Consider the following 250,319-nt stretch of genomic DNA (forward strand, 5'->3'; position numbering starts at 1 on the left):
TACTTGAGACAGAAGGAAGACCACTGCTGAGCTTCAGGCAGAGATTAGTGCTTCTAGATCAGAATGTGAGAAAGTCTCCAGAATGACAGTGTAAACTTATGAAATTGCATGTTCATTAATATACACTGTCCTGTCCAAATAAATAAAGAAAGAAATGACCAAAAGCAGACGACTGAAGGAACAAGGCTTAAAGGAAAGAAGAGCTGGTAAGAAGACATTATTGAGGTCTGAAAATATCCAAAAATGCCTAAAAGTTGCCACAAACACTGGACTATAGATGACTATTAGAAGATACTCTGGACGGACGAGTCCAGGTTTGAACTCTTCAGTCTGCATCGTCATGTTTATGTCTACAGAAAAGCTGGAGAATGTTTTGATGGTAGATGCATTGTACCCACAGTGAAAGTGGGGATTCCATTATGGTATGGGGTTTCATTTGTGGAAATGGCATGGGCAAATTAGTTTGAATGGATGTTATCATGATGAAGAAGGTGGACCACAACATCTTGGTTGCATCATGGAATCCCTTCTGGATTGAACCTGACTGTTCATAGGTTCATATACCAAGAAGACAATGACCCCAAACATACTTCGATGATGTACAGAGACTACCGGACCAAGAAGAAGGAATTTGAGTACTGGAACTGATGGACTGGCCAAGTCAAAATCCAGACTTGAATCCTATTGAACAGATCTCAGATTTATTGAATTGAAAAATAAATGGCACAAAAGTTTCATCCAAAGCAAGCCTCTGCAAACAGCTTAAAACTATTTGGAACTCCATAACAAAAGAGACTGTTGAAAAGTACATAAAAACAATGGCAACAAGAATGCACCTGGTCATAAAACGCTTAAGATTTCTGGTTAATAAATGTAAATAAGAGCTATTTAATTGTTCCAGTTTGTTATTTGCCTATGGAATAACAGTACAATTTTTAGTTTGAAACATGTTTTTGACAGATTTCTAAAATATTAGTGTTTTCTCTCTAATAAATTTGTTAAGCACTGTACATCCCAGTGTTGGGGCTACAAAACAACACCGTCCTGTTGCTTCTTTAGCTATGACTCAAACCACAGTCAAGAGGAGTTCAGTTTAACTACAAGCTCCAGTCCCCTGACTGACTCCAACACTATCATCTCCACACACCTTTAATGTGCTCTAATTGTCACGAGTACTGAACAACATCATCTGGGAATGTATAATTTAATAAATAAATGTGAATAAACAATGTCTCAAACTGCCAGAGACATGTCTGTGTGTGTGTCGCGTAACTATTAATGTCCAATTATTTGCAATGAACAGACAATTTGCAGGGAAAAGAGAACCTAAAACAGACGATGCACATACAGGCTTTCTTCCACCTAATTAACACTTTAGGTGATTCCACTAACTAGCTGCCTCCTCTCAGCTTGAAGGTAACTAATTAGCAGAATGAGCTTCTACGGCATGACCATTAAATCCCAGAATGCCAAACCACTTCCAGCGAAATGAAGAGTGATCCATTAAAGATCGTGGAGAACACATACAATGGTACTGTGCTGTGAGCTTGATATGCAACACAATCAATGACCTGCCATTTCAACTCTCACTGCACTGTAAGCTACTGACTAAATAAAATGTCATGAGGGACACAAGAACAAATATTGAGAAAGAGCTCTGTTGTTTGGCTGAATGGAGACGCTGCACATACAGAACTCTACTCTCTAAAGCATGTAATTGGACATTACAGCTGCGTGTAGTTACGTTAACAAATCTATCAGTCTGCTTTTTGTTTTTCGATCTCCTCCTGCACTCGCTATTATTTCTATTACTCATATCGCTGCTTCATCTCCCTCCCTGGCTCACCGTCTCAGGGCCAGTTTTCCTCTGAGGGAAAAGAGAAATTTCTTCACATGGAGGAAGAGGAGTGGAACAGACACCAACATGGTATGCCTCTGACACAAGCTTCACACCAATCTCCTTTTCTCTTTCCATTTCTTTGTCTATTTCTTACCTTCCTCTCCTCTGTTCCCATCTCTCACTTTCTCCCAACAGAACACAAGAAGTACATGGATGTTGGACGCCTCAAGGCTTCTGCTACTGCTCTTAGTGAGTATGGTTTCCTATCTGTACAGTAGAGGGGGGTGAGAAACACTACTATTCATATATGCAAGTGTAATTACTTATTGTATTTGTCTATTAAGTAGATTGGTACAACAGCTTATCTGTGCAGCGACTTATGCTCATGTAAACACATATGTCACTGTGCAGCAATTACAACTGATTCTGAACATACTGCAGCAGTTTTTAACATCCCAATGCACTTACTGGAAATGCTATGGAAGACTTTCAGTCCAAAACAGCTAATTTAGTTTGTAAAAGTCAGTGCAACTAGATAGCATAAGAGCATACACTGAGAAACAAAAAGGAAAATGAAACCAGAATCCTCATAAAAATTGACTACATGCATTGTTCCATCTGTAACTACAATTTAATAAAAGCCGACTAAAAATCTTCTGCATTTTGCACTTGTTTGCACTTGTACTATGACTGATGTGAGACTGTGGCTTAGTGATGGCAATCGTTCCCTCAAGTCGTGCAGTTTTGTCAAACACTTGCTTAACCATGATTGATTGGGTTGTATGCCAGTCGCGGTAATTGGTTTATTAGACAATTGAAAAGTTAGTAGCTAGCACTGTACCTATAGAGAGTATTTGCTCTGGAGAATGCACCCTTTGTTCACATACCAATTACAGTGAGTGAGTACATCAGCAGTCGCTCTGAAGGAGCATCAAGAATTACACAACTTTTAGCCTGTCGCTGAGCTTTGTTTCACACAGCAACTAGTCAATACCCTGATCTTCCAGCTGGCATCTTGAAATTGGCCATGCAGGCACAGGTTTCTTAGACCCTGTGATTAAATTCTGTTTTCATCCATTTTTTTAGGCAACAATAACGTTAATCTTTACTATTAAAGGAGATTAGGTTGAAGCTCGATTGCTCTGGGCTGCAGCACAGGAAAGACTTACAAAGTATGGTAGCATTTCTATGTTATTATTTAACTCCACTGAGTCTTTGCATACAGTACAGTCCTAATGCTTGATTAGCTGTCATGCTTTCTTGCAGAAGAAAGAATGAGCTGCCTGTTTGTAAAGTTTAATGAATGCAGTATGAGCTGGAGCCCGAAACACACACACACACACACACACACACACACACACACACACACACACATATACAAAAGTCCTACTTATTCAGGCCCAGGCCAACAAAATGTTTCAGTATAAACTTGCATCACAATAGTTTTAATACTTTTTTATTTGCTGTGAAGAGTTGGTGACTCAGTACCTCAGGGGTTAAAGCATCTCTGATGAACCACAATGCCCCTGGTTTCCATCCAGTGCTGACCTTTGTTGCATGTCATTTCGCATCCCTTTCTGCTCATTTCCTGTCATCTCTGTCTAATAAAGGTATACAATGCCTCAGAAATACCTTTAAAAAACTCAGTGAACAATGATACACAGATTATGAAGCATCACGCAACTAGAGACAAACGCAAATTTCTTGTCATCCACCAATCATTAGTCAAACATCCACATAAAATCCTTCATCCGCCCCTAAAGAATGGTCATTACAGTGTGCAGGTTGAAGACCTCTGGTTGGAGTGTTGAACTGTTTCAATGACCAGCTTTGCAGAATCACATTTACAATACTATGCAAAAGTATTTGCCCCCTACAAAAATCTTCTATTTTTGCATATTGGTCACACTTTAATGTTTCAGATCATCAAACTAATTTTAACACAAGTCAAAGATAACCCAAGAAAACACATAATGCAGTTTAAATGATGATATCTTTTATTGAAGGAAAAATGCTGTCCAGCCCATCTTGCCCTATGTGAAAAAGTAATTCCCCCCTTAGCTACTAATCTATCAAATGCCCAAATTCATTTGGCAATGGGTTCAGTTTCGCCACTAACACATGATTACTCCCAGGCTTGTTGAATCTAAACATCACTAAATAGAACCTGTCTGGCATTGTGAAGTAGCTAAAGGGTCTGAAAAAGCAGCGCATGATGCCACGTTCTAAAGAGATTCAAGAAGAGATAAGAAACAAAATCATTGACATTTCTCAGTCTGGAGGGTTCCAAAGTCATTGCTAAGGCTCTGGGACTCCAGAGAACCACAGTGAGAGACATTATTCACAAGGTTCATCTGGTATTTACAAAAAAATATCTGGATGAGCTCCAAGACTTTTGGGATAACATCCTGTGGACTGATGAGTCAAAGGTGGAACTTTTTAGAAGACACGGGTTCATTACATCTGGTGTAAAGCTAATATTGCATTCCACAAGAAGAGCATGATACCAGCAGTGAAACATGGTGGTGGTAGTGTGATAGATTGACAATCTGGATGATTCATCATAACTGATGGAGCCATGAATTCTGCTCTCTGTCAGAAAATCTTGGAGAACATCCACCTTCAGTTCATGACCTAAAGCTCAACAGAAATGGCTTATTCAGCAAGACAAAGACCCAAAGCACACAAACAACCTCCACCTCTGAGTGGATCAATAAAAACTAAATAAAGGTCTGGAGTGGCCGAGTCAAAGTCTGGACTTCAATCTAACAGATTCTATGACAAGACCTTAAAAGGACAGGTCATGCCAGAAAACTATCTAATGTGACTGAATTAAAAACTATTCTATTATTCAGAGAGGAATGGACCAAAATTCCTCCATGGTAATGTAAAAGACCGAACAGAAGCTGGAACAAACATTTAACTGCAGTTGTTGCTGCCAAGGGACCAACCAGTTTATAGGTACAGGTGTTCAATTACTTTTTCAGAGGGGTTATATAGGTTTTCTGTTACCGTTCTTAAGGAGGCTCAGGTGCAGAGAATGAGGAACATCAACACAGGGAGTAGTTGAAGGAATTTATTTACAGAAATTAAGAAATACAATGAACAGAACTACAACTATAGAACCAGGAACTACTAATGGAAATGACGAACGTAGCACAAGAGTACAAGGGATACTACGGAATAGAGCCCTTAAAGGCGGGCGGAGTATAAACAAGTGACTACAAATAATATACAGGGAACACAGTAAGACTAACCCATGATAGGTACCACCTAGGCAGGAGAGAGTAACTGATACAAAGTAGCAACGAGAACTAACAATACAGAATCTACCGTAGTAGAAAAATACTGGAGCTACGGAGGCTCCAGTATGGCTAAGCGCTAAGCTAATCAAATGACGAGAGTGCAAAGTGAATGCTGGGAGAGTATGCAGAATGATAACGCTGATAAGCGGCATGAATGGTGGTTAAGCACTGCACTAACCAAACAATGAGAGTACAAGCTAAACACTCAAAATATGTACAGAAAGACTAAGCCGGATAGCGGCACGAATGATAAACTAATACTAAATACAAAGTATACTACGCAACGACAGAACATTAGTTTGCTAACAGCCTGGCTCAGGACTGGGAAACTTAGCTGACTGGAGTGGCAAGTGTAGGGCTAAGCCGTAGTGGCAGGAACAGATGGCGTGGTCTGGGGTGGAGCAGGAGACCCCGTGTGGCGGCATGTGGCGGCTCAGATCTGGAGTAGTGACGGTGGTGAAGGTGGAGGGACACCAAGGAATCCAGAGGTTGATGTGGCCGTGGACGGCATCGGCTTGTGACGAATGAATCCAGGGGGGGTCGGGAGCAGGTGAGGTCCAGGCTGAAGGAACACAAAGCGAACAGGTAACAGAAGCGAAAAACCAAGGCGAGCTGAACTAAACAAGAAACGAGACTGACTGTTGCTTGTTCATGGTCCGGCGTCGAATTGTGAGTGAGGTCTCCTCTTATGGCACATGGTTAAGATGATTAGCCAATCCCACCTGCTTCCTCTAGGTCAGCTGATTACAGATGCCACACACCTGCCGCCTCCTGCTCCAGCTGCACCTACTGATCACTCATGAAGTGAGGGAGAGAGTACTGCCACTACTGGGGCCCACAGCTGTGGCCGTGACAGTACCCCTCCCTCTACGGGCACCTCCAGGTGCCCCAGCCAGCCGATCCGGGTGTCATCTATGGAAACCCTTGATCAGTGTCGAGTCCAAAATCAGTCGTATGGGTATCCAACTCTTCTCCTCAGGGCCATATCCCTCCCAGTCCACCGGGTATTGTAATCCCCCCGCCCCTGGCAGGAGACATCCATCAACCTACGCACTGTGTAGGCTGTTGCGTCATTGATGACCCTGGGTGCACAATGATGAGTTCTGTACCCTGGGTCCAGAACTCATCATTGTGTTCTGTGTGAGAAGGTTGGTTGGCCTTCTCTGGAAGAGAGGCACAACAAACATTGGCTTTTATATATATTTAAGTCCCTTGTTGGAAAATTACCACCTCACATCTAAAACTTGTTAGAGTGGAATGCTGGTAGCTATACGACTCGCTCTACTGATCTGTTACTTCTTAAAGTTCCTCGAGCACATACTGAACTTGGTAAAACAGCTTTTTCTTTTGATGCTCCAAGCTCATGGAACATCCTCCAACACTCTAAAAATTCATGTTCTTCCTCTCTTTTAGAGTTCAGAACCTTGTCTGTGATGAGATGTAGTGCCGCAAAGTTCCATCCCACTTGTCCACAAAAAAGAATCCAGCTCCCACAGAGGATGAGGAAGGCCGAATAATGTCAGCAGCTAAAGCATCATGTATGTAAGTCTCCATGGCTAGTTGTTCAGGCTTGGACAGGCTGTACAGATGGCTGGACGGTAGCTTGGATCCGGGAAGTAGTTCGATGGTAGAGTCATACTGATCACTCATGAAGTGAGGGAGAGAGTACTGCCACTGCTGGGGCCTGCAGCTGCGACTGTGACATTTTCAATAATTCTTTAAATCAAAAACTGTATTTTGTATTTTGTGGGTTATCTCTGTCTAATATTAAATAAGTATAAATATTAATTTGATGATCTATAACATTTAAGTGTGAGAAATATGCAATAATAGAAGATATCCGTAGAGGGGCAAATACTTTTGCAAACACTGCATATGAACCCTTGGCTCAATTCATGTCAGTTCAGGGATAATTTGTGTGTGGTTCGGATTTTATGTAGATTTAACTCGCTGCAGTTTTGCCTCAACGTATAACTGTGAGTGTCTGTGCTAACTTTCCAATTCCACTAATACAAGAATAAATGAAAGTCTAAAGATATTATGAACAGATAGTCACTGTGGCTTCTTGTTTAGCGGGTGCTGTTTGTCTTGACTTGAAATTCAATGAAAACCCACATTATTTTTTAACAACTTACAAATTGTAAGGTAAATGCTTCTTGAGCAAAATCACAGATAACACATTCAAACAAAACCAATGAAACTGAATTCTACATGATTATTAGGACGCTGGATGTAAATCAGACAATGCAGAGGAAGACTACACTGAACAGCTTTGTTTATCGGGGAAGAGCCACTTTAATTATACAGCAGATGTTTACATTATTAATGTAATTTTTCCCTACCTATGTTTACTGTTCATTAGAATACTTCCACATAATCTGAATATTGCATAGAGACATATAAAATCCTTTTTAATAAAAAAGCTAATTACAGAGAATGACCTCAGTGCTGCTGTGATGACAATCACATCCCATTTCTCTCCATCAGAGATAAAACAAGCTCTGTGGTCTTAAGAGGAACTTCACTACTCATCATCGCACACATCCTTGTCATTGTTACTGTCAGCGCGCTCATCTCGTGGGCATTACCTTCTTTGACATCACCATCATTATCGTCTACAACTGGGTCTCAGGAACAAGAGTCCATATGTTGAGGAGTTTTGACATAAAAGGCTATTTAGTTCTTAGTCCTGATAGTGTCGGCGGTATATAATCAGATCTACTGGTTCTCTGCGAGCGCCGAGAAGAAGCACTCATTAAATTCTCAAACACGAGCGCACATAAATTCACACATTTGTACATTACACACTGTCCACTGCGAAATCACAGATATGAGCTTTTAATCAAGTTTGATATGAGTAGATGAAAGGGTCAGTTTTAGCACTGTGTTAACGGGATAATTCAACAATTTATGCAAACCAACAGTGAAGGTATGTCATCCCTGAATGTAGAACATTCAAGAACCCCAAACGACAAGAACCACAGGCTGGAGAAAAAAGAGAAACTGAAATATAAGGAATGGAGACCATGCAAGCAACAATACCTCTCTTACAATACCAGACCTTACAGAGCACATTTGTGCTATGGCAGTGCAGGAGAAAGATTAAAAAAGATTAAGATGAGCCAACAGGGGGATGTGTTCTACCTTTCTGGATGCACTCGTAAGACTGGCAGCAATGTACTATTCAAGCATCCTGCAGGAAATGAAGACAGACCAATCCATATGTGCAAGGAATTACAGTAATCCAGTAGGGAAGAGATAAAAGGCAGGGGCTTCAGAACTGGATAAGGGTGATGGATGCTGCTCTGTAGATGCCTACTGCTACTATAAAGTTGTGATAGGTCAACTGCATAAGAGCGTATCCTCAAAAGGATCACTACAATATAAATTAAAGCTCTCAAAAATTTGCTTTTCTTATCACTATTCACTTGGACTTTTGACCGAGACTTTGCAGAATGATGCATGAGCAGAGTTCAACATTTTTACATTCCTCTGAACACCTAGTTTGATGCAATATACAACTTACACCACTTGAGGTGTGCAAATCTAAAACCCACTGAATCTACACTGAAAATAGATTTTCCAGTGAAGTGTAAGACATCTTGTGTCCTGCAATAACCGCTGAAATGAAAGTATTTGCATGATTTTCCAATGAGGGAGAAGATTAAGGAGTACTAAAGGTAGAAAAACATGATCTTGAAAGAAATTATTGTTTTCATGCAGCAGATCTGAGATGAGGACATCTGATTTGTGAAGTGATGATGTTAAGAGCATGTTATCTTTTTAAAACTGACATTTTGCAACTATAATCTGTATATTTACCGCAGACAACGCAGCTGATGAGTAGTTAACATGGTTCCCTTGCAGGATGAAGATTCAGTTTTTTAACTTATTTCTGTCCAGAGTTGGAGCTGCACAGAACCAGCTCCTCCTGAATAGTTAAGATGGGCCAAACACAGGGGACAAATTTATCCACTGGGACCACTAAAGTTTTACTTTGATAATTTACTCAGCTGGGCATTATTTCTCAATCTGCTATTAAATTGAATGTGGAGAGTTTGAGTATTTTTCAGGTCCAGCCTTCTACAGAATCATCCAAAACAACACATGAATAAACATCATTTTCATTCACTCTTAAAGCTGAAGAGAACAAAAACAGAAAAGTTACAGGCCTGAATTAATATTGTTAAGGACAGAGTTTGGCTATTCATAAAAAGCTGGGGTCAGTTAACATTTAAATATTGTCATCAAAGCAGGTTTTATGGGTTTTAGTAGGACACACCACTGGCTGTTGTCAACACAACACTGAAAGGAAATGTGAGTCTTAAAAATATGACTCAGTGATGCAGCAAACTACTGCAGAAGAGCAATGTATTTTGAACTGAACCCTGAGGGACCCCATGAGAGTCACAAGACAAGGCAGATGAAAAACTGCCTAAATAGTTCTGTTGCTTCCGTGTGACAGAAGGTTGCCCGGACAGTGCTGTTTACACCAGCCCCATGCTCCAGACAGCTAACTTTAGTGACATGATGTGCTCCAGTGTCGGCAGAAAGACAGCGTTTGAGGAAAAGAAGAGCACAGTCACAAAAAAGTTGCTTCGGCCGAGTCACCTCCGAGAAGACAGATACAAAAGCAATCATATTGAAACGGGTTTGAAGCTGCACAAAACTGTAGCATTTTTCCAAGAGGCAGAGCCGTTGCATGTATGAAACAGGATGGAATAGCCCCAGTGGCCACAGAGCTATTTACAGTGAGCCAACAATATCAAGAAACCCCTAAAGGAGGCTTTTGGGGATAATGTCAAGAGGCAGGTTGTAGATTTCATGTAGGAAACAATCTCTATTAATGAAGAAACAGCTCAAAGCACTTCAGAGCAGCAGGAATAGTACAGCAGAATGAAAATGTTGGGGACAGTTGTAGGGCAGCATCACTGCAACACATTTATTAGTGTGGAACTGGAGCCATGAGACTGTCCACTCCAGAAAAACAACAACACCAACCATTTTTTTAAAATTGGCTTAAAACAGACTGTTGATATTCAACATCCCAGACATAGCGGTGGAACACAATCATGTACATTTACTCAGCAATCGCAATGTGCGGTGCTTGCATTTTAAAACAGTTACTCTATTTTCTGATAATACTTCAAGGCAATCATAACACTGTGATCAGCTTGCACAACATTAGCATTAAGTATGACATCATTACAGTGTAACATACCTACTAGTGTGTAAAGCAATTTAAATTAGCTGAGCATCAATCAGCCACCATAATTAAATCTGTGAAGATACATCAGTGATAATCTAGTATTAAACACCGAACAGCCGAAACATTAAAACCACCCGACTAATATTATCTCCCTCATGCTGCTGAAAAATCCCTGACCTGTCGGCATGGACACAGACTATGAAGGTGTCCAGTGATGTCTGCCATCTGGACGTTGACAGCAGATCTTTTGGGTCCAGTGGGTTGTGGACTGGGGCCTCCGTGGATCGGACTTGTCCTGACTCATCCTGCAGACGCTCGATCGGTTTGGGATCCAGGGAGGTAACCCATCGGCTCTGTTCCTGAGGAGTTTTTACAGCATGGCAGCATGAATTGTCCTGCTGGGGGAGGGATTCCGAGCAGATTATTGCATTGGAATGACACGATCAATGTGATTGACTCCACCTGTGTTGAAGAAATTTACCCAAACTCCTCATGCGAAGTTTGCAGTAGTGGGGTGTTCAGTGGAGTATACGGTGGGCTTACCAACACAGAGCATGAGTCTGTGAAGGTAAGCTGACCCAGAACATTTACAGAGTCAAACGTTTTATACAGTTGGTCAAACAGTGGTCAGTTTGCATATACACCGATCAGGCAAAACATTATGACCACCTGCCTAATATTGTACTGCTGCTAAAACTCCTCTGACCCAGTGGGGTATGAACACAGGACCACTGGGGATGTCCTGTGGCACCAGGATGGTGGCAGTGAATTCTGTGGGTTCTGTGGGTAGCAGGGTGGGACCTACCTAGATCAAGCTTTTACTGTCACATCCCACAGATGCTCAGTAAGATTTGGATCTGGGGAGTGTGGAACCCAGGTGAACACCTTAGCTCTGTTGTGTTCCCCGGGCCACTCCTGAGCAGTTTTTGCGGTGGTCTGGAGTGCACTGTCCTGGTGAGGGTGGCAAATGGCACCAAGAACTGCTGTTGCAATAGGGGGTGGGGGGTTTGGGGTAGGGATCGACCGATAATTGGCCGGGCCGAGTATCAGTTGATCCCTACTCCCAACCACATGTCAGTGGTTTTAATGTTGTGGCTGATTTGTGTTTACAACACTGACACTGACATCAAGCAGTGCACATTACGATTACTTTTACTTCTGACACCCACAGTGCATTTAGCTGATGATACATCTCTACTTATTGCCATTCTTTTACTGTACCGAGAATTTAGTGACGTGGGATTTTGCTGCAAAGTCAGAACTGTGTATTTCTGTCATGACCTTGACTATCTCCTGATGTTTTTCAGCAGTGTATTAAATTCTAGTCTATAAAAGTGAATTTTTTTCCTTTTTCACACCTTTCTCTCCGAGGAGTCCAGGTACCGGCAAAGAGCCAGGGCTGGCATCTGTCTTCATGTTTTATAAGTTTAAAAGGGCCAATCGACTCAGAAATTGCAGACGGGGTGCCACCGAATAGACTCCTCTGTGCTGCTAACCCACGTATGATGAAAGACAAAGGATCAAACAGTTCAGGGCTGCAGATATTACAGTATATTGCTGTGACAATAATGAGCATGCAATATACCTTGAGCGAGGTTTATTGTCTGTTTATTGTCTGGAGATCCCGCCTGTTTTTTTAACACGACATCAGCTGTGGTTCTAAATATTCAACTTGACTTTTTCGCTGAGATTATACCATATATATGATGCAGCAGAAAAGCAAATGTGCAGATGGAGCCTCTAAAAATATGATATTATACTTCTTAAAAATCCCCAAATAGATTAAATTCAGAGTCAGAAGAGACTTTTGTCTTCCAGCTATACAAATCTTCTATATCATAATAGGCTTAAATCCATGTCTGTGTGAGTTAGACTAATTATGACATGAACAGTTTACCAAGAATTGTGTTATCAGCTGGTATTGGGGAAAAATAAACACATGCATACAAATATACCTAGAACACCTCTCACACACTCACTCTCTCTTGCCAAATGCATACACTCAGTACAGAGTACACGGACAAGCTTTCCCCTTGCAGCTTCTTTGAAAAGGCTTATAGAATCTTAAAATAGCAGTGTGGTCTGTGAGCACAGGGATTAAAAAAGACAGAGCTACTATAGAGCTGCTGTAGTGTGACATCACCCAGACAAACACACCGCACCACACCACAACCCTGCCATCACCATCTCATTGTACTCCCCAACTGGGGCGTGAGAGAGGGAGGAGAGCAGGAGGGATGACAAGAGAGAAGGAAAGGGGATAAGGTTGGCAAGATGTGACAGGAAGAAAGGGGGCAAGCAAAACACACAGAGAATGACTGAAAAATCAGAGGTTATAAGAGAGTGATGCAGAGGAGAAGATGGAGAGCAGCAGAGCAAATGAGGAATGATAAATTAGGGCTGGTTTGTGTAGGACCTGCTGCAGACCGTCCTGTCTGAGGTTGAGCAGAGGTGACTATTGACAGATCTGAGTGATTCGTGAGCACTTGTGCACATGCTCTTGTTCACAAACACACACACACACAAACACAGGTGCAAAGACAGCAGGTCCAACGAAGGTAATTCTCTGGCAGTGTGTGAGTGGGAGGAACCTGTTGGCTGACATCCTGCTGGTCCATCGCAGCGCAGACAGACAACAGGACAGACCAACACAGCTCATGATGTATGCTAAACAGCTACAGCAGCTCTGCCGAGGAGAGATTGACATTTTTAGCAGCCGTTTCCAACCAGAAAACGACAATAACTGAGACTCGCTGCCAAGGCAGCGGGATAAACAGAATGCAGAGACACATAAATAGACAGTTGCACAAGTGGTGTAACACCATCAACACTGTTCTCCAGAAAAAAAAAAAACAAGGCCAGAAGTTTGTAGCTTTAAGGTCAAACAAATTAAGTTAGACAGGCCTTCAAGTGATATCAACTGTCTTGAAGAGTGACTGAAGTTTACTTCAGTGAAGTTTTATTAATATTTTTTGTTTTACACATCAAGACATCTCAGATCAGTCTGCATGTTAAACAGGGCATCTCATTATAAACCTGATTATCTTCACCATCTCATGTTGGATCTGGACATCTTACAGCACCAGGCGCTTTGCTTCTCTGTCACTGCTTCTAGCTGTCAGGACGGTTTAATTGAAACCAACAACCCTCTGATTCTTGACATAAGAAAACAGTGTCATTGTAATCCAACAGCAGCATTCAGTCTTAACTCTCAGTTTGCTCTGTCTGTGCTAATAGTGAGGTGCAAGTACAAACATAATAAGATAACATCCTCTTATTTTGCAACATTTAGCAGAGTTTCATGCTATGAAGCACTCAGTTTTTTTTTTTATATTGACAATAATAGAACCAGTTACCTCTAAACTCCACAACATTTTGCAGGTTTTCAACCTTACTGCTGTATGTGAGGTAAAGGGGTGATCTTTAGCCTGTTATCACTTTGGCCAGATGTAGCCGAGCAGTTTACATCCAGCAACATATTCTGAAAAAAGTGCTGTTATTTTCTGAAACAAAACTGGTTTTATTCCCCTCAGCTCTGATGAACTAAGGGCATTTTGGACAGCCAAATGACTTTCCACTATAGGCACGCAGATGACGTTATGGATTATTTCATGTTTGGTAACATGTTGTCAGCGGGGCCTTACTCAGCCAGTTTTCAGGGACATGAGCAAAAATAAATAAAGGCCTTAACTCTAACTCAGCTGAGCCAGAGAAGGTCATGCCCTATGAAAGGGCCAGTCAAAGGCCTGAAAAGTTTTGATTGCTGGTTGAAAAGGGCAATTTGCACCCAAGAGGAAAAAGGGCAACCCTTTCGTGCCCCAATGAACGCCACTGGTTGTCAGTGTCAAAGCTGACTTGTATGAACCAGAGTCACCGCTGTAAGAAGCAGAGGCTTAGGCTGCCGTGGCTGGGCAGCAGCACTGTTAGGCAGGACTGGAAAGACGAAGCTGTCGGTTATCAGCTGGGACTGGCAGTAGTTTTGCTCCAGCAGAAACCGACTCACTGTGATGGTGGGAGTTCAACCACAGGCTGCTTCTGTTTGTGGATCCAACATCATTTCTGTGTTTCAGTTAAATATGTGGTTGGTCTACAGGTTGATGAAGCAGGGATTACTCACCAAGCTATTTGCTAAACAACTGTAACTGGCAAGCTGAGCGCAGCAAGCTGGGAATGTGCTGGTGCAAGTTAGTCACATTCGTCCTCCAAGATTCTTTTCATTTTCTTCGGACTGGATCATTTACAGACATTTTGTTGACTCGTCTTTCTGTAGAGTCTGTACAGTCTAGTTTTATTTGAAAGTTTCTTCATTGAAAGACAGATGGATGAGGAAGAAGTGAATCTCAAAAAATGGTCCCTTACAAACATAATTTTGGAATTTTCATGCTGGAATTCTTGCTTGGGTTCAATAAAGTGTCATACTAACCTAACAAACGTAGGCCTCCGCTGCTGTACTTTATACAATTCAACAGAGAGCTGGTGAAATGGAATAAAATCTCTCTGAACAAGTGAGTTAGCTTGCCAATGAGACAATAAGTTTACACAGTTTATTCTAAAGATATATTTGTACAATTGTCTGAAGGAGTCAGGAATTCCATTCCACTGCGACCAGAGGAGGTTAAAAGAAATGGATGGTGCAGCACAGCTCATAATACAGCTTCCTCATGTTAGAATTTAGTGACTTTACAAGAATAAATAGTGATATGTGACCTGAACCCAGCGGACCACTCGGTGCTGTGATGGTATGCATTGAGGAGACTACTGGAATGGCAAACAGACAACAGAGACGTTGAAATAGAAATAGCAGCCTTAAAGCATGCATTACCAGTTGTGTCTGCAAACATAAATACATGCTTTCTTTCTATATGTGGACATCATTATTAGTGTACACTGGTAGCCAGATAAAAACACTCATTTTCCAAACTGGCCTTTGATAATGCGTAAATACGTATTATAAAGCTAAATATAGGTACATGTAGGCGCTAACAGTTTGGCCCTGTGATCACTGCAGTGCTGTAAAAGTCACCAAAGTACTAACAATTTTAATGGATTGTGTTGACCTTTCAGACCTGATGTCTGCATTATTAGATGCAAAATATTTCACTTCATGCAATAATGAGCTACTGGGTATGAGCAGTGTGTTTGATATGAGCAGCTTTTTAAAAAAATTCACCGTTCCATTATCCTTCAAGACAGTCATCCATCTACTCAGCAGCATTCAAATAACAAGAAAAGCAATTTTAGAATTCTGCCTATATCTGCAAAGTGCTGCCCTTGGCAGGGTGTGCAGAAACACCTCTGTTTTCCATTTTTTTTTCAAATAAAAGATGTTTGGTCTGTTGTCATCAACATTTCAGTGAGGGCTATTGTACTAAAACAACAATAAAGCATCTCAGTGATGGCATCAGAGACAATTGGAGCAAATTAAAAGATGTGCATAAAGCGCAATTCATCAGACTGTATTTAGAAACGTGAAACTGCAACACGACCTGGGAGCCTACAGTTGCAGTACAACAGTATTGTTTTTTTATGAGGTTGTTGTTATCTTTGTGCTGTTGCTCGGTTGCCCTTCACTTGTATTTTTCTTGCCATTTCATAGCTCACAGAAGGTATGGTCCAGTATACGTATTGAAATGGATATCTTTTTATGTTGACAGAGCAATAATCGAGCAAAAGGAGGGAGGAAAAAAATATATTTACCTCCAGTGTGTTTACATACTGTTTTTAGTCACAATTTCCAAGATTTATCTTTAATAAAACTGGAAAGTCTTATCAATCATATGTCAGTCTGTTGAAGGCTTATTTTACAGCTGAACAACGCCCCCGGCCAAGGCAAATATCTCCCAAGCCTTTTTAAACAACTGGCCAAATCGTCTCTGTTATCAGGTAAACACCTATAATTCAGCATCAGAAATATACAGAAGCAGCGGTGAAGGTTGCTATGAGCAGTCTGAGCAATAATGGCTGATGCAAAAATTAAGACAATGTATAGATAGTACAAACTTCATCAACGGCAAATTCAAGGAGAAGTAAAAGAGGAAAGTGTGTTGAAAAGTAAAGTGACTGTCACAAAGCCAAAAGGGGGGACATCACTGTCCAAAGATGAAAAGCGCTCCGAGTTAAAAGGAAATGATGAGAAGCGACTGTTGGAAAACTACACCAAATATTTCAATTGCCCTCCGAAGATGAAAACAACTCCAAGACAAGACAACATGATGAGTAGTGAAGGTGCAGCTGTTTCATTCTTTAGGGATGCTGACCTCACTGCAGTGCAAACCCAAGTTACAGCTAATAGTCCAAATGTATTCTTCTTGGCACAAAAAAGACATCAACTATCTTCCTATCTTCTGTTTTACATGAGGTTTTTGTTTCAAGGTTTTTATCTTTTGTACCTGATTCACAAATTTGCATTTGTGAGTAACACCCACTAATACTGCGTTTACCTTGTCTGCTTTGAATGACCCAATTTTTTTTCCCTGTGGCGCAGATTGAAAATACATCATGAACATGTTAAAAGGGAGGCAACACATAGAATCAGATATTTTTAAATCCCTCCACTGTCAAATTCTTAAATGCAGTATTTACTGGGCCATCTTGATGCATACATTAGTAATTTTTAGCTCAAGCCTTTTTCTTTAGAACTGCACTCGTAACAGACGGGATTAACAGCAAATACTGTAACAGTGAGTAAACTTACATCCACATATTCAGTAATGCAGATGTTTCATGCAGTAAAAATGCTATATGATTAAGTGACAGTGGCCGCATATCTATTTGTTGGTAATTGCATTGTAAAGGGGGACGTACAGTATGACATAAATGATGCTTTTTGATGTAGTTTAGCAGTTAGCCGACAGCCAACTTGACAGATGTTCACTTCCCCTGCAGATGGAGATTTCATTGTAGATCTAGGTTAAGTCAGTGTCAGTTCAGCGGTGTCATATTCACGTATGTAGTCGGATGCAGACTAGTTCCCATGCAGCAAAGACTTCACTGGGAAAACAAAAACACAATACTTTTCCTTCAGCTTTAGCTTCTTGCAGACGCTAAACTGCAGTTTCTGAAATCACTAAGTGGTTTTGTAAAACTATACTATTGAACATGTTGTATCTCATTTTTGCACATTTCTAAATAATAAACAAAAAACAAACAAACAGTTAAGTCTGGTTGTCTAGTTACTGAAAATTACTGTGCCTTACCAAGAAATAGCTCCAGCCCAGTCTCACTCCAAAATGTGTATAGCTAAGTCACCGCACAGAGCAAAACATTATTTTCACCAAAAAAAATGCTGTAAAATTTTGAGATGGTAACATTTTTTAGGATGGGATTCTTCATCATAGCAACAAAGACAACCAAGCTTCATGTTGAGGGTTTGCATGGGTGTAATCTCTCCCAAACCATGATATTTTCATATAATTTTAATAAAAGCAATGTGAGTAAAAATGACAGAAAACAGTGGCTGAAAATGAAAGAAACAGTGCAACATTGGTGTATTTTCAGTCTAAACCATAATCAAAACGTAACCAAGTAGTTTAGTTTTGTAGTATAAACAAAAGCATCATCTGCATAGAAAGACAGACAATCAAGCACACTCACAATCCCTCCCACAGACAATTTAGTATCGCCAATTAATTCTAGCTGTGCGACAACATTGCAACCACTATTCCACTGTGCCACCCCAAAAGAATACAGTAGGGCTGCAACTACCAATGAATCGATTAATCGTCTAACCACGTTATGACATCAAAAGTGGAAGTGAGCACGCTATGCAACAGATATAACTGTCTGGGTGGAGTGCTGAACACGGGCAGACATCCACACCATATTGTACATATATATGACATTCGTGCTGTATCGTCTGCTGTATCGTAAATGCGGTTGTCTGCGCTGTATCGTGCATGTATTATACATGCCGCGCTCCGCCCGGGCGGTTATTGCTGTTGCATAGTGCGCTCACTTCCGCTTTTGATGCAGTAACGTCCTTAGATGATCCATCGATTCATCTATAGTTGCAGCCCTAGAATACAGCAACTGAAAGTGACTTAGGTCAGCCACATAAAACAGTGACTGAAAATTGAACAGCAAATACAGCAACACAAAACAGATGATGACTCCAGCTCCTTTTGTAAACTTTGTATATTTTTTTTTAATGTATAAAATGAGAGAAACAATATGAAACTCACAAAACATCAACACAGGCCAACAGAAAAGTCCATAAAAAAAAACATAGGCATTTCAATAATTTATAGCATTTACTGTGAAACTAATGAGATTTTGTGGACCAACGTAGCTACATTTTGGTCTGAGAATGCTTACAATCTTCTCATCTGATTCATCTACTAGAAAGTAATTAAACTTTTCTCCCCCGATATCAAATTATTCCTTAATTTATGTTGATTTTGAAAGATGACTCTACGATGGCAAAAGAAATTATTTAACAGTAAAGCAATCAAATCACTATTTTCTGCTGGATGAGAGGGGGATATTTAAATGAAAATTAAATTAAAGTGAATTTGAATGCTAAATATTACTTGATAGCAGAGTAACCAGGCTGTGGCTGTCTATTTACCAGATGCTGGCAGTGAATGTGACAGTTTAGTTGTTTGTAAACCAAAAAATGACAAAAGGACCTTAATAAAACTGACCTATAATAGTGTGGACACATCATTTTCTCATGTAAACAGTTTTTTTTTTAAATGAGCCATCTTTGTTTGGCTGCAATTGGACTTGATAGTGTGGTGGTGCGATAGTGCGGAATCTGAATAGACAAAGAAATGATCTCTCTCTAGCCTCACATTGACAGCCAGTTCTGTTCAATGTGGTGCTCAGTGGAGCTGGAAGGAGCTGGGCATCAAGGTGTAAACGCAGCCAGAGAACCTCAGCAGCCAGCAGAACAGAACTAAAGGCTGCAGTCTGGTTTAGTCACCATAGTAACCATATTAACCCAGCTACTTTCTCTTTCCCTTTCCTCCCTCTCTCGTTTCTCTCACATACAGACACAAAAGCCCATCATCCAATCATGCGTCGCAGAGGTTCAAGGCTACCAAGACCTCACTGAGCATCCTAACATGGCTGGCTCTTCCTCTCATAAACCGCCGCCAGAGAATAAGAAGCTTGGAAGCAGCAGCAGAGAGACACTGGAGAGAAACTGTGTAATGAAAGGACAGAAAAGAAGGAAAGGAAGAAGGACAGGCTGCTGGTGTAAATGGAGATGTGGGGGAGAAAGATGGAGGAAAAAATTAGAGGTGAAAATGTGGAAGGCCTCAGTGAGTGAGTGACACAGCGGTGTGTCTTCGGCAAGTGACAGCAGGTGAGAGGAGCAGGTGTTAAATATTAAAGCGCCTCAGCAGAGAACTTGGGCAAATGGTCCCTACTGATATGGGACATCCCAGGCCAGGACACACACTGATGCACACATGCAAATACGCAGACACTAAGCGTAGCGTCCCACCACAGCGGCAGAGCAATGCAGAAAGAACATGCATGTTTAATTCACAACCCTCCATTTCAGCATGTTCATGTTCTTATGCTACACACCGTGACCCCCAACCCCCACCGCACACACACAGCAAGAAACAGGAAGTCAGATGAAGAGACGAACAAGGCTGGTGGAGGGCAGGTGAGCGCATGTGGGGGGACGAGGTAAAGCCAACAGCATTTCTTATTTCCCAAAGCGGTCTCTTGGTAATGGAAGTACAACATTCCAAACTAATCCTGTTCCTCTCCTGGGCTCACACATGCTCGATGCCATATCTACTCCCCAAACGTGTCCTCCTCCTCCTCTCGCCGTACACCGTCCAACTTCTCGTAGATTATTCCTGATCATTACACCCTGACATGCATTATGAGGGATGAGGAGAAGGCAGAGACTGGTAAAGGAGTGAAAGACAAACAGGCAAGACGGATCTGTTCTGACATCAATCCATTTGTTTTCATTTGAGGGGGAAAAGCAGTTTGGTGTGCAGCTGGCAGGGGTTGATGGGGCACTTAATTTAAGCTCAGGCGTTAAAATGATGGTGTGGAATAAACATGCAGGGTGATAGTAGCTGAGATTTCTACTGGGAGAAGCAGCCGCTGACAACCAGGCAGCTGCAGAATGATCGCCAGGTAGAAAGCTTCTTTTATAAGGAACACAGTATATTATTATATTATTGATTTACACACTGCTTACCTACTTGCAGTGTTTCTACTCCACACCTACACATCTGAACGGCCAGTGCTGAGAGCACAAGAACTCTCCCAGCTTGTCTGCTTTTAATCTACAAGATGCTGACCACAGCATCCAAGGATGGCTTATATATAACTTAACTTTGAATACAAAAACAGCCAATAATATAGAAAATGTATACAGTATCATATAGTGACTGAACTATACATACAGCTTCTGAGGCAGTGTGTCCCTAAACATTAACTTAAATAACTTTCTAACCTTCTGCCAACTTTCTAATAGATCTGAGAAATCTATTGGAAGGTTTGATCTGAGAGCAGCCACCTCAGCTCTCTAATTTACCTAAAAAACACAAATACTGTTTTTAGTGTGATCCCTACTTTCTATTAGGGGTGAGAGATATTGGCTTTTTGCCAACGTCCAATGTGCCAATATTTTCTAACTGTTTTGGTTGATTGCCGACACATGCATATATTTTTTCCAACTAATTGCAGAGAACATTGGGTTTCTGCTGTATGACGTCTACTCATATGGGGATGGTCTGCTGCCAGAAATGGATATAAAATACAGGGCTGGGCAAACGTATACATTCACTGGGTGAAATAGGGAAACTACACTACAGGCCACAAGTTTGGAAGAAAGATCAAATTTCTACAAAAAAAGATCATAGTTTCAACAAAATAAACATGATTATTGTATAAAGAGTCACTCATCAGAATGCATTTTTACTATAATGACCAGGTATTTGTATCTGTACACTTATTTCTTTACTCAGCTGTTTCTTTCTAGTCATTTCTGTGGTAGTTATAGAGATATGGACATAGTTGACATTTATTGGGATTTTTGGATGCAAACTCTCAAAAGCCAAAGCGCGACGTGAATAATGCAAACTATGATTTGTTTTTTACTTTTGCACTGTAGTTGTGACTCTTGTAAATCTTCTCAACTCCAAAACAAAGCCCTTATTTTCTTTTGTTAACATTTACTCAGCAATTGTCTGGTAACATCAATGTATACCTTAAGGTATATTGAGGAAATTGGTGCATATCAATGAAAGCAAAATCTGATCATGCAGTAAATATATCCCAGAATCCACAGAATTCATACTGGTTTTTAAGAAAGGCATTATGAACAGAAACTTGAAGTTGCTTCCAAACTTTTGGCCTGTAGTGTACGTGTTAAATGTATTTTATCAGCGTAGAAACAGAGGAAAATCCAGAGTAGTGCAACAAAAACGTCAAGTGGTATTTGGAAACCACAAGCAACTCTATGTTTGAAAAAATTGAAAAATGAACCTACTTTTCTCCAACTCAAAAGCAACTAAAAATATTCTATTTATTGGGATAGATGATCAAATCGTAACTGAGCTCAGAAGTCGTACTTTGTGTCAGCTCAAGAAAATCCTGACAAATAAAAACTATTCCTTTTTTTTTTAAAGGGGGAATCATTGTAGTGAGTTACTGGTCCCCACAATGTTGTTTATCAGTTTCCAGGGATGCCTGCAGTGCCTGTTCTTGTTTAAGTGATACAGTATGATGGCTACGAGGCCAGCTAATACCTGATAAAATGACAACCGGAAAAAGCCTTTACTTGAAATGTGACATAATCATGACAGTTAAGTTGCGTTTTGGCAGCTTAACACTGCTTTAACACCAATCATTTCACACTTGCACTGCCCACCTCCATGTATATCCATTATTTTAGAGCACTTGCCTGCCTGCTGAAGTTTTTTTTTCTTCTGTATTTTCTTGGCACCATCTTCTTCCTTCTGTTTTTGCTCTCCGTCTAAAACATGAATTCAACCGAGCCCAACTAGGATACGGAAGGTACCTTGGGATGAGCCGCTCATTTTTCATTCTTCATGCGTAGACTTGATTGCCACATTAACACAGCGAGTGTGTAGCAATGGAGAGTACGCAACTCAGGCAACAAAATGCCCAATATTCTTTGTAAGCCCACAGTAATCAAGCCGAATTCTTAGCAGCGGACTGGGATTTTTTTTTCGATCCTCCAGATCGTCGGTACACCAATGACAACAGGTATGAAGGCAACACAGCCAAGAAAAACTGCATAAAGCCAGATTTCTTCATAGCAAACTGTTCTTATTGGGGTTGGGCTTTAGTTGTTTTTTTAAATTTAATTATTATTTTAAGTATTCACACCACTGACACTTCAATGTGTTGGATGTTAGGAAATTATTGAGCTCTGACAAAGTGCTGAAGGGATGTTGATGCTGTGATGCTGTCACCATCATCGAGCACAAAGCGTGGAGTCCTCATCACGTCCAGAGCAATCATGTTTTTGGCAGGAAAGGAACACGCTAAAGCCCAACACTACATCTGAATCAAATAACTGCCACAATTAGGATTCTGTAGCAGCTATTTGCCACAAAATCTAAATTGTGGCAGAAGATGTATGGGAGCAAATATCGTTGCACAGGACTGTTGTTATTGTGTTTCTCATTTGCAATCAAGTTTACTACCTGGTTAATATGTAGAAATATTGTTAAGGATTTAAAGTGTTATTTTGATTTAATCCTTTCAGTTATTTAGCAAGCAAAAATACCAAACTGCCACTGTTTAAAGTTACTCACATAATTTGTTGGTTTTACATCATCATCAATGTAATATCTTCAGGTTTTGGAGCTACAGACCGAATAACAATCATATCCACGTAGTCGAGCCTTTAACAAAATCCCAACAAAAACTTAGATACCTGCACCAAGAGGAAAAAAACACCACCAGGGCTTGGCAGTCTAACAGTAAAGTTAATGAGTGAGTTTTAACATTGTCGGTTAAGCAGAAGGAAGTACAGCCCAGAGGCTCCCCAGCATCTAAGACTGGCTGCCACATCTCCAAGACTCTCTTATTACTGTCATGGCAGGTAATTTATGGCTTTTGTGTGTGTGTGTGTGTGTGTGTGTGTGTGTGTGTGTGTGTGTGTGTGTGTGTGTGTGTGTGTGTGTGTGTGTGTGTGTGTGTGTGTGTGTGTGTGTGTGTGTCCCAACTGTGCAGTAATAACTCCACATACCCAACAGAGGTGATCACTTTATTTAAGTGCAAAAAATCTGTATCTAAGGATATCTCTAGAATGTGCTAGTACAAAGAATGTAGTTTTTGGTTTTTACAGACAATTTTGCGGCTGCAATAGGAGGCTTTCCAGTGCAGGAATTAGTGGCAGAAACATTTGCACACGTGGACAAAATAGTTGGTACCCCTCGGTTAATGAAAGAAAAACCCACAATGGTCACAGAAATAATTTGGATCTGAAAAAAGTAATAATAAATAAAAATTCTATGAAAATTACCCAATGAAAATCAGGCATTGCTTTTGAACCATGGATTAACAGAATTATTTTAAAAAATAAACTCATGAAACAGGCCTGGATAAAATGATGGTACCCTTAACTTAATATTTTGTTGCACAACCTTTTGAGGCAATCACTGCAATCCAACCATTTGTGTAACTGTCAGTGAGACTTCTGCACCTCTCAGCAGGTATTCTGGTCCACTCCTCATCAGCTGTTTATGGCAATGTTTGAGGAAGAAGAAAGAAGGTTCAAGGTTCAAAGTTTATTGGCATACGTACAGTAAAGAAACATGTACTATGAAATTTTTTATTTGCTAACCACAACGAATGCCAAACAAAATCTAAGAATAAAATAATTTTTTTTAGAAAGATAATTAGAAAAAAACTAAATTAAAAAAATAGAATGCAACTTCAAGTTTCTGTTCACAATGCCTTTCTTAAAAAGCAATATGAATTCTATGGATTTTGGGATGTATTTACTGCATGATCTGACTTTGCTTTCATTGATACACACCATTTTCTCAATTTACCTTTAGATATACATTGATGTTACCAGACAATTGTTGAATAAATACCAACATGAGAAAAGAAAGGCATAGTTTTAGGGCTGACAAGATTTACAAGAGTCACAACTTCAGCGCAAAAGTAAAAAACAAATCATAGTATGTGTTATTCACTTCAGCTCTTTGGCTTTTGAGAGTTTGCATTCAAAAAATTCCAATAAATCCTGTGTCCATATCTCTATAATTACCACAGAACTGACTATAAAGAAACAGCTGAGTATTGAACAAAGATACAGATACAAATCCCTCCCAATTATAGCAAAAATGTTTTCTAATGAGCAACTCTTTATATAATAATCATGTTTGTTTTGTTGCAAAGTAAACCAATGAAACTATGATCTTTCTTTGTACAAATTTCATCTTGCTTCCAAGCTTTTGGCTTGTAGTGTATATATGAATATATATACACAGCCCGGCCAGAAAAAAAGTCGCACACTCTAATATTTTGTTGGACTGCCTTTAGCTTTGAGTATGGCACTCATTCACGGTGGCATCATTTCAATAAGCTTCTGCAATGTTATAGCATTTATTTCTGTCCAGAAATGCATTAATTTTTCACCAAGATGTTATATTGATAATGGGAGAGTGGGATCATTGCGCAAAGTTTTCTCCAGCACGTCTCAAAGATTCTCATATATATATATATATATATATATATATATATATATATATATATATATATATATATATATATATATATATTTTTTTTTTTTTTTTTTTTTTTTTTTTTATTTCAACTCCTTTAACTTCTCGTACTCCTCCTCCAGGATGACCAACTGCCTCTGCATGTTCACTTTAGCCTCCAGTGCGGGATCCATCTTTCTTTTGAGCTTTTGGCATCATATCGGATTTGTGTAAATTCTCGCAGGGCGAAGGAACCCCCAACTACCAGCAACTGTATATATATATATATATATATATATATATATATATATATATATATATATATGTGTGTGTGTGTGTGTGTGTGTGTGTGTGTGTGTGTGTGTGTGTGTGTGTGTGTGTGTGTGTGTGTATACACACACAAGCACAGAGGTGGGTAGAGTAGCCAAAAATTGTACTCAAGTAAGAGTAACTTACTTCAAAATAATATCACTCAAGCAGAAGTAAAAAGCAGTCATCCAAAAAATTACTCAAGAAAAAAAAAAAGTAATTGGTGAAAAGACTACTCAAGTACTGGGTAAGTGTTTGATTGTAATGTTCAATTTATTTTTTAGAAATGATGTGATCAGACAGACAAAAATGTAAAATAATGTGCAAATTCTGGTATTTCCAAATAATAAAATAAAAAAATTAGCAAAAATGAATAACATCTTTACAAAATGACAAGTTAAGGCACAAGAAACACAAATTTTCAAATCTGTTTTTCACAACATAAAGCTTTTGAAACAAATATCTCGAGTAAGGTAATGTTTGTATGTTTGAACAGTACAAACTACTTCCAGTGACAAGATATACTGTATTTCACTTTCCTCCAAACGGCACAAGCTCAGTCACCTCAGGAACCCCCCGCTATATCACGCGGGGTTATCAAGCATGACGTCACGCTTCACTTTGCCGGTGTTAGTAAACAGAAGACAAAAGCCGAAGACGGACATATCCATGCTAATGCTATGCTAATGCTAGTTACAGTTCATTTGAAAATCTTACTCTCAGTCTCTCTCATCCAGATTTAAAAGCTCAGAAACCAGTTTTATTTGTTGTTGTATATCGTCCTCCTGCTCCTTACTCTGAGTTTTTATCTCAATTCTCAGACTTTGTATCTGATTTAGTGCTCAGCTCAGATAAAGTCATTATTGTGGGTGACTTCAACATTCATGTTGACGTGGACAGTGACAGCCTTACGACTGCTTTTAATTCAATATTAGACTCAATTGGGTTTTCTCAACATGTAAATAAACCAACTCATAGTTTTAATCATACCCTTGACCTCGTTCTGACTTATGGCATAGAAATCAAACAGTTAACAGTATTTCCCCGGAACCCTCTTCTTTCTGACCATTTTATGATAACATTTCAATTTACAACAATAGATTGTATAGGAGTTAAGAATAAATATCATTACAGTAGATGTCTGTCTCACAATTCGGTGACTAAATTTAAGGAAATAATACCCTCTCTATTTAGTCCAGCACCACTTACTGATATAATGGAAGGGAAATATTATAATTTTTCTTTTAGATCCTATCCCAACTAGACTGTTCAAGGAGGCTTTACCTTTAATTAATTCCTCAATGTTAGATCTGATTAATCTCTCTCTAGTAACAGGTTATGTACCACAGGCTTTTAAGGTTGCTGTAATCAAACCTTTACTTAAAAAGCCCACTCTAGATCCAGATGTTTTAGCCAACTATAGACCAATTTCCAACCTCCCATTTCTCTCCAAAATTCTGGAAAGAACAGTTGCAAATCAATTATGTGAACATTTACAAAGGAATAGCTTGTTTGAAGAGTTTCAGTCAGGCTTCAGAGTGCATCATAGCACAGAAACAGCTCTGGTGAAAGTTACTAATGACCTTCTCATAGCGTCAGATAATGGACTGGTCTCTATACTTATTTTATTGGACCTTAGTGCAGCATTCGATACAATCGACTACAAACTTTTATTACAGTGACTAGAACATTGTATTGGCATTAAAGGGACAGCACTGGACTGGTTTAAATCCTACTTATCAGACAGGTTCCAGTTTGTGCATGTCAACAATGACTCTTCTGAGCATACTAGGGTTAATCATGGAGTTCCTCAGGGTTCTGTCTTAGGACCAATACTGTTCACATTATACATGCTTCCCTTAGGCAATATTATTAGGAAGCACTGTATTAATTTCCATTGTTATGCTGATGACACTCAATTGTATTCATGAGTTAGCAAGAGAGATCATATTTCTCCTATACTGGTTTCTCTTCATTGGCTTTCTGTTAAATCTAGAATAGAATTCAAAATCCTTCTTCTGACATATAAAGCTCTGAACAACCAATCTCCATCATATCTTAAAGACCTGATAGTACCATATTATCCTAGCAGAACTCTTCGCTCTCAGACTGCAGGCTTACTTGTTGTTCCTAGAATCTCTAAAAGTAGAATGGGAGGCAGAGTCTTCAGTTATCAGCTCCTCTCCTGTGGAACCAGCTCCCAGTTTGGGTTCTGGAGGTGGACACCCTCTCTATTTTTAAGACCAGGCTTAAAACCTTCCTTTTTGACAAATCTTATAGTTAGGACTGACTGGGTGACCCTGACGGGGTGAGCTGGTGTTTTCATTTGCACAACTGACTTCCCCTCTTGACGTCCCTTTAGTTTGCCCCTAGTTATGCTGCTATAGGCCTAGGCTGCTGGGGAACCTCTCTTGATGCACTGAGCCCTTCTCTAACTACCTATGTATTTACTATATATACCATTATTGCATTACATTCACTCTGGCAGTATGGCAGAGTAAAACTACTCTCAGAAGTACATTTTTTTCAAAAAGTTACTCAAGTAAATGTAACGGAGTAAATGTAACTTGTTACTACCCACCTCTGTATATATGTATATATATATATATATGGAAATTTAAAAAAAGATAAATATAGGCAATGACCTGTACAAAATAAGGAGCAGTGCAACATCAGCTGTATGTGCAATAATAAAAAAAAGGCTTGACGAGGACATTGAGAGGGTAGAAAAATGGCATGTTGTCCTCTGAGTTTAACCATTCAGCGTCAGCTTAAAAGCACCAACTCCAGGGTAAGGTAGGTAACTCCTTCCTGAAAATTGCCCAATAAGTTCTGCATGGGCAGGTCGGGTTGTCCTGAAAACAACCTTCATGTTTTTAGAATGGAAAATGACCTAGCAACAGCTACAGTTTTACAGCTATGAAAAGTCAAAGTCTTTCAGCAATCATGGATTTGCGTGCAATATACTCACCTCTGTGAATCAAAGCTAAATATTTGTCCAGTGATAATATTGCCTTCCGGCTTTATTTACAGGACAGGCCTGCAGGAAGAGTAGCAGTGGGCTGGTTAGTTACAGGCTGCACACACTCACGCTTACACCTGGGAGCTGCCAAAAATGACCGCACTCTTGTACTTTTGGCTACCGAGCAGTTCAGTTAGAGCAGTCGGGGGTTGAGTACCCCGTTTAATGGCACATTAACAGTAGTGATTGAGGCGAGAAAAACATTATTTATTTATTTTCCCTGTCATTATATACTCAGTGGGGAGTTCAAGCTGCTGACCTTCACGTCGCAACTGCACTCCCTAACCTTCAAGCCAATCACCACCGTCTCCCTTACCTTCCTCACTCGCTTTGTCTTTTTTCTCGTCTTTACTCACACACACACACACACACACACACACACACACACACACACACACACACACACAGACACACACACACATACACTGCATCCTCCATCAACTAGCACTTCAAAAGGCTGCTGTATTGCAGCAGTTATTGGTTCCATGTTTTGGCTGCTGTGTCCTGAGAGATTTAAAAGCTAAAGAACCAGTTGTGTTTTTATCAAAGCTTCTTCAGTCTGCCTGTCAGTCAGCGAAGTCTACAGAGTCTGAACCAGAGAGAAAATTGAGCTAAAAAAGACATGTACATCCCTAACTTTTTTTGAGCTGAAATAAAACACCCCCACCCCCAATCTTAAAGGATATCTTTTCTTTTTAAAAGTGTGAATCTATTTCTCTAGCATCCCACTGAGCACCAGACATGATACAGTCACATACAGCTCAATGCTTTATCTAATTTTTCTTTTCTTTTTTTTCTTTGGGTTTTGCATAGCCCAGTTTTAGACCAAGCAGAAAATACATTATTGCATATTTAAACAATGCTTGATCATCTGCTAAAATAGAAATGATGTACCAGAGGACGTTGTATGTACTATGCAAAGACTTCTGCTGACCTTATGAATACTTTACTTTTAAATGTGGGCACTGTAACCTTGTTAAAAGCTAATTAACATAAAATTGCTTTGGTTGATAGCAGCCATCATTCAAAGAGCGATTTGAATTCTGTTTCACTTATAGTGTTGGCAGTGCTTCTGCATTACAGCTAAACAAAAAATAATCCGATGGAGCAGACCTGATATCACGAACATACAACAAACCCCCCAGTGTGTTACTTTATAATTTCCATTTACAACACAAACAACCTCAAAACATCCAACAGCCAACCATTACAGCTAATAAAACATAACATATCTTTCATGACTTCACATATCTACCAATCCATATCTAACAATGCATCTTTAAAATGAGACAAGCAAGAATTTACATAATGTAGTTTGTATAGCTCAAGCTCCAACCTAGTGGATTACATCAAATCATTAGCAACATTTCAGGTGGACTGAGCTCCTAAACACAACATCTGTCTGTGAAATAAGAGTCTGACCTATGTCTTCGCTGTGTCTACGCTGTGTGTGTGCATCTGAACTGGTCATTGCTTGTTGTGTGTCACTGACCTTGTCCGCCATAATCATAGAGGAGCCTCCATGAACTCCTAGGACTGGAAGTTGTGTCTGAACAGACAGGAAGTCAAGGATCTGGGCAATGGCCTCCTGATCGGTGCCATCAGCAAAAACGATGCCATGGAGACGAGTGCGAGACAGAAGCTCACACACCTTGAGACACAGTGATACACAATAGTCAAACAAAGGCCTGTTTGTGAGGACGGCGTGTGAGCTGAAGTGCATTTGAGGGGGTTAGAAGAAGAGTGGTTTAACCCACAAAAAAATCTGAACTGAGTTTTACATCATTTCTGTGATATTTTATGGTCTAGATTTTAGTGGCAAAGTGGTCTATGCCACAGCCCAAACATAGTGGTACAGTGTCTGTTGGGAATAAAATTTATATCACTTCCTCTACACCATCTATCTACTTTTTTTTATACCTTCATATGTTCAAAGTACTTTAAATGCACTACAAACACTACGATTGTATGCAGACGTGAGTATATATGTGTCAATGTCTTCCTCTTCGGTTAGGCCAATAAAAAACACTTCAGATTTTATATTTTACTCGATAATTTCAATTTACCAAATTAATTTGATTTCGATCCAGCAATTTCACCTCCTTCTCACATGCTCAATAGTCGCACACAAACCCTCGCAGCACTTCACTCAGTGTCAGCCATTCACACTTAAAAGACGTCTTAATTACTGCCAATGTGCATATCAGTCCCACACTGACATGATCATGTATACATTAGTCAGACGATCGCATTTCTCAATATACTTACTGTTATAATGCAACACGACCCGCAGCATTTACTGAGATCCTCTTTATGCAATTCCAAATTAAAATTTGGCCACAATGTAAAATAAGTTCATCAGAAAATTGTTGAAGCATTAAATCACTATTTGTGGACACATCGTGTCTTCACCCAGAGTGTAACTCACTCAGTACTGCAGGTTTGAGCTTTAATGATATCAGTGTGATACTTTAAAAGTACGCTATCATTTTGTTACCTTGGGATTTACAAGACCCTCTAGTGCTGCCAACACAGCCAACTGATCACAATTTTAGGCCATGAGTCAACAGTTCTGTTTTATTTATTTATATTACTTTAGAATTTATGATTCTGAGTGTAGTTTAACACTTCTTTAAGGGACTCTAACCCTAGGGCCCCCAACCCAATGGCCTTTTTATTTCTCCAATGCAATCTCAATTAGCAGTTTTCAAAAAAATTGAGCCAGTATACATAATTTTATCAAAACAATTTAGGACAGTTAACCTTACCTCCTCAACACTCACAGAAATTTAATAGTATTCAATTTGCAGAGTTTGTTTTTTTTTTGTTGTTGTTTTTTTTTTTAAACAACAGGTCTCTGCTTACCTCATCTCAAGCCATGAGTGAGTGATGAGGAGTCTGGTCACCCGTCTGGTCCCACTGAAAATCTTCAGTCACGGACTCCGTTGAATTCTTCCTCAGCAAATCATGTCCGGGTCACCAAATTAGTCAGCGTGCTTGTTTACTTGTTATAATGAGGAATCCTAAGTGTCAGTTATCCTTTAAGAATATTTAATATGCACTGGAGAATTGAATGCATGTGCATGGACCTTCCACAGGTCTCTGTGACTAATACACAAGAGAGTTGCTGCAGCCAACTTCTTCAAAAAGGATCCCTAACTTAACATTACACAGAGTTTTGTATGAGAATGTGCTTCTATCTGATTGGTCTATAGTTGCGGGAATCCGCGGTTTAAACTTGAACCCCCTTAAACATCTGTCTTCAGCCAATCTGGACCATATTCACCTTGAAGGACAATGTGTGAATGCAGAGGTGATTCTATTGTGTTGTGAGGACTGAATGTGGTGTGTTTGTGAGTACCTGACAATGCAGAAGTGAGGTGGATGTGGTGTCTTGTTCATATGCAGAGTGTTCTCTGTTTTTCCTGTCAAAGTTGTTGTGGAGTCTCACAGGAAAACAGAAGCTTTAGTCTTTATAATATTTTGTATGCTAGTTTATAGCTATTGTGCATTAGTAGTGGTTAAATGCTCCGTTACGCAGCTTCTGTTATGCAGTCAGTTACATTCGTTCGTCACATAGTTAATTTCACATGCAAACACCCAATATTTATAGCATTAAAACTATTATTGAAATATTATTCCCAGCAAGTCGCTTGGAATGTTAGATCATTCTTGAAAACATAAAACTTTGAACCCATTTTTCTCAAAAGTATAGAAAGTGCGTTAGACCACTCTGCTTCCAAACCCGTCCATTCTCACCTGTGTAATCACAGACTTCGGGTCGGTCTGGTTGATCCTCAGTGTGACCACCGCGACATCAAGGGCATCGTCGGCGCGTCGGGGCGGCCGAACCTCCTGGTCGGAAACAGGGCGCGTCTGGCCCATGATCACACCTACGCTGAGCCCTGGAGGCTTCTGGGACGCCACAGGCACCATCATCTGAGAGAGTAGGAGCAGCATCCAGCCCACTACACCCATCATACCCTGTAAAAGCAAACACACACAAACAAAACATTATTTTTTACCATTACAAAAATTATGTGAGTATGTCCATATTTTCTTCCATTACCACCCTGAACTCTCATATGCATTGACCTCTAAATCCAACAAACTGTAGTGCAATATACTGGTGCAATTTGCAATACTGAATGAATGTGGACTGTTTATTGTGTAGTATTTATGTCCTTGCACTTTCACGGGGCAGCTCTCTATCTCTGTATATGATGTGTAAGGACAATAAAGGCATTTTATTCTATTCTTTTATTCTATTCTTCTATTTTGTGAACTGCTTAAATCATATCGAATTATTAACCCTGGATATCAAGTTTCAAGGTGGTTATAACATAACAGTTACTCACAAACAGGGGAGATAATAACTACAGTTGATAGCGGTGATAACATTTTTGCAAAAAATAGCAAATCTAAAATCAGGTCAATACTTCTGTTTTCAAGTATGTAATCACCTGCGCATAATTTTCTTGCATCCTACAAGACAAATAAACATTTTGTTGGAAAGAAATTATGTGCCACCCTGTGAAACAAGTTAAAAATTCCTTTCACTGTTTCATAAACAGAGTATATTTCTAACCAGAAGCATATGAGAGGCTTGTGTATTCTGAACATGTCTTCAAAAACACAGTAACTGCTGTAAAACGACCCGCTGGGTTTCTCAGAGACTGGCTTGTATTTATCTTTGAATAAAATTGCGTGACTCAGATATGTGCCTCAAATTTAATTACTAGCCCGAATCTCAAGTGCAAAAGCAAAGATTATATGATAGACATAAACAAGTTTATTGTCCTCTTTCTGTCCTCTACTGTTCAAAAATAACTTGATTCAAAGTGGGCAACCAATAGGAGACTAGGGTTACAACTATTTCTGCTAAAACGCTTATCGGGCTTCATGAGATGCCCCAAATCTCTCTTCCACTGTCTGCCTTTATTTCAACATAATCTATGCCTGTAGGCAGTGTTCACAGTAAAGTGCCATCTATTAATGGATAAAATATCCCTGAAATAAATGAAATCTGATTTTACCTCATTCGTGCGGGTATGAGGGGGAAATATTCCAAACGGCTGAAGGCGCAGTGTCTGCATCAATCAATACCATTTACTGAGATGAAAAACAGCATTTCTTTCAACTCCAAATCCAAACCAAGTTCCAGACTAATACAGAGGAGTGTAAGCTCCTGTTCCCACTTCCAGCTTAGTCTGTGTTACCTTTTCCTGAAATGTGAGTAGATCTAAGAGAAGCAGATGAGTGGAGGAAATGCAGTGTGAAATGCCTTGGGCTGAATGAGAGCTAATGAAACCATGATGTGAATGCTACATTGCATCTCAGCCAATTTCTTACACTACCACAGCCCAGCAGAACTGAAAAACACCCCAGGAGGAAATATCTCCAAATTTACCTACTGTCTCTTTATGTCTTCATCCACCTCCTCTCTTTCCCTAACTTTACATCCAGTCATCTTTAACTGTTCATTTTCTCTTAACACTTTTGTTTTAAACTTTAATTCTGCCAATCTGTCATTCCAGCTGTGTTAGTATGTAGATCTGATCCATGTCATCTCACACCCGGTCTAATCAGGCCAGTTAGTCAAGTCAGTACTTTCCCAGCTTGCTCTCTCTGCCCTGGTGCCCACAGACTAGCCTGCAGCTCCAGCAGCACTTAGCATACGCCGCTAAATCGCACACCGCTACACTCCTGTCCCAGGGAATTAGTGTCAGCTCCAACCAATGGGACAAGATTACGCTAACTTTCCCTGGAGTTAGCATCATAGCTAACATAACTAGGAGCCAGAGTGTGCAGTCCCATACTTTCCAAAATGGTCAATGTAGCTAGAAAACTTTAGGTCACTGAGTGTTCACGCTGTCTTATAGGATTTGCATTTGTGCTTAAATTAGTATCCGCTGACTCCTGTGATTAGCTTCCAGAAAGAGATGTCATGAGGGGTAACTGTATCCCTCTGTGTTAGCATTTATGCTAATATTGCCACAATGCTGAAAAATATAAGCTCTTAATAATGCAACATTATTCAGTTGAATAATTATGTGATATTCTGTTAACACTTAAAGGATGTCCATGCCTCATAATTGTCCGTGGAAGGGAAGAGCTTTTTTTTTTCAACAGCTTATTTGCTGCTAAGAAACAGAGTGAAAGGAGCTTTTGTTTGAATTCATTTGAACATGTTTCTGAAATTGTGCAAATCTACCTCTAAGCAGTAAAATGAGTCTTGTCCAAAACAGTTTTTGTTTTGTTTTTTTTGTTGTTGTTGTTTTTTGTGGCTAAAGTTGAATCTAGATTAGTGAAAATGATGTGCCTGTCAACGCTGGAGACAACACACCCAGTGCTCAAGTGGGAGATGCCATTAAGAGGCCCTCCAGCTGCCTTACTGACAATGAATCAGAGGTCTTTGTGCAGGCTGCAGCATAACCCAGAGTGATTCTCCTTGGATAGAGGCGCATTTTTTGGTTCAACAATGTTAGCTCTAACTCCTGTTAAATAAAGCTTATGTGGGTGTAATTGCTTAAATCTGTCAGTCCACAATTTCATTCTTACATTCATTGCCAGTGAAGCAGCTCCACATAGTGTACTGAGACGACAACACAAATTAGGCTCTTGGTTACTGGGCTGTTTCTCCCAAACATCTTAAAGTGATGCTTCACTCAAAAGCTGTCTTTGGGCCTTTGTAGGCTTTTAACAAGGAAGTAGCAAGTTAGATGTTGAGTCAGTTATCGATGAACACCAGTCTTTTAGACAAAATATGTTAAAGTGTGCAAATAGTTTCACTTTTTAGTTCTTTAGCACACAGGTTTTAGTCGTAGCATCCATTATCCTCTGTTTCTGAGGTGAACCACATTCACCCTATTAAAGAGCTGCTATCATCACATATTATTCCCATATACACTATATTGCCAAAAGTATTCGCTCACCCATCCAGATAATCAGAATCAGGTGTTCCAATCACTTCCATGGCCACAGATGTATAAAATCAAGCATCTAGGCTGCAGACTGCTTTTACAAACATTTGTGAAAGAATGGCTCGCTCTCAGGAGCTCAGTGAATTCCAGCGTGGAACTGTGATAGGATGCCACTTGTCCTGATGCTGAGGTGCATAGTGCCAAGAGGTGGCCAACTTTCTGCAGAGTCAATCGCTACAGACCTTCAAACTTCATGTGGCCTTCAGATTAGCTCCAGAACAGTGCTTCAGCAGAGAGCTTCATGGAATGAGTTTCCATGGCCCAGCAGCTGCATCCAAGCCATACATCACCAAGTGCAATGCAAAGCGTGGGATGCAGTGGTGTAAAGCAGCCGCCACTGGACTCTAGAGCAGTGGAGTTGCCTTCTCTGGAGTGACCAATCACGCTTCTCCATCTGGCAATCTGATGGACCAGTCTGGGTTTGGTGGTTGCCAGGAGAACGATACTTGTGGGACTGCATTGTGCCAAGTGTAAAGTTTGGTGGAGGGGGGATTATGGTGTGGGCTTGTTTTTCAGGAGCTGGGCTTGGACCCTTAGTTCCAGTGAAAGGAACTCTGAATGCTTCAGCATACCAAGACATTTTGGACAATTCCATGCTCCCAACTTTGTGGGAACAGTTTGGAGCTGGTCCCTTCCTCTTCCAACATGACTGTGCACCAGTGCACAAAGCAAGGTCCATAAAGACATGGATGACAGAGTCTGGTGTGGATGAACTTGACTGGCCTGCACAGAGTCCTGACCTCAACCCCATAGAACACCTTTGGGATGAATTAGAGTGGAGACTGAGAGCCAGGCCTTCTGGTCCAACATCAGTGTGTGACCTCACAAATGCGCTTCTGGAAGAATGGTCAAAAATTCCCATAAACACACTCCTGAACCTTGTGGACAGCCTTCCCAGAAGAGTTGAAGCTGTTCTAGCTGCAAAGGGTGGACCGGCATCATACTGAACCCTATGGATTAGGAATGGGATGTCACTTACGTTCATATGCGAGTCAAGGCAGGTGAGCGAATACTTTTGGCAATATAGTGTATACGGTCCAGTAGGGACCTCTTCCATCTACTTGAAGGGAAAGGTGGTTCCTTCTGGCCCACATGATGCACAGCACTTATTGAATGCAATGATAACATCTGAAACGACCGCAGTGTTCCCAGAGCACCTGAATTTATGGCTACAGCTCATGGCTGGTACTATATTGATTTGTCTACTATTTAATTATAAATTTGATCTAGTTTGTTTTCCTATTTTAGTGCTCTATCATTTTCTCTACATAAAAGAAGCAAGTGTTCATTGCAACATGGGAGCCGATGTTGAATGAGACAATATATGTACAAGATTTGATGCATTACAAAAATAACAAAACAAAATGGGTGGTAAGCAATGAATAAAGCTGCAGCGGTGAACTTCCAGAGAGAGAAGAGAAGAAGAACAGAATGACAAATCAGTCTGGCTATGTCTAGTGCTCCTCTTCATCATCCTATCATCCACAGCACTGTTACCTTAACTCAGCGTCAACGTTGTAGAGGCACCTGAGAAATGAGTTGTTGAACTTGAACACATTTTCCTCAGAGAGCATGGAGAATTTACTGAGATCTTCATTACACACTGACAAAATTATTTGAGCATTTACTGCTATAAATCTCACGGTTTGGAAAACTAAATGTAGAAGTGATTAAAAATATAAATAGATTTGAAAAATACAAACCACAACAGTTGAAATCATAATGCATTCGCTCACAAGATGTCAAGTTCAGTTTTAGGTTAATGATCACGAGGCCACAAATCTCCATTCAGTGTTTGTTGTTGTATTGAAGAATTACTGCTCTGCTTATCAGTCAGATAATCAAATAATTCACTGTTTGCTGTTGTGGTGATTTTTCACATGAATTTTTCTCAACCTTCCTTCAAATTGAAGATTGTCCTTGTAGAAGTGACCCTTGAATATTGGTTGAGCCTAAAGAAATGCACCAGAAAGCGCAGCCAACCGCATTTATTTAATTTCCCTGTTATTTGAGTAATCCTTTAAATGGTAAATGCATTTGCATGGAGACGAGAGATTTACTTCACTGAATGCACACAAGCAGCATCTCAGATGACATGCAAGCTGTGCTTACAGGCTGCTGCACCTGTCTGATAAATAGCACGCACATTAAATGAATTTGTAGTGTTATATTTGCTCATAACCGGACAACCCTGCTAACTTTGCATTATGAGTGTTTGATGCTTATGTAGATGGGTGACAAACCCTGAAACAAAGGAAAAATCAACTTAAACTACCTCTGTAAGGACTTGGGCCACCGTGTGCCGCAAGAACAGAGTGTATCTGTGTCTCAGTCTGTTGGTTTCAGGCTCTCATGACTCTGAGTCTGCCAGAGGGAAGGCTGGTGAATAGAGAGTGTCCTGGGTGGGCAGCGTCATTCCAGATCTTTGTGGCCCATCGGAGGAGACGGCTGGAATAGATCTCCTCTAGGCGTGGAAGTGGGGAGCTGATAATCCACTGAGCTGTCTTGATGACCCGTTGCAGTTTCTTTTCAGATGCAATATAGCTGGCACACCACACCGTACTGCCATAGGTGAGGACGCTCTCTATTGTGCAGTGGTAGAAGGTTTTCAGCAGAGGTGAAGGGAGTTTGTTCCTCCTCAGTGTTGTCAGAAAGAAGATACACTGCTGGGCCTTTTTGATGATGTGGTTGGTGTTCATAGTCGAGCCCAGGTCTTCCGAGACGTGCAAGGCCAAGAAACTTAAAGCTAGTGACCCGTTCCACTTCCTCCCCACTGATGCTCAGGCCTGTGGTCCTCGACTTGTGGAAGTCAACAGTGATTTCTTTTGTCTTCTTAGTGTTGAGGTTGAGGTGGTTGTCACTGCACCAGGCCGCCAGTGCTTGGACCCCCTCCCTGTATGGTGTCTCATAACCATGCACATGCAGAGTGGGGGGGTGGGGTGCGGGGTGGGGGATGCTGGAGCACCTGCCCCTTTGCCCCTTGATGCCCAAAGTGCCCTTTTGTCAAAGTTGTTTTTTTGAATGTAACTTTTTATTTTGTAAGTGTGTGTGTGAAAGTCTTTGTGGCCCAAACTAATAAATAAAACAAAAATAAAAATAATTCTGATCTACCCTCGGTGGGTCACATGATCCACGTAGACGTCTCTCACTGCCCAGACATGCCCAGACGTGCCCTATAGCTCAGCGCTAGCGCTGCTAGTCTAGAAACTGAAGACCGGAGGGAGGACTTCAACAACTGATGGTCCGGTGAGGAGGTTTTGCAGCAGGAACTGTTTGTGCATGGTGTATTCTAGATGACTGACTAAGTGAAGTGAGCATCCTGTGTGTGTGTCTCACTCTGCACACACCTGTCATAAGTTATAGCCACTAGTTAACCACACACAGTGTGCTGAGGGGAAATAGTACGCCAGGCTTCTTTTTGTTTCTATGTTGCTTTTGTCATGGGCAAAATGCATTAGAGAGATGTATTATTTTACTGTCAAGTGTCAGTGTGTTTCCTGTGTTTCTAGAGGCAATGAGGCAGAGGTTATTTATTTCACTAAAGCTATGTACATGCATTTTCACATAATTTTGGACTATTGCAGTATAAATATAACAATAATAATTAGAAGAATTTGAATTGTGATTTTCTCAACCTCTCATCTAAGCATATCAGTACTTGCTTATAACATATATATATATATATATATATATATACATATATATGTACACACACACACACACACACATATATATATATAGACACAAATTAAATATAATATGCATAAATATAAAATATTTTAACTTTTATAACCTTGCTGCCTTGCACAAAGTGGATCGTCAAACTGAATAAAAGCACAAATACATTTAAATACATGATTTCCATATCATTTAATTTTAGTTTTTTTACTTTATTATTAGCACTACAAATAATAAAGGGCAGATTATGAATCAGCACCATGGAGCAAATTCATGGCTACACAGTATATGTCTTGAAAAGGTATGAAATTTAAAAACAAGGACTCCAGGAAGAGTAGCCACAGTTAAACAGTCCAGTGTCTTGTGGTGATCTAAATTCAACTTAATACATTATCTTCCTATGTCCTAAATGAATGCACAGCTTGAATTATAGCATTGTGGATATAGGCTGTACCTCCACCCCTCCTTTATTCTGGTCCCCCATTAATGTTCCCTTTTCATCTTACGAATGAGCAACTACTTCTGTTTAGTTCAAACAGTCAGCCTTGGCTGCAGCCTCTCTGCAGGAGTCTCCTACAAACAATCAGCAGTATGGCAGGTCACAGTCAGCCATTTTCAGTGTTAGTTATCTTTGCATCTTGTCATGATCACATAACGCTAGTTTAATCAGCTACTATCTCTCCCATGCTCTTTTTAGTGTCTACACTCTCAGATCAATATGGCCCACCTCCAGCAATATCAGCAGCAGCATCATCCTCCTCACCAACCCCCTCAACAGAAGCTTTTCAGTGAACCCCATCAGGTCAAACACAGTCTGCCCCCTAACAAAGATATAAGGTGTGAACAATGATCTGGTATGTCGTGATTCCATGTTACATTCTTTATGAATATAGGTTGCTACCTTTCAGCCAGTTATATTGTAAGGTGTGTTTCTATATGGTGTTTCCAATTCATGCTCCATGTGTCCCCTTTTAACTTTGAGCACCTGCCCCTCCAAAGATCTCTGCACGGCCCTGCACATACCCGTTGTTGATGAGCCCCACAACGGTTGTATCATCCACAAATTCGATGAGGGTGTTGGAGCCATGAGTAGTGACACAGTCATAAGTGTACAGTGTGTACAAGACTGGACTCAGCACACAGCCCGGAGGAACACCAGTATTGAGGACAATGGCGGAGGATGTGGAGGCGCTCATTCTGACATGCTGGGGTCTGTTAGGAAGTTCTTGATCCACAGACAGACGAAGGTTCCAAGTTGTAGCGTCTGCAGTTTGTTGATGAGTCTGCTGGGGCTGATGGGAGTTAAATGCTGAGCCAACAAACAGTATCCTGATATATGTGTTGGGGTTTTCAACATGACTGAAGGTGGCGTGGAGGGCGAAGGAGATGGAATCATCTGTGGATCTGTCGGACCTGTAGGCTAACTGATGTTGACCAAAGCCAGGTGGGATGTGGCCTTGACATACTGTAACACCAGTCTCTCCATACACTTCATGATCACCGGTGTCAGGGCCACAGGCCGGTAATCATTCAACCCTCTGATGGCAGAGGATTTGGGCACAGGGATTATGGTGGCAGTTTTCAGGCAGGTGGGGACTGTGGCTTGCTACAGTAAATGGTTAAAGACGTTAGTGAAAACTGCAGCAAGCTGATGAGCACAGCTCGGCATTGATTCTCCAAGTTTTTGAAACTTTGCTGGAAGGATTGAGATATTATTCTTCTAAAAGAAGTTTGGGGGTTTTGATGATGGTACATCAGGCCATGGACGGGTACTGGGTGGCACAGAAAGAATAGAAACTTTTTTGAAATTTTATGTCCAGCGGAGGCTGCAGGGTGTTTTATTTTGAAAAATGACTAGATCATCTTCCCGTCTCTTCCATCTGTGTTTGTTTCCTGCTGTTAAATGAAGCTGTCAATCAAACCCCTGCCAAAATTAATGGAAAACAAGAGGGAGACACTCGATGCTGAGATGGAAGAAAAAGTAAATACATATTTAGCAATAAAAACTAATTTTATTTGTTTAGGATGCTTATTCCATCTGCACTTTATTTGACAATGTTGGTTAATCAGACATGTACATAGAAGTGGACATCTCTGGTTACTTGCACATTACTAATTGCACAGGTCTTATTTGACTAATATTTTTCTGCCTACTCGCACACCATCTACAGTTTATAGCCTCAGTGTGCTGTACATAATTATGCCTTTATATTTTTTATATATCTTAATTCTGTATATCTTGTATGTTTAATACGCTGCTGGTGTCTTGACTTTCCCTCGGGATCAATAAAGCACCTACCTACCTACACATTTTTTAAATGAATAAAGATCATTATTGGTTATGGGGCGCCCAGATAGCTTAACTAGTTGAGCGGGTGACCCATGAACAGGGGCTAATCCCCAATGCAGCGGCCTGGGTTTGACTCCCGCTCACAGCCCTTTACTGCATGTCTTCTCCCTACTTTCCTGTCTGCCCCTCTAGTTCTTTTGGGGAGTTTTGAAAGGACCAGATTGTAAAATAGTGAAAGATGATGTTGCAGACCACCCCCCCTGTTCAGAGATGGCTTCTCCACTTTGACATGGATGGCTTCTTTCACGCCTCTCTCAAACCATCTGTCCTCTCTGTCCAAAATCTGAACATTGGTGTCCTGAAATGAGTGTCCCTCTTCCTTGAGGTGAAGGAAGCCCGCCGAATCTCTGAACGGGGGGGTGGTCTGCGACATCATCTTTCACCATTTTACAATCAGGTCCTTTCATAACTCCCCAAAAGACCTACTCAGCAGAATGACTCAGGTGAGGTGGCTCATGCTAACGACCACCATTAGCATACTAGGGCTCGGTGAAACTCGCATTTCAACGACCCCCTTTGTGTCACTCCCTGGCTCCCAACGACCATCGTTGAGGAGCCAGGTGGGCCTTGGCAATGGTCGTCAGAATGTGAATAACACTGACCACACCTCACAGAGGTTATAAGCTGAGGCAACATCAACCACCACCAGAACTGAAGAAGCCTCTTGGATGAGAGGTGAAACGTCTTCAAGGAACCTTCTTAAAGTCCAGTTGGATTGATTTAAACAACTTTGGATATACTTACTGATGTCTGTCCCACAGATTAAATGCAAATCTAACTTCAGTCACTGTTCCTATTGAAACACTAGCTGAGCGGTCCATGTGACTGAAGCTCCTGCCATCTGTGTCCCAACAATCAAAGCTCTTTACTCTTTGCCATCTAGACACAAAATCGGCCTCAACATATCCATTCATGCCATAGAGTCTGACTGGATGTTAACCACTCAGTTGCTCCATGCAGTACACATGTGTGGAGGCACTGCATTTGTTGTGCTTCTCCACAAATTTATTTTTTATCTCCTGTCTGGACAAAGGGTCAAAGTGATTATTTCCTCTCAATGAAAGGTTTTTGAAGATACATTCAGAGAGATTCCTCTATACGGTCACATTGCAGACACCGTGGCCTTGTTCTGCCAACCTAAATCCATTTTTTGACATATCCTGATTGATTTTTTTAACAAATATGGACAGCAAAAAAAGAAAAAAAAAGCTATTTTTTTTACAAATCGCATCCCAAACCACATTGGAAATAGTTTAAGATGGGATTCCAGTCAAATTTTCACAGCCCAGACACTCTGATTCCTCAAAATTTGATGTCTTTTGCATCATTCACAATGCAACAAACAACAATGTCAAATCCAGAGTGATAGAAGTGCTGAGCAGAATCCATGCAGTCTGGAGACAGATGCCAAAATAAAGTGTCTGCCGGCACTGTGGGGAATCTGCACAGGCAAAGCTGGAAGGAACCGACCAGAACAAGACAGTTTACCAAGAGATTTCTCTGCATTTTAAAGATGCATCACCACTGTTGCTACGTAGTTACCGACACCTACGTCGTCACCACAGCAACGCATGCAGACACACTTGTTGACGTCTGGACACATCAACTCGATCAAACAAATCTGATTTGCCTGCAGTCTGAATAGAGTCTCTTTTTGTAGGAGAGCAGCTCAGTGTTATGTCTGTTTGGAAAGATTTGTAGTGTACAGAAGTTAAAAGAAGAGTTGGCCACCCACATTTATTGTGTCTTAGTTTTGTTTGGCTGCAATAGTACTGTGAGAAGCTAACCAAGTTCTTCACATTATGGAGCAGTCTGTGCTTAGCTGTGTCTCAGATAGGGGAAAAAAAATTAAAACAACTTACAGATGGCAGTGCGACGTCTTCAAGGGCATATTTCGGGAAAAATGTTTTAAAAGGTGTGGAATCCTGGAAAAAAGACATTTATCTTTCCTTATGTTTAGAGCTGGTAGTAGCTTTCCAGAGTCAGTTTAATTAGCATCTATCAACAAGCTAACAACAAAGTTTAAAAGCCGGTATTTCAGGGCAGTGTCACACAGAGTAGTTAATCATACTGGAGCACAGTGTAGAGTTTGGGCACAGTGTGAGTGTAACCTGCGATGTTTAACACACACCGTGGCGAGACAGAAACACTGTGTGACTGATGGGAACAGAGCTGCACAGAGTCACTAACATCTTGGCCATGCATGGAGGGGTCGTTGCCTGCGGTAAGCATGTCATGTGTGGTTAGGAGTAGCACTGGATCAGGTAAGCAGGTGGTAAACAATGACATCTCCCCTCGTCATGGTGAGAAGACTTACTGACATGGAAATGTGAGGTTTAAAGGAAACACGTGGCTGCCAGAAGAACATTTCCTCATTGAAAAATTGCTTAATTCTACTCACATTTGGAGGATGTTTCTTGTAAATAATATGTGTATTATTTACAATAATTAAATAATGGGTTCCGTGTGATATTTAGTGCTACAACAATGGTTTGGCTACTTTTCTTGCCTGAAAGAATCCTGGTTACACACTGGACTGAAGCAACAGTGTACAACATTTGGGCATTATGCGCAAACTACACAATACCATTGGTTAAACCCGACGTAGAATCCCAAAACACTGCTGTGACATGATTTTCTATGGATCAGAACTGTTGTTGTATAAATAAAACACCAACATATGCATATATTGATGTATATTGTACATCCTGTATATTTACAAGAAATAATATTTTTTGAGAATTTACAAGAAATATTATTTACAAGAAATAATTTACCAACATATGCATTTGTTCATTATGATTTGGACTCAAAAGACACAATGTTGAAAATGCAAAACGACAGCTGAACATAGTACCATGAGAATACAGTATTTACAGTGAATATGTTTGTGTGTTTTAAGTTTGTAATGTGTACAGAAACACTGAAACAACATTTTTGAAATGTGAGGCTTAAACAGAGAGAGACAAGGAAATATTGAGAGTGGGCTAGCTCACACACGCACACACACACACGCACACACACACACATGCAGCACGCATGCATGTGCACGCACGCACACACACACACACGCACACTTTTAGACTGACAGATTAACATTCATCCAGCTGTCATTTAGCATTGCTTCATTTTTAGCTCATAAAAATCATATTTTAGAAAGTCACTACACAGTGAAATATTGCACCTGCTAGATATAATTATCTTGTGAGAATGCAATGTCTTCAGCTTTATTCATACCAACACTTTCAATCGATTTCTTTACTTTAAAGGAAAGCTGCATCACTACATTTATCTCCTTGTACCTACAAAATCAAAGTATTCACTCCATATTCCAAGCATGTAGCAAATCAGTATAACCCTGCAGTTGGTTTGGCACTGCATAAAGGCAGGAAACAACAGAAGAAGATGCTTTAGATATTAGCAGGTCAGATCAAAGATCAGACACAGGAAAGGCTTGTAGCCGGATATCAGAATGGAAGGAGAACCAGTAGTTTGCCTGCTAATTACTCGGGTTGTATTCTTGACAGTAACCTGGTAATGAGGCGCCGTCACTGCTTAGCCTGCTACCAGACTTCTGAGTCTCGGCATTACATTACAGATTTGTTCAGTGATTTAAATCGATTGGCAATGCACTCAGAGATTCCTGTTTCTGCCAGTTGGAGACACAATTTACACAGAGGTTTGTCCGCTTCAAAACAGGACGGTTCTTTTCGAGTGGTTCGTAATGAAGTTTAATTTGAAACAAATGAGACAATAATAAGAGGAAGCAGGATAAGCACCTGATACGTTCAGGAAAATAAGAGCAGAAAAATGGTGACAAGTGTGGGTGAGATCAATGCTGCAACCTACAGACATAATGACTATTAAATCAACATGTACCAGCAGGACCAATATTGGGTTATTTACATGATAAATTTAATCAATTGCTTAGAAATGGAAAGCTGCTGCACCCAGATAGCTCAACAGGTTAAGCGGGCGACCCATGTACAGGGGTTGGTCCCCAACACAGCGTTCTGGGTTTGATTCCTGCTCACGGCCCTTTACTGCATGTCTTCCCCCCACTCTTCTTCCTCCTTTCCTGTCTGTCTCCACTGTACCTATCAAATAAAGGTGAAAAAGGCCCAAAAAAATAACTTTAAAAAAAAGAAATGGAAAGCAACCAGGTGTTGTACTTTAAGAAGCAAACAGCCCTACATTGATTTACTGATCGAGTATTAATTCGATCATGATCCAGGCTGGCACTACAACCTTAGAACAAAACTTCAAGCAGCACAAAACAAACTAGTTCTAATCACTTAAAGCTCGGAGTCATGTTGGCAGGTGTCACTTCTTACAGCTTCACCAGCTTCCAGTGAGGGACTGAGCATGTCATATTCAGTTAGGTTGGCTGGTCGTGAAGATGCACCCAGCCAATGTTACAGTTATTTTAAGAGGGTTTGACAAGACTAGACAGCGTTCCCCAACAGAATCTGAATATCACGGTTTTCTTTTATACTCTCTGACTCTTGAACTATGACACACAAACATTTATGATGCGATTACTTTTAGGGGTGTTTATGGTAAATGGTCTGCACTTAAATAGCGCCTTTCTACCTTAATGGTGCTTTACACTGTTTCCTATTCACCCAATCACACACACATTTACATACCAATGAGCTTCCATGCCATCAGGAGCAACTTGGGGTTCAGTGTCTTGCCAACGGACGCTTCAGGTTCGATCCCCTGCATGACACTTTTGGTTCCTGAAACTATGTATTGATGGTTTGCGCATCATTTTAAACCTTCAATTCAAATTTTCTACTGTTTCTTAATGTCAATCAATGAAAAATTCCCATGTCCATCTTGAGTAAGGTTGGTGACTTTTATATACGACAGTAAAAATTAAAGAAACATGGTACAATGCAAGGATTTTGGGTACTAATAGTGAATCAAAGATGCTTTCAAATACAATGAAATGAATTGTATTTGTTTACTGAATAAGGTACAGTGCAGAAAGGAGGAAAAAAGTAAAGTCAATATTTGGCTTTTCCCTTTAAAAGAGTGCCAGAGGCATTTTTTTTTTTTTTGGAAAAATGATGTTGGTGGGTTGTACTATATTTCCACCAATATGAACTGGGTGTGTTAGTTTTTGGTGGGCACTAGTGCTGGTAAGGAGTTGGTTCAACTTCCGAACTGCCAAAGAACCAGCTTCCACAGATGACTTGTCATAAACAACAACGTCAAATCCAGAGTGACGACAGTGCTGAGTAGAATCCATGCAGTCTGTGAACAGACGCCAAAATAAAGTGTCTGCCGGCACTTCGGGAGATCTGCACAGGCAAAGCTGGAAGAAACCAACCAGAGCAAGACAGTTTGTCAAGAGATTTCTCTGCATTTGAAACTGTGCTCACCACTGTTGCTACGTAGTTACCGACACCTATGTCGTCACCACAGCAACGCATGCAGACATACAGGTGACAGTTGTTGGTGGGCACTAGTGCTGGTAAGGGGTTGGTTCAACTTCCGAACTGCCAAAGAACCAGTTTCCACAGACGACTTGTCATAATTGCTGGAGCCATGAATTCTGCTCTCTATCAGAAAATCCTCCTGGAGAAAATCCACCATCAGTTCATGACCTAAAGCTCAACACAAATGGTTTATGCAACAACACAATGACCCAAAGCACAAAAGAAAGATCACCTCTGAGTGGCTCAAAAAGAACTGCAGGAGTGCTGAGATGGAGGAAATCAAAAATAACAGTTCACTACAAAATCTTACATCAACAACTCAAAACCTACAATAATGCAATCAAACAGGCAAGAACTTCCCATTTCGCACAGCTTATCACAGACCATAAAAACAACCCCCGGTTCCTCTTCTCCACCTTTAATGTTTTAGCAGGCACTAATTTTAATAAAGCTTTTAAGACGCCATCTGACGCCCTCTGTGAGAACTTTGCAGACCACTTCAGAACCAAAATCAAGGACATCAGATCCAGCCTTTTATCCCTACAAGTTTTACCTGTGAACACACCGGATCTGCTGTCTTTGCCTGAGGAAACACTGGAGAGTTTTGCCCTGGTTGATGGACGCTTGGTCGAGTTTTCTTCCAAGTGAACCCAGCAACCTGCCTTTTAGATCCAATTCCCACACCTCTCTTAAAATCATTCTATGGATTCTTTGAGGAACAGTTTTTAAACATTATAAATTGCTCTCTTCAGACGGGTGTCTTCCCCACTGCCTTTAAAACGGCGGTGGTGAAGCCCCTTCTGAAGAAGAGCAATTTAGATCCCAATGTTCTCAATAACTACCGTCCTGTATCCAACTTACCATTTTTAAGTAAAATTTTAGAAAAACTGGCTTTTAACCAAGTCAATGACTTTTTAAACAGAATTAACATTTTAGAAAAACATCAGTTTGGTTTTAGGATGAACCACAGTACAGAGACAGCACTTTTAAAGATTTTAAATGACATCAGGTGGAATCTGGATAATAAAAAACTCACAGTGTTGGTTCTACTGGATCTAAGTGCTGCTTTTGATACAGTAGACCATCATATTTTATTAAACAGACTCAAACAAATGGTCGGCCTCTCTGGTACTGTTTTTAACTGGTTCAGTTCTTACCTCACAGACCGTTGCTTTTATGTAAGCATGGATACGTGTTCCTCAGGAACCCATGAAATTAGGTGTGGGGTTCCCCAAGGGTCAATTTTAGCTCCCATTCTTTTTAATCTTTATATGCTTCCTCTTGGGGACATCATCAGGAGACACGGCATCAGTTTCCATAGCTACGCTGACGATACACAGCTGTACATTGCCGTGTCTCCTGATGACACAGGGCCAATAGATTCCCTTTTAAACTGTATTTTAGACATTAAGTCATGGATGGCAGTGAACTTCCTACAGCTCAACCAGGACAAAACTGAAGTTTTAGTCATAGGTCCTGAAGGCCAGAGAGAGAAACTTTTATCTAAACTACAAGATTTACAAGTAGTGATTTTCGACTTTGAGCTGAATTTTATGCCACATATTAAGAATATAACAAAAATAGGTTTTTATCATCTGAAGAACATAGCCAGAATCCGCCCGTTTCTCTCTCAGGCCAGCACGGAGGTGCTAATGCATGTTTTTATCTCTTCTCGTTTAGACTATTGTAATGCCCTGCTCTCTGGTCTTCCTAAAAAGAGTATTTTAAATCTACAATTATTGCAAAACTCAGCAGTACGCGTGCTGATGAGGACCAGAGGGCGGGAACACATTATACCAGTTTTAAAGTCGCTGCATTGGCTCCCCGTCCGCTTCAGGATCGATTTTAAGGTTCTTTTATTAGTTTTTAAATGTCTTAACGGCCTTGCGCCTTCTTATTTATCTGATCTCCTTTTAACATATCGACCCTCGTGGATCCTGAGGTCCTCTGGCAGTGGCCTTTTATCCAGACCACAAGCCAGGACAAAAACCCACGGTGAGGCGGCGTTTAGCCACTATGGCCCCCACCTGTGGAACAGCTGCTGGAGAACCTCAGGACTGCAGAGACCGTCGATATTTTTAAAAGAAGGTTAAAGACTCACCTTTTTAATCAGGCTTTTAACTAACCTCTTAAATCTTTATGTTCTTATCATTTTGTTTTTATTTTCCTATGTATTTTTACTCTTTTAACCTTTCACCTTTTTACTTATGTTATAGGTCTTTTATTCTATCTTGTAGTTTAAAATTTTTAGTTATTTAACTCCAGTGTTCTCCTCAGGAGAGTCCTCCACACTGGGGGCTGTATCTGGTCTGCTGCTGAGGGTGCTGTCCATGAGTCCCTTCGGCCCAGCTGGTTGGGGGGGCTCCCCACCTCGGTGTGGGGGTCCCCCTGTCTGTCGGGGTCGGGGGGTCTGTGGGTCTGGGTGCCAGCGCCCCCAGTGGTCATGGCCTACAACTCCTCCCAGTGTGGACGACCCCAATGGAGGTGTTTTCCACAATTGTCAGTGCCATGCCATGTCTCCCTACTGTCAGTGGTGGGAGTGTGTGTCTGTGTATGTATGTGTGTGTGTGTGGGTGTGCATGTGTGTGTGCTTCTGCAGTTGTGTGCATATATGTATATATGGAGGGAGGGAGGGAGAGATGGGTTTTCTTGTTTTTAATGTTGTAAAGCACTTTGCGTTGCATTTTTTTTAACTGTATTAAAAGTGCTCTATAAATAAAGTTTGATTGATTGATTGAACTGAATCAAGGTTCTGAACTGGCCGAGTCAAAGTCTAGACTTCAGTCCAACTGAGATGCTGTGACAAGACCTTAAGAGGACAGTTCATGATGGAAAACCATCTAATGTGACTGAATAAAAAATATTCTGCAGAAGTCACTGTATGCATCTGCGCAAAAACCTGTATTGTTACCGAAGGTCCCTCTACTTTATTAGAGTGTCTTTCCAATGGACCACTCCTGTTAGGCCCATAAGGTTTCAGCACACTGCTTCTGTATTTACACATCCACAGTGATGCTCTGTTTTTTTGTCCTTCTTTGGCAGACTCACCCTGATGTCTTTTTTTTGGAAGTTCCAAAATTAGGATTATCAATTATCGATTCGTTGGTCACGACTCGATAATCCTTCCCCCATTTTACTGCTGGCATCCAGTCAGCGGTTCTTGACTTAAGACCTGCATAGGGTTTGTGGTACTCTTGAGTTAATTTCCTTGACCGGTGGCTGGTTGTTTGGCTGTCAGAATGCAAAGAAACTGGTACAAAATCAGGCAATGGCTCTGAATCAGCCTGCAGACTGCTTCGGTGGGGAAGGGTGTAACGGAGAAGTTGCACCAGTTGTTTTGTGGACTTAGTCTTAGTGCCTTCTGTCTACTCATTATTACATTCATTGATTGTGAATGTAATAACTCCAAACATATTTTACCAAATCATACTAGAGCCAGGAACACATTTTATGCCAAATTTAAGTAGTACATTCAGATGTAGACAACATGAAATATAAAAAAAAAATAAATCCAATTTAATGCAGTTGCAGTGCATCACCTATAAATAATCTTAATAAAGGTTTATTTTCAAATAACATACTTAAATATGCCTTTTCTGACCTGGGAGTGCAACGGTTTACATTTGCAGCGATTGTTCTGCATGTACTAAAGCACAGTGTATATCATTATCCACTATCTACCCACCACAACACTGAACTGCAAAACATAAATGTTTGTAGTCTTGATTTGACTATGATGGAATACAGTGTAAAAAGGCTCATTTGAAATATCACATTTTTTATTTGTCTAACATTGATGTAAGTTCCAAGTTTCTTCCTGCTTCTCCTCGACAAAACGCCTGCTTGCTCCCTGCTCCCCTGGACACAGTCTTTAACAACCCAACCGCCTTTTCCCACATCAAAATTTCAGCAACACAGAAGAAATTGTGTACATGTGTTAGGTAGACTGACTTTTGGCCAATTCTATCTTTCTTCTTATTTATTTATTTTATTGCATGCTTGAGGTAGGTATGGAAACAGAGCGGAGAAAAAAACATCCACAAGAGCTCTGTCATTTATATTTCATTGGTAAAAAATATGAATAAACACGGACAATGCTGAACACCACAAAGGGCACATTCCCACATTTATTTGGGGATTTGGGCATTTTGCATTTTTGTTGCTATGCCTATAACTGTTTGACTTTGAGGGCATTTGTGCTTTTGTGCCGCAGGATGTCAAGCAAGAGAAAGAAAGAAACAACTCTTCTGGAGGAGAGAAAATGAGAAAAGGTGAGGTGGGGCAAGAAGAGGGAAGAAAGGGTAAAAAAAAAATAAAGTTACTATGACGCAGCGCAAAGTCAGAGTAGTTTTTACCTTGGACAGAAGGCAAGAGGCCATATTATGATATAGCTGGATAAGCTTTATTAAATTTTACATCGGAATTGGGATGTATGGAGCCCAAGCTGTGAATGTAAAATACTGATATCAGCTTGAAATATTATTCCAAGAACTCCCATAATGTAGAGCGAAAAAGAAAATGGCTATATCAGGTAGGAAACCACAGACTGCTTTGTAGACATTTGAAAGAGCTGTTTGTTTATATACTTTTGAAGTAATTCAATTAATTAAAATTTACTTGTTAAAAGTGTGGCTACATGAACACAAATGTTGGAGGAGTCCTGCAGAGTATGGCTGAGCTGAGACTAAGCCATCCTTATGAATATACAATGTGGTTTTTCTAGCATTCAATTATTGAAAGGACCTGAAACATTAAAATGACACAGGACAGTTGTAGACAATCATTGGTAAGCCTTGTTAGACAGTCTGATGTAATCATGGCATAAATTCACCCTTTAATTTTTAACCAAAAACTGAATTTGTTTCATTTTCATGCATGACAAGTGCGGCAATCTCTTAATCCATTATTGATGAGAGTGAAGACATTTATTCATACACCAAATTTCTTCTAAAGACCACACAGAGCTGTAAAATGTTAACAACATGAAAGAACTGATTTTTGCAGGCCTGATGTAGATAGATAAATGGGTCCTATCTGTAGGTAATCTGAGGACATCTGAGTGGGTCTTTGATATTATACGTGGAAGACTGGAGACCAACTTGGCATGTGCACAAAGCTGCTTTTGAAAAGGACTTTTTGTTCCTTTTCACAATAAAAATTAGTTCACATCGCTTTTTTTCCTCTTTCACGCTTTTCTGCTCAAGCCATTTTCAGACATGCGCATTACAATGTAAATGTGCTGCAAATTTGTAATGCTAGTGTTGTGATTCAAAAAGCTCTAGTGCAGGATCACTTCTGTGAAAAGTCACAACAGTAATCTCACTCGCTGGGTTTATTTCTAGGATTTTATTCACCTAATTATCATCTCTTATGCACATCGAAGATAAAATCAATAAACCGTGGATTATGTGACTGACCCTGTTGAGGAGATTCTTCTTGTGGCAGATGAGTCTATAAAAAATATAGTCCCAAATCTTTGATCACAATTTAAGTAATTCCAAGTACAATATATAGTAGCAGCATTTGTGAAAAAATAGGATAAAAATATATATCAGTGTAATTAGCACTTGACAAATACAGGTAATGTGTCATGTTGATGCATAGAAATGTTGAAGTATAGAAAATCCCATTTATTATTTTCAGAAGTGCTCCAGTTGAATGATTGTCCCAAAGATATTAAAGGAATAGATGTCGCAGAAAAAAACATGTATTGTAGCATCTATGAAAGTATATATATAATGCAGTGCAAAAGTATTTAAAAGGACAGTTAACTGCAGCTGTTGCTGCCAAGGGACCAACCAGATATTAGGTTCAGGGGGGCAATTAGGTTTTCAATAATTCTTGAATTCAAAAAACAGAATTATGTGTTTTGTGGGTTATCTGTCTAATATTAAATAAATATAAATATTGGTTTGATGATCTGGAACATTTAAGTGTGAGAAATATGCAAAAACAGAAGACTTCTGCGGGGAGGCAAATACTTTTGTACAGCACTGTAAGTACATATATCACACCTACCCGACGTAGCAAATAAGAATTCAGTGGTAGTCGCAACATAACCTCTTGTCATTTTATGCTTCAGCACCATCAAACACTTCAAAATGGGTCACAGAATTCAATAAATTGTGAAATGGTGTGAAAACATATGAGAGGATTTACCACTCAAGTGGCGGTGAGCATCCCCTCATGCTTACAACAGCATTTAATTAAGACATCAATGGGAAATAAGTTTCTAAATCCATCACTGCCAAAGCCTGTGAGAGACCTGAGAAGGCTCAGTTATTATTTCCATCTCTTCACTATAGTGACACTGTGTTGTGGCTCTTTACATAATGGTGCTGTCATATCTTTTAAAAGTCATTAGAAAACATTTAAATTAAGGAGACCTACTGTGTGCTTTAATGGGATAAAGCCATTCAGCTCTAAAAAACACCCACCAATGCTGCAGATCCTGGGTCTGAAATATTGCACTGTGAAATAATTCAGGCTTCTGGTCAAAGCAAACAAGCGATGGCAGCTCCTTAAAAGTATCCAACATGAGATCAGCCCTTGATCATACATCTCTGAGCACCAGAGTCTGATCAGCATACGTTTTTTGATGTATTGCTCATTGCTGTTAAAAACTACACTTGGCAGGAGGAGACAGAGGCTTCAAATATTCCCACATGACCAGATGCACTGTCTGGCTGAGACAGCACCTGTCGCCAGCATGGAAGAAGGGAGCGTTATACCTGGCCTAATATATTCTGGATGATCTGTGGCTGTTCAGGGAATATTTTTGGCCTCTGCATCTTGCTGCCTGGCAGAGTTCTCAATGAGATCAGGTATTAAAAAAAGAATGTAAACTGACTAGATGTGACACAGTAAATCATGTACTGATCAAGTTCCCCTTTGTGTGGAAATCTGATTAAAGTCAACAAATGTCAAAGGTTTCTAGACAGAGACCAGTGTCATTTACTTTGATGATACCAAAAAACACTTGACTGAAAGGTACATTTCAGTCAGTTTCCTTTCATTTTGTTTTTAATATAAAAAATAATCAGAAGGGCCACAATGAATTGCACAAATTGGAGACGAGAGAGACCTCTGACTGAGGCAAAAACGCAGAGTTACAGCAGCCTAAGTGAGACCAGATAAAAGCTTGGATGATTTCAACCAAATCAATAATGGATAGAGGAGTTTAATTTTGAAAATATTCTTCACTCAGAAGAAAGAAGCTCAAACACTAGAACAAATCCTGCTCAAAACAGGAAACTTATCTTGCATAGATTTCTCATGAACATGCCGATGTCTGGGCGTCAGTGTGACCTTGGGTGTCCATCCACACTGAATTTATTTGCATTTGCTCCATCAAAACATTTTTATCTTCAACCCCATTTGCATTAAACAGCAACGTCACTCTCTGGGTGACTGACAGACTGACAACACGTTGTTACACCGACATGACAGAGCTACAGGTGTACGGCAGCAGACCTTAGCTTGGGTAGCAACATTATAGACAAGCACAAACATTTATGCTGCCAACTTGGACACATTAACATTGTTAGGTTGGATAAATTTGCCTTTTAGCTATAACGGTGTACATGGCTTACATTACAGGTCAGCAACACCCCTTTAAGCCCTTCTACTACTGACATCTTGTCAAGCGTACATACAGTGCTGTGCAAAAGTATTTCCCCCCATACAGATATCTTCTATTTCCCCCACTTAAATGTTCCAGATCATCAAACTAATATTTATACTTACTGGATAATAGACACGATTAGCATGTATTTGCACAGTTGGGACACACAAAATTAGCTATAATTCATCTGCCATGTCAGTAATAAGAGCCTTGGAGATGAGGCATCCAGTCTTGATTTAGGGGAGCCTCTGGACTGGACTTCCTTCTGCCTAACCAACAATGTTGTAACTGACTCGTTTATTTTACTGTCAGCCCACCAAGCCCTGGTCGTGTTTTTTCCTCCAGCTGCAGGTATGTACGTTTTTGTTGGGATTTTGTGAAGGGTTGACTACATGGATACGATTGTTATTCATTCTGTAGCTCCAAAGCCTGAAGATATTACCTTTAAGATGATATAAAACCAACAAATATCCCAAGTGAGAAACTTTAAACACTGAAGGTTTGGTATCTTTGCTTGATAAATAATTGAAAGGATTAAGTGAAAATCACAATTGTGATAATTATTTGTCTACTGGATCTATTAAATCCTGAACACCGTTTCTACATGTTAACCAGGTAATAAAGTTGATTGCAAATGAGAAATACAATAACCATACAGTGCCATAAAAAATGTATTTGCCCCCTTACAGAAATAGAATAATATATAATAACATTTCTGCATATTTCTCACAATTAAATGTTCCAGATCGGCAAAATAAAATTGAATATTAGGCAGAGATAACCCACAAAACAAAAAATGCCATTTTTAAATAGATTTATTGAAAACCTATATCACCCCTGTGAAAAGGCAATTGCCCTCCTGAACCTAATAAATGGTTGGTTCCTTGGCAGCCACTAGTGCAGTTAAATGTTTGCTCCAGCTTGTGATCAGTCTTTTACATAACCATGGATGAATTCTGGTCCACTCTTCGTCGCTGGAGAATAGTTTTAATTCAGTCACATTAGACAGTTTTCCAGCATGAACTGCCCTTTTAAGGTCTTCTTACAGAATCTCAGTTAGATTTAAGTCCAGACTTTGACTCGGCCACTCCAGAACTTTCATTTAGTTCTTTTTGAGCCACTCAGAGGTGGACGTGTTTGTGTGTTTTGGGTCGTTGTCTTACTGCATAAACTATTTGTGTTGAGTTTTAGGTCATGAACTGATGGTGGATATTCTCCAAGAGGATTTTCTAATGAACAGCAGAGAAGAATTCAAGGCTCCATTAGTGATGACAAGTCATCCAGGTCCTCCAACCATCACACTACCACCACCATGTTTCACTGCTGGTATCATGTTCATCTTGTGGAATGCAGTATCTTGTCACAGCATTGGATTCAAGTCTGGCAACTTTATTTATTTATTTATTATTTATTTATTTATTTATTTATTTATTTATTTATTTATTTATTTATTTATTTATTTATTTATTTATTTATTTATTTGGTAGGGACAGTGCACATTAATGAATGCCAATTTATTCAGAAATGGGCGTAAATACGCACAATGCTAATTTACATCGAGATATTCTTGCACAGCACTGTATGTGCAGACATGGCAGTCAGGAGTGCTACTGGATTGGCCAGACCACATTAGGAGAAGGTTTAGTTCACACAGATATAAAGGCAATTTATACAGTAAACCACATTCCTATGTAAAGTATTAGTCCAGAAAGTTGAATGGTCACCTAATTCTGCCTCTTCAGGCTATGTCAAGCAAACCTAGTTTAAAAAACCAACAAGTGATCGAAACATCACACCTCAGAACACATTCCAGTAATATCTGCTAAACAGCATTTCTCCCGATACACAATTACCAGGTAAGGTGACCTAGTAAACCAGTAAGTTATTTTATGAAAGTATTAAAAACACCCTGAAATGACAGAGGAATTCCAAGCACCTCTGAACCAGCTTGGCCAAAGATAAACTCATCATAGCACGTGTGCTATGAATGTAAAAACATGGAAGCACGAGGAAGCCCCCTTCCAGCAAGAAATGTTAATGATAAACAATGGGGCGCCATCTTGGAATATAATATGCATTTGATTTTTTAAATCTATCTTCATGGGACAAAATCCAACCAAGTGATTTTGTTCAACATTTTGCATTAGTTTAGATGTGACTAATAAGCTGATACGGGTTCAGAGACAAAATCATAATCAGAATGTCTTTATTGTCATTGTCACCTTTTCAGGCTTCTTTGTCTGATCGATTACCGGATCCAGTATCCCACAGTAGTCCGGTGTAGTTTACTATTTTAACAAGTTTCCAGTAGGGCTGGGCCCGAATATCTGAATATCCGGTCCCGACGGTGGTATCCGGATATTAATTTTGAGATCCAAATATTCGAATCCCCCCCTGTCGGACGATGTCGCGCAATCTGTATTCGCCCAACGTGTCCCCCGTTACTATAGGAACCGATCCTAATAACCCCCACCCCCCGTCGCACGTTGCTATAGGAACCAATCCTAATATCCCCCCCACCCACATTATATTCAATGTGAATTTGAGGGAAAAAAATGAGACAGGGAAGAAAACAAAGCCATTTTACTTGTGTTAATGCTGGCTGATGAAATTCCGTGTGGACTTAACATCATTGGCGCAGTTAGTATTGTGCACACAGTGCCAGCCTTCCCTTTTCATAATGTAGCTGCTGGGTTATCAAGAGAAGTACATTTACTATTCTTTTTACATTGCCTTTTGCCAATAGAGCAATGGTGCTACAGCAAAAAAAAAAAAAAATGACTGTGCAGCTCTATAATGTCATTGTTTAAAGAAAGCCCTACTGTGCACATGTTATCTCCACTGGTAAAATAATGTCTGATTCATTATTAAAATTGATTAATCATCTCGGTCACACACAGCTAATTTTGCCATGACATATGTAAAACATGAAATTGTGAAAGCGGCCACCACATTTCATGGAATCAGTCAGACTTGATCCTGATGGAGATGAAAGAAGTGATAAAATAATGCAGATGCGTTTATGTGACTGATCTGTTCCTCGTAACCATGAAAAACTGAATCAAACTGGATTTAAAGAGCTAAAGAATGTCTTAACTAGGACAGTGTTATATCAGTCTGAACCAGAATCTGGTGTCTGTAAAAGCAGAAAATTGGAATATGGGTTTTGGATGTTAAGTTCACCAAAATGACAGGACCAGGCTGGCCGCAGTTAGGCACCTCGTAAGCCTCTTTTTGGAGCTCGGAAAAACCCTCAGACTGACAAAGTGTAAAAGCCATCATTTTAGGTAAAAACCTAAGCCTCCTAGGAAGCTGGAAACATTCTCACTCTCAAAGCCACATGTTTTTAATACTAATCAAGCTAATTTAAAAGCACTTTATTCAAATAATTAGTATCCAAATCAGAAGAAGTTCATTAATCCCCACAGGAGGACTGCTGCCGACACAGAAGGGGGTTACAATGCAAAATGAAGCATCCACCATCTTGAAAGCCTCAAGCTTTCAGTTGAAAGATGAATGCTGACATCAAAGGAAAGCATATCTATTTGCATCTCCTTTTATTTTTTAGAACAATGACCACTGACTCTTGGTGCCGAGGTTGTATTAAACAGCAGATTTAAAGCGGCTTGAAGCAATGTTTTGATATCAACAATGGATAAAAGATCTAATGCTGAAGGTGTTGCTGGTGGTTACGTATCCACCCACAGTGTGAGTGATGGCTGTTGGTGTAGTTTTCCCTCGAGCAAAATTTACTGTTTTGACTTGGTCTCTTCATTCTCATCAGACTCAACAGCAAGCTCTGATAGACCCAATGTGTGTCATCAGCCTTGCAGTTAGCGAATCTAAATAGTGCCGTATATTTCACCAGGGAGACATCGGAGTCCAAAAGAGTCATTAAAAAACTGAGCATACTGGACTTACTTCATTAAGAACCTAGAGGCACATCTCAAAATGAAGGCTTGTGCTGTCCATGTCTGCTGTATTTGTTAATAAGCAACTGTTTGCTGGCAAGGTTATCAGAACGCCGAAAGGTGATTCTTTCTCAATGTTGTGTATACAGCCTTCTAGGAAGTGGCAAAAAAAACAATTAATGCAGCTTAAAGAATCATTAATTGGCCAAGTCTTGGTAGTTTTGAGAAAAAAACAACTTCATCAGCTTCAGGTCTTTTACACTTCTGGAATACTTTGCTCAAAAAGTCGTGGACAAGAGCGAGAATCACACATTTTGTTCTTAAGCCGATAAGAGCCATGACTGTGAAGCACTGTTCTGACATTATTTTACCTCTTGAAAGAATTCTCTATTGACTCATTTCCAGAATAACAAGGCTTTTCCTATTAACTGTGAAAATGTAGCTGTTGAATTTTGCTCAGCCATAAGCAGACTGTCTGTGGATGAGGATCAATAAAATCTATCATTCATTTAACCTTTATCTCACCACACGTTAATCAAATAACATCACTGACAACAGCATTCAACACAAACAGATTTCCATGAACGAAATGAAAACACTATAAAACACTGTTTCTATTACTGTAAGTGAATAAGATCCTAGAGACAATGATCAGTGTGTCCAATCCAAACAAAACTATTCAACAATATGTTAAACTGAAGAAGTAACACTGAAAAACAACCGTATGAAAAATAAAGGACATCTCACAGACCATCCAGCTGGTTCCTCCGCCTGTAACGAAGGCATTTGGGATGAAACTGTTTTGACAGATCTGTTGATTAAAATAGAAACATCAAATGCTAATTCATACTCAGGATGTATAGACGGCAACATCTTGGCTACAGTGCTATTATTCTTGTCGCGTCTCTAAATCCCTGAAACCAGCTCTCGAGTAGGATGAAGATTACCCTGATTTTAAGCATCAACTATCTGCCTTTGAGTCATGAAAAACACAGATACAAGTTCTTGAGATTGATTAAAGTTAGGTTTTTATTCCCAAATCCAAATCCTAGCCAGAGTAATGAGAATATCATTTATCAAGTTTTGAAAACCCCAATTTTCAGATTTATTCCAATCCGATTACTAAAATCTCAATCCATAAAGTTTTGAAAAACTGTGCCGGTACGGGATAACACTTATCGGAGATCCAAAGCAGATGGGAACACTTTGAAAACATAAAATATTCACTGATGCAGGTGCACACTAGCCTTGGCCATTTAGTCACAGTCCTTTATGCAGGTCAGTGCTAGCTGCAGGATTATGAGGCTGTAGCAGCTCTTCACTATACTGGTTAATACTACAACACTGTCCTTTTTTAAATCATAGCTGTGAATGTAAAACCAAACACATTTGATATAATTTTTACAGAATAGGAATTAGGTTCAGGGATTCACTGTAGATTAAAGAATCTCTCTCATCACCTCTTATTAAAGCAGAGAATTTTTGGGGCCTTGTGTGATCTAAAAAGGCAGAAGCAGAAGAATGTAGACAAAAGAAAAATAGCCATCTACCTTCAACTGAATTCTGAAATGATCACTTCAGAAAAAACCTGTATTAGTCAAACCCTACTTAATATCACTACGGCTCACTAACTCATTAAATGAGACTACCGACTGTGTTTTGATTAAATGATTGAACAGTTCACGTTTGTAAGAGGCTTTTGGGTTATTAACTTGTGTCTGAGGCTGCACGATCACACAATATACAGAAGATCAGCAGGGTTCAAATGACTCATAATCATATGTCTCTCGCTGCTTTTCACTGGTAATTGCAAGGAAAAAGAAAACAGAAACAGTCATTTACATCCTCTCAAGCCTTGTGTGTGACTTTTGACCTGCGATTGAATGTACAAAGAAACCAGTTGTGAGGTCAGGGCGTCCGTCTTTACACGACTCCAACAGTGAACTCAAAAAATTTTGGCAGTTGATGTCACAACAAGATCATCTCTCGCAACAGCAGCAGGTTTAACTGACTTTACAAAAAGCACTCAGTCAGAAGATGCCAGCTAAAGGCCACACCAGAGGCCCACTGGCTGCATGTGGTCATGCTGTCAATGCTGCAGGCAGGACCCAAAACCTTATTTTCAAACGCACAATTTGTCAACTTTAGTGGATATTGAGCTCCAACCAAAAAACACTGCACAGATAAGGGGATTATTTGCTGTAGCTCTTATCGCAGGATATGTCAATACCTCCTTCAGGACAAATGCAACTACAATGCAGGGCAGGAAGGTGCATAATCCACCCACAGGTTCTTCAGCTTTTCTCTTTTCTAAGCAACTTTATAATTATTCCTCATAAGCTCTAGGTTGCTAACTTGTGTGTACTCCTACCTAAAATACCCTGCATGTTAAAATCCTCTATGAAGGAGAAAGAAAAAAAGGAGACAATGTGTCGATTCTACTCAAATGCCTTTCTCTGACTGACTGGGCAAAACATCTGGTGCCATGAAATAACCAGAGCAATATTCCAGTGTGTGATGATCAAAGAGGGCGTTTTACTTCAGTGAAATGCTGTTCTTTGAGGCTGTGTCACAGCAAATGCACAGTAATAATTGCAATAAATCTAGATCGGTTCAGCAGAGGTAAAAACTCTAAATGTATCTTTCATGAAAAGAAACAGATTTCTGCATGGCTGCACTCTGAACCTCTCCCCACTTGCAGGCATATGTAGATTTTGGGCTAATTTTGGGCTCCAGCTCCAAAAATGTCTTGTGCAATGTTAAAAACCAAAACACAGAGCCCAGGATGACACAGAGTGATGTGAATGTTCACCTTCTGCAGCCCTCTCTCTGCAAGAGGCCTCTTCGAACACCCTCTTTAATGCAATAAATTTGTGTTTAGCTGAACTGTTTTGGAGAAGGTACCTCTGAATCTTTGCTGGCAGCACAGGAAATGATAGCTGGAATAGCATTAGTTCCATTTAGGTGCCGACGAAATGATTTCAGGGGGGTCGTCTTGCAAAGGGGGCACGATATTGTGTCGACCCCAGCACATTTAGAGTGAGAATTTAAATAGATTTAACTGCAAACAAACAGCACAGCACAGCTTCTCTCCTGACAACACTGACAAACGGCTCTGAGACAATGAATTCTGAAGTACTCTACCTGCTTTGCCAACAATAGAGTTGGTTCAGCGAGCAGCTCAGTCAGATGCACCTCGACACATCATGTCAACGCTGTGCCATGCTGAAGCCAAAATGGGACTCAGAATATGGTATGCATCACATCACTGAGGATCTTCCTCCCTTTTATTTCTCTCCTGTTTACCTTTGTTTCAGTAGTCGGTTAATAGCAGCCAGCAAGAGATGAAAATACAAGGCCCAAGTGAGCCGGAAACGCTCTCTGGAGTGATAACAACACACAAAAAGAAAGAAAGGGAACAGAAAAGTAGGGCTGCTGTAAAATACTGTTGAAGTTTTAAAGGTGTTATGACATCACAGCCACAAGTCGCTGCAGCTTAGTACAAAATATTTATATTAATGAAGATAGCAACAACTCTAGATGTTTGCTGCTCCCCACTCTGGTGCGTTTATGCCCTACAGAGTTGATCTCCTTTTGTGTCATCCCACTATTCAAGAAAATGGGCTACTGCTGAGCACATGATCAGTCCTCTCCAACACCACAATGAGTCTGGCCTGGCATGAATGGATGGTAATTTCCCCTAAATGATCAAGATAAACGGACACATATTCACACAATGTTTTGATTTAGCAAAGAGGGGACTATTCATGTGCCAGCAGGAGCCATGATGGAGATTTATGGGATCTGGGGCTGTTTACTGTGTCGTGTCAGACTCCTGGGCTATTACAGTTACCCCCGATGCAACATCTGTGTGTGTGTGTGTGTGTGTGTGTGTGTGTGTGTGTGTGTGTGTGTGTGTGTGTGTGTGTGTGTGTGTGTGTGTGTGTGTGTGTGAGTGTGTGTGAAGGCTCGTATGTCCCTGAGAGGAGGAGAAGACGCTCCGTGTGTCAGACTTGGCACGGAGAGCAGCAAGAAAACGGAAGAAAATGTGTTCCTACAACGTGACTGCATTCAAAGCCTGAAAACTGTAATTTGAGATATGAATTCATTACACGGCCTCTCATCAGCAGCCGGTGACTAATGTGAGGCAACAGCGCCTCTTAGCGTCGCTCCGACGGCGCGTCGCTCTCCCTCACCTCAAACCTCCTCCCCCTCGATCGCATCCAGCGGGTCCTTACCTTCGGTGTCACAATGCGTGGCTGCTGCAGGTTTGCGGTCGCGGAGGTTTTGCGCCTTCTTCTTCGGAGTCCGTGCGATGAATGTTGGGTTTTACTGGCGTGGTGTGAGGGCCCGCGAAGGCAGCCACCGTGACCCGTCCGTTTACTGGCATTTTGGTTTCTTCTCACAGCGTCAGTGAAACCAGAGGAAAAGTGTTCAAGTCTGATCTGAAAAACAGAGAAATAGGAGCGCTTAGTGCGCTCTCAGTGCGCTGCGGCTCTCGGCTGCGTGGACTTGTTGACTCTTCTCCAGAAATGGACGCGCGTCTGCAGCCCCGGTTCCTGTACGCGCTCCAAACATTAGAACCCGAAGTCATCACGTCCCCATTATGACTCATTAGCATTTTAAGTGGTTGCATCAAACACCAGGTCAGTGAAAGCGGCTACCTATGCGTGTATCTATGCGTTTTTACGCCTGTGATTGTGGGTGTCGGAGTACAGTGTGTGCGTCTTTTGGGGATTATTGGATTGGAAGCTGACGAAAACACAAGTTAAATTTAAATGTGGAGTGGTGTAGGGTGAAAGACAAATTAGTGCTCACTCTCGCTTAGTGTGTGTGATCGAGAGGTGAGACGAGGAGGAGAGAAGGAGTAAAAACAGCCTGTGGCTCCTTAACGAATATTCCTCTCACGCTCCTCTCTCCGGTGCCGGGCTCGGCTATGTAGGGCACGCAGCAGGTTGTGAGTCGAGGACTCGGACGAACGAAGGAGCGGAGAGGAGCCTGAACCAGCAGCCCCACCGCCGCCTCCACCCCCGCCTCTGCTCCACTTTAAAGCACAGGACCCGGACGAATGCTGCTCACCTCGCCGAGAGGAGAGAGTTCAGTTGAGAACTCAAACACACACACACACACACACACACACACACACACACACACACACACACACACACACACACACACACACAGAGAGAGCACTAATTAAGCTCACCCCATTCCCGTGACACATCTCTCCAGGCGGCCAGGTGGAGATGACATTGCAGCCTGTTACTCCATTCGGGTGCCCTCGGCAGGAGTGCGGGAATCACATACGACTCTCTTCCGTTCAGATTAATCCATCAATTTCTCCTCCATCCAGTCCCCCCGGCCTCTCCCGAAACACACCATCACACGGATAAATCCACCTGTCTGGCTCTGAACACCTCCTCCTCTTCCCCTCTGTTACTCCACTCCACCGCCAGCTCTCTGCCCCCCGGTGGGTAGGTGCGGGTAGGTGGGTAGTATTCCTCTCGGCAGAGATGTCACACGGAGTCCACGGAACGCTGACGCGCGGAGATCAGCTGGACCCTGCGCTCCTAAAAAATCACGCTCGGTGTGGAATCTCCAGCGGCAGCCCCGCGCACGTTCCGCAGTGAAGAAGGGCTCGTGGACAGGTCCGCGCGCCTCCTCCTCCTCCTCTACGGTCCTCCTCCTCCTCGCGCAGCTCGCGGATTCTTGGAGGCTGAAGGGGGGATTCCGTCACAAATAACATCAAAACGCGCACACACACATACACATGGATCTGTATATATCCTCTCTCTATCTCACTCTCTCTCTCACACACACACTCTCTCTCTCTCTCTCTCTCTCTCCCTCCCTCCTCCTCCCCCCTCACGCGAAAAACCGACCCTAAACAATTCGGAACAAGTTTAAACGGGTCGAGTTATTTTTGTAGCTCGCTGCACTGCGCGACGGAGATGATGCTCGGCGGTCCGACCGACCGAGCTCCGGGTGGAAGAGAAATAAGGAGATGCTCTCCGGCAGCACTCTCTTTACCCCGCAGCCCGCCCGCCCACTCTCTGCTGGGTGAAGGTACTTACACATCAGCTTTAGTTAATTAAACATATAAAAGGGGAAGAGAATGGTGGGAGGCAGTGGAGGGGGAGGAGGGCGATAGAAGGTTGGGGGCGAGCAGACTTGGATGAGAGCATCTTCCCCATTATAAAATATCAAGAAGATATATGACGAGATAAGAGAGAGGCGCGCTAGGGGTATTTCTTCGCCATGTCTACCCTCCAAAAATAAAAAACTTCACTGCTCGTTAAAACTGACATGTCGCTTCCTTGTCTGCCCTTGTCGGCTATTCTGTCTCTCTGATTGTCGCACGTCCTGGTGTGTATTCTCCTCCAAAAAATGAAAAACATAAACTGAAGAAGGCGCAAAAAAGGAGAGATGGCGCACAGCTTCATTTGTCGTTTATGGCATCACCTGGTGCCATCTCGCCAAACCGCGTGTGCGCAACTGCTCAAACATCTCACTGTCACTGTGTGTGCGTGTGCGCGCGCCCTAGCTCTTTATCTCTTTTCATGTGTGCGTGCGTGTGTGTGTGTGCGCGCGCTGTGACGACTGTCTCGGCGTCAAACAAGTCGCCACGTCGCGCCTCCGCTCAACTGCGCGCAGATGAAACAAAACAAAACCAAAGAAAAAAAAACAAACAAACATTGCAATATCCGCAGAAGTGCTGTAAACCAATCTGGAGGTCCCCGCGTAGATACCTCACTCTCCCCTCGAAATTAAACGCCGATCCCTCCGAAATTACTGCGCCTTATTGCTGATGGTGTGTCATGCTTCCGTCGTCAGCGAACGGCGAGAAGCTCCGGTTGAGATAAGAAGTGGGGAGAAATCGAGGCAACGCCTGTGAATTACAGTCTCAATTAAACATAATTAGCAGATCAAAACTGCAGCACAGGGGGTCCTGGGAGAGCTGACACCCCCCACCCCCACCTCTGAGTGTTGCCTTGGAGCCCCACTGCAGCCAGATGGTGTCGATACTGCATGGGGTCGTGTTAGCAGGACTGGCTGTCATAGGCCCAGTTACCCTTTGAGGCAGGAGTAAGCAGATCAGAGGGCTTACAATTAAGGAACACTTCACTACCCTCCTCTTCCTCCTCCACCTCCTCCTCTTCTATCCCTGGAATAAAAATCTCCACCTGTTGAGGTCCTCCATCCTCCTCTGTCAGAGCCCGAGCCTCCGAGGCGTGTAATGAAAGAAAAACACACCATTGCATAACGCTGGACATAAAAGGGAGGGAGAAAGACCACAGGAAGAGTGGATAATAGTCTAGTTTTCTTTTGAGGAAAAAAAAATTCAGTGGTTCCAAATATAAGAGCTCAGTTCTTATAGCATCCCACCCATCCACTACCATCTCCCCCTGCGATCTACTCATTAGTTGGGACAGGAGAGCTGCAGAGGATGAGATGACATTAACTAAGACTTTCATTCTTGGAGTATAAGTTTGCCTAATTCTATATTTAAACATTAAGCTGTTGTAAAGAAAATAAAATAATTTTCCAGGTCACCACAAATAAGTTTTTAAAAGCCATCCTTTTCTTTAGGTACAGTCTCACTGAAGCCTGCAGACCTCCCAGCAGTCATCTCTGGGACGTGACCTTTCTTCTTCTTCTGCACATGCCGAAGATCTATGTCTCATTTGGTATACAACGCTTGGACAGTAGTTGTCTCTGCCCTTTCTGTGGAGGTATTTAGGCAGTGGGAGGAGAATCGACCATGCTCAAAATGTACCAACATGCGCCCCTGTTATTATAATTGATTTATAACTGCTGGTCTCAGTCGTCATGCATCTTTCATGGGCCGACAGTGCATTGAACAGAAGCTACTCAGGCATGTCGTGCTGCAGAGACAACGCTGGACACACACATGCTCAGCTCAGGTTCAGATTTGGCTGCCAGCATCCAAACACCCGACAAGCTTCCGTCACCTCTTCATTCCTGCTCTCTGATTAAATTTCACACGGATTGTGCTAATAGATCATACCAGAGTGTGATTATAAAATATTTGAAAAACAAGGGAGACCTATTATCACTGTGCAGTGTGTCAACAGTGTGCTAACTATTTTGTTATTATGCTGTGTAATTATTCAAGACAAAAGCTCATTGTGCTAATGTTGCTTGGCTAATAGTCGAAGCCCAGTACTCTAATATTCCTGGAATGAATCAGAGGAAAGCAAAAGGAGTCCAATTAAGGCAGCTCTGACTATGAAACCATTATGCAGGCACACAAACAAACTGAGAAATAAATTTAAAAATGAATAAATAAATAAATTGCAGGGGAGAGAAAATGATTACACAAGGCCTCTGACAAAAAAATGATGTGGGCAATTGTTGTATCCATGGTAACTGACTTTTTCAGTGTCACCACTTTTGTTGTGGTGGAGGCCCAACGCAAATACATATGGCTTATGTTTTTTAGCAAACGCTGTTGAGCTACAAAGTCCCCAGTCATAAACAACTGTCCACACTAGCTGCTGTCGGACACCAGCCACTCATTCAGCCTGACATCCAGCAGCTCCACTGATCACACCTACCAGCACACAGCCCTGCTACAGTTGGCTCACTGCTGATGCAACTAATACGGAAGTCTTATAAAGCCCACCCTTCTAATTAGCTGCATAGCTAACGGAGATCCCGGCCATAAAAGGTTGTAACTGTCAAGTTTGCTTAAAAATCTTTATAGTAAAAAAAAAAAAAAAATGCGTTGTTTCCATGACAACAAGATCTAATGGCACACTTTGAGTTGTATTTTTTTTTTTTTTAGTCTGTATGTGCTTTTAAGAACAGCATTGCGGATTTTGTGCTTCAGGGAGTGACACCAAGTAATTCACTCTGATTGTCTAGTCGCACTCAGGTCCACAGACTTGCCCAACTTTCAAAATCCACCAGCAACTTCACACCAGCACAAACTAAAGATTATCTGACAATCACTGAGGCTTTGATTGTCAGGACAGCACAATAGGAATCCACAGAAGCATGATTCACTTCTGCGCGGCTATGCAGCTGGAAGTAAGCTGGTTGGTAAGAAAAGTAGGTGGGCTGCGTTCAGCCTAATGACTGTATGATGAGCTCAGAGGAGAGGCAAGCCTACAAGACGAATTTGTCTTTTATACAATGACTGTTCTTCATTTTTCTTCACAGAGGAGGCACTGCCACAACAGACACGCTGCATTGTAGCCACAGCACAAGGCTTTGTATAGACTCAGGAAATGAATCACTCCATCAATAAATGGCAACAAAATAAACTGAAATTTATTCAAGGCTCTCGATGTGGAACAGGACGATGTGATATCTGACTTTTACTGAGCTATAGATTCTCTCTCTAGTCTGTCTTCTTTATTTTGTCTCCCTGCCTCTCCTGCACTCTCCACCCTCTCTCGCTCTCTCACCCACAGAGAGTGGGTGACCTGGAATGAGGCCTCCCACAGACGGCTCTGCTTCTAGCCAGAGAGGAGCAGTGTGTAGAGCTTGGATCTCAGGCGAGCTGCAGGCTGATGCTCAGCAGTCCACCTTGTCGCTATCATCAACCGTTCAAATTTATCGGCACTCGTCTCAAAAACCGATGCGTGATTACTTCCTGTCACGGCGCTGATCGCAGTGAAAAGTTCATGGCGGCTGCAGCCAAATGAATCAGTGGAGGAGTGATGCACTGCTATATCTTTTTCACTCAGCTACATCAGCAATTATCCGTAGCTTGAAAAGGTCAGTCAATAATTTAATAATTAATTGCAAGTGAGGAATTAGAAAGTTTTTTGAAGCTCCAGTAGACCTGTCTTTATGGAAATCATTTCACAAATCATTTTAAACCAAAAAAGCAGAACTGGTTTAGAAACAGGTGAAGTGAATGTGCATAAATGAGGAATTCACTAATTAGCTAGACAATTTTGAGTTTCTCTTTTTAGAAGTAAGTGTAGCTAAGTTAAATGGCACAGGTTAAGCTTAAGTTTTTGAATAATTCATATTGTGAACACATTTTGGAATGACTACAATAATACATATTGTCACAGCTGAGCTTAATTAACATGACGTTCAAAATGTATAAATGTCATCCAAAATGTCCATCCATGCAAAGGTCTCAGCTTGAGTGTGTTAGCATAAAATATAAAAGAAAACTATGCATGAGGACAGTGGCAGCTAAACACATTAATTTGGGAAATATGCCTATTGGCTTTCTCAATTTAAGCTGAAGGTTATTTTATTATCTCCCTTAGGAGAAAGTTGTCGTGGATTGGGAGAGTGAGATAAGAAGATTAATACCACTCTACTCAGCTGTACTTACTAGCGGAAAAGAGCAGAGAAAGGTGCCTGTGAGCATGCAGCTTTTCTGTTGAAGTTTTTTTTAATTATTTAAGTCAACTGCAATAAATGCAATCATTTCAGTCTTCATACTATTTGAAAATAGTGAAACAAAGCTGCAAATGCAGGCCAATTTAATCACCGACTAAATGTTTCCAATAAAATCTGAATTTGGCCGAGCACTCTACTGTGTTGTTGTTGAGTAGAGGAGCTGTTGTTGCTGGAACATGGGAGAGATGTTGTTACCCAGAACAGAGTCCAGAGCTCAGCCACAACAATAAAACCAGCAGCAGGTAAAATGAATAAAATTTTTCATCTTGTTAAAAAGCAGGGAAACCTTCAGTTCTGGCATTCATGTGACATACACTCACCGGCCACTTGATTAGGTACACCTGTTCAACTGCTTGCTAACACAAATAGCTGATCAGCCAATCACATGGCTGCAGTTCAGTTCATTTAGGCATGTAGACGTGGTCAAGACAACTTGCTGAAGTTCAAACTGAGCATCAGAATGAGGAAGAAAGGGGATTTAAGTGACTTTGAGCGTGGCATGGGTGTTGGTGCCAGACGGGCTGGTCTGAGTGGTTCACAAACTGCTGATCTACTGGGATTTTCACACACAACCATCCCTAAGGTTTACAGAGACAATTTGAAAAAAGAAAATATCCAGTGAGCGGCAGTTGCGTGGACCAAAATGCCTTGTTGATGTGAGAGGTCAGAGGAGAAAGGGACAGACTGGTTGGAAATGATAGAATAGCAACAGTAACTCAAACAACCACTGATTACAACCAGAATACCATCTCTGAACGCACAACACGTCCAACCTTGAAGAAGATGGGCTACAGCAGCAGAAGACCACACCAGGTGCCACTCCTGTCAGCTAAGAACAGGAAACTGAGGCTACAATTGGAACAAGCTTACCAAAATTGGACAATAGAAGACTGGAAAAATGTTGCCTGGTCTAATGAGTCTCGAATTCAGCTGTGACATTCAGACGGTCAGAATTTGGCGTAAACAAAATGAATGCATGGATCCATCCTTCCTTGAATCAACGGTTTAGGCTGGAGGTGGTGTAATGGAGTGGGGGACACTTTGGGCCCCTTAGTACCAATTGAGCGTTGTTTAAATCTTCTGATGGCTGCTTCCATCACCATGTCACAAAGCTCAAATCATCTCAAACTCCCTACTTGAACATGACAATGAGTTCACTGTACTCCAATGGCCTCCACAGTCACCAGATCTCAATCCAATAGAACCGTTGGGATGTGGTGGAATGGGAGATTGGCATCATGGATGTGCAGCCGACAAATCTGCAGCAACTGTGTGATGCTGTCATGTCAATATTGACCAAACTATCTGAAGAATGTTTCTAACACCTTGTTGAAAGTATGCCATCAAGAATTAAGGCAAGACCTTTTACTATCAAGCTGTACCTCATAAAGTGTATGCTCTCCCAAAGGCAGCAACAGTCCCTGATGTCGGTGGTTTCCCCCAGTAGATGAATGCAACTCACCGCACCTCAAAAACTGCTCAGGAAAAGCTTGAGGAACACAACAAAGAGACCAAACCACTAACCCAGCCTCAAAACTCCTCAGATCCCATGCTGGACTAAACAGCTAAGGGGTGGACCAGAACAACCTCAGTCCACTCCACAACCCACAGGACTCCAAGGATCCACACGACACCCCTCAGAGTTCCCGTGTCCTGGGCCCATCAAGAGCTTTGTTGGCATCATGAAGAGGACCTTCACGATATATACAGTTGGTTTTCATGCTATGACTGATCAGTGTTTATGAGAACAGGATTTTTGTAATGAAATCAATCAGTTTGCAGTTTTTCTTCACTCCGGAAAAATGTTTTGTTAATTTTGTGAAGTGCTTCAGTGTGTGTTGATCAGTTTTTTGTTAGCACCATGCCCTGCTCTGTAGAAAAAGCACTTAACCTTTGTCTTGCAAAACACAAAAGTGAATACATTTCAAAATGTTATCCGTTTGTGAGGACAAGGTAGCTAGCTCTTTTTTTTTTAAATTACCAGCATAACAATATTAAAGACCTTCTCCAGTCATTACTGAAACCCATAAAAACTCATCTGCACTTCAAAATTGCATGGAAATAATTCTTTCTTGCCTCAAAATGGCTTAAATGTAACTCTACACTGTTGCTTCCCTGTAGATTATCTAGACTTTTGAAGTCTCGCCACCTCTTCCTCTGTGCTTGCTGGAGCTCCAGCACACCAGCTCACCTACAGCTCTGCTCAAACACTATAAAACTTCTCTACGCGACCGAAAGATCAAGTTGTAATATTAGATTGATTCAGATGTGCACATTAATAACAGAAAAACAACTTTTTAGATTAATAATATGAAAAATAAACCCACCCTGCACAGGATTGGTTGTGGTTCCTCAGGTAAAAATGCAATGGCAGCTAATTTTGCATGCGATGTGTGTTCTAGCAAAGAAATTGCCATCTCTACAACAACAAAAACAAAAAAACTTGCATTTAAAAATTACATTTTATTGTGTCTTTTGGTCTTTTTGGACCTGGAACACACACAAAAATATGCAAAACTGATGCCACACAGCTGATCTGGGAACGTACAAATTCAGACCATGTTGGTTAATTTGCACTTAGAGCACCAGGGCACACTCCGGTAGCCAATTCAACAGCCTGGAAATGCAGAGTGCTACAGGAAATCCCAGCTGTATATTCAGAGTGTTAAAGTCTCCGGGTGCTCAGAGTGTGCGTTGGATACTCAGGGCAATGAGACCGAGGAGTTGGTGTAATAGAGCGTTTCACTGTTGGAGGATCTAGCCAAATCAAACTAATTGGTCCAGTCCACAGAACAATTTAAAATAGCTCATCTTGAGGCTGTAACTTTTTATGGCCTTTCTATTATCAGCATAGCCAGAGGGTGCATTAAATATCTCACTGGCAATAACAGAAGCCTGACTGTGGGATTGAAGCGTTCTTAATTTTCAGATTATCAAAGATCTATTGATAGGAACGGACAGTATAACCTCTTAAGACGAGATTCACTAAAACATCTCAAGGTTTGTCAGAACTTCTTAGCTGTTGTAGGTGGGGGGAAATGGAAAAAATGGGCTGTTTTTCAGCTTTGAAAAACACAGGACTGGCCTTGCCGGGATGCGAGATAAAACTAGGAATGAAAATGTGACTGCAAATATTTACAGCTGAACTATCCCACTCCAATGATGTATTTTTATGTCTCCCTTGAACTCTCAAAAGCCACAAACACACTTATTTTCCATTAACATCAAAAACTGAAAGAAGCAAATGTAATGATTTCAATCAGGAGAGCGGCTTTAAACTTCAGTGTTGTTGATTAAACATCGACTAAACTGGCAAGACTTTGTCTGTGGATAAGTCACCGATTATGGTGATGAATCCAATAATCACACAATAACACTACCTCCCAGCTCAGCTGTCAGCCAACTGCTGATTGAGTCTTTATCCTGGTGGTGGTGTTGGGGCATGTCGCAGTTTAATGCTGGCATCAACAAATTGGGTTAATAAAGAGAAAATTATCAGCTATTGGCTTCTCTGGGTACCCCCAGAGAAGATTGTTGGTTTATGCCTTTGGATGGTAGAAACCAGAGAGACTAACCTCTTCGATTCTGAAAGTCTTAGAGGGAGTAATTATTGAAACAGTGAAGAAAAGAAAAGTAACAGTTACAGTGTGCAGCTCTCCTGATTGAGCTGGAGGCATCAGAAGGGGCCTGGACTGCACAATTACCAAAATCTGAAATGCTGTCAACAGAATTTACCAGAGATCAGGCTGTTCCCTAAAAATTCAGCTCATGCTCTGCCTACACTTGGGGTTATTTATGCCATTCAATATTCCTCAAAAACGCCAGTAAGCATTTCATGTGACTTGACAATTAAAATGTGAACTGATAAATTGAAACAAAAATAAGTGACTTATCATAAATACTGCAAATGAACAAACAAAAAAAAGTAAAAATGGTACCAAACAGCTGTCAGTTACATCCCACACTCCTCATGAAAGACAACCTCATTTCTGTTCTGATATCTTAATTATTCTATCAAACTATTATCAATTTGTCCTTGAATTTAGTAGTCAATCAATCACTTGACTTGTCCAGATGGGTTCCTCTGCTGATAGTGTATCTGTTGGCTGACTTGTGTGAAGGCCACATTATCATGGCTGCAGAGGGACTATTTGTCTCCTACGGAAGTCAGTGTGTTCTCTCTACGCTGTGTAATCTTCTATGACACTTTTTACTTCTATACCCAGTGGCCAATATTATCCTTGTTACACTCAACAGAACAGCACAAACACGCTCTTATAGATTGTCACACTGAAAACATCATTTTGGCTCCAGTATCTTTGAGGGGCGTGTCACCAGATTACAAATACCACACTTGAAATGAACTCTTTATCTTTTCCTTTGGGTTGTTCCCTTCAGGGGTCGCCACAGTGAATCATCTGCTTCCATTTAACCCTATCTTCTGCATCCTCTTCTCTTGCACCAGCTAACTTCATGTCCTCTTTCACTACATCCATAAACCTCCTCTTTGGTCTTCCTCTAGGCCTCCTGCCTGGCAGTTCAAACCTCAGCATCCTTGTACCAATGTGTTAACTCTCCCTCCTCTTTACATATCCAGACCATCTCAGTCTGGCCTCTCTGCCTTTATCTTGAGAACATCTAACATGCACTGTCCCTCTGATGTCTTCATTCCTGATCCTATCCATCCAGGTCACTCCCAAAGAGAACCTTAACATTTTCATCTTGTCTACCTCCTGCTCTGCCTCCTGTCTTTTCCTCAGTGTCACTGTCTCTAAACCAGACAACATAGCTGGTTTCATCACTGTTTCTACACTTTTCCTTTCATTCTTGCTGGTACTCTTTTATTACACATCACACCTGACACTTTTTCTCCTCCCATTCCAACCTGCATCTTCACCCCTTTTCCACTCTCTCCATTGCTCTGGACTGTTGACCCTAAATACTTAAAATCATCCACCTTCTTTATTTCTACTCCCTGTAACCTCACCCTTCTTTCATTCAGACACATGTGGCTAACCTCCACCTCTCTAGATCCTCCTCCATTTGCTCTCACTGCAGATCACAACATCATCTGCAAACATCATCTTTAACACTGTTATATAGCCTCATTTCTAGAATTTTATACTTTAGTTTTACTTCCTCAAATGTGCAGCATCTTTTGTCATAAAGATCTTACCAAAAATCGTACTAAGGGCCATTTCAGCACATTTTCTAAATCCACTCTCAGAAGTGCTAGGTTCAAAGTGGGCATTCAGCCAAATTGGAGAAAAATGGGACACTCGTGATGTTACTTCTTTTAACTAAAACCCAAGCCAAGCGTTATCCATTATAGTGCAGTTCTGGGTTTCTTTTTAATTTGACAAGTACAGTGTCGACGCAATATACTTAAACCGTGATTTGTCAGGGGAAGTACCACATCCTCCCACCGGATTCCTGCTTTCACAAATGGTAAACTCCATCTAACATGTTGATACACACACAGAGAATAATGGCAGCAATTAGATCATTAGTTAGCATGAATTCACGTGATGCACCAACATATGAAAAAACGTGTGTATTTGAGTAATGAAGGAACATGTGAATGTGTCATACCAAAATGAAGTGAACTCTCTCCAGCTGTTTCTTGACATTATCCCTAACTTTCTCCAGCTGCTCTTGTCCTCTTCCCACGGAGGTGGGAGAGCCAGAGAACTTGCAAGATGTCCATGCTAATTAATCATGTGGAAACTTCAGAGCATAGAATTTGCTGGAGGAATATCTTTGGTGGCGTCCTCCACTCTGCCTCCTAAATGTTGCTGCCTGTGCATTTCTGCATCTGGCAGCAACACTCCAGTATAAGTGGACTGACTATCATGAGTGACGAACTGGGACCTTAAGGTCAGCAGTGAACTGAGCAAACCCCATACCTTCTCGACAGAGACAGAGAGAGAGAGATATGGGGGTGGGGGGTACAGAGGGAATCACAGGCCCATGGATCTGCTTTCAAAGTTTCACTCAGTTTCTGTAAATAGAAAACCACACATAACTAATGAATCTGAAACATCTATGAAGGAAGAAATTCATCCTGTAAAACTCAACATCAAGACTCATTTCAAAATGACAAACCCAGAGGAAAATCTTACAGCTCAAAGTTTATTCCTCTACAGTTTGGGAGACAAAATTGTGATTCTCATTTTTTGTATTTTTTTTCTCCTAAAATTCACCAGGAGATATAGATGAGAAAGGAGGGAAACAAATAGCAATAGGAGTTAGACTTGATATTTAAATAAGATAATTCGACTAATGGATTCATTTTTTTCTCAATGGAGCTACATGTGAGCTGTATATCAGCTTTACTCTATACAAAAGAGGGGGATGGTGGATGAAGTGAAAGAGGACATGAAGTTAGTTGGTGTGAGAGAATAGGATGCAGAGGATAGGGTTAGATGGAAGCAACCTGAATAGAATAGAATAGAATAGAATAGAATAGAATAGAATAGAATAGAATAGAATAGAATAGAATAGAATAGAATAGAATAGAATAGAATAGAATAGAATAGAATAGAATACTTTAATTCCCATGGGGAAATTTGGTTGTTATAGGAGAAAAGTACAGTTCCCACCACCACAGATAAATAAGCAAAAATGTGCAGTAAATACAAATAAACAACAAGAAAAGCACTCAGAGAGTGCAGCACTCCGCCAAGGTTGCTCAGTCGTTGTATCATTCCTGACGGCTGAAATCTTGAAAAAATTCATGGCAGAAATCACAGCACCATAGAATGTGACCATTTAATATAAATGTACCTACAAACAAAATGATCTTGCACTGAGCAGAGGCATGTGTTATGCATGTGTATGTTACGTATGGATATTCATTCAATGTTACAGTGACGCCGTGACGCTATCTCGCTATGATACAGAAATCTTTCACAACTCCGTGGATCTAGACTATAAGACACATCACTGCCAAAATCTAATCAGTTGGTCCTTGTGTCATTCTTGGCCTTCCCTGAAAATTTCATCCAAATCCGTTATTCCATTTTTGGGTAATGTTGCTAACAGACAAATAAAGCCGATCATCACATAACTCTGCTGAGGCTCTGCCTCCTTGGCAGAGTAATAAGAAAATAAAAAAAGATTAAAAAATATAACAAAAATAAACAAAATTAAAGCTGCAAGCAGTGTTGAATGAGTCCTCGCACATCCACGCACTTCAGGACTTGGCGCATGTCGGCGTGTGGCGGATGTCAGAGTGTTACATAAAAGTTAAAGTTTTGAGATGTAGCTGACCAATTTCAGGATAATATCACGATGTTTGTAGAAATGCTGTGTGCGAAAATAGAGCATTTCTCAGGGTTACAATGTGCTTCGTAAGGAGGCAAAATGGCACAGACAAGTCTAAGAAAAATACTAACACTCAATTTGGTGTCTTAAAAGGAGGACAAAATATAATGAAGCCAGTGTAAAGAGACTGAAACATAGTGAGAGCCAATATAAGAAGACTAAAACATACTGGGAGTCAATTGAAATCGGCTGAAATACACTGCTAGCCAACAGAAAGAGGATAAAACATACGAGGAAGCAGTTTGTCAAGTTTGAAACACAATCATCTTGAACAGAGTCAGAGTCCAGATAATTTTATTTATTGTCTCAGATTTGTGGTTTTATTTTTTGATGCTCTTTATTTGGGACTTTTCTTACAATAATTCTTTAATTCCAGTATTTGGATATTCTTAGGAGTCAAGGATCTACTAATTATGTTAAAATTAAAAGATGAACTACATCAGATAATAATTTGTCCAAAAAGGTAATTATTATGACAGGTGTACCTCTTACTCAGATATATTATCCTAAAGCAATATTCATAGCATGTGGACCAGCTGGACCAGAGATAGTCTCTGATTTACCTTTCTCTGTCTGAGCTCTGCATGCCTTCATTTCTTTCTCTGAACTCTTCCTCCTCCATCTCCTCTCTGGGATGTTCTTCCTCCTCTCTTCTTTTAGGCTGGAAAAAGCTGCTGGTGGTTCCCTTCCTCTTCATTCTTTACTGTCTCCTACAACAGTCACACTGACTGAACTATGTTTTTCCTTTGATAGTCTTCATTATTAACTATGATACAATCTGATGTGTACAATTTAAACCATTAAAGAGATACTTAACATGTAAACTTTTTTCAGCCATAAACTAAATGATATGACTGTACTATGATGAAACACATCAATGTTGGTGTTACTATGACTTTGACACCAAATATATATATTCTAAGTATAAAAAACAGCATTAAACAAGCAGCATGTAGTTTTCAAACAGTGCATGAAAACCTGGTGTGACTGGGGGTTTGGTTAGTTAGTTAATGTCTGGTTAATCTTCGTGAATGTGTGATTTATTCTGACTTAGTGTTTTGTCAGAACCACAGTTTGTAATTATCAAAAAATAAGTAAATTTTCCACAGACATTAGCAAGGTCCAGGCTCACTGGAAACCGTGGCTCGTCTCACAAGCAAACACTTTATGTGAATTTAGACACTATTAGCGTTTAATACATTGCGTACAGTTGTATTATTGTGTGGTCTAACCCAGTCTAACTGGTGTCTTACTGTCACGTTTTGCCGGCCACACTGAAGTCCAGCTGTCATCCACATGAGTGAGGTCTAAGAGCATCCCCCTCAGGAGGGTCGTGTCGCCTCGTATCTGTAGCAGAATAGACTGTACAGTACATTATGTCTACATGGTGCATTCGAAAGCACTCGGACATCGGACTTTAACTCGTTATTCGTGCTTTCTGGACTTTCGCTCTTTACGGTCGGCCACAAACTTGCATATACATATTTTTGAATTAGATCGTTCAGAACTGGGGTGGCAGCTGGGGTGGCAAGGCATCTTCTAGGGGTGGCAGTTGCCACCCTATGCCACCCCAGTAGATCTGCTCCTGCATTACCAAATATTGTGGATGTAAGTTGATGTGTCAAAAATTATTTCCTCTTTCGTGGTGAATGATCAAATTTCCAGGGTCCGCCATGGCCACGCCCTTCGGCTTTTGAGGAACCTTTTGATAACTTTTGATCATGAGGAGTTAACCCCTAGGAGGAATTCATTCCTGAAAATGAAAAAAAAAATCGCCAAAATTTGTCCAATTAATTCAGAATGGCGGGCTTCTTCTTGGGTTTAGGGTATGGATCCAAGAGGCTTTTTTGTGTGTTGTGATGTGCTCTATATGCCTCCCGAATTTTGTGGACGTATGTGAAACGTGCTGCGGGGGCTGTTTGTCAAAAATACTGCAGGGGGCACTATAGCACATGCTGTGCCGAGATGCATACAGTATCCTCCCTTTAGTCGAATGTGATGTGTGTGGTAATTTTGGTGAGCTTTTGAGCATTCCTAACCTGTCAAAAAGTACTTTGTCACAGTGACAACGTGTTGCCACGGCAACAACATTATGTCAAAAGTCAAAATCTTCACACTTTAGCATTGTCAAGGGGTGAAGAGTGAGCTGATCAATTTCCAGAATGATATGACAAAGTTTGGAGCAATGGTGCATGCAAATGTAATGTCTAAATTTCTTGTTACCAATAGGAGGCGGTATGACTATGACTACATTTTTGAGCGTGGATGTCTTCAGACTGGGCCTGGTGTCAAGCACATGAAGTGTGGGGCCGATTGGATCAGGATTAGCTGAAATATGAACACTTCAGTAGTCATGGCGAGGCATTGAAATTCACTGTGCCGCCACAGACATGCCTTCTGATGACAAGTCACCATTTTCTCAGTGAATCATCATCAATGTCTTAAGGCTTATGTCACCACATTTATGGCAAATCTGGCCAACGGGCTAAGAATAGTACATGAAAGTGTAAAAAATGGCATTTCCTTTTGCCAGCTGGTGATGCTATGACTGTGAATGTATTTCATCATATGGATGTGGTCAGGGGCTGCACAGTGGTGTAGTGGTTAGCACTTTCACCTTGCAGCAAGAAGATCCCTGGTTCACGTCCCGGCTTTCCCGGGATCTTTCTGCATGGAGTTTGCATGTTCTCCCTGTGCATGCGTGGGTTTTCTCCGGGTTCTCCGGCTTCCTCCCACAGTCCAAAAATATGCTGAGGTTAATTGATCATTCTAAATTGCCCGTAGGTGTGAATGTGAGAGTGATTGTTTGTCTCTGTATGTAGCCCTGTGACAGACTGGTGACCTGTCTAGGGTGTCCCCTGCCTTCACCTGAGTCAGCTGGGATAGACTCCAGCCCCCCCATGACCCTAGTGAGGATTAAGCGGTGTATAGATAATGGATGGATGGATGTTGTCTCCTGAGGTGAGAGAAAATTTTGAAAAAAAACAAGAGAAAATTTTGAGCAGTAAGATTTTCCTCTGCAACAAACTAAAGGATTTATTATGGGGTACTGATATGCTGTGTTTTTTTTCAGTTAATAATATCCTGTGATTGTCATGGCAGCAACTTGATCATCACAGTCATCTTTATTTGATGAATAATTTGGTTAATCGATAGGTTGTCTCCATGACACGCATTTAGTCGTGTTGATACTGATAATATGAACAAATGTGGCAGTGACTGGACCCTAAAGCAGCTGATTTCAGCCTTCTTTTATTTCAATACTTAAAGTCACCCTACTCAACAAACACCATTGTTACACGTCTTAAATATTTGTTTTTCACTGTACACTATAGACTGTTTTCCACTGCAGGGTGGCCTGAGCCTTTGTGGGTGGTGTATTGGCTAGATGCATCCCTCCAGAACCTGTCAGACCTGTTATCCGGGGAGAAACACACATCTTCTCCAGAGTTGGTACTTCTGAGCGGCCCTGAAAAACTGTTTTTCTGCCCTCCTAATGTTGACCATATTGCCTAGCAGTGTTCTCCCCTCAAACATCATCATCAACTATGTAAAATCCACCATTACAAACCCTTCACTGCTCATAAAGCTGGAGCTATGTTGAGTAATTACCATTCTGTCATTGTTTGCCACACTTCGTTAAAGCTCTTTATCATACACTGAAATAAAGTCCCCGCTAAATTCCAACACTCGTGTTCCTTGTTTTTTGTTTTTCCCAAAATACAATTAATAACTGTAAAACCTGATTCCTTTTTGGAGCCAAAAACTAGACTGTCTCTTAACAGCAGGCACTGGTTCACTCAGATAGGACATTTTAACACTTTGTTTTTTACATTAACTTAATGAAGCCTTCCCCTAACTTCTGCTGTGGAAAGCTGCCTAATGATAAGTGTTCATTTGACAGTAGAAAGCTTCTCTGAGTTCACCTAAAATCTCAGGTCAGGGCATTAATCTTTCGAGTTTGTGATGTCACAACTCATTAGGAAAGTGTGACTTCAAAACTTGCACTGCACAAACACTGAAAATAACCTTTCAGACGTGCGGACCATTTACATGTTGTATCCAGATGCAGCAGTAAAGCAAATGAACAATCCATATTCACAGCTTCTGGGTTTTTCAGCGGTATATTCTAGATGTCACTGTGAGAATTTCTAACGAGGAAGAAACACACAAGACCCAAATTATTATTCAGAGCAGTGTTTTTGCATAACATCAAACATGTCTGGAGGGGAGTTTTAAAAATGTGCTTTTCCAGCTGTGATATGTCAAAATATGTTTTTTATATTAAAAAAAAGACCTGCACACCCAAACTCTGCCATCATCAAACTGATAACTCATTAAAATTACTGCATTTTGCTTTGATATACCAGCCCGGTAAGGATGCTTAGCGAAAGTTCAATCTCACGCTTCTGCCTATTTATTTAAATTTCCCATCATATCAGTTAATTGGTTCTTTCCTCGGTTAAATCATCCACATTTTTGCTGCAACCTTCCTGTGAAACCCTTAAAAGTATGTCACAATGAGGTCTAATTTCCACATCTGTGTAGTAATCCTGACCACCTGAACTGGTGCACTATTAAGGAAGAAGGTTAAGTTATCCCGCTTTCCTGTAAATGTAGAGAATTTAAACATTAAAAAAATAGATAGAAGTTGTGTCAGTGCATGAACAATAAAGTTCCACCAAACCAAACTCTTTTGTACTGAAGCTGCTGAATGACCTTATATTGCACAATGTTCAATGTCTAAATATTTTCACAGCAAGTATTAATTTTCACCTCTATAATTTTTACAATTTGCAAAAATTATCCCTCTGGCAGGCCGGTTTTGGCCTACAGGCCATATGTTTGACACTCCTGATCTGAGCCATTTAAAAACACAAAGACATTCGTTTTATGGAAAAAATCTTACAATTAATACACATAAATTAGTTTAAGGTTTTAAGTCAACAACCAGAAATGGACTTTATGTAATCTGTAAGTCTTAACTGATAGACCTTCACAACAGACATGACACTGGTGCTTTTCCTGTGATTGTGGTTCTGCTGTGAAAAAGGTCTATTGCAGCCTTGATTCTTCTATCTAGCAACCTACTGTCTTTAGTGACTCTTAACCCAGCTAGTTTTTGGACTTTTGGCTGCCGGCCTGTCCCTTCTGCTCTTGTTTGCCTCTGCTGACTGCCTACCTGTTTTCGACGCATATCCAGCCTTTTTGCCAAGTATTCTTTTCTCTTACTTACTCCTACCTGCTGATTCTGCTTCTGGGTCTGATTCCTGCTTCAGTGATCGTTTCGAGACTCCAGAAAGTAGAGGCAGAGAGCGTGGAAATCGTGCCAAGAATGGCAAGAGTAATGCTGTGAATGTAGTGGTAAATTGATTTCCATCCATCCATCTATCCGTTCCCTGCTTATCTGGGTAAAGGTTATGGCGACAGCAGGCCAAGCACATCTATCTTTGCAGCCTGCATCTCCTCCAGTTCCTCCTTAAATCTTTATTTAACCTTTAGCTGTCACACACTGCCTGAGAACTACAACATCTTCAAAAATTATTTAAGTTAATCCAACATGAATGACACCATGAAAAAAAAACTGGTGAAAGATTCTCCTATCCAGAACTGCACACACAATGAGAGCTGAAGGGTAATATTATGTTTTTTTGATTTTACTGCTCATTCAAATGTTAAGATTTCACGTTAAAATTCAGCACCTGTTGAGGGTATTTAAAATGCCGAGTGAATTTTAAGCATTCCGTTTCAGAAAGTGATTACACAGTACATTTGTAGAGAACACAGGAATACCTAACTTGTTATCTCATAAAACATCAGTATGCAGAGTGCAAGAGAGAAAAATCTGATGAAGTACAGCTGTACATTTTCCACATATTATGCGCAATATGAATAAATGTCCCAAACTGCAGTACAATTAGTTAAAGCTCCAAGTCTGAGGCCACAGGTGTCCCCTTTGCCATGCGTCTGTGCTTTGTGTCTAAATAAGAAAATATCAACTATGGCTGGACTGCCCACTTTTCCCTATCTGAAAAGATCTGAAACTGTAATATGGCTTCGTATAACAGGCTTACAAGATGCCTCAGCTTTCACATAAATTTCATTTCTGTGCTTCTGAACACCAAGACAGGTGTTATCTCTGCTACACTGCATCAGCCCAATTTCAGAACCAAGTGGTTCCCAACGATCAAATAATCACCTGCTGTGCAGAAAACATGATAATTTCATCTTTGTTGCCCTTTTGCTCTCATACACTCGAGAGTGGAGCAGATCTGAAACTACACTAGGCCAAATCCTTAGAATATTGTGTTTTCAAAACACCCAGAGGGGTGAGATGCTGAAGCTGTTTACTAGCCATTTAACGGAATACTCATTCTAGTAGATTTGGTCTAACAAATGTGGAGAAATGAAATGAGGCCCATTCTGAGTGCTGCAGAGAAGACAAATATTGCTACTTTCCATTAATGCCTGTATGCTATTACCAAACAATCAGATATCATCAAGTGATGGGAGCTTCAGTGAAAACAAAGCCAGACTGTCCCAGAAATATAACATTATTATTGATGTGAAGCTACTGGACGTCCTCCTCAGCTGCTTTCAATGAAGCCTCCTCTCCTTTGATTTTGCTGCAGGTTCCTGAAGCTCGGTGTCAAGACAAAATGATTTATTTATTCCCCAGAGCCTACAGCACTTTAATAAGCTATTGCTTTGAATTAAGGAATGAGAATCGCGTGTCTAAAAACAATGAGAGGGATGAGACATGCAATAATGGTCTAAGACAGGAATCCAACCGAATTCATCATTTCTCCCTGTGAGCATCTTGTGACAAAACATTATTTTAATTAAGTAGTAACAGATGAGTCCCACCATCTGTTACATAATTAGATACAGATTACTTCATAAAGTTCTTGTATATTACAATTAATTATAAACAGTGGTGAGCATAGATGTTTTATCTGATACTAAATATTTTAGTGAATATAGTACAGTTAAGCTACATGCAGTATATTTCCATTTTAACATATTCATATTTACACATACTGTATATTCTAATGACCACATCGTTATAAGTTCTGCATAAGGTTGTTCAGTATGTTTAGTGAGTTCTGATATAGTCAAATCATAATCTGTGATATTTTACAATATTTTTCAACCAGTATTTACAGCCACAACATTAAAATGACTAACGAGTGAAGCGATCTTGTCAGGAATGCAGTGTTCTTCTGGGAAGCCTTGTGTTTTCAGGAGGACGTTGCCTTGACACATACCTCCCACCTTATTAAATAAATATTTATTTCTTTATGTTTGTCTGTTTCAAGTTTGTATCGCTTAATTGTCGCTTTCAGAATACAGAAACATGAGTTCTGCTGATTAAATGCTCTGTAATTGCTTAATTTACCCCTGAAAATAAGGTATTTAGGCAGCTTTTTCACATGCTTGCCAGATCGCACCACCATTTTCCCAAGAACGGTCTCTTTTTTCCATACAAAAAAGATTTTAATTTAAACAAATCAAACCAAGATGAAAATAGCTACTTGAGTGATAGGAGTCGTATTGACACATAATATTCCTGCTGTTTTAAGGGACAGATTGTAAGACATAAACCCTAAAAAGATAAAAAGGAAGTTCATTCATAAGCCAAGAATTCGCACAAAGATTTGAAATAGTTTAACTTACAGGAAATTATCGAGAGCAAAAAAATCAGAGCTTTTATAGTTTAAGATTCTGCTCTGAATGAGCTGAGAAATAAAAGTTCTAATTTGGCTGAAATGAAAGCCTGAGGCAGTCATGTTCCTCTGTTCTGTGTTGCTCTTTACACAACTTTCAAGCTCCATATGACCTTCCCTGTTACAAAGATTTAACATTTTGCTGCTGCGAGGCATCTGTAATTCATCATGCAAGTCCATAAACACAATCTACTGCTGCACATTCCACTGACGTTTTATCTAGTACTCCAAAAATGCATATTCTCACCTTCTTCAGGACTATTTCTCATTGTTAACTATCACCTATCCCTCAAACACACAGCCACACTTTCTCCATCCATCATGAAGGGGATATTCTGCAGGTATGATCCACATCTGGTTGGTATATGGATGCACTGTTCCAAACTAGTCGCTACAGTCAGCTGGGTGCAACAAAAGGAACCAGATCTCATTGGTTAGGTTAAAGCAATTTATTGCTCACTGACAAAATGAACATAAAAGTGATCAAACAACAAAGGAACCCAGGGCTGGTGGATGTTGTTAAATCAAAGAACCAAATAAAACCAAACAAAGGCTAACAGAGTTCTCAAACTAGCTAAAGAGAAACAACTAAACTATCCATAGGACCTTCAGTAAAAATCAACTGGACTTCTCTTGTGGGCTCTTGAAGATGTTTCAACTTCATCCAAGAGGCTTCTTCAGTTGAAATTGACTATTTGGGAGTACCAGAATATATACTCACTCCAGGTCACATGGCGAATGGTCCATTAATGACAAGGACTCACAGTCTCCAGGTGTGATTGTTGTGAAACCAGGTGGTCAATCAACAACAGCAGCAATCATGGTGGTGGTGCTGCCAGTTAACACAACAAAGGATGTGAATCTGCCAAGTCAGGAGTGACTCAAGATGTTAATGATGGTGAAACTTTCTGTGGAGAAACTTTATCACTGGATTAGAGGTGTTTGATAAGTAGTGTCACACAGCCCCTGCTCTGTTTAGAGATGGTTGTTTCAGTTTGACATAGATGGCTTCCTTCACTCCTCTCTTAAACCATCTGTCCTCTCTTTATAAAATGTGGACGTTGTCCTCAAAGGAATGTCCTTTGTCCTTCAGATGCAGGTGAAACCACCTGATTTCACAACAGTTCACAGCTTGAGGCTGCGAGACCTGGTCGTTAATGGGCCATTAATCATGTGACCTTGAATGACTATATATTCTGTAACTCCCCATGAGTCAGTTAGAACTGAAGAAGTCTCTTGGATGACAGTGAAACATCTTCAAAGACCTACATGAGAAGTTTCCAGCGATTACCATGACCTGGAGACTGAGAATCTTCACAGACTGACAGACAACTGAACTACTTAACCAAACCTAAATACAATAGCAACACCCACAATAAACAGCAGAAACTAATACTAGTGCAGAGAATTAACTAAATAAAACAGGTGCCTCAAAACATAAATTACAGAATAAGACACATGACATGAATCACCACTGCTCAGTGGCTACGAAACACCTTCTCACCTAGTTATGCAGCTGTTAACAGAGGTTACAGTCTTCACCAAAGCATGAGTTCCTCTCACCGAGTTAGCAGCTGCTAACAGAAGCTACATTTCCATGTAGCCACCCCTCATACACAAAACTCTAAGAAGAAACAAGATTTTCGTGAGCAACAGGAACAAATTCCCTGTGGTTTGGAGTGCAATAGCAGTCAGGTGTGTCTCTGAACAGGAAGGTGTTCAACATACCCCCTTTTCAATAGAGCTGGTTACAGTTCGAGTTTGGAGCCAGTGCCTGACTTGGCACCGTTTTTTTGTGTTTCTATCAGCTGAGCACCGGCTTCAGGCTCCAAAAACTGGAGCTTTTCGGGCACCAACTCATTGCTGGGCCAGAGTTGAGAACTGAGCTGGGGGCAGGGTTACAGTGACCGACGATCAATGGTGAAAACACAAAACCGCCATTTTTCAACAGCCAAGCGAGTAGTAGTAGTAGTAGTAGTGTTTAGTGTTTGTGTTCTGAAAACCGGTAAATATAGATGCCAAATCCATGTTTTACGGTGACGCAATGAAGCGGCTCCAACTTGGCTCCTTGCCAATGGAAAAGCAAACAGGTTCTGAGGAGGCACGAGATTTGAACCAAAAAAGCACTGGCACTTAACTAGAACCAAACTAGCACCTGGTTCTCTTCGGTCAAAAAGAAGCTCATGTGACTCAAGGACTCTTCAACAGCAGCAGGAACTATTTGAAGCTGATGTCCACACAGCAAGGCCCTCGCTACTTCAACAGCCCAGCTACACTATATTGCCAGAAGTATTCGTTCACCCATCCAGAAATTCAGAATCAGGTGTTCCAATCACTTCCATGGCCACAGGTGTATAAAATCCAGCACCTAGGCTGCAGACTGCTTTTACAAACATTTGTGAAAGAATGGCTCGCTCTCAGGAGCTCAATGAATTCCAGCGTGGAACTGTGATAAGATGCCACCTGTGCAACAAATCCAGTCGTGACATTTCCTGGCTCCTAAATATTCCACAGTCAACTGTCAGCTGTATTATAAGAAAGTGGAAGTGTGTAGGAACGACAGCAACTCAGCCACCAAGTGGTAGGACACGTAAACTGATGGATGCTGAGGAGCATAGTGCCAAGAGGTGGCCAACTTTCTGCAGAGTCAATCGCTACAGACCTTCAAACTTCATGTGGCCTTCAGATTAGCTCAAGAACAGTGCTTCAGCAGAGAGCTTCATGGAATGGGTTTCCATGGCCCAGCAGCTGCATCCAAGCCATACATCACCAAGTGCAATGCAAAGCGTGGGATGCAGTGGTGTAAAGCAGCCGCCACTGGACTCTAGAGCAGTGGAGACGCCTTCTCTGGAGTGACCAATCACGCTTCTCCATCTGGCAATCTGATGGACCAGTCTGGGTTTGGTGGTTGCCAGGAGAACGATACTTGTGGGACTGCATTGTGCCAAGTGTAAAGTTTGGTGGAGGGGGGATTATGGTGTGGGCTTGTTTTTCAGGAGCTGGGCTTGGACCCTTAGTTCCAGTGAAAGGAACTCTGAATGCTTCAGCATACCAAGACATTTTGGACAATTCCATGCTCCCAACTTTGTGGGAACAGTTTGGAGCTGGTCCTTCCTCTTCCAACATGACTGTGCACCAGTGCACAAAGCAAGGTCCATAAAGACATGGATGACAGAGTCTGGTGTGGATGAACTTGACTGGCCTGCACAGAGTCCTGACCTCAACCCCATAGAACACCTTTGGGATGAATTAGAGCAGAGACTGAGAGCCAGACCTTCTAGTCCAACATCAGTGTGTGACGTCACAAATGTGCTTCTGGAAGAATGGTCAAAAATTCCCATAAACACACTCCTAAACCTTGTGGACAGCCTTCCCAGAAGAGTTGAAGCTGTTATAGCTGCAAAGGGTGGACCAACGTCATATTGAACCCTATGGATTAGGAATGGGATGTCACTTACGTTCATATGCCAGTCAAAGCAGGTGAGCGAATACTTTTGGCAAAATAGTGTATCCACCACTATCCAGCCAATCCACGTGGATCCTCCAGTAAGTGAATATGAGCGTTTTGTGTTTTCCCTGCTGCTTTTCTTTTTCCATCTCTCTTATTTCCTTCCCTCGCTCTCTCTTACCTATGGATTTATCTCTTCAGTTTCTTGCTCACTTGCTTACAAACACACACATGTACAGGTTGTTCGGTCCCAGTGGGAGCTTTCTACAGTCACCCTCTGACTTGCAGCAGAGGCTGGGTGTCTCGGAGCAGCTGTTCCGGCTCGAGATGACTCCTTCAGGAGGACAACTAATATTGGCGATCGGCTCGCTGATCTGTTGCCTGCTGTCCAGCCAGCAGTGCAGAGCAGCGGGAACCCTCACGACTGCACCTATTTCAAACCCAGAAGCCAAACCTGAGCTATCTGTCATGTTTTAACTTTTACACATTTATTTGCATTGTTGTTTTCATCTGTTCATACTTAAATTCTTCATTCTAAAATACATCTCATATTTCTCCCCTCACGCAGCAGAGCATCCATCCTGATGTCTGTTGCAACATTTTTCCTGCCAAAACACCATCACCCTCCTGTAGCTGGGTTTTGTTCAATAAGTTATTCCAAAAAGGCAGTTTGTACCTGTAGGGTGACACTATTACTTTCCCTGACTGATAACTCTAGTGGGGCCCTGGAATGATGTCAGGCATTATAGATTTTTACTGTTTCAGAGCCCAGAGCGAGCTGTTGTCAGGGAGCTGCATTTTCAGTAGCGAGTACTAGTTACAATGCCTTCAAAACAGCAAAATAACTCAAGTAAGGTTTTGTTCCAGAGAGAATAGAACAGCACTGATGCCCGAAGGTGCTGCTACCCTGTAGCTCTCTAAAATCACTACAGAACCAGACAGAGAGTGTGCTATTCACTCTACTATTCATTTATTGGATCCCGTGGTTCGCAGTGTTTATACTCTTAATTTTTTAGTAAATGAACATCTGTTTGCAACCCCTTCTCACAAATTACATTTAAAATAGTTCAAATTAGCCACATAAGGACTTCCCCGTCTTGTTAGCCTCAAATGATTTTAGAGTTTTGAAATTATGAGTTATTTGCTGCAATAACACGGGATCCATGGTTTTCTGAGACAACAGCCAAAGGTATAAAATCACACTGAATCTTACAGGGAAGTGTGTCTCTCAGAGGAAAAAGAGGTGGGGGTCATTCTCTCGTGGTTTTGTCTCACTGTTCCACTAACAAGGCATTCTAAAGCCTCCACAGGATCATCTGTGTGGGCCTTCAAGAGATGAGATAAGACCTCCCGAACACTCCGAGGCATCGGGGGTCAAGCTTGCCTCCCAATACCGACAGGAATAGATGAGACACAAGCCTTCACGAGGGAGCACACAGTTAATCTACGAAATATGCAAAAGAATAAATCAGGAAAATGAAGAATTTTCCTCACACTAGTCGAAAGAAATACACACAACTTTGTGTAGCAGAGGCATTTTGTTTTTGCTTCTATCTAGACCCCTTGTGAAGGCTCTGAATAGAATAGAATAGAATAGAATAGAATAGAATAGAATAGAATAGAATAGAATAGAATAGAATAGAATAGAATAGAATAGAATAGACTTTTATTGCCATTGGCACAGGTGCATTACAGTACAGGTACATTGAAATTCTTTGTTGGTTTTCTTGAGTAAGCTCTATATACAAGAAAAACATTTAAAAAATGAAAACGGTAAGAGCAACAGCAATAAAAAAATACAAATATCTGTTATAAATTTTTTTTAAAAGGCTACACATTATGAAAAGTACATTTTGCATGTAAAAAGATTTTAAAAATAGATCCCCTGAGAAGTAAAACTGCACATATTTTGTGATGTACAGATGTTATATTGCACATGTTGGTTTTAAGTGAAAATGAAGTTTTTCTTTCGTTCACTGCACACCAATAGTTTTCTATTCAGATAACAGTTTACACTGACTAGTAGTTGGGAGAAAAAGTGCTGTTTACTGGGCATAACATGAAAGCAGTGTTCTGGATTGGGTTGAGGAAGAAAAAAAACAGGATGACAGGCTGCACAACTGAGTGCACTGACCAGGTCTGGCTGTGGGTGTTTGGCTGCTGACGGCTCAAAGACAGTTGTACGACATGAAAACATGTAATCAAAAAAATCATACAAATTTGCCTAGTGGTTGAAGTCTATAGTATATAAATCTGTGTTTCAGGAACAGGGCTAAAAATAGGTCCAACATAGCCAAAGGCTTGTTTTTCTCAGAACCGCAGAGCTCTTGCGTTGTGGCTCGCCACAGTCGGTTTAATACCAAAGCCAAAACCTGTTTTGATAGCAGCCGGTCATGTGGGGGAGACGGCAAGGTCGTCTGGGTTATAAGTGAATCCAGTGGAGATGCAGCAGTTTGGGGTTTGTTTGTTGTCAGCCAGGTCCATCTGGTGGGCAGCAGAAGGATTGCTCGTGGTACATGTTTTTTTCGTTGTTGAAACGCTCACCTTCATCTGTTATGCTCCATTTACCCCTTGAGCCATCTCATGACACACTTTCCCACCGCATGAAGGAAAGTGTTTAGTATTTTAACAAAAAAAGCAAAAAAACAAAAAAACAAACCCAACAAACATACGGCAAAATATAAGGACAACAGGCAGGTAGATGCTGCACCCAGAGGAAAATCTTACAGCTCAAAGTTTGCTCTTCTTTTGCTCTGGAGACAATACAATACAATACAATACAATAACTTTATTAATCCCCGAAGGGAAATTCAATTGTCTGGGTTCTCATCTGTTTACTTTAGAATTAAATAGTCTAATTGCTGATAGTAAGAAAGATTTTCTGAATCTTTCAGTCCTGCAGTGCAGGGATAGGAGTCGTCCACTGATGTTTTGTTGTTCATTGAGGCAGATGTGAAGTGGATGATCCAGGTTGGTCAGAATGGCCTCCATCTTGCTCAGTGCATGTCTCTCCACCTCATCCTCCAATGAGTTCAGTCTGATTCCAACCACAGAGCCAGCTTTTTTAATCAGTTTGTTCAGACACCTTGCATCCTTGTTTTTTATACTGCCTCCCCAGCAGACTGCAGCATAAAACAGGACACTTGTTACCACAGACTGATAAAACATCTGCAGCATCTTACTGCAGATGACTAATGATCGAAGTCTTCTGAGGCTAAAAAGTCGGCTCTGGCCCTTTTTGTAGATGAAGTCTATGTTTTTAGACCAGTCTAACTTATTATCAAGGTGGACACCTAAATATTTATACGATGTCACCACCTCGATGTCCACACCACAAGTGTTCACTGGATGATAAGGGGGTTTGGATCTGCAGAAATCTATGATCATTTCCTTTGTCTTTGAGGCGTTGAGTAGCAGGCAGTTTTTGTGACTCCAGTCACTGAAGGAACTTATCAGATCCTGTATTCAGCTTCATGTCCACTTCTGATACATGCCACAATAGCAGTGTGATCAGAGTATTTCTGAATGTGGCAGGACTCAGTGCTGTATTTGAAGTCTGATGTATACAGTGTGAACAGGAATGGAACCAGGACTGTTCCTTGTGGAGCCCCAGTACTGCTCATTAATGTCCCAGAAACACAGTTCCCCAGCCTGACAAACCGTGGCCTTCCTGTCAGGTAATCTGTCTGATTTTTGGTACCGGTACAATACAGGATGTTTTCCATAGAGCAGGCACCCTCCCCAGCTGTAGACTCAGGTTGAAGATCCTGTGGAGAGGTTGACACAGTTGTGCAGCACAGTCTTTAAGCAGCCTTGGATACACACCATCTGGGCCAGCTGCAACATTGTGATTCTCAATTTAGCGTTGATTTTGTCTGATATGTTACTCGTATTTTTCTCTGAAAATTCACCAGGAGATATAGATGAGAAGGGAGGAGAACAGGTGTCAACTTGAGATTTAAAGGAAATAATTTACCTAATGGATTAATTTTTTTTCCCCTCAATGGAGCTACATGTGAGCTGCATATGACCTTTATTTTATACAAAAGAGGAGTTTGATGGATGTAGTGAAAGAGGAAGTTAATTGCTGTGAGAGAAGAGGATGCAGAGGATAGGGTTAGAAAGAGTAAAATAGAAATACTTTATTAATTCACAGGGGAAATTTGGTTGTTACAGCAGAGTACAGTTCCCACCACCATACATACAGATAAATAAGCAAAAATGTGCAGTAAATACAAATAAACAATAAGATAATTTTTAAAAAGAGAAAAATATAATAAAGATACAAAATGAAGGGAAAAGCCAAAATGAAAAGAAGATAATACAACCACTGTATTAAATTAAACTGAGACCTTAATAATATTTTGTCAAACTTATTTTATATAGATAATTATATATATGCTTTAATGCATATATGTGTGTATATACATAAACATATATAGCTCACATGGAGAAAAAATAAATCCATTAGTCAAATTTTCTCCTTTAAATCTCAAGTTTGATTCCTGTTGCTAATTGTTCTCATTTCTCATCTACATCTCCCGGTGAATTATAGGAGAAAAATATGAGACAAAATAGAAGCTAAAATAAGCCTGAAATAAGTATCACAAACGTGTCCCCCAAGCTGTAGATTAGTAAACTTTGACCAGTAATATTTTCCTCTGAGACAGTTAGCTACCTAGCTAGCTGCAGACTAAACAAACAAACTTTCCCCAACTTGTAGGCTAACTGTTTTTAGCTAGCTGCTGCATTAAGATAGGTTACACCACTCGACAGCTTACATTAATTTGGTTACTACTTTTAATAATTATCACTTCAGTGTGGCCTAAGTGCACCTACCTTGTTTATTTACCACTACATACATGAGTGTGTGTGACCGGAGCTGCCCACCCGCGGAGCTCGTCACTTCTCACCGGAGAGTGTGGAACTGAAGCCCACGGACGGCCGCTGAAGAATAGCAGTCGTTAAATATTCATCCTAGGCTCCCGGCCGGTGGCACACTTCCCCTCCCTCCTGACCGACCCCTGCTGCTCTGAGCCCGGCCAGAGGAGCAGAAAGGCACGGGGCTATGTGAGTGGTTAGGATTAAGGACATGTAAAGGAGACTTGTTAGTGTTTTTCTTCCTAGTTTGCCCGGTTAGAAAATGGGGAAACGTGACTATGGAGCTCCAGTAACTTGAGGACTTCTATAAGTTGGGTGTGCCGGAGGAAAGGTAGGTATTGCGGGAGCATAGATAAACCCATTCTCCCTCTTCTTTCTTTACCTAGCCTGCCTCTCCTCCTGCAAGCTAATTGTTTCTCATCAGTTGGATTGCCTGATGAGTCTCTGAGCCACTCATTATGAGACTATTTTAATCCAGAAAAAAAGAAAAACTTGCAGAATTGTCAGGTAATTGCTGTATGTTTTGCACCCTTCCTGCTGCAGGCCTGTAAACTCACCTGATCCAATCAAACTATTAGGAGTGCTGCAGATGTAATGTTGCTCCACTAGATAGCAGCAGATTACTGTGTGTGCGTGCATGCATGCGCACGCGCATGTAAAAGTGACAAAGATGGTCTGCTGCTTCCCCCTCAGGACCTGAATGCTTTTGATGAGCCTCATCAAGTCCACCTTTGTTAAAAGTCTGCTTTTTTTCCTGCCGGGCATGTATCCTAGTTTCCCTCTGTTTTCTCTCCTCTACAAATTCTATCAAAAGAAGGAGGACCACCTGCCAGCAGTGATTGCTTGGGGAAGAGGGAGACTGGCTGCAACTCAGAGCTTTTTAGCATTTGATAGGGTCTTTTCATTCCCTTTCAAAGGCACATGGAGACAAACTGTGGGAAATCCAGGGAAAAACACTCTTTCATTGCACTCTCCAGTCTTTTTAATGCACACGTGCACCCCCTCAAAGACGTCTTTATGAATGCACTGCACACACACATACTCTGCATGTGCTCTGATCAGATAGACTTACATGCGAAGACCAAAAGATCATGATATGGCAACCCAACACCTTTACCCTGTTGCAGGACAGATCTGGAAATCTGACCCGTTCCCTCTGGAAGAGGAATAATTTGGTTGATGGCACTAATAATCACAGGCCTGTTACTGATCCGTCACTGGCTTCGTATGTGTGTTTGTGAGAGTCATTCCTCTGTCATTGATACTCGGAGGGAAGACGTCATATATCTAACTAGTGGGTGTTTCTCCTGCCTCTGCTCCTTCTCCTGCTGTTATGTATGTGAAAGTAGGATGCCTACATTGCTCATTTACACATATGCAACAGCTTGTTTAAATATAATATTATCTTCAGATCTTCACTCATACAAACACACCTGATAGCATTTGTTACTCTGGAAAAAGTAGATTTAAGATCAGATGGCCTTAATGTGTGTCTTCTCATGCACCAGTGTAGAAATTTGAGGATGTTGATTATTGGGTATTTCGGGGTTTGATGACGTCCTGCTGCCATTCAGGATTATCCATCTTCTGCAGCATGTGTCTTTCTTTCTTTCTTTCTTTCTTTCTTTCTTTCTTCTCTCTTGCTCTCTCTCAACCTTTTGTATTATTTATGCCCCGCCCCCTCAGCCACCCAGAGATCTCCAGTTTCACCTGTCGAGCCAGATGACAAATTAAGACTCCTTCTACAAGCTGCCACAAGGAGTTCTTCAAACACACGAATACGCACATTCACATACATATGCACACGCAAACACACACATGAAGGGGTGACTAATCTCTCTTTCATCCTCACACACACATTTACTCGCGTGCACACACTCTCGCCGTCACACACTCTGAGGAGGCCAGTGTGAACAGTGTCGAGTTGAGTGAGTGAATGTGTTGGACAGAGGACAGAGTAGGTCAAATGAAGAAGCTCTGTGACCTAGGGACACTGGCATAGTGTTTTTTTTTTAACTGCTAAAGAAGATAACCGGCGAGTGCGACGCAAAGAAATTTTGAAGATTGCAGGCCACGAACACAGCACTTCCTCTTTTGTTCCATTTGTCATTGCAGCAGAGGTGAATATGATGGAATGCTGTCCTGATGAATGAATTCTGTGTTGCTTTCTCCAGGAGAGAGACTGGACCATAGAGCTTGAGCTGGAGAAACAGCTGCACGTTTGTTTGTGTGTTTTCAATGCTTGCATCCATTTTTACAGACAGCAAATGCTGTGGGGATCATACTGTGATGGAAATAAGCAAATCCAACACAGTAAAATATCCTGTGAGAGCTTGCTGTGGGGTTGAGCTTCACCATGCTGTGCATACAAAGGCAAATTTAGATTTAGAGAAGGTGTTTAGAGCTCAGACTTCTTAAACCCACTGACCCCCTAGCCCACTGTTGAGCTGGGCATTGAGGGGTTGAGTTTTGCAATCTTCTGTTATATCTATGCAGAGATCAGAACTCTCAAATAAGAGACTGATGGATAGAAATTGAACATTTCTGGGTTATCTGCATGCATTACAAATACGTCAGAGCTCTAAAAGTCAAAGAACTCTGTGTGGGTTCTGGAGCAGCAAAGTGGGATTTAGTAGCAGCTTTGAGATCTCTGGATAAGGTAGTAGTCGAACCTGATATATATAAGACAGTTTGTGGTGCTTAGCCATGAGTTTTGAGTTTTCGTACTGCTCCTGAATGGAGCAGAGATATAAAATGTCAGAGTGAACAATGCTTGTATATTTGTGTGTGTGTACATGCTTCTATGTGTGTGTGTGTGTGTGTGTGTGTGGAGGGGTTAAGAATTGTTATGTTTATCTAGACAGAAGTCTTCATGGGGACCAGTGTAGAACTGCGTTGGCCAAGTGTCATTATACAGACACTGAACCTGCATGTAGTCCTGGCACAAAGTCAAGCAGGCATATCTGAACAAGGAATCATTTAAAGGTCAGATTTTTGTTTCACTTAAAATCCAATTCTAGCATTGCCTTCAAACCACTGTATATGTAATATCTCTGCATTTGTGTGTTTGAAGGTTAACTGCATTGCATCCTGTAGAGACGGCATGGTGTGCTCCTAGCCACTCATCAAAATGCCTGGAAAGAAAGATGCCAAAAAGGATGTAAAGAAGGGTGGAAAACCTGAACCAGAGAAAAAGAAAGAGGAGGAAAAGAAGGGGAAGGAGGACAAGAAGGGAGGAAAAGATGATAAGAAAACCGGCAAGGATGATAAGAAAGTCGGAAAAGATGATAAGAAAGGTGGAAAAGATGATAAGAAAGGGGGAAAAGATGATAAAGGGGGAAAGAAGGGAAAAGAGGAGCTATCCAAGGGGAAGGATGATGGAAAGAAGGGAAAAGACAAAGGTAAAGGTAAAAAAGTAGAGTCTGAAGAAGAAGAGGAGGAGCTCCTGAGTGACGAGGAAGAGGATGAAGATTTCAGTGATGAGGATGTGGAAGACTCCGAGGATGACAGGAGAGGGAAGGGACGAGGAGGCAAGGGAGCTAAAGGAAAGAAAGGAGGAAAGTCTAGACGTGGGGAAGACTCAGAGGAGGATGAAGAAGAGGATGAGGATGAAGAAGAGGATGACGAGGATGAAGAGGATTATGGCAAATCCAAGAAAAAATCCAAAGATGACCGCCACTATAAAGGAGGGAAATCTGATGCTGATACAAAAAAGAAAAAAGGCAAAAAGAAAGAAGAAGCTCCACAGATTCCAATAAAGGACATTCCAAAGAAAGGTCTGAAGAACATGTCGAGGATGTTCATGAAGTTTTCTGGTTTCAAAAGGCGCAGAAACAGCAGGAAGAAGCTGAAAAGTACATCACGTTTGTTCTTGGGTTTAGGGAAGAGAAAGACCCGACTTGCTAAAAAGAAACGGCGGAAGTCTATGCTGAAGAACACATCTCGATTTATGATGAGATTTAAGGCCAGCAAAAAGAGGAAAAAGGAGAAAGAGGCCAAAGACAAGGAAGCAGCAAATGGTGGGAAGAAGCCAACCTATATGCTGCTTCGTCTAGGGGGAGGGAAAGAATCAAATGAGAAGAAGGGTTTCTTCAAAGGTTTGTTTGGAAAAAAGGATGGTGACGGGCCTGCTGATGACTTCAAGAACAGAAGCATGCTACTGGGTAAAGTTGCGGCTGCAACTAATTGGCTGACCAAGCGCTTCCTATCCACCAAAATGCGAGGAAATTCAGGACATCATGGCTGGGGTGGGCGTAGGGCACATAGCCGACAAGTTAGCTCCAGAGGTCACCTCCATGGTTACCTTAACGATGGTTATGAACATGGAGAGGACATGTATGGATATGGTCATTCAGGCCACCAGAAAGGGTATGGAGGGTATGATGATGGTTATGGAGATGAGGGTCAGTTTAATTACTATGACAATAGGGCAGCGGGAGAAGACTATCAGGACCTGGGTTACTATGAAGAAGAAGGACTGTATGATCCAAATGCAGAATATTATGAGGGTGGTCTTTATGATGAGGGCATGGGGGATTACTATAACCCTTATTCCCCTGCCCAAGGTTACTATGACAACCAGGAAACTGATTACTATGATTACCAACGACAACAACAACAGGCAATGTATGGTGAGGAGGGTCTGGACTACTATGCACAAATGAGTGAGGACCACATGTATGGAGGAGAGGTAGATGGATTCCTTGACCCTCAGGCTCATGGTTACTATGATGAAAACGGTCAAGCAGTTTACTATGGAGATGGTCAAATGGGTTACTATGACAATGGACAGGAAGGCTCTTATGAGAACCCTTATGCAGCAGGTATGAGAATGCAAGGTGTTTTATCACCACACTATCAACTTAGCTATAGCGATGCTGGCATGCCCTACCAAGACTTCAGCTCCCAGCAGACAGTTGGATTCCAACCAGGAGGCCAGCAGATATTTGGCTTAGGAGGGCAAGGACTAGGTCAACCACAGGGACTGTTTGGGGACCAGTATGCAGGACAGTTGGATCAATTTGGGTATGATACTGGTGGAGTTCAGGGAGGGGATGTGACATTCAGAGTTCCTAGACCTCAGGTGCGTCTGTTTGGGAAAGAGCGTCTAGATGTTCCCTTGCCTCCTCCCCCTACTTTGCCACCAGATCCAGAATTTGAAGACATGTCAGAAATCCAGTATGAAGACCAGTTTCCTCTTGCACTGGGTCAACCTGGTGACATGATATCATTACAGCAGCAAATGGCAATGTCACAGCAACAACAAATGACGATGCCTCCTCAGCAACAAATGATGATGTCCCCACAGCAAACTATGTTGCCCCCCCAAGAACCAATGATGATACCCCCTCAAATGATGCCACCACAGCAGCAGATAGTGTTACAAGAGCAAAACATGTCCCCCCAAATGATGCCATCACAGATTTTGACACCCCAGCAACAAATGATGTCACTACAGCAACAGATGTTGCCCCAGCAAATGATGGGGCAACAGATGTTGCCCCAGCAAATGATGGGGCAACAGATGTTGCCCCAGCAAATGATGTCGGCACAAGAGCAGATGATGGCACAGCAAATAATGTCACCACAAGAGCAGATGATGCCGCAGCAACAGATGATGTCTCCACAACTGATTTCACCACAGGTAATTCTAGCTGTGCTGTGTCATTAATTCTGTGTAACCATACTCTTCAGAGCTGGAGTGAGTTACATGCCTTGTTTTAAGAAATCCCAACCGATGTGGAAAGACACTGTATCTCTAACAAAGAAAATCTTGCTCGACATTGGTACCTCTCAAATAATGAAATCTAAAACCATAGTGCAACGTAATGAATGACAGTAGTGCTGGAGTAACTAAAACATACATAATATACTGTTAAATAGGAATAATCAGTGGATATTCTTGCAGGTTAGAAGATCTCCAAGTTATCTTTTAAAACCATCTAATCATTAAACTTTTTATTTCTAATTTTCTCCTCAATCACTCACTGTATCTATGAGTTGAAAGGAAAGAAAAAGTTGGAGAACAGAGTATTGGTTTAATACCTGTGAAGCTGGAGTATTCTTTAAATTCATTTTTGACACAACACACCTGACATCCAGCTCACTTCAGGAACCAACTGCTAACAAGCTGCAGCAGATTATGAGGATCCTTTTGAGCTTCAGTTGGCCTGTGGATCGTGGTTATACAATGTGTGGCAATGGAAGAGTTGCACCTTCTACAGATGTCTGAAAAAATAATGCTTGACTAGTCAACTATGAAGTATTTCTCAGCAGCATGGTAATAAATATTTGGTTTATTAAAATAGTTAGGTACACAATAGTATTCCATTCACTGTCACTCGTAGACAATAACTGCATCTTTAAGCTTCTTAGATTTTTCTAGTTTCCATTTATCATACACTATTTTGTTTTTAACAGCAGCAAATGATGATCGACCCAATGATGATTTCGCAGCAGGGTTATGGACTACCATCAATCCCTACTCCAACTGCCATGATTATTAAGCAAGCAAGCATGTCCCCCCTTCCTGCACGGCGCCTGCAACCCTCTCCAACTCCATCCCGCCATTCTGTTATCATGCCCTCCCCACAGATGCAACGGCATCCTTCTGCAATGGCTTCCCCGATACCCTCTCCTATGCTTGCTCAGAGACACAGACCCTCCCCACAACCATCAATGAGGAGTGGATTCATTAATGCCCAAAGACAACGCTCTGTTATGTCAAGACGGATGTCACCTCCTTCCTCCCCTATGGCCTCCCCACTCGCTCGTCGCAGAATGCCACCTCAAAGATCACCGTCTCCCCTGGCTCAAGGACCCTCAACCACCCGCTCTCCCCGTACCTCAGTGATTCAACGTAGTCCTCCACACTCACCAAGAGCATCAATGAGACAATGCACTCCACCTCCGTCACCTCGTGCTTCAATGAGGAGGTCAAGTCCCTCACCATCACCCACTCCTGCCCGCAGCCCATTTGTAGGGAGAAAGATACATAGGTCTCCCTCCCCTCCTCTCTCCCCTGGTCATGCATCCCCCCCTCACTCTCCATGGCTCAGCAGAAGACCATCTCCCTCTCCTTCCCCATCTCGCTCTAGTTTATCCCCTGTAGGGCCCAGGCCTGCACCATCATCTCCAACCCTGTCTCGAAGATCAACTTGGCTTCTCAGGGACCCCACACCATTGGCCAGGCCTAGATTTGGGGGAAATGTTCCTTTAGGCACTGTTAGGCCCTCTCCTATGGGTCTTCGAGGGCGTCCAGTGCCTCCACCGACCCAGAATGTGCGGCCATTCCGTGCCTTCTCTGTAAGAAGTAATAGGTCTTCTGTTCTTACAGTTGACTCCTCCCTTAACTCCTCTCCTTTCCACTCACCTCACATGGTCCATCGTGCTCCCCCGAAGAGGAGGGAATCTGGCAGACTTCCCCCACGTCCAATCGCTCGAGGACGCCCCCTAATGGCCCAGCAGTCCTTAAGAAGGATGCCTACTGCCTCCCCACAACTCTCTCTTAAACATATGCCACATCCTGCATCCCCACACCTCTCTCCTCGACTTTCTCGTCAGTCCTCCCCTCAACTGCCCCCTCGTGCTGTCCATCCACCTACTTATAAATCAGAACCTTATGTGTCTGGACAATATGCTGATCCTTACACTGATCAGCCACAACAGTTTGTCGTTCCCTCTTCTCCCATGCTATCTGGTGCTTTACAGAACCAGGTTATCCGACAGGCATCTTACTCTTCCACCCTTGGACCAGGGTCAGCCCAAATGGTAGGTATAGATGGCATGGGTACAGAATTAATAGAACCTTATGTTCCCTTATCTCCTACACTGTCTGGTGCAATACAAAACCAGGTAATTCGGGATGCATCCTATGTTCCTTTGCTGCAGAGACCAATGTCTCCTTATGAGCAACCTATGGCCCCTTCATCTCCCGCACTGTCTGGTGCTCTGCAGAATCACTCTATACGAGATGCGTCTTTTGCTTCCCCTTTACATAGGCCAGTGTCACCTTATGAGCAGCCTTTGCCCCCCTCTTCCCCAGTGCTATCTGGTGCTCTGCAAAACCAAGCAGTAAGAGATGCATCCTATGTGTCTCCTCTTCAGAGACCTCAGTCACCATATACCCAATCTGTACCTTCTACTCCAATACTCTCTGGAGCTATGCGACATGGTCAGGCACTAAGAGGCATGGCTTCTTATCAGACTCCACAGCTCCGTTCACCATATGGGCCAACTGTTGTTACTCCATATGATTATATCTCTGAGCCTGGCCCAGCACCACTGCTCCACGATGCACTGCAAAACCGATCTGGTTTGCAGAATGTCTCAGCTTTAAGATCCCCTATGATGCAACGTCGTAACCCTTATGCACCAGCTGGGCCTCAGCTCCACAGTGCTCTTCAGCAGAGCTCAATCCTTCGCCAAGCATCTTATCAGACACCTATGCAAATGAGACGGTCCCCATATGGGCCTCAACCACCCTCTTCACCAATGTTAGGAAGTGCCCTGCGAAACCCACAGTTAATGCAGGCATCATACCGGTTGCCCGATGGAACCTTGGTGTCACCTTACGCAGATCCACGCTCCTCCCCTTTGCTTGGCAGCGCATTGCAAAACCAACAAGTCCGTGGAGCCTCATATACCCTGCCTGATGGATCAGTTATTAGGGTCGGTATAAAAAGAGTGTGTCATTCTTACTTTCCCATTTATGTTTGTCTAGAGCAATAGTAACTGTATTAGTACAATAATAATATGACTCTGTAACCCTACCTACATAGGACCCTCGAGTGCCCCAGAAGCCAATGTCTCCCAACCTTTCCAGAGCTCTTCAGAACCAGGATGTCAAGTCTGCAACATATACTCTTCCTGATGGCACCATTATAGATCCCAGACAGCAAGTAACCCATGACTCACAGTCCTTTAATTGAATTTGTAATTCATTGCAGTAAACCTTTCTTCTGTGTACTGTTACCATTCTTAACCATGTATTAGTTAAAACTAATGAATATTTTGCTCACTTTGTTATGTGTGCTCATTCAGCAAACCATTTCCCCAAACCTGGCTAAGGCCCTAAACAACCCGCTCTTGCGTGAAGCCTCCTACTCTCTTCCTGATGGGACAATTGTGATAGACCCTAAAAAACAAAAGTCGCCAAACCTTGCAGCAGCACTTCAAAACCCTTACCTAAAAAGTGCATCTTACACCCTGCCAGATGGCACTATCATCATTGATCCACGGAAGCCTGTCTCTCCAAACCTATCCAACGCCCTTCAGAACTCTGCACTGCGGAGTGCCTCCTTTACACTTCCAGAGGGCGTTCAAGACCCCAATGTACCTGTATCACCAAACCTTGCTAAGGTTAGCTGTGGATTCAGAAGTATGTGTGCATTATCTTCCGCTCCTTCTCCCTCAAGTAGTATGGTTTGTGTACATAGGCAAGTGCACATAGCTTTAGTTTTGCTAATCACAGCTAGTAACCTAAGCTGCTGCTTTAATTCACTAGAGAGTAATTAAATTGCACTGAATTAATAACATCACAGGGCATCCTTAACTGAAACCAGCTGTTATAATCCTTAGGCTCTCAACAATGCAGCCTTGAAAGGAGCTTCATACACCCTCCCAGATGGAACTATTATCGTGGACCCAAGGAAACCAAAGAGCCCTAACCTGGCAGCTGCCCTGCAGAATCCCTATCTAAAGGGTGTGTCCTACACCCTGCCTGATGGAACCATCATCATTGACCCACGGAAACCAGTTGGCCCTGACCTGTCTAAAGTATGTACCTGTACTATAGTTTAACTTTGCTGCAGTATCTTTTTTGTTTTATTTTGTCTGTTTTCAGTAACTGGGTCCCCATGTTTGTTTAAAGTCAAGCATAGCATTCCAGCCTAAGTGAACTGTACAATAGTAGTTTGCACATTTAAGTGAATTATAGTCATCACGGTCTTGAAAAGGTACCTGGTGTCTTTCTCCTGCCATCTCTAGGCTCTTCTGAATGAGAACCTTCGTAATGCAACATATCAGCTCGCTGACGGTTCCCTGGTTATCCCTGGCCAGACGCCATCATCTCCTAACCTAGCAGCTGCTCTAAGGCAAAACCAGGCACTTCGTTCTGCAGGTCTCTATCATCTGTCAGACAACTCTGTACTGTCAGGTGTGCCTAAACCCACCCCTCCCAACCTTGCCTCTGCGCTGCAGAAGGAGGACTTACATGGTGTCAATTACAGGTAGGAAACTGCACTATTAATGGAAGTTAAGACAAATCACCTAACAGACAGCAAGTCTGTTAGCATTTGCACAGAATTACCTGTTAAGAAATCAAGCCACTATCTGAACATTAATTTTTTACCAATGTAGAAAAAAAAACTAACTAAACTCATCCCAGAAACAAAACCAGATTGTTTGTCTCCAAAGGACTGTAGACAGTCCTTTGCATCTTAAAGCAGAAATTTCACTATTGAGCAATGTTCACTGGGGGTGTAACAGTATGCGTATTCATCCTGAACCCTCTTGTACACAACAGTCAGTTCAGTATGAAATCCTCTCAGTTTGACACATTGAAAAAAATTACTGTCAGAAATATATAGTATTCATGGCAATATACTTGTGCTTCGAGAAAGAAACCTCTTGGCTAAGAATTTCACCGGAAGCATCACAGCAGTAGATGAGATATTGGCCATCAGCTATAGCATGCTACCAGGGTTAGCCCTGAAAGCTGGGCAGACACTGTGCCAATCTCATTAAACATGTACAATGTGTTAACTCACACTACACGTTGAGCTAGAATTTGAGTTTTAATTGGCCTTCTAGGGCGGCCACAACCTGCGACTTCTCTTCTTACACTCCGCAGGTCAATGACTGACAACCATGTGGCGCTCCTGCTGAGTGTAAATGCTAAACCCTCGGTCACTTTTGTCCAAAGACAAAGTTGTTTTTTTAAACAAGATAATTATGTCCTCCATGTTGAGAAAATAAAGAACGGTGGTGTTACTCTGTGCAATTTTTAAAGTTGAAGCTGTACTGCTGGGCTTAATGATTATGAATATGTTGCTTTTATGTTAATTAACATTTTTAATTAGATTCATTCCCTACTTGAGAGTGAACATTTCAATATTTTGTTTTTGACAGTGTGCAACGTCTGAATACTTGTATTTTTACCATAAGAATTTAGGCAATAAATCACAAAATTTTGTGTTTTTGAAAATGAATTTAAACAGTGTTTTTCATTTGTCTGCTTTCTCTGCTGTAACTTTTGTTTACACTTACACCCCTAATGTTCAGCCTGACAGACTGATTTACATCTTGGACTAAGTAACTGTGTCCCCAGTTCATCCACTTAAAATGCACGTTAAAGTTTCAGAGGTTCTCAAAGATTCTTGATCCCATATGAAAGCTCGTGGACAAGACATGTGCATTGCAATTGAAATTACATTGACAGAATTACACAGAGCTATTTAAGCGTCATAATTTGCCGAAGTAGTAAAACCATGTATTGTTCACAGGCTGCCTGAGAAGTCTCTTCTCACACGTCGGTTCCACAACCCAAGCCTGTCTGACGCCATCCAAAACCAGCACCTCCGTTATGCCTCATACTCGGTGCCAAAAGAACTGCAGGGTGAGGACAATCGCTATGCTGTGATTCCTCCATATGGGCCACGTTCAGGCCACTGGGCCAGGAATGCCCAAGGAGGTGGGGAAGGAGGGGAGGATGTTTGGGCAGCTGAGAGGGTTTTACCACATGGGACAGTCCAGAATTTGTCTAAGTGGTCCATGTACAGAGAAGATGGGGTGTTAGAAGGATATTCACTTACACCTCGAGTTGTGGACGGACAGCCTCAGGATCCATACTGGACTCCTGACAGAGAGGCAGCACCAGGTCAAAGCTGGTATGACAAGGTATGAAATCCTGTGTTAACTGGTATGTGTCTACAAAGGCAACACTTACCCATTTGTAGGAGGATTTATGATCTTTTTTAATTTGTGACTGTTGTTGTGGACACTGTCAAGAGAATCCTTCAGTGGAGACCTGACTTCTCCAAATTAATACTCAGAATCATCTCTCAAGTCAAAGCAAAGTTTTACTTGTGCAAGGAATCAACATGCACAGCACACAGTCTGGGCAAATGACTGGTGAAGGGTGAAAATAGCACAGTTTTTATACAGACACATAAACATGAGTTACACATCTCGGTATGTGTTAACTCTAGGTTGCTACAGGCAGATGGTTAGGACTGGTTTCTTATCCTTCAAACTCCTGTGCAAGCAGCTTGTGTCCTTGTTCCCCTTGTAGCAAACATCACACAGTATTACAATGAATAAGAACATTCAATCATCAAATACAATAATTTTCAGAACAGACTCTAAATTGGAATAGGAATGAGTGAATTATAGACAGTGTGTGAGCAATAACTATGAAGCCTACAAGCTGGGTGGCCCACAAAATGATTTTCCTGTAGAGTTCACAAACAAGAGAATCTGCATATTTTACAACAGCTCTGCATCAAGTGTTGACAATATGCCTCAAGCTTTGGCAATGCTACTCGCCAGTGTTGGAGTAATTACATGCCATTATGTGTTTGTGTCCAGATCTTCTCTATTTTAAGCATGCCTACAACAGGCCACAGGGTTAAACGCTGGGCGGAGGGAATGGAGGACATGACACAGCTCCCGTAAGCATAATCCAGTATTAGCAAACTGCCTCACTGCCCATTCGCTCATGTCACACCCTCACAAGCATTTTGTTGCACATAGCAGCACAGTTCATTTCATGGCACTTTCTTCAAGCGGCATTTTGCTTCGTGCGTCCCACTGTGCCTGCAGGCCTTGTAAGTCTTCAAAAACTGGTGGAGTTCAGAAAGAAAATGTTATCATTATGTCTGTTAAGTATGAGTATTTTATGAAAATGCAACACAGCATTTCTGCAGATCTGTGTCAAACTATCATCACTTCATTACTTGAGGGAACCATTGCATTAGATATTTGTCTAACTTCACTGGCAGCTTTTAAGAAATCAGAAAGATCATGACTACCTTTGAAAAGTAATTAATACTGGATGTCAGAAAATGTGGGAATGCTGCTCCAGTTTGGGAATATGTGCTTTAACTTCCTGTCTGTTTCACTTCAGCGAGCTGAATGAGACCACAGTTCTGATGAACCTGAAGAAACGCTACGACCAGGAGCTTGTATACGTATGCTTAATTTCTAATATGCAAACTGATACCATGAAATGCCACCGACACTTCCAACTGTATCTGTTTACTTTCTTCTCTCTCCTGTCAGACCTATATTGGCAGCATCCTTGTGTCCGTGAACCCGTACAAGTTGCTCAACATTTACGGCACAGATATGGTTCTCCAGTATGAAGGTCACGGTCTGAGTGAGAACCCTCCGTAAGTGACACCTGTTCAATCCTTCTTATATTCAACAGGAAAGTAATGTTTTCAGTCTTGTTTCTTCTGTTGATAAGAAGAGCATCTAAAAAAGATATAAACATTAAGACATAAGTTGTTTTCACTTTTCATAGACTGCTGAGCACACTTCAGTGTTTCCTCTAGGATTTTTTCCAGCAGCGGCAGCAGGTTCTCCGGGCAGGTCACCGCTGCTGAATGAATGTAGAGGAAACCCTGCACTTTAATGGATGCATCTGCTATATGTAACTCATAATGATCTGTGTGTATTTTACAAAAGAATGGCCAGATGCTGATTAGGAGTTTCTAAAAATTTGGGCTCAGTAAAATGACACATTTGGAGAATTGTGCAGCTTTAGTCGAACTATGAGCTCTCTGAATGCTTTCTAGTTCTTTCCAGAGACAAGATTAATATAACTCTCTGATGGACTGTGTGTTTGTGTGTGATTGTGCTGCTGTATCTGTCTACATGTGTCATAAGCTGTGCTCTGAGATACAACATGGTGGTGAGTAAAGGTGTAAAATGCAGGCAGGTGTTAGTATCAGGCTCCTGTTACACTCCTATTGGTTGGTTGCCAGGGGAGATTTTGGTTATGGATTTCACCACCACTTCTTTTCTTCTCTCTCTCTCTCTCACACACACACACACACACACACACACAGCAGACATGTACAGATCACTAATGAAAAAGATGTTTTGTTGTGTTGCAGTCATCTTTTTGCCATTGCTAATCTCTCATATACCACCATGATGGATGCCAAAAAGGACCAGTGCATTGTGATCAGGTATGAAATGCTGTCACTGTTATAGGTCAGCCATATAACTTGGTTTGCAGTTGAAGGCAGAAGTACAAAAAATGAAAATGCAAAAAGTTTCCTGTATATACACTGCATAGAGCAATGCAATGCTAAAATTACTCATGCAAGTTAAGCAAGGTTTATGCACAGGAAACTTCTTACTCCTATTGCACTTGAACCAAACTTGAATCTAAATCTCCAGCCTGAGGGAAGAGGTTCAGACAGAAGCATGTTGTCTAGACAGTCTGACATCGACCCTGCCTTGTGGTCACTTCGGTGGGGCAGTACTTATGCAAAACTCTAAAGATGAAATCATGAAAAAAATGAAAAGCTGTTGAAAAGTCTTGTTTTTCTTATTTTTCTCAGATTATTGTTTTAACAACACCCGTGTTCTTACCATACTGATTTCCTGCCCAGATTGAATATTTACAAGCACTAAAGAAAATTAAGTGCAGTTAAAGGCTCATGTTAATGGTCTTTGTTATTCCAGTGGAGAAAGTGGGTCAGGAAAGACTGAAGCCACTAAACTGGTCTTACGTTACCTGACAGCCATACATCACAAACGCAACATCACACAACAGGTAGATATCCAGTATCTGCTTGTATGTACTTGCAGACACACTTAACTTTTTATGGTTGCAATTTAAACTAACACTTTGTTCTCTTCTTTTTTGTCATATCTGCCATTTGCTTTCAGATCGAGGTAAGATGTTCCTCATCTTGTGTTGCTCCCGTGACAACCTCCATTCCCGGTAAAGGTAGCAATGATAACATTTCTGTCTGTGATGATTGGTCAGATCCTAGAGGCCATGCCCCTGTTGGAGTCTTTTGGGAATGCCAAAACAGTGCGCAATGACAACTCATCACGCTTTGGCAAATACACGCAGATCTACATGGACGGGTGAGTAGAAACAAACAGCAGCAGTGGAGCTTTTTGGTACTGATTTTAAATGATGTTTAAAGGGTGGATTCCACAACACACAAAAGAAAACACATGAAACTAGACGGGAATCCAACCTTTATTAGGGTCCGATCACCGAATGGTGCGAAGACCCTATTGAAACCCATAGGTTTCTTTTTCTTGTTGTTCTTGTAGGGTCCAAGCACAAAAATTGCGAAGACCCTATTGAAACCCTATGGTTTCTTCTTCTTTTATTTCTTCTGTTGCATCTTAAAGAGCAATTTTGAGGGCCTAAAAATACTTAAAAATGCGTGAAACTCTGCACACACATCAGGACTGCCGAAAAAATTTATATATTAGGGGAATTGCATAGGTGTGAGCTAAAATGGCTCAGTAACGCCACCTGGAAAATTTGTAACATCTACTATGGGCAGCACATTTCACCTACAGCTACCAAATTTGATAGGCATATGCAGCACATTAGGCTGAACAAAAAAATCAGTGACAGCCCTATCCTAAACCTAACAGGAAGTCCGTTATTTTGAATTGACTGTTTGAAGTTTGCTGATTTTTGCTGATTTATAAGAGCTATAAACTCAAAGGGCGTAACTTCAAATCACCTCAGATTTGGCCAGTATATACAACAGGCCTTAGTGATGAAAGCTATCAAAGTGTTCTAAAAAAGTTTAAGGGCGTGGCCGTGGTGGCCTCTGGAAGTTTCATCCTTCGCCATGAAACATCAGATGCTTTGTAACTGCCCTGAACATGCTCCAATCTGCCTGAATCTTTACATGTATGATCAGTGTCCTGCCCTGATTACATCCATATGATGAAATACATTCACAGTCATAGCGCCACCTGCTGGCCACAGGAAATGTCATTTTTTACACTTTGATGTACTGTTGTTAGCCCATTGCCTATATTCTTCTCAAATGTGGTGACAGAAGCCTTAAGACATTGATGATGATTCATGGAGAAAATGGTGACTTGCCATCAAAGGGCATGTCTGTGGTGACGCAGCAAATTTTGATGTCTTGCAGTGTCTACTGAAGAGTTCATATCTCAGCTGCACATGATCCAATCTGCCGCAAACTTTACATGCTGGACACCAGGCCCAGTCTGAAGACATCCACACTCAGAACTTTAGAAATGGTCATAGCACCACCTATTGGTAAAAGGAAGTTTGAGGCAGTACATTTGCACTTGCCATGGCCCCAAACTTTGTCATATAATTCTGGAAATGTTACGGGAGTGGTCAGAGAACAAAGGGCGTGGCTATGGCGAACTTTGATGCTTCACCCTGAAGCAAGACGTCTTGTGTAAATCCCCTGTACATGCTGCAATCTTCCTCAAACTTTACATGTGTGATCATTTATTAATGACATAGGCCAATATACGGTCACAGAGATATCAACACCTGGTGGATGGAAAGGTAGTGCTGCAAAACTAGCCTGTACATGCTCCAATCTAGCTGAAACTTCACAGGTGTGATCAAACTCTGGCCCTCACAAGATCCAAGGGCCGAAATACACTCTCAGTTACAGCGCCACCAAGTGGACATGCTTGGACTCGCTGACCAGCAAGGATGCGAGGACCTGTTCAATGCTCCTTGCAGCTTTAATTTAAGCTTGGACCTACTTTGATGTTAAGGAATTACAAAAAAGCCTTACAACGGTGTGAATAAACAGAGAAATAGCAATAAAAATGTGAAAAAGGCAAATTAGAAAATGACTTAAACCAATAGGAGGAAATAGATCAATAAGGATTTATGACAAAACACAGCCACAACAAGTAAAACCAGATTTTCCAAGTTTAGTTCAGCACCTGCAATACAATCCGATAATTTTTTTTTGGTAGAGACCCACATCAAAAGACAGCAGTGAAGTAATGTAAGGGATAAAAAAAAATAGTAAGGCCCTCATAAATAAATAAATCTTTACAGAGAAAGGAGGGCCACCCAACCTTAGCATACATATCACTATTTTCACCAGCAATAAATCTCAATGCAGAGTGATAAACAGCATCCAAGGACTGAAGAGTCACAGCTGATGTAGGTGTGTATAAATTGTCACCATATTCTAGAAGTGATAGAAAAGTTTTCTTGGTTATCATCCTTCTACAACTCAGAGGAAAACTTGACTTGAAGGGTTTAGAAGCAAAGTGATCTGACCCACTTTCTATAATTTTTTTGAGAAAAATGGGTTCACAGTAGGGCTGTCAAAATTAACGCAGAATAATCCATCATCATGATTAGTCTGATTAAAAATTTTAATGCAATTAATGCATCTGCAGCACAGAATGACTCAAATTCCCTGAAACTTCTCTGGTAACGTATTTTGGGCAGTTTACCATCGCGCATGCACAAATGGGCATTTGATCCAGTAGTGGCAGAACCAAGCAACTCGAAATGGAAGATGGTAAGCACTAGGGCTTGACCAATTAATCGGCTGGCCGATTAAATCCGCTGATTATATCACTTTCAAAATAATCCTCATTGGCCAGAATTTGGCCGATTAAACCGATATATTCTTAATTTCTCAAAAAACAATAAATGCTGTTAAGTGTCGGAGTCCTGCAGAATGATGTCCTTGCACCATTTGTCTAATACATGGAGCTCTGACTCCATTCAGTCCTCAGTCCTCACTGCGGTCTCCTCAGTAACGTACAGGAGTAAGCTACATCCAGGCAACATTACAGGAATGGGCTGAGGTGACAGGTAAGTTAAAAACGGCGTTGTGAAATTAGCAATGACTGAACATGTCTCCTGTTTCAGTTAACAGAAAAGTTAAAGTTAAAATGATTAACGTTACTGTCTGTCTTCAGCAACCGTCACATGATGTCAGGTCACTCTTAGTTTTACTTTGTCAGAAAATACTTTAATACAACTCAAGCTTTAACAGCAACTCCCTGTGTGTGTTGTTATGGAGTAACATTAGTGTTGGACTATTTGTGACCATTATATATTTAAAGTACAACTCTGTCAAAGATGACATGTTTTGGCATCTGAGAAAGGCGTCTCTGGTTTTATTTTGGTTCATGTGAGTCATGACTTCATGGCAAAGAAAATAATGGAATAGAGAAAATGTCGTTTAACGTTAAAGGGCATGAGAGGGCTGCATAAATAATGTTTGCCAGTAACTTCACACATTATGTTGCTTATGTACAGTATATATGTAAGTATATACATATATTTAAGTACATATATATTCCCTTCTTTCTTGAGTCTTGAAACGTGATTAATATAGATTAAAAATGAATGATATTTAATCGTGATTATTTGAAATTAATCCACGGCAGCCCTGTGATTAATCTGATTTTCAAGAATGGTCTAAGATTTGAAGCGACACTGTAATGCTATATTTGGGTTGTGAGTTAGATAAATATTACAGAAATTATATAATACTCAGTTCGACATTTTTGTGGGTTAGACCACCCTGCTTATAACTCCCTTATTTATTGCTATTAAAAAAATAATGTTTTATTCATCTGAATTTGGTCATGCGATATTTAAAAGTCATCTTCTCTTCAACCTAAATTTCAAAACACTTAATATTTGTTAAATATTCAACCTATTCTTTGTAGAGACAAGAAGATTATCACATTCAATATTTTTGGCTCTGGTGACGTCAGTTGGTTGTGGCTATGGCAATGTGCGACATCATGATTTTAAACGATATTTCCATTGAAATCCCGGATGCCATTTTGCTACATAGGATGGAGGTTTGCTGTAGTTTTAGTTCGATAAGTGTGGACCTCTTTATCAGCAACAAACAGCCTGTATGTTAACTTAACTGTGACCACTCTCTCTCTCTCTCTCACTCACTCACTCACTCACTCACTCACTCACACACACACACACACACACACACACACACACACACACACACACACACACACACACACACACACACACACACAAACAGACACACCTTGATATGCTAACATGTCCCACTGGCACAGTTAAATAATTAGTTGATCTTCCATTAGAACTGTGACAAAGAACATCCAAACACATTACACATGCATGACCTGTTACTTAACTCAGTGTGTGTGTGACATTTACCAGGGGTGTAATCAGCGGTGCCATAACGTCTCAATACCTGCTGGAGAAGTCCCGCATTGTCTTTCAGGTGAAAAACACAAGAACACACCTGGACACACCCATGCACAACACAGCAGGTCAGGTGGAGTCTCCTTACACCATAGTCATAGTGAGTCATAGTGAGAAAGAGGAGATTGTAGCAGCACCCTTCATTCGAGTCCCTCAGTTACCAATTACTTGGTCAACAGCAAATTCACAAGCACAGTTCTGATTTGATGACTGTTTGTAGCTCATAGAATAGAATAGAATCAAATAGAACAGCCGCTTCATTGCTTTTGATAAGATACAGTAGTTGGTGCACATTGGAACAAAATTTCATTGCCTTAGTTCGCCATGGGACTGGAAAATAAAATAATTCCAAAATATATTTATAAATCACAGTATATACAATATATAGATTATGTGCATATGGATACAGATCCATACAGCATATATATATATTGTACATATGTACACCAATTCATACATGCTTACACATATGTATGTGTAAGTGTGTATGATTACGTATGCACGTGAGTGATTTGTCTGTTACTTTGTTTATTGACAGGCCAAATCGGAGAGAAACTACCACATCTTCTATGAGATGTTGGCAGGTCTTCCTAATAATGAGAAGCGGCCACTGTATCTGCAGGAGGCTGAGACGTACTACTATCTGAATCAGGTGAGAGAGAGAGACATGGCCTCATATATACTCTGGGAATACAATTAAGCACAAGCATGTCAAATAGTACATAAAATATTATGTAATCAGCTGCATTTTTTTGTTGGGTTCATTGTATTCTTCAGATAATACACCTTCAGTGGTACCAGGCATTGAAATGAACAAGAAATTTAAGAAAACACGGGAGGTCTAATAATTTTTTCCATGACTGTGTATATGCTGTGTAGACACACACACACACACACACACACACACACACACACACACACACACATATATATATATATATATATATATATATATATATATATATATATATATATATATATATATATATATATATATATATATATATATGCACTCTAGAGGCAAGAACTTTTTTAACAACTGGTTAAAAACCAGTATGAATTCTGTGGATTTTGGGATGTATTTACTGCATGATCAAACTTTGCTTTCACTGATATGCACCATTTTCCTCATTTTACCTTTAGGTATACATTGATGTTGCCAGACAAAAGAAAAGAAGGGCTTAGTTTTAGGGTTGAGAAGACTTACAAATGTCACAACTTCAGTGCAAAAGCAAAAAACAAAAAAAAAAAAAAATCATGGTTTGCATTATTCATTTTGCTCTTTGGTTTTTCAAGAATCTTTACTGTCATTGTGTTTCCACACAGCGAAATTACGATTGTTGACTCCCAGCAATAGATAAAAAATAGAAAAAGGCTCATTATATACAAATAAAATAAAAAATGCTGAAAAGATATAAATATGTAAACAGAGTTAGTGCACATGAGCAGTAGGATGAGTGTAAAGTACAGTCCAATGCAAGACTCAGTTCTTTATTGCACATAGTGAGTCTGTTGTATGGGTAGGGGGGAAATGGATGGACAGCTCTTGGATAAAAACAGTTTTTCAGTCTGGAGGTCAGAGTTTTTATGCTGCTGTACCATTTGCTTGAGGGAAGCGCAGCAAACAGTCCATTTCCTGGGTGGGTGGGGTCGGCAGTGATACGTCGGGCCTTCCTCTGGACCCGGCCCGCGTATATTGAGTCCAGGTGTGGAAGAGGACTTCCCACAATCCCCTGTGCTGTTTTCACCACCTGGGATAAGTTCTTTCTGTCCTGAGCTGTGCAGCTGCTGTACCACACTGCTGCACTAAGACAGAGGATGCTTTCCATTGTGGCCCTGTAGAAGGTTGCCAGGAGCTGAGTGGAGAGACCAGGACATTTCAGCTTCCTAAGGAAGAAGAGTCTTTGTTGAGCCTTTTTCACCAGGTGAGCTGTGTTCAGGGACCAGGTCAGGTCAGATGGAATGTGGACACCCAAGAGCTTGATGTTGTCAACACGCTCCACTGCTTCCCCTTTGATGAGGAGAGGAGCTGCTCTGTCCTCCTGGACCTCCTATAGTCCACAATGACCTCCTTGGTCTTGTTGGAGTTCAGAACAAGGTTGTTATCTGAACACACTGAATAAGGTGCTGGATCTCCTCTCTGTAGTGGCTCTCATCATTGTCCGATATGAGACCCACTACGGTGGTGTCGTCAGCAAACTTCACCACCGTGTTTGTGGGGTGGATGGAGATGCAGTCGCTGGTGAATAGTGTGAAGAGGGCTGGACTGAATGCAGCCCTGTGGTGTTCCTGTGCTCAGGACCAGTGTGGAGGATGTACTGTCTCTCATTCTCACCCTCCGAGGCCTGTTGGTGAGGAAGTCCCTGATCTATTGACACAGTGATGTAGACAGTCCCAGGTTATGGAGCTTCAGTGTCAGTTTGTTCGGGCACAGAGTATTAAAAGCTGAACTGAAGTCCACAAATAGCATCCTCACATAGGTGTTAGAAAGCTGTAGGTGGGTCAGGGCTGTGTGAAGTGCCATGGAGACTGCATCCTTTATTGATCTGTTCTCTCTGTAGGCAAACTGATATTTATCCAGACCAGCAGGGATGACGTCCTTGATGTGCTTTAGGACCAGGGCCATGCAGAGACCTTTGGAGGGCAGGTGCTCAAAGTTAAAGGGGAGCACATGGAGCACGAATTTGAAACACCATTCAGAAACATACCTTACAATATAACTGGCTGAATTGTAGCAACCCATATTCAAGGGAGTTGTGTGGGTTTTGGTGATACCGGTCAATTTACATAGCTCTTTGACAACGGCACTTTCAAAGTTGCAACCCTGATCTGCATGCAGTTTTGCAGGGAAACCAAACCGGCAGAAGAAATTTCTCCACAGAACTTTTGCAACTGTACCAGCCTTCTGGTCTTTAGTGGGATATGCCTGAGCATATCAAGAAAAGTGATCTGTAACGATGAGCACATTTTCAATGCCGCCTTTTGATTTCTCCAAGCACAAAAAATCCACACATACCAGCTCCAAGGGGACACTGCTATGAATACTGATAAGGGGGACCCTGCAGCCTGCAGTGGGTGTCTTTCTGAGGCAGCATCTTTCACACTGCTCACACCAAGCCTTGATCTCTTGGAACATTCTTGGCCAGTAGAATCTTTCCCTTATAGCCTGCAATGTCCTTTCAAACCCCAGATGCCCTGAGTCATCATGAAGAGCTGTTTTGACTAGCGTGCACTGCTTTTCTGGTAATACAAGCTGTTCCACTGTTTCTGATTGGCCATTTTTGATGCATCGGTACATTATGCCATTTTTTATTGCCAACCTCCTCCACTCTTTTAAGGGAAGGCAGCCCAGCTCTCCCACCCCACTCCTCTCACTGCGATTCGATTTCTGGTGCCGACTCCTAAAGAACAGAATTGGGCCAATGACAGGGTCTTCCTTTTGCTCTGCCCGGATCTCCTGTACAGTCATGGCAGGCAGTAACTCCACACCCACGTCCATGTAGGGCTCAGCAGACTTTGGAGACTCACCAGCTTGAGGTTGCTCTGTAGCAGCAGTCAGCTCAACAGGGGCATGTGGAGAATCCTGGATCGGTTGGGTCTCAGTGGGCTTTTGTGCAACTGTTTGAATTAGTTGGGGACAAGTTTGGAGGACCTGCATAACATCCTGGTTCAACATGCGGGAGAGTGCATCAGCATTAGAGTTATTCTGTCCACTGCGGTACTGGATGTCAAAATCAAATGTGGACAGTTGGGAAACCCACCACTGGCCAGTGGCATCAAGCTTAGCAGAGGTCATAACATATTTTAGGGGATTGTTGTCTGTCAACACTGAGAATCTGCACCCATAGAGGTGGTCATAAAATTTCTCAGTGACTGCCCACTTCAAGGCGAGGAATTCCAACTTATGAGCAGGATACCTTGTCTCTGGTGGAGTCAGCCCTCTGCTGGAATACGCTATGACCCTCTCTGTTCCGTCCTGAATTTGGGCAAGCACAGCACCAAGTCCTTCCCCAGATGAATCAGTCTGCAGCACAAAGGGCCGGCTGTAGTCTGGGTAGCCTAACACTGGTGCACTCGTCAACCTGTCTTTCAGGGACTGAAATGCCTCCTCACATGCCTCAGTCCACTCAAAGGGTGTATCTGAGACCATCCTTTTACCTCTTTTCTTCCGTTTGGGGTCACTGGAGTTGAGGCGATACAAAGGGGCTGCCAAGGAAGAGTAGTTCTTCACATAGCGCCTGTAATAGCCTGCAAAGCCCAGGAACTGCAATACTTCCTTGCGATTGGCAGGCCTGGCCCAGTCCTTGACTTTGCTGATTTTATCTGGGTCCGTCCTGATGCCCTCTGCAGACACCAGGTGGCCTAAGTACTGCACTTCCTCCCTAACCAGCTGGCACTTGGAAGGCTTTAACTTCAAACCATGGTGCTGCAGGCGGTCAAAAACCAGCTGTAACCTCTCCAGATGCTCAGCAAAGGTCTTAGAGAAGATGATCAGGTCATCTAGGTAGATCAAAAGTTGAGGGGTATGTCATGCTGCACTGTTTTTGTGTGACCATAGTCCATTGGATGTTGAGAGAACACACCTGCATTCTTCTCCAGCAGCTCTTTAAGCTGGACTCATTGATGCTCATTGTCCACTGCAGCCCCACTCAAATCCACACCACAGCCTGGCACCGTGTGATTTAGACTAAGGCAAGCATCTTTATTTCTGCCGTCGATACAGTTGCTCTCCTTTTTGTCAGAAAGCTCCATAACTCGGTCGACCAGAAAAGCCTTGGCCAGATGTGTGTGTGGCTTAATGGTGATAGCACGCTGAGACAGGTTCATCACTCTGACAGGTGCACAGCCGTTCTTTACATCTGCCAGAACTTTAGCAACCAAGAGATCCTGGGGAAGTTTTAGTGCACTGTGGGCTTCAATTACAGCTGTGTAGGTCTTCCTTTTAGGCCCAGCTTTGATCTTACACCTCAGATCCATCTCTTTTCCAGCAGGGATTTTGATTTTGCAGCCAGTATACACAGCAGGGCCCACCATGTCATCTATTCCACCCTGCTCAGCATCTCCCAATTCCAGTAAAGTGGCATACCATTCTGGATGGCTTTCTTTCACCTGGTAGAGAAACTGCTGTCCATAAACTGCTTGTAGGTGGCTCTTTGATGCTCGGATGACATTTGTTCCCACAAGTATGGGGACAGATGAGCGGTAGTCTGAATCGGGAACAACAAAAGTGGGGACAGCCTTATACTCTTTTCCCAACACACTCAGCTCAATATGTATGACACCATAGTAGGGCACCATTTGCCCCGCTGCTCCCTCTATGGGCACCTGAGAAGGCTGCATATTCTGCCCTCTGAGAACTGGGTGGTGGCTCCAGTAACTGTGGGTAATACTGGTTATTTGGGAACCAGAGTCAATGAGGGCTCTGCACTTTAATCCATTCACCTCTACCTCCCCTTCATTTCTGGGCCCCACTAAGGGGGTCCCCTTTCTTTCATCTTCAGTCTTCTTAACTTGTGGGTGGGGGTCTCGCTGCTTGCCCAGGGTTTCCCCAGCTACCATGGGCTCTAGGCGTTTAAATGCTGAGCTGGATGGGGTGTGGTCCCATCTGCAGCGGGTGTGGATTGGAGCTGACGGCTTTCCGGGAATACTGCCCTGCAGACTCTAGCTATGTGTCCACGCCTCCCACACCGATGGCATGTAATACCCACACCCTGGACTGTTGTCCCTTGTGAAGGCCGGATTGTTGGGGGAGGGACTGAGGGCGGGGCCACTACTCTTGACTCTAACTGGGATAACTTGGCCATTTGTTCTTCTTGGTTGAGGGCTAACTTCTTGACAATCTCAGTTAACTCTGATACTTCCGAGGCATATCTTGACTTCTCTGCCCTTTCATTCCCACCATACTCTGATGTGACATGTACTTGCACATAGGTTTTCTTTGCTTTTTGCTGGGGCTGGAACTTTCTAGTTTCTCTGGCTAAGTTTCTAAGCTCGGCCTGCAGTTCTCTGAAACTCAAGAGTCTAGGCTTCTTTGGGGCAATTCTTGTGTACACTTCTTCGTCAGAGAGCCCTCTTAAAAACTGTTGAGTGAGTTTACTATCTTGATCTGGGAAGGGCCTGCCTCCTCTTTCACTCTCCTCCATGGCCCTCAATATAGCCTCAAGAGAAATGGCATAAGAGCAGGCTGATTCACCTGGCTTCTGATTACGTTCATAAAAATCAGCTAGTGGGTCAAGGGAGCCCTGTGCATCACCGTACTCCGCTCCTCAAATGCTTTCTCAGGTGTCTGGTCATATAGGGGCAGGTTTAGGACAAGCTTTCTGGCTTCACCCCCCAGATGTCGCACAACCGTGGAGAAACGGAGGTGAGTTGGGAGCTCTATTGCTTCAAGGAGGTACTGCATGTCTCGCACCCAATCCTCTACAAGAATCTTGCTATCAGCACTACCAGTGAAGACTTGGACATTTTTCACCTGGTGAGTTTGCATAAAACCTCCATACGCTGCTGATGGGCAACCTTGATTAGCTCCAGTTGTAGGAGGGGGATGGAGGGACAGCTTGGGGTAAGGATGGGGGGTGCTTTGTTGTGCATGTGCATCAGAGACCATGTATATGTGGGGGTTTGGGGCGATCTGTGGTATCGGTGACGAGTTCAGGGCAAGATTTGGAGCCGCGTAGCCATAGATTGCAGGTGTTGTAGACTGAGGAATATGGACTGAAGAGAGGGGGATCTCAGTGTTGGCAGTAGATGCATGCATAGGGGGTGTTTCACCTTGGGCAGGGTCCTGCAAAACAGCAACAGCAGCCAGTGCACTGTGGAGCTGGGGGTGTGGTCTATACTCTGAAATGTGCAAAGGTTTACTCTTAGCTGCTGAGCTGGTCATCATGTTCATGGTTGAGGGGTCTTGTGTGTTTGCCATGGGGGCCATAAGCAGAGGTGTGGAATGCACGAAGCCTGGGTAGGCATATGGGCTAGGACTGACCAACTGACTTGGATAAGGAGGCTCAGCTAGGTGATCGCCGCTGGGCATGTGCACGTTGACTTGAGGTACAGTAGGCTTCACTAGGGGTGTTGCTCTGGGCAGGGTGTGTTCAGACCTCTGTACCCTATAGCCTGGTGTTGCACCTACAGGGACATCATAGTGGGAAGGAGGTTGCCTTTGGACCTCTGGGCCTGGGAGTGTAGGTGCGGGTCCTGGAGTAGCAATCTGATCAGGATACAGTGACAAAATTGGGGGAGGGGGGGTCCGAGACATCTCCCTGCTCCTATGGTGGGAAGGGGTCTGCTGATGAACAGCTTGGGCTGCAGCGTGACTGCCCGGTGGTGTTGCTGGAGAATCTGTATGGTTGTACCACATTTTTATGTAGTTTTCTTCCTTCCTCTTCTTACCGTTCATGTAAGTGTTGACAACAGCAAATGTCCACTCCTGTGTTAGTCTCTGATCATCACAATCCGGGTCACGGCACCAAAGATGTAACCCACAGGTTCTGCGCATCTGCTCCGGTGGGGCGCCTCTCCACAAACCCTGCATAGCTCTGCATTGTGTGTGTGTTTAAATTTGAGTGCAGGGTGTCTTGCAGCGAGAAGAAGCAGACGGCAGGGCTCGGAGTTGCGATGGAGACCGGTTTATTTTTTTATTATTGCTAACTATCCTTGTACATACCACCTTCTTCAACAACAGTAAAACGTATCTCACCGCGAAACATGGCGTCCTCCGCTGAACGCCAGTCTAACTACGGTGTCCTCGAAGGGATAAAAATATAGAATTTGCTTAATTCAACCGAACAACATACAGTGCTACAGTACCACCTAGTGGGATGTTTCCGTTACTGCCTTACAGTCTTATAGAAGCTTTCCACTTTCAGTAGAAGAGTCTGAGAACAGTCTCCTAGCATCAAATGCTGCTCATCAGTCTGTACAGTGAAGGTCAAACATCCAGGTCCTCAGAACATGAATGATATTAACACAGGATTTGTAACTGCACTCAGTTTTACAGTCTTTTTTTTTAATATGTGGCATGTCTTATACACAATGATTAATGGCACAAACATGAAATTCATTATGATAATTCGATACAGGGTGAGTCACCTGGACATGTACCTTCTTACTGTGTGTGTCTTCTAGCGATAATTTAACTTCTGACATCATGATTTTTGGTTTACAGCTGTTTTATCTAAAAGTCCTTCAAACAAGTGTTTAACCAGAAACCAATTTTATTTTCTCTGACTTAAGAGAAAACAGGCAAAAGTCTGAAATACTGTGAGCTGTACTTTAGCATAGTGATGTGTCTCAGATTTCAGCAGAGTGAAATACCTCAGTAATGACTGCATTGATTACTATGAGCTGTCCTTTAAATAGTCAGAGGAGGATTATTTCTGCTCATTTTACTCATCACTTTACTTTTCCTCTAGTGCCACTACCAGATATTTTGGATTTAACCTTAATTTCTTTACCACTATTAGATGAATTACTATTACATTTGCATCCACATTCCCCTCAGGATCTAGAGCTATCATCAGGTCATAATTTTAATACTTTGTGTTTTTACCAAACATCTACAAAACCACTGCCATTCCTGTGAGGTGCACCAGAACTTTGTGGGTAGTGATAATTAACAAATATTGGTATGCTAGCACACTGAACTGAGGTGGTGAACAGGGTAAACATTATACTTGCTAAACATCCACATGTTAGCATGCTGGCATTAGCATTTACCTCAAAGCATGACTACAGCCTCACAGAGCTGCTAACATATCAGTTGTGTTGTTTCTTTTTTCTTATTCCATGAATTATCTTGTGATGATTTATCTTATCAGATTTATCTTACGTTATGTCACATTCAAACCCTTGGGTTGTTTTTTGCAAAGTGCCTGATGTCTGTTTCTTCCCCCCCATATAAAGACTGAATCATAGGATACCAAGATTTGCATCTGTGTCATATCTGTTTGTGCTGATTTGTTCTCTAAGATTCATGAAACAGAAACATTAAGCAGCACACTGCTTGAGCCAGTGCTGATTGACGATCCTTAAGTATTTACATTTTTTAAGGAGTAACTTCACTCCAGAGGGTTTTTCTACGAAGTGAGATTAGTGTCCATCCATCCATCCATCCATCTTCTACCGCTGGTCCGGGTCGGGTCGCGGGGGCAGCAGCTTTAGGAGGGAAGCCCAGACCTCCCTCTCCCTGGCCACATCATCTAGCTCCTCCCGGGGGACCCCAAGGCGTTCCCAGGCCAGCTGGGAGACATAGTCTCTCCAGCGTGTCCTGGGTCTTCCCCGGGGCCTCCTCCCAATGGGACGTGCCCTAAACACCTCACCGGGGAGGCGTCCGGGGGGCATCCTAATTAGATGCCCGAGCCACCTCATCTGGCTCCTCTCTACGCGGAGGAGCAGCGGCTCTACTCTGAGATCCTCCCGGATGGCCGAGCTTCTCACCCTATCTCTAAGGGAGAGCCCAGCCACCCTGCGGAGGAAACTCATTTCAGCCGCTTGTACCCGCGATCTTGTTCTTTCGGTCACTACCCAAAGCTCGTGACCATAGGTGAGGGTAGGAACGTAGATCGACCGGTAAATTGAGAGCTTCGCCTTTCGGCTCAGCTCCCTCTTTACCACGACGGACCTGTACAGCGCCCGCATTACTGCGGAGGCCGTAGCAATCCGCTGGTCGATCTCTCGCTCCATCCTTCCCTCACTCGTGAACAAGACCCCAAGGTACTTAAACTCCTCCACTTGGGGCAGGACCTCATCCCTGACCCGGAGAGTACACTCCACCCTTTTCCGGCTGAGGACCATGGACTCGGATTTGGAGGTGCTGATCCTCATCCCAACCGCTTCACACTTGGCTGCGAACCGATCCAGTGAGAGTTGGAGGTCCTGGCATGATGAAGCCAACAGGACCACATCATCCGCGAAAAGCAGTGACGGAATCCTGAGGTCACCAAACCGGACCCCCTCAACACCCTGGCTGCGCCTAGATATTCTGTCCATAAAAATTATGAACAGAATCGGTGACAAAGGGCAGCCCTGGCGGAGTCCAACTCTCACTGGAAACGAGTTCGACTTATTGCCAGAGATGCGGACCAAGCTCTGACACCGGTCATACAGGGACCAGACAGCCTGTATTAGGTGGTCCGTTACCCCGTACTCCCGGAGCACTCCCCAGAGGGTTCCCCGAGGGACACGGTCGAAAGCCTTCTCCAGATCCACAAAACACATGTGGACTGGTTGGGCAAACTCCCATGCACCCTCAAGGACCCTGCTGAGGGTGTAGAGCTGGTCCACAGTTCCACGGCCGGGACGAAAAACCACATTGCTCCTCCTGAATCCGAGGTTCGACTATCCGGCGGACCCTCCTCTCCAGTACCCCTGAATAGACCTTCCCGGGGAGGCTGAGGAGTGTGATCCTCCTATAGTTGGAACACACCCTCCGGTCCCCCTTTTTGAAAAGAGGGACCACCACCCCAGTCTGCCAATCCAGAGGCACTGCCCCCGATGTCCACGCGATGTTGCAGAGGCGTGTCAACCAGGACAGCCCCACAACATCCAGGGCCTTGAGGAACTCCGGGCGGATCTCATCCACCCCCGGGGCCCTGCCACCAAGGAGCTTTTTAACTACCTCGGCGACTTCGACCCCAGAGATGGGAGAATCCACCCCCGAGACCCCAGGCCCCACTTTTGAATCAGAAGGCGTGTCGGTGGGATTGAGGAGGTCTTCGAAGTACTCCCCCCACCGATTCACAACGTCCCGAGTTGAGGTCAGCAGTGCACCATCCCCACTATACACAGTGTTGACAGTGTACCACTTTCCCCCCCTGAGACACCGGATGGTGGACCAGAATCTCTTCGAAGCCGTCCGGAAGTCGTTTTCCATGGCCTCGCCAAACTCCTCCCATACCCAAGTTTTTGCCTCGGCGACAGCCGCAGCTGCAGCCCGCTTGGCCAGCCGATACCTGTCAGCTGCCTCCGGAGTCCCACAGGCCAAAAAGGCCCGGTAGGACTCCTTCAGCTTGACGGCATCCCTTACCGCCGGTGTCCACCAACGGGTTCAGGGATTGCCGCCGCGACAGGCACCGACCACCTTACGGCCACAGCAACGATCGGCCGCCTCAGCAATGGAGGCACGGAACATGGTCCACTCGGACTCAATGTCCCCCACCTCCCTCGGGACATGGTTGAAGTTTGACCGGAGGTGGGAGTTGAAACTCCTTCTGACAGGGGACTCCGCCAGACGTTCCCAGCACACCCTCACGATCCGTTTGGGTCTGCCAGGTCTGACTGGCATCCTCCCCCACCATCGGAGACAACTCACCACCAGGTGGTGATCGGTTGACACCTCCGCCCCTCTCTTCACCCGAGTGTCCAGGACATGCGGCCGCAAGTCCGACGATACGACAACAAAGTCAATCATCGAACTGCGGCCTAGGGTGTCCTGGTGCCAAGTGCACATATGGACACCCTTATGCCTGAACATGGTGTTCGTTATGGACAATCTGTGATGAGCACAGAAGTCCAATAACAGAACACCGCTCGGGTTCAGATCGGGGGGCCGTTCCTCCCAATCACGCCTCTCCAGGTCTCACTGTCATTGCCAACGTGAGCGTTGAAGTCCCCCAGCAGAACTATGGAATCCCCAGAAGGGGCGCTCTCCAGCACCCCCTCCAAGGATTCCAGAAAGGGCGGATACTCCGAACTGCTGTTCGGCCCGTAGGTGCAAACAACAGTAAGGAACCGTCCCCCCACCCGAAGGCGAAGGGAGGCCACCCTCTCGTCCACCGGGGTAAACTTCAACACACAGTCACCGAGCCGAGGCGCAATGAGTATTGACACCCCTGCTCGGCGCCTCTCACCATTGGCAACTCCAGAGTGGAAGAGAGTCCAACCCCTCTCGAGAGGGCTGGTTCCAGAGCCCCTGCTGTGTGTCGAGGTGAGGCCGACTATATCAAGTCGGAACTTCTCAGCCTCGCACACCAGCTCAGGCTCCTTCCCCGCCAGAGAGGTGACGTTCCACGTCCCTAGAGCCAGCTTGTGTAGCCGGGGGTCGGTACGCCAGGCTCCCCGCCCCTGGCCACCGCCCAACACACATGGCACCGGACCCCTATGGCCCCTCCTGCGGGTGGTGGGCCTGCTGGAGGGGGGTCCCACGTCTCTTCTTCGGGCTGTGCCCGGCCGGGCCCCGTGGGAAGAAGCCCGGCCACCAGACGCTCTCCATCGAGCCCCACCCCCGGGCCTGGCTCCAGGGGGGGACCCCGGTGACCCGCATCCGGGCAAGGGACTCGTGGTTCCAAAGTTTTTAGTCTTCATTGGGGTCTTTCAGTATCATGAAGGTGGTTCTCTTTAACTGCTAGATCTCCATGGTGACTGATGCTGTGGAGCAAACCTGGTTCAGGTTTCGTTCAGAGATTCAGATTTAAATTGACTGTAAGAAGCGTCTTCCTTTAACCAAATCGTTTCCTGATGATTATTTATGAGCGATACAGATTACACTGATTCAGATTCTCAGCTGAGAAAAAATGTTTTATCTGTAAACATGTTGAGGTGTATGTTACTAAAACCACTGAATGAAGCTGTGTAGTTACAGTATCACACACTGTATGCATCGCGTCGCCATGGGAACCCAACATGTATTTGAATTAGAAATCATATAAATATGTTTTTATTGTTGGTCTGTTTACTGTGCTGTTTCTGTAGCTGATAGACCACTGATTAGAACATTAATTAGTTTATTTATATTTACTACAGAGAATATTCAATCAGAAACATTAATTTCACTTTGATTTGGCCACAAATTAAAGTGATCTTCATTATGAGACAGTGTCGGATCTTCAATACAATATCATGTTTAAATATATGAAGAGTTAAGTTTCATAACTAGATTGTGCAGCTGTCGGTTATCAATTATAAGCTGTATTAATTGATAAAATAATTACATTAATGCACGTTAAACAGCTTTCTACCTGCATTCGTGTCACATCATTTTCAGTAGCAGCACTTTTTACCGTCATACATTTTTCCATTCCTCATTGTTCTCCATTAAAACAACCTGTTGACTGAAGCAGCTGCACACGATGGTTTCATTTACTAAAGAAGAAGAGTCACGCCTCCATTTATGTGAACAGAGTCTGAAGCAGAAAGTCTGAGTTAACAAAGAAATTTGAGAAGAACCTTCGGTGATACCCTTTAACTTTGATTTAAGGTTTAAGTTTTTGTTGAGCCGATTCACAAAAAGTCTGGATGTGTTGAACTGGCTTCACAGTTCAGTCACTGCCTGGTGTGATTGAAAGTGTGGTCAGAAGTGTGAGCTTTCAGTCCCAGCAGTGATACCACAGTGTACCAACACACCCTAAAATGAATGTGTGTTGCAGGGAGGGAACTGTACCATTGAGGGGAAGGATGATGGGCAGGACTTTAGGCGCTTGCTGAGTGCCATGGAGATCCTGTGTTTCACCCCAGAGGACCAAAACGGTATCTACAGACTTCTGTCCTCTATCCTTCATCTGGGGAACGTCTACTTCCAGCCACACCAGGTCTCTCTCTCAAACCAATTACATTGCATCAGGTTTCTGAATGATGATGGTGATAGTGATAGATGATGGCGATAACGGACATGTATGCGTCCGTCTGCAGGCCGATGGTCAGGAAGTGGCATCGGTGGTGAGCACTCAGGAGATCAGGGTGGTAGCTGAACTGCTGCAGGTCTCACCTGACAGCCTGCAGAAGTCTGTGACCTTCAAACTGACGGTGAGCAGAACACCAAGAACTATTTCACTATATTGTTATAGCAATGACTAGATGTTGTCTGATGCATTTGACCCCCAGGATACAGTGCGGGAGAAGATTTACACTCCGTTGACAGTGGAGAGTGCTGTGGATGCCAGGTAAATGACTGCATAAAAGCCTCAATATTACCTGTGTTAAATTAAATACGATGCACCCAGTTCTGCTCGGAATAACCTGAAATAAAAGCCCATCTGACAGTCTCGTTTGAGGCCCTTTAATGTCCTCGTTTTTTGTTTTACACTTTCTCTAAAATCACACCAGAGGACTACTGAGAGGGAGCGAAGAGTCTTTGATATTCTCTTCCAATCTTTGATGGAGGCATGTGAGGACAAAGGACGTCAGGGCTGGGGGAGAGATTTTTCAGATGTCCTCTGTTTCCATAGGAACTGGGTTTTCCGTTTCCATAGAAACCTTATTGTGTGTTTTTCATAGAGATGCCGTTGCCAAGATCCTGTATTCGCTGCTGTTTAGTTGGCTGACAGAGCGCATCAACGGACGAGTCTACCCTCGCAGCGAAGCCCTGTCCATCTCCATATTGGACATATATGGATTTGAGGTCACACTAAAGAACAATCTCACTCAGTAACATCACAGCAGTGATGTGTCAACCTACCAACATGACCACTTTCAATGTCTCCTCTCTTTACCTTCCAGGAGCTACAGCTGAACAGTTTTGAGCAGCTGTGCATCAACTACGCCAATGAAACTTTGCAGTTCTTCTTTAACAGAGTCATCTTCCAGGAAGAGCAGGTCAGGGAAACACCATCATTTTCGTACGTTTTCATTTACACCAGATAAATAGACAATTATATTAGAAATTCAGCAGGATACTTGATTAGAAAAACCTGTTTCCCCAATTTCTGTTGCTGCTCATGTGTATGCATGATCAAGTTTCTGTTTAGTTTCTGAATGTAAACATTTGCATGACAAACAGGGTACGTTTAGCTGTGACTGCTGAGTGGTGAGATAAAACATCCGTACATGAGAAATCACTTTTATCCAAAGACTGAGCAAAACTTAAAATGACAAAAACAAAACCTTTTAAAGTATAAATGAGTCAGATTCCACACATCCACGGCTGACTGTTAGTAAAAATCCATTTGTGGTGTCAGGAAATGCTGCATGCTGTCACTACAGAGACTTTTACAAAGTCCGTACAAACACAAAAACCCCTCAGAAAGCAGCGTATTGTAGCTGCAAATAGAATATTAAGAAAACTGAATACTGGCATGCTGCACGTTCAGTAATATCAGATTTGATGTAACCAGACTTCTACAAGGTATGTAAACATGAGTAAGTTCTGACAGCAGATGTACTGAATGAAACGCTGCTGAAACAACAGTTGAAATATCTCTCCTAAAAAGCATCTTTGTGAATTAAACATACATTTAGAAGCTTGTTCCATGAAAGTTTCTATGTCCAGCTCAACAACCCACCCAGGACTCTGCTCAGACACTATGAAACTACTCTGTAATTCAGTCTTACATGTTTTTACCAAAAATGGATTCTGAAGAAGAGTATGATCCAGAAAGTCCCACAGGATTGGCTCCTCTGTTTTGTTAACAATTTACTCTTCCATCTCACCTGCAATTTTAGACCTCTGATGTCTGAAACCTGAATGTTTTTGAGACTTATCGTAATAAGGTGGAAATGTTCAGCCATGACTGCTTATTTCGCTCATGACATGCTTTCCAGCATAAAAAACATGACTTTCTTAACAAGGTAAAAAACTGGATTTTCATCAGAGGGGGTCTTTAAGTGTAAATGTCAGATAGGTGCACCTTCTGACCTGCAAAACACCAAGTTAGTGTATGTACAGTATGTCTGGAGCCATAAACCAGAGAACCATTGTTTCTTGGATTGAATGGCCCGAAAAAGTGTTCAGTGTTCACAGCTCAATACAGGTTTTAACCCTGAAAATGTGTCCATATGGCATGTTTTAAGTTTTTAAAGTCAAAGTCAAAGTCAGCTTTATTGTCAGTTCTTCAATATGTACATGATATACCAAGAATCCAAATTTCATTTCTCTCTCTTCGTGCAACAGTAGACATTAAATAAAAACTTAGAAAATAAGCTATTAAAGGACAAAAGCACAAAGGAAGCAAAATTAGTCGGGAGAGTGAGAAGCCGCTGCGTCTGCATGCGCCGCCATCTTGGACATCTTTTTCTCTTGGATATCTTTTGAAGACACATCGTGGTTGAAATAAGCAACGTCATGGCTGAGCATTTCTACCTTGAAACTACAGTGGACCAATAACAGTCTCAAAAACACAGACTTCCAGGGTTTTATACATGATAAACCTAAAGAGCCAACTCCGCCGTTCATTTTTCGTCTTAAGAATTTTTGTGGAAGTTCATCGAGTGTCAAGAGAGTATGAGGAGGTAGAAACAGAGAAACACTGGAGATACAGATGACTGAGGTTGTGAGTAAGGTTTACTGATGTCAGGAGAAGTGACACCAACAGAGCAGCAGTACATGCAAGCAATGCCAGCATCAGTTCTGAGGATTCTTTCTAATGTTCTGGTATATATTGTAGTTGGAAGAAGGTCAGATTTAGATTACAGACCAATATGGAGACAACTCATATGCTTAGTCAAGTCAGAATAGACGATATCTAACCTTGACCAGAGCAGAGAATCATATCTTCCTCCTACAGTGTTTGCCTGTCAGAATATAGTTTGGAATGACGTCAGCTAACAGTTGCAAGGAAAAACCTTCGAAAGGGGGAAAGAGTAATATCCTAACCAGTTGGCTGGAGTGGCATCAACTGAAAACTGGCTTCATCACTGAAGAGAACCTTAGCCCAATCATCAACAATCCAGTCCTTGTGAGCCCCAGCAAAGAGTAACCGGGTTTTCCTCTGCCTTTCCTTGATGAAGGACCTCTTCCGTGCCCTGTGTGACTTCAGACCAGCTTCAAGAAGTCAGTTTCCAACTGTCCTTGCTGAACAAGTCACATTTCTCGACAGTGCCCACTCATTTTAAAGGTCATTTTAAAATCTGACGACGATTCCTTACACAGGAACGGATGAGTGCATGGTCATCTTGTGGGGTAGAAAGACATTTCCTGCCGCGACCAGCTAGCAATTTGGTAGAACCATGTTCAGCTTGTTTTTTCTTGGTGTAATGAACAGCTGTCTTGGAGATCTTCAGTTTTTTCACTACCTGTCGCTCACTCATGCCAATTTCCAGCAGTGCCAAGATGGCTGCCTTTGTGGCTTCACATAATTCGTTTGTTTTAGGCATTATGTGAGAGCTGACAGCTTCTGAGCTGTGCTATGGGTCGAGTGTGAGCAGGAAACCATTCTAGGCCTTTGCGTGTGCAGTGCTGCTGATGACATGAAATGACCTCTTATATACCCTGGGAATACAATTAAGCTTAAGCATGTCAGATAGGATATAAAGTATTATGGAATCAGCTGCATTTTTTGTTGTGTTCATTGTATTCTTCAGGTAATATACCTTTAGATAGACTGATAGTCACGGGGAGTGGTGAACCCAAGCAGAGAACACACAGACCACGGCAGGATCAGGTTAACCAATCAAATGACTATTAACACAAAAGTTAAGGGATGAAGGAACTAAAGAGGATGGCGAGTCTAACTAAGGGCAGAATTACCAATAACTAAAGTCAGGAGTAAACTAAAGAGGGTTAAACTAACTAAGACTCACTAACGGGGCTGGACGAGGGGTGGACAGGCTCCTGGACACCAACGGCTCAGTGGCAGCCACTGCAGAGCGGCACAGTGGAGAGCAAGAGGTGGAGACAAGACAGCAGAGCAGAGCGCAGAACAGGGGAAGGCAGAAATAAAAAGGGAGAACAACAAAAAAGGGAGAGAAGAAGGGAAGAGGAGGTGACGGGAGGTCAGGTGAGGGCAGATGCCGGGACCAGGGAGGGGGCCGTGACATAGATAGATAGATAGATAGATAGATAGATAGATAGATAGATAGATAGATAGATAGATAGATAGATAGATAGATAGATAGATAGATAGATAGATAGATAGATAGATAGATAGATAGATAGATAGATAGATAGGTAGATAGATAGATAGATAGAGAGATTAAACCTTTATTGATCCCACAACGGGGAAATTTACAGTGCAACAGCAGCAAATAGAAGAACAGTTTGAATTTTTTAAAAAAAGAGAGCAGCACACAATGCACACAGTGCATAGATATAAATATTTTCTCCTTCTAGAAGAAAAGTAGTACCAGGCATTGAAATGAATAAGAAATTGAAGAAAACAAGGGAGGTCTAATAATTATTTCCATGACTGTATATAGTATAGTACAGGGATATTCTACTAAATCTAAATCCATGCGAACCCAACATGTATTTAATTGGTGATGCAGAAATCACATAAATGTGTTTTTATGTTTGGTACGTTTAAACTGCTGGTATGGCAGCTAATAGAACACAAATAAGAAAACTGATTAGTTTGTAAGTATTTATTACTGAAAATATTCAATCAGTACCATTAGTTTCATTTTGATTTGGACACAAATTAAAGTGATTTCCTTCATTATGAGACAGTTGCAGACCTACATGCACCTCAGTACAATGTCATGTTTGAATATATGAAGTTTAATAGTTTCATTGTGCATCTGTGCACCTGCATTGGTCAGTAAAATAAATTCATTGCACACGTTTAAAAGCTTTCTACCAGCATTCCTGTCTTACATAATTTCCAGTTGCAGCTTTTTACCGTCATAAATGTTTATTTTCCTCATTGTTCTCCATTAAAACAACCTGTTCACGATCGGTTCATTTTGTGCAGAAAACAAGTCAAATTATATGTTAAATGCTCCTGTTTGTATGACGAATTTGAATCAGAAAGTCTGAGTTAACAAAGAAAGTTGAAACCCACCTTCATACCTGTTAACTCTGACTGAGGTTTTAGTTTTTGTTGAGCAGACTCACACAAAGTAAGCCTGACTTTGTTAAACTTCCTTTGTAGGTCAGCCTCTGATCTGCTAAACGCCGTAAACACTAGAAAAGCTGCACCGGTTATAGTAGAAGTGTCCCCTCAAATTTAAAATCCCCTTATAATTTATTGACTATAGGTCCGGTTCCATATAGGATGAAGTCTGTGTCCAGACTCGGACCACAGTCCGCCAGTTAGTGAGCTGGGGTCTAGTATGTAGTGGATTAATTGAAGCCTCCATTCAGAGAATTTTGCCTCGAGGAATTTTAGTAATCGAATTACTCAAATAACTCAAGGAATCGTTTCAGCCCTAATCTAATATGCAGTACCAGTCAAAAGATCGGACACACCTTCTCCTTCATTTCTCCTAATGCTACATGGAAAAATTAACATTTGCACTGAGACTGAAATCAGACATGTTTGATGAATGTTGGAATGGTTGAACTGAGTTTATCAGCTCGTATAGATCAGATTTTAAATGACATAAAATTAGCTGTACTGTGATGCCTCTGGATCTCTGCTACACAGATTTTTTTTACTTATTTTTATTTATTTTTTGAGTGTGTGTGGGTGTGTTTGCTTGTTCTGTATGTTTTTTATTATGTACGTTTCTAAGATATAGTGTATCTGCCGAAAGAAAACCAGAAACAAGCAGAGGTGAGTTGTCAGAGTTTTCTGTGCACCAACCTGGTGAACTTTACAGTTGTTATGCGTTGTGTAGGAAGAGTACATGCGGGAGCAGATTGAGTGGCAGCAGCAGCCCTTCAGCCACAACCAAGCATGTCTTGACCTCATTGCTGCTAAGCCTCATGGGATCCTGCGCATCCTGGATGACCAGTGTGGTTTCCCTCAGGTACACCAACCCCCTTGATTTCCGTAGTCGTGGGAAATAACTACATTTCAGTAATAACCACACCTATCATGGAGTGAGCAAACCTGAAATACCACAGATGATATTTAATTAAAGCACAATGAGTTAATAATTTAAAGATTTTCTGTAAGTTTACAAAGAGCCAATCAGCCGAGACGGACTCCTGTGGATAGCAAACAAATGAAGTTAGATGAGATTACAAGAAACTTTTCAAATCCTACATTATTTAGATGCACTGTGAAGAAAAGGCAAACTGACAACAATAACTCATAATTCAGATGCCTCATACTTCACTTTTCAGAAGAAATTGAGTTTAAAAAAATCTCACTATTGGATTTCTCATTAAGCAGCAGACTGTATTGTCGCCCTCCTCGATCAATAGAAAATTATCCCCGATGCTAGTTTAATCACCGATCTGCTGCTGTCATTATTCCCTGCTCATGTGAGATGCTCATATTGAGATAAATGCATTACACATCGCTAAGGCAGTCTGCTGAACAGGCAGCATTTTTTGTACCATACAGGTTTGGTTTCCATGGCTCACTAACCGCTAACCATCTCCACTCATTGCTAGGCAACAGATCACACCTTCCTTCAGAAGTGCCACTATCACCATGGAAACAGCACACTTTATACCAGGCCAAAGATGCCACTGCCAGAGTTCACCCTGAAACACTACGCAGGGAAGGTCACGTATCAGGTACTTTCTCCATATATCCTCTTCCTTTGTTTTTCCTTTTTCTTATTCTTTACTTTCTTTTCTTCCTGTTTTTCCTCCTTTCTTTGTTTACCCTCTTGCTGCTTCTAATTTCTTTTTTCATCCTTGTGTCTGTCTTTTTCTGGTGTATTCTATTGTTTTTATTTATGGGTAGGCTAGCTTGTCTTTCTTTTTTATCTTTTGTTTTTTTTATCTGTGTTTCTTATACCGTGGTTTTCTTATCTTTGTTCAGTCTGGACATTTCCATACAGGACTAATGAGCTCCAACTTTTCTTTCTTTCTTTCTTTCTTTCTGTCTGTCTGTCTGTCTGTCTGTCTGTCTGTCTGTCTGTCTGTCTGTCTGTCTTTCTTTCTTTCTTTCTTTCTTTCTTTCTTTCTTTCTTTCTGTCTCTGTCTGTCTGTCTGTCTTTCTTTCTTTCTTTCTTTCTTTCTTTTAAGAATGGGAACCATGCAAGGTATATATAATTTATTCAAATCCAATCTCTCAAGACCAGTCCGCATCTCATATTTTTAAAATTAATTGTAATATAGAGAGGTGTTTTATTTTCATTCAATAATAATCTTTTGAGATACAATTCCTCCAGTTTATTTGTGCTCTCTATAACCTAATATGAACAGAGCTGTGGTACTTCTGTTTGTGCATTGTTTGCTATTACAAGTCTCTGATTGCATTTTTGTTCTAATATTTTTCTTGTCATGTGTGCTGTATGCAGGTGCACAAATTCTTGGATAAAAACTTTGACATGGTCCGCCACGATGTTTTAGACCTCTTCATCCAGAGCAAGAACAGAGTGAGACATTCAAATACACTCTTTTTCTAATGATTTTCTCTGTACTAGTCTTTATTACCTGTTATTTTACTTCCATTCTCTAATAAATCACAGCTATTTATTCAGATGCAAAAGTATCAAAGTCGATGAACATAAATATCTCCTACAATTATCCTCTGTGTTGTTAGTTTTTTTCTTTTGGTTAACCTCTGGGTCTTCTGTGTTCATGTGATTTTGTGTGTTTCCATGTGTGCAGATGGTGTCAAGCCTCTTCTTGAAGCACTCTGAGTCCGTGTCTCAGCAGCGCTCTAACTCGCGGCACAGCAGCACAGCTCGCCGTTATCAGGCCAACACGGTCAGCGCGAAGTTTCAGAACAGCCTGCAGGAGCTGCTGGAGAAGATGGAAAGGTTTTCAGTAAAATGTCACTCACACTTTTCAAAACTAAAAATATAGAGTCACAAATGGGCTTAGAATTTGCCACAGAGCATTGTATTATACTCAGCTGAGTATCAAAAAACAATTCTGTTTTATTTATTTGGCACCAATTCACAACATGTGTCATCTCACAGCCTAACTCCTAACATTGTGAGGTAAAGACCTTATGAATTTTAATCAAGGAACAGAGAACCCAACAATCCAAAGTTACCCTTGGATTCCCCATGTGCAACAGCAGAAAGGAACCAAAAAAACCCTGTAATCAGGAGGAAAAAAATAATACCTCAGACAGAAGCAGGCTTATGGAAGGTGGCCTCTGCCTCATGGTTGGCGTGAGACTGGGGACTGGGGGATAGCATTAAGGTATTTCTATAAAATATCCACTGTCATATAAGTAATGACATGGAATTTAAGTAAACATATGAATCAGTTAACATGAATAAATTCAAAGCTTATCAACGCTACAACCCCCCACCGCAAAAAAAACCCCAAAAAACAAATTTGAGATCACGACATCTTGCATTAAAGAATTTCTATAAAATATTCACTTTCATGTAATTAATAGTGTAAAATGACATGAAAAAAATTAACAGGAATGAATGTCTGTGTAGTTTCTCATTCATCCAGGTCATAGTTATCCAAAGTTGTTTAAATCAATCCAACTGGACTTTAAGAAGGTTCCTTGAAGACGTTTCACCTCTCATCCAAGAGGCTTCTTCAGTTCTGGTGGTGGTTGATGTTGCCTCAGCTTATAACCTCTGTGAGGTGTGGTCAGTGTTATTCACATTCTGACGACCATTGCCAAGGCCCACCTGGCTCCTCAACGATGGTCGTTGGGAGCCAGGGAGTGACACAAAGGGGGTCGTTGAAATGCGAGTTTCACCGAGCCCTCGTATGCTAATGGTGGTCGTTAGCATGAACCACCTCACCTGAGTCATTCTGCTGAGTAGTTCTTTGGGGAGTTATGAAAGGACCTGATTGTAAAATGGTGAAAGATGATGTCGCAGACCACCCCCCCTGTTCAGAGATGGCTTCTCCACTTTGACATGGATGGCTTCTTTCACGCCTCTCTCAAACCATCTGTCCTCCCTGTCCAAAATCTGAACATTGGTGTCCTGAAATGAGTGTCCCTCTTCCTTGAGGTGAAGGAAGACCGCCGAATCCTGTCCTGAGGAACTGGCTCTTCTGTGTTGAGCCATACGCTTGTTAAGTGGCTGTTTGGTTTCCCCTATGTAGAGATCTGAGCATTCCTCGCTGCATTTAACTGCATACACCAGGTTGCTCTTCTGACTGTGTGGTGTGGGGTCTTTTGGGTGGACCAGTCTTTGTCTGAGGGTGTTATTTGGCTTAAAAAAGACAGTGATCTGGTGTTTGTTGAAGATCCTCCTCAGTTTTTCAGACAGTCCAGACACATACAGGATCATTATGTTGTTTCGCCTGTTCTCCTTCTCTTCAGTTCTCACTGGGTTGTTCTCCTTTCTGGATCTTGTGTGAGCCTTCACAAAGGTCCAGTCAGCATATCCACAAGTTTTCAGTGCCCCTTTCAGGTGTTTGTGTTCTTTTTCCTGGCCTTGGGTACTGGTGGGTAACTTGTCGGCCCTGTGTTGCAGGGTCCTGATGACCCCTAGCTTGTGCTCCAGTGGATGGCGAGAGTCAAAAAGCAGGTACTGGTCCATGTGTGTTGGTTTCCTGTATACCCCAACACTCAGACTTCTGTCCTCTTCTATGTGGACCTCACAATCCAAAAAGGGCAAACTGTCATCCTTTACATCCTCTCTGGTGAACTTGATGTTGCTGTCCACAGAGTTGATGTGTTCGGTGAAAGTTTGCACCTCCTGGATTCTGATCTTGACCCATGTGTCATCCACGTATCAGAACCAGTGGCTCGGTGTTGCTCCGTTAAATGAGGTCAGGGCCCTATGTTCCACTTCTTCCATGTACAGATTGGCCACAATAGGAGATACTGGCGAGCCCATGGCACATCCATGTTTCTGCCTATAGAAGCTCCCTCTGTACTGGAAATAGGTGGTGTTCAGGCAGAGGTCCAAAAGTTGGCAAATCTGGTCTGGGTTGAGGTTTGTTCTGTCCCTGAGGGTGACACCGAACCGAACACATCAACTCTGTGGACAGCAACATCAAGTTCACCAGAGAGGATGTAAAGGATGACAGTTTGCCCTTTTTGGATTGTGAGGTCCACATAGAAGAGGACAGAAGTCTGAGTGTTGGGGTTTACAGGAAACCAACACACACGGACCAGTACCTGCTTTTTGACTCTCACCATCCACTGGAGCACAAGCTAGGGGTCATCAGGACCCCGCAACACAGGGCCGACAAGTTACCCACCAGTACCCAAGGCCAGGAAAAAGAACACAAACACCTGAAAGGGGCACTGAAAACTTGTGGATATGCTGACTGGACCTTTGTGAAGGCTCACACAAGATCCAGAAAGGAGAACAACCCAGTGAGAACTGAAGAGAAGGAGAACAGGCGAAACAACATAATGATCCTGTATGTGTCTGGACTGTCTGAAAAACTGAGGAGGATCTTCAACAAACACCAGATCACTGTCTTTTTTAAGCCAAATAACATCCTCAGACAAAGACTGGTCCACCCAAAAGACCCCACACCACACAGTCAGAAGAGCAACCTGGTGTATGCAGTTAAATGCAGCGAGGAATGCTCAGATCTCTACATAGGGGAAACCAAACAGCCACTTAACAAGCGTATGGCTCAACACAGAAGAGCCAGTTCCTCAGGACAGGATTCGGCGGTCTTCCTTCACCTCAAGGAAGAGGGACACTCATTTCAGGACACCAATGTTCAGATTTTGGACAGGGAGGACAGATGGTTTGAGAGAGGCGTGAAAGAAGCCATCCATGTCAAAGTGGAGAAGCCATCTCTGAACAGGGGGGGTGGTCTGCGACATCATCTTTCACCATTTTACAATCAGGTCCTTTCAAAACTCCCCAAAGAACTACTCGGCAGAATGACTCAGGTGAGGTGGCTCATGCTAACGACCACCATTAGCATACGAGGGCTCGGTGAAACTCGCATTTCAACGACCCCCTTTGTGTCACTCCCTGGCTCCCAACGACCATCGTTGAGGAGCCAGGTGGGCCTTGGCAATGGTCGTCGGAATGTGAATAACACTGACCACACCTCACAGAGGTTATAAGCTGAGGCAACATCAACCACCACCAGAACTGAAGAAGCCTCTTGGATGAGAGGTGAAACGTCTTCAAGGAACCTTCTTAAAGTCCAGTTGGATTGACTTAAACAACTTTGGATAACAGGAATGAATGCAAACCTTATCAAAGCTGCCAGACAAATCTGAGATCATTACATCTAATTCTATTCAATACAGTTTTATTTATATAGCGCAAATTCACAACATATGTCATCTTGCAGCACCTAACAGTGAAGTAAAGACCTTGTGAATTTTAAACAAAGAACAGAGAACCCAACAATCCAAATTTGATTTTCGATTCCCTATGAGCGATGGTAGGAGGGAACCGAAAGAAAAACCCTTTTTAACGGGGAGGTAAAACTAAAAACTCTGACAGAACCAGACTCAGCGAAGGCCTAATTTTAATGTGGAGAGGGTGTCTGCCTCCAGAACCCAAACTAGGAGCTAATTCCACAACAGAGCAGCCGATAACTGGAAACTCTGGGAACCGTGCACAATCTAGCGCTGTCATAATTTCCCACATTAACTGTCTGCTGTGCTCCTGAAATGTCAGACTTTTGTGACAATACGCCTGTCAGTGATGACACAAAACAATGACTGAGTCACACTGTAAATGTCAAAAATCAGCTGTGATGAGATACTACAAGAAACAGAGAGGACATACAATGTGGAGGACAGGAAATGAGTGAAAGAGCAAGTGATTTCGTTCAAAGTCGAAATCAGTACTGTGTAATAGCTTTGTTCCTACACAGGCACAGATATGAATGGTTTATTTGGCCTTGACGCACCATTAAACTCAAGTGATTAGCTCTGACTGGCTTATGAGCCTCCATCACATCTCTAACAGATGAAAACAGAAGTCTCTAAAACTGTTAGCATGTGGAGCTAGCTATAAATAAAATGCTCCCTATAAGCTATAAAATGATGCTTTACCAGTGTCATTGCAATTCAGCTTTGTTCCATCATACATTCATTGATTCATTGTTTATCTGTGACAGGTGTAACCCTTATTTTGTGCGATGCATCAAACCAAACCATCATAAGGTATATTTGCTATTTAATATGATGTTTGCAGTGTTTTTTCCCTTTTTAATTCATATTTAATACACAGCTAATATATTGTGTGTGTATATTTGTGCATCGGTGCAGGAGTCAGGAGTGTTTGACATGGAGCTAGTCAACACTCAGCTGCATTATTCTGGTATCATGGAGACCATCTACATCAGGAAGGACGGTTTTCCAGTCAGATTATACTTTCACAGCTTCCTGTCAAGGTTGGTTACTCACTAATCTTCATATTTAGAGTGTTCGAAGAGAAAAAAAAAACGCAAATCAAACCATGGAAGTCAAAACTTTGCACAGACAAGCTCAGCATCCTCAACAATTTCTGCTGCCCTCTCCATTCACTACGTTCAGCTTGTCAAAACTGCTGTAATTATTGGCTTTTTCTGGAGAGAATACATTTCACACACCAATTTTTCTTCATGCTGAAATAGCCATCTGGCATTTGTCAGCTCCTGCAGCGGGAAAGCAGCTGAGACCAATTGATCTCACAGCACCTCTCACCACTCACTGCCAAAGTAGTCTGACTTACACTATTACAGAAAGAAAAAAACAAAGTCAGAGTCCAACATTCACAATTATATTTTAGAGTGAAACTAGTGAATCCAAACAAATAATAACTGTGAATACCTAGAATTCCAATTAACCTCACATGAGCATTTTCAAGACTTACGAGATCAGACTCAGAGGTGAGACACAGCTTTAGATTCCACTGATCCTTGGTCACATTTACTTGAGATTTCAAACTGAACTGTCACATGTGGAAACAGGTATAAACCCCTGCTCTGCCTGAAGGATTCTCCACCTGCAGATGGAGAGAATTGTGTCGCCATGCTCCACAAACTCGTTCCAGTCAAGAGCGGCTCGTATCAGCTGGGAGTCAGTAAAGTGAGCGCTCTCAGTAATCTGCACACATGAACAGGATGCACAATTATACGTAACATGTCTCTGAATTAGATTTTTGTTTTCAGATTTTCCTGAAAGAGGAGTTGTATCAGCTGCTGGAGGGGAAGCGTGACCGTGTGCTGCACCTTGCCGCCATGACGCTGCAGAGATACACCCGCATGTGTTTTGTACGAAAGAACTTTATGAAATTCAGACGCCGTGTGACCCTGTTTGAAGCTCGTTCCAGAGGCTACCTGGCCAGGTAAAGTGTTTATCTGAATTTTGTCGGCAGCATGCATTTGATGGCTCATAAGTTCTTTAAAAAATCTGAACCCCAACCAGTTTTTTGGTGAGTTTTTTGCTCATTTTTTACTGCTATATAGGGTTCAGCAAATATGTCTTCTGTTCACCCCGGTCCTTTACAACCTCCACTGGCATCTAGTCCAGTCGAGAATTCTTTTTAAACTTTTAATATTTGTTTTTATAGCTCTTAACGGACTTGCTCCACTTTATTTATCTGAGCTTTTAACTTTAAAGGACCAAAAAAAAGCTCTGAGGTCATCCAATCAGCGGCTGCTTGAAGTACCGAGGTCTAAATACAAACACTGGGGTGACCAGGCGTTCCCTGTAGAACCCAGGCTCGGGAGCAAGCTCCCCTCCGACATGCGCACCATCACTGACCTAGGTCTTTTTAAATCACAACTCAAAACCTTCCTCTTTAAAATGGCTTTTAATACCGAGTGGCATGGTGACATTTTACTGCTTTTATTTCTTTTGGATGTATATTTTAGTGCTGTTTTATTACTGTTTATTTTATTGTTTTCTTGTTGTTTTTACGGGCTGCACAGTGGCGTGGTGGTTAGCACTCTTGCCTTGCAGCTGGAACATCCTTGGTTAATGTCCTGGTCTTCCCAGGATCTTTCTGCATGGAGTTTGCATGTGTCGCTGTGCATGCATGCGTGGCTTTCCTCCAGGTACTCTGGTTTCCACCCATAGTCCAAAAATGTGCTGAGGTTAATTGATTGATTATTCTAAATTTACTGTATAAGTTACTGTATTGTTTTTAAGTTATTCTCTTGTTTTTCACTGTGAAGCACTTTGGTCACCCTTTGGGCTATAGAAATAAACTTTGATTGATTGATTGATTCACTGTTCAGTATAACAAACTTATAAAGAAAAAACAAAAGTACAGTTTCTTTGATTATCTATTTATCAAAAAAATGAATAAAAACTAAAATCAACTTTTACAACATTTGTGCACACAAGTGTTACGAGTGTTGGGAAGAAATGCTGGCTCCACATCTGGAGTGTCAAACATACAGCCCATGGGCCAGGGCCACCAGACAGTCCAATGGGGCCTGTGGAATGACGTTGCAAAGTGTAAAAATTGCCTTTGTAGATAAATTGGGATCTGTAAGTTGTAGTTCAGGTGTAAATGATAAACTGAGGCATAATATTGTTGAAACAACTTATTTTTCTTAAGAAATTTCAGATTGTTCACAATGTTTTGTAGAAAGATAGCTCCTTAAATGTAAACATTTTCGGAATATGCTTTTTTTGCACTAAAACAAAGGGAAACATTTGGAGTTGTGGTTATTTACAGGTTTTATGCTCTGATTTACTGGTCTTGTATGTGGCTAAAATGAGTTTGGCACTCCTGCTCTACATACTATAGACATTTTACATCTTACCTTTTCGATTCCTAACAGCCTGCAGATCAGCCAATATGTCCCTGAATGTTTGTTAGTTGTGCACCAATGGTGAAGAATTGTTTGCTTCTTGCAGAATCTGTTTAGTGCAAACACTTAATTTTTGGTAAATTTGTAAATGTGAGGTGTAGAATAAAGTTATTTTGATTGAATATGAATATGATTTTAAGATTAGATTTGGTTCATTTTCTGGACAAATCTGAAAGTCAGACATTTTAGTGATTTAAAAACATAGCAATAATAAACCTACCAGTTGATTTTGGAGTTCAGAGGGTTAAATTATTCAACCTAAAATGTGATGCTTATTCATAACATACCGACTGTACAGAGTGGTGAAGAGCTCAGCTAAAAATTATTTTCCTCTTTAGTGAGTTTCATTTGATTACACACACTTATGAACTGAAATTTCTTTTTTAAAAAAAAGATATGATTTCATTCTTCTGATCCAAAAATCACCCTGCACTGCTCAGACAGGAAACCGGCATTGGTTTCTTCCTGGACTCTTCTGAGCCTTAGCTTTCTTTAACATGCAACACATCGCCCTACTTGAGTCTGGAGTTTCAGTTCTGAGCACCACAATTTAGGCTTTAGTGTTTGGTTTCACAGAGCCAAACAGGCCGAACCTTATCGCAGTGAACCTGCTTCTTTGTCCTTGATGTGAAAAGACAAGGCCAGAGGGTTGAGGCCATGTGCATCCATCAGAGGTGATAGATTTCTTATTCACTGCCAGTTCAACCAGGCCTGTAGATGTGATTTGCATTTTATTCGTGTGTAAAAGTTCACTAAAAAAGACATTGAATTCAAGGTTAAGAATGTGTAATGACATGTCAGAGATTTGTTTTATTTATTCTTTATTTTACCTGGTAAGCTCAGTTGAGAACAATTTCTCATTTACAATGATGACCTGGCAAGACTGGTCACACTCCAACAAATGTGGGTAAATGACCCATTATGAAAAAACATGCTCCGAAACTGTAACTAGGACCTTAATTGTGATTAACACAAATCTTCTGTCTGTTTGAGTTACAGTGATCTTAGTAAAAGAGAAGAGAGAGAAGTTTGGCAACATTATTCATGGGGAATTTATATGCCACTGAACGTATATGCACGCAAGGTCTTAGCTTCTCACTGCTCACTGTATCTTTATGAATGATCCTTCATGCTGTTTGCACACAGACAAAGGTTCGCTCTGAAGAGGAAGTACCTCATCAGGCTACGCTCCACCGTGCTGCTCATTGTCAACCGCCAGCGTTACATGAGGGTATGCACACAGAGTTTAAGTCGATGGAGAAACTGCCAGAGACGTTTACGGTGTGAAAATGAACAAATGTGTGACATGTTATGCTGTTGTCTTTCTGTCAGACAGTGGTGGCGCCTGCAAGGAAGGCAGAGGAGGTGAGTGAAGGAGGGAAGTAGGATGGAAGTTGGTTGCGTTATGAGCTGAAGATGAAGATGTATTGTTGGCGCGTGCGGTAAGTGTTTGTGTGTCTGTTTGCAACGTGTGCAGGATCGCATCAATCGAGAAGTAGTGAACGTGACAACACTGCCCATCCCCACTGAGCTGGCTGGACTGCTGCAGGCAGCTGCAGGTACACACACACACACACACACACACACACACACACACACACACACACACACACACACATATGAATACATAGTTTACAGCACACACTAAGCCTCGATGCTATAAATATACTTCCATCAAAAGATGTGTTCCACAATATTTACCATTGCATTTTTGTGATGACATGTAGCCCGCTGTGTGTGTCGGTGTGTGTCTGTCTGCGTGTATTTATTATTTCTTGCAGGTGGTGAGGAGTTGCATTCAGACTGCTTGGCGGTGGTTCAGGCTCCAAAGGTTCAGGTTGACCCTCAGCTGACTCTGCCCCTGGATATCAACAACTACCTCATGACACACTACATCAGGGCCATATTTAGGGTACAAACACACACAGAGGACATCACATTAACTTGCTTTTATTTTCTGGACACTTACCCCTAAGTTTAGTAACTTAAGATTTAAGGACTTATATTGTGATCTGTTCTTGTATGGAACTGGCTGAAGCATTAAAATATTTTGTACACTTTGCTTTGAAATATTCTATCCACTTCGCAAAAATTGTCTTAAAGAGCTGATCTCACTAAATGAATTCAAAGCCACTTTACACAGAGGCATACATGTATTGGCTGACTCACATTGGCCCTCTATGATTATTGACACTGAAGACTTGTGGCATATACTTTCACAATTTTATGATTCATTTTTCTGTAAACCTTAAATCGTTATTTGTATACATGCTGGTAACCTGTTAAATGGAGCTGTGTGTCTTAGCCAGGGGTTCAGATAAGACAAGACAAGATAAGATAAGATAAGATAAGATAAGATAAGATAAGATAAGATAAGATAAGATAAGATAAGATAAGATAAGATAAGCGACAAGGAAAGTTCACATAATGTGACCTAGAGAACAGACGAAAGTCCCTATAATGTGACTGAGAGAACGGACTTAAATCCCCATAATGTGACTAAAAGAACAGACTTAAGTCCCCATAATGAGACAGAAAACAGACTTTAGTTGTGATAATGTGACTGAGAAAACAGACTTTGGTCCCCATAATGTACGCAATGCAAGTACACAAAGAAAACACAGTATGTGCACATGACATTGTGCGAACATGTGAATAGAACATAAAATAAACTTCTAATGTATGTTAGCATAGTAAACAAACACTGTGAAATCATTTTTCAGCACTCTGTCTTTGTGTGTGTTTTAGGAACCGTTGTTTGGGATGCTGACCGCCCCGCTGGAGAATTCCCTAATTCGACTGGAGGAGGAGCTAAAACAAGGAGCCCTCAACATTTTCATTCTGGTACATGTTATGTTTACAGTCAGGTCCAGAGGTGGATAGAGTATCCAAAAATTGTACTCAAGTAAGACTAATGTTACTTCAAAATATCACTGAAGTAGAAGTAAAAAGTAGTCATCCAAAAAATTACTCAAGTAAGAGTAAAATAGTATTTGGTGAAAAGACTACTGTTGAAGAAATTTCACTCTTAGTCTTTCAAAGTTTGCTATAGTGGGGTGTTTATTGGTATTCCGGCATACGGTGGGCTGACCAACACAGAGCATGAGTCTGTGAAGGGAAGCCGACCCAGAGCATTTGGAGAGTAGCCCTTTTATAGGGATGTCAGAAGGTGGATCAGAGGGTAGGGAGGTGGCTGTATGTAAACACAAGGGTGAATAGTGGTTCATTTGCGTATAGTTGGTTAACAGACAGTAAGACAAAAAGAACAAAGAGCAATTCAATCAAAGGATCTGACACACAGATGCAAATGGAAGGTGTGACAGCAAAAGTTAAGGGGGGAAGGGTCTGGCAGACAGTCAACACGTTTACATGAAGTTTTTTAATTTGGAATTATTAATTCGGAATTAACTCATTCGGAATTAAAGTTTTGTGCTTTGTGTTTACATGGAAATATTAATTCCGAATTAAGGTTTACATGGACCGCACATTTATTCCCCTTCCTTAATTCTGCTTTAATGCTTGGGCATTGGAAAGGATTCTGATTGGACAGGGAGTGGACGTGACATATCCCTGTTTACCAGAAGAAAACAAATTCCATTTGCTGCGGCATTTCTTTTCCCCAACAACATGGAGGACCAACTAATAAGCACACTTTTCACTTTGCTTTTCATTGTCGTTTTGAAACAGCAACTCGACAATGGTGTACTACTTCTTTTGCGTCACTTGAGAAGGAGAAGAGAGATAGAATACCGGAGAAGGAGGCAGAAGACCAAGCTGTGTACGTTGCTACATCATCGCTACGTGAGGAGCCAAGCATGCGCAGAATGACCAGAATTAACTAAAGCGGAATTAATTGTATACAGGAATAGAACGTACACAGGAATTAGTTGATTCGGAATTAACATCAGAATAAACCAGGTAGTTTATTCAGAATTAAGTTTATTCAGAATTAACTTTTTAATTCGGAATTAAGTGTTTACATGGAGATTTTAAAGCGGAATTAACTTTAATTCTGAATTAAAGAGGAATTAAATGTCTCATGTAAACGTGGCTAGTAGCAGTAAACAGTGATAGCAGAATTGGGGATAACCATGGAAAATGGAATGCAGGGGGTGACACATGACACTAGTGCCAAAAGGTTTGCTATTTTCTTCATCACTACTCAAGTACTGAGTAATTGTTTTATTGTAATGTCTAATTTATCTTTTAGAAATGATGTGATCAGACAGACAAAAATGTAAAATAATGTGCAAATTCTGGGGTGGCATGGCTCAATGGGTAGAGTGGCTGTCTTGTAACCGGAGGGTTGTCAGTTCGATCCTGGCCTGCAGAGCTCATGTCCAGGTGTCCCTGAGCAAGACACCGAACCCCTAACTGCTCCTGGTGGGTGGTGGTTAATGCCTTGCATGGCAGCTTCCATCATCAGTGTGTGAATGTGTGTGTGAATGGGTGAATGTGACATATAATGTAAAGTGCATTGGGTATCGTTTCAGGTATAATAAAGCACTATATAAATACAGACCATTCCCATTTATTTCCAAATAATAAAATACAAAAATAGCAAAAATAAATAACATCTTTACAAAATGACAAGTTAAGGCACAAGAAACACAAATTTCCAAATCTCAGTGTTTCACAACATAAATCTTTTGAAACAAATACCTGTAGTAAGGCAACGTTTTTATGTTTGAACAAACTTAAACAAACTACTTCCAGTGACAAGATATACTGCATGCTGTATTTCACTTCCCTCCAAATGGCACAGGCTCAGTAGATAGAAAATCACATTACACTCGGGCAGGACCCCAGTATTCGGTCATCGGTTTCTGTTTTATTACCTGACAGGCAGAGGAAGAACTCACCTGTAGGAGCTCACCTGTATTCAGGTTCTGAGTACAGTAGTTGACATGAAATATTCTCTCATTAATCAGTGATGATGTTCAGCATATAGAAGTCCTGGTGATCACAGTAGAGTGTGGTGATGTTTGTGTATCTGTCAGACTATAAACCTCTGGATGTTGGAGGACAAACATCAGGTATGTATGTAGAATGTAGATTAATGTATTTTATGTATTTTATTTCATGTGAATTATAAAACTGTAAACCATCCATCCTGTTTATGAGGTGTCCTCGTGAAGGTTTAATATTTTTTCAGCAATCAGTTTCTGAAAAGTTTTTGTGGATCCACTGATAGAACTGAGAATGAGACGGTTCAGTTTATCACAAACTACAGATGTCAATAAATCAGCGGCTCTAAAACATTAAAAGAAGATTTATAACGATCTTACAAACCTGAGTATATATACACAGTAACTTTTTTAATATTAAAACATGAACATGCAAGGCTGTGTTGTATATGTTCCATTTCATTGTTTTTCACGGTTAAGATAACCGGAGCAGATGAACTGAGGCGGTGATGTCATCAAGTACGCTGGTGTTCCAAATGCACTTTAGCCTCGATGTGTTCTCATGTTCTCACAAGTCCGTTCTCATCAAGTACACGAGTACGGACTTGTGTACTTAGAATTGAGAATTGGCCGGAGTCACGTGATGATTGTTGCTTCGTCTGATTGGTGAAACACAGTCATGTGGTAGATCCACTGGGGGCATCTCTGGCAAAATAAAGCATGTATAATGTGGTAAATCAAAAAGTAACGAGTCGAGCATAGCCCAGTGTAACGGAGTAAGAGTAGCGTTTCTGCTTCACAGATCTACTCAAGTAAAAGTAAAAAGTATGGCAGAGTAAAACTACTCTCAGAAGTACATGTTTTTCGAAAAGTAAATGTAACGGAGTAAATGTAACTCGTTACTACCCACCTCTGGTCAGGTCCATACATTTTTGACCATTGACACAGTTTTCAGCATATCAGCTCTGTGCACCACCACAATGGATTTGAAATGAAACAATCAAGATGTGCTTTAAGTGCAGACTTTCAGCTTTAATTTGAGGGTATTTTCATCCAAATTAGGTCAATGGTGGAGGAATTACAACATATTTTAGATGTACCCTTCACCTTTTTAAGGTACCAAAAGTAATTGGACAAACTAACATAATCATAAATCAAATTGTCAATGAAGCCTGAAGTCTGGAACCCATAGACATCACCAGATACTGGGTTTGGTCCCTGGTGATGCACTGCCAGGCCTCTACAACTCCTGCTTGTTTGTGGTACATTTTCTTTTCAGTTCTGTCTTCAGCGAGTGAAATGCAGAACATTCCACTTTGTTGCCTTGAAAAACTCTGGTTGCTTTGGGTTAGGGTTAAAATGACATGAAAATGACACAAAATTGATGCTTAAATAACAAAAATGACACAAAAAAGACACAAAAATGGCACAAAATGATGCTTGAATAACAAAAATTGCACAAGGATGCTAAAAAAACCCAAAATAACATAAAAAGCACAAAAATTATACAAAATTATACTGAAATAACACAAAACTGACACAAAAAGGCACAAAAAATACACAAGGATACTAAAATAACAAAAAATAACATAACAAAGCACAAAAAAATACACAAAATGATGCTAAAAAACACAAGAATGACATAAAGACACAAACAGATGCCACAATAACAAAAATGACACAAAAAGACACAAAAATGAAAACATAATGCGTAAATAAAAACAACACAAAGAGACACAAAAATGACACAAACAGATGCTAAAATAACACAAAATGACACAAAAAGACACAAAAATGAAAAGCTTAAAGTCTTTGGTTGCTTTCTCAGTATGCTTCGGGTCATTGTCCATCTGCACCGTAAAGCACCATCCAATGAGTTCTGAAAGCAATTGGCCGAATATGAGCAGATGACGATGAACTAAACATTTCAGAATTCATCCTGCTGCTTTTTTCAGCTGTCACATCATCAACACATGTCAGAGAACCAGCTCCATTGGCATTGTACAGAGTGGAAATGCTGAAAATTGTGTCAGTGTCCAAATATTTATGGACCGAACTGTATATGTGGCAGGGAAAGTCCAACAGTCTAAATGAAAGTCTGTGATTTTACCATCATCTAACCTCTTCAGAACTCCAGTACTGACATTTTTTTTGGCCAACCTTGTACATTTGGGGGAATTAAGTTTTTTTTGTGAAGCTGCAGTGTGTGCTAAAAATAAATGGCAGTTTTTTTTGGTAGATTCTCCGGTTCATGGGTGATCCAAACCTGAACGGGGCTCAAGAGAACTTATTTGGGAACTACATCATCCAAAGGGGACTCGCTAATCCCAGCCTCAGAGATGAGATCCTGGCTCAGGTAGCAAACCAGGTCAGTAACAGCTATATTTTTAACTATTGTGGCATATTAGTTAAACATTTCTTTTATTTCAGTGTTGTGTGTTCCATCACTAGGTGTGGAGGAATCCTAACATCCTGAATTCAGAGCGTGGTTGGCTGCTCCTCTCCTCCTGCCTTTCTGCCTTCCTGCCCTCGCAGAGGATCGCTAAATACCTGCTGAAGTAAACACACTTAGACAATTAAATGTGAACAGTGCTGTGTACTGAAAGAACATTTTAAGTATCTTCAGTTTGTGAATTTCTTTTGCCGCATACCTGACACCGGTTCTCTGAAGTCAGTTCGACATAGTCAGGCTTTCTTTGTGTGAGTCGGCTCAACAAATCCTCAGTCAGAGTTAACAGGTATCTGAAGGGGGTTTCCAACTTTCTTTGTTAACTCAGACTTTCTGTTTCAAATTCGTCATACAAACAGGAGCATTTAACATATCATTTGACTTGTTTTCTGCACAAAATGAACTGATCGTGTTCAGTTGCTTCAGTCAGCAGGTTGTTTTAATGGAGAACAATGAGGAAAATAAAAATTTATGACGGTAAAATGCTGCAACTGGAAATTATGTGACAAGAATGCTGGTAGAAAACTGCTAAACGTTTGTTAATATATTTATTTTACTCATCAATGCAGCTGTTTGTTGATAAATGAAAGCTGCACAATAAAGTTATTAAACTTTAAATTTCATCAGTATTCTATCAGCTGCAGAACCAGCAGAGTAAACAGATCAAACATAAAAGCATATTTATACGATTTCTGCATCACGTTGCTATGGAGTAGCAACATGATGCATACAGTGTGTGATAATGTAACTACACAGCTTCATTCAGTGGTTTTAGTAATGTACAGATCGACATGTTTACAGGGAAAACATTTTCCCTCAGCTGAGAATCTGTGTTGCTCATAAACGATTTGGTTGAATTGAGGCGTTTCTTAAAGCCAATTTAAATCTAAAACAAAACCTAGACCAGGTTAGCTCCACAGCATCAGTTACACCATTAGAGATCTAAACTACAGGCTAAATGTTTGGAAGCGAGATCAGATTTGTACAAAAAAAGATCATAGTTTCACTGGCATACTTTGCAACAAAATAAACATAATTTATATATAAACAGTCTCTCATCAGAATATATTTTTACTATAATTATCAGGTATTTGTGTCTGTATACTTGTTTCTTTACTCAACTGTTTCTTTCTCGTCACTTCTGTGACAGTTATAGAGATATGGACACAGTTGAGATTTATTGGGATTTTTGGATGCAAACTCTCAAAAGCCAAAGAGCTAAAGTGAATAATATAAACTATGATTTGTTTTTTACTTTTGAACTAAACTTTTGACTCTTGTAAATCTTCTCAACTGTAAAACTGAGCCCTTCTTTTCTTTTGTTAACATTTATTCAATAATTGTCTGGTTACATCAATGTATACCTAAAGGTAAATTGAGGAAAATGGTGCAGAATTCATACTGGTTTTCAAGAAAGACATTGTGAACAGAAACTTGAAGTCGCTTATAAATGTTTGGCCTCCACAGCATCAGTTACCATGGAGATCTAGCAGGTAAAAAGAGAGACACTTTGATGATACTGAAAATTCTGACTTTCAGCTCAACATATACCTCGCTTCGTACTTCAGCCCTCTGTGCTCCTTTGGATAAATTTGCAGCAGTTGTTGTACAAACTTGTGTGTGTGTCTGTTCATGCTTGTTGTTGTTGCTGTAGGTTTGTGTCTGACTATGGCCCAGAGGGCTACCGCTGTGTGTGTCAGCACCGCCTGCTTCAGGCTCTGCAGCGGCTCAACGTCGGTCCGGAGTATGTGCGGACCTACCCGCCCTGTCTGCTGGAGTGGACGGCCAATCGCAAGCGAGCTCACACTGTTCTGCACATACACTGTTTTGATGGTGAGTGAACAAATAAAAACACAGGAGGCACAATGGTCAAGGACATGAATTTAACAGATTGTAAATTCCAGTATAGGCCTGATAAATTTTGAATGCAGTGAGAGAGCAAAATGACCTATTTCTTTAGAATCTGCTATTAAATTGAGCAAAACACAAGGCCAGTAACTGCATTTGTAGTGAGCGCCTTCAGTTGCTTTGAATTCATTTCAAATTCGCCATCATCATAACTGCATGCACAACATGTCATCTGAAGATATGGCAACTTGCCAAGAATAGAAAATCAAGCAAAATGGCAGTATTAAGAAGCACGTTACACTTGAAAATATTTTTACTCCATCTGCTTTTGCACCACATTTATCTCTGGATATGAAGTCCGCTCCATATATATTTGGACCTGACTGGTTTTCCTTGACCAGGGAAAGGATTCTTCTGTTGTCCAACACACTTGAAAGGTTTGGAACCAGAGGGTTTTGACCCACTTTCTGTAGTTTCTGAGAAAAATGGGTTCAAAGTTTTGTGTTTTCAAGAATGGTCTAACATTCGACGCGCCACTGTAATGCCATATTTGTGTTGTGGGTTAGACAACAATCTAGACCATAAAATTTTACAGAAATTATATAAAACTCAGTTTGGAGTTTTGTGGGTTAGACCATTCTGCGTCTAACCACCTTATATGTTTTCTTGGTTGCTGCGTTCACCAGGTCATTCTTTCCATTTAAAAATGTACCAAGTTTCCATTTATCTATCATTGTCTTAAGCTTGTCAATCATAATGGAATAATTTTATTTAAGCAGTAGCTTAGGATATCTGGAAATGTTAATCCCTAAATATTTAAAGTGATCAGTGATGGTTTTAAAAGGTAGGTGCTTAAGGAATCCAGAATCAAGGCCATCAGCCAGGGGCATAAATATGCTTTTGTCCCAGTTAATAGTGAATCCGGAAAGTTGGCCAAATTTTTCAGTGAGGTCCAGAAGGGGGGGGGAGAGACAACCTTACGTCTGACAACGTCAGGACCACATCATCCGCGTACAAAGCCAACAGTGCATTCGGTTGCACCACAACTAATTCCAGTAGTTAAGGGACTGGCTCTGATGGAGATAGCCAGGGGCTCAAGGGCGAGGGCGAAGAGCATAGGGGAAAGGCAGCATCCCTGTCTAGTGCCACGATGCAACAGAAAGGGGACAGAGCAATCCTGGTTAGTCAATACTGAGGATTAAGGCAGGCATAGAGCATAAGAGTGCCATAAATTTAGGACTAAAACCAAATTTAGCAAGAGTGGCAAACATGTATCTCCACTCGATCTGATCGAACGCCTGCTGTGCATCCAAAGAGATGACAGCAGAGTTAGGTGGGTTAGTCGAATACGTAATCTTTAGCAAACGCCGAGTGTTAGAGAAGGAGAATCTGTCTGGGATAAAACCTGTTTGATCAGGATGGATCAATGAGCCAATGTATTTATTTAGCCGATTTGTGAGAACTTTTGCAATGATCTTTTGATCACTTTTTAGCAAACTTAAGGGGCAATAAGATGAAACATCAGTTCTATCTCTGTCCTTCTTTAAAAGAAGACAGATGTGAGCATTGTAGAGAGTATCAGTGAAAATGCCAGATTCTATAGAATGAATTAACATGCGGTGTATAAGACAGGCAACAGTGTCTATATGGGCTTTATAAAATTCTATAGCAAAACCATCAGGGCCACAGGCCTTACAGTTGGGAAAAAAGCGAATGTCAGTTTTAATTTCCTCGAGCGTGATGTCAGAGTCCAGACCATGCATAGCTGCTTCACTAAGACATGGGATGTTCAAAGAGTGGAGGAAATCTTCGATATTTGCGTCGGTAACTGTAGATTTAGAGGTGTATAACTGACTGTAACAGTCAAGGAATCTGTCATTAATTAGTTTGGGATCGGAAAGGTTAAATTTCCAATTGTAACGTGGTGAGTTTAGGTCGAAATTAATATCCATTGTAAGGGGAACATGATCAGATATTAAAATACTGTATGTCGAGCTAGTTGTATTGGAAAACAATCTAGAATCGATTAGGAAATAATCAATCCTGGAGAAGGTGCCATGCACAGGGGAGAAGAAGGAGTACTGTCTATCGAGAGGATGCTGGAGCCTCCAGACGTCAGCCAGGTTCAACGAATTTACAAGGTTATTAATAACTGGGACAGATTTTAAAGACGGGGCCATTTTAAGGGAGGACCTGTCCAGCTGAGGATCGAGATAGCTGTTAAAATTCCCACCAACAATAATATTATAACGGCTATAATCAGCAAGCAGATCAAAAACTTTACAGAAAAAATCCGGACAGTCAAAATTCGGGGCATAAATGTTAAAGAGAGCGAGTGGTGTTGAATTAATAGATCCACTGACCAGTAAGTATCTCCCACCTGGGTCCATGACCACAGAATTAAATACAAACGGGACAGTTTTGCGGATGAGGATGGCAACCCCTCTAGCTTTTGAAGTAAAAGTGGACTGATACACCTGGGAAACCCACACAGATCTTAAACGTCTCTGTTCAGTTGGCTGGATGTGGGTCTCCTGCAAAAAACAACGTCAGATGACAAAAACTTTAAATGAGCAAATACTTTACCCCTTTTAAGAGCCTTCCTAAGGCCCCTACAGTCCCAAGTGGTGAAAGTAATGTGACTCATCCCTGATCCCAGCAGAATGGAATCCTGTATTCATGCAACTTGCACACAAGGTGTAAGGACTGATATATCACTGGTAGTGAACTGGCAACAAATAAACACTCACAGAAAAATAAACACCCCCAAAAAAAACAAGCCGCAAAAAAGGAACAATGTGGCAGATCCTTATAGCTGGCATTGGAGGCCACTGTGTAACAGAGCCCGCAAATAAAGGACTAGGAAGAAAACAACCACAACTAAACCAGCAGCCCCGACTACACCTCCAAAGTGCAGAAATTGTACAAAAGTACAAAGTTAACTGCACCAAAATGTGCTTAGCAAGAAAGCAAAAGCCATACATAGAGAGCGGAGTGGTATATCCGGCAGGCCAGTAAAAGAAAAGGTGGACTATAGGATAAACAGAGAAAAAAAAATTTAAAGAAAAGTATTACTGATATACATATACATATATACATATATGTGAATACACACACACATACATATATACTTACACACACATACACACACACACACACACATAAATATATGCAGATATATGTACATACACACATACATACACACAAACACACATATACATACATACACAGACATACATACAAACACACATACATATGTGCACATATAAACACATACATAATTACTGACCCAAAACAGATCCACCTGCTTGCTCTACCACTACCACTCAAAGAATGGTGAAAAGTCAAATATTAGCAAATCAAGTTCACTTTGAATGCATGTGTCCGTATACATCGTAAACATACGTAGTGTTGTAAACACACATTCTACAGTGTCATGACAATGTCATGGTCCAGCAAGTGTAATCAGTCAACTTGTCTCAGTCAGTGAGTCGGCAAACCGTTCAGATTCAGCAGGAGAGGTGAAGGGGCTCACCGTATTGTTGTGAGTTACTTGAAGCTTGGCTGGAAACCATAGAGAACATTTAGCACCGGCATCCATCAGTCATTTCCTCACGGTATTGCAAGCCTGCCGCTGGGCCACGACCTAGGCAGTGTAATCGGGAGATATGTAGACTCTCTCTCCGTGGTAGGTTAGTGGAACCATCTGCCTGCTGAGCCAAAAGATGTTGACGAGGACGCTTTCGTTGTGGACCCTGGCGATGATGACCCGCGGCCGCTCATTAGCGTGCAGTTTGGGTTTCAGGCTGTGTTGGGCTCGATCGATCTTGACGGGCTTAGAGAAGTTGTCTTGGCCAAGCAGCTAAGGAATCAAACGTGAAACAAACTTGCTGGGACAGGCACCCTCTACCCCGTCTTTAACACCCACGATGCGAATGTTGAGCCTGTGGGAGCGGCCCTCCAGTTCATTCACCTTAGCTTTGAGTAGACTGTTAGCATCCCGTAGATCCTTGCACCTGTGGTAATGCGGGTGTTGGCGGAGGAAAGGGCCCCGTCCACATCATTCAGACATTGTTCGGCCTCACAGTGTCCCTTTTGAAGAGCAGAGAGACATGACTTGATGGAGTCGAGGCATCCTTCCGTTGACTTCTTTAAGTCCTCCACAAGTGAAGTAACTTTAGCCACCTCATCCAAAGTTGTTTAAATCAATCCAACTGGACTTTAAGAAGGTTCCTTGAGGACGTTTCACCTCTCATCCAAGAGGTTTCTGCAGTTCTGGTGGTGGTTGATGTTGCCTCAGCTTATAACCCCTGTGAGGTGTGGTCAGTGTTATTCACATTCCGACGACCATTGCCAAGGCCCATCTGGCTCCTCAACGATGGTTGTTGGGAGCCAGGGAGTGACAAAGGGGGTCATTGAAATGCGAGTTTCACCAAGCCCTAGTATGCTAATGGTGGTCGTTAGCATGAGCCACCTCACCTGAGTCATTCTGCTGAGTAGTTCTTTTGGGGAGTTTTGAAAGGACCTGATTTTAAATCGGCGAAAGATGATGTCGCAGACCACCCCCCCTGTTCAGAGATGGCTTCTCCACTTTGACATGGATGGCTTCTTTCACACCTCACAGAGGTTATAAGCTGAGGCAACATCAACCACCACCAGAACTGAAAAAGCCGCTTGGATGAGAGGTGAAACGTCTTCAAGGAACTTTCTTAAAGTCCAGTTGGATTGATTTAAACAACTTTGGATAACCATGACCTGGATGAATGAGAAACTACACAGACATTTAGCCACCTCAGTGCCCTGTTTTGCAATGGCGGCTAATATAGCGTCGTTGCTAGCAGCTTCTTTGTTTGCTGGAGAAGGCACCTTAGAGACCTTGTCTTTCTGTGGCATGGTGTGAAACTATAACCAACAACTCGCCAAGCCACTTATGCGTAAAAAAAACAAAGAAACATAAATGAGTGCAGTAGATAAATGGCAAAATGGAGGTAACAGGACGGAGCTTCGACGAGACACATCTACTCCATTACTGCGCACGAGCACCCCACCGAAATGGCTCTTAATGTAACATTGTTGTAATATTAAAAACAAACCACTTTACAACCATAGTTATTGTTGAGTTGTTTTCGTACTGACATATTGCTTCCTCCTTCAGGTGTGTCCTTCCTGTGTCCTTTACACTCGTGGACGACGGGAGAAGAGATGGCTAAAGACATCTTACAACACAGGTATCATTATTACTGAATGTATGAATTGCAAGGAGATGGTTTGATAGAAGTGTTAAGTTTTAGACACTGATCGGGCATAACATTGTGACCACTGACAGGTGAAGTGAATAACACTGATTATCTCTTCATCATGGCTCCTGTTAGTAAGTTGAATATATTAGGAAGCAAGTTAACATTTTGTCCTCAAACTTGAGGTTAGAAGCAGGAAATTGGGCAAGCGTAAGGATTTGATCCAGTTTCACAAAGGCAAAAGTCTGATGGCTGGATGACTGGGTCAGAGCATCTCCAAAACAGCAGCTCTTGTGGGGTGTTCCCAGTCTGCGGTGGTCAGTATCTATTAAAAGTGATCCAAGGAAAGAACAGTGGTGAACCGGTGACAGGGTCATGGTCCAAGGCTCATTGATGTACGTGGGGAGAAAGGCTGGCCCATGTGGTCCAATCCAACAGATGAACTACTGTTGCTCAAACTGCTGAAGAAGTTAATGCTGATTCTGATAGAAACGCGTCAGAATACACAGTGCATCACAGTTTGTTGCGTATGGGGCTGCATAACTGCAGACCAGTCAGGGTGTCCATGCTGACCTCACCACCAAAAGACCAACAATGGACATGTGAGCATCAGAACTGGACCATGGAGCAATGGAAGAAGGTGGCCAGGTCTGATGAATCATGTTTTCTTTGGCATCACGTGGATGGTCGGGGAACACATGGCACCAGGATGCACTATGAGAAGAAGACAAGTCGGCGGAGGCAGTGTGATGCTTTGGGCAATGTTCAGCTGGGAAACCTTGGGTCCTGCCATCCATGTGGATGTTACTTTGACATGTACCACCTTTCTAAGCATTGTTTCAAACCATGTACAACCTTCCATGGAAATATTATTCCCTGATGGTTGTGTCTCTTTCAGCAGGATAATTTTACAACAAAACAAAAATGGTTCAGTAATGGTTTGAGGCACACAACAACCAGTTTGAGGTGTTGACTTGACCTAAAAATTCCCCAGATCTCATTGCAATGGAGCGTCTGTGGGATGTGCTAGACAAACAACTCTGATCCACTGAGGCCCGATCTCGCAACTTCCAGGACAATCTGCTGCTAACATCTTGGTGCCAGATACCACAGCACACCTTCAGGGTTCTAGTGGAGTCCATGACTTCATAGGTCAGGGCTGTTTAATTCAATTCAATTCAATTCAATTCAATTCAATTCAATTCAATTCAATTCAATTCAATTCAATTCAATTCAATTCAATTTTATTTATATAGCGCCAATTACAGTCAAATTGTCTCGAGACGCTTTACAGAACCCATATGCCTGAACCCCCAGAGCAGCCCTAAGGAGACAGTGGCAGGAAAACACCCTTTTAACAGGGAAAAAAACCTCGAGCAGAACCCGGCTCTAATGTGGGGGGACCCATCTGCTGCTGGCCGGGTGGGTTGAGAGGGACAGAAGAGGTAGACAGGTAGAGATAGAGGGATAGAGGTAGAGGGATGGGGGGGGGGGGGGACACAAGGACCATAAAACACACAGTTTAATACATGCATGATAAGACAGATGATACATGCAAAGTACAACTAACATGGAAACTAATTATAGTTTACTGCTAGTTGGTGGGAGAACCACCACAGATCTGAAGCATCCAGCTCTGGGACCAGGGACACTCAGAGAAAGGACACAGGGAGAAACAGAGTGAGTGTAATGCAATAATGGTATATATAGTAAATACATAGGTAGTTAGAGAAGGGCTCAGTGCATCCAGAGAGGTTCCCCAGCAGCCTAGGCCTATAGCAGCATAACTAGGGGCAAACTAAAGGGACGTCAAGAGGGGATGTCAGTTGTGCAAATGAAAACACCAGCTCACCCCGTCAGGGTCCCCCAGTCAGCCCTAACTATAAGATTTGTCAAAAAGGAAGGTTTTAAGCCTGGTCTTAAAAATAGAGAGGGTGTCCGCCTCCCGTTTAGGCAGCAAAAGGGGGAGCAACACAATATTAGGCAGGTGGCCATAATCTTATGCCCGATCAGTCTATGTCAGTGTCAACACGTTTGAATGTGTTCTTGTGCTCTGTTGTGCATGTGTGTGCAGGGGTGTGGTGGAGGGGCGTCGAGGCTGGTCGGTGCTGCTGAAGGAGCCGGCTCAGTGGGTGGAACTAGAGGGGTCAGACTACGTTCTGGACTTGATGTCGGATCTGGAGCTTCCTGCTGACTTCCCCAAACACAGCAGCTACTTTATCATCTCTGCACAGGAGCCAACTAGAGTGCGACCTAATGCCAGCATGTGAGACATACACACACACACACACACACACACACACACACACACACACACACACACACACACACACACACACGCGCGCGCACACAGATTTCATGAACCCATACAGCCATTAGATGGATGAGTCCGTCTCCATCCATCCATCCATTATCTATACACCGCTTAATCCTCACTAGGGTCATGGGGGGCTGGAGTCTATCCCAGCTGACTCAGGTGAAGGCAGGGGACACCCTAGACAGGTCACCAGTCTGTCACAGGGCTACATACAGAGACAAACAATCACTCTCACATTCACACCTACGGGCAATTTAGAATAATCAATCAACCTCAGCATATTTTTGGACTGTGGGAGGAAGCCGGAGTACCCGGAGAAAACCCATGCATGCACAGGGAGAACATGCAAACTCCATGCAGAAAGATCCCGGGAAAGCCAGGACGCGAACCAGGGATCTTCTTGCTGCAAGGCGAAAGTACTAACCACTACACCACTGTGCAGCCCTGAGTCCGTCTCAAACCGTAATACTAAATATCATTTTGAAGTACTCGTACCATATTCTGTGACTCAATGCTTCTACTCCACTACATCTCTGTCAAAAATATTCAACCTTTTACTTCACTAGTGCAGAAGCTCTTACCAAAATGTAGTGGCTACTTGGGCCCCTTGCCAGGAATCCTTGGATTGAGATGAATCCAAAAGATTGACGAATCCCGTGGATTCAGATGTTTGTTATTAGCAGTTCTGCTAAATGGTAATTTCCCCTCTAAGCTTCTCAGACGTTTCATTTAAAGAACTTAAAGAGAGAATATAATGAAATACTTCACAAAAACAAAGATTAGAAGAAACATCCAAGCAATGAACACAGATTTGTGGAGCACTATGTAGAGTTCCTTATTTATTCTCCTATTAATTATCCCACAACCTCTCAAGTTTTTCTTGAGACCCTTTGAAGGGGCCATGAATCTCAGGTTGGGAACCACTGGATGAAGCTACCTGACTGTAAATAAAGTAGTTAAACCTTTGTAGCTCATGTATAGTAATACATCAGTCACAGGGACTGCACACTTTTGCTTCTGATACTGCAAGTACATTTTGCTGATGTATGAAATCAGCTACAACCATTGTTTGCATGTGACAGAGGACATTACAAAGCTCTTTCTTTATTGGTTTGTTCTTTCTGTTTTTCTCTACTTTCATTGCTCCTACAGGCTTGTTTTCAGTGGCAGAAGGCAGCTGTTTTCAACAAAAAAAGAATCAATCAAAAAACTGTAAAAATCCACTGTACGCTACCTGCTTAACATCACTCACACATTTAACAACTAGCTGTAGAGCACAAAGGAGCATTTAGCAGCTAAAGGGATCAAAATCACAGCTAAAAGACAGCAAATATTGGTCTAGCATTGATTGTCACAAACATGACACCAACTCAGTGGTAATGTGTTGGATGTTTTCACGTTTAGTACATGTTAATATCATGTTCATATCTTGTTTCTACTGCTTCGAAGTAGCCAAAAATCAGTTATTAGCAGGTTTATGTTAAATCCTTGGAGTATGTCTTTCACCCCTGCTTGGTTTTTGGCACTACTGAAGAGTCTGTTTTTTGTTTGACAGAAGCCTGCTGGGTGGTGGGTTTGATATGAGTGATGATGTCATATCTTCTGCCATACCTGGGTCTGATGGAGTTGGTCAAGGTAAGTTATTAACGCTGACTCTGATCAGAGCAGACGTAGAAGCCCTCGCTTCATATCCTCGCCTCTCCTTTCCTCAGACTTGGAGCCTCAGAGAGGGATGGATCGCTATCTTGACAGCCTGTTTGACCCCGTACTGTCTGACGGAACTGGAGTAAGTTATATAATTCACTCACTGTGACTCACTTGGCCACATGAGGCGACACTCTTCCATCAAAACACTTACTGTCAGTGACTGTAAAACTCTGTAGGGCCCTGTATCTTTTAAGAGTTAATGTGGAGCATGAACACTAAGTAGCAATCTGAATTATACGTAGACAAATTGCATGATTTTGCCACTAACATACACCATATGCAGCCAGTTATACAGCCTTATATCCAGTCTAATGCCTCAAATGGAAATCAATCTTTTCTGTAAGTAAAGCTCTGAGATTAATGAAAAGAGAAGTCTCCTTCAGTGCTGAAGGGAAAGCCTCAAATAGAATAATATTTGTCAGAGTCTGTAGCTATGATGTCACATTTTTGTACACAATGCACAGTGTGATAGGGTATGCAGCAGTTTTAGTAGTACAGACCTATCCTCACTCGCTAGCTGCACATTTAAGCACAGGTTGTATAAATATGAATCTGGCAGCAGACGTAGTGTTTACTGTCAGCTTTCCTTCAACATCTGCTAATTCTCACGTCCATTTGGACTACAGTGTTGCCTCCGCCACAGATATTACACTTCACCTCTGAGAAAAAAAACACTGTGTTGATTATCTGATGATTGAGTTAAATCCTGGTGTGTTTAGTTGGGGCATTGGTGCGGTGAACGGCGGCCATGTTGGATCTATCAGTCCTCAGTTGTGATGGCGACATGCTGAATGTAAGCCGTGCTATCGGATGTGGCTGACAGGAATTAGCATGTATCAGATGTGTTCTACAGACCTCTCCCACCCAGCAACCTATTACGTTACCCAGTTACCATAACTGTCACACCACCAGATCGCCACGGTGATTTCCCACCTAGGCAACGTGGGGATCTGCTTACAGGCGACTGACACTCTGGCAAATGAAGGGCTTACTATTTAATGAGACATGGCCTACAAACACACTCTCCTGAGGATTTATGGGTCAGCAGCTGATTTCTGATGGAACGGCTACACATTCCTCTGATTGGATGCCCTGAAAGTCACATCTCCTTGTAAGATGCTACAGAGCAAGAATACACAAATCAAATATATAGAACTCCTTTTAGGACCAAATATTTGCTGCCTGTCACAACTCCTAGTTGGAATTTTGTGAAAGTGGTGATGATGTAATACCTCATCTTTAAAAAGCAAACTGTACTAGCAGACAAGCGTGCACATTTAAGAAAAACCTAAGAATGTAATAATAATAACTTTATTTATATAGCATCCTTAAGAACAGTGTTCACAAGGTGCTTTGACATTCTAAACAAGCAGAGACAATCAAGACCTAAGGAGGCAAGGCAGAGCAATCAAATAAAATGATAAGTTAAATGAAAATTTGCTAGATTAGGATGCATATAAATCAAAGGAACTACACAGTTTAGAAAGTGAAGAATAAGATTTAAGATTAAAACTTAGAAATTTCAAATCCAAAAATTTGAGAATTAAGGAATTAAAGATGATGTCACACCAAAGAACTCAGCAGCTAAAATTAAAATAAAGCAAAAGAGAACAAATGAAATAAACAGGTAAATAATACATAAATACTGAATAAAACATCAAAACCAATTAAAGCTAAACTTCACATAAAAGCAAGTCTATAAAAGTAGGTTTTAAGAAGTGATTTTAGCCTTATGTCCTCAGGCAGGTCGTTCCAAAGCCGAGGGGCCCTGATGGTTATTTAAGAAGAACCATCAGGTAAAGTAAGAAGAGGCCAAGTCTTTGGTTAAATAAAATTGTCTTAAATTGCCATAAAAGCTTTGATTTAAATCTGGAATCACCTGATCAAAGAAAATGTGATGAACTAAGTAGATTTTTCGGTAGAGTTTTACTTGATCTGTTTTCTTTTATTTCGCTTATGCCTTCATGTTGTAATCAAATTTCAGTCTGCCTGTTTCTTCTCACAGGACGCTGAATCAGCTGCAGGACTGTCGAGCCGGATGAAGGGCGCTGGAGGAGTGGGTGGGGCCTGGCAACAGCAAGGCCAGTCCACCGGGCCTCCACTTCCACCTGGAGGTCTGTCACCAATGCAGACACACATGCTGAACTTTCACACTTCACTCTATTCACAGATAATTAGTGAGCAATAAAACAATCACGCTTAAAACCTCACAGGAATTTGATGTCGATGTTCATTTGTGTCTGCAGCTGTGAGAGTCCTTCCTGTGGGAGGTGTGATGTCGCCTCTCGTTGCCACGGTGGCACCTGCAACACCTGGTTCGTATTGAGCACGATGACAAACGTGAGAGAGAGAGGAAAAAAAGCATCAAGCACAATTGTCCATCTCTGTTTCCTGTTTACTGTGTTTCTCCTCCAGATGCCCAGCAGGCTGTTTTGGCCCAGCAGCAGCAGGCGATTGTGAACCAGCAAGCCATCATCATGGTGATTTCTCAGTCTGGATCTGTTTGTCTGCTCCACTGCTATTGTTTTGGGTGTAATGCGTCACTTTCTTGTTTCTCAGGCTCAGCAGATGACCATGCAGGCCATGGCCATGGTCGGCAGTCCAGCGACGAGTCCCCCGACATCCCCGATCACAAGCCCTCCCATGAGTCCTCTGCTCCATCACCCTCCAAGCCCATTAGCCCCCGCTAGCCCATACGCCATCATACCTCCAAGTCCATATGCGAACATTCCACCGAGCCCCTATGCTAACTTCACTCCTTCTCCATACGCTGCAGCAGACATCCCGCCCAGCCCCTATCCCTCCTTCGGTCAACAAAGTCCATTGCAGTCTCAACCTCCTGCTGGTCTCCAGACTCAGCCTCAGGCCTCCCGAACCAATCCTCAGCCAAACTCCACCAAAACTAGCAGAGCTGAACCAGCGCAGCCTGCAGCTAACCCCGCTACACAGGTCAGTAACTTGGAGACATGTGAGTTTACAGCTCACAATGGCACATTGCATGGTTCTGCATTGCTGAGTCTATGAAAGATGTTGTTTTTGTTGTAAGCTCCAAGCAATATACGAAATATGTACACAAAATGAGATGCAGTTTTCTTTTTGTGGAAAGAATAAATAGTTTGTAACAATGCAGCTCAAGTGATGAGCAGTAGCTGGTTGAACAAAAGATCAAGAATTGGAAACAGACTAATTTCTACACCTAATCACTGTAGTGTATTAGGAAGGGGAACAAAAATCCTCAGACTAGAGTAAAACAGGCCCAAGGGGTAATGTCATGAGACCTGTAACTTTTTGGTCTCATCTTAGTTTTCTTTCTGTTAATTACTCAGCAGTCTTCAGTAATAAATGTTTGCTGATTGTAGCCACCGCTTTCTTCCAGAGCAATAACAATTAATCTGATTTAATAGTTTACTGAAGCTTCATAAGCTCACTTGTGTCCTAAAGCTGAGTTCTTACTGCAGAGTGACGTGGGTTTGATTCCAGCTCTCTGCTACGCTGAATTGCAAATGATCACTTGCACATGTTTGTCATCTGTAACGGAAGCACCATCAGTGTTATTTTTCTTTGCTCCCACACTGACCTCTGCAGCAAAAATCCAGTAGAACAGTGTAACGTCTGCTGAATCTCCAGTTCAAACTCTCTGCTCTTTGTGTGGCTGTTTCAGGGTCAATCAGGTAAGGACAGCGTCACTCGGATCAAGGCTCCGGGCATCCCCATAAACAAGGACAAACCAGCCAAGAAATTTGGTAAGAGAGAGGCAGAGAAAACATGAGCAACTGAGCAAAATAGAAACAGGAAGTCCCTCCAACTGAAAGCCTTATTTAAGACATCATCACACAGCAGAGAAGAACTTACTGGCTGCAATGCTTTGTGGGTCTTTTAGCTCCAGTGGCGATGTCTCCTCCACCCCCTGCTGGTGAGATGGTGAAATACTCAGCTCGGGCCTCAGATCACATTGTCCCCAGCCAAGATATCCAAGGTAGCTGCACTTGACAGCTTAATAATAGTGGATGTTATCATTTACTGAACATGAATGAATTATTCTGTCTGGCTGTGTGTCTCCTGCTGGGGTTATTCAATTCCTAGATTGTACTTGAAACATAAGAAAAATATAATGTGTAATACTCTTATATTATTTTACAGAAATCATCAAAAGGTACAACTCCCCACCGCCACCACCTGAGCCGCTGCCACCTGGAAAAAGGTCAGGACATAGAAGCACAAAGACAAACTGATCTAGGTTGAAGAGTTAGATCAGAAATTGTAGTTTCTCCAGAAGCATTACAGTAAACTTTTTATTGTCTCTGCAGCACAGCAGCTGATGCAATCTGCAGCTACAGAATTAAATGTGCAAGCTGTAAAGCCCAGGCTAAAACAAACTGCCAACAGATACTGACAGAATGATTTTATTTACACATAAAACAAAAAAGCACAAACATGGATCATGCAGTACATTATGTCTGTTGTAGAAAAACTCTGCTGATGTTGACACTGTATGAGTGTGTTTAGTAGACCAGAGGGGAAGTTTAAGAAGAAGCAAACACCTCGTGATGAAGCTCTACAGATCCTCAAACCCCAGATGGACAACCCTCCTGCTCCTCAGGTAAACACACAGAATGCTAGATCACACAGTCACAGATTATTGTTAGCAGCATGTTATGCAATGTGGACGTCAGCCACTTAGATGTTGTTGTCTCTCCAGCCCAAACGTCCTGTTACCCCTTCACCCTCTGCTTCTGCAATGAAAGAGGCAGATTTTAAACCGGCCAAGACCACAAAGATGAGGGCGTCTAATCGTCCCCCTCCTCCTCCTCCTCCAGGTATTCACAGCCACACAGAGTTTTCGAGATGAAGCTAAATCACTTTGCAGAGTTAAAGAAATCTCGTGTAGTTTCCTGGTTTGTTTAGATCCACTCTTTCTCTCTAGAACAGATAGCGTGAGGCGTTATGTTGAATGTGTTTACTTCCTCACAAAAAGCCCACAGAGCCTTGTTTTGAAGGTTTCAATGTTTTAATTTATGGTTTATTCTTTTTGTTTTTCTTTTAACTCCACAGCTCTGAAATTTGGAAAAACAATCCACTGAGCGAAAGAAAAACAGCATATGTTAGTTTTATGTTTTTACCTGTTCTCTAAACCTCGAAGCCAGTCTGTTTATTAGATGGCTATTTTAAAAAATCAAAACCAAACATAAACTTCAGGACATGCTTCATGTTCTTGAAGAGTTTTTGCAATTTAGATCAAATGCAAATTAAATCATCCTTCAGGAGTTTTGCAGCGTTCCTGTGCTGCCTGGTCAGCCCTGTTTTACCTGCTTTCGTCTTGATCTCATCTGCGAAGCATTGATGTACTAAATGTCACTGTGTTGGCTTCTATCTCACATTAACTTTCCTCATTTCAATGTTGATGCTGACAACTAATTAAGATAATTTAGCTGGTGAAAGAAAAAAGGACACGTTCTAGACGAGATGGAGAGGGCTCTTAAACAGAGATGATGATTCAGAAGTTAAAGCATTTAAACTTCTGTAAAGAAGATCATAACATCAATAACAGATAAGATCAATAACATTCATTCAACCTCTGCTTAGACTCGAGATGATCAGTGAGGAGCCACACTTGTTTTCAGTAATATCAAATCAAAGTCCAAAAGAAGAAAAATAAACAACAAAAAGAGATATGCAACAGAGAAAAGACATTATTTAGCCACAAATACTAAGATTTCCTGTTTAGGAGTGAAAGTTTAGGCAAATAATTAGAATGTAAATTAACCCGTGAACCCCAAGCAGCTGTTGGGCCTTTTTCTGCTCCTGTCACATTTTCATTCACTGTTGGTTCATTTTTCATGGCAGTATAAAGTCCTGCACCTCTATGGAGGTTCAAAAATGTGTTTTTTGCAGAATTACAAAGTTATGATGTCATGAATAATAAAAAAAATAATCATTTTTTCCCCGTAAGTAATACCAGGTTATTACCAGGTTAATACCAGGTTAGTGATACCAGTTAAAAAAAAAAGTTTGGTTTCACATATTATAGATACACTGTCCGGCCCCCCAAAAAAGTTGCACACTCTAATATTTTGTTGGACTGCCTTTAGCTTTGAATATGGCACTCATTTCCTGTGGCATTATTTCAACTAGAAAAGCACTCAGAGCGCAGTCCTCCTCCAAGGCTGCTCAGTTGACGTATCATTTCCAACGGATGAAATCTTAAATAAAAAATGACCTTGCGCTGAGCACAGGCATGTGTTGCGTGTTATGTATGGATACCAAATTGCATGTAAATTACTCTTATAAAGGTCTGTTGATCAGTTCATCACTTTCAACAAGCCTTTGTTTTGCTAGTATTCAAATAACCGTTCCCTCCATGCTTTTATTTTGAAGGCGTATTTTTAATGTTACGGGCTTTTATTTTGTAATGATTCCAGCGGCACAGGAAGTGTTTATCTAAGAAGCAGTTTCTTGACATGACAAAGATGCTGCTGAAAAGTCTGAAAATTCACGTCAAGATGAAAGAAAACGGTTCCACGCTGTTGCTGTCTAGCAAAGGATGTGTCTAAACTTAGAAGCTCCTAGCTGGAATGGAGACAAGCTCTGACAGTGAAGAAATGACTGGAGGACAGAAAGGTGAATTTGTGTTCAAAATAAGGCTGACGGCAAATAAAGGCTTCGTGAAACATCAGGAGCTTCACCATTTTGTGGCTGGGGTTTGCTACATTGCGTTACCTAAATATGTAGCGGGCAGCAGGTATTGATGGGGCTCAAACACCAGACAGTTTAATCAATTGTTCTTTGTATGATTTCCAACTGATAAATCACAGTCAATTTGTAGTCGGATCGCAATCATGTGATCGTCAGCAGGTAACTGACACAGTGTTCATGTCATGGTAGCAGCAACACCGTCTTGGTAGCTCTCACAATGGGAAATCCTTAGCAAGTCCGCGGATCCAGATTATAAGCCGCATCAACGCAAAAATCTAATCACTCGATACTTGTGTCATTTCTGACCTTCCCTGAAAATTTCATCCATATCTAGCTCAAAAACATTACTTTAGTTTCTGATTCTTTTGTTGAGACATTAGGTGAATGGATAGATAGATGTTATTTAACTTTCTTGACAGTTTCAGCGAACACTCTCGCCTTCCTCAGAAGCATCTCACTGACAGCATGACGTGTCAGCCAGCAGATATTGACAGCCAGCATTTGCAGCATGCCCAGTAGAGGCCAGATACGCCAGGCCAACCACACCCACGCCGTAATGGCATGTTGTGGTGAGCCCAATGGACCTGACCATCCCACCAGGCATGCTGCATCCCCCGCTGTCCTATTTCCTCTGGAGTATGGTGTCCCAAGTGTGGGAGAGCATGAAGCCTCCCACATCCCTGTTCAGGAGGCAGGTGGAGAGGGCTATGAACAAGGATGAGGGAAGCTAAAGCTAAAGGATGTGTTGCAAAATTCTTGCTTACTGGCATTTTGAGCATGTTAGCAGCATAGCTTGGCTGTGCCTACCACTGACACCTCTTTAGATCTTCTAAGTCTTTTCAGGACTTTCGTAATCTTGTCTCTAAACAAGACCATTGACTGAAACTTAATGTGACTCGTTTGGTGCAGTTTCTCGAGAACTTCCAGTGGAGATGGAGACCATCCAGACGCAGCTCCATCAGAGCACCAATGAGGAGCACTACACCTACACCAACGTTCCCTGGAGGCTGTATCTCAGGAAGGAGGTGTGCACAGACTCACATGTGCAAACCTAACCTAAACCATTCTAATATAAGACAAAGATAACCCAACAAAACACAAAATACAGTTTTTAAATGATTTTATTTATTAAACAGAAAAATAAGGCCAGCCCATCTTGCTCTGTGAAAAAGTAATCGCCCCCTTAGCTACCAAATTCATTCAGCAGTTGGGCTCAGTTTCACCATCCACACTCATATGATTATTGTCAGTATTGTTGAATGTAAACGTCACTAAATAGAACCTGTCTGGCATTGTGAAGTAGCTAAAGGGTCTCAAAAAGCAGCACATGATGCCACGTTCTAAAGAGATTCAAGAACAGATGAGAAACAAATTCACTGACATTTATCACTCTGGAGAATTACAAAGTCATTGCTGAGGCTCTGGGACTCCAGAGAACCACAGTGAGAGACATTATTCACAAATAGAGAAACGTGGAACAGTGGTGAACCTTCCCAGGAGTGGACCAACATGTCTCAACAAGCATCAACATCTAATCCAGGAGGTCACAAATGCACCCAGACATAGATTGATAGATCGATAGCGTGAGTTACGGGGGAGGAAGCAGGAGAACCCAAGCGCAGACACAGAACTGGCTGACAAGTGAATAACAGAAAGAGATTTATTTAAACAACAACTGAACCAATACATTAATGGGGAACTGAACTGGGGGAACAGAACTAAACCAACTACTAAAACGCTACTAACTCTATGAATACAAAAACAGAAGTTTATACAACTGAATTGAATTAACAAAACTAAGCTGGGTAGGGGTATTCACGAGATGGGGAAACTGAAAACCGAGGGGGAAAACAGTCTGGGGAAAATCCATGAATAGGTTGGAGCAAACGGAGTCCAAGAAGTGGAAATGAGGGAAGGGGGAGAGCAGCAGAGTCCATGGGGCAGAAGCAGTCCAGAGGTGGCAGGCTTGGTGGGGAGAAACACAATCCAGGAGGGCAACACAATCAACAGGTGAACAGAATGAACTAATTACTGCAGCTGATGTGCATTACAGCAATCAGTAAAGTGCAGGCAGGTGAGTGAGACAAGAGAGACAGACAGACAGATGCAGAGACCAACAGACAAACAGAGGGAGCCAGAGGGACAAGACAAGGAGAGAGAGACAACAAGGAGAGAGAAGACAGACAGAGAGAAATACAAAAGAGACAGATGACAAAGACAGGAGGAAGAAGGGAGAAGAAAGAAAAGAGAAAGAAAGAGAAAGAAGGGCAGGAGCTAGAGCAGGATCATAACAGATAGATAGATAGATAGATAGATAGATAGATAGATAGATAGATAGATAGATAGATAGATAGATAGATAGATAGATAGATAGATAGATAGATAGATAGATAGATAGATAGATAGATAGATAGACTTGTGTTACAACGATCAAACTACTACTGACCAAAAAGAACATAAAGGTTTGTCTGGTATTTACAAAAAAAAATATCTGAATGAACCCCAAGACTTTTGGGATAACATCCTATGGACTGATCAGTCAAAGGTGGAACTTTGTGGAAGACGTTGGTCAGTTACATCAGGTGTAAAGCTAATACTGCATTCCACAAGAAGGACATGATACCAGCAGTGAAACATGGAGGTGGTAGTATGATGGTTTGAGGACCTGGATGACTTGTCATCACTGATAGAGCCATGAATTCTGCTCTCTATTGGAAAATGCTCCTAGAGAATATCCACCATTAGTTCATGACCTAAAGCTCCACATAAATGGTTTATGCAGCAATACCATGACCCAAAGCACATAAGCAAGTCCACATCTGAGTGGCACAAAAAAAACCTAAAAGTTCTGGAGTGGCCAAGTCAAAATCTGGACTTGAATCCAACTGAGATTCTGTGACAAGACCTGCAAAACCATCTAATGTGACTGAATCAAAACTATTCTCCAGAGAAGAGTTGACCAGAATTCCTTCATTGTGATGTAAAAGACTGATCACAAACTGGAACAAACATTTAACTGCAGTTGTTGCTGCCAAGGAACCAACCACTTATTAGGTTCAGGTGGGCAATTACTTTTTCACGGGGGTGATACAAGTTTTCAAAAAATCACCATTTAAAAATTGCATTTTGTGTTTTGTGGGTTATCTTTGTCTAATATTCAATAAATATGAATATTAGTTGATGATCTGGAACATTTAAGTGTGAGAAATGTGCAACAATAGAAGAAATCTGCTTTAGCACGTACCACATAACCACAACAGTTCCTTACCTGGATCTCTGCAGTCACTGTCAAATCAACAAAAAATCTGCAGAAAAGCATCATCATCATTGTCATCATCTGCTGTCAAAATGTTGGTTTTCTTCTGTGTTGTTTTTTCTTCACAGGTGTTCTATCCCAAAGACAGCTTCAACAATCCTCTGGTGCTGGATCTCATTTTCAAACAGGTAACTCTTCTTCTTCATTCATTCTTTTTTTTAGCTTCTCACCAATTTGTGCTCTGTATGCTTTGCTCATAACAGGAAGATCAAAGAAAGAACCATTTAAATTATTTCTAACAATTCCTCTTTCCTCTCTTTTTTTCTGTTCTCCAGATAGTGAAAGACACACTGTCGGAATCATGTGTTCGCATCACACAGGATGAAAGACGGAAAATGAAAGCTCTTTTCGGTAGTCTGCCTGTTCTTCTTGGAGATGCTTTTTTTTTAGACTGTACGCTTTAATCCAAGCACGTCTCTTTGACATTCACGTGTCTGTTTGTGTGTTCAACAGCTAAACACGGTGTTGAACAGAATATGGATCCAGTGGAGGAGCATGTGAAGAAAACCATCGTCACGGCAGCCAGAGAGACCTGGGAAATATACTTCTCCCGACTCTTCCCTGCCTCGGTGAGGGTGGCGGTGAATCCATGGAGTTATTTCCACTTTTTAAGGCCGTTCTCCTTTATATGTGTTTCTGTGTGTGCAGGGTAGTGTAGGAACAGGTGTGCAAGTGCTGTCAGTGTCCCACAGCGGCATTAAACTGCTGAAGACCGTAAGAAGCAACGCTGCAGCTCCAGATTACTTCAGGGTTCTTCGACCCTATACGTATGTGCTCTTTCTTGACTTGGTTTGCAAACTCTTTGTAGCATTTTTTTATGTTGTCTGATAAAGCAGGAAGTGTTTGGTTTTTTGTTCTCAATTACAAATACAACAAATTGTGTCAGTAATCTTGACTTTCTTTTAATAGTTCAGAAGAATTTTGATTTCAAGAATCAAGAATCTTTGTTGTCATTGTGTTTCCACACAGCAAAATTACGATTGGTGACTCCCAGCAATAGATAAAAAATAGAAAAAGGCACACTATATACAAATAAAATAAAAAATGCTGAAAAGATATAAATATGTAAATAGAGTTAGTTGCTTCGACCTTCTGATATTACTGCACATCTTCTGCTTTCCCTGAGACTTTCGTCTTTTCAACGTGCTTCAGTGCTGTGTTGTTTGAGTGGAAAAATCTGAATCCAGAAAAACTATTCAACTGACGTTTCATGACTGCACACGGTTTGTTAGTACCCTTCATTTATAATGTACCTCTAAACTGAACTTTTAAATATCCACATTGTACACCGCAGCACAGTAATTTGAGGCTTCAGAAAATATGAATCACAGCTTGATCAACTTAGAATTACACCACATCAGCCTCAGTTAGCTACTAACCTTGTGTCGTCATCTTAAACACTTTTTGCTGCACCTCACTGACTGAACCCCATCTTTCCATTTATATTGAAATCATCTATCCATTATCTATCAGGTTTATATAGGCTTAGTGGCTGGAGTCTATGTGACTTAGGAGGAATGCAGGGTTCACCTGGGCAGATCACCAGTCTATCAGAAGGCTACACAGAGACAGACAACCAAGCATACTAACATTCACACCTACAGACAGTTTAGAATCACTAGTTGACCTCAGCAGGTTTTGAGGAAGCCAGAGCACCCGATGAAAGCAGGGAGAACATGCAAACTGCACACAGAAAGATCCCCGAAAGGCCGAGACACCAGGGACCTTCTAGCTGTGAGGCGATGGAGCTAACCACCAAGCCGCCCATACTGAAAACAATTCAACCCTAACACTTCCTAGATACTCCTAGTGCTGTTTATATTAGTGTAACTACACGTCTGTAGCCAGGCAGTAGCTCATTACATGTTAACTAGCCTAACTTCACTCAAGAAGTAAATGACGGTTCTGGAGTGGCTGAGTCAAAGTCTGGACTTAAATCTAATTGTGATGCTGTATCAAGACCTTAAAAGGGAAGTTCCTGCTGGAAAACCATCTAATGTGACTGAATTCAAACTATTCTCCAGAGAAGAGTGGACCAGAATTCTTCCATGGTGATGTAATAGACTGATCAAAAGCTATAGCAAACATTTAACTGCAGTTGTTGCTGCCAAGGGACCAACCAGTTATTAGGTTCAGGGGGGCGTTTACTTTTTCACAGGGCTGATACAGATTTTCAATAAATCATCATTTAAAACTGCATTTTGTGTTTTGTGGGTTGTCTCTGTCTGATATTCAATAAATATAAATATTAGTTTGATGATCTGGAACATTTAGTGTGAGAAATATCCTCAATAGTCTCTCAGTATTTGTTTGCTTTCAGGATCTTGGGGAGCATTTGGACCCTAAAAAGACAATTAAATCACATTGAACATGCAGCCTGATCAGTACTGGACTTTTGAGGCTAATACCAATATTTGAGAGACAAATTTGAGAAGACATCAATTTAAGTGCAAAAAAGCTAATAGTCACTATATTGGCTAATGCTGTCTGTTTGTGTGGTCCTAACTTCCTGTTTGCACTGCATTTTCCCAGTTATGCCGACATCCTGTTTGTGACCATCCCATCTGAGAACATGCTGGAGTTCAACCTGACCAATGAGAAGCTGATCCTGTTCTCAGCCAAGGCTCCGCAAGTCAAACATCTCATAGACACCTTCATCGATGAGATCAAAAAGGCACAGTGGACACACAAACACACAATTCCTTTCAACTATGACACCGTCTGTCAGTTTTAATAAGAACAACATACCAGTTAATTTGTTAAACAGAAAATAAATAACAATCACACACAACATACACTACCATTCAAAACTTTGGGGTCACTTGGAAATGTTCTTTTTTTTAAGTCAATTTTTTGGCTTTATTAGATAGTACAGTTGAGAGGCAGACAGGAAGGTAGGGAGAAGAGTGAGGGGGAAGACATGCAGTAAAGGGCCATGAGCAGGAATCGGACCCAGGCCTGCTGTGTCGGGGATTAGCCCCTGTTCATGGGTCACCCGCTCAACCAGTTGAGCTATCTGGGCGCCCCAAGAAATGTCCTTATTTTTGAAAGAAAAACTGTTTTTTTCAATTAAAAAGTTATTCATCAGAAATACAGTCTAGAAATGACTATTCTATCTGGAAACTTACAGCTTATATGTAATGGAATATCTACGTAGAAGTACAGAGGCCCATTTCCAGCAACCATCACTCCTGTATTCTAATGGTACATTGTGTGAGCTAATCATGTTGAAAGGCTAATTGATGATTAGAAAGCTCTTGTGCAATTATGTTAACATGTGAATAAAAGTGTAAATTTTCATGGAAAACATGAAATTGCCTGGGTGACCCCAAACTTTTGAACGGTATTGTATACCATGGGAGTTGAATCACAATTTCAACAAGATTTCCTTTATTGAACAATGAAAAACAGGCACTTTGTAAGGACTGTAATGACAATAGACTCTGAATTAACTCAATGCAACAAAAGTGAATCCACCTCTCATCATCCTTACTTAAAAACCCTGTGATCACTGGAACGAAGTGGAGTCCACTTGTGATTTCCAGTCAGTTAAAATGCACGATAATGATTACAGTCTGCAGAATCCTGACACAAGAGGAATATTGCAGCATGATAATCATCCAAAGCACACTGCAAAAATCACGTTTTTCTACAGAAGAAAAAGTGAAAACTAAGACCTGGACGAGTACATTGTTTGACATAGGTCCAGTGCAACACCTCTGGAGTGTTTCAAAGAGAAAGGAAGAGCAAAACAAACTCTCTAGCAAAGAGCAGCTGAAAAAATACTGTCATTGGGACATTTTTTCAGAAATTGGCTAACCTCAGTGTTAATGAAGTTTAAAGATAAAGTTTGACATCCACTAGCAGCATTGGGGGGGGGATCTGAATCTCAGAAATGAAAGGGGTCTGTACTTTTTATTTCTGTAGCTTTCTATAGTTTTCAAAGTGCTTCACAAAGTCAAACAAAACATCAGTAGAAACATCTACCTTAAAAATATCAATAACCAAGCATAAAAATGTATAAAAAGCCTGTCTATAGAGGTGTGTTTTTACAAGCTTTTTCAACTGAGGAACTGACTGAGCTGTATTGACTGTCAGTCCTATTCCGTAATGTTGGGGCTAAAACAGTAAAAGCACAAGGGTCCCCTTTAGTTTTGATCTTGTGGAGTGGTTAGCAGTAGCTGGTTTCAGATCTCAGGCATCAAGGTGCAGAATAAGGTATTAAAAGTTCTGATATGTAGACTGGGGCCAAGCCTTGTAGGGATTTTAATGTTAGCAACAGAATTTGGAACTGAATTCTATAATGAATGCCAGAACCAGAGTTATGTGGACCTGCATCGAGTGTTTGTGAGAAGTCTTACTGCCAAGTTTCGAACCAACTGTAACCGTGTGATTGCTGAGTTGTTGGTGAACAGAGACTTACAATACTCTAGGCAGGAGAAAATGAGGGTGTGTATAAGTTGCTCAGTTATGTTTTTGGAGAGAATTGATTTAATCTTTGCAATATAACAGGCATAACATTATGACCACCTGCCTAATATTGTGTTGGTCCCCCTTTTGCTGCCTAAACAACCCTGACCTATTGAGGCATTGACTCAAGTAGACCCCTGAAGGTGTGCTGTGGTATCTGGCACCAAGATGTTAACAGCAGGTGCCGAGATAGCTCAACTGGTTGAGCGGGCGACCCATGAACAGGGGTTATAGTCCTGGGTTCAATTCCAGCTCACGGCCCTTTGCTGCAGGCCCTTTGCTTCCCCCTATTCTTCACTCTACTTTCCTGTCTGCCTCTCTGCTAAACTGCCTAATAAAGCCAACAAAAGGCCAAAAGTGTAACTTTTGCTTTGTGGCAGAATACATTATCCTGCTGAAAGAGGTCACAACCATCAGGGAATAAAATTTCCAAAGGTTGTACATGGTCTGAAACATTGCTGAGAAAGGTGGTACATGCCAAAGTAACATCCACATGGATGACATGACCCAAGGTTTCCCAGCAGAACATTGCCCAAAGCATCACACTGCCTCCACCAGCTTGCCTTCTTCCCATAGTGCATCCTGATGCCATGTGTTCCCCACGTAAGCACACGGCCATCCACATGATGTCAAAGAAAACATGATTCATCAGACCAGGCCACCTTCTTCCATTGCTCCGTGCTCCAGTTGTGATGCTCATTGTTGGTCTTTCTGAGGTGCACAGGGGTCAGCATGTTCACCCTGACTGGTCTGCAGCCCCATATGCAACAAACTGTGATGCACTGTTGTAGCGGAACGTGTAGAAATGGTAGAAACTACATTTTATGATTAAAATTGCACTCGTCAATTTAGGGGCACCATCCTCAGCTTGCCTGAGGAAAATATCAATTTAAGCTAAGTCTGAAAGACACTTTGACCAAAATGAAGTTGATCAGTCTCATGCTGAAGGTCATAAACTCTGATTTCATTGACCTCCAGTTCCCAAAACAAAGAAATACACAGTAGAACCAATGCTAATTTATATACAAACATTTATTAACTAATTCTATGAACAAACAATAAACAACAATGACATGACAATAACAGGTTTAAATCCTACTTATCAGACAGGTTCCAGTTTGTGCATGTCAACAATGACTCTTCTGAGCATACTAGGGTTAATCATGGAGTTCCTCAGGGTTCTGTCTTAGGACCAATACTGTTCACATTATACATGCTTCCCTTAGGCAATATTATCAGGAAGCACTGTATTAATTTCCATTGTTATGCTGACGACACTCAATTGTATTTATCTATGAAGCCAAATGAAACTAATCAGCTAGCTAGACTGCAAGATTGTCTTAAGGACATAAAGACCTGGATGACCTATAACTTCCTACTACTAAATTCAGACCAGACTGAAGTCATTGTATTTGGCCCCAAACATCTTAGAAAACTGCTTTCAAAGCATATAGTTACTCTGGATGGCATTACATTGGCCTCCAGTACTACTGTGAGGACGTCGGTGTTATCTTTGACCAGGACATGTCCTTTAACTCGCACATAAAACAAATCTGTAGGAGTTCCTTTTTCCACCTGAGAAATATTGTGAAAATCAGGAACATCCTGTCTCAGAGTGATGCAGAAAAATTAGTCCATGCATTTGTTACTTCTAGGCTTGACTACTGTAATTCCTTATTATCAGGTTGTCCCAATAGCTCTCTGAAACATCTACAGCTGATCCAAAACGCTGCAGCCAGAGTACTGACGGGAGTTAGCAAGAGAGATCATATTTCTCCTATATTGGCTTCTCTTCATTGGCTTCCTGTTAAATCTAGAATAGAATTCAAAATCCTTCTTCTTACATATAAAGCTCTAAACAACAAATCTCCATCATATCTTAAAGACCTGATAGTACCATATTATCCTAGCAGAACTCTTCGCTCTCAGACTGCAGGCTTACTTGTTCAATTCAATTCAATTTTAATTATATAGCGCCAGTTACAGTCAAATTGTCTCAAGACGCTTTACAGAACCCATATGCCTGACCCCCAGAGCAAGCCAAAAGGCGACAGTGGCAAGGAAAACACCATTTTAACAGGGAAAACTTGTTGTTCCTAGAATCTCTAAAAGTAGAATGGGAGGCAGAGCCTTCAGTTATCAGCTCCTCTCCTGTGGAACCAGCTCCCAGTTTGGGTTCTGGAGGTGGACACCCTCTCTATTTTTAAGACCAGGCTTAAAACCTTCCTTTTTGACAAAGCTTATAGTTAGGGCTGACTGGGGGACCCTGAGGGGGTGAACTGGTGTTTTCATTTGCACAACTGACTGCACCTTTGTCCCTTAGTTCTGCCCCTAGTTATGCTGCTATAGGCCTATAGGCTGCTGGGGAACCTCTCTGGATGCACTGAGCCCTTCTCTAACTACCTATGTATTTACTATATATACCATTATTGCATTACACTCACTCTGTTTCTTTCTGTGTCCTTTCTCCAAGTGTCCCTGGTCCCAGAGCTGGATGCTTCAGATCTGTGGTTGTTCTCCCACCAACTGGCCTAATCTCCATCTGTGGGATGCTGCTGCTGCTGACCTTCCTCCAGCCCACTGCTTCCAGCTGCCCATTTCCACCAATCTACTTTGCATTGCCCTCACTATACTTGATTTGCTCATCTACATATTTTTGAATTTACCAGCAGCTATATATGTAGTATATTTAATGCCAGAGCCGTACACCATAGCAGTAAACTATAATTAGTTTCCATGTTAGTTGTACTTTGCATGTATCATCTGTCTTATCATGCATGTATTATACTGTGTGTTTTATGGTCCTTGTGTCCCCCCCCACAACCACCACCACCCCTCTACCTCTTCCCCTCTATCTCTATCCCTCTATCTCTACCTCTCTACCTCTTCTGTCCCTCTCAACCCACCCGGCCAGCAGCAGATGGGTCCCCCCACCTTAGAGCCGGGTTCTGCTCAAGGTTTTTTTCCCTGTTAAAATGGTGTTTTCCTGCCACTGTCGCCTTTTGGCTTGCTCTGGGGGTTCAGGCATATGGGTTCTGTAAAGCGTCTCGAGACAATTTGACTGTAATTGGCGCTATATAAATAAAATTGAATTGAATTGAACAACAGACAATATAAATTAATAAATAAATGCAGATAAAATAATGAACTGTGATCGTCACTGGAAGCAGAAAAGGTGATGAATTTAGAATTTGGAATTGGAAAACAAAGTATAATTTTTAATTCACCCCTTCAGCAGAAGGAAAGTGATACTTGCGTAGCCTTTGTAGGAGAGCCCGCTGCAGGATGTGGAGCTGTGATGATCTGCTGGATGAGATGTTCAGGAACGCAGAGACAAGGAGGAATTTTGGCAGGTTTACAATGCAAAATTGTGTCAAAGCAAAAACACTACGAGTCAAAGCTCATAGTTATCAAGAAGATATTTGTGCTGTTGCAGTTCCTAAGTAATTCTGAAGTCCAGTTGCATTCTTCTAAGAATTGTATTTTTCTAAGATCCTTTGTTATACAAGCTGATTCTTACAAGCCCAGTTAGAAACCTAAGTTGAATTTTTCTAAAATCCCAAGTTACATTCTCCATAAAAACCAGTCTAGTCTAAGACAAAATCAAGTAAACCCAAGTTTTTAAAAAGCCAAAACAAAACTAAACTCAGAGTCTAGAAAGCCCCCCAAAAAAGCTAAAACAAAGCTCAAACTGAGTATCAGTCCAGTTACTTTCCTCTATACAGAAAGCTTTGGAGCCAAATGTAAATCAGCATCTAACCAATCATGGATGTGTTCCTCCCAAGGGATGGTGTTAAGCTTCACTGTCCAGGAGAGGTCAGAGGCCAAATACCTTATTTCTAGTTAATTTCTTAAATGTAGAATTCCATTTCTTCAATATTTATGGTGATCACAGATCTGAAATAGCATTGAATAAATGATTAAAATGACACCAAACACAATATGTTTATCTCATATGGTTCCTGAGATAATAATAAAATGTGCAAACATAAGAATAAACTTACAAATTGTAGGCTTTAGGCTACATGAAGGTAAACATATAACATGGTTAAACATAAAAGCATATACATTTCAATTCAATTTTATTTATATAGCGCCAATTACAGTCAAATTGTCTCGAGACGCTTTACAGAACCCATATTCCTGAACCCCCAGAGCAGCCCTAAGGAGACAGTGGCAGGAAAACACCCTTTTAACAGGGAAAAAAACCTTGAGCAGAACCCGGCTCTAATGTGGGGGAACCATCTGCTGCTGGCTGGGTGGGTTGAGAGGGACAGAAGAGGTAGAGAGGTAGAGATAGAGAGGTAGAGGTAGAGGGGTGGTGGTGGTTGTGGGGGGGGACACAAGGACCATAAAACACACAGTATAATACATGCATGATAAGACAGATGATACATGCAAAGTACAACTGACATGGAAACTAATTATAGTTTACTGCTATGGTGTACGGCTCTGGCATTAAATATACTACATATATAGCTGCTGGTAAATTCAAAAATATGTAGATGAGCAAATCAAGTATAGTGAGGGTGATGCAGAGTAGATTGATGGAAATGGGCAGCTGGAAGCAGTGGGCTGGAGGAAGGTCAGCAGCAGCAGCATCCCACAGATGGAGATTAGGCCAGTTGGTGGGAGAACAACCACAGATCTGAAGCATCCAGCTCTGGGACCAGGGACACTCAGAGAAAGGACACAGGGAGAAACAGAGTGAATGTAATGCAGTAATGGTATATATAGTAAATACATAGGTAGTTAGAGAAGGGCTCAGTGCATCAAGAGAGGTTCCCCAGCAGCCTATAGGCCTATAGCAGCATAACTAGGGGCAAACTAAAGGACATTCAATAATAAGAAAAATAAGACATAGGGAGAATATATTCTTAGAGTAAAAAGTCTCTCTGTGTCTTTTATGGCTGTGGTCTGTGACGGTTGGGTGGGGAGGGGGGGTTGGTATCATGTGTGTGCATCTTCCACAAACACTTCAGATTTGATGTGTTCTTCTTCCGTCCTGGTCCTGATCAACCTGGTATCAGAGACTGAGTCCAGATCATTATTCCGATGATGGTGCATTTCTTTAATGTTCTGATTTAAACTATTCTATTCATTCCTGTGTAGAAAGTTCTGTGTGTTAGTTAGGGAGATCAGAAGGTCAGAATGCCCATCCTGCAGAGGTGTGGTTTTCCTCACAGTTGACACTTTATGACCCTTATCAGATCCTGGTGGAGGTAGGAGGCATCCTGTTGTCTCCAAAAGTGCCATGAGTGGTCATTTATTCGTAAACATCCGATCAGCAGATGTTCCATTTGGAGGTGAATTTTGGGTCAGCTGTCTCCTGAAATGGTGTCTTACCAAATTTACAGCTTTGGGAGACGGTCTTTGCATCTTTGCGTGTTGCTCTGGAATGTTCTGCTCCTTAGTACACTACACTGTGAATTCTGACACTTTTCTATCAGAAGCAGCATTAACTTCCTCAGCGATGTGAGCAGATCTGAGCAACAGTAGCTCATCTGTTGGATTGCACCACCCGGGTCAGTCCACCTCCTCACGTGCATCAATGAGTCTTGGCTGCCCATGACCCTGTCACTGGTTCACCACTGTTCCTTCCTTGGACTGTTTCTGATAGATACTGATCACTACAGACCGGGAACACCCCTCAAGAGCTGCAGTTTTGGAGATGCTCTCACCCAGTCGTCCAGCCATCACAATTTGGCCCTTGTCAACTCGCTCAAATCCTTATGCTTGTCCATTTTTCCTGCTTCTAACACATCGACTCTGAGGACAAAATATTCAGTTGCTGCCTGATATATCCAACCCAGCAATAGGAGTCATGATAAAGATATAATCTATGTTATTCACTTGTCAGTAGTCACAATGTTTTGCCTGATTGGTGCATGTGGCACGATTGGACTAAGGTTTTGATGTGCTGGTTAAAGTTGAGGTTATGATTGAAGACAACTCCCAAGTATCTTGCTGCGTGCGTTATGTTGGTTGAAAGTAGTCCAAAGTGGGGGGGCGATAAATGTAGGAAATGTGGCTGGGACCACTAGTTAAGACTTCCGTTTCATCTGTGTTCAGTTGAAGGAAGTATGCTGCCAACCAGTCCTTGATTGCAAAGAGGTATTATTATCATTATAAGTGATATGTAGAACTGGCAGCCATCGGCATAGCAGTGGTAGGAGATAGGGGTCTAGTTGCAAATTGTTGTGGAAATCTGGATGAGCCGTAGCAGAAACAGTCGAGATGCAACAGTATTTGAATAAAAGGAGCAACGATAAATAATAAAGAAGGGAAATTCAGAGTGAATATTCCAGCTGAAGGGCAGAGCTCATTTTCAGAGGTCAGACCAAGATTCAAACAACAAATCCAAACTTATAACATCATCTGTCCTTCACACAACAAAGCTCAGCCAAGGAGTCTTGTGGTCTTTAGTCCTCTTTTTAATCCTTGGTGCTTGACGCTGGTCACAACATCATCACGAACCATAAAAAAATAGCAGAAAACATATTCACTGTCAAGTCTATTGTGTGCTCTGAGTAACAGTCATCCCCAGACTTGTTTGTGACAAATACAAATACATTACAAATGCAATCCATCCAAGTACAAATGAAATTTTGCTACAACACAAATGATATGGCCATGAGGCAGCAAGTATAGACTGAATAAAATATCCTACTATTCAATAGGAATTCATTTTATTCCTGTATAGTCACACAGTTTAGAATGATTTTACATTTAACTGAAATTGTAACTTCTACTGTATACTTCATAAACACTAATCTGTTTTTCTGTGCAGTTCTAATTGAAAACACAAAGAGACAAGCAAACAAATGTGTGTTTTTCCTCTTCACTTCTCAGGACTCGGATTATGTGATTGCGGAGCGTAACTTTGTGACGGACGACCGCTCCATGCTCAGTTTCCACAAAGAAGACATCATCAGGCTGCAGGTTATGGACGGGCTGCAGAAAGGTGAGACGCTGCTGTAGTGGAAGTTCTGTTGTGGATGAGTCTTGATCCTGGCATTTGGATGTTTATCATTGTGTGTCCTCCAGGTTACAGCTACGGTTGTGTGGTGAAGAAGAAGGTTGTGTTTCTGGAGGAGCTGAAGAGAGACACTCAAGACTTTGGTGAGTGTTCATTAAATCCCCTCAGTTTAATTGAAAACGCAAACACAAACATGGTGACAATTCAAAATGACAGCTCTGAAAGATTTACTAACCTGTGTACCCTGGAGATATGACAGTTTTTTTAAGTCAAGGAAAAATAGGTGCAGGGATGCTGACAGCACTCGCGGCCATCTTTAAATACAATATTGTATCAGAAAATTATTTTCTAGATGGAAGATTGCAATGCAATTTGAAAAATATTGATTTATGTTGTTTCTTGAGGTCATAAATGATGAAATGGCACAAACAGATACTGAATAAGATGGACTGCCATGAAAGTGCAACTGCACACATTTGCAATTTGCTGTGATATATTTGTTTTTTGCGTTGGTTTTTCCCTGAAATCTGGACATAAAACTGTCTATAAATGAAGTGCACAGTGTGCTCTATGCTCAGGTTTCCATCCATCCTGCACCATTCAAACCACCGGGTCTGGTTTCATGTATAAGATACAACAATAAAAAACAGTTATTGTGCATACTTCTTCAGTGTGAATTTAAGATATGACAGCACATTTTGCATCAACCATAAAGATCATGGGGTTTTGAGAAAAATTGCGTGTGTGTTCATACATAGTGTTGTAGAGGTAAAATGCTTTAAAGGCTTTTGACTGCTTGGTTGCAGCAGGAACGCTATAAAAAAAAAAGCAAAACTGACACCTTATACGACTTTATAAAGTTTTATTGTATCTCAGAGCTCACTTAAAATTAGATGATGCATCTTATCTTTTTAATTACATTTGAAGTATGGGGTGTTATTGCAATTAATCTCAGCTAACTTGTTAGCAGACATTTGCTTATTTACAGATCCAGCAGACAGAGTCGCGGTTCTGCAGCCACCTGGTAAATGTGAATGCAATATTTATTCTTCAGTTAGCTTTTGGTTCCTAATAGATCTTGAGGGAATCGTCAAGCTCTTTAGCAGCTGCATGCTTCACTGCTAGCTGCTTTTCCTATCAGCTGTTTGGTGCTGGCAGGTACTGTAGCATGAGATGAGAGTGTTGAACTGTGACACCAAGAGCTACACACATTATACACTATATTGCCAAAAGTATTTGCTCACCTGCTTTGACTCGCATATGAACATAAGTGACATCCCATTCCTAATCCATAGGGTTCAATATGACGTCGGTCCACCCTTTGCAGCTAGAACAGCTTCAACTCTTCTGGGAAGGCTGTCCACAAGGTTTAGGAGTGTGTTTATGGGAATTTTTGACCATTCTTCCAGAAGTGCATTTGTGAGGTCACACACTGATGTTGGACCAGAAGGCCTGGCTCTCAGTCTCCACTCTAATTCATCCCAAATGTGTTCTATGGGGTTGAGGTCAGGACTCTGTGCAGGCCAGTCAAGTTCATCCACACCAGACTCTGTCATCCATGTCTTTATGGACCTTGCTTTGTGCACTGGTGCACAGTCATGTTGGAAGAGGAAGGACCAGCTCCAAACTGTTCCCACAAAGTTGGGAGCATGGAATTGTCCAAAATGTCTTGGTATGCTGAAGCATTCAGAGTTCCTTTCACTGGAACTAAGGGTCCAAGCCCAGCTCCTGAAAAACAACCCCACACCATAATCCCCCCTCCACCAAACTTTACACTTGGCACAATGCAGTCCTTCAAGTATGGTTCTCCTGGCAACCACCAAACCCAGACTGGTCCATCAGATTGCCAGATGGAGAAGCGTGATTGGTCACTCCAGAGAAGGCAACTCCACTGCTCTAGAGTCCAGTGGTGGCTGCTTTACACCACTGCATCCCATGCTTTGCATTGCACTTGGTGATGTATGGCTTGGATGCAGCTGCTCGGCCATGGAAACCCATTCCATGAAGCTCTCTGCTGAAGCACTGTTCTGAGCTAATCTGAAGGCCACATGAAGTTTGAAGGTCTGTAGCCATTGACTCTACAGAAAGTTGGCCACCTCTTGGCACTATGCACCTCAGCATCAGGACAAGTGGCATCCTATCACAGTTCCACGCTGGAATTCACTGAGCTCCTGAGAGTGACCCATTCTTTCACAAATGTTTGTAAAAGCTGTCTGCATGCCGAGGTGCTTGATTTTATACATCTGTGGCCATAGAAGTGATTGGAACACCTGATTCTGATTATTTGGATGGGTGAACGAATACTTTTGGCAATATAGTGTATGTAGTCATGTACAATAAAAAACATAGTGATTGCATTTTTAATTTTATGAGTTAAGACTCTGTTAGCTTTATGGATTGAAATGCCACCAGGAGAAGGTTAGGGTTAATCATATACCGATCAGGCAAAACATTATGACCACCTGCCTAATATTGTGTTGGTCTCCTTTATGCTGCTGAAACTCCTCTGACCCGGTGGGGCATGGACACAGGACCACTGGGGATGTCCTGTGGCACCGGAATGGTGGCAGTGAATTCTGTGGGTTCTGTGGGTTGCAGGGTGGGATCTACATAGATTAGACTTATCCAGGCAACAATCTTTAATAAATTATATTCTATTGCAAACTTCTATGCTCCGAATAATGACGATCCAGCCTTCTTTCACACTGTTTTCTCTCACTTAGCAGTATTATCTGCTAACTCAACAACTATTATCGGTGGTGATTTCAACATAGTTTTAAACCCTTCAGTAGATCGATCTAATAGTCCAATACATGCAAAACAATCACAATCAGTTAAAGTCATACATGATTATATGAAAGATTTTGGACTAGACGACATCTGGAGACTCAAAAACCCTACAAAGAAGGACTATACGTTTTTCTCTCCAGTGCACAAAACATTTTCAAGAATTGACTTTTTCCTCTCAAATAACCGTATCGCACATAAAGTTACCACTAAAATCCACCCAATCATTATCAGCGACCACGCACCAATATCTCACAGCCTGCAAACAGATTCCATCTCTAAACCTCCTCAGACTTGGCACCTCAACATCTCTCTACTCAAAGACCCAGAATTTGATCGAGTAATAAGGAGTGAGTGGGCAGACTTTCTAAAAAACAATGACTCTATTGACTTATCTCCATCTTTGCTTTGGGAAACTGGAAAGGCCGTAATCAGAGGTAAAATAATATCGTACTCCTCGTACAAGAAATACAAGTATCTACAAACAGAGAAAGAAATTGAAGAATAAATTAAACAACTTACAGAGAATTATGCAATAAACCCAAGTGATCAATTATGGTCCAAACTACAAAATGCAAAGCTAAACCTCGATAATATCCTCTCCAAGAAAACAGAGTTTTCATTACAACAACTAAGCTATAATGATTTTGAACACAATAATAAATCAGGAAAATTTCTGGCGAACCAACTCCAGCACAATAAAGAAAAATCCTTCATAACAGCAATTCAGGATCCCTCAGGAAAATATACTCAGTCACCTCAGGAAATCAACCAGACCTTCTATAATTATTACCAGAGTTTATACTCAGCAGCAGCTAACCCAAACATGGAAGATATTCATAATTTTCTCAACAATTTAAACATGCCCAAACTAACGTCAAATTACAGAGACATATTAGATGCTCCACTGACTATCAAAGAATTACAATGTGCATTAGACAGTATGCCAGCAGGCAAGGCACCTGGTCCTGATGGTTTCCCTGCTGAATTTCTTAAACATTTCTGGTCAATGTTAGCACCCCTTTTCTTCAGGACAGTGACAGAGATTAAAAATAATGGTTATATCAGTCCGCACATGAATACAGCTGCAATTAAATTATTATTGAAACCAGACAAAGATCCTACACTTCCCTCTAGCTATCGACCTCTGTCACCAATCAACACCGACATCAAAATTATCTCAAAAGCTCCTCCAGGCTGGAGAAAATCATCCCGCCAATAATTCACAGCGATGAAACAGGATTTATAAATGGCCGACACTCCACCAACAACATCAGAAGACTTCTAAATCTAATCTCTTTGACGCAACGCCACAACAAAGAAGCTATTGTTATGTCACTGGACGCAGAAAAAGTCTTTGACAAAGTTAATTGGTCCTTTCTCTTTGCTGTGCTCCACAAATTTGGCTTCGGAGAATCATTTATCCAGTGGGTATCAGCTCTGTACAACTCACCCAAGGCTACAGTCACCACTAATGGGATCACTTCACAAAGCTTCAGTCTGCAAAGGGGAACGAGACAGGGATGCCCACTCTCTCTCTTATTGTTTGCGATCTTTATCGAACCATTAGCAACAGCTGTACGTCAGAACACCGATATCAAAGGTATCTGCGCTCTGGAGTCTGAACATAAAATTAACCTATACGCAGATGACATTTTACTTTACAAGAACCCAAAACTTCAGTAAAGGAAGTATTTAACCTCATCACAACCTTCTCGCGTCTTTCAGACTACCCTGTCAACTGGTCAAAATCAATTATATTACCTTTAACAGAAAATTCGTGGAATCCCGCAGCCCAAAACTCGCATTATTCTTTTCCTACTGGCAACATCAGATATCTGGGCATAAATATTTCCTCCAAACTCTCAGAACTAGTTCACTTGAACTTCACTCCACTTTTGGACAAAGTCTGTGATGATCTGAGGCATTGGAACAACCTCCCCATCTCCCTTTTGGGACGAATGCAGGAAAACTAGTCCATGCATTTGTTACTTCTAGGCTTGACTACTGTAATTCCTTATTATCAGGTTGTCCCAATAGCTCTCTGAAACATCTACAGCTGATCCAAAATGCTGCAGCCAGAGTACTGACGGGAGTTAGCAAGAGAGATCATATTCCTCCTATGCTGGTTTCTCTTCATTGGCTTCCTGTTAAATCTAGAATAGAATTCAAAACCCTTCTTCTGACATATAAAGCTCTTAACAACCAATCTCCATCATATCTTAAAGACCTGATAGTACCATATTATCCTAGCAGAACTCTTCACTCTCAGACTGCAGGCTTACTTGTTGTTCCTAGAATTTCTAAAAGTAGAATGGGAGGCAGAGCCTTCAGTTATCAGGCACCTCTCCTGTGGAACCAGCTCCCAGTTTGGGTTCGGGAGGCGGACACCCTCTCTATTTTTAAGACCAGGCTTAAAACCTTCCTTTTTGACAGAACTTATAGTTAGTGCTGACTGGGGGACCCTGGGGGGGCTGGTGTTTTCATTTGCAAAACTGACTTCCCCCCTTGACGTCCCTTTAGTTTGCCCCTAGTTATGCTGCTATAGGCCTAGGCTGCTGGGGAACCTCTCTGGATGCACTGAGCCCTTTTCTAACTACCTATGTATTTACTATATATACTATTATTGCATTCCATTCACTCTGTTTCTTTCTGTGTCCTTTCTCCGAGTGTCCCTGGTCCCAGAGTTGGATGCTTCAGATGTGTGGCTGTGTTTTATGGTCCTTGTGTCCCACCCCCCACCTCTCTATCTCTACCTCTACACCTCTATCTCTACCCCTCTACCTCTTCCCCTCTACCTCTTCCCCTCTACCTCTATCCCTCTATCTCTACCTCTACTCCTCCATCTCTATCCCTCTACCTCTTCCCCTCTATCTCTTTCCCTCTATCTCTATCCCTCTACCTCTTCTGTCCCTCTCAACCCACCTGGCCAGCATCAGATGGGTCCCCCCACATTAGAGCCGGGTTCTGCTTGAGATTTTTTTCCCTGTTAAAAGGGTGTTTTCCTGCCACTGTCGCCTTTTGGCTTGCTCTGGGGGTCAGGCATATGGGTTCTGTAAAGCGTCTTGACGGACACTTACTTTCACGCTCTGTGGCTTTGTACACCCGTCTATCAATTCTGGGTAACAATCACACAGAAACTCTCCAATATTTTGGACTGCGGGATTCCGCATTCCCCAAACGTTTGCCTAGTTGGCAATCTAACGCAAACAGCCCTACCAGACATTCATATCCAACCCACACTTGCAGCTATCGCCATTGCCAAAAAAACTATTTTAGTTAACTGGAAAGATAAGAAAGGGGGGTTTGGTGGGGGCTGGGGTGGGCGGGGTTGGGGTTTGGGTGGCGGGTGGGTCCTCGTGCCCCGGGCCGCCTGGGTCGGTCTTGACACGCTGAGGGTGTTGGTAGCTGCTCCCTCTTGTTCTCTGGGTCCGCGTCGTTCACGGTGGCCCCGGTGGCTCTCTGGGGGGCCACCCTGTGGCTCCTACAGCCCGGGAGGAGGGGCGCCCTGTTGACTTGGCCCTGCCTTGCCGTGATTGCTGTTCTGGGCTTTGGGGTTCTTCACACTTGCATGTTTGATCAGGTCTCGCCAGCTACTGCTGAGTCCCATTGACAGCGAATGATGGGACCTGCCAGAATGTGCTGAGAATCTCTCCAGAGTCTCTACCCTAAACTCATTCTCTCTTGCACTAGTATCCTCTTCTGGCCTATTCTATTCTATTCTATACTGTCAAGACATCCACAATTATGTTGCTCAGTACCGTTTGTTTATTTATTTATTGAATGTCTTTTTCTTTTGTGTTGGTTTTCTTTTTTTTCTGTTTTATTGATGGGCAGTTAGTAGTTGGGAATAACACACCACCTTACAATCTTTAATTGCAATAGCACCGCCTGTTAATTTCTATCCCTGTTCGTCCTGTTCGTCCTGTTCGTCCTGTCCAGTCTTTGTTTCCCCCACACATCACTGAGGTGTAGCACTGCCCTCCCTGGCTCATAATAGGGAATTCTAATAAAGAATGTCTGCTTAGCTTTCAGGGAGGGCTGGTGATGGTCACACACATGCACTAAATATTAAAATATTTGGCTGTAAGACTAAAATATGCATCAATCTCATACAATGTTGACACCTCTTTTGTGGAGTTAAACAATGAGAACAAATGCAGACAAAAAAAAAGAAGAAAAAGACTTATCCTGGCACATCCTGCAGATACTCAATATAGGATTTGGATCTGGATGTGTGGAACTCGGGTGAACAGCTTAGCTCTGTTGTGTTCCCCGGGCCACTCCTGAGCAGTTTTTGCAGTGTGTCCGGATGCATTGTCCTGCTGAGGGTGACAACTGGCATCAAGGACTGCTGTTGCCATGGGGGGTGGGGGGTTAGGGTGTTGCTTGACCTGTAGTGTTTAGGTCGGTGGTACATGTCAAACATCCACATGAATGTCAGGACTCAAGGTTTCCCAGCAGAATGTTACATTATGACAAGATGGTTATTCGCTTCACATATCAGTGGTTACAATGTCGTGGCTGATCAGTGTATAGTGACCGAGTTATGGTGAAACTTTCAAGTCCTCATAAGTGACAGAAACAGCCATGTGTGGTGTATCTTGAATTAGCACAGAGGTTGTGTTCTGTGCAAGATTATCAGCGCTACAGCTGAGTCTTGTAAATGGTAAAGAAAAGCATGCAGACAAGGATCTGACTTGTTTAAATGAAAGGGTGACCTGCTCTCAGAGGGAGGCAGATAGTGACCAGGGCTCAGGGTTGTTTAAGGTCACAAAGCAATCTGCTGTAATCCTCTCCTCTGTGTTTGTGCACCAGGTTGGAAGTTTGGTGCCGTGTTCGGCCGCTCGGGCGCCTTCCCGTCAGAGTGCGTCCATCCCATTGCGCCTCCTGACTTCCTGTTGCTGCCGCTGGACCGCAGGGCGGAGCCTCGTGGCGGTGCGGGACAGTTCGCTGTGTCATCGGCGGTTGCTGCCGCCGTGGCGTCGACCATGGCCGCGCATGAAATTGATCAAACGATTGAGGTTCATAGGCACAGACGCGCTCACACAGGGATTTGTTTTTTTTTCTGTCTGTCAAGCTCATTGTTTTTCGCTGTCACTCTTTGTTTTTCGCTGTCACTCTTTGCGTTTAAGAAAGTTTCCCTTGATGGCTTTGATGACGGAGACCTGGACGAGAAGACCCTGCTGGACAGTAGATATGACATGTTGGAGTTTGCCAAGAAGTACTTCAGACAGACAGCCAGCGGGAAGGGGTGAGATGCAAACACTTCTCATGCTTGAATCCAGGGAGGAAAATAATACAGTGCATTCATACAAGTTCGACATTAGTACAATTGTGAGATCCTACTTTATTCATTTTGTTACGGGGGGCGCTGGGAAACCCAGGCGCAGACACAGACAGACTGGCAGCAATGTGAATTAAAGAAAGGCTTTAACTACACCAGAGAACTAAAACAATACATAAACGGAGAACTGTACTGAAAGGACAGAGCTCAAATAGGTGGAGGTGAGGTGGAGAACAGGTGAATGGAGTGATCTGATTATTGCAGCTGACACTCATTGCAGTAATTAACTGATGGCAGAATGCAGGCAGGAGAAACAGGGAGAGAGAGAGAGACATGAGGGAGAGGTGACAGACAGCGTGAACCAAAGAGACAGAGTGAACCAAAGAGACAGGACAGAACAGAAACAGATCAGAACCCAAGGGAGAAAGCAGGAAAAATGGGGAAGAAGGGGAAAGAAGGGCAGAAGCTGGAGCAGGATCATAACACATTTGCACTTTATATTCTAGGTCAGGGGTGTCATTTTAGTTCAGAGGCCACATACAGGACCAGTAACATCAGAGCATAATAACCTATAAATAACCACTTAACCCTTTCTTTTAGTCCAAAAAAGTACAGTCTGAAAATTGTCACATTTTAACAAACTATCATTGTACAAAACATTATGAACAATCTGAAATTTCTTAAGAAAAAGAAGTTCAATTTCAACAATATTATGCCTCAATTTATCATTTACACAATATATCTTAGAGATCACAGAGTATCTACAAAGGCATAGAACATTTAACTGCAGGTATCTGGAACTGAACAATATAGTCATTTATTTTATGATCAAAACTACTTGTCAAGATCTAGAAATTAATTTTAATTTACGGTTGTACAAATTGAAATTTGGAGTTGATGTCTTTGCAAAGTTATCCATACGTTTGACATGCCTGTTCTAGGGCAACTCCACCACTTGTTAATTCAATTGAATTGAATTCAATTTTATTTATATAGCACCAATTACAGTGAAATTGTCTCAAGACGCTTTACAGAACCCATATGCCTGACCCCCAGAGCAAGCCAAAAGGAGACAGTGGCAAGGAAAACACCCTTTTAACAGGGAAAAAAACCTTGAGCAGAACCCGGCTCTAATGTGGGGGAACCATCTGCTGCTGGCCGGGTGGGTTGAGAGGGACAGAAGAAGTAGAGAGGTAGAGATAGAGGGATAGAGATAGAGATAGAGGGATACAGATAGAGGTAGAGATAGAGGGATAGAGATAGAGAGGTAGAGGGTTAGAGGTAGAGGTAGAGGGGTTTTTACTGAACTCTGTTTTACTTAACAGATTTACTTCTTTATTTTACAGACTTTACATGCCCCCCACCCCCCACCTCTCTACCCTGTTAAAAGGGTGTTTTCCTGCCACTGTCGCCTTTTGGCTTGCTCTGGGGTTCAGGCATATGGGTTCTGTAAAGCGTCTTGAGACAATTTGACTGTAATTGGCGCTATATAAATAAAACTGAATTGAATTGAAAAATGGGCTGCACAGTGGCGTAGTGGTTAGCACTTTCGCCTTGCAGCTAGAAGGTCCCTGGTTCGCGTCCCGGCTTTCCCGGGATCTTTCTGCATGGAGTTTGCATGTTCTCCCTGTGCATGCGTGGGTTTTCTCCGGGTACTCCGGCTTCCTCCCACAGTCCAAAAATATGCTGAGGTTAATTGATCATTCTAAATTGCCCGTAGGTGTGAATGTGAGAGTGATTGTTTGTCTCTATATGTAGCCCTGTGACAGACTGGTGACCTGTCTAGGGTGTCCCCTGCCTTCACCTGAGTCAGCTGGGATAGACTCCAGCCCCCCCATGACCCCAGTGAGGATTAAGCGGTGTATAGATAATGGATGGATGGATGAATTGAAAATATAATTATCTTAAAATTCTAGATATTATGATGCATTGTTTCAAACTAGCATAGTACCTGCAGTATAATTCAAACCTCTTGACCACCCCTACCCCTTGATGACACCCAAAACACCCCCAGAATTGCCACTCTTAATCCAAAATACATCATGCATCATGAGTCGATGCTACACTTCTTCAAGACCTCAGCAAAGTCCTTGCTAAGTTTGAAGCTGTTTGCAGATTTTATGATATCAAAGAACAGACACACAGAAGAGATTCCTGTAATCCTTTAATAGTGAAATGAAAACCACTCAGGTGTAAGTAAAGTAGCTGAATGAGTCTACATAATGAATATATTAAAGTACATTTTGTTCAAAATACCTGTGTACTTTTATTGAACTGAGTTATTTTTAGTGTGTTGTTGCTACTTTTCCCAAATTATCAGAATACGTTCTTTGAATCTAACGGCAGCACACTGTGACTGATTCTCTTGTAGAGATTCCCTGAAGAGCAAAACCAAGAACAGAGACTCCAGGGAGCCTACTGAAATGATCAAGTTCTCCAAGGTGAACTGCTCCTTCTTGCTATCAGCCTGTACAGCTGTGGGCATACTGAGTTGTTTGTATTACACTTCTATGATTTTCTCCTTTGCAGACTCCTTTGACTGAGTCTCTGATAGAGTTCACAGACTCAGCCATGAACAGAGTGGCAGCCGATCTCTTCCTATGTAAGTTCTCACATTCTAATTACATCATCTCATTTCCGACTCATACTCCACTGAAACGAGGCGTTCTTGGACCTTTTAACATCTATTGCATGTCCAGCCATCAAAAGGGATCCTTCCTCTGAGACTTTTTGTTTAGTTAAAGGGATTTTTTGGGGCAATTTTTTCTGATCTAAATCGAGGACGATGTATGTTGCACAGATTATAAAATCCCTCCTGGCAGATCTGTGATTGAAAAATGGCATGACTTCATTTGTACCAGATTTTAAGCACTCAAGTGCAAGATTTCTCTGCAAAATCTGCTTTTTCATACTTTAATGCCGTTGACGTGTGTGTGTCTGTGTATTTTGTGTAGGCATCATGCGTTTCATGGGTGACTCTTCCCCAAGAGGACAGACAGAACAGGAGGTGGTGAGCAATTTCCTCAAGGTAAATACGGTCACGATTATTTCTTGGTGCACTGATTTCTCTGACCTATAGACTAAGGCCTTGTCCACACGTAGCTGGGTATCTCACAAAACGAAGATACTTTTCTACGATTCGGCCTATCATCCACACGAAAACGCAGATTTACATCATCAAAAACGATTCTTTTTAAAAATTCCGACCAAAGTGAAGATTTGCGAATTCTCCGTTTCATGCGTCTGCATGTGGACATCAGTAACCGGGGTTTTGCGTTTCGAAACGTCACCGCCTGCGACAAAATATGTTCTTACGTCACATATGCGACCTGTGTTTACATTCGGTAACAGTATGGATGCTCTCACAAGGTTTTGGATGCTGTTTCTTGTACAGGCGCTTTTTACTTGCTTGTTTTTACAAGCCCAGATACTGCTCCACATTCAACAACACAGGCGAAGGACGACGTTAAGGACGGTTATTCTCCACCACCTTGCTAGGATTTGGGGAACTACTGCCACCTAAAGGTCCGGCATGCTTATGAATGTGCTTGAAAACACACTTATGCGGTTAGGTGTGGATGAAGTTTTTTTCTAAAAAGGAGGTAGTGTGTACGTAAGTTTTTTTCTAGACGGAGGGGACAGGATATTCGGTTTTACAAAAACCCGGCTACGTGTGGACAAGGCCTCAGTCGACTGTATTATTCCGTGGAGGGATATTAAGTCGTTGCAGCAGCATGGGTCACTCTGGACACGTAACCAGTCTGTCACAGGGCTAAACAGTCACACTCACATTCACACTTATGGACAATTTAGAATCACCAATTAACCTCAGCATGTTTTTGGACTGTGGGAGGAAGTCGGAGAACCTGGAGAAACCCATGCATGCACAGGGAGAACATGCAAACTCCATGCAGAAAGATTCTAGGCCCAGGCCAGGACGCAAACCAGGGATCTTCCAGCTGCAAAACAAAAATGCTAACCACTGAGCCACTGTGAAGCCCCCAGAACCAACTAAATAGTCCTTATTCACATATATTAACCAAATATCTTAATGTTTTCTTTGACCTCCTATGGTCCTGATAACACCTGCATTCTTGCTGCCATTGTTTTTATGCACTTTTCCACAATATCTTTTCTTATTGAGTTCTGAACAGTACATAATACAACCGCTAAAACACATTTTTCTGTTCAGGGATGCAAGCAAATAACTGTAATTTAGTATGTCAGTCAAGAAATAATAATGTGCTTTACTATTTATTTCTGCTTTTTTGTAAAACAGTAAATTTGAAAATTCATGGATAACAACAGTAATTATATTTTAACATTAAAGATGTCATTTAAATTAAAGATCTTGCACACACTGGCGGATTAACTATTACAGAAATATAAAAGAATATCTTGGTAATTAGGAATACTATTAATTTAGGGCAGTGGTGACAAACACCTTACACTGGATGGTGGTCTAATAAATTTGTTAAGCACTGTGTATATACATACCTGCTTGGTTCTGTTGTGCAGTTGTTGTTCCGATTTGATAAGAAAAAGTCGGATTTTCCCTGCTGATCTTTGGCATTTTGGGTCTGAATGTCTTAAAAAGTTTTTAAGAGAGGACTTCGTTACAGTTTGTACCTCCTATAAAGTTGCCAGTTTTGCATTTTTGTGTTGCGTCTTAGACTCCAAAGATGCTTAAATGCATTTTTATGCTTTCTATATATATATGTGTGTGTGTGCATGTATATATAAATTCTTTGTGTGTGTGTGTGTGTGTGTGTGTGTGTGTGTGTGTGTGTGTGTGTGTGTGTGTGTGTGTGTGTGTGTGTGTGTGTGTGTGTGTGTGTGTGTCTCCTCAGCTCGTTGCAGATTTCGCCTTAATGAGGGATGAGGCTTACTGCCAGCTCCTCAAACAGCTTACCACCAACACCAGCTCCAAACCGTAAGTCTGCTGGCCGCACATTACTGACGACACACACATACACACACACACACATACACACTACAAGCCTTTCACCCCTGAGCCTGTGATCCAGAGCGTGCCCTCTTGTGCTCTGCAGCGATAGTTGCCAACGAGGCTGGAGGCTGCTGTACATCCTGACTGCTTTCCATCGCTGCTCTGAAGTCCTCAAGCCCTTCCTGCTGAAATATCTGCAGCAGGCCTCTCGCAGTGCAGGGACACAGTATCAAGGTGAGAAAAACAACAAAACCGCCACATTAACACCAAGTTTAAATCTGCTGAACAGATTACCAAAGCATACAATGTTTCCTTGAAATGTGTCAGGCATAGCTAAGGCGTGCGAGCAGAATCTGAAGAAGACGTACCAGTTTGGAGGTCGCATGGTTGCACCAAACAGCATGGAGCTGAAGGCTATGATGGTCAGTGCCTCCATTTATTCATCTGCAGTGGCACAAAACATATTCACATCTTTTAAACTAAACCAGTAGCAACCACAATGTAGCATACTGAATTATGCATAAACATAGTGAAAATATTAGTAGCAAAATGTCCCTAAATGTTGAAAGTAATGGTTTCATCATAAAGTAAATTATTACTGTCAAAAGCTGAAGTCAACTTTATTGTCAGTTCTGCCATATGTACACTGATCAGCCATAACATTATGACTACTGACAGGTGAAGTGAATAGCATTCATCATATTGGTACTATATGGTGTTCTGCTGGAAAACCTTGGCTTTCGGCATCCATGTGATGAGGCTTAGACACCAAAATAAACACTGTCTCACAACAAGCACGCTCCTTCATGCAAATGACAGTCCCAAATATCACTGGCCTACCATTGCAGGAAAATGCACCCACCATATTGCAAAAACATCAAACAATCAACAGTCAAGGACATCTTGAGGAAAATGCCCATGATGTTGATTTGACCTCCAAACTTCCTACACTCCATTCTGATCAAGCATCAACAGGATGCAGTGGAACAAGTTTAATTAACAGAGGCCTCACTGCACAACCTAGAGCACCCAAAGGATCCACTGCCAACGTCCTGGTCCAGACCCCATAGGACGCCCTGAGAGGTCCTCTGGCCCAGGCCCAATGGTTCAGAGTATTTTGGACCACATAAGGGGGACCAACACAATATTAGACAGGTGGTCATAATATTGTGGCTGTGTCTCTCAGAGCCCGGTGTAAACATGCAAGGCACAGTAAACAAAAACAAAATAGACAAAGACATTTGCTGACTATACTTAACTCTAGACATAAACGAACATATAGACATGTACTCAGAAATGTTTAAAAACACTATGTGGTTGGGACTGTTTTGCTCTTGCTGTTATGGTTTACATGCTTTCATACATGTGCTCATGAATATACTACTATTTGTTCATCTTTTTTTTGTTTTCCACTCCTCACTGTTTGCAATAACAAAAAGTTCACTCTGATTAGTTATCATACTATTATTGATGTAATCAGCTGATTAATGTGGTTGCTCTGGAGTAAATTTTGAAGAATAAGGCTGATGAGTTTTCTTCTTCCTGTCAGATCCCATGAAAAGGTGAAACTATTGTCTGTGTATCCAGAGTGTGACTGAGCTTTTCCCTCTGTGCCCGAGAGCTTCATTGTTGTCAGAAATGTATCACAGACACATCAGTTTTGCAGTGGGTGACCTGTTTCTGGGGACTATAGTCTGTCAATAGCTCCCAGCCAGAGCACAATTTAAGCCTGTCGAAGCATTCAATACTTAGCAAAACGTGCAGTTTGCAGCTATTTTAGCAAATACATTTTAAAAAATACAATTGTAGAGTTTGCAAGTTGTAAAGATTTATTTAGGAAGCAGTGGGCTTGTGACATAATCAGAGAAAAGCACTTTTTTTTCTTCTTTTCATAGGATTTGTAGAAATAAGAACTACTGAATACTGCAATTCTTATTTTGTTTAATTTGGATGGCTTAATCTGTAGCAAAGCATCATATTGTGATTGTACCTTCAGACACAAGTATCTCAAAGTTGCACAGTACTTCCGAGCAACGTTCTATTCCATTAAATATGCAGGTTTAGTTGTGTTCCTAAATGTCAGTCACAGTCTGTGATATCTGGTGTGTGTTCAGTAGCAATCATATGATTGTGTGTTTGTGCTTCTTCAGGCTGGACGAAGTTCCAAACGTCAGCTGTTTCTCTTTCCTGGAGGCATTGAACGTCATGTGAAACTCAAAACGTGTTCTGTAAGTGTTCAGCTACTGTTGTCAGTTTGTGTGTGTCTGTAATTGGTTAGGGTAAAGCAATTTCAGTGACAAAATTAACAAAGCAAAGGAAACCAGAGGGCTGAACTATGGAGCCAGTTCAACATATCCAGACTTTCTTTGTGTGTCTGCTCAACAAAAACTAAAACCTCAGTCAGAGTGAACAGGTGGGAAGGTGTTTATCGACATTGTTAACTCAGACTTTCTGCTTCAAACTCTGTTCATATTAACACGTCATGTGACTCTTCTGCAGTTAACTAACCATCATGTTCAGCTGTTTCAGTCTACAGGTTGTTTTAATGGAGAACAATGAGGAATATAAAAATTTATGACGCTAAAAAGCTGCGACTGGAAATGATGCGAACAGGAAGGCTGGTAGAAAACTGCAACGTGTATAATGTATTTATTTTACTGATCAAAGCAGCTGATTGTTTCTAACTGACAGCTGCACAATAAAGTTCTTAACTTTAAACTTCATGTATTTAAACATGATATTGTATTGAAGTGCATTTAGGTCTGACACCATCCCATAATGCAGGAGATCACTTTAATTTGTGGACAAGTCAAAATGAAATTAATGTTACTGATTGAATATTTTCTGTAATAAATACCAGTAGAATAATCAATGTTCTGATCAGTGTTCTATCAGCTGAGTAAACAGACCAAACATAAAGATATGTTTATACGATTTCTGCATCCAACTAAAAACATGCTGGGTTTCCATGGCAACACGATGCATACGGTGTGTGATACTGTAACTACACAGCTTCATTCAGTGGTTTTAGTAACATACAGATCAACATGTTTACAGATAAAACATTTTCCTCACATGAGAATCTGTATTGGTCATAAATGATTGGGTTGAATGGAGATGCTCCTTACAGCCAATTTCAATCTGAAACTCCGAACAAATCCTGGACCAGATTAGCTCCACAGCATCAGTTACGGTGGAGATCTAGCTGGAGAGTATCAGTTACCATGGAGTTCTAGCTCCACAGCATCAGTTGCCATGGAGATCTAGTTGGTAAAAAGAGAGACACTTTTATGATGCTGAAAGCTCAGACTTTCAGCTCATCATACCTGTTAACATACTAATCTGTCTAGATAGATAGATAGATAGATAGATAGATAGATAGATAGATAGATAGATAGATAGATAGATAGATAGATAGATAGATAGATAGATAGATAGATAGATAGATAGATAGATAGATAGATAGATAGATAGATTAAACCTTTATTGATCCCACAGCGGGGAAATTTACAATGTAACAGCAGCAGCAAATAGAACAGAATAAAAAGGAGAGCAGCACACAATGCACACAGTGCATAGATATAAATATTTTCCCCTTCCAGAAGAAAAAATACAATATTTACAGCAACATTCTTATGAAATTGCACAGCATCATTATGTACATTTTTATTGCACAGTTTGTAGGTGGGTGAACTGAGCTACTGGGAGCTTGATTGTAAAGTCTGACTGCAGCAGGAAGGAAGGACTTGCAGTATCTCTCTTTTAGACATGATCTGGTTTCTTATTACAACACTGGACTCCATAATATCCCCAATTCTCTCGCTCTGTTAAAAACCAGATCTGTGTCTTTCTCCATCTCCGCCCCTTGGTTCACCCCGATCTTTAGCTCATGAAAGCCTAAAGTCAGCAACTTGAGCGGCTATACCAGATAACTGGTCTCACTATCCACAAAGAAATGTACAATAACTACATCCTACATTATAACGACTCCATTTTCAACACCAAAACCCACTACTATTCCAGTATAATTTCTGCAAATAAGGAAACACCGTCACTGTTCTCCCCACTTAACACCATCACCCAACCCCAGGACTCTCTCTCCCCTCACTTGTATACAACCTCCTTCTGCAACTCCATAATGTCCTTTTTCACTACAAAAATCCAGAAAATCCACCAGTACCTTGGTTCAAACCCTCACCTCAGCACCTCAGCCAACTTTCACCCATCCACACATTCATTCTCCTCCTTCCAGCTCCCCACTCTCTCAGAAATCACAGAACTCATCCATAACTCCAAGCCATCCACCTATGAACTACACCCCCTCTCTACACAGCTGGTCAAAACCTGCCTCCCCTCTCTGCCCCCCCTCATCTCTGCCATCATCCACTCCTCTCTCACCACTGGAACCGTTCCTACATCCTTCAAGACTGATGTCATCACTCCAATTTTGAAAAAACCTGGTGCCGACCCCTCCAACTTCAACAACTTCCATCCTATCTCCAATTTACCCTTCATCTCCCAAATCCTTGAAAAAACAGTTGCCTCCCAACTCCACTCTCACCTATCCCGCAATAACCTGTATGAACAGTTCCAGTCCGGTTTCCGCCCACTCCACAGCACTGAAATAGCTCTTATCAAGATCACTGACGACCTCCTCATGGCAGCTGATTCTGGACTCCTCACCATCCTCATCCTCTTCAACCTGAGTGTGGCCTTTGATACCATCTGTCACACCACCCTCCTCCTCTGTGTGTGTGTGTGTGTGTGTGTGTGTGTGTGTGTGTGTGTGTGTGTGTGTGTGTGTGTGTGTGTGTGTGTGTGTGTGTGTGTGTGTGTGTGTTGTGTTTTTCAGGTTGCTCTGGAGGTGATTGAGGAGCTGTGTTATGAGATGGGTTTACACAGACTGGAGGCCATGGAGGAGTATGCTGTGTTTTTAGTGACAAACAGAGGTGTGTTCACAGACCCCCTTATTGTCTGTCTCTCTCTCACACACACACACACACACACACACACACACACACACACACACACACATACACACACACACACACACACACACACACACAAACTTTGCGTTCATATTCACGGGTCCTGATGAGTCTGTCAAGGTGAAACGAGAGCTCTTTGTTTTTTAAAACGTGAACTTCAAGGCTCACTGCCAGCAATAATCCAGTACTCAGATGCATTTTATTTTGTGTGTATTGTCGACTAAGATGGTTATTTTTTTGCATTTGCAAACATGATGCACTAAAATGCTTATAAACCTTTCCTATTTTGTCATATTCCTTCGCTCTGTGCTCCGGCTGCTTCTGCTTTATTGAAGTTTCGGTGCTTAAAGGACTCACACACACTTCGTTCACTTTGCATTCGGTTGCTTGTTTTTTTTATTACTGTCGTGGACCAAGCAGTCAAGCACAAAAAACACAGGTTTAAAGTTCCAAAAAAGGATGGATTTATTTTTTAAAAAAAATTGCTTTCACAAAACAAATGACAAAAGGTAATCAAATCAAAGTTATTGGGCCCTTAAAAGAGGTCAACAAAATATAACTCTACTGAAAATAAGGCTGACAAAAACTAGACACCAACTCAACTAACAAACCTGCCAGAATGAGACACTGGGGCAACACATATAGTGGTTGATAAGACCACATTTAACACACGGGGGGAAACTATATACACAATAACTAAAACTAACACAATGAAACCCTGATCCCCCAAATGATGTAAAAGCTCTTGGTCTGGTCCATGAGAGGGCCTGCAGCATAAAGCCCTGCTCTGTCCTCAGCCCTATCTTTGTCCATCTCCAAGCAGGAAATGCCACACAGCAACCCGGTAACTTAAACAAAGGAGAAATGAAATAATACAAGCAAATAGCAAAATGATGAACAATGTAAACTAAATATGTGTGCTCCATTCAGAAAAGAGTGGATTGTCAAAGTGCTAATAAACCAGTTTTAAACACAAACTGTGTGTTGTAATTCAAGCGACTGCAACTCAAAGTAACTAAATGTGGCAATGGTGTTAGTGGATGTGTCGATACCACATCCTTTTGTGTGGCTGTGGGCTCGGCCATCACAATTACTATAGCCTCAATACTCACCAGTTCAAACACTGGCTGAGTTAATATCCCCGTATACTCTATATTTTCAATGGCATCAGCCCTGATGATGAATATTCTGAGAGCACAAAACTTATGATTCAAGTGGTGAAAACTAGTATTTTCAGATACCAACACCCCAGAGCAACAATAGTTCCTTGCTTTGTAATAAGAGTGCAAACACAGCAAAATGAATATTTCTTATCCTTTCTGTCTTCCATAGGACAACACAATTCTATTCAATTCAATTTTATTTATATAGCGCCAATTACAGTCAAATTGTCTCGAGACACTTTACAGAACCCATATGCCTGAACCCCAGAGCAGCCCTAAGGAGACAGTGGCAGGAAAACACCCTTTTAACAGGGAAAAAACCTGGAGAAGGACCCGGCTCTAATGTGGGGGAACCATCTGCTGCTGGCCGGGCGGGTTGAGAGGGACAGAAGAGGTAGAGAGGTAGAGATAGAGGGGTAGAGGTAGAGGGGAAGAGGTGGGTGTGTGTGTGTGTGTGTGTGTGTGTGTGTGTGTGTGTGTGTGCAATTTGATACATGCGTGATGATCCATGCAAAGTACAACTAACATGGACACTTGTTGAACATGTGCTGCATGTTTCCACTGTGAAAGTTCAACGAAATGCTGACCAGCTATTAGTCTTTTTGAGTAAAGCAGCAGGTGATTGTTCAGGGGTTGAATATCTACACATGATGACAGCTGCTCCTGCTCATGATCTATTCTGAAGCTCAGTGCATCACTTAGCATGAAGCTACACAAATGTAAATGTGGCATCTCAGGGCCTGTGTGTTAGCAGTGTTATAGAATAGAATAGAATAGAATAGAATAGAATAGAATAGAATAGAAAAGAACAGAATAGAATAGAATAGAATAGAATAGAATAGAATAGAATAGAATAGAATGACTTTATTGTCATTGTACAACAAAACTGAAGGTGCAATCCTTCTGTAGGTGTCGTAAAAAATACACGACTGAGATAAAGAATTTAAAAACTCGAATAAAATATAAAGGAAATAGAAAGAACAAAAGAAAAAGAACAACGTGCCTAAAGTGCCCTGGAGTGCAATTGAGAATAAAAAAGGAACACAGTATAACCATTTCATCCGCACATGAACAATTATCATTCATTTCACACCATCAAATTATTGCACATGTATTTTGTGTTAATATTTGAAATTGTTTATAGCAGGAACTACTCTAGGAACTACATGGTGCCAGACGCCTCCAGCCTGTTTGATGGCCACGTCTGGCCCATGTACCTGCAACACAAGAACACAGGTCAGACGCTGAGTGTTAAAGTAAATATGCATTTCTCTGTGTGATGACAAACACTGGGTGCGTTCAGGTCAGAATGTGCGTCCACTGAACAAACATGAGTACATCCTGGATGTGGCCACCGAGGCCGAGCTTGTCGACTCCAACTACAGCTTCTGGTTCCGACGAGTTGTCTGGACTCAGCCGCTCAAGTTTGAGAACGAGCTCTGTGTGACCATGCATTATAACCAGGTACGACAGGTTTCACATGCTGCACATATGCTTTATCCATCATTTACAGGTTTATCTGTATTTAACTATGTCTGTGTGAATACTTAGATACTCCCAGACTATCGTAAAGGTCTGCTGAATGTTCTTCCACATGGAAAAGTGAGCGACCAGCAGTTCCACCAGACCTCCAAACTGGCAGCTTTGCAGCACCGAGCCAAAGACATCATCTTCATCCCCAGCATGTGAGGAAGTAGTTCAACTTTATTATGGTCCATAAAGGGAACTGTTTGCAGATTTTATCCATGCTGGGTTCATGACTTTACACTGCTATGAAGTGAAATAAAATAAAAATAGTATAGTGTAGTTGTAGAAGTGCAGTTAAGACAGAAGTTAATACACTGTGGGCTTTGACGCTGTTGAATCAAGAAACAGCATGTTTGTTCAGCTACATATATGAACCAGGGTTCTCACGCGTCCTGGAAAACCTGAAAAACCTGGAAAATGATCAATTTTCCAGTCATGGAAAACATATGGAAAATGACCAAAAAAAAAAGGTCAAATGTCCTGGAAATGATTAAGTTATCCTGGAAACATATTTATCCTCCCCATGTCAATGCAAACGGGTTAGAAGTTATGTGCATGCATGTCTGTTGTCAGCTTATCTTCTGGGCAACATTAAGGCTGGTAGAGTCACGCCCCACATGACGCTATCAGCCAATCAAATTTGCATTCCTGCTTCGAGCAGTTCTGCAATCCAGCTCTTCCAATTGACTTTGTCGCTACGTTTAGCGACTTTTCAGACCCCGTTAAGGACTTACCGCCTAGAGACAAAACTAGTGACTATAAGTTGAAAATTGTCGCTAGTGTTGGTCCACGAATGTGAGGGTTTTCTCTGCCGTGGGCGGCCACTGGCTCCTCTCTGTCCTACATTGAGTGACAGGCAGAGGAGAGTTCTAGTGGGCGTGTCGGTTACTGATTGGCTGTGAGCTGCGAGATGCAACATCTCTGATTTCAGCACAGCAGGAGCTCAACAGGTAATCTTAATGGGCCATGTTTCACTCAGTATTTCACACTTGTTTTATTGTCTGACAAAAGTAAGTGAATGAAAACAACATTAGGAATTCTGTTGTATTACTATGTGCACAGATAGATGGAGAGAAGAAATTAGAGAGATTAACGACTTTTCATGTCGATTTAATCTCTGTAATTTCCAATAAAAGTAGTTGTCAACAGAGTGAGATGCGCACAGAGACCTCAGGGAAGAGGAGAAGACTGTAACTATGACGTGTTCATTTGAACCGCTAGCAGGGGTCAAGAGGCTAAAATAACTCAGCAACTTTTTTGAGGAGCATTTTCATTAGAATGACATTGCTTTGTTTTATATTGACCTTATTGCGCTGCAGGATAAAGTTTTATTTTGATATTTTAGTTATATTTATAACAAATTATGATTTGCTTGGGTATTTTGGCAGTGATTTTGATTTTAATTATGTTTGAGAAATGCAGGTGCCACATGTGTAAAAAATCTGAGTTGTGCAGTAAACTGACATGAAACAAAGGAAATAATTTTTCAGTCATTTATTGAAAATATACAAATGTTTTTAAATGAATTGCACCAGAGAAAGCTGAGTTGGAAATTACCCAGTTGAACACTGTAACTCCAGTTTGTCATGCTAGTGAAGTGCTACGGTGTAATCTATTTGCATTATTCTATGATACATTTGTCAGAATTATTTTTCATAGATAAATTATAGCCATAGATTGCACATCAAATGTCTGAGTAATAAATATAGAAACAATCTGGGTAAATGCACGGTACAACTGTAGTAAAGAACACTTCCAAAGAATGAGGGGGAAGGGAATGTATTAGTGTATGACGTGACAACGTGTCTGTAGCGGCTGGAAATGTCCTGGAAAAGTCCTGGAAAATAATTTCAGGGAAAGAGTGGGAACCCTGTGAACCATAAATACGCATGTATGGTCATTTTAGTCAGAAACTTTTAGGTACATTTTTTTTATTAAGTCCAAACAGCTTCAGATAGTCTGTATATTTGTCCTCCTTGGACTTTAGATTCTTGTAATTACATTTCTAGCAATTATTTCCAATATTCCAAGTCAAGATTCTACACCTTATTCAGGATTTTAAAATGAATTATGCCATACAAAATAAACTCTGGCCCCATGGAAACCTTTAGAACATGCTCTTTTTCTCCTTAACCCTTCGTCCCCCAAGCAATTTCTGATTATTATTTACTCCTGTCACATTTTTATTGAGTGTGGGTTCATTTCTTCACTGCAATATAAAGTACTGCACCTCTACGGAAACAGAACAGACATGACTAGACTCAAACGTGTTTTCTGTGCAGAATGCTGTAAGTCATAAAAGAAAGAAATGCATTTTTACAAAGTGCTCTTAAGTGTTAGCAATACCAGAAAAAGTGGTTGGCTTCACATATTCTAGACATATTACTGCTTACATTTTTAGTTTGTCAACTTTCTTGACTCCTGTTTGCTCCTGCAGTAACACAACCTGCAATTTATCACAGCCGAGTCAACAATAGTTTCAAGGTTGCGTCAAGGAGCACAGATTATTTCTTCATTCTACAGTATCTGGTTGGTCTAAATTATATATTTTGGGTGAAATTTTAAGCAAGACATGCAGAATAATGTGATTTTTATGAAACTTTTAAGGTCAGATTGATGAGTACTTCAAGAACCATCACAATGTTGAAACAAAAATCAGACAGTTCTTTCTGGTTTCTGCCTCCAGTAAACTGTGTGATTTTGTAATAACTCTCTAAATACAATAATATATTTTGTTTGTAAGTTCTCTGAGTATAAGTGAAGGATTTTGACTTTCCTTAAATATAGCAGTTTTGTAAATACAAGTCCGGACTGCGCTTGTTGTGTCTAAAGGGCATGACTTTTTTTTTTTTTTTAAATAACTTTCTCAACTGTTAAAAACTCTTATACGATTTGTTGCCACTGTTATCAGAGTCTCTTTCCTCCCACACACGTAGCCAAAAGCAGAACAGCTCACTGGGTTGTGTAAAATCATTTCCAGAAGTGGATGCCAACTTGTGTTTATCTGACTCTGTACTGCTCTTTCTCTCTCCTCCAGACACGACTTGTCTGAGTATGTTACCACACCTCTCTTCAAAAAGCAGCCGCCCCAGCAGTGGGTTACCATGGTGACGCAGCACATGCAGCAAATACAGACACTGAACCCACACCAGGCCAGAGCACAGTTCCTGGGTAGGATGGATGGATGGATGGATGGATGGATGGATGGATGGATGATGATGATAGATAGATAGATAGATAGATAGATAGATAGATAGATAGATAGATAGATAGATAGATAGATAGAAAAAAAGCCCTAAAAATATAAACAGAAGGAGAAAAATTAACTGTGTAACAGAAAAGGAGTGCTGCTATACAAATTACTTTGTAAAATACAGAATAAGATTTTATTTCTGTGTTTGTGCTCGCAGGGCTAGTCAGTGCCTTCCCCATGTTTGGCTCCTCGTTCTTCTACATTCACAGCAGCAGCTCCACAACCTTCTACGCTCCCTGTATCCTTGCTGTCAGTCAACATGGTCTCCACTTCCTGCACAAAAACACACATGTAAGAAAGCACACACACATTCTGTCACAGTATGACTGGGCTCTTTGTGATGGGAACATGAGCCCAGAACTACAGTTGTGTGTTGTTGTGTTTGCTGCAGGAGCTGATGGCAGTGGTCCCCCTGGTGGAGGTGCAGTCCAGCCGTACACAGAGGCCCACCGCTGGAGCCAGCTACCCATATGTGGACCTCACCTTGGGGGACATGAACACACATCGGGTCATTCAGCTGCAGCTGGAGCAGGTATTACACAAGAAACATGCAAACACAGACAAGGACACACGTCAGGGGTGAACACGTGGTTATCTTTGCATGATGGTTTCCTCTACATCCACAGGGCCTGGAGCTGTGTCGAGTCATCGCCATGCAGGTGGAAAACATGATGTCTGTGCGGGAAAAAAGGCTCACTCTGCCACCCAGTGAAATCACCATGCTGTAACACACTTGTGCCCAACGCACAAACTCATGTACATTCACACATGTAGATGAAACCTCTAGAAATAGCCTACCTCTCCTTACCTGAAGGTGTTTGTTGTATGAATCGAACACACACTAACGTGTAAAATCACTTTTATTTTGTTGTTGTTCTGTGCAGCCTGGAAACAGTGAGTGTCAACACTGATTAATGTTTATTTTTTTCAGTTTGACACCTTGATGTTTGCCCTCACTGCTACACTTTTAACAGGTTTCAACATGTTTATTCTGTACAGAGGTTGCTAATGAACAGTGAGGAAGCTTTACAGGTCTGTGCCTTGTCATTACAAAGTTTTATAGCCGATATGTACCATATTTTTTATTTTTTTATTACTGTGGTAAACTGTAAAACTTGATGTGTAAACAGCTATATTCAACCTATGTTAGTGTGTACTTGGTCAAGAGTATTTTATCGAAATAAATGATGAGTTTTTAAATTAGAGAACTGTGGGCACTTCTGCGCTGATTCAGTAAAATGATGAATATATAATACTGTACACTGTCAATATAAAATAGTCAAATTAAATATTTTGATATTTTGAAAAAATAATTTTTTGAAATTTTTTTTGATGAATCTGCTATCTAATAGAGAAAAACATTAATCAGCAATTTTTTTTTCTAATTAGGCTTTCATTTAGGTCGTTTTTTCATATATGCAGTATAAAAATGCATTCAAATTCAAGTTCAAGACCTTTATTTGTCTCAAACACAACTAAACACAGTATAATTACGCAGTGAGCACCTGTCCATATATATATATATGTATATATATATATATATATATATATATATATATATATATATATATATATATACATACATACATACATATACACACACACACACACACACACACACACACACACACACACACACACACACACATATATATATATATATATACAAAAATAAAATAAATCAAAGTGTTTGTATGATTTACATATTCACTTTTACTGTTTTTATTTTCATACTCTGCTTAGTGGTTCATTGAACAACCATGTCTTGTATTTTACAGTTGGCCTAGGTTTTGTTAAATCCTTCATCACTTCATCCATTCAGGCAAATATATGCAGTGGACTAAAAAGCACAATTACCTACTGGAGTTTAGTTAAAATTCTCAAACACACGTGCACAGTATTTGAGTATATATACTTCATTGCTTTCCACTACTAGTTGTGCAGAGTGTCTTTCGTTGCAGAACATGTCAATAAAGTACTTTTTTTATGATTGAGTTTATTAGATAAGCATGAACACTCAACAGTTAAGACCGACATAGCTCCTTAAATGAGCAGTGTGAAGCTCCTGGAGATAAACAGGAGGTTAGTGGGACAGATTTAGCAGCAGTGGACTGAAATGTGTCCTCAGAGCCCCGGAGTGGATTTAGTCCCTCCCCATGCCCCAAACTGAAGAATCACAAATGAGCATGCGCAGATCCTTGGCAGGTTACACGAGTGTGTTTTCAGCCTTTCTCTTGGAGACGTTATCGGTGGCGTAAAATTAGACGTGGCCGATCTTCGTGGCCGCCTAACAATGTGTTTCTTGGACTACTGGAGGTAAAAACCTGAGTGGAGACGTCTCCGGAGCGCCGAGGATTTGAATTTAGCGGTGACGTGAAATGTTGCTGCGTGGTTTGTCGGTATTTCCGGGCAGCGACGGACAGACCGAGCCAGGCTAGCTGAGCTAAGCATTAGCAGCTCGGCTAACATTGTCTGCGTCTCCGGTGCGGTGCGGTACCGACCCTGCGGTTATTACGACTCTGTTTGCTTGTGAGTGTCCAGTAGTGTCACCTACACACCGCCCAGTGTCCCACCAGGCTACCGCTTCAATGAACAGAGGGGGCGGCGGAGGGACTTACCTAATGTTAGCTAGTTCTGTACGCTGGACGCCGCTGTGAGAGTCTCCGGTCCCGTCAGTAAGTGATATCGAACCGTCCCACGTCTTGTCCGTTCACGTTTACCGGACCGTGTTACGTTGAAATGCTGCGCTGATCCGTGCTGTCCGTTAGCTAGCAGCCCACGTAGCAGCACACCGACCGACATGGCAGCCGGCGGATACTCGGACCTGAGAGAGAAGCTCAAATCCATGACGCCGCACAGGGACGACAACAAAAATAAATACGTGGACGGGACGAATAACGGCGGCGGGAAGGGCCGAAAGAGAAAGTACCGGGAGTCTGACGACGACGAGTACGAGCACAGCGAAGACAGCGCGGAGCTCCGGGAGCAGGAGGCCCGCCGGGTGAGGAGCAGCATCCTGCAGAAGAGCATCTTCAGCCCGGGAGAGTGCGCCCTCATCGAGGAGAAGATTGACGAGGTGGTGGCCAAAGGAGAGGCTGGACTTTACAGGGAGCACACCGTGGACAGAGCGCCCCTCCGTAACAAGTACTTCTTCGGTGAGGGCTACACGTACGGAGCCCAGCTGGAGAAGCGTGGACCGGGCCAGGAGCGGCTCTACCGCAAAGGGGAGGTGGACGAGATCCCGAGCTGGGTGCATGAGCTGGTGATCCAGCGGCTGGTGTCCAACGGGGTGATCCCGGAGGGGTTCGTCAACAGCGCAGTCATCAATGACTACCAGCCCGGTGGGTGCATCGTGTCACACGTGGATCCTCTGCACATCTTCGCTCGGCCCATAGTCTCGGTGTCTTTCTTCAGTGATAGTGCGCTCTGCTTCGGCTGCCGCTTCCAGTTCAAACCGATCCGGGTGTCTGAACCAGTGTTCGTCCTGCCCGTGAGGAGGGGGAGTGTCACGGTGCTCAGGTGAACAAAACTGCTGTCATGGTGTTGACCGAGCTGCTCAGGCCTCATACTGCTGCTACTAATAGCTCTTTTTCCTTCTCCCTCAGTGGCTATGCCGCTGATGACATTACCCACTGCATCAGACCCCAAGACATCAAGGAGCGGCGTGCAGTGATCATCCTCAGAAAGTGAGTGAGGGTACCAGCATCCATCCATCATCTATATACCCATAATCCTCTGTAGGGTCTGATTTCATTTCTGCTGATTGGACACCTCACTGACTGAACCACTTCTTTCCATTTACATTAAAATCATCCATCCATTATCTATATAGGTTCATACAGGCTTATGGGCTGGAATCTATCCCATAGAGAAATGTAAACAAAAGGAGAAAAATATGTTTTGAAAATACAAACATGAGTAGAAAAATGTCTCAAAAATATAAAGAAAAGCAGAAAATATGTCTTCAAAATATGAACAAATGTAGAAAAAATCCTAAAATATAAACAAAAGTAGAAAAATATATTTTAAATATATAAGTAGAAAAATGTCTTAAAAATATAAACATGAGTAGAAAAATATGTCTTAAAAATATAAACATGAGTAGAAAAATATGTCTTAAAAATATAAACATAGGTAGAAAAATTTCACCAACAAAATGTTAACATGATTTAAAAAATATGTCTTGAAAATATAAACAAAAATAGAAAAATATGTCTTCAAAATATAATCAAAAGCAGAAAAATATGTCTTCAAAATATAAACAAAAGTTGAAAAATATGTCTTAAAAATACAAGTAGAAAAATATGTCTTAATAGAAACAGGTAGAAAAATATGTCTTTAAAATATAAACAAAAGCATAAAAATATCTTAAAAATATAAAAATATATCTTAAAAATATAAACAGAAAAATGTCTTAAAAATATAATCATAAGAAAATATGTCTTAAAAATACACACATGGGTAGAAAATATGTCCGAAGCCACATGTCCACTAGATGCGATTTTCCCACATGTAAACACGCTGCATCTGAAAATCGCACGGACGGTGGGCGGTCACTAGCAGGCCACAGCATTGACAAATGACAGCGCTTGAGCAACAGTGGGCCACTATGTGGTCACGTGGCAGCGCTTTCAGCTTGATGGTCTGGCAGACGAGTCGGATAAACACAGCGGCTCGGCCACAAGCTTTCCCTTTTATTTATTTATGAATTTTCTCTTTAATTTCGAAAACACGTCAGCGAAAAGTATTTCTGAAAGCATTTGAGACGAGAAATAACCTGTGCAATAGCTGAATCTGTCCTCCTTTTAGATCAGCTATGTCCTCAAACTTTAGAAGTGTGAGGACAGTTTCACGATGTGTGGGATCTCCGTGCGCTGCATCGAATTTGCATAAAGTAGAAATCCAGTCTAGTTTATGCAAATGAGCTGCGGCCCGCTCTGGCTCAACACACCGAATCGCAGCTGGAAGCGCTCCACATGTGGCATGCTGGTCCAGTTGCTGATATTTTTAAGACATATTTTTCTACTCATGTTTATTTTTTGAAGACATATTTTTCTACTCATGCATGGGATGTCTGCACGCTGCATTGAATTTGCATAAAGTAGAAGTCAAGTCTACTTTATGCAAATGAGCTCCGGGTAAACACACCAGATCACAGCTGGAAACGCATTGCAACCGGACCAGCATGCCACATGCGGTGCATTTCTACCTGCGATCTGATGTGTATACCCAGAGCGGGACGCGGCTCATTTGCATAAAACAGACTCGACTTCAGGTGCGTGTCCACTAGATGGTGATTTTCCCACATGTAAACGCGCCGCATCTGAAAATCGCACGCATGGTGGGCGGTCTGGGTAAACACACCAGATTGCAGCTCGAAATGCACTACATGTGGCATGCTGGTCCGGTTGCGGTGTGTTTCCAGCTGCGATCCAGTGTGTTGAGCTGGAGAGGGCCGCAGCTCATTTGCATAAAGTAGACTGGACTTCTACTTTATGCAAATTCGATGCGGCGTGTGGAGATCCCACACCGTGAAACTGTCCTCAAACATCTAAACTAGCTGTCGGCAAACTAAAATGAGGACAGATTCTCCTACTGCACAGCTTATGTCTCGCCTCAAATGCTTTCAGAAATACTTTTTGCTGAAGTGTTTTCGAAATGAACGAGAAAGTTGGCGGTCGAGCCGCTTTGTTTATCTGACGCATCTGCCGGATTTCAAGCTGAAAGAGCTGTCACGTCCCACGTAGTGGCCCACTGAAACTCAGTTGTTGTCATGTGACAATGTTGTGGCCCACTAGTGATCACCCACCATGCGTGCGATGTTCAGATGCAGTGCGTTTACATGCGGGGAAATTGCATCTAGTGGACACGTGGCTTTGGAAATGTGAACAAAAGTAGAAAAATGTATTAAAACTGTAAATGTAAGTAGAAAAATATGTCTTAAAAATATAAACATGAGTAAACAAAAAGTATTAAAATATAAACATGAATAGAAAAATCTTTCCTAAAAATGTAAACACAAACAGAAAAATATGTATTAAAAATATAGACATGAGTAGAAAAATGTCCTAAAAATATATACGTAAGTAGGAAAATATAAAACACGAATAGAAAAATCTGATCTAAAAATGTAAACATAAACAGAAAAATATGTTCTATATCAGCGAAGGCAAGGTTCACCTGGACAGGTCACCAGTCTCTTACAGGGCGACATAGAGACAAACAAGCACACTCACATTCACACCTACGGACAATTTAGAATCACCACTTTGCTTCTAATCCCCTCGTGTCATTCTGCAAGTTTTCAGTCATTTTATAATTTCACTTAATAATTCTGTGTTCATTCTGAACAGATTTAAGTAACAGTGGACAATTTTTGAGTCATTTTGGGAAGATTAATTTCTGACAACTTTTGTGGAATGCTGGACACATTTTCTGCAATTTTAGATCATTTTCAAGTCATTTTATACAAATTTTGAGTCAGTTTGGATGAATTTTAAAGCATCTTTGACAAATTTAGTGTCATTCTGCAAATTTTCAATCATTGTGGATCCTTTATAACTATTTGAGAGGAATTCTGACAGATTTCGGATAGTTTCCTAATCATTTTAGACTATTTCCATGCTATTCTAAACTAATTTTCGTCAGTTTCGATCATTTCTGGAAAATTCATTGATTTTTGAAGCATTTAGGACAATAAGGGTTTGGAATCAGAGTGGTTTAACCCTTTTTCTGCAGTTTCTGAGAAAAAGAGGTTCAAAGTTTTTTTTGTGTTTTCAAGAATGGTCTTACATTCAAAATGCCACTAATGCTATATTTGGGTTGTCTAGACCATAAAAAATGAAAGAAATGATATAAAACTCAGTTTGGTTATTTTGTGGGTTAGACCACTCTTCTTCTAACCCCTTCAGTTAACCTCAGCATGTCTTTGGACTGTGGGAAGAAACTAGAGAACCCGGTGGAACATGCAAACTCCACACAGAAAGATCCCAGGCCCAGGCATGCTAGCATTTAAAAAGTAATGATTCAGTATGGAATGTCACCCTGCTCTCCTCTTTTTGCCAGGACCAGACCTGACGCTCCTCGACTGGACTCTGACAGCCCTTTAAGCTCTTCTCCTGCAGGGAGACCTGCTCCTCTGAAGGCCAAACGCTCTCATCGCAAAGCAGACCCTGACGCCGCTCACAGGTATAAAATCACAATACAGACACTCTACGGGTCTTGATGCTTCCAAACCAGAGCTGCAACTAACACTTGTTTCCATCATCAATTCATTTGTCATCTTTTTTCTTAGGCAATAAAATGTCATAAAGTAGTGAAAAATGTCAATCAGTTGTTCCCTAATCCCAAGTTGACGTCCTCAAATGTCTTGTTTTCTCCACAATCCAAAGATATCCAGGTTACTGTCATAGCAGAGTAAAGAAACCAGCAAAATTCTCAAATTCAAGAGAATAGAACCAGGGAATTTCTTCTGAAAAATTTACTTAAATCTATTAATCGATTGTCAAAATTGTTGACGATTAATTTAACCCTCCTGTTAGGTTTGTTTTTCAGGAATAGCCATGATCTTCCCAGGGTTATGTTTAATTATACAAAAATGGCAGAAACCAAAAAGTCCAAATCTCAATTCCAGTACAAACCATTTCAGTCAATATTTAGTGCAATAGGGTTCTTTACCTCTCGCAGATCATGGTTCAATGATGATAAGTCACTCGTTTTTCAGAAATAATGCATATTAAAACTTTTTTAATATACATTGCAATTACCTACATTTATAATACAGCAATTTTACATGACATTGAATTTTTTAAATTTTATTTTACATTTTCAGTTTTTTTCTTTTCATGGAGTTGCTGATACTGATAAATCAAAGCTAAATTAAGTGCTTCATAATTGCTTTGTTGTTTCTAACCACAAAAAATTGAAATAAGTGAGCTGCCCCTATAGTCGGGCTGTAGTTCGCAGAAAAAGTCAAGAATTTGGGGATTTTAAATGAGCAGTACATCATAATTGAACCTCATGTTGGTGTTCTTGTCGTTGCTCTGGAAACATGACTCATTCCAGCATGGAGAGATGTTTTCCATTAAAGTCAGTCCATGTGAGACCAAAAGCTGTGTCCGCCCAGTAGCAAGGCAGGGGTGCCAAACATACAGCCCGGCAGAGGGTCCAATTGGACCTGTTGGATGACTTTGCAAAGGGTAAAAATTACAGTTGAGGAGTATAAGAGTCAATTCCTTCACTTCGATGCAATAAGTTATATCTTAAACAGTTTTTTTTCATCTAATATCTTTTTAATTTGCTAGATGAAGCCACCAGGTTGCCGTGCCTTTCTCGTTAACAATTTGATTTGAATGGATCAGTGATGCAAATGGTGCAAAGAAATTCCAAGTTGTAAATATGTAAAACCATCCATCCATTATCTATACACCGCTTAATCCCCACTAGGGTCGCAGGGGGGGTTGGAGCCTATCCCAGCTGACTCGGGCGGAGGCAGGGGACACCCTAGACAGGTCGCCAGTCTGTCGCAGGGCCACATACAAAGACAAACAATTATGTAAAACCATAAATTTAAAATAATCTCTAGATCTTGACAAGTTATTTCGATCATAAAGTGAAATTCTATATTGTTCAGTTCCAGATACCTGTGACTAAATGTTTTCTGCCTTTGTAGATTCGCTGTGATCTGTAAGTTGAAATATGTAAATGATAAATTGAGGCATAATATTGTTGAAATTGAACGTATTTTCTTAAGAAATTTAAGGATGTTCATAATGTTTTGTAGAAAGACAGTTCATGTGAACATTTTCAGACTGTACTTTTTTTGCACTGAAACAAATGGAAACATTTGGAGTTGTGATGATTTACATGTTATTTACTTGATTTTACTTGTCCTGTATGTGGCCCCTGAACTAAAATAGATTTCATACCCCTGTACTAAAACAGATGCTACATAGGTATTGTTCTACTTACATAAAATCTGTGCAATATTAATAATTGATAATATACTAGAACAATCTACTAGTGTCAAACATATGGACAGCTTTACAAAGTGTAAAAATTACAGAGAGGACATCAACTGCAAATTGTACATTTTCTTAAAACCATGAATTTAAATTATCTCTACACCTTGGCAAGTTGTTTTGATCATAAAAAAAGGTTATTATGCTCTGATTTTACTGGTCCTGTATGTGGACCCTGAACTAAATTGAGTGTGACACCTCTGTAGTGGAACATGTAGAAATGGTAGCAACTACACTTTATGATTAAAATTGCACTCGTTAATTTAGGGGCACTATCCTCAGCTTGCCTGAGGAAAATATCAATTTAAGCTAAGTCTGAAAGAGAGTTTGACTAAAATGAAGTTGATCAGTCTCATGCTGAAGGTCAAAAACTCTGATTTCATTGACCTCCAGTTCCCAAAACAAAGAAATACACAGTAGAACCGATGCTAATTATATACAAGCATTTATTAACTAATACTACGAACAAACAATAAACAATGACATGACAACAACAGACAATGTATAAATGAATGAATAAATCCAGATAAAATAATGAACTGTGATCGTCACTGGAAGCAGAAAAGGTGATGAATTTAGAATTTGGAATTGGAAAACAAAGTATAATTTTTAATTCACCCCTTCAGCAGAAGGAAAGTGATACTTGCGTAGCCTTTGTAGGAGAGCCCGCTGCAGGATGTGGAGCTGTGATGATCTGCTGAATGAGATGTTCAGGAACGCAGAGACAAGGAGGAATTTTGGCAGGTTTACAATGCAAAATTGTGTCAAAGCAAAAACACTACGAGTCAAAGCTCATAGTTATCAAGAAGATATTTGTGCTGTTGCAGTTCCTAAGTAATTCTGAAGTCCAGTTGTATTCTTCTAAGAATTGTATTTTTCTAAGATCCTTTGTTATACAAGCTGATTCTTACAAGCCCAGTTAGAAACCTAAGTTGAATTTTTCTAAAATCCCAAGTTACATTCTCCATAAAAACCAGTCTAGTCTAAGACAAAATCAAGTAAACCCAAGTTTTTAAAAAGCCAAAACAAAACTAAACTCAGAGTCTAGAAAGCCCCCCAAAAAAGCTAAAACAAAGCTCAAACTGAGTATCAGTCCAGTTACTTTCCTCTATACAGAAAGCTTTGGAGCCAAATGTAAATCAGCATCTAACCAATCATGGATGTGTTCCTCCCAAGGGATGGTGTTAAGCTTCACTGTCCAGGAGAGATCAGAGGCCAAATACCTTATTTCTAGTTAATTTCTTAAATGTAGAATTCCATTTCTTCAATATTTATGGTGATCACAGATCTGAAATAGCATTGAATAAATGATTAAAATGACACCAAACACAATATGTTTATCTCATATGGTTCCTGAGATAATAATAAAATGTGTAAACATAAGAATAAACTTACAAATTGTAGGCTTTAGGCTACATGATGGTAAACTTATAACATGGTTAAACATAAAAGCATATACATTTGGTAATAATAAAAAGAAGACATAGGGAGTATAAAGTAAAAGTAAAAAGTCTCTCTTTGTCTTTTATGGCTGTGGTCAGTGACAGAGAGAGAGAGGAGGGGCTGTTTGTGTATCATGTGTGTGCATCTTTCACAAACACTTCAGATTCGGTGTGTTCTTCCCTCCTGGTCCTGATCAACCTGGTATCAGAGACTGAGTCCAGATCATTATTCTGATGATGGTGCATTTCTTTAATGTTCTGATTTAAACTGTTGAATCCATTCCTGCATACCAAGTTCTGTGTGTTAGTTAAGCTTGTTTTATGCCTACAGCGTCCGCGAGGTCCGTGCGGCTCCGTGCGGAAAAATTACGTCATTTTCGCACCCACGCCCCCTCCAGCGGCCTTTCCGTGCGGAAAATTTCCACTCCGCGCACCTCCACATTTTTCTAACCAACGCGGACAGAGCCGCACGGAAAAACATGGCGGAGGGCCAGGACCTACTCGTAGCTGAAGTCTAGAAATACGTGAACTTATACGATTCATCACACAGAGATCACCGTGGTAACCAGGTTATGAAGTATTCATGGTGTGAAATAAAACTAACTGCTGAAATGCTTTTATTCGGTACAATGCCGTGTTGTAAGTGGTGTAAACCATGGCAAACTTCTTCTTCTCTAGTTCAGTGCCAGAGTAGACCAGGTAGACGTGTGTTTGAGCTACACTGCCCCCTGCAGTTTGGAAGCAGACTTCTTCTTCTCTAGTTTATTACTAGAGTAGACCAGGTAGAAGTGTGTTTGAGATGCACTGCCCCCTGCAGTTTGGGAGCAGACGCGCACGGAGTATAAACGCACACGTTCTCTCGCACGGATTTCCGTGCGGCCGATTTCCGCGCGGCTCGTTCGTGCGGAAAGTATATTCCAGCCTTTAGGGAGATCAGAAGGTCAGAATGCCCATCCTCTACTGCAGAGGTGTGGTTTTTCTCACAGTTGACACTTTGTGACGCTTATCAGATCCTGGTGGAAGTAGGAGGCATCCCGTTGTCTCCAAAAGTGCCATGAGTGGTCCTTTATTCGTAAACATCCGATCAGCAGATGTTCCATTTGGAGGTGAATTTTGGGTTAGCTGTCTCCTGAAATGGTGTCTTACCAAATTTACAGCTTTGGGAGAGGGTGTTTGCATCTTTGTGTGTTGCTCTGGAATGTTCTGCTCCTTAGTACACTACACCTCTGAGTTAAGGGGTCCTGCTTCACCTTCTGTTTTTACATGGTTGTAATTAGTAGTATTTGGTCAAGACTGAGTTTCCTCGTACTGAGTGGATGCAGTAAGACCTCCAAGAGTGTTGAGCTGATTGTCATGTGTGTCTCCACCAGGCCGAGGGTTCTGGAGATGGATAAAGAAGAGAACAGACACCCTTCGCTCTCCCGTCATCGGCGTCACAGCATCAGGTCTGAGAACTACTGGAGGCGTGGTCAAGACTACGACAAACACCAGGAGACTTCAGGGCGCAAAGTAAAAATGAGACGCCATTGATTCCTTTCTTTCACGTGCAGATGAATATCTGTTCTTTTGTGTATTTCAGTTTTGCGGTATTATTTGACCGGTCAACGTTCCCTTGGTCCAGTTCTAGTCTGGCATGAGGAGCTCAGTCATCACATTGTCTGCATTTTAGTTTGAGTCTGGATCAGTTTGAGTGTTTGTTTCTGGCAGACAAAGCCAGCGTGTCTGCTTCATATTACAGAACCTCTAGTTACTTACTACAGTTAGGTTCTGCTGTTAAACTGTTCAATTACCTTAAATTATACCTTTTTGTTTTTTTGTTCATAGATGCTTCAAAATTTCATGTATTTTTTTGTAACCAGGGTGTACAGACCTTAAGAGCTAAGAGGAAGATGTACGTATGGACTTGTACAAAAGAAAAACCTGACCTGTAATCTAACTTGTTATAATGTACAATATGTTTGCATAGTCTTTGATTGGGGGACTTTTATGGAGAATGAACCTTTGTTTTCTTGCACCTACACTACTGCTCCGTACCTTTACTGTGCCATGTCAGATCTTCATATCATGTTCTCTTTGGCCTCCATATCGCAGTTTAAGTTACAGTAACTGGCAAACATGCAACCGTGCTTTCTGTGTTATGATTGTACTCATCTTGGTGGAGTTCGCAGGATGACCTATCAACTAAACTGATGCTTTATGGAGTGATGGAAAACTCAGGTCTTGTTGTACACTCTGACATCAGTCTGAAGTTGTTTTACCTCATATGGTGACAGAGGCCACGTTGTTCTGTATTAAATCTAATTTCTCGTCATTTAAATCAGATGAGATGTGGGTCAGTCGGAACTAAGCAAAACCGCCTCTGTTGTGTCCCGTTTTGAGAAGAAGCTCGACTTCCAGAAATCTCACTCCTTGCTGTTTGCTGTGTAAACACACAAATGTGTTGCTTTCTTCCAGTCGGCCATATTTGGCAGAGATGCTCATTAGCTGTCTGCTAGGTTGGTCTGGAGTTGCACATGAACAAAAATAACCTACGTTCAGAGGAGAGGTTGCTTTCCGAAAAAAAAGATGAGTAGTGTTCACAGCTTTCTGAAGCTCTGCTACACTTGAGAGCTTAAGCATGTTAGCGACAATAAGCTGCAATGCTGGACAGCAAATGGGAAATTGATTTTGTGAACAGTAGTATAATGACTTTTAGTGGTCACTTTTGATTTGACGGAGAAGGTGCTGATGAATTAAAGAAACCTAAAAATTGTCTTTGCAGAGTTGATTCTTTAAAGCTGCTCAACAATAGTTACGTAAATGAAGGAGCCGTCCAGATGAGAATTTACAGTGTGTTTTCCAACCACGGCGAACACTTTTTAAATTATTGGCTCATTGACAGTGATCAAGGCAGCAGTATCAGATATATGCCTTCATTTTCAATTGATTTCAAATCTAGAATATTATTTCTTACAAAAATAATGTGGGAAGTCAGCATGGCCAGACACTTTGTGTTCAACTGACAACTCAAAACATCCTGGTTTGATCCCTGAGCTGTTCAGAGGTATTCCATCCACTCTGAGCTACCGTTTCTATAAATCCTTGTCTCAGGTGGATTTTTTTTTCACTAACAGGGCCTCAGTTCAGTCCCCTTCACTGAATGCGTTTGCATAGAGTTGAACTTTTAACTTTAGTTGGGGCTCACTGATTCAAGTCTAAAGGTTTTGTCTTTATCGATCACACTGAGCAGGAAGGTAGTTTGCAAACCGTCATCCACTTTGAAGTCTTTATAACTCTGGAATGGTTAATTGTACAGTGTATTTTCCACATGTCCCATCAGTCAAACTATGGTTTTCACATAAGGGGAGAAGAGAAAAGGTCCTTTATTATCATGTTTAATATTTCTGTAACTGGTGCACTGGTTTGTACATTATATATCCAGAAAGTTATTTATAATGAATTAAATAAAATGCATAAAATCTATCTGCTTTTAAATACAACACATTTCATAACAAACTCATGAAAATGGATGGAGTTTGCTTCTCTTTGTGAAAAATATTTTTGATAGAAAACACAAATAAACTTGGCTCTAGACGTGGGATTGTAGTAATAATTGGGTTCTGGCTGCAGAAGAAAAGAGAACCGGAAATCTACAGCTGTAAATAGAAGTGGGATGCTGTCCCTCCGGAGCCTCACCAGCGAGTGCTGCTGCACCGAGTCGACGAACAGTGACAGCAATTAAACAGACGAAGAAGACATCATGCGCTGTTAGCTGGTTGAGCTATAGTTGTGGTAGACATCGACAGATACCAGGCTTGTTCTCGGAAAATCGCATATTTTAAGAAGCGCTAATGGTTTGGGGGTAGATTCTTGCATTTTTCTCCGCACTGAGTGGTGAGTATATTTAACAATGAACAGACGTCCGGTGACTGCTAATGGAGCTAGCAAGCTAACCAGCTGGTAAGCTTCACTACCTGACGTTAGCTGCTAGCAAGAGTTGTCGATTTTGGTTAATTTTTTTGGACAGTCGTCCTGTTACTTTACTGTCTGGTAATTTTACTATTGTTTGTCGTTATATTCGTGACATTAATAGATGCTAGAGTGAAGCTAGTGGGTCAATGCTAAATTATTGTACAAGGGAAAATATTCAGCTGGTCGATGACAAAACACTGACGCACAAAGTACGTCTATAAAGGTTGTGCAAAAATATTTGTTTTAAGAAGTAAAATCAAAGCAACTCTATGAACATGGCACGTTTTAACACAACCTGAGTTGACCAAGTGTTGCTGTAATGTTATCAGAACATGCAGCAACAAAAATATGTGCTAAAAGCAAGACTGTCTAAAAACAAGTAACTAAAATACATTTAAGATTAAATTCTAAAATAAACTGTAGAATACTAAAATATGAGCCACCAAAAGCCACTGAAAACATGAATGTTCTGAGATTTTTCATTCAAGTGTCAATGGAGGAGGAACATTTGTTGAAAGAGGAAGACTTCCAAAGTTTTGGAGTGGCAAATGCAAAGGCAGTTTTTCCTTATCCAGTAGCCTCAATCGTGGGATAGTTAAAAACAGCTGTTTCAGACCAAGCAGATGCTTAAAAGCTTTTCAAAAAGGGTGAAATATTCCAGTGAGAGATGTGTATGCTGACAAAGCAAAAAAAGCAAACAAAAAAAAAGTAAGTAGAAGTAAAAAAAATGTTTATGGGCATATAACCCAATCCATGATCAAGCAATTACCTTTACCAATGGGTCCTTATCGAATCGCAACATTGTACGAAGCTGCTGTTTAGGGTGGACAGACCTGGCTGACCACAAACATGATGAGAGGAGTGTCAAAAATAATCAAAAGCAGTGTTTTCAGATGTGCTGTCTGAGCTGTTTTGCAAAAGCAAAAAGCAACACAAAAAAAGGCAAGTAAACTGAGCAAATAAACCACATTAAGCCACCATTAAGCTGACTTCCCTCCAGAGATGTTCAGCGCTGCCATTAGAAACCAGTGGTACCCTGCTGCACCCGTCTTAGTCTGCAGGTAAAAGTTCTTGAAGATTCTGAGCTGTATTTCTACTCATCGAGTAATTTGGTTCAAATTAGTGTTGGTAGTGCAAGTAGATTTGCATCTGTCACAGAGAGGGATCAATGAGGCATCTGATGAGTCTCAATTTCATTTTGCAGCATGAAACATGCAGTCAGTCTTCAAGAAATATCTTCTGCTACCGAATAAACATCACAATAGATGGTTTGGCCCCTCACAGATCTGATCTCATGCAAAAGAAGATGCAAAAGAAAACTGGCAAGTTCTCCAAGATACTGGAACAACTGTTCTGATAAGTAACTTACAAATCTGTGTGCAAATGTATCAAAGAGAACTGGTTCTGTTTTAAAAGCAAACACCCAAGTTTTCATTTGGACTGGCTACATTGTATTTATAGAACTTCTCATCAGTTTAGTCTTTGACAAAAGAGAATGATACAAAGAAAACATTTATTGCATGATTCCTTTGTTACTGTCTGATGTAGAGACTGGCTGTGCTCTTACTTACAGCTACAGCCTAGCAGGATATACTACTACTGTGATATTTTAAGCCAAAATTTCACAGTAAGCTGCATTTTAAAAGTGGTTGTATGATGCAACACTATTGTGATGCCCAAAGGCAACAGTCAGTAAAAGTTGTGCAATCAGCAATACAACTAAGGACTTATTGACCTGTATGTTGATGAGTTGGGTAATATCTCTCTATATGAGGTGTTTTTCACATGGCCTGATGGTAAAGGAACCAACATTAAACAGAAATGTCAGCTCTGCTCTAATGTTTCAAAGTTACCTCAGTGCTGGACATGCTGTAACTCAACACTGAAGGTTGTTACAAATTTGACCCCGTTTAGTTTTGGCTCTATAAATAGAGACTTCAGTCTTGGGCCCCTAAGTGCCTGGCAAGGAGAGGGGACACAACGTCAGTGGAAATGGTTTGGAGTAATGTCTTGCAATTATTTGTGGATCTCAGCTGCCTGGAGCTAAATATGTGTAGCACAGTTCGCACATTCAGTTTTTTACAGTCGAAAAATGTCTTTATTTTACGGTCCGCTCCAGAAATGGGCAGGCTTAAAGGATGGGATTTACCGTTTTTAGACTTGGACTGAATTCAGAAATATTTTCCCATCATTAATAATGTTGCTGAAGGCTTTAGCTTCGAGAATCATACTGCTGGGCTGGGCGATAAATCGATTTTATCGATTAATTCAACTTTGTACTTAATGTCGATTTGTTTTAATGAAAATCGATTTTCTCATCAACATCCGCCACCAACGCCTTCCCGCTGGGCTCCCGTAGTTCAGAGTGCGCCCCCCTCCCCCCCACGCTTGATACACAAACAACATGGCGGCGAGCGGTGCAGATCTAAAGGCACGTGTCCACTAGATGCTTTTTTCCCGCACGACAACGCACTGCATCTGAAAATCACACGGATGGCGGGCGGTCACGAGTGGACCACAACATGGTCACATGACAGCACTGAGCAACAGCAGGCCGCTACGTGGTCACATGACTGAGCTTTCAGCTGGACGGTCCGGCAGATGTGTAGGATAAACACAGCGGCTCGGCTGCAAATTTTCCCTTTTATTTCAAAAACGCGTCAGCGAAAAGTATTTCTGAAAGCATTTGAAGCGAGAAATAATCTGTGCAGCAGCTGAATCTGTCCTCTTTTTAGGTCACTGACACCTAGTTTAGAAGTTTGAGGACAGTTTCACGATGCGTGGAATCTCCGCACGCCGCTTCCAGTTTGCATAAAGTAGAAGTCTGGCTGATGTTAACATAAACTGGACTACATCATTACCACCCCAAACCATAAAATTTGCACTGACATTCTTGCACTGCACATCTCTGCACTTTTAAACTTTATTCTTATTTTTATTTTTTCTGTTAAAAAATTTTGCCACCCTTGTATATATTGTAAATAAAGCTGCTGTAACAATGTAAATTTCCCCTGGAGTGGGGAGAAATAAAGAACTTTATCTTATCTTATCTTAAAGTCCAGTCTACCTAATGCAAATGAGCTGCAGCCCTCTCCAGGTAAACACACCGGATCGCAGCGGAAACGCACTGCAACTGGACCTGCATGCCACATGCGGCGCATTTCCAGCTGTGATCCGGTGTGTTTACCTGGAGAGGGCTGCAGCTCATTTGCATTAAGTAGACTGGACTCCATGCAGAGATTAGGTAGGGGGTTAAAAAAAAAATAAAAAAAATCGGATAAATTGTGAATCGGGATTTTTTGTGAAAAAATCGGAGATTTTTTTTTTTTTAGGCCGTATCGCCCAGCCCTACATACTGCACACAGTCACAGCAGGAAAATCACACAGGGTTCCCACGCGTCCTGGAAAACCTGGAAAATTACCAATTTTCCAGTCATGGAAAACATGGAAAATGACAAAAAAAAAAAGGTCAAATGTCCTGGAAATGATTAAGTTATCCTGGAAACACATTTATCCTCCCCATGTCAATGCAAACGGGTTAGAAGTTATGTGCATGCATGTCTGTTGTCAGCTTATCTTCTGGGCAACATTAAGGCTGGTAGAGTCACGCCCCACATGATGCTATCAGCCAATCAAATTTGCATTCCTACTTCGAGCAGTTCTGCGATCCAGCTCTTCCAATTGACTTTGTCGCTACATTTAGCGGCTTTTCAGACCCCGTTAAGGACTTACCGCCTAGAGACAAAACTAGTGACTATAAGTTGAAAATTGTCGCTAGTGTTGGTCCACGAATGTGAGGGTTTTCTCTGCCGTGGGCGGCCACTGGCTCCTCTCTGTCCTCCATTGAGTGACAGGCAGAGGAGAGTTCTAGTGGGCGTGTCGGTTACTGATTGGCTGTGAGCTGCGAGATGCAACATCTCTGATTTCAGCACAGCAGGAGCTCAACAGGTAATCTTAATGGGCCATGTTTCACTCAGTATTTCACACTTGTTTTATTGTCTGACAAAAGTAAGTGAATGAAAACAACATTAGGAATTCTGTTGTATTACTATGTGCACAGATAGATGGAGAGAAGAAATTAGAGAGATTAACGACTTTTCATGTCAATTTAATCTCTGTAATTTCCAATAAAAGTAGTTGTGAACAGTGTGAGATGCGCACAGAGACCTCAGGGAAGAGGAGAAGACTGTAACTATGACGTGTTCATTTGAACCGCTAGCAGGGGTCAAGAGGCTAAAATAACTGAGCAACTTTTTTGAGGAGCATTTTCATTAGAATGACATTGCTTTGTTTTATATTGACCTTATTGCACTGCAGGATAAAGTTTTATTTTGATATTTTAGTTATATTTATAACAAATTATGATTTGCTTGGGTATTTTGGCAGTGATTTTGATTTTAATTATGTTTGAGAAATGCAGGTGCCAGATGTGTAAAAAATCTGAGTTGTGCAGTAAACTGACATGAGACAAAGGAAATTGCTTTTCAGTGATTTATTGAAAATATACAAATATTTTTAAATGAATTGCACCAGAGAAAGTTGAGTTGGAAATTACCCAGTTGAACACTGTAACTCCAGTTTGTCATGCTAGTGAAGTGCTACGGTGTAATCTGTGAGTGTGTTTGCAGTATTCTATGATACATTTGTCAGAATTATTTTTCATAGATAAATTATAGCCATAGATTGCACATCAAATGTCTGAGTAATAAATATAGAAACAATCTGGGTAAATGCACGGTACAACTGTAGTAAAGAACACTTCCAAAGAATGAGGGGGAAGGGAATGTATTAGTGTATGACGTGACAACGTGTCTGTAGCGGCTGGAAATGTCCTGGAAAAGTCCTGGAAAATAATTTCAGGGAAAGAGTGGGAACCCTGACACAGTTGTAGATAACATTAATGATGGCCGAACAGTGTGGCTTGCTGGAGTTGCCTAGTGACACAACTGTCAAACAAAACCAGCATTAATGTTAGTGACTAATTACAGATGTCTAAATGTTTGCTGTTAAAAAACTTTGAGTTTAGCTGTTTTTATGTGGAGATGGATTTTATGTGATCTTGCGAGCTTGTTGTTCTTAAAAACAAACTTTATCATGGATGTTAAAAGTCTAAAATATGACGTTGAGGCAACGAGACATAACTTCAGAAGCATTTCTCTCCCAAAACTAAAGCAGCTACCAGTGGTGGTGGAGGAAATATTCACATCATTCACTTAAGGAAAAATACTAGTACCACACTGCATAGGTTCTGCATTGAAAATCTTATTTCAAGTAAATGGCTATAGATGAAGTTATGAAAATGTACTTAAGTTTATTAAAAGTAAAGGTACACCATGCAGAAAATCATCACTTGTAACCGTTATAGTCTTATATATTAATATGTTTGATTATTATCACTCATGCATCGATTTTAAAGCATCATTTACTGTTGTAGGTTTTTTTTTTTATAAAGGACTGCAACAAAAGATTTTATTCATTATTAATTATCCTGCTGATTATTTACTCAATTAACAGTTTAATTTGTAAATATTCAGAATATTGTGAGAAATGCCATCACAGTGATTTTCTAAACTGTTAAAAAAAAAAACTGTGATCAAAATAGTTGCCAGTTCTGTCGATTGACCTGATTGATCGACTTACAGTTTCTATTTTACAAGTTCTTCGTGTGTTTTATATGCAAATAGCACCTAAAGGTGTCAGATAAATGTAGTGGAAAACAAAGTACAGTATGTCCCCCTGAAATGTTGTGGATTGGAAACAGAAGAAGAAACTACAGTACTTGAGTAAATGTCCTTTCCAGCACTGGTTACAAGAGTATGAATAATGAATAATGGAAATGCTTTACTCATACATAAGCATGGAAGTATGATGTTTTCTTTATATAAATGGCATAAATTAATATAAAAGTGGCTATTTTGAAACTACACTTCCAAGCGTTTAGTTGGTTCAATGATGACTCTCCCACAGTGAAAACAAACCTGTCTGGATTCTTCATTATAACTAGGGCTGCAACTAACGATTATTTTAATAATCGATTAATTGGTCGATTTTTTTTTTCCCCCGATTAATCAGATTTTTAAAAAAACACATTTTTAATTTCCGACACTTTATTCAGAAATAGAAGATTTGGACTGAAACAGCAAATACGATCACTGTAGTGAAGCCTTCGTCTTCAACCATTGACAGAGGCCTCATGTCAGTGATGATCAGTCAAGACAGCTGCTTGCTGTGGTGGACATGATGTCCTTCTCATCATGAAGCCTGTCATTTTTTGTTGTTGATGAAATGAGTATGTATTATAGCACAATTTACAACAACTCAGTAATTATCTTGTTTTATTGGCAGAATTAGATTAAGGCATGTAAGTAGCCCAAAGAGCAAAACACAAAGCACAGACACTATATACATACATGGGTCTCTGTGTGTGTGTGTGTGTGTGTGTGTGTGTGTGTGTGTGTCTGTCTGTCTGTCTGTCTGTCTGTCTGTCTGTCTGTCTGTCTGTCTGTCTGTCTGTCTGTCTGTCTGTCTGTCTGTCTGTCTGTCTGTCTGTCTGTCTGTCTGTCTGTCTGTCTGTCTGTCTGTCTGTCTGTCTGTCTGTCTGTATTTAAGCGGAGCGGACCGGGGATCCTGCCACCGCTGCAGGAAAAAATCCTAGAGGAAACACGGATATTACAAGCACCATAAAAAATATTTCATTATATAAATTGAGTAGATGTAATAAGTTACTTTAACCCCTGTTTGGTCTAAATGCAGTTCATCCTGCCTCACTCCAACACAGACCAGTGTCTTCACTCAGACTCTGTGAGAAAATTTAAACTTGAGGCTCAATCTTTAAATTATTACCACCATTGTGGGCAAGTTACGTTTATTTATAAAGTGTAATCAAACGCTGCTTAAGCTGATTAAAGTGAAATAAAATGTAGCACACACACGTGCCCTATCACTGCCATTAATCAGCTAACAAGCAAACGCTAGCATCAGACAAGCTACCAGGCAGACTAACGTTACGTTTCCTCACTTTAAAATGGAACAAACGTAGGATACTGCAGGGACTTACCTGCTGTTGAGCTCCTTCATACTCATCAGTGACTCCAACATGTTTCCATTTCAGGTGCAGCATCATCATCGTGGTGCTCCCATGCCATCTCATGTCACTTTTGTAAAGCTTGCATGTTACGCATGTTTTTTGTTTTGTGAAGCGTGAAATGCTCCCACACTTTTGAGGACTTCGGTCTAACTGTTTTCTGCATGTCGGTCATGTTTCGTTGAATTTACTTTTCCTTTGAAAATACCACCTTCACTCTGCCTCCACCTCGCTCTGTTCTAGTCGCTCTGCAGGTGGAGTTTTTTTTTTTTTTTTAAACTTTATTTCAGTCATTGACAAAGTTCTGCACGGGAAGTAGAAGACTCCGCGACATGGCGAGTGATGCATGAATTGTGCAACACAACGAATCGATAACAAAAATCGTTGCCAACGCTTTTAGTAATCGATTTTTATCGATTTTATCGATTCGTCATTGCAGCCCTAATTATAACCATCTTTGTTTAAGTAACACTGTTTAACAGACCACTACTTTCAGACTGAATTATTCTTTAGCTACATGGAAAGTTGCTTTCAGCAAGATTTAGATCTGTTGAGTTGTCCTTACTAACTGTTTGTGGCTCCCTGCTGAGGCAAATGAAAACTACAGAGAGACAAATAACAGTGAAGTGTTTTAGGAAGGAGTTGGTCCATAATGTCTTCATAATGTCATAACAGCTGACATAATGTCAGAGCAGCTTCAGTGCTCCCCATACTGTAGTCAGTGGCCAAACTTTTCCCAAGATGTTCACTTAAATTGTTATTTAGTCACTGTAGAGGCTCTGACTTATTAAGATGAAGAAGCTTTATTGTCATTGGAAAGGTACAATGAAATTCCATTCGGCAACATCTCTTGTAGCAGCTAGGAGAGTGTGTGTGTGTTTCTGGGGAGGGGGGGAGATCATGGTTCTTGCAGCAGTCTCTTCACAGCCATGGGGAAGAAGCTGTGTCTCAGTCTGTTGGTTTCAGGCTCTCATGACTCTGAGTCTGCCAGAGGGAAGGCTGGTGAATAGAGAGTGTCCTGGGTGGGCAGCGTCATTCCAGATCTTTGTGGCCCATCGGAGGAGACGGCTGGAATAGATCTCCTCTAGGCGTGGAAGTGGGGAGCTGATAATCCACTGAGCTGTCTTGATGACCCGCTGCAGTTTCTTTTCAGATGCAATGTAGCTGGCACACCACACCGTACTGCCATAGGTGAGGACGCTCTCTATTATGCAGTGGTAGAAGGTTTTCAGCAGAGGTGAAGGGAGTTTGTTCCTCCTCAGTGTTGTCAGAAAGAAGATACACTGCTGGGCCTTTTTGATGATGTGGTTGGTGTTCATAGTCGAGCCCAGGTCTTCCGAGACGTGCAAGGCCAAGAAACTTAAAGCTAGTGACCCATTCCACTTCCTCCCCACTGATGCTCAGGCCTGAGTGCAGTGTAGTCGTCGACTTTGGGAAGTCAGTAATGACTTCTTTTGCCTTTCTGGTGTTGAGGTTGAGGTGGTTGTCTCTGCACCAGGCCGTCAGTGCTTGGACCTCCTCCCTGTATGGTGTCTCATAACCGCTGTTAATGAGCCCCACAATGGTTGTATCATGCAAATTTGATGAAGGTGTTGGAGCCGTGAGTAGCAACACAGTCATAAGTGTACAGTGTGTACAAGACTGGACTCAGTACACAGCCCTGAGGAACACCAGTATTGAGGACGATGGTGGAGGATGTGGAGGTGCCCGTTCTGACATGCTGGGTCTGTTAGGAAGTCCTTGATTTCACAGACAGAGGGAGGTTCCAAGTTGTAGTGTCTGCAGTTTATTGATGAGTCTGCTGGGGCTGATGGAGTTAAATGCCAAGCTGAAATCAACAAACGGCATCCTAATATATGGGTCATTACATATCATTTCATGAAGTGGTCCACAGATGATGCCATCTCCATCGCCCTCCACACCGCTCTCAGCCACATTGACAACCCCAACACATATGGGTCATTCCATATGAAATCAACAGATTTTAAGAAAATTTCCCACCTGACCCTGTCACATTTTTCTAAATTTTTTACATACTTATAGAACATTATGTATGATGGGAAAATCCAAAATTGCAAGGCTTAATTGTAAAGAGTTCCAAAGTTATGACCATTTGAAGTAGGTAGGGGGTATCTTAAAATTGCGACCAAAATTAAGACATGAAATATTCGGCTATTTTCAGGTTTCTATAACTTCTGAACAAAAAGAGCTAGAGGTCTGAAATTTTCAGGATCATTTCACAGGAATCCATAGTCCTAAGAAATGTGAAAATATTTACTTAAAATTTATAATTGCATGTTACAGAGAATGACAAAGTTGAGATTTTATCCATCGCGAACTTCTAAAATGCCACTTTTGGCCACCCATTACACAAAAACTAATCATCATATTCATTAGAAATTTTATGTGCTGTATCTTGGCTACCTAGGGAATGGATCTCTGTAAAAAGAAGGTCCTATGTTATGTTATGTATGATATATGTGCTTGGTGTCAAAATTTAGGGCAATTCCTGTACTTTCACATGGTGTCTTTTATTTTGTGATACTACCTATCCCACATGCTGATATTGACCTTTGAATCCGAAGGTCGGACAGATATTTTTGATTTTTAGCTGTTCATATATCATACATAACATAACATAGGACCTTCTTTTTACAGAGATCCATTTCCTAGGTAGCCAAGATACAGCACATAAAATTTCTAATGAATATGATGATTAGTTTTTGTGTAATGGGTGGCCAAAAGTAGCATTTTAGAAGTTCATGATGGATAAAATCTCAACTTTGTCATTCTCTGTAACATGTAAATATTTTCACATTTCTTAGGACTATGGATTCCTATGAAATGATCCTGAAAATTTCAGACCTCTAGCTCTTTTTGTTCAGAAGTTATAGAAACCTGAAAATAGCTGAAAATTTCAAGTCTTAATTTTGGTTGCAATTTTAGGATACCCCCTACCTACTTCAAATGGTCATAACTTTGGAACTCTTTACAATTAAGCCTTGCAATTTTGGATTTTTCCATCATATATAATGTTTTATAAGTATGTAAAAAATTTAGAAAAATCTGAGGCCTTGTCCACACGTAGCAGGGTTTTTGTAAAACCGAATATCCTTCCCCCTCCGTCTAGAAAAAAACGTACGTACACACCACCTCGTTTTTAGAAAAAAACTTCATCCACACCTAACCGCATAAGTGCGTTTTTAAGCACATTCATAAGCATGTAGGACCTTTAGGTGGCAGTAGTTCCCCAAATCCTAGCAAGGTGGTGGAGAATAACCGTCCTTAACGTCGTCCTTCGCCTGTGTTGTTGAATGTGGAGCAGTATCTGGGCTTGTAAAACAAGCAAATAAAAAGCGCCTGTACAAGAAACAGCGCCCAAAACCTTGTGAGAGCATCCATACTGTTACCGAATGTAAACACAGGTCGCATATGTGACGTAAGAACATATTTTGTCGCAGGTGGTGACGTTTCGAAACGCAAAACCCCGGTTACTGATGTCCACATGCAGACGCATGAAACGGAGAATTCGCAAATCTTCACTTTGGTCGAGTTTTTAAAAAGAATCGTTTTTGATGACGTAAATCTGCATTTTTGTGTGGATGATAGGCCGAATCGTAGAAAAATATCTTCGTTTTGTGAGATACCTGGCTACGTGTGGACAAGGCCTGAGAGGGTCAGGTGGGAAATTTTCTTAAAATCTGTTGATTTCATATGGAATGACCCATATGTATTGGGGTTGTCAATGTGGCTGAGAGCGGTGTGGAGGGCGATGGAGATGGCATCATCTGTGGATCTGTTGGACCTGTAGGCGAACCGATGTTGACCAAAGCCAGGTGCGATGTGAGCCTTGACATGCTATAACACCAGTCTCTCCATACATTTCATGAGCACTGGTGTCAGGCCACAGGCCCGTAATCATTCAACCCTCTGATGGCAGAGGATTTGGGCACAGGGATTATGGTGGCCGTTTTCAGGCAGGTGGGGATGGTGGCTTGCTGCAGTGAACAGTTAAAGATGTTAGTGAAAACTGCAGCAAGCTGATGAGCACATGATTTCAACACCCTCCCTGGTACTCCATCCAGTCCTGGTGCTTTTCTGGTGGTGATGCCACGCAGGACTTGCAGTACCTGATGTTGTTGGATGGCAGGGGGCTGGTCATGCTCTGATGATGTCAGCTGTGTGTCCTCTGCCTGTCTGTTGTCCTCTTCAAAGTGGGAGAAAAAAGTGTTAAGCTGGTCTGGGAGAGAAGTGTTGGTGGGAGGAGGGGTGTTGTGGCATTGTTTGTAGTCAGTATGTCTCTGTATACCTTTCCACCTGGAGCGGGGGTTGTTCTCCCTGAAGTTGGCCTCTGTCTGTACTCTGATTGACTTGCCAAACCAATCGGTGACCCCTCATACCAGACATATAAACATGTGTTTTGGTTAAAAATTTTCAGTTGTTTATCTGAGATTTACCTTTAATCACATATCTGCACATTTTTAAATATTACTCTGCTGCATCTATATCCTATTTTTACTCAGAATAAATGTGCCTCATTGCATAGCAGGCGTGTTTATCTGATGGGTTATTCCAACTATTCATATCAGAGTAACATTTTTAGAGAAAGAGAAATTCATAAATGCAGATCATTATCCCTCCAGCTGACAGTCATCTCTCGTATTGCTTTTCCAAAGGCTAACCACAAAGAGGAAGCAATGAACTTCCAGGGCAGTCGGAGGCGAGGAGAGGATGGCATCGCCATGGTGATTGACTTCCTGCTGTCTAACGCCCGACTGGTTCTGGGAGTTGGAGGAGCAGCTATGTTGGGCATAGCTACACTGGCAGTGAAACGGGTGAGTGCTCCTGAGATTATTAGTAGCCCATCAGTACATCTTTACCGGGCACTCTATTGTGAATATGGAAATTTATCTGTATCTGAAATATACTGCCAATATCCTGGCTTGGAAAAAAAAAAAGCTCCTCAACTCCATCTATCTTTATTATTTTATCTTTTCTAGCCCTACAGACCCTTTCCAAAAATTAGAATAGAATGGAAAAGTTTATTTCCATAATTCCATTCAAAAAGTTAAACTTTCATAGATTATAGATTCAGGGCCCACAATTTAAATGATTTCAAGTATTTATTTGTTTATTTTTACATAATTTGGGCTTCCAGTTCATAAAACCCTTGAAAACAGGAATTCAAAACATTTTAATACTGTGAAGAAATCACCATTTACTTCTCAGTTTTTGCAGGAAAAAAAGAAAGAAATTAGGATCACATCATATCAATCAAAACATGGTATTTTTCAAAACGATATGTCAATCTTCAATACTTGGTTGGGAATCCCTTTGCCTTAATCACTGCCTCGATGCACCGTGGCATTGAGGCAATCAGCCTGTGGAATTGCCTGGGAGTTATGGAAGCCCAGATTTCCTTGATGCTTGCTGTCAGCTCTTCTTTGTTTTTGGGTCTGGTGCCCCTCATTTTCCTCTTGATAATACCCCATAGATTCTCAGTGGGATTTAGGTCTGGCAAGTTGGCTGGCCAGTCAAGCACTGTGATGGCATGGGCATCAAACCAGTATGGGCAGGGGCCAGGTCCTGCTGGAAGATAAAATCTGCATCTCCATACAGATCCTCAGCAGAAGGAATCATGAAGTCCTCTGAAACATTCTGCTAGACTGTTGCGGTGACCTTGGATTTAAGAAAGCAGAGTTTACCAGCACCTGCACCGGACATTGCACCCCAAATCATGACTGACTGGATATTTCACACTTGACCTCAAGCAGCTTGGGTTCTGTTCCTCACCCGCCTTCCTCCAAACCCTTGGACCTCGATTCCCGAATGAAAGGCACACTTTACTTTCATTGGAAAAGAGAACCTTGGACCCCTGGCCAACAGTCCAGTCCTTCTTCTCCTTGGCCCAGTTGAGATGCATCCTACGTTGGCTCAGGCTCAGAAGTGGCTTGACCTGAGGAACCCGACAGTTGTAGCCCATCTCCCGGATGCGTCTGAATGTGGTGGTTTTTGAAGCTGTGGCTCCTGCCTCATTCCACTCTCTCTGGATCTCTGCCAGATTCTTGAATCTTCTCTGTTTGATAATCCACTGAAGCCCACAGTCATCTCTTTTGCTGGTGCATCTTCTCCTGCCACATTTTGCCCTTCCAGTAGACTTTCCATTGATATGCTTGGACACAGCACTCTGTGAACAGCCAGCCTCCTTAGCTATGAACTTTTGTGGTTTACCCATCCTATGGAGGGTATCAATGATGGTCTTCTGGCCAGTTGTCAAGTCTGCAGTCTTCCCCATATTGAACCAAACTGAGACAATTGAACCAAACTGAAGCAGTTTAATGACACCTGGGGAAACCTGTGCAGGTGCTCTGAGTTTAGTAGATGATTAGTGTGTGACACTCAGTTTAATACATTCATGCCCTGCAAAATTTGGGCTGATTTCTTCACAGTATTCTAATTTTTTGAATTCCTGTTTTTGTAGGTTTTAAGAGCTGGAAGCCCAGATTATGTAAAAACAAACAAATAAATACTTGAAACCATTTAAATTGTGGTCCCTGAATCTATAATCTATCAAAGTTTAACTTTTTGAATGGAATTATGGAAATAAATAAACTTCGCCATCGTATTCTAATTTTTTTTGGAAAGGGTCTGTATGTACACTACCATTCAAATGTTTGGGGTCACTTAGAAATGTCCTTTTTTTTTTTTTTTTTTTAAAGAAAAGGGTTTTTTTTTCCAAAGAAGATAACATTAAATTAATCAAAAATACAATCTAGACATTGTTAATGTGGTAAATGAGTACTGTAGGTGGAAACGGCTGAGTGCTGTCAAACGATTAAAATTTTTAATCACATTAATCACAGGGTTGCTGTGGATTAATTTCGATTTTGATTAAATACAAATTTTTAATTTATATTAATCCCATTTCATTTTGCATGCACAAACAGACTCAAGAAGGAAGAGAATATATACACTTAAGGTATTTGTTAAACACCTTTAAAGGTTGTTAGAATCTCAGACTAATGTGCTTTGCGTTATGTGGTACTTTAAGGTGGAAGTGCTTCGGTGAAAAGAAAACTCTTTCCTGCAGAGTGTGCATATTGCTATAGGTCAGTCGACTGTTCTGTCTTGGGTTTTTTTGTATTCAAATTTCTCACTGAGAGGCCCAACGTACTGTTTAGTAGGGCCAGACCAATATGGTTTTTCTAAGAGCCAATGCCACTTCCAATATTTGGCAGAAAAAATACTGATAACTGATTAATCGGGCGATTAATTTAAAAAATATGTAATGAATAAAATAACTTCTTTTTTGGTCCCTTAATGCTTACAACAACAAAGATATGAATTACAGGCAAAACATTTTACTGTTTTACAATACTTTGTCCTTTAGTATTTGTTGAACTTTACAACAGAGAGGAATTTCCAAGTACAAAAACATGCAACAAAGCATTAAACCTCTGGGAAATTATATAACCTTTAAAAAGAGTCAATCTATAAATGAGTGATGAAATATGTCTTGTACTTCTTGTTGCTGCAAATTAGAGGTAGGTTATACATATATACTGTACATAAGCAACATAATGAGTGAAGTTACTGGCAAACCTTATTTATGCCCTCTGATGCCCTTGCACGTTAAATCACATTTTCTTTCTTTCTTTGCCATGAAGTCAGGACTTATATGAACAAAAATAAAAACCAGAGACGCCTTTTTCAAATGTCAAAACATGTCATCTTTGACAGAGTTGCATTTTAAATATATAATGGTCGCAAATAGTCCGACACTAATGTTACTCCATGACAACACACACAGTGAGTTGCTGTTACAGCCTGAGTTGTGTTAAATTATTTTCTGACAAAGTAAAGCTAAGAGTGAAAGACAGCCACTTTTGGTAATACTGGCCTTGTAGCACATTGTCTAGCTTACAACAATGGGAAAGAGGCATCGATTATGTTTTGATAACCTATATCTAATGAATTATTGATGCCAGAAGTCTGAATCTGTGAATATCTTTCCAACTTTACTGAACTTGGGGCCACTACCATCCAAGGACTGATATGTTTAATTCTGAAAAAAGCATTTAGCCATACTTAAAGGTTTAAGTGCTTTATTAACACAAAACTAAGAATTTTGTATTGTTTTATGATCGCAGGTTCTGTCTGAACAGAAGTGGCATCATTTTAAACAGTGAAACCAAACTAATAAAATGTAATGAGCAACCAGTGAGCAATACTGGATTCTGCATAAACAGAAACAACTAAATGCAGAATACTGGAGAAAGAAATTCTCTACAGACATTTTTCTTTCATCTAAATGTAAATCTTATCTTAACACAATGAATGTATTAACTTATTTATGTGTATGCATGTATTTATTGTTTGATTTATTTAGTACTGATAACATATCAGAATTCTGAGTATTTCTTTATATTGATTACATATAGGCTATTTAATGTTTATTAAAAACTAAAAAGCATTAAAAAATAATAACTTGGGCATTTATTGAGTCACTAAAATACTGTGGAGTCTACGGACACATCAGCATGATTATAAGCATCCTCTGGTAAATTAACAACCAGATACTGATGTCTCTCACCATATGGGCTTCAGGAGATGATTAGATGATGATAAACTGTGACCTACTGGTTGGATTCTCTCTGTTCTCATGTTTCTTACATGTTGATGCTGCCTTACTTCAGCTAATCCATGAGCAACAGAAAACACAGTTTGCCCTGTACCTACTGCCAGGGGTTCCACTCTTCCCACTCACGTCTGTACATTTGCAAACGTTTTTGCTTCTTTGGACGTGGTGGAGTTTCAGGTGTAGACATTTTTAAACACGCAGGAGCAGCAGCGTCTGTAACCAGGCAACCAGAGACAGGACCGGGCATGACCGGACACACAGAGAAGGTCTATCTGCTCCGCTAGACCTGGCATCAGGTCCTCACTACAAAGGTCCCACGAAGATGAAACTGGCTACCCTTAATATTTCCTCTGTTTTATTTTGTTCATTGAACAGTTTTGATGAGTGTATGACAGACGTGTACGGGACATTTATGAAAATATGGAACAATTCAAATTCAAATAAAGGACGATTCCGTATTTGAAGGAACGGGTGGCAACCCTACTCCCTCCACTGTTAGTTTGGGTGAGACGTGATGACGTCCCTCTGTGATGAATGAGTGAGACTTTATCTGGTTCTCTGGTCATTTATTGAACCTTCACACAGGCTACTATGGGCCGTAACCAACGCCTAAATAACTACAAAAAACCCATAACTTGGCTCCAGAATTAACTCTCTCGCTTAACACACACACTGTCATGGAGTAACACACACACTGTCATGGAGTAACACACACACTACTGCTGACTCTCAGCCAGTCAGAGGTGAGCTACCTAAACATGGTACGTTCACTGACATTAGGTAAATCTGGAACTGAACAATAAACATTGAAACATCAACAATATCATCAATGATAATTTTTTTAAACTGCGTTAACGCACGATAAAATGATTGTCGGCGTTAATGAATTGATACGTTAACGTGACAATAACGTGTGTGTGTGTATATGTGTGCGTGTGTGTGTGTGTGTGTGTGTGTGTATATATATATGTATATATACATACATATATACACACGCATATACACACACACATATATGTATATGTGTGTGTGTGTGTGTGTGTGTGTGTGTGTGTGTGTGTGTGTGTGTGTGTGTGTGTGTGTGTGTGTGTGTGTGTGTGTGTGTGTGTGTGTGTGTGTGTGTGTGTACATCACTGTCATGCCTTAGAGTGAAAGTTGGTGGCTGGCTCTGCAATCTGTGCTAGAAAAATGCTCACAGTTGTGTATTTTTGTATTTTTAATTTTATAAGATAGCAAAATGGAAATCCTCTGCTGCCTGTGGAGGGCAAGAAATGAGTGTAAAAATGCATTTGAAATTTAGAAACAAAAAAATGAACGTGCAAAACTCCTGAGGATGGACACATCTGTAACAGTCTAAATTAGTTTGTTAAGCTGTGGATTGTGACGGTGAGCACTTTGTTTTTGGGCACTGCATACATGACTGCAGGTCTGACAATGAGCGTTTCTGTTTAGCTAATAGAGCGCGCAGGCCGTGCAGCAGATGATGAAAAGGTGGAGCAGAAGATGGCTGAGAGCTGGGAGGAGTTGAGTTTGGTCTCCGCTTCCCCAACAATGATCAGGAAGGGCATAGAGGGCATGGTGATGAAGCACGTTGCCAAGGCGACCAAACAGCAGAAAGGTATCGACGGCATCGGAATGACCAAAAGTGGCTACCAAGGGCCTGACGCACAAATACACAGAATTTATACTGTATTTATTTATACTGTTTTAATTCTAGCTCTACAGTAGTAAATGACAGTCATTTTTTCTCAATCAGCTGATCTCTGCCAACAACTTCAGATGTCCTCTCTGGAGGAGCAGCCTAAACCCGAGTCAAAGTCCAAGAGGCTCCAGCTGTCCGTCCTCAGCTTGCAGGTAAACTCTGACACTTCACTGATACATTATGCATTCAGCCTCAGCAGCTGCTCTGTAAGACCTCTGCTCAGCGTCGGCTCATTCATGTATGCATGTGTAACATGTTTTGTACAGTGCAGTGCTTGGGGGATCCACATTATTATGCACTGGTTAGGCGGCACAGAGCCTCGGGAGCCCTGCATAATCAAAATACACTGTGTGTTTGAAGAGTGTAGCGGAAGTCAAAGAAGCATCACACAGCTTTGAGTTACAGTGCAGAACATCCACAGAAGCGTAAAAGTTGTGGGTTATTCATGAGCTACACAGAATAATTTGTAAAGCAAATTTTGGAATGACCTGAGACTTGAACACAGAAGGGGATTTGAACATCAGAATTTTTTTGTCTTTAAAGAAAGCTTAAGCAAACTTTATCCTGCATAAAGTTGCAAATCTAAGAACCTTCATTTTCTGCCTCGAATACCTGGAATGCTGCTTTTGCAATGAATGCTGGGTAGTGTCGGACCAGCCGAAACAAAGCAGAAAAAGCAGATTCCTCACCAAAACTTGTACATGATTTTTGTGCATGTGAGTGAAAGTAATGTTCAAGAATTCTCAACATTTGTCTTTTTTGTCACAAATACATACCAGCATTGTTAGAAAATTGATGTCAGAGCTCAGTTTTTTTTAATGCTCCCTCCTCAACAAACTAGTTTTTTTTAATTTTTATGCTGTCGTTTGTTGGGGAGGGAGCATTAAAAAGGGGGACACTCCGCAACTTGACGGACTGGTGAGGATCTATCTATCTACAGTTGTGTTCAGAATAATAGCAGTCCCACATCACTAGCAAGATAAATCACTGTTTTTGTTAGAATTTCAACTTCTACACTGCAAGTAAGTTTCTAGAAGGTTTAGTAAAGGTATAGAAAACCAACATACCCAACAGGCAAGATGTGCATCTGCTGATTCTGTGAAACTGAATCATTAACTGAAAGGGGTGTGTTCAAAAAAATAGCAGTGCTGAGTTCAATTAATGAGGTCATTGATTACGTGAAAAAAATAGGTGTTAAACAGGTGGCCCTTATTTAAGGATCAAGGCAACTGACGCTGCATATGCTGACTGTGCATTTGTCCTTGAAAAACAGAGTAAAATGGGTTGTTCAAGACACTGTTCAGAAGAAGAGCGTTCTTTGATGAAGAAATTAAGAGGGGAAAACCGATAAAGAAGTGCAGAAAATGATAGGCTGTTCAGCTAAAATGATATCAAACACTTTAAAATGCAGCCAAAACCAGAAAGGCGAGAAGAAAAAGAAAAACGACTATTCGAATGGATCGGAGAATAACCAAAATGGCAAAGGCTCAGCCAATGATCAGCTCCAGGAGGATCAAAGAAGATCTCAGGTTGCCTGTGAGTACTGTAACAATCAGACGACATCTATGTGAAGCCAAGCTACCAGCAAGAAGCCCCCACAAAGTCCCACTGTTAAAAAAAAGACGTGCTGAAGCAGCTACAGTTTGCCAAAGAACACACTGACTGGCGTAAAAAGAAATGGCGTAATATTTAGTGGACTGATGAGAGTCCAAAGTGGACCCACTGTCTGTGGGTCTAAGGACCACAGACAGTTTGTCAGACGTCCTGCAAACACTGAATTCAAGCCACAGTACACGGTGAAGACGGTGAAGCATCACGATATGGGGATGTTTCTATGGTGTTGGTCCTATTTATCACATACCAGGGATCATGGATCACTTTGAGTACATCACAATACTGGAAGACATCATGTTGCACTATGCTGAAGAGGAAATGCCCCTGAAATGGGTGTTTCAACAAGACAATGACCCCAAATACACCAGCAAGTGAGCAAAGTCATGGTTCCAGACAAACAGAATTCAAGTAATGGAGTGGCCAGCACAATCCCCGGACCTTAATCCCACAGAAAACCTGTTGGCTGACATAAAAAATGCTGTTGATGCAAAACCAAGAAATGCAGAGGAATTGTGGAATGTAGTACAATTGTCCTGGACTGCAATACCTGTTGACTGGTGCCAGAAGTTGGTCGACTCACAGATGTGAAGCAGTTATCAGAAACTGTGGTTTGCAACTAAATATTAGTTTATGATTCTCAGGAAAGTTGAATCTTCAAGCGTTTCTTAGTTTATACAGTACATTTTTGAGTTTGTAAAGAAAGATGTGAACACTGCTATTTTTTGAACACTATATTTCTTGACTTTCTGTAAAATATTATCAATTCAATTACTTTTTCCAATTTTCTTGCTTTGAAATAGACTGTGCAGTGTCCCCAATGCATTTGTGTTCATTAAAATACAATTTATTTGAAGAATTTTGAGGTTTACTCACCTTTTTAAACACACTGCTATTATTATGAACATAATTGTAGCTATTTAGCTATCGATGGCTGGAGAGGCCGGATTAGGGTTTAGGCACTACAATGAGGAGTTAAGCACATAATTCTTGTATTTTAGTTGAGTTACCAATAAAATCGGTGAAACATTATCTGTTTTGAATACTTCAGTGGTCCACACCTGTTTTTATTCATCTATGAAACTGTCATTTTAGTGTCAGCAGTTTGACTTCCTTGTGTCATGTCTCTTAAACACCTACACAGCACAATCACGGTTGTTTTATGACGGCAATAAGAAAACAGACTCAGCATTGTTCCTCTGCTCTTAACTAGCCTTCGCTCTTGCAGGAACTTAACAGGCAAATCATCTTCCTATCTCTGCTCTCAAGTCTGCTTAAAAGCACGGAATGATCATGTGACTTGAGGGAACTGTATGTGTTCCCCGAGGAAGTGTTTAAACTTTTAGCTCTTCTATTTGCTTCATGGTTAGAGTTCTGTCTTATAGCAGCAGTCTACCTGAAGAGTAACTGATTTGTTCTGTTTCAGTGATTTCATGCTTTGTGTGTCTGATGTGTGAAAGAGTGTTGAAAACCGTCCGGTTTTAAACTGTATTCAGGAACGTCTGCAGCAGTACTATCACACAAGGGCAGCACTTTCTCCACACGAGGTCCGGACGGCTCAGTCTCTGGCTCTGGACATCTGCACTGAGATCCAGGGCTTTCTGCACGGCCGCCACCCAGACATGCCGCTGGGAGAAATGAGCCTCGGAGGTTCTCTACTGGACGACTTACAGGTAAGCACACACAAACTTGGTTTCCTTTCCCACTGATGACACATGGTGCCATCACTTGCACCTTGTGTTCTGCAGCAGGGTGTTGGATGAAGCCCAGCTGGGTTAACTTCCCTCTGTGTGTTCAGGTTGTCACTGCAGACCATGCATGTCTGCTCGTGCCTCTGCAGCTGGAAGCTTCTCTGTGGCGTCTCATACCAGGAGAGGAGACGCTGCTCACACACCCTCTGCACTGGATGGTCCAACGGGTCAATCTGGAGTATTTCCCCAGAGGCCGCAGCTACTGGGACAGGTAATCACATGCAGGTTAAAAGCTTTCTCAGGAAACATTAGACTCTCTTTAATATATGAAACCACAACAACTTCCAACTCAGCGTGTCTGTGGTGTCGTTAACCTCTATTAGCTCACTAATTTAGTTATACATCATAATTAAGGAACAAAATTCAGCTCTTAAAGTTGGATACTACCCACCCATGAAAATCTTTTATATAAGCTTTTGCATATTATGCTGCGTCAACATGAATAGATTTTGTATTTTAAAGTAGGAGGTGCTCACAGCTGAATGTACAGAAACCTCTCTCTCCTCTTGTGTGTTGTAGGTACTTGGTGGGTGGTTATCTGTCTGCAGAAGCTGTTGTGAACATGTTCAGTAAGTCCATCATGGAGACTGTGAACTGGCCGTCAATCAGCAGCACTCTGGACTGTATCGTCAGACCTGTTCTGGGAGGACCCAACCTAAGACTGGAGATCAAGTGAGTGTCCGTGTTTGATCATTGCTTTGTGGCCTCTCTTAAGAATGAGACCCCAGAGTCTATCCCAGCTGACTCAGGTGAAGGCAGGGGACACCCTAGACAGGTCACCAGTCTGTCACAGGGCTACATATACAGACACACAATCACACTCGTATTCACACCTACGGGCAACTTAGAATGATCAATTAACCTCAGCATATTTTTGGACTGTGGGAGGAAGCCGGAGTACCCGGAGAAAACCCACGCATGCACAGGGAGAACATGCAAACTCCATGCAGAAAGATCCCGGGAAAGCCGGGACGTGAACCAGGGATCTTCTAGCTGCAAGGTGAAAGTGCTAACCACTACACCACTGTGCAGCCCAAGACCTACATATAAAATACAATAGTTTTAAATGCCATTGGTTCTTTTTAAAATTTATTTTACATTTAGATTCATTTTTTTCATGGCATTGATAAATTAACATGAGACACCTCTTCTGTTCAGGGTGGGTTTTCAAATATGTGAAATTTCATTTCTTGTGTTGATTACACTTAAGCCAAGCAGAAGAGGTTTCATACCAAAAGAAATATTTTTTACTTCTTTTTTAGATTTTTTTTAACTTTAAACTGGATCAGTTTGAGCCACGACATAACAGGAAGGTTAAATAAAACATTAAAAAAATATATTGTTGCTTTGCTGTTTTTATGAGTCAAAACCACAGTGCTCTGACTTTTTGTACTGTAAAATGTTCACATTTTAGAACGCACTGTAATAGTGTTAACTATTACATTTCATTTTATTTGTTTTAAAGAAAGGGACAATGTAGATTAACATTTTAACAAGATCGTTTCCATCGGTAGTCCCTCCATCTCTTGTGAATTGGCATCCTAAAATAAATAAAACAACATCATTGAATTAGAACATTTGTACTTTATTCCAAAAACTAACAGGTTATCAGTGATTAAAGCAGTAATGTTTCAGTGTTCAGTGCTCTCCCTTATAGTCTCTTCTCCTGTTGGAATTCTTTAGGCATGGAAGTGAAAATATTGGAGCAGAGAGCAGCGACCAGTCCCTGTTTATCTCCATGCTGCCTCTACTGAGGGAAGGTGATGTGGTCCTGACCGCCCAACCCGAGCTCACCTCCCCCTGGTTCAACGCCTGGCACCTCTCCCTCTACCCGTGGGAGACTCAGCGTCTGGCTCAGCTCGACTCAGCTGACGATGGCTGCCGCAGACACACACTTCAAATCCTTAAAGCCGTGTGCAGACTGAACCCGGCCCTGCGACCTCTGGAAGCTGCCCCGCTGGCCAATCTCATCCTGCACCTCAGTGACAGCGAGGGCAACTGGTCTGAGAGCAGCCTGCATATCAGATTCCAGCAGTGCGTCACAGAGCTGATTGGCTACCTCGAGCAAGGGGCATTGCATAGTTACTTCAAACCAGCTGTCAATCTGCTGAGCGGCTTGTCAGAGGACCAGGTGGACCAGATGGGCTTCATGCTTTACTGCGCTGTGTCGGAGCCTGAGATACTGCTCATTTAACTCTCTGCACACCAGCACCACTTCACACTTCTCCAGCTGTGACATGCACAGGACACTGGCATAATATTTTTCATGATGTTTGGTTTAAGGCTCCTTGTTTGGCTCGTCTGTCCTACTCTCTAATGCAAGGGAAAAAAGGGTTCAAAGTGAGACGGAGGCTGCAGATTTGTGAGCGTTGATCAAGTCAAACAAGAAGTGCCAAAAAGAAGAGCTGAGGAAGTGTTTATCAAAATGATGAAAACGTAGCTTTGGGATGTGCTGTGCTGCCAAGTCTGCGTTCAGTGATGGTCAACATGCCACATACAGAGGAGTAAATCAGTTAAGAGCTGAACAGAAGTGCAGCGTTTGACTTCAGTGCTTATGTTCTTTCCATCCTCTGATAATATGCACTCTGCATCATCTTCCTGAATCTCAAGTAAATGTTCTAACTATGCAGAATAATAATGACCACCAGGTGTTGCTGCACTGATTAAACTATTCAGGCTGTGCGAGTGAAGCTTATCAAACTCAACATGTATATTGTATTGGAAGTGGTGAGCATTTTTGTTGGTCCTATTTAGCGTTCGATCTGTTGCCAATCTTATTTGGGTGAATTTGCACTTTAAAGCAAGCGGAAGCTTTCCCGATAATTTTATGCAGTTGCTTTTAAATCTGCTATGAATATTGTGGACATTTATCAGTTGTGTATTTGATGGGTGTAAGAGAAAGGTGTATTTCTGTGACTGAGCAAAATAAAGATTAGATTCTCACTCAGGTGCAGCTCTGTTCCACTGCCAAGAGTTTAAGTTTGCGGCTGTTTGGGAAAGTTGGTTTTGAATGGTCACATCATATCACTTTCATTTGGGAAAGACAGCCAGCTGAAATGAGCAGTGACCAACACAGGCTTTCAGACTTCAACCAATCTGACGTGTCCATACCACAGTTACTGCTGAGTCAGTCAGATCCTTTTTTTTTTTTTTTTTTTTTTTTAATTGTGATTCCAGTGTCCATAAAATACCTTCATTTTCTGTACAAGACCCTCATCAGCTGGTAACGAGGCTTCAGCAAGTGGAAATCGTCTGTTTTTCATTGCAGAATTCTCTATTTTGTATTTACCCGTGATGCATTTTCCTGCTTCAGTGGATTTTGTTCCTGGTCTCTTGCACTGGAATCATACGAGGATCACTTCAGGGATGGACTGATTAAATGTAGTTTCCACTGTATCATATGGACAGCTGCCCATGTGCCTGGTGCAGAGAGGTTATTTTCCTGCTGTCAGTATGAAGCCGCCTCCTCACTGGGAAACAGCAGCAGAGCCAAGCGTCACTGCTGCAGACTCACACTGATGACATAACGACCGCACATGCGTCTTTCAACTAACATTCAAGCGTTTGAGGTAAACCAGGGTAAGATGCCCCCAGAGGAAAATCTTACTGCTCAAAGTTTGTTCTTCTATAGTTTGGGAGACAAAACTGTGATTCTTATTTTAGTTTTGATTTTTTCTGATTTGATTCTCATATGTTTCTCCTAAAATTCATCAGGAGATATAGGTGAGAAAGGAGGAGAACAAGTCAAACTTGAGATTTAAAGGAGATAATTTGACTAATGAATCCATTGTTTTCTCAACTGAGCTGTATATGTACGGAGCCCCAGAAGGGACATGGAGAAAAAAAAAACGAGAAACTTTCTCGGGATTCTTCCTGATCTTGCGATAACTTTTGCGAGATCTCGCAAAAGTTTCACTTATGTAAAGTTGGAAAGATATTCACAGATTCGGACTTCCGGCATAAATAACTCATGAGATATACGTTGTAAAAACATAAACAATGCCTCTTTCAAATCGCTGTAAGCTAGACAATGTGCTACAAGGCCAGTTTTATCAAAAGTCGCTGTCTTTCAAGCTGCAGAGTAACACTGGTGTCTATGAGCAGCTGGCTGTGCGACGAGTGAACAGGGACCGTCTGCAAATTGCAAAACCGCTGCAAACAGCGAAGAGAGACAAATATTCAATAACTGCACTCTTATGCGCTGCAGTGTCACCAAAATCACTGAAGCCATCAGTTGTCTCCTGCTGGTCATACTACAACTCTTGGTTTGATATTAAATATGTTTTTCATAATTTTAAGGGTTTTTGATTGTTTTATCATTTTTATTATTTTATTAATAATAAAATTCAACAACTTCACTCTTATGTACTGCAGAAAGATTACACTCTATCAGTTGGCTCCTGTTGATCATACTACAACTCTTGATTTGATATTTATTTTTCATGATTTTAAGGATTTTTATTAGTAATGAAATTGTTTTTATATATCTCAAATATTTTTTGTTGTAACAGTTAAAAGTGGTCATCCATTTTTTGGTAGATTGTGCAACATTAATAACCAAAAGTAACTGAATTTTAATGATTTGCGTTGTTTATTGCCATGTGAAGATGTGCACACTATTTAGTGTGCAGCTTGTGTGTGAAGTTTAAGGATTATGAGTAAATTAGCTTTGACGGCTCTTCTCTTGATGTATGTGGGGCTATATTTTTAGATCCACAGTGCACCTGTTTGTCCAAATACATGATACTGAATAGTAATGGAACTTGGACTCCTCATCAAAGAGAGGATCAGATAACACCAATATACCAAACTAAACTGTTTAGACTGTCTCCTCAAGTACTGACGACTGGGAAGAAAGACAGTCAGACGCTTTCTTACGAGACTGCAGCGTTAACTGATTCATTTAAACCCTAAAGTTAAACAGCTAATAGTATTTTCCAAGTTAAGGGCTGTATGGACAATACTTGGAAGAAAAAACCTGATGGTATGATCAGTAGGACCCCTTTGATGGTTGGATGGAGTTTAATTTTTCTGCAGTGTATGAGTGAAGTGATTGAATTTTATTTACTATAAAAATTCCTTAAAATTCAGATTTTTTATTTTGTATCAAACTAAGACTTGTAGTATGACAATCAGGAGCCAACTGATGGCTCCAGTGAATTTGATGACACTACAGTACATAAGAGTGAAGTTGTTGAATTTTATTACTAATAAAATAATAATAATGAAAATTCTTTAAAATTCTGATGTTTAATATCAAACCAGGAGTTGTAGTATGATCAACAGGAACCAATTGATGGCTCCAGGGATTTTGGTGGCACTACAGCACGAGTGAAATTACTGAATTTTATTACTAATAGAATAATAACAAAATAACAAAAAATCCTTAAAATTATGAAAAAACATATTTAATATCAAACCAAGAGTTGTAGTATGACCAGCAGGAGACAATTGATGGCTTCAATGGTTTTGGTGACACTGCAATGCATAAGAGTGCAGTTATTGAATATTTGTGTCTCTTCGCTGTTTTGCAGCGGTTTTGCAATTTGCAGACGGTCCCTGTTCACTCGTCGCATAGCCTGCTGCTCATAGACACCAATGTAATTTCTGCAGCTTGAAAGACAGCGACTTTTAATAAAACTGGCCTTGTAGCACATTGTGTAGCTTACAGCGATTTGAAAGAGGCATTGTTTATGTTTTTACAACGTATATCTCATGAGTTATTTATGCCGGAAGTCCGAATCTGTGAATATCTTTCCAACTTTACAGAAGTGAAACTTGCGAGATCCCGAGAAACTTTCTCGGGATTCTTCTCCATGTCCCTTCCGGGCCTCCGTAGCTTTACTGTGTACAAATGTAATACAACCATTGTATTGAACTGTACGGAGAGGTCTTCCGAAGTTTTTGTCAAGCCCATTTTTTTATATGTGTGTATACACACTACCATTCAAAAGTTTGGGGTCATCCAGACAATTTCATGTTTTCCATGTAAACTCACACTTTTATTCATGTGCTAACATAATTGCAGAAGGATTTTATAATCATCAATTAGCCTTTCAACAAGATTAGCTAACACAATGTAGCATTAGAACTAAGGAGTGATGGTTGCTGGAAATGTTCCTCTGTACCCCTATGGAGATATTCCATTAAAAATCAGCCGTTTCCAGCTAGAATAGTCATTTACCACATTAACAATGACTAGACTGTATTTCTGATTAATTTAATGTTGTCTTCATTTTAAAAAACTGCTTTTCTTTAAAAAATAAGGACATTTCTAAGTGACCCCAAACGTTTGAACGGTAGGGTATACATCAGCATATATAGCTCACATTGAGAAAAAAATGGATGCATTACTCGAATTATCCCCTTTAAATGTCCAGTTTTGACTCCTGTTCCTAACTGTTCTCCTTTCTCATTTACATCTCCTGGTGCATTTTAGGAGAAACATGACAAATCCATTAGACAAATAAGAATCACAATTTTGTCTCCCGTGCAATAGAGGAGCAAACTTTGAGCAGTAAGGTTTTCCTCTGGGCCTCCAAGAAAAGACCTGAAGTGAAAGGTGACTGAATAGTCGTCAGGAGGGGATCAGGAGGGGATCAGGAGGAAGCATCTGACAAGTCTTCAGTCAGTGATTACAGGAGGGATAAGTAGTCAAGTACCAGATTTTCTGCACTATAAGGCGCACTTAAAAGCCTTTAATTTTCTCAAAAACCGACGGTGCACCTTTTAACCCGGTGCGCCTTATGTGTGCACTGAGTTCCACCTAACCCGCTCCGCTTGATTGACTGTCGGACCATTTCCCACCGACATAGGGACGTAATACGTACACTACATACGCTGGCAGCGATAAACCAATTACAGAACATTACGTAAAGGTACGTACAGTACCTACGCTTACCTCCGCCACGCCTCCGGTAGGTAGGTATACTGTACAACCAGTATGCTGCAAAACAACATTTGTTTGGCTAAGGACCCCCGAAAATGGCATCAGTGAAGAGGCATGCTTACGAGGCCCAATTCAAACTACAGGCTATCAGTTACGCGGTTGTAAATGGGAATAGAGCAGCCACGAGAGAATTCAAAATCAATGAATCTATGCTTCGGAAGTGGAGGAAGCAGGAGAATGAGTTAAGAAGACAAAACAGAGTTTCTGCGACTCCATGCGTGCCCATATCACCGCTACTGTGAAAAACCAAGTGAAGCAAATGAATTCAGAGCTTGTCATCATTCTGGGAGGATTAACAAAAGAACTCCAACCACTGGACATTGGTGTAAACAGGGCGTTCAAAGTGAAGTTGCGAGCGTCGTGGGAGCGATGGATGAGAGACGGCGAACACACCTTTACTAAGACTGGGAGGCAGCGCCGGGCGAGTTACGCCACCATATGTGAATGGATTGTGGATGCCTGGGCTAAGGTATCTGCTTTGACTGTCGTCCGAGCTTTCGCGAAAGCCGGCATCATTGTTGAACAGCCACCCGGCAACGAGACTGACTCCGACAATGATGAGAGGGAACCCGGCATGTTTGATGGCGAAATTGCCCAGCTGTTCAATTCAGATACAGAAGATGAGGACTTTGATGGATTTGTGACAGAAGATTGATCAAAAAATAATGTGTGTATTTTTAAATACATAATAGAATAAAGTTCAACCAAACTCACTGTTTTGCTTCTGTTACTTTGTTTTAGCATGCGCCTTATAATACAGTGCACCTTATGTATGGCTTAAGTACAGAAATAGACCCCATAATTGAGACTGCGCCTTATAATCCGGTGCGCCTTATGGTGCGGAAAATACGGTAATAAAAGAAATGAAAGAATGTCATTTTGTGGTGCAGTGTCTGAAACTGGTAGGCAAAATAATCTAAATACCTCTCTACACAATGCAGTACAAAAACACAACAGCATCTCAAACTGAATTCCAGAAAAGAAATCCTGCAGTTAAATCTGAACATCAACCTTCAGCAGAGTTGATTTATTGTAAGACTGCCGCATTAAACTGCAACTTCTACCAAACTTCAATTTTATAGCTTAATTTTTGAAGCATTCCAGTTTTGTAGAAGAAAAAGTCATGCACTGAAAATTTAACTTCAATAAAAGTACTTTTCCTAATGCAGTAAGCATTAAGCTCTTAACCAATCTCCATCATATCTTAAAGACCTGATAGTACCATATTATCCTAGCAGAACGCTTTGCTTTCAGACTGCAGGCTTACTTGTTGTTCCTAGAATCTCTAAAAGTAGAATGGGAGGCAGAGCCTTCAGTTATCGGCTCCTCTCCTGTGGAACCTGCTCCCAGTTTGGGTTCTGGAGGTGGACACCCTCTCTACTTTTAAGACCAGGCTTAAAACCTTCCTTTTTGACAAAGCTTATAGTTAGGGCTGACTGGGGGACCCTGACGGGGTGAGCTGGTGTTTTCATTTGCACAACTGACTTCCCCTCTTGACGTCCCTTTAGTTTGCCCCTAGTTATGCTGCTATAGGCCTAGACTGCTGGGGAACCTCTCTGGATGCACTGAGCCCTTCTCTAACTACCTATGTATTTACTATATATACTATTATTGCATTACATTCACTCTGTTTCTTTCTGTGTCCTTTCTCCGAGTGTCCCTGGTCCCAGAGCTGGATGCTTCAGATCTGTGGTTGTTCTCCCACCAACTGGCCTAATCTCCATCTGTGGGATGCTGCTGCTGACCTTCCTCCAGTCCACTGCTTCCAGCTGCCCATTTCCACCAATCTACTCTGCATTGCCCTCACTATACTTGATTTGCTCTTCTACATATTTTTGAATTTACTACCAGCTATATATGAAGTAAATCTCTAGATCTGGAGCTTCATTTGTCTGATCCACAGTTTTTCACCTCACCAACCTCCAAAATGTTCACTGTTCTGTTTGTATTGTTTGTTCTCCATCTGCTATCCCCTCATCCCCACTCTCACCCCAAACGTTAGGCAGATGGCCGCCTTCCCTGAGCCTGGTTCTGTGGAGGTTTGTTGTTTCTCCCCCTCTGTTTTAGGTGAGTTTTTTTTTTTCGTTCCTTCCCACCATTGCTCATAGGGAACCCAAATGCTACTTTGGATTGCTGAGTTCTCTGCCTGTACCTTGCTATGCCAAATGCTGTGAGAAAATGTTTGCATTATCTTTGCTGCTGTAATAATGCTAATTTCTCCACTGTGAAACGAGATTCGTCACGATCAGACATGGATTTACGTGAAATAAAGATACCAGATAAAGAAGAACTCGCCAAGAAATGTGGCATCACTACTTGACAAAGTCTATGTCCATGTAAATATCATCTACAGACAGTAAAAAGAAATGTGCGGGCCGAAATAAAAAAAAAAAAACACATATTTTTCCAAGTACGATGAGAGGATTCGAAACCACGTAACCCAGCGATAAAATTACGAGACCACCGTTTTACTCAATGTGCTACCAATCAGCTCGACAAGCATTTCGCTTCATCCACATAGATCTTTGTCATCCTGTCAGGTATTTAACACCTGGTGATTGTTCAGGAATCACGTCCATGTCAACTGGGGATAGTCACAACTTAACACAGGCTTCCTGGTTAAGAACGAGTCAGACAACTATTTATTGTCTCACCAAGAAAACCCACAACATAGAAGCACGTCCACTGCTGTGTTGTGTATTAGTTTGTGTGTTCAGTGGAACAGATCCAGAGCAGAACTTCAAGCTTAACTCGGGTTTGTTCTCAGAAACACTCCAACCCTCAGCAGCCTCCCATCAGAACAACACGCAGCAGAACATCAGCTTGATTTGCTCAAATGCATCGGAACAAACTGAAGACCACGTTGTCAAAACCTGTGCAAGGGACCTGGCCTGCGAATTAGCTGTTAGCTATTGACCTATGAACATGGCATCGGTTATTGTAACAATATGCTTCTTGTTCTGTCCCTATTAAATAAACGTATAATAAATAAACTAGTCACTCAAAAAACAATAAAAATACGTTCAGTCACCGAACGTCCTAACCCGTCATTCATTACACACAGACTGATATATTTCAAATGTTTATTTCTCATAATTTTGATGATTATACCTGAATCCTAATGAAAATCCAAAATTCGATATCTCAGAAAATTAGAATATTGTGGAAAGGTTCAATATTGAAGACACCTCTAATCAGTTAATTAGCTCAAAACACCTGCAAAGGCTTTTAAATGGTCTTTCAGTCTAGTTCTGTAGGCTACACAATCTGCTGACCTGACAGTTGTCCAAAAGACAAGCTTTGTCATGATATTCTAATTATATGACCAGCACCTGTAAATCTCAAGTCTATGGGAGGTGGACTCACTCACACTCGCCGGCTGCCCACTGCCTACCCAGCTACCCCAGCTGCCCCAGCACACCCAGGAATGACTGGTTGAAGGCAGCATTCTGGGCCATCTCCTCCGCTGCAAGGCTGCCTCATTCTCTCTTGCCTCGCTGAGGAGCAACCAGATGTTCTCATCATGCTGGGCATGACTCCACTCCTCCTCAGCCTGCATCTCCACAAGTACGCTAGGAAAGTCCAATTTTCTGTGGCTTTTTTTCCTCTTGCCTAGAACAAAGACAGGAAAGTGATCAGAATCAGCTTTAATGGCCAAGTAAGTACACAACATACAAGGAATTTGGTTTTGGCAGTTGGTGTCACACTAGGAATATGGAAGAGAATATTTTTTTTTTTAAAAACTATAGAAAGAGGAACAGGGAGGAAAAAGAAATAGTAGTAAAAATTAAATAGAACACAATATATAGAGAAATGTACAGCTAGACTGGAATATATGAACACATTACCAAAATGATAATTGCTATAAACACAGTAGTGCAAAAAGCAGAGAATGCTGTTCACGGTAAAAAAAAAAATACTGTACATGTCCATTAGAATACTCATCAGAGCCATCTGAAACACATACACAGCATACATATTTTAATACCTAATGGCAATAAATTGCAGTCATTACAGGGTCGTTCACAGGACTGATATACGATAGCTAGCGAACTAGCATTAGCTTACCCTCATATGTCATCTAGTTCCTATCCTCTTGTCTTCGTTTTGAAGTCAAGTCCAGTAGTGGCCAGCCGTGTTGCGCCGAGTAGATGCTAGTGGAAAAGCCCCGGCTCCATGACGGAGGTGGACTGTGCTTCGCATGTGGAAAGGGATTCTTGAACAGAAATAGACACTCAACTGAAGTACACGAAAAACATGACATTGTAACTTGTGAAAAAATAAACCAGTAAGACCACTAGCTTAATTGGTCAGATGATGTTGACATGCTGACTGAAGTATTCGCTTCTGAAAGCTAAAAGTAAAAAAACGGCAAGCATGCGAAATACAAGCGGAGCACGGAGTTAGCGTTGATGCTAACTAGCCAGCTGATTGTCTGCATACAGGACACAACGACATGACTTTCAAAATATGCTTGTTTGCTTGAAGTGAGCTTTCCACCAATGGGATAAATAATGTAAAAGTTTCTTTAAGTCACAAAACACTCACCATCCTCGAACGTGTCCAACAATGCAATGGTGGAGTCGAGG

At 41.4% G+C, this 250,319-nt stretch overlaps 4 protein-coding genes and 1 long non-coding RNA gene across 8 annotated transcripts in view; 3 read left to right on the forward strand and 2 right to left on the reverse strand.

Annotated features, from left to right (window-relative positions):
- grin2ab (glutamate receptor, ionotropic, N-methyl D-aspartate 2A, b) overlaps window positions 1-64,351 on the reverse strand; it is a 141,437-nt gene extending 77,086 nt beyond the window's left edge. Inside the window, exons 1-4 of the mRNA XM_023267453.3 lie at window positions 63,545-64,351; window positions 62,577-62,783; window positions 32,105-32,329; window positions 29,838-29,996 (exon numbers count right to left, since the gene is read on the reverse strand). Of these exons, the coding sequence (XP_023123221.1) occupies window positions 29,838-29,996; window positions 32,105-32,329; window positions 62,577-62,783; window positions 63,545-63,562 (609 nt within the window). The 5' untranslated portion in view covers window positions 63,563-64,351. The remainder of the gene's footprint in view (window positions 1-29,837; window positions 29,997-32,104; window positions 32,330-62,576; window positions 62,784-63,544) is intronic.
- A 29,703-nt stretch (window positions 64,352-94,054) lies between these two features.
- Window positions 94,055-204,966, forward strand: myo15ab (myosin XVAb). Its single transcript, XM_055009995.1, has 76 exons — window positions 94,055-94,232; window positions 94,973-95,097; window positions 95,186-97,756; window positions 98,533-100,782; window positions 100,893-101,012; window positions 101,155-101,472; window positions 101,692-101,889; window positions 102,100-102,341; window positions 103,617-104,010; window positions 104,701-104,783; window positions 105,239-105,302; window positions 105,394-105,503; window positions 106,233-106,307; window positions 106,810-106,900; window positions 107,017-107,022; window positions 107,117-107,220; window positions 111,287-111,350; window positions 111,870-111,983; window positions 124,693-124,854; window positions 124,955-125,068; window positions 125,147-125,205; window positions 125,540-125,663; window positions 125,762-125,857; window positions 130,757-130,888; window positions 131,481-131,606; window positions 132,338-132,415; window positions 132,651-132,802; window positions 137,016-137,061; window positions 137,167-137,291; window positions 137,850-137,967; window positions 138,051-138,226; window positions 140,850-140,934; window positions 141,036-141,068; window positions 141,181-141,262; window positions 141,485-141,615; window positions 142,452-142,547; window positions 146,850-146,978; window positions 147,062-147,168; window positions 148,714-148,892; window positions 154,063-154,135; window positions 156,219-156,410; window positions 158,017-158,096; window positions 158,174-158,247; window positions 160,174-160,282; window positions 160,415-160,483; window positions 160,584-160,648; window positions 160,728-161,117; window positions 161,830-161,911; window positions 162,049-162,144; window positions 162,309-162,369; window positions 162,675-162,768; window positions 162,868-162,985; window positions 165,771-165,886; window positions 168,246-168,305; window positions 168,453-168,528; window positions 168,631-168,746; window positions 168,826-168,944; window positions 170,710-170,851; window positions 179,500-179,611; window positions 179,695-179,769; window positions 187,232-187,437; window positions 187,549-187,667; window positions 190,072-190,141; window positions 190,230-190,302; window positions 190,655-190,728; window positions 192,551-192,633; window positions 192,752-192,882; window positions 192,976-193,070; window positions 194,799-194,876; window positions 197,501-197,597; window positions 200,103-200,263; window positions 200,351-200,484; window positions 203,364-203,497; window positions 203,737-203,870; window positions 203,971-204,111; window positions 204,206-204,966. Exons 3-76 carry the CDS (start codon window positions 95,243-95,245, stop codon window positions 204,305-204,307), a joined length of 13,248 nt encoding a protein of 4,415 aa, XP_054865970.1. The 5' UTR covers window positions 94,055-94,232; window positions 94,973-95,097; window positions 95,186-95,242; the 3' UTR covers window positions 204,308-204,966.
- Window positions 201,806-206,336, reverse strand: LOC129348759 (uncharacterized). The gene is made up of 2 exons (XR_008601446.1): window positions 206,198-206,336; window positions 201,806-203,852 (listed from the first exon to the last, which is right to left on the reverse strand). It is a non-coding gene; the product is annotated as an uncharacterized LOC129348759 (long non-coding RNA).
- Window positions 206,337-206,379: 43 nt separating this feature from the next.
- On the forward strand, window positions 206,380-216,795 carry alkbh5 (alkB homolog 5, RNA demethylase). Its single transcript, XM_023295501.3, has 4 exons — window positions 206,380-207,098; window positions 207,185-207,265; window positions 210,645-210,767; window positions 215,412-216,795. Exons 1-4 carry the CDS (start codon window positions 206,380-206,382, stop codon window positions 215,569-215,571), a joined length of 1,083 nt encoding a protein of 360 aa, XP_023151269.1. The 3' UTR covers window positions 215,572-216,795.
- Window positions 216,796-217,750: 955 nt separating this feature from the next.
- Window positions 217,751-241,724, forward strand: mief2 (mitochondrial elongation factor 2). Of its 4 annotated transcripts, none has more exons than XM_055009824.1 (9): window positions 217,751-217,914; window positions 225,104-225,151; window positions 229,753-229,911; window positions 235,170-235,335; window positions 235,474-235,571; window positions 238,491-238,703; window positions 238,829-238,992; window positions 239,301-239,453; window positions 240,465-241,724. In XM_055009824.1, exons 2-9 carry the CDS (start codon window positions 225,131-225,133, stop codon window positions 240,973-240,975), a joined length of 1,485 nt encoding a protein of 494 aa, XP_054865799.1. In that variant the 5' UTR covers window positions 217,751-217,914; window positions 225,104-225,130; the 3' UTR covers window positions 240,976-241,724. The 4 variants fall into 4 exon arrangements, with proteins under 4 accessions (XP_054865799.1, XP_054865800.1, XP_054865801.1 ...); XM_055009825.1 differs by having other exon boundaries at window positions 217,752-217,914; window positions 238,527-238,703; XM_055009826.1 differs by lacking the exon at window positions 225,104-225,151 and having other exon boundaries at window positions 217,752-217,914.
- Window positions 241,725-250,319: the final 8,595 nt, after the last annotated feature.

Source organism: Amphiprion ocellaris, chromosome 4, assembly GCF_022539595.1.
Source record: "Amphiprion ocellaris isolate individual 3 ecotype Okinawa chromosome 4, ASM2253959v1, whole genome shotgun sequence".
NCBI classification, from domain to species: domain Eukaryota; kingdom Metazoa; phylum Chordata; class Actinopteri; family Pomacentridae; genus Amphiprion; species Amphiprion ocellaris.

Coding starts and splice junctions, on each gene's coding strand:
- mief2 (XM_055009824.1), top strand. CDS start 225,131: ATGCCATCTCATGTCACTTTT. Junction 225,152..229,752: donor TGCCATCTCATGTCACTTTT/GTAAAGCTTGCA, acceptor GCTTTTCCAAAG/GCTAACCACAAAGAGGAAGC. Junction 238,704..238,828: donor CTCTACTGGACGACTTACAG/GTAAGCACACAC, acceptor CTGTGTGTTCAG/GTTGTCACTGCAGACCATGC.
- myo15ab (XM_055009995.1), top strand. CDS start 95,243: ATGCCTGGAAAGAAAGATGCCAAAAAGGATGTAAAGAAGGGTGGAAAA. Junction 193,071..194,798: donor TGGAGCTGAAGGCTATGATG/GTCAGTGCCTCC, acceptor GTGCTTCTTCAG/GCTGGACGAAGTTCCAAACG. Junction 200,485..203,363: donor ATCATCTTCATCCCCAGCAT/GTGAGGAAGTAG, acceptor TCTCTCCTCCAG/ACACGACTTGTCTGAGTATG.
- alkbh5 (XM_023295501.3), top strand. CDS start 206,380: ATGGCAGCCGGCGGATACTCGGACCTGAGAGAGAAGCTCAAATCCATG. Junction 207,099..207,184: donor GGGAGTGTCACGGTGCTCAG/GTGAACAAAACT, acceptor CTTCTCCCTCAG/TGGCTATGCCGCTGATGACA. Junction 207,266..210,644: donor GCAGTGATCATCCTCAGAAA/GTGAGTGAGGGT, acceptor TCTTTTTGCCAG/GACCAGACCTGACGCTCCTC.